The following is a 251,948-nucleotide window of genomic DNA, read 5'->3' on the forward strand; positions in this document are numbered from 1 at the left end:
TGCAGCTCTGATGTTCATCAACAGCAGGGCCGGCTCCAGGCACCAGCGCAGCAAGCAGGTGCTTGGGGCGGCACGTCCGGCTCTTCGGCAGCAATTCAGCGGTGAGTCCCTCAGTCCCTCTCGGAGGGAAGGACCTGCTGCCAAATTGCCACTGAAGAATGAAGTGGCGGCAGTGGAGCTGCCGCCAAAGTGCCACCATCACGGCTCTTTTTCCCCCCCCTGCCACTTGGGGCGGCAAAAACGCTGGAGCCGGCCCTGATCAACAGTATTTCTTCTTTCAGTGGTTGCCACAAATTTGAAATTATTTTGAAATGGTGGGGCAGATTGGTTGATACATTCTTAGCTTTGTGAAGAAAATGGCTTTTCTCTTAGCTTTTGTTTGGTGCTATTTCTTAGCTTTTCCTTTAGCTGGATCTTAAGTGTCAAAGAAATTGCTGCTAATATACCACTTAGTGCTCAAGGGAAAAAATTATAGCCAGTTTATTGTATGCCTTCTTGCAATCTTCTCCTTTTGCATTACTGACACACCAAACAATGGGTCAAAATTAACACTGAGGCCAAGTTTTAAAAACCCATCTCTAAACTGGCATGCACAAAATTTCTTATTTCATGGGCCAACTACGAAGATTTGTTTAGAAAATCTGTCCCTAAGTGTACTTTTCAGTCTTCGGCTAAAAATGCATTCCCTCTTGAAGATGCTAACTGTCTCACTTGATTGAGGCAATCAAAATCTGTGATTAGTGTTAAATTTCAGTCATTTTTGTTTTAAATTATGGTACTGCTAACTGGGCAAAATTAGTCTCAGAGTGTTTAACTTAACTGCTATATAATTACAAAATAATATTTTCATCCAACAATGTCAAAAGGCCTTTAGACATTAAATAAACCTCACAACACCCTGGTGAGGTAGGTATGTTAAGTATTATTATCCCCATTTTGCAGATGGGGAAACTGAGGCATGGAGAGGTTCAGAGAGTTGCCCAATGTCGAACAGCAGGCCACTGGCAGAACCCAGGACAGAATCCATGTGTCCTTTCTCCCAGTACACTACTCTAACTAGTAGACCCATTACTTACAACTTGAATTTTTGGGTTCCCCATAAATTGTGAAAACTGAATTTTGTGTGAAGTTTCTAAACAAATCATTTTTTCCCCATCAGTGTTTTGCCCTGTTCACAGACAAACATGGAAATGCCAAAGTTTCACTCTAGATCAACTTTGTGAAGATCTTCAAATTTCACATGCGAATGCTTACTACGAGTTTTTAATCTGCTTCACAAGACTCTGACTGGTTGTACTGGTACCACCTCATCCTCCCTTGGCAGGCGATAACTCTGGATTGTATCTATCAAATTTAACTTTGAAACAGCTTTAACTTGCTATGAGTGTTTCAAATTTAAAACATTTCCACCACATAACAATAACACACACATCCAGTTCTTAAAGAAAATTTCATGAAAATAAAAAATGATTGATTTAAAAAAAACACCCTCCTGTAGTTTTCTATAGAAGTGGATGACACATACAAGTCTTATTCATTCTGTCCTTTTGCCAATCTACTCTTAAAAATACATACAAAACCAGACTACTGTCTTGAGGTACTTTCATTTCATGACATTCCCCAATCTCTGATAATATATTTTTCTTTGTAACAGGATCCTCCTGCACAAAATTCCTTCTACTTGAAATAGGACAACCACATACAATTACTACATTTCTCCTAACCTATATAGATGTTTTAGAAAGACAGAGAAGAGGGTAGGTTATGTTCTTCATGCCCTATACAACCCCTGTGGCTACATAAGTATATACTTTTATATTAATAAATTTGCACAGTAGAAAACAGAACATAAAAATATTTCCAGAAAGTGGCTTTCGAACTAGTATAAATATTAAGTCTGGTTACTCACTCAATTAGGGCTTGGGGACAAATTGCATCATTCTCATTCCCCATTATTCACAGTAAATTTAGTGTGCTTGTGGCCTAATGAATAGCAAATACACATAAAGGGCCCATTTAAAAGAAATTATATGACAAGAGAAGGATTTCAATCAATCACAGCCTGAAGAAAGCAAACACTATTCTCTCCCAAAAGATGCTGGAATCCTTACTGACAATCTGTCCAGTTGCTATTCTCCATTTCCATACCCAAAAAAACGACTCACTCAAACAATTATACACTTTGTTTTACCTTCACCGAGTCCACCTACGCCTTACCCAAGTTACATTAAGCAGTGGAAGTCCAAGAAAGCAGCAGCATGGAACTTTCAAATCTTCCAAAGCAAGGAAAACACGATCGTTTCCCTTCTTTAATGCTGTGGCTTGTTGAATCTTCCTTTGTCTTGTCGTATAAGAGGAATAATGTTCATGGGGTTAGCGAGCACTCCCAATTAGTGGCCTTGCAGGTTACCTAAGTCCTGCAAAAGCCATTCATAATGTTTACTTCCCAGTGAACATTATATCTTGCCTAACACACAGCACTTCGCTTCATTTCATCTGGCCATGATATAGGAACCGTGTAAACAATCAACAGAAACCACAGCAGTGGTTCCACTGTGAACACTATCAGTAACACTGTTTGATAGATATATAGATAGATTGATATATAAAACACACCATAGTCCTATAAATATATCTTGCACGTATACACATACACAGGAAAAGTGTTACATTCTATTAATGGTAAGGCATATTATTAGTTTAAAGATAGGCAAAATTGGCAATCTTTTTTTAGTTTTTTTGTCTTGGATTCTGTGTTGCTGTTGACTGCGTGCTGCCAAAGGATCTTGCAGGATGATGGGGACAGAAGAGGCCACCTTTGAAGGTTTATTGCACACGACGGCAGTAGTAGCCCAAAACTTTGCACTTCTCACACAGATGCTGAGGATGCTCCTTGCTCTGATCTGAAACATCCAGGCCATCCGGCTTTTCCAGGGGTCTCTGCAGGGAAGAAAGGGAATAGAGTATGCTCCAGTAAATGTCACTGACAATCAATCTTGACTAGGCCTACAAACCCAATTTTTAAGGTTATTTTGCTAGGCTTTCTCCCAGTGCAGCTAATGGTGTTATATTTCTTTTCTGAAAAGCCAAAACGTGTTGCCAGCCACCTGGCTCTGCAATGGTGGGAACTGTCTCGACAGCATGAATGTCATTCTCTTTCACTCAAGGTCTTGTAAACCCTTATTCTATCTATATTGCTAAAAAAGACTTAATTTATAACCTCATGCTATAAAACAGCCCCATTTATTCACTTGGCTCCAGTGATTATGTCCCAAAGGCATTAGCACTTAGAATATAGGCATCCCATTGCCCCAGGCACACCAGGGGGGTTAACGCCATTAGGATTCAGTGCTAATACCAACAAGCCATCTTGCCAATGTACGGTTATGAAACAAGTGACGGAGGTTTGCCTGACACACACCTCCATATTTGGAGAGCTGGAATTTCCCAAACACAGCAGCTGCAAAGTAGGGGAAGAAAACTGCTCAACTAGTAACATGGTTAAGTATTTGTAATAACAGTTGAGTAAGATATAGTGGGGGGACAGAGGAGGGAATCAGTAAAACAGGGAGTGAAAATTCCTCAGATTTACTAGATCTTGTACTTTAAATTTCCCTAACATCTAAAAGCTGTCACATTCGTTTAAAAAATAAAACACCCACACTGTATATCAAAGCAAGGCTGCCTGTTTGAAAGATCTGATGGGTACAAAGGTGACAGAGACATAAAGATGAAACAATACAGTGTGCACTTTATAGAGGAATCATGAAAATGTATAACTTCTCTGGCTTTCCAAGAGTGCACTTAAAAGGCAGGGTGGTTGTGCGATGATTTGCAATAAAGGCAGCGGTGAGTGTTCCACGGTACTGTGGATAATGACAGCGAATGGGGTGAAATCTGAAAACAAGCCAAAGATTTTCCACTGTTTTAGGAATAGGAGCTTCTTGCTGACTGTCTCAAAATATTGTTCTTGGGGAGGGAAGTAGAGAAATATACAGTAGACATTTAACCCTGTTCACCTCCCTGCCCCTTTCCCAAACCCTCGCTCCAATCTTGCCTGAAGCGATAAAATGTTAAGAGCATTCGATGTTCTAAATTATCAAGATTTCTAAATTAACAACAATTGACGAGATGATCATGATGGTCCCTTCTGGCTTAAAGTCTGAGTTTATGAATTTAAATGTCTGCTCTTGGTTCCCTCTTAACCCTCTTAAAACACTGAGCATCAAAACGAAAAGGCCGTTTGAAACTTTTAGTGCAAGTAGTAACAACCCAGAGTTGAAGGGGTACATTTTATTGAATTCTAAAAGAATAAAATAAGCCAAAATCTACTATATTCTACTTAGCCCTCAAGTTCTTGCTGTGTTCATTCTTGTTTCTGACTGCTGAGATGAACATTTTCACTTATTGCTTTTCACAGATAGTAATAATAGCAAATGGAATTAATTCTGTGGAGATGGGCAATCGTTTGTTCATCCCTTTCTCTACAGTACATGGCCCAATGCTTTGTCCACTTGGGGCCAGATTCTGAACTGGTGTAAACGTGCATAGTTCCATTTACTTCAAGGGACTAGCACCTGATTACTGAAGTTTGTGATTAAGTTTACTTAGATGGATCAAGTACAGTGTTCTCAGCATTCAAAGCCTGTGAAAGATTCCCACTGACTTCAGTGGGCTTTGGAACAGGCTATTAATGAGTTCCTTAAAAACAGAGCATTAGAACTGGGATTCCAGCCCTGTGCTCATTCCACTAGGCCGCCCAGTGGTTCTGCCAGTCTAGTAACAGATATAAAACCAAGATGAATAAGCAATGTAAGGTGGGTTTTCAATTGAGGAAAAACTGTCACCTCCGCCTTCCCCTGCAAATATTTCCTTCATATGTCACCCAGGGAGATGTGTTGGATATGGTTTCCTTGAAGTTTGACCCCGCCCCCCCCCATCTGCAATACAGTCTAAGTTGAGGTTCAGGCACCACAAGAGTTAATTTGTACCCCAAGAGGACAGCTTCTGGAAGCTTTGAAATGCTACACTTAAAACAGAGCAGCCATTCAGCACAGCTCTGATTGCTTCTACATACTAGCTGTGCTCTGATTAAACAGAAAAATACAGCAGTTATCATGTTTATTGATATAAGCCAGCTTTTTTTTTTCTCTCTCTTTTTTTTTTTTTTTAAAACACAAGGCCTCGGGAATAGTTTTTCCTGGAAATAGTGCAAAGGACGTTGGGAATGCCTCGGCGTGCCAAGAGTTTCTTGGACTGCTGTCAGAAACAATACCTCTCCATGGTTTGTGTTCCCCCTGTGATGACTGAACTCAGCTTTTTTGGCCTGGGAGCCACTTAGATTTCAGAAATGTTATTGTTACCAGCACGTTACGACATACAGGCTGGGGAAAGAAGGGTTATGAACACAGGAAACCAGGTTGCTTGGGGCCAGCTGGAAGGCACAAAGCAGTGTTAGGGCTGCTTTTTTGATGAGGTTAGAGGGCTATATCTCCAGAAACTACACTGTGTATCGAGAGGTTGAATTAAAAAAAAAAAGTTTTGTTTCAATATTTAAATGCACTGAAGGGTTTGGCTTTGGTGTGTATCTAAGATATTTGCTGTAAAAATTAATCTGCCCCATTCCTATTATTCCTTTATCATTAGTAATGATAAAACAAATATTTCATAATAAAAAACAACGTGGAGAGTGATAGGATGAGAGCAGCATTCCTGCTCCACCCTTCTTACACCATGTGAAAGGCCCAGAGTGTTGTAAAGAGGCCCTAAAAGCCCCATGTCCAGCTGTAGCAGAATTTCCCAAGCACAGGCATGGTGCAGGACAGCTATAAGAGTGCCTCCTGAGGTTCTGGGAGATGTGGGTGGCAGGAGGGATGGATTGAGGGCAGGCTGCAGAGACTCAGAGCTAGCTGCTGTAACATAGACAGGCCCACGGGCTATCGAAGGGTATGTCTACAGTACAAGTGCTACAGCGATGCAGCTATAGTGCTGTAATATAGACACTACAGAAATGGAAGGAGTTTTTCTGTCATTGGAGTAAACCCACCCGCTTGAGAGATGGTAGATAGGTCAGTGGAAGAATTCTTCCAATCGATCTAGGCGCATCTACAGTGTGGTTAGCTCGAACTAACTATGTTGCACACGTCTCAAAGATAATTTTTACAGCCTTGAATGATGTTGCTAGGTCAACCTAGGTTTTAGGTGTAGATCAGGCCTAAGTTATGTCAAGAGCCTCTTCAGCACCCCAAGATCTGGAGGGCACAAAGGTGGCTTAAAGACATCACAGCCCCCTCCCCGGGCTGCAAGCTCTGTGATGCACCTCTCAGAGGCCCATTAGGGAATCTCACTTACATTTCTTTGGTCACAAGTTCTGGTCACTGGAAATATAAGAAACTGAGAAGTAGTGATGGTAAAACAAAACAAAAAAACAACTGTCAAAAAATGTCCATTGGGAAAATGGCTTTTCGGTTTATGAATGCTTTCATGGAAAAAATATCCACTTTTTCACTGAAATTTTTCAAGTTTTTATTGAAAAAGTGAAACTGTTTTAAACTGAAAAAAAACCCTGGGTTTTGGGTGTTTTGTTTTTTCAATGAAAACCCATTTTTGTAACTAACATTGAAAAAATCTAGTTTTTCACATGAAGTTTTCTTTGTGTGTGGGGCGAGAGGGGGAAAGAAATTCTGACCACCTCTATTGAGAAGGCGTTTCGCTGCAGCGACTATGCTGTTGCCTGCATGGAATCAAGTTGAAATGATTCTATATTTAAACAGCAAGGCCTGCTTCCCAAATTAACTTTTAATTGAAGCCTTTTGCTAAGCCACATTCAGCATTTTTCTGATTATAATCCCCGCCCCAGTAAATAAATAATTAACAAAACAAAACACCAAAAAAACAAATAAAACCTTATGAGTTGTTAGAAAAATAAGGCGAGTCTGCACGAGCAATGGAAGTAATACCAGGGATAGTGCACCACTGTCCATCATTGCCTGTCTACAAGTGGTAATTTACAGTTGCAGATGTGTGTACTGCAATGGATCTAAGCTCACTGTGCTATGTCTCAAAGATATGGTACAGAGTTCATATTCTGGCTTTGATCATCCCTTTTGAGATTCACGGTCCTCTGTTTGTGGATCTTTCCCTTCCTGTGTGGAAAGAGAGGCCCTCCTTCTCACCCCCTATCTGTGCAGGGTTCTCAATGGGTCCCTAAGTCTGTGTTTGCAGGAGAGTTGGAGACCGCACATGCAGGGGAAAGGCAAAGCTGGTCCAGAAGAATGAAATATACTTAGGAGAGATAATTCAGCTTCTCTCCAATGGAGCTGTACCCCCAAGGCGATGAGGTTGACAGGAACATTAAGGTGCAGAGCCAGTGTGGAGACAAAATGTCTCCTGCAGATCCAGAGAGATTCTTCCTGTCTGGGGGCATGCTTCAAGGTCATTCCCATAAGAACATAAGAATGGCCGTACCGGGTCAGACCAAAGGTCCATCTAGCCCAGTATCTGTCTACCGACAGTGGCCAATGCCAGGTGCCCCAGAGGGAGTGAACCTAACAGGCAATGATCAAGTGATCTCTCTCCTGCCATCCATCTCCATCCTCTGACGAACAGAGGCTAGGGACACCATTCTTACCCATCCTAGCTAATAGCCATTTATGGACTTAGCCACCATGAATTTATCCAGTCCCCTTTTAAACATTGTTATAGTTCTAGCCTTCACAACTTCCTCAGGTAAGGAGTTCCACAAGTTGACTGTGCGCTGCGTGAAGAAGAACTTCCTTTTATTTGCTTTAAACCTGCTGCCTATTAATTTCATTTGGTGACCCCTAGTTCTTGTATTATGGGAATAAGTAAATAACTTTTCCTTATCCACTTTCTCAACATCATTCATGATTTTATATACCTCTATCATATCCCCCCTTAGTCTTCTCTTTTCCAAGCTGAAGAGTCCTAGCCTCTTTAATCTTTCCTCGTATGGGACCCTCTCCAAGCCCCTAATCATTTTAGTTGCCCTTTTCTGAACCTTTTCTAGTGCTAGAATATCTTTTTTGAGGTGAGGAGACCACATCTGTACACAGTATTCGAGATGTGGGCGTACCATGGATTTATATAAGGGCAATAATATATTCTCAGTCTTATTCTCTATCCCCTTTTTAATGATTCCTAACATCCTGTTTGCTTTTTTGACTGCCTCTGCACACTGCGTGGACATCTTCAGAGAACTATCCACGATGACTCCAGGATCTTTTTCCTGACTCGTTGTAGCTAAATTAGCCCCCATCATGTTGTATGTATAGTTGGGGTTATTTTTTCCAATGTGCATTACTTTACATTTATCCATATTAAATTTCATTTGCCATTTTGTTGCCCAATCACTTCATTTTGTGAGATCTTTTTGAAGTTCTTCACAATCTGCTTTGGTCTTAACTATCTTGAGTAGTTTAGTATCATCTGCAAACTTTGCCACCTCACTGTTTACCCCTTTCTCCAGATCATTTATGAATAAATTGAATAGGATTGGTCCTAGGACTGACCCTTGGGGAACACCACTAGTTACCCCTCTCCATTCTGAGAATTTACCATTTATTCCTACCCTTTGTTCCCTGTCCTTTAACCAGTTCTCAATCCATGAAAGGACCTTCCCTTTTATCCCATGACAGCTTAATTTACATAAGAGCCTTTGGTGAGGGACCTTGTCAAAGGCTTTCTGGAAATCTAAGTACACTATGTCCACCGGATCCCCCTTGTCCACATGTTTGTTGACCCCCTTCAAAGAACTCTAATAGATTAGTAAGACACGATTTCCCTTTACAGAAACCATGTTGACTATTGCTCAACAGGTTGTTTTTCTATGTGTGTGACAATTTTATTCTTAACTATTGTTTCGACTAATTTGCCCGACGTTAGACTTACTAGTCTGTAATTGCCGGGATCACCTCTAGAGCCCTTTTTAAATATTGGTGTTACATTAGCTAACTTCCAGTCATTGGGTACCGAAGCCGATTTAAAGGACAGGTTACAAACCTTAGTTAATAGTTCTGCAACTTCACATTTGAGTTCTTTCAGAACTCTTGGGTGAATGCCATCTGGTCCCGGTGACTTGTTAATGTTGAGTTTATCAATTAATTCCAAAACCTCCTCTAGTGACACTTCAATCTGTGACAGTTCCTCAGTTTTGTCACCTACAAAAGCCAGCTCAGGTTTGGGAATCTCCCTAACATCCTCAGCCGTGAAGACTGAAGCAAAGAATCCATTTAGTTTCTCCGCAATGACTTTATCGTCTTTAAGCGCTCCTTTTGTATTTCGATCGTCAAGGGGCCCCACTGGTTGTTTAGCAGGCTTCCTGCTTCTGATGTACTTAAAAAACATTTTGTTATTACCTTTGGAGTTTTTGGCTAGCTGTTCTTCAAACTCCTCTTTGGCTTTTCTTATTACACTCTTGCACTTAAGTTGGCAGTGTTTGTGCTCCTTTCTATTTGCCTCACCTAGGATTTGACTTCCACTTTTTAAAGGAAGCCTTTTTATCTCTCACTGCTTCTTTTACATGGTTGTTAAGCCATGGTGGCTCTTTTTTAGTTCTTTTACTGTTTTTCTTAATTTGGGGTATACATTGAAGTTGGGCCTCTATTATGGTGTCTTTAAAAAGGACCCATGCAACTTGCAGGGATTTCACTTTAGTCCCTGTACCTTTTAACTTTTGTTTAACTAACCCCCTCATTTTTGTATAGTTCCCCCTTTTGAAATTAAATGCCACAGTGTTGGGCAGTTGAGGTGTTCTTCCCACCACAGGGATGTTGAATGCTATTGTATTATGGTCACTATTTCCAAGCGGTCCTGCTATAGTTACCTCTTGGACCAGCTCCTGTGCTCCACTCAGGATTAAATCTAGAGTTGCCTCTCCCCTTGTGGGTTCCCATACCAGCTGCTCCATGAAGCAGTCATTTAAAGTATCGAGAAATTTTATCTCTGCATTTCGTCCTGAAGTGAAATGTTCCCAGTCAATATGGGGATAATTGAAATCCCCCACTATTATTGGGTTCTTAATTTTGATAGCCTCTCTAATTTCCCTTAGCATTTCATCATCACTATTACTGTCCTGGTCAGGTGGTCAATAATAGATCCCTAATGTTATATTTTTACTAGAGCATGAAATTTCTATCCATAGAGATTCTATGGAACATGTGGATTCACTTAAGATTTTTACTTCATTTGAATCTACACTTTCTTTCACATATAGTGCCACTCCTCCCCCTGCACGACCTGTTCTGTCCTTCCGATATATTTTGTACCCCGAAATGATTGTGTCCCATTGATTGCTCTCAGTCCACCAGGTTTCTGTGATGCCTATTATATCAATATCCTCCTTTATCACAAGGCACTCTAGATCACCCATCTTATTATTTAGACTTCTAGCATTTGTGTACAAGCACTTTAAAAACTTGTCCCTGTTTATTAGTCTGCCTTTTTCTGATGTGCCAGATTCTTTTTTATGTGACTGTTTATCATCTGATCCGGCCCTTACATTATCCTCTTCTGTACTCTGCTCCTGACTATAACCTGGAGATTCTCTATCATCAGGTTCTCCCCTAAGAGAAGTCTGTGTCCGATCCACATGCTCCTCTGCAGCAGTCGGCTTTCCCCCATGGGATGGTGTGAGGGAATCTCCCCATGGGGGTCCTCATGGACATTCACTTCCCCCCTCACAGATTGTACCATGGACTGGAATGACCTGCCCTGTTCTTAGAGTTATATTTTTAAGCCTAAAATTACCTTGTTTGGAAGGGAGAACAAGCTGATATGCTACGAAATAATAAGAGCACAGAGAGAGAAGGCCAGCCAGGCCCTGGCTCATAATAAAAATAGAAAGGAGAACTTAATGAAATTCAAATGCAAGTGAACAAACAGCATGTAATTAACCCATGGGATTAATTGTTTCAAGGTCTTAATGAGGTAAATAGATTTGCATGGTTTAAATAAAGGATTAGATATGTATGAATTAAAATAGACTCTACAATTACACCAGATAGGATAACAGTTACAAGAGTTTGTGATCCTCAAGTGGTCAGAAATTTCCCCCATGACAGTGGTATTACATGTATATCATTATAGGTTTATTCTTGCTTTTCTCTGAAGGATCCAGCATTAGCCATTGGCCTTTTCAAAGACAGCAGTTCCTATGTGAACTTTAAATGCAATTAATAATCTTATGCAGAGTATACACAATGTGTCTGTAGTGTCAGTCTACATTTTGCCTATCTGGTACATCTCCAGCAGTCTTGTTATGAAGTAATGAATTTAGCCTGAGACTGAAAGTACGAAGTGTTGTGTTAAAGAGGGGATGGGCAAACTTTTTGGGCCAAGCGCAACATCTGGGTGGGGAAATTGTATGCAGGGCTGGGGCAGGGGGTTGGGGTGTGGGAGGCGGTGTGGTGTGCAGGAAGGGGCTCAGGGAAAGGGATTGGGGGAGAGGAAGGGTGCGGGGTGTATGAGGGGGCTGAGGGCAGGGGGTTGGGGTGCAGGAGGGGTGTGGACTGTGGGAGGCTCAGGGGCTCAGGGCAGGGGTTTGGGATACACAGGGGTGCAGGGTGCAGCAGGGGGCTCAGGGCAGGGGGTTGGGGTGCAGGAAGGGTGTGGGGTGTACAAGGGAGCTCAGGTCAGGGAGTTGGGGTGCAGGAGGGGTGCATGGTGCAGGCAGGGGGCTTAGGACAGGGAGTTGGGGGAAGGGGTGCAGGAGGGGTTTGGGCTCTGGGGTGGCAGTGGCACGCACCAGGGCCAGGGCAGGCTCCCTGCATGCCTGCCCTGTCCCCGGACCCACGCTGCTCCAGGAAGCACTGTGGCCCCTGCGAGGGGGGTGGAGGGCTCCGCATGCACTGCCCTTGCCTTGCCTCCAGGTACTTCCCCCCAAAGCTCCCATTGGCCGTGGTTCCCCGTTCCCAGCCAATGGCAGCTGTGTGTGGGGGGTGGGGGTGGGGTGGGGCTGGTGCCTGGAGGCAAGGGCCTGGGGGCTGCAGGGATGTTGGGCCAGCCGCTGCTGGGGGGCAATCCCGCGGGCCAGATTGAAAGCCCTGATGGACCGGATCCGGCCCACGGGCCATAGTTTGCCCACCCCTGTGCTAAAGCCAAAAGAAAATAAGAATGATCAATCATATCAGAAGTTTAAGTAATATTAATAAGTAGGGCAGTTTGTATGTAGCTGATATAATTCTGCATTTCTACTAACAGATAAAAAAAATGTTTCACTGTGTTTAATTATGCACTCCCATTAGGGCAGTGGTTCCCAAACTGGGGTTCGTAAAATGTTACAGGGGGTTCTTGGGAAAAAATTCCCTAATGGCAGACAGCTGTCCCTAGGGACCCTGAGCAGCACGGGGTCAGCAGCGCAGAGCTCCTGGACTTCCAAGAGCTAAACAGATCAAAGCAAGCATATCTATCATACTGAGGAGATTTAAACTTCAAGACTCCTTATAAGAAATGGAAAGGGAGGTGAATATTTTTTGCTGTTTTTAAAATTAAATAGGCAGCTAGTGTTGTTTTTAAAATTATTATGAAAAACTATTTTAAGCTTTGTTGTAATTTGCATTGTTTTCCTGGACTGCTCAAGACCTGAATGCTTGTGTAGGAGGAACTCTTTGAGTTGGCTTCTTAAATACCTTCCTGCTGTTTCACATCTGATACTCCTTGATGAAACCTAGGAGCCGTGTCTGATAACAGGCTTATTCAAAGTGACACAAGCTACGAAAGTGAGAGTTTGGAAGTGTGTTGCCGTTTTCATAATGTAATAAAAATACTATATAAATGCTAAGTAATAATAAATAGTGTGTAATTAGCATGTCATAAAAACAACGTTTGTTTCCAAGATGACTGCTTTTATAATTTATACTCAGGTCAAGGAGAATATCCCTGGAAGTATTCATTTTTAGGAGGGGGTTCCCGAGACTTGACATCTTAGTGAAAGGGGGGTCACAGGTTGTTAAAGTTTGGGAACCACGGCATTAGGGTGACGCATTTTTAATGGTACAAGTCGCTTTGGAATAAGAGTCTTGTTTTCAGTGGACTGCACCATTACACTAGTAGAAGTGAGCTCTTTGAGGCTATTGTATGTTTGTACGGTGCCTAGCAAATGGAGCCCAACTTAGTTGTGGCCTTTAGGAAGTATCACAATAAAAAAGTTAAACAATAACAAAAGACTGCTGTGTGCAAAACCAAACTGGCACTTTGTGAGGCAGAGCTGATGCAGCCTGTTAATTTGGAGTGATATATACACACACTGTGCTATCTCAGGGTTACTTTAATTGTTGTTCTTGTTCCTTGCTGAAATAAGACATTCAGATTGGAAGAATCTGGTTACTCTTTGGGCTTGGCTACACTTGCAAGTTAGAGCACATTAAAGCAGCCCCGGGCGCCTTAGCTCACTACCTGTCCACACTGGCAAGGCATGTAGAGCACTCTGAATTCAGGACTAGAGTGCTCCTGGTACTCCACCTCGGCAAGAAGATTAACTCTTGGTGTGCCTTGGCTGAAATGCCTGGGTGTCAGTGTGAACGAGGTGTTGCATTACTGCGCTCTGATCAGCCTCCGGAAACGTCCCATAGTCAAGTGGCCACTCTTGTCATTGTTTTGGAATCGCTGTAGGAATGTGGATATGCCCTTTGAAAGCTCCGTTTCTGACAGCCGGCATGCTAATCTACTCCAAGACAAAGCAACCATTACTGTGGAATGCTGTGTGTGAGAGAGAGAGGCAGAGGGGAAAGGGGGTCTGCTGCTCTCTGAACTTACAAGACAGCATGCTGACATGCTCTCAGCCCCCCCAAAACCCACCCTCTCTCCCCCCACATACACACAAAATACTCCCTGTCACACTCCACCCCACCCCCACCCATTTGAAAAGCACATTGCAGCCACTTGCATGCTGGGATAGCTACTACGGAGTGCACTGCTCTTTGGCCATTTCAAGAGCTGCTAATATGGCCACGCCAGTGAACTTGCAGCTGTTAGTGTGGACAGATTGCAGCGCTCTCCCTACTGTGCTCTATGAAGGCTGGTTTAACTCAAAGCACTCTACATCTGCAAGTGTAGCCATGCCCTTAGTGTATGGAAAACAGAACATTAGTATGCTATTAGGCCATATGTTAGCACAACTAAGGTGAGGTGTGGTTATGGCTGTGTTAATGCCCTATTGTATCAGTATGGCTATATGTTGATTAATGTTATTTCTCTACTATCTCTTGATAACTGTGGAATTAAGGTGCTGCTATGTTCAGAAAAGTAATGCCATTTGATGGCACTTTTTTCGGCTTCCATTATGGTAATGCCATTTGATGGTCCATAGAGATTTCATGGCAGCAGCACAGGAAGGAGGAGTGGAGGACCAGCAGTGAAACAACTGAGGAATGAAAATCAGAAGACATGGGGAGCTTCACACAAAGCAAAAAGAAATCATCAAATGAAGCTACATCAGCCTGTGACAAGCTTTGAGACTGCCTAGATCCAACCAAACTGTGTGTGATAATTCATTATAATTTATTATTTGGGGAGCATCGGCAACATCCCCTTCCACTATACAAATTCTTCCATCTCTTCTTTTACAGAGCTCGAATGCCTTATTTGTACATGGTGCTATAAAAACACTGAGAAGACTTATCCTGACCCAAAGAGATTTGAATCTAATTTGGATGGATAGAGTGTGTGGAATAACAGTGCAAGATTGAATGGAGACCTTCTCTGTGGGCAGCTGGCATTGGAACTCAGTGGGTTGTAAGAAGCAAAAAGCAGGTGGCCAGCCCATGGAATTGTGGCTGTTTCAAGCAGAAAGGACCAAATGCTGAAACATGTGCATGGGAGAAGACAAAAAGAGATTGCGGAGCATATGAAACAAGCAGAGGCACTGGAGGGGATGGAAGAAGAGAAATGTAGGTGGGAACAGTCGTGACAAGCTTGGAAGCTGAAAACAACTAGTTAGTATTTGACACTAGGAAAGGGATAGAAAATACGACAAATTTTCATAATGCCACTATATAAATCCAGAGTACATCCACACCTTGAATTCTGTGTGCAGTTCTGGTCTTTCCATCACAAAACAGATACATTTGTATTGAAAAAGGCAACAAAATGAACAACTTCCACATGAGGAGAGATTAAAAAGACTAGAACTGCTCATCTTAGAAAAGAGATAACTAAAAGGAGATATGATGGAGGTCTATAAAATCATGAATGGTGTGGAGAAAGTGTATAAGGAAGTGTTATTTACCTCTTCACATAACACAAGAACTAGGAGTGACTCGATGAAAAGATTAGGCATCAGGTTTAAAACAAACAAAAGAAAGTGCTTCTTCATACAATGCATAGTCAACCTTTGGAACTTGTTGCCAGGGTATGTTGCGAAGGCCAAAACTATAACTGAGTTCAAAGAAAAGCTAGATAAGTTTATGATAGGTCCATCAATGGCTGTTCACCAAGATGGTCAGGGATGTAACCCTTAAATCTCTGACTAGCAGAAGCTGGTATAATGGACAACAGGGGATGGATCACTCAAAAATGCCCTGTTCTTTTCATTCCCTCTGAAGCATCTGGCACTGGCCACTGTTAGAAGACAGGACACGGTCTGACCCAGTATGGTGTTCTTCTGTTCTAATTACTGGAAGTTAGGAGTGATTTTGTGTAACTATTTTCAGGCCAGGTCCTCGGTGGGTGTACATTGATTAATGGGACTATGTTAATATGGCTATATCACCAGTTGAGGATATGGCCCTTTGTGCTTTTAATTATGTTCATGTCAAGATGCCCTTTTCCTTTGTAGGTCACAATCAAACATTTATCAAGTGGTAGTGATAATGAGCAGGGGATTAGGATGCTAAACCCGACCATACTGCAGATAAGAAGCATTGAACAGATACTGAGATTCTTGCATCATCAACAATCTTGTCAACATCAACAATTTATTATTAAAGACGACAAATACTGACTGAAGCAGAGCACTGGCCATTCGTTTTCCTTTATGGGCCAGTACCTTTGGATGTTGTTGACTGCAAAGAGCTGGTGCTATTAAGCCTTGCTACATACCTTCTTCTTAAAAAATGGAATTCTGAGTGATAGGGATATATCCCTCTATTGACATTTTGAAGTGTGATGACTTTTCAGTGAAAGAACAGAGTATAGTAAATTTGGTTCTTCTGCTTGCATAAACTAGCATTTGCACAGCACACTTTGAATACAGTACCTACCCCAGTAATACCACAAAGTATTTGGACTAGAACTGTGTGAAATTTTTTGACTGAAACATTTTTCAGCAAAAAATGCAGATTCAGTGGCACTGAAACATTTCACAAATTTGTATTAATCTTAGTGAATTGTTTTAGTCAAAACGTGTTCCCCTCCCCCCAAAAAAATCCTCCAAAAAAACATTTGTTCTGACATTTTCCAGAAGAAACGTTTTTGATTTTAGCATTCAAATTTATTTTTGATTTTGAAATTTCCTTTCAGTTTTTTTTAAATTGAAATGTAATAACTTGCTTTAAATTAAAATGAAACATTTGATTTTGGGTGGAACAAAATGTTTAGTTTGACCTGAAATGGTATTTTTTGCCCTTTTGATTAGCTGAAACTTTAGACAAAAATCATTTTTGGTTTGACCCACATGATTTTTTTTTTGAAATTGCCAGTGAACTGAAAAATCCGTTATTCATTATCCACCCAGCTCTAATTTCACAAGAGAATTTCCCAAGTAGTGCAGCCCAGTAGTCTGTGCCTTATAGAGTACGTCTACACTGCCATGTCAGCTGACTTGGGCTAGGGCTGTGGGGCTATAAAATTGCAGTGTAGGCGCTTGGGCTCGGGGACCCTCCGCACGGTTCGGGTCTCAGAGCCCAGGCTCCAGTCAGAGCCCAAATGCCTACATTGCAATTTTATAGCCTCACAATTGCAAGCCTGAGTTAGCTGACACAGGATCAGCTGTGGGTGTTTTACTGCAGTGTAGACATACCTATAATGACCAACGTTAAATGATTCAGAGCATGGCACAAATCCCTTATATTTATTTGATCCTACACTGTTGAAGTCAATAGGTATTTTCTCACTGACTTCAATGAGCACATGTTCAGGCCCACTGAACCTAATTGCACCATGGGAGGAGGAACAGATTTCATCCTCACTCTATCTGCTTATGTCTTGAAGCATGAAGACTGAAAGCACTTGAAAATTTTATACTGCTACTGAAACTGCAGATCACTTTAATCCCGTCACAATTTTATTAAGATGATGACCCCTCTATCAGAATGGCATAGCAAAGATCAAACAATGATAGCTGTGATTACAGGTTCATATGCTTCTGCATGAGGAGAGGCTGCTTCAACTGCCATCAAATATGGTGATTTATAAATCTCATGCTATTTTAAAAACCAAGAACTGGACCAGGAAGGAAGAAAAGGACAAAAAAGCTGGCTTCAGAGTCTGGTGTTCTATGTATCCCATGTAATCCACAGATCTTAATGCACTTTGTCAATATTAATTAATTTAAGCCTAACAACGCTTGTAGAAGGTAAGCAGTATATCCCCGTTACAGATCAGGAAACTAAGGCACAAGAAAGTTTTAGTTGCTTGCCAAAGTCACGCAGTAGATTGGTGTCTGAGCCAACAATGAAATTCCAAAATGCTAGCTCCCAGTTCTGTTTTTTTGAACCAGCAGACCAAACTTAAGATGGGTTTAATAATGTGAAACTATTTATAATAGTGGTATTTTAGTGTGTGTATGCAAGCAATTAAATAATAAAAAGCAACTGAATAGTACTACATCCATAAAAACATTTTAGCATTTGTATTTTATGGCCCATTCAGTATCTACTTGTATGGAAATGTGTTAAAATTCTGAGGGCTGAGTTTTCAACAGCCCAGAGCCAGTCACAAGTGTATTCACAGTTGCCTCACAGACTGACCATTTGCAAACTGCTTGTTTGTATGTTCAAACACAGTAATTGTGTGTGCAAATAGAATGCACATTTAGATCACAGCCTTGGAATATGGGATTTTAAAAAAATCAGGTCCTAAGCATTTAAATTTTTTTTTAATTAAAAAAAATAGTAAAACTCAACTGATTGTTTATGAACCTCTTGAAAACTATTGGATTATTTGGATCAGAGGATTAGTACCTGTATATACGATGTTGTCCACAAAGTATTAAGTACCATAATTAAGGACCCACTACACAACTACAAATCCTATTACACTTCCTGAAGTGTAGTCTGCCACATATCCTGGATGCCCCTTTAGCAACTGACTACTCTAAGTCATGTATGGGGGTGATAGTATTTGGATCAGTCAAGGAAGCATGTTGAACTTATGCAGTCCATGTGAGCTGTCTTTTGCTGCTTGCTCTGTGTTTAAAACACTTACATATGAGTCATTTATAACCTCTTGTTAGGAACCAGAGCTCTCCCTATTTTTGTTTAAATGATTCTGTGGCTCAACTTGGATTTGAAAATCCAATTAGGTGCCTAGATGCATCTTTAGATGCCTAAATACCATTAAAAATCTGGCCCAAAGAGACAGTGCCTGTGTAACTGAGCCTGAGTCTCTTCCATGACATCACAGGGTGCTAACTGCAGAGCATCTTTTTTTAACCTCATTTTTATTGGATCGTATTCCTTTCTACCTGTTGCATATCTCATATGTCTGAACAATTCTTCTATGGATGGACAGCTGGTAATTTGATTTGCTCTTCAAATTTGTTCTATCTGTTTTATAGAAATGCCTTTTCTCCTCCTTACTAGGTAGTTCCACATTCTGCTTAAACTGTATACAGCTCTTCGTATCACAGAGTGCTCTATTCCTCATTTAGACTCGGCCAAGATGAATCACATCTGCAGCAAACCACTTCCCTGGGAGTGTGTTAATCCCATTTTTCCATTTACAAAAATGTTCTCCAAAATGAAATCTTTTCCTTGAGGTATCTTGCATTTACTCCAAATTGGCTATTTAAAGTAAGAAACTGTGGTGTTGCATCTCTGTATACTTGCTCTCATAAGTATTTCACTTCTAATTATATTGGAATAACTAGATCCTAGATCTTGATCAGCGTCAACTGTGCTTTTCATACTTGACTCACTTCCAAGAATGAGGCCAGGAGTAGCCTTGGATTCTGTCTGGCTGCATAAGGAAACAATTCTGCTCTAAAACTAACAATGTGTTTTTTACGTAGTCAGTATCCTATTTGATATCAAAGTAATCAAAATCTCCCAATATCAATGTTCTGGGCTCATGAGAAAATGATTTTACATGTAAGAGACCTTTGTGAACTGATTTCTCTAATGTTGGAGGTACAATATAGAATTTCCAGTCTCCCCTGACCAACTTAAATGTTCGTTTCTACTGGATCAAGCAAATTTAGTTTCCAAGTCCAGAAAGTTTCATCAGAAAATATTCACAGCATTTCTTTCTGCAGCTTTGATATAATCTCACTGCCACTTCAGCTCCATTTTCTCAACCCTTCTCTAAATTAGATCTGTGTCCAATCACATCACACTTGAAAATTGTAATTCTCTGCCAGCAGACTGACTGTGTTGCATACTCCTAGCATTCGTACAGGATGGAAGTGTAGTGTGATGAGTGGAAGTGAAGGAGAGTAACGTTTCAGGAGGTTTTCATGGGATGCTATTTGGATGGGATGCTGGGGGCTCAAGAATACAAGTTGGGACCAGGCTGCTACCGCTGTCTCTAGAATCTCAGCGTATTTACTAAAACTCTCTTTCCTACAACTCTGCTTGCTTGCTGCATCACTTCTTAATAACAAAACAAGACAACTTTTTCTTTACACCTAGGCTGTCTTGCTTTACTGTGTCATTGTGTTAACCCTGGGTTATAGTATGTTGGGCTCATCTCTGTTTGTCTCCATCACTAATCTTAAAACATTGTCCAGATGAATTGACATGGAAATGAGAATATCATGTTCCTTAACGATGGTGTAAATCAGGAATAACTTTACTGGTGTCAGTGAATTTAAACAGTAATAAAATTGGTATAAGAGAGAGGAGAATCACTAATATTAGAAGGCCTGTTATTGTTAAACCTTATGCTTTACCATAGCATCCAAAGGTCCCACTCAGGGTTGGGATGCCATTGTGCTGGTTGTTGTACAGAGACAGACTGTTTCTCATCTGGAGAAGTTTTCCAATGAAGAGAAGGGTACCCAAATTTTGAAACCCTGAGACAATGATAGGCAAGCTAGTCAAGACAGTGAGCAAATGGTGGCAGACTAGATGATCTGGTGGCCAGATGATCTCTGGCCTTAAACTCTATGACACAGTATCTTGTTTGCATATAACTTGGCATAAAACCCACAATAATATTTGCTTACACTTGTGCTGCAAATCCTTTCCTAGATGAATAGAAATTGCTTGTTTGTGTTCACTAGGAACAAAAACCTGCAGCTGATGAGGCTTGTCGGTACACTGTTACCCCAAGTTACATTTTGGGCCCATCCTGATTTAAAATCTCCTGATTCCATGCCCGTATCTCCAGTGGCCATGCTGCCCAGCAGCTACCCTACCTGTTTGTGAGGATAAACGTTGATGTGACACTTGATACATTCTTGTCCCATGTTAGCCCAGGAGTTTCCACTCATCCATTTTCTCTTGCACTTGGGGCACTTGTATTCACCAAAGCAGCGTTTCTTGCCCTGGTACGGGGTCAGACCCTCTCCTTTTGGACGAGCCTAAATTACAAAAAGGAAAAATAAGTAGTAATGATGGGAGAACAAATCAATAGAAAAGAACATTTAACCAGGAAGTTCATATAAGTTGGACCCATTCCCCCCAACCCCCACAAATAGTTAGTCATACACAAAACTTCAATTTCACCAGTTCTGAGGGAGCTAAATAGAGATGAAGGGGTCACCAGATAGCTCCAAAATGAAGTTAAAAGGACATTTAGAATTCTGTGTTCAGCATCTTCTGCAGTTACTGCTCTGATATCAATATCTATCCCATTACAGAAGGCTAGTGTCCGATGATACTCCATCAACTTTTCAATCCAATCTTCCGCTTTCTCTTAGGAAACACTGTCAATAAACCAAACCACACTTATGACTCTTCTGTACGGTGCATCCTCCATGTTACAATAATAATAATGCTTTGTATATCTTCAGCATCTTGCATCCACAGATACCAGAGCATTTCCAAAACAATTGAGAGAGAGGATTGCTCCCATTTTATAGACAGGTAAACGGAGGCACAAAACCGTGGCAAAGCTGGAGTTCCACAAATCTGAATTAATTTGTTATATCATTATTGGATGGATGGAGAGTCTAGTTTAAAAATGTACTGAAACTTGGGATTCATAACCTTCAGTATCCAAACCATGCATATATAATGTCCAGTAGCAAGAATTTATGTGACTAATATGCTGCAAATATTTACAGAAAACTTTCACTTGAAGGTTTCATGAAGTGTAGCATTATTTCTGTTTTATTATAATCTATTTATGTCCACTGTTGCAATTTACAAGTGAAAACTACACTTAATTTATATGTAATCCAATAAAGTAGTGCAGTAGGTCACAATATAAAAATATGATGGTCTCATCCTAAATGCTTGTTTGTCCTTATCATGAAACCACCATTCATTCGAGTACATTTCATAATTGCTGTTACAGCAAGGTCCAGGACTAGAACCGTAGATGGATTTCAAGATTAGGATTGACATGTATTGGTGTGTGGGGAACCCTGAACAACACTTGTCTGTACTGGGTCAAGTCAGTTCCAGCAGCTGTTGTTTTTTATTTTGAGAAGCACTACAATTCAAATCATGCCAGTTAAAACAGGAGACGGAAGCTGTGCTCAGTGCAAGTGTCCAAAAGGGAATTCTGCTGCTTCAAACCTTGCAATCTCTAGCAAACATTCATTGTATTAGGGAAAAATCAGAGGCTGTCTACACTTTACCACAACTACCCTGTTTGGTATTAAGTGTCGTATGCAGCAGGGCTCCCCACCTCCAAGCTGGTGTTGTAAATGGCTGTCTTGCTGGTCTGATCAGACATGCTCTACATCTGCTGTAAGAAAATTTGTTCAACCCCACATTTTAACAGGAGTTAATCACACATCCGAGGGGAGGTGTTGAACACAGTTTGGATCTCCCTACACCAAGTCCTGGACATACCCATTGTGACAGGTTTGGTCACAGAGACCCCCTTGGGACTGTCACCTGACATACTGGAATTACCTCTGAGCCCGTTTTTCCTGCCAGCTTGGGACTCCAGAACCCTGCCTTGTTGAGCCAGACATGCTAGTCTGCTGCAACACAGATTCAAGTCTGGTCCATGCCCCCAAAGCTTCAGACTTTACAAAAACGGCTCAGCAGGTCACCTATCTCCAGCACCCAGACACCCAAATGGGATCCAAACCCCAAATAAATCCGTTTTACTCTGTATAAAGCTTATACAGGGTAAACTCATAAACTATCCGCCCTCTATAACACTGATAGAGAGAGATGCTGAGCTGTTTTCTCCCCCAGGTATCAATCACTTACTCTGGGTTAATTTGTAAACAAAAGTGATTTTATTAAGTATAAAAAGTAGGATTTAAGTGGTTTCAAGTAATAACAGACAGAACAAAGTAAGTTACCAAGCAAAATAAAACAAAACATGCAAGTCTAAGCCTAATACATTAAGAAACTGATACAGGTAGATCTCACCCTCAAAGATGTTCCAATAAGCTTCTTTCACAGACTAGACTCCTTCCTAGTCTGGGCCCAATCCTTTCCCTGGTACAGTCCTTGTTAGTTTCAGCAGGCGTCTTAGGTGAAAAGCAGGGGCGTTCTCATGACTGAGACTTCCCTTTGTTCTCTTCCACCCCCTTTTATAGCTTTGGCACAAGCGGGAATCTTTTGTCTCTCTGGATCCCCACCCCTCCTAAATGGAAAAGCACCAGGTTTAAGATGGATTTCACCATTCTTCCTGGGCTGGTTTACACAAACACAGGAAGGCTTGCAAGTCAACAGCACCATTTACAACCAATTGTCCTAGCCAATGGGAGCCATCAAGATTCTAAACCATCATCAATGATCCACACTTTGCATAATTACAATAGTCCCTCAGCGTTAGACTTTATATTTCTAGCTTCACATACAAGAATGATACAGACACACAAATAGGATGAACACACTCAGTAGATTATAAGCTTTGTAATGACACCTTACAAGAGACCTTTTGCACAAAGCATATTCCAGTTACATCATATTTACACTCATAAGCATATTTCCATAAAACATTATGGAGTGCAACATCACATCCATATTAAGTTCAGCTCAATCCTGTTTGAGGGGATGGGAATGCGGATGCAACAGTGTTTGACAACTGATGTTGAACATGGCACAGCCCGTAGTGTGTCAGAATAAACACAGTAGCATAAGGTCATCTCCTCATTCGGAACAGAAGATGCTTGCTATAACAATTGTCCAGTATGGTCCTGCAAGCATGGTTTCTATGTACAATAATTATGAACTGTGCCAACACAGATATTTTTTTAATCAACTTTTTTTTAAGTTACCCACTGGCTTGTGCAGAATATTTCCTAATGGTTTGAATCCATGACCAGCACAGTTACAAACTGTGTGACAACAGCATTAGACTGTAACTAGGTTTGAAAATAGTATCAAAGGCCATGACTAGGTATCATTCCTAATGCCAGAAAGCCACTGTACTGAGAATCTCAGGATGGTAAAGAATTAGAGGCAAAAGCAACAATTTAGGAATGATAGCAATAGTATTTTTCTGATTTTGAAAGGCTGAAGACTAGGGAGAGAAATTTTGTCTGTCATTTTTGGACAGGCTTTGTGGGAAATTTACGACATCTGCCTCTCCCAACATAGGGTTTCATTAAATTACAAACTCAACAAACAAAAGCAATCTTTAAATAGTATGTCTGCCTGGTACTTGTGTCAAAACTTGTATTGGACTATTCTGCTAGATATATTCAGTTGTGCATTGACATCTGATATTTTTGTGTTTTCCTCAAATTTCAAGTACACGTTGTAGTAATGCCAGTAAATCCTTAGCTATATTTAAATCCAGGCTCATGATGGAAGATAACACACACAATGAATATTCTAACTAATACAGAAAGCTTAAAATGCAGCTCTGTGCTGAAAAGTGACTTTGCAAAAAATTTCATTGTGGAGTAGCATGTTTACTATGTCTCAATGATTTTCATGGCAAAATACTCATATTGCAAGTAAACAGAAGCTTCTTCTGTCTGCCATTCCTGCAAACTTTACCGTGGGCTCAGTGAAGTTTTGTTCTCTCCTTCTCAAGCATTATCAAGTGTTATAAAGGTTCTGTGGGCTAAATTAAGGCATCAGTGATCCCATTGCCTGTGTGAAAGATCTGCTCCTATAGATGTATTTATAATTTTACTTTGTTTTTGAGGTCTACTTTTGGAGCAGGCACCAGAATTAATACAACCAAACAAAATATTTTCCAGCATTCTGAGATACTAGGGGGGAATTAAGAAATATGGGGGCAAATATTTTACATACACAGAATGCAATTCTGGCATGGAAGAGGTGGGAAGCCAAGGTTTTGATTAGTGGAATAATGTAGGTTTTATGAAGGGGTTCACTTGTGAGGTTTCTGTTACTTTGAGCATACATGTATACTTTGCATCTAGAAAGAGATATGTGATAAAAAGGGATGCTGAAATATCACGGACTGTCCTGACATGAAAGTTAAACATTTCCAGAGAGAGGTTCCCTTGATCAAATAGCTCCACAGGACAATTGTGGGAGGGCAGCTATTTTAGAGTTGGGGAATGGTCTTGGTTAAATATTAGGGTTTTTTTTTCTCCCGAAGTACACTCAATGCAAAATACAAACATGTATTTAACTTAAGGACAGTAGCATATAATGTGTGCACGTTAAGGCAAAGATGAAAATATTGGATACACATGCTTTGAAAATATACGGTCAAATTCTCCAAAGATGATGGTCTTATTCCCAGAGGCAATTCAAACAGGTGTGGAAATATTTGCTTATTTCCTGTGTAGCCACTAACTTTTGTCCACTGTTGCCTAATGGGAGTGACTTTTCTGTCATATCCTGTCAGAAGGGCACGGTGACTATCAAAGGGTAATAGGGCAATCTGCCCATTTAAGGCCCTGTTTGATTACCAGTCCCATTCAGGAAGGGGTCAGGGGATGTCTTTAAAGGGCTCAGAGAGTTTGTCTGGAGGGGAGCTGGCTCCTAGGCCTGGCCCTGGAGCATCAAGGGAGATATAGAGTGAAAGGTCTCTAAGCCCCTACAGCCTGCATGGGACGGGGAATGGCTTTGTTTTGTGTTACTTGGTGAGTTTTGTGTTTGAATTAATAAAATCTGCCCCGAGGGAGGGGCCTGAGAGAGACTGAGGAGCGGCAATGAGGTTGAGGGAGCCCAGCAGCCTACAGTTCTTTGTTATCCATTCACGTGATAGACATTCTGTTACCCTCCTGAGACATTTTACAAAGTTCCCAAATTAAATTTATAGAATTAAAATGGGTCCATCATTCTGGGAAAGGGTTTGCTTCGCTTGTACAGTTTCTCAGTGTGCAGGTCCAAGTTGCACTGCATGTAGAATTGTATGTAGAAAAAGCAGGTGCTTGGCAGAAAACCTGAACTTGGCAACAACTTTGGGACTCCAGGTCCCATGGTTGACGGAGATTGTAAGTGCTGTTTTATTTCAATGGTTGCACGTGTGAGCAGTTGGGAACAGTACATGTTCCATCCCGCATTGTGCAGAAAGACGGGTAGGGGAACAGAAGGACGACATAACTAGCCTGGCCTTTTCTACCTGTAATATCTACGAAGAGAAGATCTCAGTGAACAACCTTGACTGCTTTTTACACATTTATATTCTTCATTGTTACAATAATTTTTTGCTTCTGAGATCAGACAATAATGGTAACCTGAATGAACTGAACTGACTGACAGCCACATTGCTAAAATAATCAGTTTACAGGTGTTGTATCAACAGACAAGGTAGTTACAAACTTCAACAGGACTTTATTTTTAAAGTGGAAACCTCTTTACCAAGCTGCTGCTGCACCCTCTCTAACTCTCACTCTGCCTCCTTAACTCCTCCCCCACTCCTTCCTGTTTCCTGTCCTTTCAGACTCCCAACAGCCAGTGCTCCCAGTTCTAATAATCACAAGCAACATCTAAACACCACAACAGGGCTTCCCTGAAATCTGATTGGCAACTATAACAGGAGAAAAAAATGAAATTGACACTACACCAGAATAGTAAATTTGCAACAGTATTGTAAAGAGAAACTCTGTGTGTAATGAGAAACCATTGGACATCCAAGTGTAATGAGTACTGGCATGCACCCAAAATTTAATCCTCTGATCCACAGTCTCCTCTGATAAAGGAGGAAGATGAACACTAAATGAGGGGCAAGAAAATGATTCTGACAAAACAAAAGCAGCTACCGTTTTTTGGGTCAGTTTGTTTGAACATCTTTATTTGGGACACTTAATTGATTGTGTCCAGAGGACTTTGTAGTACAGTTTAAGTCAATAGATTGTTGAGAATCTGCAGGCTCACTGCACTCAAAATTCCTTATGGAAATCAAAAGGAGTCCTTTGTGTAGAATTCTTTCGGGATGGGCCCAGGGTATCTTGTGAGATCTCTTCTGATCTAGAGGTTTCATAAATCATTTCTTTGTAGACTCAGCTAGGACTTTTTTTATTGAACATTAGAAACCCAAGTTAATTTTCTAATTTCTTAATGTACTTTAACAAATCATATGATGCTAATTTTTTTTTAACCTGGGCTAGTTTTTAAGGTTGGGATTTTCAAAGGAACTTAAGGAAGTCAGGCAGAGCTAACTCTCATTGAATTTCAGCAGCATCTCTACTTAGCCAGAGAATCTTACTACACTTAGACCTGGATGTACATCTGCACCATAGTTCCTTGAGAGCAGTAATTGTGGCAGTAAGGTGCAGGTAATGGGGTCCACTGACTCTACAATGAATACAGCACTTTAGAAACAATAATTAACTAAGCCTCACAACACTCTTCTAACATATGGTATTATCTACATTTATAGATGGGAAATATGAGATATAGACATGTTAACTTCAAAAGGAGCTTCTAATGAAGGGTTGTTCATATTTTAGGTAGCCAACTTTAGACACAGTTCAAATGGAGGTGTGAGGGCTCAGCATTCCTGAAAATCCTGAGGGGGGGTCTACAGATACTCAGTCTCTTGGAAAATTAGGACTTCTGTGTCTGTAGCTGGGCACCCAAAACACGGAGGCACTCCAATTTAGAGTCTACTTTGGAAATTTGGCCTCAGTAACTTATTCAAGGTCACCCAAATCAGAAACAGAACCAGGAAATGAACCCAAGAGTCTTGACTCCGGTGGTAATTTCCTGCTTTAATCGCTAGACATTTAGATTTGCTTTATTTTTATTTTAACCTTTAAACCATCACAACTCCTCTCTGTCAGTAATTTCACTTAGTTTGCTGGAAAAACTACAGCATTCTCTGCAGGCATTTTGATATTGTTTTTGTATGGATGTTTATAGTTTGATGCCATCACAGATATTATTTTCCTCCCCGTATCTTCAGTTTCCTAAATGCTGAATCAAAGGAAATCTGGATGTTCAAGCAAGCAAGCCAGTTTTCTCTAGTTAGAAATAGCCTTAAGAATTAGTGACAGCAGCAGCCCTCTCTGGTCTTCAGTTCTGCCCAAGCCAAGCTGAAGAGGTTGACAAAACAAATATGCAAATACTCACAAACAAGCACTTATGTGGAGGCAAAACCCAAATGTGATGGTCTTGATAGGATGTTAACCACCAAGAGAGAGGTCCTGGGACAGTCACTTCCAGGCCCTCTTTCTTATTAGTACACACATTTCTTGTCCATGGGTTGTGCTGGGAGCAGGACAATTGAGTCAAACAGGACTTTCCAAGAAACTGAATGCTCCCTCATGTCTGAGGGGCTTGGGAATTCCTTATCCTTCCAGGCCAGAAGAGTCTCTCAGCCACAGTCCAAAGGTAACATGTAAATGGCTCTCCTCCAACAGAATCCAAAGCTTGTCCTTAGCCAAGTGCTAAGAAAGAGCAAGAAACACTTATGTGCTTCTCCTCATTGGACCTTCTTGGCTTTTCTAGTCCAAAGCACCCTTCCACCATTCAAAGAGCAGGCTTTGACTTCCCTAGACAGCTGGCCTCCAATTCATTTCCCCCTCACACTAATTTCCTGTTCCATGATGGTTTGAACAGCATTTGCAGCAATCCTTCCCCCACCCCATCCTATGGCATTTATAGGGCACCAACAACTGTTGCATCTAGGCACATAATAGTGTAAAGTTAAGCACTATGATCATCTTGGACTTTGCTCTTTCCATCCTGTGGTTCGTTCAGTAAACTTTACCTTCTCCTCTTCCTGCTTCTTCTCTATTATTACAGATAGTTTTGTGCTAAAACATGGCCCCTGGCTTAACCTGGCTAAGTGTAGCTAGCACCGTGCCCCTACCCATTATGGAGATGGATTGTGTGTTAACTGTGCTAGACACACTCTCTTCTCCCCTTCCTCCCAGGTAGTCTGTAGCATGGTATCTGTGTTTGGTTGTAAATGGTATTTGTGGAATCCAATCCATGCTACAGCTGTTAGACTCTAACTGTGTTCGAAAATAATTCAAGCAATAGCAGGGACAAGGCCCGAATATTTTCAGCTGTCTCCCATATGGGTAGCTGGGAAGATGACCCAGGCTTTAAACCCTGAATTTGATTTTAAAAACCCCCCTACTCCCTCATAAATCTCCAAGTCTTTCCCCCAGCATCTGACTTTTTCCCTGTGCAGCGTCTAAATACACCATCATGCCAACATTTCAAATATTATTTAATGTTGCCCATAGGGATAGGCTGCATCTCAATACCTCCTGAGCATTGGGGACGTTTTGATCCAAACTCTGATTAACAAGTAACAACAACTTGCTTCTGTTGACGTTCATGTGTTGTCACCATTCTAGTTAGGGCTCCAGATCCTGCCACCCCACCATGGCCCCTTTGTGCTGCTCTGGCTTAAGGAGTTTTCTGGGAATTCCCCTTGTACAAAGGAGTCCCCAGGTAGCATACTTGCCATGCTGGCCCTGCATCACCACCACCTTCACAGCCCCCAGCAGAGGGAGTGATTCCTGCCTGCCAGCGGGCTCCTTTGGTTGCTGACAGAACCGGGCACAAGTTAGAGCAGCTGTCAAGCTGTTCTCATTAGTGCCAGGGCTGAACGGGACCATAGCTGCTCCTGGCATCAGGGAATAGCAAAGATGTCGCAAAACCACCTTGCCTGCTCCCAACCTGGTCCTGTGCCAAGTAGAGCTTAGCCTGGCCCAGCGATCTGACCCACTGACTCCTGACACTTCCCATCAGCTAACTTCTAACAATAATGTTTTATCTAGGACGCATACAGAAATGCGGAAATCAACTAAATTCTCTTACCTGCCTGGTTCAAATGTTGGCTTTTAAAAGCCAATGGATGTCTTTCCTTTAGCTAGATCTAGCATATGCACAGATCCATGGCCTCTTATTCTGTGCCGCATAAGCAACAAAAATGGCATCAATATTTCACAACCCCCCGGCACTCCTCCACACTTTCTTTTTTTATCCCTTTCCTTTCTTCAGCCAAAACCACAAATTGCCCATAATGAGATTTAAAAAGTGTTTAAGTTAATCTTTTCTGTTGGTAACTGGCCAGCGGAGCTCTAACAGGACCTATCAGATCATGCATCTCATGGAAGAACCTGCCAAATTGCTTGGCAATGACGGACACAATAAAGGTCTCTTTGCTTCCCCTGGACAATTCTGCCAAAGTATCAGTTTGAACAGTCAGCAAAGAACAAAACACCCAGCCCCAGTGCCCAGCTTTGAGACTGGATTCTTTATAAACAACTTGCAGAAAGTTCCCTCAAAATAAAATGTAAGAGGAGTAATCTGTTAAACTCCTTCCCACTCTGCCTCCCTCTCCCCGCAATGCCATGTGCTCCAGGGACCAGCAGTTTGTTACATATCCGAAAGGTACAGAATGCAGCAAGAGAAAGTCGGCCTGATATTGGATGTGTGACTTACCCAGAGGGCTTCTTAAGCATCTGTGTGTAGGGGACCCTTGATCAAATAAATTTTTCTCCTTGTAACATAAGAGTAATAACAAAACCCACGAACTTGATTCACTGACTAACTCCCAAGAGAACCAGTGTTTTGTGAAGTGGGGGTAAAGGCAGAGCTATATCTTGGAATTTGAGCTCTCTACAACCTATAAAGCCAACATTATTATAAGGGGGGAGGGTAAAACCACCACAGATCTCTGCTTCACACTCCTTTGAATAGTTTTGGAAAAGAGGAAGCACAGAGTGGTCTTGCTCATGTTCAGAAACTAACATGGTATAGAACATACAGAGGCTATTGGATTGAAAATGGAGGAAGGATGGTCCAATGATTAAACTGCAGCATTGGGAAGCAGGAGTCCAGGGGTCCTGTTCCCAATTTCTTGCGTGACTGTGGACGTTTCACTAAACTTCTCATTGACTTTTCTCTGCACAGTCTTTTGGGATGGGACATGACCTTTCAGTGCTAATGCTATCCATTAGGAGTCATCTCGTGATAGCGTTCCTGCGAGGAGTCTGGGTGTAGCCCCAGACCCATGGCCGTGCTCGGCAAGAGTAATGCCAAGATGGCAGATGAGCCTAGCTCATGAGTTTGTCAAATGTTTTTCCTCATCCTTATCTGATTCTCTCGCTATTTTAAATCTAGGTTATAAATACTCTGATGCACAGATTGGGCCTTTCAGAAATATCGCTGATATAATCTATCTGTTTACTGTGGCTATGTGAGGTCTGTGTTGGATTACATTGTTGCTTTTGAACTATTTAACTGAGTTATATATCTTTTTAATGATGTATATAACACAAGAGACATGCTACAGAAACCAATTTGAGGCTAATGCAGTGAGCATCCTAGTTTCTGGCATAGCTGGTATGCAGTAGCATGATGAGGATTCCTATTATTTGATATGGGAATGTTATGGGAAAGGAGGGGTAAGTGCTAGAAACCAAACCGTTAACCAAAGCCTTGCTATTCAAATGGTGAGCATCTATCATCCTATTCATTGGACAACACATAGTGTGAGCTATCCAGATATTGCCGGTCGAATGAGTTATGAGTTTGACACACTAAATCACAATATGTGGGCAACACATGGGTAACAAACAAAGGGATTGTTACAGGAGAGCCTCAGGTATTTTGTGAGGGCAAAATAGAGGAGGAGACCCATTCAGCTCTCATCCCATATATGACATCGTGGTATAGTGCCATTAGTGATTCTGCGATAACTGGTTCAGGTGTATGCTCTTGCCATCCCTGGATGTCTGAGAGATCTTATACAATCACATTAATAACACAAGCATATTGCCCCTGCTGCGTATCTTCTAGATCTAGTTTGTTAAATGCTCTGAAGTTATGGTACTTGATAGAGTTGACTTTGTTAGTTATCATTGACATGAACCTTGTTTTGGATATGTTGCTCTCAGTTTCCTGCTCTCCTCATGTCGCCCCAGTTACCATTCTTACAATCTGACCTGTGCAGACAATGATATTCTGATTTGGGGGGTCCCAAATAATGAAGCTAGGGCAGGCACCCCACAAAACAAGCAGAGCTTTTCCCTCCAGTCCTGCCGCAGTGGTGAGTGGGAGGCTGAGTGCATATTACACACAGTCCAGCAGGACCACCTCTTCCAGTCCTGATGACAAGGGGTTGGGATAGGAAAATGGGCAATGAGTGGCTGAAGGTGCTGCATGGCCCTCACATAGAATCTCATATATTAGAGGTAGAAAAGCCACATTAGCCATCATTCTAGTCCACTTCCTTATCAGTGCAGGACTGTTGCCTAAAGCAGCAATTTTCAAACTGTGGGTCATGACTCCTTACTGGTTCGCGGAATGCAAGGCAGTGGATTGCAGCGGTGGCCATTAAAAGTCCCATTGGCGGTGATGCTCGGCAAAGAAAGGCTAGTTTCTACCTTTTCCGACACCTCACTGCACCCCCGGAAGCGGCCAGCAGCAGGTCTGGCTCCTAGGTGGTGGGGGCCACAGGGCTCCGCACGCTACCCCCGCCATGAGCACTGGCTTCACGCTCCCATTGGCCGTCAGCTGGAGGGGGGGGCGGTGCCTGCGGGCGAGAGCCATGCGGAGCCGCTTGCGCGGCTCTGCCTAGGAGCTGGGCGTGCTGCTGGCAGCTTCCAGGGTGTAGTGCAGTACATGGTGTCAGGACAGGAAGGAAGCCTGCCTCTGCACCCTGGCTGTGCTGCTGACCGAGAGCCGCTGGAAGTAAGCCAGCACCCCAATCCCCTGCCCCAGCCCTGTCCCCCCAAACCTGGAGCCCCTTCCTGCATCCTAAACCCCTCATCCCTGGCCCCACCCCAGAGCCTGCACCCCCAGCCCAGCGCCCTGACCCCCCTCCTGCACCCCAACCCCCGTCTGAGCCCCCTCCAAACCTGGAGTCCCCTCCTGTACCCCAATCCCCTCATCCCCAGCCCCACCCCACAGCCTGCACCTCCTGCCCAGAGCCCTGATCCCCTCCCACACCCCAACCCTCTGCCCAAGCCCTGAACGCCTCCCAAACCCCTCATCCTCAGCTCTGTTGGGTCATGGGCATCAACAATTTTCTTCAACTGGGTCACCAGAAAAAGTTTGAAAAACACTGGCCTAAAGTACACTTACGAGCATGTTGTTCCACCTAGTTTTTCAGTTGACTCATGCAATGAGGAGTCTACTTTTTCCTTTGAGAAATGTTTCCACAGCCCAATATGCAAGGAAGTATTGACCTAAATCATCTTTCTTAATTTCATCCCAGTACTTATAGTTATACCTTCATGTGACACTGTAAGTAATTCCTTTCCCGTGCTTGCACCCTTCAAAAAGCTTTAGACTGTTATCACATCCTGCACAAAATCCCCAATCCGAGCGCTGCCCTACCTAAGGCACACATACTTAGTTCTTTTAATTTTTCCTCTTATGACCGTAATTCCCCCCAGTCCCTGTTTGTCTCTATTGTTCTTGTAGCAAATCCCTCCACCTGGTCAATGTCTTTCTAATAAGGTAGTGCTCAGAACAGAATGCAGTGTTCCAGGAGCAAAGCCTTAGAGAGAGGGATGTGATACTTATCCATCATGCAACCCAAAACTGCACTCCTTTTTTATTTTCCTTCTACAAGTTTCCTATCCATGCTCTCGTTAGGATTGGATTGAAAATTACATTTATTAAGCAGTGTCAATTGACCCATTACAGGTAGTTTTGAAATGTCAGAAGACTTACCATAGGGTCACTTCGACGTGTGAGTAAGCATGTCTCTTTGCAGTGCCGGCTGCTTAGAAAATCAATCACCAACCTACTGTAATCACAACTGAAATTTGGATCTGGTTTCCACAATGATAAACCATGGGTAAGATTTGGCAGCGTTTGTCAGTAATAGCACACACATGTTTTCTGATGCTGATTAAAATGATAGGCATGGTTGTGACGGATGAGCTGATCAAAGCCTAGAAATCCAAGAAGCTGGCTTGGCAAACGCTCTATTGTTTAAATCAAATCTGTGCAGCAGATCTTTCAAAATCCTAGCCATGCTTTTGGAATGGAGATTTTTCTTCAACTAAGCTAATCATTAGAGCCATCCCAGGGTGAAAAGTATACAAGCCACTTTCAGACAATGTTCAGTTCTAAGCACTGCAGCAGCTGGGCTGCCAAATATTTGTTACTATCTGACGTCTCAACTAACAAATGTCACTAGTGCTAGGAAAAGTCAGGAGTGTGGATACTGTTTTTTCTGTTGATGTTCAGCATTAATCCCACCCACCACAACTTGACTGAGGGGAGGGAGGCATGTAGTTTGCTAATTTACTGTAAAATCCCCAGGAAGAATGGTTAAATTTTTTCTCCATCGTACAGTGGTGTGCTATTTTCACAAGCCTCTGCCTTCATAATGAAGAAAAGCTGGAGGTACTCTTACAAAGGAAGCGCTGCACAATGAATACAGATGGACAATTATTTGAAAAGAAGGCCGGTCTGTGGGGAAGGTCTTGGACTTCTGAGACCTAAGTTCAATGCCCTGCTTTACGCCAGACTTCCTGTGTGACTTTGGGCATGTCACATAATCACTCTGTGTCTCAGTTCCCCATCTGTGAAATAAGAATGATGATACTTTCTTTCCCTCGCTTTTGTGTCTCCTCTACTTGGACTGTAAGCATTTCAGGGCAGGGTTTGTCTCTTCTTCTGTGCCTATGTCCATTACTGGAGGTGTAAAAGCATAGTAGTCCATTATGATCCGCTGCTTATCTCTTAGTAGATGAACAGTCCTTTTGATCCACGCAGGTTACCACATCATCCATCTAAGATCTTGGTTCTCTGCCTTGTATTCTTCTTCTATCATCTTTCCCTTCCAGTGCCCATAAACCTGCACGGCCAATGAACCCCTTAAAATGTGCCCTGCAAGTCAACTCTTTCTTTTTCATAAGACTTCTGAGCATTTGCTGAGTTCCAAGGGTTCACAATATGAATTAACCTCAAAGAGAGTTTATCTTACCTCAGGTTTGATTTCATTCTCGGGAACTGGTGCCTAGTGCTTCTCATTTGGAAGCTCAAATGTTATGCTTACATTTAGCACCGGGTTCCCCACGAACATGCGGTGCGCAATGGGTGAGAGGCAGCCCCCTTCTGGCCGCGCTCCGGTCCCCTAAACGTAACAATACAGCAGCGCCGCGGAGCCTCGGTTGGCTCCGGATAGCCGTCCGGAAGGGGGCCGCCTCTCACCCGTTGCGCACCGCATGTTCGTGAGGAACCCGGTGCTAAATCATTCGTAGACTACCTGATTCTGGGTCAGGGTTTTGTGCGTAGCAGAGCAGCTTCCTCGCTGTGATCTACTGAAAGTCAGCCTTTGACACAGTTGTTGCAATAGTAATCCTGCTCAGTACGAGAGGAACCGCAGGTTCAGACATTTGGTGTATGTGCTTGGCTGAGGAGCCAATGGGGCGAAGCTACCGTCTGTGGGATTATGACTGAATGCCTCTAAGTCAGAATCCCACCCCTGATACCAGTTGTGACAAAGTTCCTCCTCTACCTTGGTGGGTCCTGCGCTTATTGGCGGATTTGCTCACCTCAGTGATCTTCCCCTCTGGTGGAACCCACAGTCTGGGTCAACTCCTCCTATGTCTGATCAGGAGTTGGGAGGTTTGGGGGGAACCTGGGCCTGTCCTCTACTCCAGGTTCCAGCCCAGGGCCCTGTGGATCGCAGCTGTCTATGGTGCCTCCTGTAACAGCTGCATGACAGCTACAGCTCCCTGGACTACTTCCCCATGGCCTCCTCCAAACACCTTCTTTATCCTCACCACAGGACCTTCCTCCTGGTGTCTGATAATAATTGTACTCTTCAATTCTCCAGCAGTACACTCTCTCACTCTCAGCTCCTTGTGCCTCTTGCTCCCAGCTCCTCACACGCGAATCTCACTGACTAACTGGGAAGCTTTTAACTAGTTCCAGCCAGCCCTTGATTGGCTTCAGGTGGCCCAATCAATGTAGCTATCTCCACTGCCTTCTAGAAAGATCTTAATTGGCCCCAGGTGTCTTGATTAACCTGGAGCAACTGCCATTTGGTTACCATGGTACCAGGGATTTGGTTAGCCTGGGGCTAACATACCTGTTCCTTACTACTTTACTGTAGCCATCTGGCCTTGCCCCATCACACTTGCTAGACATTCCCTACTCCTCCCATCAAGCCTTTCTATTAAGGAATGACATTACATTGAGGAAAGCTGAGCATGGATTGTCTTGGCTAAGTGCAAGTAAAGCAACAAAGTTAGGAAACTAAAGTAAGCAAATTAAGAACGAAGAACAAAAATATAGTGTTTGGCATCAAACTGTCGTCAGAACCGAGAGAGGCAATACCCAGTATATAGTGGTGATCTGCATTAATTTTGTGGGCTTTGTGTTACTTTGCAGAATTTCTCCCATGGTCTCATGAGAGGATGAGCTAAAAGGAGTTGGGAGAGGGTGAATCACTCTGCCCAGGAGATGCTTTCGGCAATGACTTGTATTCTGAGCTGGAGGAAACACCTTCTCCAAGGAGTTTCTCTACTAGGGTTTCTCTGGACCACAACTTGCATAGTACAATAAGCTAAAGGAACCACATGTCCAGAAGGAATGGTTTCTTACTCTCTGCAGGTGTCGTTTCCTCTAGTGACATGCACTCTGCAACAAAGGAATCACTTGCCACAGGAATTGTTAGAGAACAATCTCTATAAGCAGTAGTCTGGTAGCAGGTACTATATAAATGCATTGATGTCCCAGTGTCCTTTTCCTATAACAAGACCTTTATGCTGGTTGCTATTTTAAATGTCCTAAAATCAAATGAAGCTTCTGATAGTGTGTGTCAGGTCCTGTCTCAGCAATTGCTACAACCTTCTTATTTGCATAAAAACTCAAATTGATTTTTTCCTCTAATATCATATCAATAACACTGAATGAGTGATACTGAGTGCTGCTGTATGCAAAAGCATTGCCATTTGATCTAATTAAGTGGTGATATTTAGGACCTGATATACAAAACTGTGTGTATGCAACTCCACATATAATTTGCAGGTGCAGTTACTATACATGAACCCAAATCAGCTATGTGTGCCTGCAAATAGCCAGTTTCATGCACAACTGGCTTTTGTCTAGCATGCATACCAGCAGGATCCTATGTATATCCAGGAATGCAAATGGCTGCCTAACTACCCTCCTTTTTGAAAATACATAACTGAACTTAATCCAGATCCTAAATTTTCAATAATAATATAAAATGTAGATCTCTGGCCCTTATGGATGTGAAGATAACCATCAAACTGTGAACCAAATTTTAGCTGACATAGTGAAGCAAACAGACAACCTGAAAAAACAGCTCTGAGGGAAAATAAATACTGTACTGATTGTGTTAATTATTTTCATACTTAATTCACAAGGAAAGCTTCGGGGGGTGGGGAGGCTGTGAGGAAGGGGCAGTGCTTACATGAATCTGTGTCCTGCCATATAATTTAGGTCTAATGTGCCATATAAAACATGGGGACTCATGTATCGGATTAGCACATGCAACAGCTAACACTGTATTTGCACACTAGGGTGAAGTCAGGCATATTCTTATTTTTTTTAAATGGGGCCCTCGGTGTTACAAAATCATATTGTTCCAAATAGCGTGAGATAAAAGTAAGTGGTTGAAATCCTTCTTTCCCCCTCTTTCATACAAAACGGCCCATACCAAGTTAATTATGAGGAAACTAGAAATGCATTCCCCTTAATAGCTTCCTGATGTGTGTGGGTTTTTTTCCCCTCTCTCTCTTCATATGGTGCTTGAATATTTACAGTGGCAATCCCTCACCCCACATGCACGCTATGGTAAGCATGCTGGGACTTTATGGTTGGCATCGGAGTTTGGGAGTGGTGAAGACAACATCCTTGCTGTAGTCAGACTTGACCGTCTCCAGACTGAGATCAGGGCTCACGTTTTTGGTCTTATAGGACCGGTTTAATTGGGCTATGCTTGGGGAACAGTGGCCTCAAATTGTGTTTCAGATTCCCCCAAGGTCTAATATGGTGCAGTTGGGACACTGCTCTTATGATCACTTGGTAGGTCTAATAAGGACTATCTTTTTTTCTTTTAACTAGCAATATAGGGGCTCAGTCACACCCCTGCCTTCTTACAGGTCACAGTTCCCTCACAGAGGTAAAGCAGATAGGAAGGAAGCCAGACATGAGTGCAGGTCATAATGCTCCTATACAGGGGAAAAAAAGGGGAAGTTTCTTCTCCTCTGCCATTGCTCCAGAGAATGTATATGTAAAGCACTGGCCGGGGGAAGAGAGTTTGGGTTGGAATTTATCAACAGCATATTGATGACACATCTTTATGTCTCCATTAGACTCAAACAGTTCAGTTTCTTTCCTTATTACGTGCCTAGACTAGGAGACTAGGTGATGGATGAGAATGAGGTTGCTGAAGATCCAAGCCAGGCAAGATGGATGTGCTTCTGGTTGGTTGCAGGAAACCTCCAGAAAATGTGGAGGGGTGGTATGTGGACCCTCTAATTGAGAATGAGGGTCAATAAGGTTTGCACATTACAGGATGATTGCCGAGTCTGATGGCAACACTAGCTACTGCTGCTTTTAGTCCTGTGCATTTCGCTAGAAATCTGATTTAACTATTACAAGGACAAGGATTGCTTTCCATTTAGAATTAGAAACATTTTCAAATTCTTTTAAAGGTTTTTATCTCATCAAAACAAATCTTGGAAAGCAAAGGAAAACACTGTTAACAAGATAAGGGCCAGGTGGATTTCAGAGGAAAGGATGTCGCTAAAAGAGTTCTGCCTTTTTCCTTCCTAGGCTTTTTAAATGAGCTGTGTCCTTTTTCTCTTATCTGCCAAGTCCTGGGTTTAGAATTCTGGACCAGATTCAGAAGTTACATAAATTATTACTTAAATTATGTTGGTAAATTGACAGGTGAGTGGGAGTTGGTGTAACTTGGGTACTTAGGATATGAAAGGGTAGAGTTTTAGTAAGAAAAGCAGCCAACAGGAAGGGTAGTCTTGTGGTTAAGGCCCTGGAGTGGGCCTCTGGAGATCTGGTTTTAAGTCCTAGCTTGACCACTGACTTCCTGTGTGAGCTTGTGGACAAATTGCTTAATTTCTCTGTGCCTCAGTTCCTTATCTGTAAAATAGGTAACAACAGCATATATCTCTATTTCATGTTGTGAAAATATATTAACTGATGTGTGCTAGGTGTTCTGGTATTATGGAGCTGAGCAGTAAGGAAGAGACTGTTGAGTTATGTAAAGTTCTGGCAGGTATTTTTTTTTAATGAATGCTAGTCAAGGGCTGATACCAGTGAACTTGACCTCACTTCTTGATATTGCATTATTTTAAGCATCTGGTGCACCTATATTTTCTTTTTCATACATTTTCTCTTTTCCTTATAACTAATTGATTGGAGTAGCTGGGGCTGTCATTTTCTTCAAACTGTCGTGCCATCTCCACTGATGTCTGTGTGTGTGTGTGTGTGTGTCTCTCTCTCTCTCTCTTTTTTTTTTTAAACCCTAGACCCCAAGGTCCACCATTGCAGCACTTCAACAAGCATTCCCATTTTAGGAACTGGAATATGTAGATACATGGTCATTTTGAAGGATTCCTACTCATGAGTCCTTCATGTTAAAGCCAGAGTATCGTCTCTTTCCTCTCACCTACTCCCCCCAAGATCAGTACAAAGACTCCCAGCTCCCACCTAGTCTCCACTTCCTAAGGAGATGTAACAGAGGCTCAGTGCATGCTGGGATACTTGTACTCATGCTGCAGCCTGTCCTTTTCTAGGATGAAATGAGCAAGAGACTCATTGTTTCCAGCTGGAAAGGGCCCTTTGCTCTGAACGATTAAGAAAAAGGAAAGGAAATAAAGACCAGATGAGTGAGTTCCCTCCCTCCCTTTTTTTTTCCCTCTCCCTGAGATGATACATGAAAACACCAGTTGAGTCAGTCAGGCTGCTTTAAATTACAGCATTCTTTTTGAGCCTGGAAAAATACACGCTACGCGCACCTCAAGTATTTGAACCTTGACTTTGGCTCCTGCCATCATCCTGAGATGAGTAAATGTTTATGGCATTTAACAATGCAAGTCAAGTACTTCTTCCATATCTTCCTCTACCCTTAATCTCTTTCTTCTGGAAAAACCTTGTCCTGTCATACAAAAGTGTGCTTCAGAGCAGAAGCCCTTTCCCTTCACAACTCAACCTCCCTGTGAAGCTGCCAGGCATGATTACAATCTAACTCAAGTTTCTTGAGTCCTAGCAGTTGGTCATGGCTAGCATGCATGACAACACTAATGGGCATGGTTTACTGGCTTGGCGGACCTGGGCTCCAGTGCATGTTTCCTTCTGGTGCAGATGTTAGGAGGGAGTTCCTTGTTGGAGTAGCAACAAGATGCATGTTGTCCCCAGCCCATCTGAACCATCTTTCATATAGTTGCCAGCTGGCTCGGCAACTCTCTACTCTTCATTTCCTTGTTCTGCTCTGTTGGGCAAGGGCAGGTTTTCACTGTCTTCTTAGTTGAGTGCATCAGCAAAGGCTTGGAGCAATAGACATCAGCACTAGTTAGAAGACCACCCGTCTCAAAAGCTTGCCTGTCTTCAAAACTTGCCCATATTTAGGCATGCAAGCATAGTGCTGGGAGAGTCTGTCCCATCCTTTCCTGTTCTTGCGGTTAAATATTCTACTACAGTTTACCACAGCATGGATACAAAACGAGCCTGCATCATTTGAGGAGTTGTCTGTGTCAGGCTACTAATATCCACTGACAGCTGCATAAACTAATCAAGCTTTCTGACCATCAAAATTTTTTGATATCCATAGAATTTTAGGGACTCTTAAAATTTCAATAAAAGACTTGTCAAAAGGCAATGGGTCAAATTTAATTCCCAGTGTAACTCCACACACTGTCACATTCAGAGATATGGAGTGCCTTGAAGCTGAGGATAAGGAAGCTGAAGCTGATGTGGATGGTGGCGGGAGAGGGGGAGGGAGAGAAGCTAGTAAGAGGATCTGTAGCGAGTGGGGCAACGTGATCAAAATGGCTGGCAAATGAGGTGATTTTTCACAACAGCATTCTGGATGGACTGAAAGGGAGCAAGGTGAGAAGTGAGGAGGCCAGAGTTTGCAGGAATGGGGATGAGAGACGGCCAAGGAACAGAAAAGGAATTAAACAGAAGGGATGAACCATTTTTGTATTAAGTCTTTCCACTAATGACCAGCCTTCAGTCTCCTGGACAAAGGTTTGAGTTGTAGACCCTGGCAGCAAGTGGGCTGAGATTTCCTTATTAGTACTTTTTATTCATCTGCTATTCTCCCTACTCCTCCTTTAAAAAAAAACAACCCTCCACTTCAGCACCTCTTAACTTTTCAAAATATATTTGGACAGTAGCCCAGATTGCTTTTCCTGTGTTAAATAAACATACTTTTCCCATCAAAGACACATACAGTTTCCTTACCTTTGGTACCTAGAATCTGACCGCATGAGAGTCCCCACTTTGCATCTATGCATAGGTTATGTGATTTCTTTCAAAACAGATGGGAAGCCTGTCACCCACTGGGTCACTCTTCTGAATCTGCCTCGTTGGTGGTAGTGACCCATAGTTGTTGCCAGCTGATGACTGTTTGGTGGCCTATGTGAAAATGGGCCACTGGTCTGCGGCCAGTTGGTAGTGGTAGGAATACCTTTGTCTAGTTCCAAACACATTGAAGCCAGGAGTTAAATGGGCCATAGGGAATGAACTAGCTTTGTCGTCCCAAGAGGCACCCCTCCGTGTCAGAGCTGTGGGCCAGCTTGCAGTGCGGTTGTCTGGCTTTACCTGTTCTATAGATACCCAGAGGGCTTCATTCTCCAGCGGTGGCGATCAGGAACCCTTCGCAAGCACTGGAGTCTTTTTGATAAAACAGTGAGAGGCAGGCTCTCCTCACTTCTTTCATTTTAAGGATCTACAGTCGGTGAAAACAGGAATGATGATTTTGGCACCCGCACTCATTACATTACTTAGGCAAAGATTACAAACTTGGCTGGTGACCACAGCCTTAAAAGGGAGGGGCTCCCTCAGGCTACATGGCTTCCTCTGTTGATTCAGGCCACAGGAGTGTGGGGGAAGCGGATCTGATTTATGCTGATCCTGCCTGTAGCCCTTTGTCTCCTAAGCACACTTCATGAGATTTGGAAGTGACCATCCACAGTTCTCGTGTGGTTCTGCCTTACCCCTGGTTGCAGCTATCCTATCGCACTCAGAGGTCACTTCTACAGCCCAGCACACTAGAGTCACTTCTACAGCCCAGCACAACCAAAAGCAGAGATTAATGGAGGCCAGAAAGAAAGATCTGTTTGATGCCAGGAAGCTTCTCCTGTTTTGTGCCCATCCCCTCTGAGCTTGACCCGAGGCTATGCCACATTCTGAGAACACCCCAGGAATTCAAGAGCAGTTGTGAGTTAGAGTTGCCAAATGCCCCAAAATTCAAGACAATCACAAATTTCATGGCTCTATCCTGCACCCTGCAAACCATGGAGGTAAATCTGCCATAGAGACTAGGAAAAATGCACTATTTATTAAGGAACAAAATGACATACAACTTGGTACTGGTCTTGCTAGCTGAGAACATGCTGCACTGAAAAAGCTCAAGGGACAGCTGCTCTAGTCAGCCATCATAAACTTTCCAGAGGCTTTCGTTTTGTTTCAGAGCAGCTAATTATACTTCATCCACTCTGCTGTATTTACGTACTGTGCCACAGCTCTATTACCAAAGAGCAGTCAGCAGATAACATGCACACTTCATTATTAAACAATGGAAAAGATGAATAAATGTTTTTTATAACAAAAGTTTGAAAAAGAGGACCCTAGTAGAGGACTGCAGGGTTCTGGAGGCATGACGAGGTCATTTGTTGTTATTCAGCACTTGCATGGGAACAAGTTTTTGAGCAAGAACAAGTCCAGCTTCTCTGAAGTAAAAGCCATTTATTCCTGAGAGAGACACTGAACAGACCACTGCACATTGTCCACACTAGATGTTATTTCTCTTTTAACGCCAGAACATATAACATAAATGACATTGCACAGGACTCGGCTGGAGAAATCTGAAATGTTGGTCAGAGCAATGCTACAGGAAAACAAAACAACATTGGGAAGTTGGGGTGAAGATGCGGGCAGAAGGGAGTCATGGGCCCCTGCCCCTCTGGCCTTTCCCTGCTTTTCTTCCCTTCTCTGTCTCACTCGGACAGCCTGATTTTATAACAATGCCAAACAAGGGTGAAATTCATCCCTGGAATAATTCCATTGGCCTCCGTGGTAACTCCAGGAATGAATTTGTCCTTAAATCTTTGATAAACACCTCTTCATCCAGAACCATCTTTGGTATTGGGCGAGACTTCTGCTTTAAAACAAGGAGTCCATCTTCCCTCGGGTCACACCTTTCACATTAAGGGCCCCCCTTTCCTTCTATCTGCAGCACTGGGGCACTTCATTCAGCAACATCACAGCATTGGAGCCCGATGTCTGAGATTTTACACCTCCTTCTGTTCTGTTTGCATAGGAGGTATAGTCTGAAAAAAGCACCTTCACGATTTCGCTTAAGCACTGTGCAACAGAGTTATTCTCTGACTGTTTCACTCATACCAGAAAAGAATGTTTTCAGGGCTTGATGCTGGCCTCCTAGGCTTCTGGCATCACACATGCCTCCTGAGCTAGCTATTACCGGCAGGACAGGAGACTTCCATATCCAAGGAAACGTGTTGAGAGGGTGCCGGGGGATGAACGGCAATCAGTGAAGCCCACATTTCTTTGTCCAGGGAGAGGGAAATACTCTCTGTCATAAGGGTGATCCCTCCAAAACAGGGCGGTGTAGCATTCCTGGGGGCTGAACTTGTTCCGCATCACACTGAAGTCCAGACTTATGGCTTGTCACTAGCACTCATGCTTTTTTAAAAAAATCCCTTCCATTTCTGTGTTTCCGAGGACTGGTTAGCTTGATCTGCCCTGCAGGTTTCAGTGTGGTGCACAGTTCATTTGTGTTTAGCGAGTGGCTCGTTATCCAGTAGAGACTCAACTCTAGCCCTTGACTGAAAAAAGAAAACAAAAGGAGAAGCCAGCCATGGTTTCTGGTCTTTCTAGCTGAGCCAGCATTCTGGGCTCCTTGATCACCAGTGCAGCTGTCTCTTTATAGGCTAAGATGTAATAAAAAGGGCTCAGAAGGAGACTGTCAAAATGACAGGTGTGCCATGAAGTTAGAAATTTGGCCTCAGACAATGCATTTGTGTGTGTGTCTGTGTGTGGTAGTTGTGGGCGGGGGGGGGGGGGGGAAAGCATCTCTCCACACACAGGTCTTGTGTTTGGCTTCCTCCAAGGGCCTCCTTGTCACAGCACAAATAATCTCATCCTGTAGTCTCCCTTTCTGCACTGTCTCCCAGCCAACTCTGGTCAGAATAATCCCCTCTCTCAAAACCTAATGCCACAGAAGAAATGTCATCATTATTCTGCGAGACTGGTGTTTGTCAAGTTGATGGGAACAACGAGAGTATTCATTTAGCCAGGAGACAGAGAAAGGGCCTCAGGAAATACCCTGCAAGAGGAAACAAAAAAAAGTTCTTCTATCAAACTCTGAACTCCAAAGGAGTTGCCATTTGTCTTGAAGCTTGACTGAATTGAAGATAGTGTGCTGTCTCATTCAGACCGTGTCTTCAGCAAGACTAACGGAGGTTTAACTCCTTCGGAAAGTCAGTACTAGTAACAAAGTCTCTCTTTTCACAGGGCAGGTGCACTCTGGGAAATCACATGCACAGCAGGGGTTCCATCATTGGTGCACTCCTGGAATTAGTTAACTCTGCAAAATTAAAGCAATGTAAAATGGATTTACCATCAACCCTATTCTATTCACACTGACACGGCTTGCATCTCCCCAATGAGGGGTCCAAACAGAGTAGCTAATCCAGTGCCCCAGATGGGCTAGGCCACACCTCAGTGATGGGGAGCAGGACTTGAAGGAGAATTGCCTGCACTTCTTTGAACAACCTGGCAACAACTGCCAAGATACTTTCAAGAGTGCTTAAAAGCACGTGCACAGCTGGAACTTGAGTGGAGAACTCCCACTGCATAGGCATCAACCTTAAGCTGAGAGGGGTGGGGGGGGAGAGAGAGAGAGAGAGAGAGATGTAGGCCTTCTTAAAGCTTTTCTCCATACATCACCAGACCCCCTTCTAAAAAGTACCAGATGTTTCTCACGCAATGTTGAGAGCTGCTTGTGAATAACAGTAAATGACCCAAGCTAGCATTATGTTTTAGCAGCAGTATTCTGTTGTATTACAAGCAGATGCCAGGAATTTAAAATGCTCAAACTGAGAGTGGTATGGGTACAATAATACACTGTCCTCTTTGAAATCACCACCTTTGGGAGGCCGGTCACTTGGGTGTGTTATCCTGAGGTGGGGATGGTATAATTAGAGTTGCTACAATGGAGATCATGTATAAGGTACTCAAGGTTGCAATCTGTGTTCCCTTTGCAGGTTCTGCTAGTTAAGGTATTCTTGACTTCCTGTTCTAAATGGTTGTGTAGTGGCGCTGTGTTCTGTTAAACAGGTGCCTTGGTTCACTCCAGAGGTGGGTGCATTTCAGTGAAAGATCAAATGATTTGATATTATCTCAAAGTTATTACTTTGAGATAATAACAGTAATATTTCAGCCTTACATAGCACATCACAAACTATGCAGAATACATTCATCCCTATTGAAATGCAGCCACATCTAGGGTGGAGAACAGTCAGCAACCAGTGTGTAGTATCCTGCACACTCCTAGGGGAAGGGAAAATTTTGTTCAGTAGTACTGGGAAGGTTTAGAAGGTTTACTCAGTTTAGAAGGTCTCATGTCTGGAAGACCCACATACAGTGCCTGATATTCTGTTATCTGCTTGAAAAAAGATGCATGGCCAAGTTAACCCTAATCAGATTTGAACCTACGTTTGTGGAAGTTTATGCATTCTCAGCCTGGTGCTTAAGCATTCTAAGCTCTGCACAGGGGTGGATGAAGGAAAGAGAACATTTGGAAAGGAGGCAAAAAAGACAGGAAAAGAAAAAAGAGAGGGGGGGGGAAGGAAATAGGGAACAGGGAGTGAGAGAAGGGAATATATTTATGGGGAAAACGAATAGTGATAGTATCAGAAAACAAAAAGAACAGGAGTATTTGTGGCACCTTAAAGACTAACAAATTTATTTTAGCATGAGCTTTCGTGAGCTGCAGCTCACTTCTTCGGATGCATAGAATGGAACACACAGACAGGAGATATTTATACATACTTCTCCTGTCTGTGTGTTCCATTCTATGCATCCGAAGAAGTGAGCTGCAGCTCACGAAAGCTCATGCTAAAATAAATTTGTTAGTCTTTAAGGTGCCACAAATACTCCTGTTCTTTTTGCGGATACAGACTAACACGGCTGCTACTCTGAAACCTATCAGAAAACAGTGCTTTGAAAAGAAGAGAGAGATGTAAGAAGAACAGACAGAGAAAACTAGACAGAAGGAAAAGTATTAACAACAAAGGATTAAGGGCCCAATTCTACTCCTATTGAAGCCAATGACAATGATGGTGAGGATTAAAGACTGTGAGATGCTCAGATACTAAGGTAACAAGGGCCAAATATGTTTATAAGATAGATGGTAAGGAGATGGTAAGGTTGGAGTACAGCATGAATTCACCCCTGATAAACAACACATCTGTTTATTTACATTAATTGCTGCAGAGTGGTATAAAACATTTCCTTGGCACTAAACAATAGATAAACAGCCTGTGTGTAGTCCCTTTTAAATGATTAGACTGTATGCAACAAATCACGGGTAACTGCGTGAACTGGAGTTTACCAGAATGCACTTCCCACCGTGCCCCTCTTTGTTCTCTTTGGACTGCTTCTATGCTTTACTGGAGTTATTAAACAGGCCGATCTTACTGTATTATACTTTAAAAATGTTTTCAGGCTCTGAATAAGGCTAGTGAAATAAAGTGCACATCTCCCAGACCGGTAAATTCCTGGGAGTCCCTGATTAAGTCAAGATGACTGCTTAATTGGTTTGTTTCTCTTACCTCCCCGGGGATCTGTGCCAGTCAAGAGCATTCTACTGTGACGGATTTTATCACACTGGAGAAAAGCTAATTATGATGCCAGAAAACTGTACCAACACAAGAGAACTGTCTTGTTCCAAACAAGATATTTGATCGCCCCAGATACAGAAAGCCAAACTCAGCGGATTCCCTCAAAGATTGGTGTGAACAACTGAGCATATCACTTGTACCAAATCATTAGAGTGCTATGGGAAGGGTGTTAGAAATTAGAACTTTTTTGCTGTGATGGGAGGGCAGAGATGCAATGATGTTTGGTGGAAGGTTCTGACAACAAAATGTTGTTGAAGCAACAACAAAATAAATAAAAATGCTCCATAAAGAGAAGATACGCACAGCAAATGCCAAGGAAAGAGAACAGCTGCCCTGATCCTTTCTGTGCTGTTTGATTTCCAGTTTTAAAACAAAACCCATTGTATCATGCTGCCTGCAAACAAGCAGATCACTTCTATCCCTAGAGCAAATACATTGCATGGCTCTGTCTACAGAAAGGTGGTAACCGCACCAGCCATAACTGTATTTGGATGCAGCAGGAGTTTGGCATGGCTTCCTTGACCAACATGGACCAGTGTTTAAACCCAACTGTTAAACTTCGTATTGAATCCAGTTATCTATACTACAAGACCAAACCTTATTTTAACAGTACTAGGGTACAACTGTATTATAACTCAGTTTCCACCCTGACACGGTCGATGTTACAGAATAAGTGGACAGATTCATGCTGCAGACTACCACGTAAGGTTACAGTGTAACATTGTTTGAGGAAAAAATCCTGGTTAAGGGAGATGGGGAACTGTGCTAGCCACAATCATGTTAAACATGGTTTAGGGAGGACTGGGCAACTCTGTTACACTGAAGTCACTTTATTTTTCACCTCACCGAACAAGTTCCCTCTAAGTGCAAGTTGGCTCTAACTGGAATTGTGATTGGCCTGCTGAAATGCACTGGTGCAATGTGGGATTTGCATTCTGCTTCACTATAAACAGAGTCTTGCTATATCAGAGTTCACAAAAAGCAAGTTAAGCTACAATTAACGAACAACCAACAAGAAAAATCTGGCTAACTCATCTCACGGTTAGTATAAAGAACAAAAGTGGAAACACATACGCAGCTCCTGGCTAGCCATACAGAGCTCTTTCAAAAAAAGTTTAAAGCCAATCCCAAGAAAAGCAATGACCAAGATTGCTTGGAATTCAGACTGCAATGGCTGCGTCATGCCTGGTAGAAGCAATTAGTTCCTGGGGTGGATCATGCTGGGAGCAATTTGGTGATTCTAACAGCTGGGAGTAGATCATTTTAGCCTTTGCATCAGTGAATGGGGAAAATGAAAGGGACGAATGGGACATTGCCAGTAAAAAGCATATAAATAGCAGACAGAAAGGATTTTTCTCTCTAGGAAATAGACATTCAACATTACCAAACCTTTTGTTACCATTCTTGGGGAGCACAGAGCATTTCAAGTATTTGAATGAGGTGGTAGAATTTTTAGGGTGTTCAGATCGAGTTTTAATATAATTATAAGCAAAGGGGTGACACCTACACCCAAGTGACAGACAGATTCAACACAGAACCTTATAATGAAGACAGAGGATGGGATATTCAAATGGAATTAAGCACCCAAGTCACAGGGACTTTCATTAACTCCCTTTGAAAACTCTACCCTGAGTTTGTCAGTACAAGAGCTTGGCAAATAGTGAAGGGTAATGATCCATTACCATTTCAGCCAACTTGACCCTGAATTTCACTTTGCAGTATCTGCCTCGGTTGTGTATTGGATTTTTGTGAGCAAGTTTTTGGTGAATGTGATTTTTGGGCCCTGAGCTGCAATTCATTTTGCAATTACATAAAGGTCATTTCAGGTGGAAGTAGACTGCCGTCTAAGGCAAGGCCTGTACATTACATTACACCATACTATGTGTAGGGTCCTACCAAATTCACAGTCGATTTTCATCAATTTCACTGTCATAGGATTTTAAAAATAATACATTTCATGATTTCAGCTATTTAAATCTGAAATTTCACAGTGTTGTAATTGGAGGGGTCCTAACCCAAAAAGGTGTGTTGTGTGTGTGTGTGTGGGGGTGTCACGGTACTGCTACCCTTACTTCTGTGCTGCTGCTGGTGGGGCACTGCTTTCAGAGCTGGGCGCTCAGCCAAGAGCCGTCACTCTCCAGTCTCTCAGCTCTGAAGGCAGCACAGAAGTAAGTGTGGCAATACTGAGACCCCCCTCTAAAATAACCTTGTGACCCCCCCAAAACTCCCTTTTGTGTCAGGACCCCCAATTGGAGAAACGCTGGTCTCCCCCGTGAGATCTGTATAGCACACAAAAGACCAGATTTCACAGTCCGTGATGCATTTTTCATGACTGTGAAGGGCCCTAACTATGTGACAGCAGGAGCAGCAGCACAAACATCCTATTTTTCCTCCTCATACAGGGAAGGTGTCACTCACAAAACCCTTTTTTCTTCAAGGTCTGGTTCCCTCCTAGCTCCAATGTGGCATGGCCTATTAAGCCAGGCAAATACACTGATGCAGCAGACTCTAGCTCTTCCAATAGAATACATTTCAATCTCATGCTACAGGCCATAAACTAAACTGCTTGCAGATCTTCTGTGGATTCATAGGTGAAGATGTTTGTGTGGTTAAAGGAAAAACAAACCAGCAACAAAAATTCACAAACACATTGAGAAAGGACAGAAAATTCTGACATGTTCATTGGCTCTGGTGCTAGGTTGATCTCTGTGCTATCAGTCTGCCAAGTGCTAACATCTGAGTAAGGACACCCACCAAACCAAAACTAAATCTCCAAAAAATAAAGCATATATTAGTGCTCACTGAGCCTCTCCAAGTTATTCTCCTCCTCTGGGCTTGGGTGCTGGAACAATATGTATAGTGGGGGAGCTGTGAGCCATTGAACCAAACTGTAAACCCTGCATATTATGGAAACCACTTCAAGCCATGGGTGCGGGAGCATCCCTAGTTCCAGCACCTATTCTGGGTCCTGTTCTTTCCTGCTGTGATGCTCACAGTCCTTCCTCCCCTCTTCCTTCTCCTCTTCAGCAGCAGAGCTGGTTGAAATGTTTCAAATTTAATTTTTTTTTAAAAAGGGGAAAAAATATAAGTAAAATACAATCTCTCCCCTCTTTTTTGACCAGCTCTACTCTGTGGAAAAACTATGACATACGTTTCATGCAAGTGAAACCTTCTCTCCAGTTAGACAACAGTCTGCATCACATCTTATGTACTTAGCTGGGGAACTAACCACTTGCCGATCTCAGTCCGAGTCTGACTGTGCTAGGCAGATCCCTGACAGCTCACTGCTGTGGTGTGGTACTAACAGCGGTGTAGCACTAGAAGTGCCAGCTGGGAGGGTGACATGGAGGGTGACCAGATGTCCCGATTTTATAGGGACAGTCCTGATTTTTGGGTCTTTCTTATATAGGCTCCTATCACCCCCCACCCCCTGTCCTGATTTTTCACGCTGTCTGGTCACCCTAGTGACACGAGGCTGCTAGTGCTGATGCTTAGACTGTCACTTGGTCTCTGGACAGGACCTAAATGTGTCCTTTGGGGAGATGTCTCTTTCCCTCCACAGCCAATGCTCTTGTTTACTGCTTGTGCTAATGATGAGTAAAAGCTGTTACAATGGGACAATGAGTATTAATACAACAGGAGGACAGACAGTTTAAAGTATTCCTCAAGCTCTTGGCCAGAGTCCTGATATGTAGGCTGTTGGAAGAATGTGATCCCACCAACTTGGACCATACATGTACAGACAGCCATGGTGCAATTATTCATTAGTCTGGAACAATGACTGTGGTGACTGGGTATCAGGGACAGGAAACTTCAGATGGGTAAACTCAATCAATTCCCTTCAGCAATATTTCTGCTACCTACAGGACACTGGTTAGCACCAATACAACACTCTAAGGGCTTGGCTACACTTACAAGTTGCAGCGCTGGGAGTTACAGCGCTGGTCATGCAGCTGTGTAGGGCCAGCGCTGGAGTGTGGCCACACTGACAGCTACCAGCGCTGCAGTGTGGCCACACTTGCAGCACTTTCCAGCGCTGTATTGAGAGGTGCATTGTGGGCAGCTATCCCACAGAGCACCTCGTCCCGTTTTGGCGCTGAGTATTGTGGGAAGGGGAAGGAAGTGTGTGGGTCATTCCGCTTCCTGTTTCAACGCCCCGTGGTGCATCGCTTCACATCCCAGCATTCTGTCTTTCCGGCAACGTTTGGCGCCATTGTGAGTGTCTTTCTGCTCTGTGTGTGAATCGCGATTTCTGTGGGAAATGGAGCCCGAGCTGCTGAGGACTGTGCTGATGAGTGTCGCCAGCACAACACGTTTGGCAGTCGAGCTATTCCTTCAGCTCCAAAGTGACAGTGAGGAGTCTGACGATGATATCGATATGGATTTGCCTGCCGCGTGTGACACTACAGTGCTTGTGGCATTCACGGAAATGCTCAGCACCGTTGAACGCCGCTTTTGGGCTCGGGAAACAAGCACTGACTGGTGGGATCACATCGTCATGGAAGTCTGGGATGACGAGCAGTGGCTGCAGAACTTTCGTATGAGAAAAGCCACTTTCATGGGACTGTGTGCTGAGCTCGCCCCCACCCTGCGGCGCAAGGACACAAGATTGAGAGCTGCCCTGACAGTGGAAAAGCGGGTGGCTATTGCAATCTGGAAGCTGGCAACTCCAGACAGCTACCGGTCGGTCGGGAACCAGTTTGGAGTGGGAAAGTCGACCGTTGGAATCGTTTTGATGCAAGTTTGCAAGGCAATTAATCGCATCCTGCTAAGAGAGACCGTGACTCTGGGGAGCGTGCAGGACATTGTGGATGGCTTTGCACAAATGGGTTTCCCTAACTGTGGAGGGGCGATAGATGGGACGCATATTCCTATTCTGGCCCCCCCCCACCTGGCATCAGAGTACGTTAATTGTAAGGGGTATTTCTCTATGGTTCTCCAGGCGCTTGTGGATCACCGTGGGCGTTTCATTGACATTTACACAGGCTGGCCTGGAAAGGTGCATGATGCACGCATCTTTCGGAACAGTGGCCTGTTCAGGAAGATGCAGGCAGGGACTTTTTTCCCAGACAGGAAGATCACAGTAGGGGACGTCGAAATGCCCATTGTGATACTTGGAGACCCCGCTTACCCGTTACTGCCTTGGCTCATGAAACCCTATACAGGGAAGCTTGACAGGAGCAAGGATCGGTTCAACTACAGGCTGAGCCGGTGCCGAATGACTGTGGAGTGTGCTTTTGGGCGTTTAAAAGCCCGCTGGCGTTCCTTGTATGGGAAGCTAGACTTGGGGGAAAGCAGCATCCCCGCGGTTATATCCGCTTGCTGTACCCTCCATAATATTTGTGAAGGGAAGGGTGAAACATTCAGTCAGGCATGGACCACCGAGGTTCAAGTCCTGGAGGCTGAATACGCACAGCCAGAGAGCAGGGCTAATAGAGAGGCCCAGCACAGGGCTACAAGGATTAGGGATGCCTTGAGGGAAGAATTTGAGGCTGAAAGCCAACAGTAATGTTTGCTGCCTTGCATGGGAGTGAATTGCACTGTTTACACTGTTATTCTATTATCCCTAAAATGATTTGCAGTGCCTCTTTCTTTACTGGGCTAAGGTATCTTTCACTATCTGCTATAATAAAGACTGTTTTCAAAGCCAAGAATTGTTTTATTGAAAAGAAAAAAACTTCCTTGACAGACAGAAACACAACATTTCATGAACACAAGAGGGCAGGGGTGTGGGTTGGTGAACTGCACAGTCACAAGTTTGCATACGTCCTGTCTGGAGTGCTGTGCAATGAATCCTGCACTTCAGGGTGCATAAACTGCATGGTGATGGGGGTTGAGTGCAGAGGGTAAGGGTTGTAGTTAGCAGGGCTGGTTGGTGAACGTACAGGTGTTGGAGGCAGCTGGTGGTGGTAAGAACCTGGATGCTGGGGAAGGGGGGTTTGAACTGACATTGGTGCACAAGGCAAAAAGCTTTGGGACGGGGGGGGGGGAGAGTAGCACGGTAGTGCTCTGCTTGCATGGCAACGAGTGACTCGATAGAGTCCGCTTGGCGCGACAGGATGCTTAGCAGCTTCTCTGTGCTTTTCCTCTTGGCCACTGCATTTCTCTTGCGGATCCTGCTTTCCTTGTCTCTCCACTCCTGCAAGTTTTTACTCTCTCTAGCAGAGTGAGCAATAACAGTCCTCAGCATGTCTTCCTTGCTCTTTCGGGGATTTTTTCTCAAATTCTGCAGCTTCTGTGCTGTGGTACATCTGGTCAGTCCAGCAGTCAAGGTCACTTTAGAAAAAAAGAATTGACAACATTTAACAGGGAAGCATTGTGTTCATTATCTCAAGACTGAAATTCCCACACACTGAAGGAGTTCTTAGTCCTCACTTTAGCATTCTTTTACCACACACATAACACAGCAGAAGCCACAAAATGGTGAGTGAGGGGTGCTTATAGAGGGAGAAGTGGGGCTTGAGTGATAGAGGGGTGCTGGTTGCTTTGGGTAAGCTTCAGTGATAGAGGGTTTGAGTGAAGATGCAGCTGCAGGGGTGATCTTCACTATTTCCCTATCTCTATCACTAGCTTCACTAAAGAGTCTCCCAACATTTTTCACAGGAGTTAATCCTGGAAGATATCTCCTTGCTGCGAGTCACTAGGGAACAGCGGGAGGCTCTTCTACAGCAATGTGGATTCCGCCCTGGACCCTATGCGGGTTGCCTTTGTTCAGCGATGGCCCCCCCCTCGCGGCACAGTGGCGCGGACGCGTTAGCCTGACTGGGACAAGGACAACAGTGGCTCTCCCTATAAACCTGCGCAGGCATATTGCCCACGCTCTGGCTGAAACTTTTGCTGAGATAACTGCAGACGATTACCGCGACGTGATAGACCACATCAATGGGCTATTCCACATCTAGGCTGGCATGCATACAGACCGAACCCCCCTTCCTCTCCAGAAACATTTCCACCCAGAAAATAAAAGCAGCTTACCGGTAACCCGCTGCTCTGCTTGTCCTTCTGCAACTGCTGGCTGCTGCGATTGGGTACTTTCCTCCTGGCTTGAGAAGAGCTCCTGGCTGCATGCCTCAAGGGACTCTGGGGTGTCTTCTGGGGTGTCACTCGCGTATTCCTCCCCCCTCCCGCTGCCGCCTCCGCCTCCTCCTCCTGTCCCCCACCCGGCTCAGAAGTGTCCATCGTGGTCCTGGGATTGGCAGTGGGGTCACCCCCAAGTATCGCGTCCATCTCCCTGTAAAAACGGCAGGTCGTGGGGGCAGCTCCGGATCGGCGATTACCCTCGCGGGCTTTGTAATAGGCACTCCGCAGCTCTTTAACTTTCACCCTGCATTGTAGTGCGTCCCGATCATGGCCCCTATCCAGCATGGACCTTGATACCTGCTCAAAGATATCGTAATTCCTACGGCTGGAGCGCAGCTGGGACTGCACAGCTTCCTCCCCCCAAACACTAATGAGGTCCTGCAATTCGCCAGTGCTCCATGCTGGGGCTCGTTTGCCGCGTGGAGGCATGGTCACCTGTAAAGATTAACTGATTGCACTCCACACACACCTGGCTGCAGCAAACAGGAAGGAGATTTTTAAAATTCCCGGGGCATTTAAAGGGCGGGTCACCTGAGGCAAGAGCAGTAGAGTGCAAACTGATGAGCAGAGTGGCTGAACAGGAATTCTGGGATAACTCCTTTTTCCCTGGAGGACAATTAAAGCGCTGGTGAGTGTCCACACCTGCTGAGCAGCGCTGGATCACCAGCGCTGCACTCCTTATACCCCAACCCTGACGGGTTTTCAGCCAGCGCTGCAACCAGGGAGTTGCAGCGCTGGTTGTGCCCTGCAAGTGTGGACGGGGTGTAATTGCAGCGCTGGAAAGCCTCCACCAGCGCTGCAACTTGTAAGTGTAGCCAAGCCCTAGGGACTCTGCTCCCCCAACCTCAGGTTAGAGCCCTGGGATTCAGGTAGGTAAGTGTAACTAACCAGAGTATGCAATTGCACACTTCACAGCTAGTACTAACTTCCCAAGTCAGAGGTGATTAAGTAACCCAGGGAAGGAACTGGTGACAATGGCTGGGACCAGGCAGGCACATGCAGTTAATTTGTATGAATGTGGCTCCAGACTATGCCATCAGCATTCCCTTATATTTCTGTAGCAGTGTTGTCACACACAAGGCCTGACTCAAGTGGCCCAGAAAAGAAAAAAGATTAAACATTTCCTTAAATCCCCATGTCCTGTCAACATAACTCTATGTGCTGCTCCCAGTCTGACCCTGAAAAAATCAAAACTCCAGTGACTTGATCATATCCCATTCTCTTTGTTACAATGGCATTCATCCAGTTAAGAAACAGAAGCTATAGTAACCAATCACAGATTGGTGATTACTTGCATGTACTCAAAGCTCATCCTTGGTAAAGTAGTTCATCAACAACCCATTAACTGGAATTTGTTTGCATACACGGGTAGACTAATAGTTATGAATAATGAATAAATTCACAAAAGAAATTGCACAATTTGCAAATAGGGGAAAAAATAAGCCAAAATCCACTGAGTAAGCTATTTGCTATGAATAGTTCACCCAGTTCCACTAAGTACTTATCAGGAGATTCCCGTTGAAATCGGAAACTGTAGTAGTAGGAGAAAAATTGTACAAGCACAGCGGCAGCGGCTTTGGGTTTTTTGAACTTCAGTCCTTAAACGAGTGTAGACAGAAGCCTTGTTTATAATAAAAACATCCTGCAGGGAACTTGAAAAGGGCACCTGCTTTTCTCCTTCTGTAACAACAGCCTAGTTGCAAGCTTTTCCCTAGGCCTGGCTGGAGACGAAACTGTGCTCTCAGTTTATGGAAAAGTGTCTCCTTCAGAGCAGGTTGGTGAGACAAATGCCTGTGTATTTATTCAGCTAAGACATATGTCAATCTAACACACATTTTAAAATACACAGTATAAAAAAGTATGCAAGCTGGAGGAGTTGTTCAGAAGCAGGAATAGGACAAAAATACTTACATATTCTGTTTTATTCTGTACTATATAGCTTTTTGCACCACACTCGTCACTGTCGTATCCGAGCACCTTTCAGTAGTGCATGAAGCAACATGACTAACATCTGTGATATGTGGTTTGTTCCCTCGTTCTCTCCCCAGTGAAAGAAGCATGTACAGTGGAGTATCTTATTTTGGTAGCTTTTTCTTCCTTTTATAAATATACATGTTGCTATTTATTTCTGGTAGAGAAGGCAGGTAAAAGAAATGTGCTTTGCACTCGGAGTGGAAGGGGATGGTAAGGTCTGCAATGCTCCTCACTTCCTGGGGGAGTTGATTCCATAGTCGCAGACAGACTCCTGAGAAAATTCTGTCTCCCACCCAGATGAGCTTTATCCTTATTGCAGAGAGTGCCATTGTGCCAGAGAAGCATAGTTGTTGACCAAGGTTGTTCATTTAGGAGCTTTATGGCATGGAGCACCTGAAGATCAGGAGTCAGACCTTGAATCACTTGAATATTACACGGGAAGCCAGCGTAGGGAGCAGAAGACATGTGCGTGTGGGAGCCTGTGTTTCTGACGAGATGCATGGCAATGTTTTCTACTAGCTGAAATTACCTAAGTGCTGAAGGCTCCATGCCCAGGTGGGTTTGTACCTTCAGCTTTTCAGGATGTTTTCCTCTGCCCAGGATCATCACCTTTGTCTTGCGCAGCTTCAGTCAGCTCTTCTTTATCCAAAAGCTGATCTCATCCAAGCACTGGGCCATCTTGGTGGTAATGGTAGGGTTGTATGTGGTGAAGGATATGTAGAGCAGTGTGTTTTCTGCTTATTGTTGGCACTTATGTCAACGTCATCTGACCAGTTCACCTACTGGTTTTGTTAGATGTTGAAAAGGACTGGAGAGAAAATTGATCCTTGTGGGACTCAACACATGTGGGGCCTAGCCGGAGGTGCAGTTTCCTATCACTACTCATTGTGTGCATCCCTCCAGGCATGACTCTAACCATTGCACTGCAATGCCCCTGCCACCTCTGTCAGGGTAAGAAAGCAGTGTCTTGTGGCAGATAGTATGGAATGCTTCAGAGAGATCCAGGAGAATGAGAGTGGATGGTTGCCTTTATCCACTGGATGGAGATCATCCATCAGTGCTGGTCTGAACTACAGTAAACAGTGGATTCTCTAACTTGAAATCTTTAAATCAAGATTTGAGGATTTCCGTAATTCAGCCAAAGGTTATGGGTCTATTGCAGGGGTGGATGGGAGGGGTTCTGTGGCCTGTGATGTGCAGGAGGTCATTTCTGGCCTTAAAGTCTGAGTACCATGAAGGCGGTTTCAGTTCTATGTCCTAACCTGAATCCCGATTGTGCTGGGTCTAGAATGTTAGTGTCAAATAAATGAGCAGAGCCTTAACTCTTGTGAAAATTACACATTGCCATGGACAAAACGTTCCCTCGAGTAATTACATTTTTGATCTATGTATGTTTGTGGAGCACTTGAACTCTGTCAGCCTGACCTCAATCTGTCCAATCCATGGTATACACTTGTAAACATTTGATCAGACTGAATTACACCATAGATTTAACAAATCTTCTATAATTATTAAAAGATTAAATTTGCGTTTTGTCATTTTAAGTTAGTAGTGCATTGTCTCAACCTGCCTCGGTGTCATCCTAATCAGTTCTACAGACATTTGGGATAAACAACTTCTGGAAGAAAAAGGAAGAAATATTCTTTAGTATTACTGCTGAACTGCAAACCACATCTTGAATAATTGTTATTAGATACAAACAAAATGGCTCAAAGCCTAGCTCCTGGAGTAGGAGTTCCTCCAGCAAATAAATTTAATGGTCCATCTAAATCTCTCTCTTTTAAAGGAAATATAACTATATATAAAAACAAGTCTGTAAACACCACTTTACACTTCATTTTGAGGGGGAACATGATCCAACCAAGAAAACAGATTATATAATATAGAAGGGGTGGCCAAGCTTACTGATCTGCCGAGCTGCATACAATAATCTTCAGAAGTTCGAGAGTCAGGCGCACCTGCCGGGGCTCAGGGCTTCTGCTCCGTGGCACAGTGGTGGGGTTATGGGCTTCAGCCCTGCTCTTGCTGAAGACTGAAACCCCAAGCTTGGGCAGACGCCTCCTGCAGTGCTGAAGCCCCATGACCCGCTTCCCCCCTAGGAAGAAACACCTAGCCCCACCACCCCGCTTCAGGGCAGGAGCCCCAAGCTCCCCCTCCCCAGTCTGGTAGGCAGAGAATGGGTGGGGGGTTGAGGGGCTCCATGAGCCACACTTTAACTGTAAAAAAGCCACATGTGGTTCACAAGCCGGTTTGGCCACCACTGTAATATAGCAGGCTGGCTGCCCGGGCTATATCCAGATAGCAGCCACCACCACAGTCAGTGTTGTGTCGGCTCTCACAAAATCAGAGGTAACATTTCAACTGTCCCTGTTTATTTCAGTCTCCCAAAGACAACTGTTTGTTTGTTTTCTTTGTCTCTTTAAACTTGGACTTACCCCCATTTTTGATTGTAGTGAACAGCTGCAGTTCATACAGCATGTGTGTGCGTGTATTACATTACTGCTGTGTTTAATTTGCTTGTGTTAGCTGGATTGTATTTTTAACGTACAGCCAAGGTGCCTAGAGCCCTGGAGAGGTTCTTGGTGGTTTGTACTAAGGAAAGAAAGAAAGAGGAAGAAAATCTTTACTATTTGTTGAGTGCTGCAATGATAGGCCAGATCCTCAGCTGCTGCAACTGATGTAGCACCATTAGAGTCAATGGAACTATGCTGACTAATGCCAGCCAAAAAGCTGGCCCAGTGTGTTTAGTGTTGTAGAGCAGCAAGAGAATACAAGCCTCCTGCAAAGTGAGAAATTCTCAAGCCCCTTTCCTGCATAGTATTTTGGGCTGTGAGAGGCCCCCATTAGAACTTCAGCTCACTGTTTTCTTACAATGCCTTACCTAAAGCTGGCAGGATGGGAGCATTAATTGAAACAACACAAATCACAGGATTCGCTAACGTTAACTGCATCAAAACTGCTCTTCCCAGTGTACTCAGGATGATTATTAAAAAAATCACAAATTATAGTTTTAACTGAGGGGGAAAAACGCTATTGTAAGTTGTTTAAACTCTTGGTAAAGAGCAACGAAACGCAATTCTCTTGGTGAGAACAATGATGGATTAAAGTGACACAGGAGCAGGGTTGTGATGCAATATCAACAAAACTCAAACATTGCTTCCTGGAGATCAGGTTTGCTAGTCTTCCTGAACCTACAGGGCTGTCCATAAATGACATAATACATTTTTTGGTAATTTTTTTTGAGACCCACCCACCTCGGTAACACTATGTAACACTGAAATAAACATGTAAAAATAAGGACCTCCCTACCTCCTAATGCATTATGTAATTTACGGTGAGCCCGTATCTAAGGTAAAAATTCAGCTAATAATATTGATAGAGCAGTTAATTAAATAGCTCTTCTTGTTTGGAGAGTTGGGTGTAAACTAGATTTAATACACAAACAGTATGACTATATTTGCCTCAATCAAATCCCTGGAGGACAGTCGTGCCCCTCACAGCAGCACGGACACTGGGCCCTGCCCACGCTGGCATAATTGGCAGCCTTTTCTCAGAAGACTAGCACAAGAGGGTCACTATGGGGACACTATCTGATCACACCTGATAGAGCTGTCTGACAAAACTGTGTGTCAGACCACATGCCTGGGTGGGCCAGCAGTAGCAGGGATCAAACTTGGGACCGCTGAGTCTAAAACCGTGAGCCTCTACTGCATGAGCTGAAAGATCCTACTCTGTTAGCTTAAAGCAGACATCAATCTTTGTGCTCCAGCCACTAGATGAGAACAAAAAGAACAGGAGTACTTGTGGCATCTTAGAGACTAACAAATTTATTTCAGCATAAGCTTTCGTGGGCTACAGCTCACTTCTTCGGATGCATAGAATGGAACACACAGACAGAAGATATTTATACATACAGAGAACATGAAAAGGTGAAAATATGCATACCAACTGTAAAAGTGCAATCAATTGAGATGAGCTATCATCAGCGGGGGGGTGGGGGGGAAGGAAACAAAACAAAAAAAACCTTTGAAGTGATAATTGAGATGACCCATAGAAGGTGTGAGGAGAACTTAGATGAGAACAGAGAGCCATGCTGCATAATTTTGGATTATTATACTTGTATGGCACTCACCTATTTTATGGTTGGCTCCTGCCTATAACATTAATTTCTATAATATGCCTATTTTTATTGCACAAATATATCAATATAGGTCCATATGAAAATAACGCATCATGTGTCACAATGAAATTTGTCAAGGTGACCAACTCATAAACTAGCCTAATGCTGAACTATCATCTAGTAGGTTTCGGAGCTGGATGAGTAGTAAAAAACTGACTCACTTATATTTTTCCAAATCAAATGAGCAAATTCATTTCTTTTTTATTCAAGGTGTCATGTTATTTGCTAGCTTTCAGTCAACTACCAGGTATCAATGAAAATGTTTACAAATCCCAAAAGCTCCATGTATGATCATTTGTATCAGAAATGTGGTGTTCGCTAGGCTCCTGTTTTTAAAATTCCATTCAATCTTCAGTGGGTGTTAGGGGCAATCAGCAATTTACAGGATGAGGCCCTAATTCAGACTAATCAGCCACTTCCAGTTGGTCTCCCTGTCCTCAGTGGGAATTAAGGAACGTAAGAATAACACCACCCTAAAGGCTACAACCTAATATTTAAGTAAAACTCAAAGCAATGCACACATTTTTGCTTTTTGCATAGGAAAACTGAGCAAAGAAACTGACGTCCCCTCTCAGCCCTGGAATTTGGCTCTCCTGCGTAGGGGAAAAGCTCAGGTGTAAGGAAAGCTTGCATTGACCCTGCCAATGTTAAGATGATTTTGGTCCCCTGATGCCATCAGTATGGTGCTTATGCTAAAATCCCATTAATTAAAGAAATGTATAGCTCACTGCACTACACAGTCATTGAATAAAGTAGCTAGGTTATAAAATTGCTCTACCAGTTTAAGGCTCTATTTTAATCTCACCTAGGCTGGCATGCAATGTCACACAAGATGACCACCCGCGATGCTCTAGTGTGACATAGTTTCAGTGCCCTGTTACATTAATGCTGTCAACCTTTCTACTGACTAATACAGCCAAACATTACTGCCTAGCCAGAATTTTAACAACTGGGACACTTTTACCTAGGGCACATGCTAATCCTCAGATTGCGATGGACAGAAAGCACAAGAGTCAGCAAGAGGTTAAAACAGAAAACGGCTGGCTTTTCCAACAGCTGGGTTCCATTGTGAAAGGGTCATGTGGTGCCAAGCAAAACAGAAAATAGGAAGGCGCACAGATTTGTTAGTTTGAAGTAATTGACCACATGGTGTCCAATGGTTTGTGTTCTCATGTTCTCTGGAGTGAAGTCCCATGGGAGCTGAGGCAGGGGTTCCAGTTCCTAGCACTCTATTGTTTACACTGATGGTTTCCAGATGCTGGAGACAAGGACAGTGAAATCTTTGGGACTCTGCCAAAGAACGGCAAAGACTAAAGAAAACATTGAGGGGGTTTTATTTCTATTTTTAAAGAGACAGTACTTCAATAAAAACGCCTTCATTTATAGGCCTCTCTGTGCTTAAGTAGCTGTGTAGTCAAAGTTGTATTGCAGTTAACCAAGACAATGCAAAGTGTTTGCGACGTTTCCCTAGCTCATCCTGCTGCGTGTGTGGATTGTAGCGTCATGTATGTGCAACATTGTGGAGAACTGAAAATCTCAGTAAAACACTGAGACAGGCACGTCTCTGTCAGGCTGTTAATAGTGATGGGAAAGCCTCCATAAGCTTTGAGTTTGAGTTTGGTTTGGCAAAGCTCTCAGAAGTTCAGATACTTACGAAAGCTTGTCCAAACATTTAATTGGGGGGTGCGGGGAGGGGAGGCTTGAAATCTCATAAGAACAAAGGGTTGGTTTTCCCCCCACACGATTTCAGGCACTTTCACGTCTGGTCCAGGCACAGCCAGGATGCATAGAAGTGAAACAGAAAAAAAAATGGGGCAGAGAACAACTAGGAGAACATTTCATAAGCCCCAGAACACTGAAGAGTCAGAGAAGGAAGTCTTTTGACTACAGCAGGACTCTAGCAGTTAGGAACCCTAGCTGTATTCCTAGCTCTGCCACTCACTTCCTGTGTTAATCACTTAACCTTTCTGTGCCTCAGTTTCCTCTATGTAAAACAGGAATGATATTTCTTTTTCTCATAGTGTTGGAAATTGTGAGTCTTAACTGATGTTTGGTAAAGGCTTTGACAGCCTCTGATTAAGCGGCTACCGAAGAGCAAAATTTTTGTATTTTATTTTAATTTTAACCAAAATATTTTAATTTTAATATTTATTTCACATTTCTTTGTTTATCAACTGTAACTCTGGTTTTATTTGCTTTAGTTAGTCTGCACCACAGTCATAGGAGTGACTTATACACAAGGTTTAATTAAAATTGTGATGTTAAACCGATTTATACTGGTACGACTGGTGGTGTACGGGGACATTCTTAAATGGATTTAAATCTGGTTTACAGCAGTTCATCTTGCTCCTGTAATTTATACAGTGTGAGCTACATTGATTTAAACCTGGCTTATAGCAATGTAAAAGTGTCTGCATACCAAGTTGCACCAGTTTCCCTAAATCAATTTAATACACCTTTAGTTAAACCAGTGCAACTTCTGAATGTAGACAAGCGCTTACAATCCAATCAAACTTCAATGACACTAGTCACCTGAGTAAGATCTGAATAAGGAAGCACTGATAAATCCTTTATTCTTCTTAAACATAAAACAAATGTTAATTATGGATCTCCATCTGGAAGCTGGAATTTTATGTGGCTACCAATAAAAGATCTTCCCAGTACAATCAATACTGCCCTTACTTAGGTACTCCAGTTTTATTGGAATGGCCAGCAGCATGCTATTGCTATGGATTTATGTTACAAAGCAAGATTTTTAGAGTAAACATTACAAAATCTCTCTTCAGGAGGAGGACAGAAAGGAAGGTCTCAACCTAGGGTAATGTGTATTTTTTTATTATTACTATTATTGCAAAATTAATTTAGCCATTTTTAACTTACATGAGTCCAGGAAGAAAGAAACATTTACCTATTTCAAATACTTTCCCCTGTGTATTATCATTTCTTCTTTTTACGCCATGCAGAAGTGTGCTAGGTGCTTTAAAGACAGAAAGACACCTTGAAAAGTTCATAATCTAATTTTAGACCGTAATATCTTCCACTTATATTTCTAGGGTCTCAAGGAATCTTACAGACATTAAGTTAACCTCACAATATCCCCATAAGGTAGGCAAATGTTATTACATCCATTTTACAGAGGGATACATAGACAGGCTACGGTAAGTGGCCTGCTCAGTCACATAATAGTTATTAGTGGAGCAGGAAACAGAACCAGGAACATGATCTCCTAGTCCCCTGCACTGACTACTAGACCACAATGCACCTCTTGAAGCTAAATAAGAGCACAGTATTTGCAAATGAAAATGACCGTCAGTCCACACTGTAGGTTAATGGGACCTGATGCACCATTTGCACCTTAGTGCACCCTTTCCCTCTGAAGTGAGCTCTGCTGTGTCATCGGACAGTGGTGAGGGCAACCTTAAATTGCCGTCAGGGCTCTGTGATAGCCCAATTGTTGGAGTCTGCCCAGGAGAGCCTGTGAATCAGTCATGCCCTACTCACCCTTCGGATTGCCTTGGCTGGTTATGAGCTCCTGATTATACTGCAGTTACAGACACCTTGTTCTGCTATGACCCTTCTCCTTCAAGAGGATGTCCACCTCCTAGGGCATGTTTCCATGGGGGAAGTGAGTCTCACTTTTATATAAAACTGATTTTATAAAGTGTGTTGTCAAAAGCATCGATCACAGTTTCTGCAGTGACTTTGTTGGATGCTGATTTTGTGCCTTCCGCTTTCTGTACCCATGATACACGTGAATGCGAACTATGGCCCTACAAAGACATGTGTCCTCGATCAATATGTATTCTGAGCACCACCCCCTGACAATGTACTGTATGCTGTTGAATGCATATTAAAATTAGTATACCAAGTACAGCCCATATTACGAACATGCAGAGTGCGTACTATTATTTATCTGCCTTCGTGGCTTACATTGCAATGGCTCTGAAAAGAAATACTTTCTGCTGGGGTTTGTGCATCATTCAGATACAATCAGGTTTTCATGAAGCCTTGTAACATGCAATAACAATTTCCCGACCCCCACTTTATTAAATGTGCTTAACATATTTTTTTTTTTGTTCGGAGACAAGGCAGTGTGAACTCCACATAGCCTTGCCATCCCAATTTTCTGTAAATAACTGCTTCAACTCATTACATGGTTACTGAGAGAGATCTGTAAAAGCGTATCTTCCACCTCTACTATATTGAAACAAACCTTTAAGTTTGACACCTGAATGCCCTTGCCCCACAAACAAACATGTGAGATGAAGTAAAGTTACTCCTGGGTAATTGTTTACAGGCTCGGAGCCTGAAAAATGAACAAAAAGGGGAAAAGGGAATTTTTTGGTCTGATTCCTGCAGCTGACTGGTCTTTGTGACTATAAGACTCTACATTGTGTGGTGACTTGGGGCCTGAGGCAAAGCCTATGGAACTCAATGGGAATATCAGACTTTGACCTTTCTTTTGTTATACTGAAAGGACCTCTTTGGAGAACGGCTATAGTGACATCATAGTTACAGTTCTCCCAGCCCTCAACTGAGACAGAGGGAGTGTTGTGTCTTTTGGAAGAAAATCTCTTTCTGCAAGCATTCATTGTCAGGCGTCTCCATTAAACAGGCACTAATAAACACCGCCCTCCAAAATGGAATAAAGCCTTTTAACCAGAGTGTTGTAGCCTGATTCTAGACTCACTAATGTGGGTAAAATCACCTGTGTAAAAGCAACCTCTTGACTCAATATTCATTTCCCCCCTCATCTGAAGTCTGGGAAAGCAGATTTCAGCATATTGCGATATCTCTGTCCTACTCCAGTCATTCAGTTCTCCAAATAGTCTTCTAGCAAAAACAATGAAGCCAAGAACTGAAGTACAGTAAGAGTATGAATGATTTTCTTTTTGCGTCACAGATCATGGATATATAGCATTTAAGAATGGACCCCAGGTCTGTTCCTATTGGAATTTGATAGTTTTCAGTTTAAAATGGATTTTCATTCAGTCTATCCCTCAGTAATTCACATGAGTGGTTCATTGCAGGAGACAAATTTCCAAGGGGAGAGGGGCTAATGCAGGGATCGGCAACCTTTCAGAAGTGGTGTGCCGAGTCTTCATTTATTCACTCTAATTTAAGGTTTCACGTGCCAGTAATACATTTTAACGTTTTTAGAAGGTCTCTTTCTATGTCTATAATATATAACTAAACTATTGTTGTATGTAAAGTAAATAAGGTTTTTAAAATGTTTAAGAAGTTTCATTTAAAATTAAATTAAAATGCAGAGCCCCCCAGACCAGTGGCCAGGACCCAGGCAGTGTGAGTGCCACTGAAAATCAGCTTGCGTGCCGCCTTCGGCACGTGTGCCATAGGTTGCCTACCCCTGGACTAATGTAAACACATTAACCTCTGAGGATTTTCTATTTGTTTGTCATTAAGATTTCATAGATTTTTAAGGCCAAAAGGAACCATTATCATCACTTAGGCTGACCTTCTGCTGAACAGGCACTCATTTCATCCACTCATTCCTTCAATGAAAAGGGAATTATTCTTCCTTACTTCGTGTGTGCTAACACTAGCATGCAAAGGGTGAAATCCTGGCCCCACTGAAGCTAATGAGTATTTCACACTAAGAAAATTACATGCCAGTACAAGATATGAGAGATGGAATTTCCAAAGAGAGGCAAAATAGGCATCTCAGCAAAAAATGTGGGATGCATCTTTGCGCCTTCAAAAGCCCACAGTTGGGCACATGTGCACTGACACACGTGAGCCTCATAATTGTATGTGCAAGCCAGATAAATGCATGTGCTAACAGGTATTTGCACATACACATCAGGTAAACACATTCACAAACCAGTCAGAAGGCCTACAGTTACCCAATTTGCACCTACATGTGCTTGGTTTTTGTAGAGCAGGGGTCCCCAACCCCCGGTCCGCGGCCCGGTACCGGTCCGCGGCCTCTTACAAACCGGGCCGCAAACCGACCCAGTGGACCTCCCGCAGGCGTGCCTGCGGGAGGTCTACCCGAGCCGCGGGACGAGCGCTCCCTCCGCAGTCATGCCTGCGGGAGGTCCACTGCTCCCGGGGCTCCGGTGGACCTCCCGCAGGCATGACTGCGGACGGTTCGCTGGTCGCGCGGCTCAGCTGGACCGCCCGCAGGCACGCCTGCGGGAGGTCCACTGGCTCCGGTTGAGCTGCCGCAGGCATGCCTGCGGGCGGTCCAGCTGAGCCGCGCGACCAGCGAACCGTCCGCAGTCATGCCTGCGGCAGCTCAACCGGAGCCGGTGGACCTCCCGCAGGCACGCCTGCGGGAGGTCTACCCGAGCCGCGGGACGAGCGCTCCCTCCGCAGGCATGACCGGTCCCTGGTCCTGAAAAGGTTGGGGACCCCTGTTGTAGAGGATACCCGCTTCTCCCACATGTGAAAATTGGACTTTAAAGGTCTGAGTTCATCAAAGCATTTCTGCTTGAAAGTCAGAACTGCATAACTAGCCCTATTCCAAAAGTGTGTGATCCTCTTACAAAGGCACATCACGTGTAGAAATGGCAACGCTCAACAGGGAAATTTAAAAAAGGCAAAGGGAGGCAGCCACAGCCTTGAATTTTTTTTTACTGTGTGTGTTTACGTCAACCCTTAACCATATTTGAAAGTAGGGAGTTTTCTGGGGTTTATATTTGACTCTTTCTTGGTGCTCAAACAATATTTAGTAAATGAACTGGTAACTTACTGCTCTGCATCCAAGCGGTGGAGCAAATCTATTATTATTATTTTTCTGAAGTACAGTAGTGCCTAAAGACGACCCCTGCCCCCTCCCCCCCCAATCAGAGATCAGATTCCCACTGTGCTGGGTGCTGTTCAAACATATAACAAGAAGATAGCCCATCGCAGGCAGGGACCATCTACCCCACACAGGTAATGAAAGAGTAAACGAGATGGAGAGCAATTAGTGTGCCTGGTTATACCTGGAGGGTGGGCTAGGCCTAAGTGAAGGTGAAGATGGGAGAGGAGTTGGGTGGTGAGCATAAAGGGAAGAAGGAGGCTGCAGTCTCTCTCTAGTTGCTAGAGAGGCCTAGAGAGAGGAAGTTGTATAGTAAGCCCAGGGAGGGCCTATGGGAAAGGGTCTGAAGGAAATCCAAGGCAGTGAGGAGTCTGAGGGGGCAGACAGCAGCTGCTTGCCACAGAGTCCCTGGACTGGATGATGAAGGGCTTCGGGTCCACTGGAAAAGGTGGTGCAGAAACACCCTGATGCACGTGGAGGAGGACTATTGAGTTTGGAGCCCGGCCTCTCAGGAGAAAGCCCTGGGAGGCATTGCTCCGCATGAGAGCGGGAGGACAACCCTGCAGAGCCTAGGAAGGGATGAGGAGTCTGTGGAGGAGTGAACCAGCGTAGGGAGGGAGGAGTTTGAGTTTGATTATTGGACTCTTGGCTTACCTGGAAGGGGTGGGACTGAGCCACCTGGCCAGAGAGAAGAGGCAGACCGCTGCAGGGTGGGAGTGGCTGTCGGCAGGGGGCACTTGAAAAGGAGAGGTTGCTATGTCGTGAAGCCGCGAGGGGACATACTAGCAGTGAGTCCACTCTGACACTGCCCCAAAGAGTTTAAAATCATTAATATGGTTTCCACTTTACATTATAATACAGGCCAAATTCTGTTCTCAGTTACTCGGCTATAAATCCATTCACTCCACTGGAGTTGCTCCTGATTTACTCCAGTGTAATGGACAGCAGTAATTTGGCCCTATAACTTCATTTTGTACATTTGCTCCTGTGCAGCATTCTGGAATAGCATTTTCATATCATCCAAGAGTGCTGGTGGCAGAGAGCACAAATTATAAAGAAATGAATGAGTGAGTAAATAGTGGTGTTAAAAATATACTGACTAAATGGCAGCATTTAGTCATGGTTCAGATGTATGCAAAAAAAGGCATAATCAACCAATATGTCTTTCCTGCTCCAATGCTAGGAGTTAATGAGGAAGCTAAGTACCAAACAATTAGCAAAACACCTACAATCATTATCCCTTTCCTTCACCTCACCTCCCTCTAACACAGTAGACTGCAGATGGAAACAGAATGTGTCTTATTTAGAATCAGGGCAGAAAGGTTTTTCTTCTTAGGGTATGTCTAAACTACAGGATTATTCTGATTTTACAGAAACCGGTTTTTTAAAACAGATTGTATAAAGTCGAGTGCACACGACCACACTAAGCACATTAATTCGGTGGTGTGCGTCCATGTACCAAGGCTAACGTCGATTTCTGGAGCGTTGCACTGTGGGTAGCTATCCCGTAGCTATCCCATAGTTCCCACAGTCTCCCCCGCCCATTGGAATTCTGGGTTGAGATCCCAATGCATGATGGGGCAAAAACAGTGTCGTGGGTGATTCTGGGTAAATGTCGTCACTCAATCCTTCCTCCGTGAAAGCAACGGCAGACAATCATTTCGTGCCCTTTTTCACCTGGATTGCCCTGGCAGGTGCCATAGCATGGCAACCATGGAGCCTGTTTTGCCTTTTGTCACTGTCACCGTATGTGTACTGGATGCTGCTGACAGAGGCGGTACTGCAGTGCTACACAGCAACATTCATTTGCCTTTGCAAGGTAGCAGAGACAATTACCATCCCTATTGCACCATCTGCCATTGTAAATTGGCGATGAGATGATGGTTATCAGTCATTTTGCACTGTTTGCATTTGGAAATTGGCGATGATGGTTATCAATCCTTTTGTACCGTCTGCTGCTGTCATGGGTGCTCCTGGCTGGCCTCGCTGAGGTCGGCCGGGGGCACATGGACAAAAATGGGAATGACTCCCTGGGTCATTCCCGTCTTTATGTTTTGTCTAAAAATAGAGTTAGTCCTGCGTAGAATATGGGGCAAGTGTACTAGAGAACCAGAGAGCACAGCCGCTCCATGTCAGAGCCCCAGAGATCCCGCAGAAATGACGAGCTGCATGCCATTCTAGGGGGTGCCCCTGCAACAACCCCACCCATTGCTTCCCTCCTCCCACAACCCTCCTGGGCTACCATGGCAGTGTCCCCCCATTTGTGTGATGAAGTAATAAAGAATGCAGGAATAAGAAACACTGACTTTTAGTGAGATGAAAATGAGGGGGAGGCAGCCTCCAGCTGCTATGATAGTCCAGGCAGTACAGAATCTTTTCTTTAGACATGAAAGGGGGGGGCTGATGGAGCTCAGCCTCCAGCTGCTATGATGAGGACGGTTACCAAGCCTTTTGTACCATCTGCCGGGAATGACCGGGAGTCATTCCCATTTTTACCCAGGAGCCCCCGGCCGACCTCACTGAGGCCAGCCAGGAGCACTCACGGGCTGATGATGACGATGGATACCAGTCATTTTGCACCATCTGCCACCGGGAAGGGGATGCTAGTGTTCAGCGCTGCAGCACCCCGTCTACCCAGCGGCATGCAATAGACATAAGGTGACATTGAAAAAAGGCGAGAAACGATTTTTTCCCTTTTCTTTTGGGTGGGGGGAAGGGTGTAAATTGACGACATACACCCTCAAACACCCGGGAAAATGTTTTTGACCCTTCAGGCATTTGGAGCTCAGCCAAGAATGCAAATGCTTTTCGGAGACTGTGGGGACTGTGGGCTAGCTGGAGTCCTCAGTACCCCCTCCCTCCCTCCATGAGTGTCCATTTGATTCTTTTGCTTTCCGTTACGCTTCCCACGCAGCACTGTGCTGAGTCCCTACTGTGGCCTCTGTCTATCATAGCCTGGAGATTTTTTCAAATGCTTTGTCATTTCGTCTTCTGTAACGGAGCACTGATAGAACAGATTTGTCTACCCATACAGCGATCAGATCCAGTATCTCCCGTACGGTCCATGCTGGAGCTCTTTTTGGATTTGGGACTGCATCGCCACCCGTGCTGATCAGAGCTCCACAGGAAATGAAATTCAAAAGTTTGCGGGGCTTTTCCTGTCTACCTGGCCAGTGCATCCGAGTTCAGATCGCTTTCCAGAGCGGTCACAATGGTGCACTGTGGGATACCGCATGGAGGCCAATACCGTCGATTTGCGGCCACATTAACCCTAATCCGACATGGCAATACCGATTTCAGCGCTACTCCTCTCGTCGGGGAGGAGTACAGAAATCGGTTTAAAGAGCCCTTTATATCGATATAAAGGGCCTCGTTGTGTGGACGGGTGCAGGGTTAAATCGGTTTAACGCTGCTAAATTCGGTTTAAACGCGTAGTGTAGACCAGGCCTCAGACTTGTGCGTTAGTGGGATCAAGAGGTATACTTGACCACATCTTAGCACTAATTTGTTTAGAGAGGCATCTGTTTTCTCTACAAAGGTTCAACCAGGTTGTTTCTTGGTTTAAATATACTGCTTGGTTTCGTGGCCTGTTGAATTGTGGTTTCTGTCCAATTCCCAGAGGACAAGGATTCCCAAGGCAAAAGCCACTGCCATAAATATCTCCTATGGTGGTCTTAATACAGGGGCCAAGGATAGAATGGGAATGGAGACTGAGACAGCTATGGTGGGTCTCTTCAGGTCAGGCATGAGAAGTGGAGAAACTTGAAAAGCTTCTGTCTATGTTATACTTTCTCTGTGAATAAACAGAAGACTTCATTCTCCAGGCTGTCAAGCCAACATCTTTCACCAGCACTTAAAAGAAAACTGAGAGAAAGTACTTGGACTTGGTAGCTTGACATAAAGTATGATGCAGGAAAATACTCTGGAAATGAGACCGTAATTCATGCTTTAATTAACACACCAAATCTGTTTAAGCATTTCTTTCTTTCTCCTTTCTTTCTTTCTTTTTTTTAAACTTTGTTTATTGCAGTAAACGTGATTACAGACAGACTTATAGCCCCACTGGGACACAGTGCAGATTGGAGAGTTTTTGAACTAGCCTTCTTAACATTTTCCGTTTTCTCTGGCAGTGTTGAAATGAACTAGGTATGTAACTCAAAATGGAGTTTGGTACACGTGTAAGAGAATCAGTAAAGCAGATGGGAGGATAAGGGATAAAATGGACGAGATGTCAAAGGATATTTAATATAAGGTACTGTAGTCATATGAGAAGCTCAGAAGAGGGGTAGAAATGTTTGGGGCCTGGTTCTCAGCTGAGGATCTAACCAAGGAAGTTTAAAACGGAAGACAGTGGACTAGATGCACAGACAGAGTAGTTTCTGAGCTACTGTAAGTGCAGGGACTGCAGTCATGACTGGCCTTTATGCGCACTGTGCCAGACATGGTGGAAAGTCATATGTGCCCTCTGCATCTCCATGTACCAGGATAAGGGTCATCCCCCTCTGGCTCTAATGAATGGTATGCTTGGTGCTGCTTGTCTTTGACAGCCTAGTAAGAAACATGTAAAACATAGCATGGAAAAGCTTAAAGGCAGTGTGGAAACTTCAATTCCATTGTACTTTTAACAGCTGCCAAGCTGGCACTCATGTGTGCAAGGTTTGAATTCTGAACTGTGCAGTTCTTCCATGCAGATTTTCCTTACTGTAAAAATTCACTGCTCTTCTGGTACTATTTCAAACTAACATTTCCTTTTTGCTACTTAAAAGGGTGTCTGGAAGGGTTTTTTCTCACTGTTCAGTACAGAATAACCCCTAGGAGATTTGAAAGCAAGATATGTCTCCTTACCAAAAATGTTTTTCTTCTGCTACCTATACACACTGCTTTGTTATTGTAGGGTTGCATATGAATGCTGACATTCATTTTTTTTAATACACATAGCACCAAAGCATTTGATCTGTTTAGAAAAGATACATGGAAAGAATTGTCTCCAAAGTTTTCAAACGGGACTAGCGAATCTGGGTGTCAGTTTTTGGGTGCCCAATCTGAGACACCTTAAAGGGACCTGATTTTCAGGGATTGCTAAGCACCCATTTCTCATATACATGTTGGGCACCCAAAATCACTCATTTTTTGAAAATTTGGGCCTGTATGATTTAGCTAATAATTACAAGGGCGGGGGGAGTAGGAGGCACATTTGAGACCCAATCCCTTTAATGTGAAACTAGCATTTTATCTCACATCAACTTTCCTGCAATGAACATAGTTTACAACTTAAACATCTACTGTAGTGCATTGATTAAACATTTTAAATCTGCAGGCAGCCAATTGCTGAACAGCACCACATATCCAGCCCTACAGCTTCAAAAGACAGGTCTCTGGGTCCATTCTCAATAGAAAGGTCTGATTAAGTGAAGGTGCATATGAGAGGGCACAGTTTCACTGTGACAGGCAGTGAATGGGAGAGGTTATCTTCAGCACTGGTCTATGACTTCAGTCTGCTGGAAATGTGCTTGTTCACAAGCATCTGACTCCCTTCACATACAAGTGACGTAGCGGATATCTTCACCTCATTATTAGGGGGCTATAGTTTATAGAAGGATCAGCTCCCAAAGAGACAGTTATAGCAGGAGAAGAAGAACGGAAAATGGTGTCAGTTGTTGCATATGGTTCACCGGTAACAAAACAAATACAAAAACATCCAAAATTATATCCTGCATTTTGAGAGCTTCAATGCCAAGCTTTGCTTGACCCTGCTGCTCTGGGCTGTCTTTAGAAAATGAAATGCTGTCTTTCCTCCTAGGCCTCAGAACTGTTTCCTCTCTAGGATTTATGGCTAGTGCTGGACCTCAAAGGGCTGCGTCATGTTCAGTATCATAGGAAGTGAAGTGGATTTGGCTGCAAGCATAAATTTAGAGGAGGATTTGCAGCAGATTTCTACAATGCATGTTCTTCTATAATAGTGCCATGGTTCTGAGGAGTCTTCTGTCCTTTTGGCTCTAAACATTTTTACACAATATGAGACACATCCCTGGATTGCATATTGCGGTCAAAATGTCATCAGTTAGAATGCCAGCAATTTTGACATATTAATCAGGTTAATTTCATGCTTCCATGTTCCTCTTAGGCTGATGGGCACAAAATAAGCTTTCATGCTAATCAGTCTGATCAGTTTGCACAAAATGGAGAAATCTGTGATCTCTGCTGAAAGTGTTAAAGTATTTTGTGTGTTTTGTGGTGTACAAACAAATTGTTTACTGCAAACATTAGTAGTTTCACAACACACAAACACAATAAGGGCCTGGTCTTGCACAAAAGTCCTGTTCATTTCAACTGTGGCCCTGATTTTGCATCTACAGAAGTGTGCATTTACCTATTTTAGATGTACAAACTGGTCATTGTGCATACAAATCATGTATCTGAGCATCAAACTAAGTGCATGAACAAATCAGGAAAGGAAACATCATCTAACCACCCACTTTGGGTGAAATCCTGGCTTCCCTGAAGTCAATAGGGGTTTTGCTGTTGGCTTCAATTGGCCAAGATTTCACCCCTTATGTGTGTGCAAATGCAAGCAAAATTTTCAGCTCACAATCAGGGCTAGTTTTGAGGGGAGCTGAAAATCGGTCCAAAAACACCTAGAGGCTCTACATTTTTCGTCCCAGGGTGGGTTTGGGAACTGACTTAGATATTATAAATAATAATAATGCTTTGCACTTCTTATCACAGTACTATTTGAATCATTGTACAAATATCACAATCAATTCATAAATATTTTTGAGTGGCCTAACAAAATATTTGAATAAGTTTGACTAATGGTCAAAATTTTCAAAAGTGACTAGTGATTTGAGTGCCTCAGATTTTGGATATCTTGTTTCAGAGGCCTCAAAAAGGTCTGTTTTTTTGGAAAATATGGAGCACTGTCCCTCTGAATATCAGGACCTTTAAAGTATCCAAAACTGTACACTCATAAATAGAGATGCCAGAATCACTGATCACGTCTGGAAATCTTGGTCATTTATCCTTTTACCCTTTTCCAGACTAACAATCCAGGTCTGTCCCCAGGACATATCACACATTTAATGTACAAACAGTTATAGCAACATGACATATTTCTTTTACTGTGAGAATGAAGCTCAAAGCTAATGACTTATGTCCATCTCGGTATGTGCCATAATCTTCCACTTCCCATATTAACCATTTACAATCTGTTTTGGATGCACAGTACAAAATATTTTAATGGGGGATCATGAACCAGCATAGGCGCTGACTTCCATTCTTCCCAGTGGGTGCTCGACCCCAGCCCCACACCCTTGGCACCACCTCTGCACCACCTTTGCCCTGCCCCTATCCCACCCCTTCCCCCAAGTCCCTGCCCCGCCTTCTCTCCGCCTTCTCCCCTGAGTGCACCACATCCCCATTCCTCCCCCTCCCTCCTGGAAAGTCATAAGCGCCACCAAACAGCTGGTAGGTGGCAGGAAGTGCTAGGAGAGAGGGTGAGGAGCATGGATGTGGCGCGCTGGGGGAGGGGGGGGGAAAGGGGTGCTTGGCTGCCGGTGGGTGCGGAGAACCCACAAATTTTTCCCCACGGGTACTCCAGCCCCGGAGCACCCACGGAGTCGGTGCCTATGGCAAACTGACATCGCTGACACTGGACTGGGACTTAGGAGATCTCAGTTCAATACTCAAGTCTGCCCTCTTGGGCACCATTAGGCTATGTCTATGTTACAAGCAAGTTCCAGCTCATGTAACTCAGGGCTTGGCTACACTTACAAATTTGCAGCGCTGCAGCAGGGTGTGAAAACACACCCTCTCCAGCGCTGCAAATTGCGGCGCTGCAAAGCGCCAGTGTGGTCAAAGCCCCAGCGCTGGGAGCGCGGCTCCCAGCGCTGTCCGTTATTCCCCACAGGGAGGTGGAGTACGGACAGCGCCGGGAGAGCTCTCTCCCAGCGCTGGTGCTTTGACTACACTTAGCGCTTCAAAGCGCTGCCGCGGCAGCGTTACCGCGGCAGCGCTTTGAAGTGCTAAGTGTAGCCACAGCCATACTCATACAAGCTTTCATCTGAGCTAGCACGCTAAAAACAGTAATGTTGTTGCATGGGCCACAGGAGTGGTGGCATGATGTTAGCCATCCTGATTACAAACCTGCCTAAACCCTGGGGGTACATATTCAAGGCTGCTAGCACATGCTGGTGCTGCCTCTGAGATAACAGTACAGGCTAACAGAAACATTATAAGGAGAACTATATTAATCATTGTGAGGTGCTAAATACCATGGTGATCCAGCTAGCACGCTAAAATGGAGTGTAGCCTCAGTGGTGCAAGCTGCAGGAGGGGCTAGCCACACTGAATCCATACCTACCTGAGATCACAGGCACATACTTGGGCCAAATTCTGTTATTGTCCAAGCAAAGCTCCCATGATACTGAATTAAGGATCATAGAATTTGGCTTTGTATCTTATATGTACCTACGATTTTTCTGGGAGGTGAAAATGAGTTACACACATGTAGCCCTGCTTAGACCACCTCATAGCCATGTGAACTTAAAAGTGACTTGGAGTTTGCATGCATGGGTCTAGTATAACTAGTTCAACCATCCTACCATGGATCCCTGTCCAGCAAAGCAGTTAAACATATATGCTTAACTTTAAGCACATGAGAAGTCCCACTGATGTCAAAGTTAAGCACGCGCTTATGTGCTTTGCTGGCTCATATCCTTAGTGCTGTGAAGGAAGATTTGATTTTAAGGAATTTTAACTAGAACGTTTTTTCCCTGCATAGTTAAAAAAAAGAAAACAGCCTTATCTAAGCTCTGTTTTACTCCTGCGTGTGTGTGTGTGTGTGTGTGTGTGTGTGTTACTTTTCCTAATACTCTCTCTGTTTTTGATCAGACGAGAGAAAAGAATCAGAAGTGAATGGGGCTCTGTTTCCGTTACTCAAGTCGGCTCTAGTCTTGCTATAAAAGTATGTGTGAAAGCCAAAAAAAAAAAAAAAAAAAAAAGACAGCTGCAACCAAAGAGAGCCCAGTAACCCTGAAATTTCCTGTCCCATTCTTTCCTGTGCAGCATGTGGGGAGTTGGGAACTTCCAAGACAAATGTGCAGCTATGCTCCCATTTAAGAAGACAGCACAGCTGCCAAGTTTATAAAATGCTACAGAGAGTCCATAAATGTGTCTGAGATAAACTGGGCTAGGAATGTAACTGAAGATAAGCCTGCTTTTATATTTCATGTCAGGTTATCCCCTAAATTCAAATGAATGCTATTAGTAGGCGAACATTTTGATGGTATGGTTCTGAGAACCACAGAAATGTGTCTGCTTGCCTGAAATGTATAATTTCAGGTGTCTCATGGTATTGAGTTCAGGTCATTGGGATAGGGAGCCTGCAAGAACCGAACTTGTAAGTCTTGCTTCCGGATGAGCTAGCAACACCATGAGACAAGACTTGCTGGTATCAGATAGAAGCTGTCCTTGCCCTGTTGTGATGTGATTGGCTAGACATTCAGATAAGAGACTTTTCTGCTGACTATACGTAGGGTGCTATTAAAAACAGAGTTGTAACAGCTAGTGAGATGGGTAGTCATACAGGATCCTGTAGGGTTACTGACGTGAGGCAGACATTTGTGACCATCATGGAAATTTTGGGCTGGATGGCCTGTCTGGCTGTACAGCGAGCGGTTTTGTTCTCACTTTGGCTTTGAGAATGGCCAAGCATCCCATTTTAAACTGCATTCTGCTCTGTCCAGAGTAGGTCTGATGCCTGTGGATCATCCAGCCTTGCTGCTGTCACGTCTCCTTGACAGGCAGTGGTAAAAGCAATTCACATTCAGTTCTACTGCTCTGTGGAGGGATAGCTCAGTGGTTTGAACAGTAGCCTGCTAAACCCAGGGTTGTGAGTTCAATCCTTGAGGGGGCCATTTGGGGATGAGTCCTGCTTTGAGCAGGGGGTTGGACTAGATGATCTCTTGAGATCCCTTCCAACCCTTAATTTTTTTTTTTTATCAGCAATGTGTGTAGCAATCCAATCAATTTCCCTGTTGATCCTCTCTTCTCTTTTCATACCTCTGGGACTAAGGTAACAGCGAGAGCAAGGACAGTCTCAGTGATATTCTTCCATTTAGAATGGAGCAGTGCAATGCCATTCTCTGGGTTCCAACTGGATGTGAAAAGATTTATGCTAAAGTTTGAGTGAAGGACTCAGTGAATGGTGGCCAGTGGGGCTAGGCAGGAATATCTGTGTAATGTGTCTTTTCTCCTATAACAGTTTTTTCAAACTCAGTTCTTCTACTCTCTTTAAACAGCAATATTCATGCATGTGGCAGTGGTGGAAAAAAAGGGAGGAGAGATAGACAAAGGAAATAAGCACAAAGCCAGGGGAGTTTAAATGTTCCCCCCTCATAAAAAGACTGATCATGACCAAGACTTCTCTTGGGATGAAGGGTCATTTTATTTCGTTAAATTCAAAATTCAGGAGTTTGAAAAAAAAATCTGATGGGTCAGATCCCCAGTGCAAATCAGCATAGCTTCACTGACGTCAAAGAGCTATACCAATTTATACAAGCTGACAATCTGCCCGTTGCTGATCACAGCCTTTTAGATAACAGCCTCCAGTCATCTTGTTTTGGCTATGCAGATTTCCTTCCCCTAGTAGTTGAGCTGCAGCCTCATTATCTGCTACCATCTGCAGTGGGGTGTACCTGGCCTTTCTGGCTCCCTACAGAAAGCCCCATGGTCTCACTATCCCAGGAAACACAAAGTGAAGGGAAAGAAGCAGAGAATGTGCGTCCTCCAAGCATGCCTAGAGAGGCCTCATGGAAGCAGCCAAGCAGATCCAAGCAGGCTCAGATAAAAGGAGCTGAAGGGCCTTACCAGATCAGTGCCTGTGAGGAAGGGTGTGTCTCTCTGGCCAAAGGAGCATGAGAGATAACCAGGGTTTGGTTCTGGCTGCATTTGCTTAAGCTGGAAGAGAGAAGACCTGAGAACCTTAACCCTGAACTAAAGGTGAAGCTAAAAGAAACCAGGCAGAAAGAGGCCTAGGGAAGAAGTAGCAACAAACTGAAATTGTGCAGTGTGTAGCTGCTGTTTACAGGGTCCCTGGGTTGGAAACAAGGGAACCAGGGCCCTCCCACTACTGCGATCAGCCACAGTGGCATAAACCCCAAGAAAGGGATAGGGCTTATGAGAGCCCAAACAAAGGCCTGAATTTAAAGGGCCCATTATTGGATTCTTGACTGCCCTGGAAGAGAATCACTTGGACTTTATGACTTGGCCGGATGACCAAGTCACTAAAGACTCATCAAGGTTGGCTGGCAGTCTGCAACAGGCGTCAGGGGTGAGAAAAGGACTGTGAAACCAAACCCAGCTGCTCAGAGGCACTCGTAATGGGGCACTCACCTCTTAACATCCCTCCACAACTTGGTACTATACTGGTACCTAGACTTCTGCCTCCCATTGAATTATAGAGTTTTAGGCCAGAACGGACCACCAGATCCTTTAGACCACCAGTTTATGTGCTGTGGATTGCTTTTCCCTAGACTTATTAGCTTCCCTTTTTCAAGCTGATTTTCATTTTGTTATTTTCTACCAATGTTTTAAACTCCTTGAGGTCCACTTCTGATATTTTTGTCTTTACTGGGTGCTGACAATGTGGCCCAATTTATTATCCTTTAGAGTTCATTGGCCTGCTGACTACTCACTCTTCTAGATATTAATGAAGATGCTAGGTAATATCCATTGGAAAGATTGGTTTGAGCTATTCGTACGCATTGCCTGGGTCCCAACTAACTGTAACACCTCAGGGAACAAAACATCAGTGCACCATTGTGAACAGATCAATGAAAACTTCTGCAAAAAGTAAACCAACTGATAGGATGTATAAAATGTGGGATAGAAAATAACGGAGACTAGGTTGTTGTATAAATCAATGGGATTCACTCACCTGGGATATTGTGTTCAGTTTTGGTCATCCAGAAATACATCTCCAGAGAGATGCAACAAAAAGGGTTAGAGGCTTGGAATGACTTTAAAGAGATTTAAGTAATTGGAACTTCTTAGAGACATGACAAATTAGAGGGTATTTGAGAGAAGTACATAAAATAATGCAGAGAAGGTGAATCACAAGCTCCAACTGGCCCTTTTAAGTATCAGAACATGGAGACAGTCAATTAAATTCTAAATGTGTTGGTTTTCACTTTATAAAGGGAAATACATTTTTATACAATGCATAGTTAACCAGTGGAACTCATTGCTACAAGACATCACGGAGGCCAACAGCTTAGTAGGATTTAAAATAGGATCTGACATTTATATTAGTGAGAACAGTCAGTTATATTAGACAAGATAAAAACATTTTTAGATGCGAGCTCTCATGCTTCAGGACATAAGTCAACCACTAATTGTTGGGGATTTAGAAAGAAACTTATCTTATATTCAGATTATACCATAATTAACCATTGGGTGGCTTCTTGCATTTTCCTCTGAATGATTTGGGAGTGGCAACTGTCAGGTACTAGACTAGAAGGAAAACTGGTCTGATTCTGCATGGCAATTCCCATGTTTCCATGTTAAACAAGGCTTTCTCTAAGGAAAATCCCTGAGCGAAGATGTTTGACAGGTCTGAAGTGGGAGGATGTCCAAAACACAGGGGCCAACATGGAAGATGTAAAGCTGAGCAAGGGAGAAAGGTGACTTTGGAAACAGCTGGAAGAACATTAGAAGCAAAATTTGGATGCAAGATGAGATGAGAGCAAAGCTGTTAGCAAGGATGGGGTTGTGAGCACAAGGAGCCCTAACTTTGATGCTTGAAGTAAGAGGAAGCCAGAAAAGATTCCAATGTTGTGGGGGGAGGGGAAGAGGAGAGTGATTGGCCAGAATAGTGAAAGAGAGTAATGGTTGCATGAAAGATTTGAACTCAACTGGAGGGGCATTGTACTGCATGCATGCTTCTATTTTAGTCCATATCCTGGAACCACAGGATAATTTACTGGAAATCCAGCCTGAAAATGCATTCTTTGTGAAATACTGTAAGTAGGAAGATACCCCCAAGGAACAAGAATTGCCAAATACTGTGACGCAGTGGAGTAAGAGACAAACCCAAACAAATGAAGACTCTCCAAAGCCTGTAGCTAAATATTTATATCTAAATCAATTTTAAAAACAGAACTTTCATCCAGTAAGAGCACAGAGTAATCTTACAGGTCCAACTTGGCTCCACTGTTGGGGGCAGGAATGCAATTTGGAAAAACAGATTTGAATGTTTTAAGCCTCCAGGACAATAAGCTGGACCAGAAAGTCCCTGGTGCTTCAGAAATTCCATCAGGTAACAAATATGGATGCTCTGCAACTTTTCAGAGTGCTTAATAGAATAATACACAAAACACATCTTAAATCATGAAACACTATGCAAATATAACCCAGCTATGCCAAGAAAGAACCAGAGAGAGGAATGGTGATGTGAACAGTTAGGATTTCAGCTATATATTTATCCAGATATTTGCCTAATAAAAACAATATTTAATTCTTCAACCACTTTCCAGTTGGGATTTCATGGAACTTTAATCCACGTTAATGTAGCAAAATTACCTTACATGATCTTGAAATAAACCCTTATCACACACGTATTTCATCTCATTAGCATGCAGATCCTGGGTGGTGGTGCTGGGTGGCCTGTGACACAGAGGTCGGAAGAGATGATTTGGTGGGCCTTTCTGGCCTTAAACTCTACGACGCATTTGGAGCTTGCAATCTACATTCATTTTTAAATGTTGGGATTCGTTTAGGGCCAGTTTATGAATACCTCCCTCTGAGCGAGCAATTACTCCCAGGATGTCAATAGGATTATTGGTGTGAGCGCCAGCTCTCCAGGGTAAGGGGCTCACAACCTGGCCCTTCATATAACTTATCCTTGGGAACCTATGTAGTTGTTTTCATCTCCACAGAACCTCACAACTAATTCTTTATTCCTTATTATAATACCCCTGGAGGTTAGGTAAATATTATTATCTCTCTACTGAAGCTGAGGAAATGGAGGAAGAGAAATTAAGTGACTTCCCTAGGATTGCAGGTGTCAGAATAAGGGACAGAACTCAGGAGTATTAAATATATTTGGGTAGCCTCATCTTCACACTTGTTTTCCCATGTTTAATTGCACTTTTGGTATAATGCTATCAGGATGAGTAAGTTTCAAGTAACCCTCTCTTTCTGATAGCCTCCCCCCTTTCTCTAAGCAATACTGACCCAATAGGCGCCCTAAAGCAACAGACCCAAGAATTTGTGGGCCACAAGCCCAGCATGTTTCCTTATGTCTGAAAGGCCGCATCAGCCTTGGTCCCAATTAAACTGGTTTCTGTCACCCTAACTGTAGGGAATGGTTTAAAAACAAGCAGGCTCTGTGGCACCTCACAGACTGTGCATAGGCCAATGTCTCTGGTAAATAAAGATTCTTAAATTTTTTACTAAGATTGTGGCCAATGGAAGAAAAAGCACTAGTAACATTGGTAATTATTAGGGTTGCCAACCCTCCAGGATTGACCTAGAGTCTCCAGGAATTAAAGATTAATCTTTAATTAAAGATTATATCATGTGATTAAATCTCCAGGAATACATCCAAACAAAATTGGCAATCCTAGTAATTATAGTTGACAGAATGAAAAAAATGACTAGAAAACCTTTGTGCCCAACACATATTCATTCCTCAGTGAATTCCAGAAGGTTCCTTGATGAATCTTTATCTGTGGGCCTGTTCTTCTACAAAGCCTAGGTAGATTTTTTTTTTTTTTGGTCTTAAAACCTAGCTTTTGGTGGAGTAAACCTACATGAAGAAGATCCTCAGGAATTAATTCCTTCAACAGCTGGGTGCTGCTTACGACTCCCACTGCTGTGTGTGTGTGGAGTAGGGGAGGGAAGGGAAGGGTAGAACTGGCTTCATGACTCCCTATGCAAAATAAAAGAAGCGCAATCTCTTCTAGCTCCTTACCCATATATGACAGGTTTTCCCTCATGTTCATGTGCCCACACATTCCTGGCCCCTTCCCACCTGCCTGTGACCTCCCTTAAGCTGTAGCAAACCCTCTAACCTGTGTAGCTTTTAGTGCCAGTTAAATGTGGGCCATGAGCAAGTGCCTGGTCCTAAAGTGAAACTCTGCAAGCAGCTATAGCAAGCAGCTATAGAGACAGCTATAGAATTCATGATTTGCTGCTGGCATCAGACAGACAGCCTAGTCAGAGACCCACGTCCAATTCTCTATCTTGTGGGAATGTTGTGCATAGGTTACAGAGACTGAAGACTGCCACTTTTGTGACTTTCTCACAGTGCTCACCACCCACAAGGATTTTGCTCTCCTGTCGGAACTCCTTACAGTCATGTGCAGTAAAGTGGAAATGAGACTAAAATGACCTAAAACAGCTTAATCTTCAGCTCTAGGGAGGAGGCCATCTCTACACTATCACTTACAGCAGTCTAGAGTTTAAGAAACAAGCCCAGAAGTTAACAGGACTGTAGCCTGACTTGAAAAAATGGTTTCTTTTCTATGTGTGTGATCCTATGTTATACTTAGCCAAGGCAAAAAAAAACCTAGTGAGAAAAAAGTTTCCCTTGTTCCTCTAGATGTGGCAACTGATTTATTTGTTATGAAGCAGTCACTTTTTTCTTCCTGTTAGACTGGTGCCATATGCCCCCCTGACACTGCTGAATCATCCACGCACATGCACACACACTGGCAATATTTATAAATGAAACACTTATGTCAACAATCAACACTTGGCAATCAAGGAAATATGACAGGAAATATCTTTAGTATCAAAAGGGTAGTTACACAGCAGGATGTATGCACCACTTGAAAGCAGAGTTTATAGCTGTGTAGTGTGTATCTTTACAGATAGGTACCTGTCTCTAGAAAAAAAGACATAGATAATAAACCAGACCGATGATAAGCCAAATTCTGTGCTAACATTACATGCAACCTGTGACGGTGTACTCCATAAGTCTTCATGGGAATATGCTTATGAATGTATATATAATATAACTGGAATATGTTTTATGCTACATATGCCATGTAACATATCTATGTAAAGGTTATGATCTACTGTATACATTCCTCCTATTTGTATACATGAATCATTTTTGTACTTGAAGTTAGGAATATTGGCTGTATACTTGCTTGATTTCTATTGAGAAAGGAATGTGCAAATTTAAATGCCCAATCAAGAACCACTTAAGCCAACAATGAACTTGAAGATGCCAATCCACATCGGAGCTTTCCCAGGAATGGGCTTGGCTGGTAAGAAACTCAGTCATGCATGGACATGTGACTTGCCCATCTGACTCCCAAACTCCATCTTGGAGCTGGACTTTGCATAGGAGAGAGGAGGGGGGGTCTCCCCCCACAAGGGAAAGTCTATTTAAGCTGGTGGGAGACCCCTCCATTTTGTCTTCAGCTGGCTAAAGAGAGAGCCTCTCCACCCGCAAGGATACCTGAAAGAAACTGGAATAAAAGACAGTAACTACAGGGGGCTGTGAGTGATTGCTGGACCCAGACTAGAAGGAGACTAGTCTGTAAAAGGAAGCTTACGGGAACTGGTGAGGTTGTATTTGTATTCAGTTTTCTTATACATAGACTTGCTTGTTTTATTTTATTTTACTTGGTTAATTCACTTTGTTCTGTCTGCTATTACTTGGAACCACTTAAATCCTACTTTCTGTATTTAATAAAATCACTTTTTACTTATAAATTAACCCAGAGTATGTTTTATTACCTGGCCGGGGGGGGCGGGGTAACAGCTGTGTGTATCTCTCTATCAGTGTTATAGAGGGCGAACAATTTATGAGTTTACTCTGTACAAGCTTTATACAGGGTAAAACAGATTTATTTGGGGTTTGGACCCCATTGGGAGTGGGGAATCTGAGTGTTAAAGACAGGAACAATTCTGTAAGCTGCTTTCAGTTAAGTCTGCAGCTTTGGGGTACATGGTTCAGACCCTGGGTCTGTGCTGGAGCAGACTGGCGTGTCTGGCTCAACAAGACAGGGTGCTGGATCCCCGGGCTGGCAGGGAAAGCAGAGGCAGAAGTAGTCTTGGCACATTAGTTGGCAGTTCCCAAGAGGGTTGCTGTGATCCAACCCGTCACACAACTGTCTTGAGTTGTATCACAATAGATTCATCAGATTATATTACGACTCTTCTGATTTAAAGATCCAGATATAAAATCAGTGGTGACTAGAGCAACACATGTAATGTTCTGTTTACGGATGAGTGCACTGCAGTGCAAGGAAAGGACAATGTGCTACTTGAAATGCCCAGAGCCCCAGGCAGAGCACAACACAGATATGGGGGGCATATAAATCACAAGAATGACAAACTGAAGGCAAAGGAATGTGGGAAATTCAGGGGGACTCGGGAGCCTAATTCCCTTAGGTTCCTTTGAAAAATCTCAGCTCAATCTATTGTCAGTTCCTGTGACATTCCACCTGCTTCCCAAGCCCATAATCACTATCAGAGAAACAACGTAAGGAGGAGTCCTTGCTCATGGCCTGATAATGAGAGATGGTGATCACATGCACCTCCAGTTGATTTCATTGGGGTTTGTAGGTGCTCAACCCCTTTCAGGACCTTAGTCCTTCTTTAGCTTTCATTGGAGCTCATAGGCCGAGTCCTGAGAGATTCTCAGTTCCTGCATCCTCCACAGACTGCATGAGGAATGAGCAGTGCTCATTTGCCCAAGGGCTGAGTGGGTTTCAGGATTTAGCCCAGGATTAGCTTCTCATTCTCATTCTTTTGAAAACAACCAAACCCTAAAATGGCCTTAGTGAGTTTTCTTTTGGAAACCCTGCCCCTGCCCTGTACCGTTAGTGCAGCTTCCTGCTCGGAGATGCCTGTTGCCAGGAAGCAGCAAAGCAGAGGCCAACAGGGGAGAGAGAGAGAGAGAAAAAAGAAATATAGACCATTTGAGCTGCACCAGGGCTTGTGCTTCCACTCCGGAAATGAACTTTCCTAGTCGCTTGCCAAAAGGCCATTGTCTGGACAACAATTTCACATTCAAAATGTTGCCCTCTCAAAAGTGAACCTTTAACACACCCATCACAATGGAAACATAGTGCTAGGCTTCAGCTTCTTCTCTGCAGTCCCTATGTCTCTTGATGACCAGATTGTGAGCATTTTCAGTTTCCACTGCATGAACACATGTTTTCTCACTATCTCTTGCCCTATATGTGTCCCCCTTTGTGCAACTGGCGTAAGAAATTACTATTCTGTTATGAGGGAAGAACGTCAATGGTTATGTGCAAGATGAATTCAGAACCTGCCTGCTGCAGGAGCACACCTTAAAGACAAACATCCTGCAATTGTAAATCCCAGGATTGCCTTTTCTCCCTGGCGCTGCAGTTGGGAGTTTCTGGATGGGAGCTCAGTGCTTTCCTCCAGACTCGTCATGGGAGCTATGTACAGCTGGCCAGTTAGCTTAATAAGCATTACTAATATTTAATAGCATGCTGAGATTATGACCTAGTGCACATGAGAAAAAAAACAACTAACAGATTTAGTGACATGAGTTGTATGAATAACAGTGAAATGATTAGAAGTGGGCCCAGACTACGGAATTCAAATCCTGAGATTTTGAATGCTCCAAACCCCTGGGCATTCAGATCCAGGGTTTAGATTCAGACCATTAGATAGACAGGGCCAGCTGTGAAATTCAGACCTGGGTCAGGGCTCTGATTCTGAACCCCTCACCCGGCAAAGTTCAGAGATGTTCAAATCAGGGATTTTGCTTCAAACTCATCTCAGACAATAGCTTGCATTTAGATTTCACCTTTTATCCGCTATAGGTCTGATTGTATTGCTCTGGCATATGAACCACCCATGGGCTTCAAAGGAAGTAATGTCTGGTAAGAATTGTAACATCAGAGCCTACACAATATATGTGTAGGAACAAAGCCCTGCATACATTGTGGGATGATTGCCTAAACTCTGCCCCAAATGCTCTGGTTTGTGCAGTACTCTCGTGCTACAGATTGGCTTCTGATACAATTTTAAATTGCAGATTTGTGTTGAATTAAGTATGAAAATGAATTATATAACCAGGACAGTATCGCCTGTATTATTCAACAATTTGATTTTATGCTGCCATTGAATTTTCACTGTGCTGCAGAATATTGTATTGAACCTTCCTTCTGCTGCAGAATCTAAGCTTCAGTTTAAAAGGAAAGAGCTGTACAGTCCTTATGGCTGCAAAGGTAACTTGTCAAACAGGAAACTAATGTCAAATGGTGCAGTGTCAACTGCCTGAATGTGCAGATCTCCTGAAACAATAGCACAGAGAGGTGAAAACTGCCCCATTCATTGACTTTGAAACTTAATGATAATTTAAATGTCAACACTCACTGTTTCACTGCTGATCATTTTAGCAGAAACATCATGTAAAAGTCAACCTAGCATCCCACCAGTTCCAGGTGAACAGCAAATTCTGGTTGTGATTTCAGTTTGTGAAAAAAATCCAAATGTTCATCCCAGTAAAAGCCTCTGCATATGCAGCTTCTGGAAACAAATGCAGCAGGTCACACTTATCTATAGCGGTCAGCTCCAGTGGAAAGACCTCCATTATGCTAAGCAGCAGGGTAGCAGATAACAGCAGTACAGGCATGCATAAAGAAAGTCTTAAGTACAGGAGAACAGTTCATTGGGAAATGCTTTGCATGACTATCAGAATAAGTATAATCAAAGACAAGGTACAAGCTTTGTCATGACAGTTAATGCTCACAGATGCTGGCATAAGCACTAATGGTCTTGTACAGTACACAATGATACAGATATCTCACTCAAGTACTCAGCAGACATGGGGAGGCTCCTTCTCTATAAATCAATTGCATCAATCAGTGGGTTAACTCATGTCACTTCAGAGTACAACATGCACATTAGATGTTGCTCCATTGTTTTGGGGCACTGTAGCCTGTCTCAAGTGTGGAACACGTCAGGTGACAGACGCATCTTGAGCCTGGAATGTGAAAAATCTGATCTACAGTGTGTGCTGTACAATCAAGAAAATACTGTTTCAGGCACAGGCAAGAGTGAAAGAAATACCTGACACTCATGAAACACATTACTCACTTCAGGAAGAACAATTCATTAATAAGAGCATGTCTAGCACCTCAGAATTCAGTGGGAGAGATGTGCAACCTTTCTCTAGTCTTCTTTTTAACTGTTCTTTGCTTTCAAACTTCAGCCAGGACTATAAGATGCCCACTGCAATGCAACAGCACCATAAGGAGTTATGATATCTCTTGCCTCATTTACCACAGCGTTTTCTAAAGCTAAAAGACTAACCTTGAGGGCAGGCTGGGAAGGGATATAGAAATAATATACACACACACATACAAAAAGAGGAGTCCTTGTGGAACCTTAGAGACTAATTTATTTGGGCATAAGCGGAGCAGGTATCCTGTATCTTTTTCTTCATACATCTGATGAAGTGGGTTCTATCCCACAAAAGCTTATGCCCAAATAAATTTGTTAGTCTCTAAGGTGCCACAAGGACTACTCGTTTGTTTTTTTGTTGTTTTTTTTTTTGCTGATACAGACTAACACGGCTACCACTGAAACCTGTCACCATGCAAAGAAATAACAAAGGTATGAAGGTATCAGCCACCACCTCCCCCAACACACACACTTCCTTGTTCTTTATTCTCACGATCAGCTCAGTCAGGATGAGGTGATGTTTAGTTTGACTGCAGAATTTGGATTCCAGACTGCTAAGACACCGTGGATATGTCCTAGCAGAACATATATTCTTCCAGGCCCATCTCAAGAGGCCTATTCACAGAAGTGTTTACATGGAAACCACAACTCCTTGAGGAAAACAAAGTTAGAGAGGATCATTTTGGCCTACTTGCTAGAGTACCCTGTAATCTTTGATACTAGGTTACGCTCCAAAAATAGCTGAAGTCCTTGAATGATATACTAGAAGCAAGTGAGAGGTCATGCCTTGGAGGCACACAGCCATTGTGGCCAGTCGGTCTTTATACTGGACTGAAGGAGGGGAGTGCCCTTCAATGAGATTGCTCTGATCAAAGAAAATGCAGGCGTAACACATGCCATAAAGACAATACTCTGGCTCTGTATAGTGACTTTTAGCCAAAGATCTCATAGCACCACAATGACAGAACTAATGACTGCGCAGCTGGTGAGGGATACTTGGCAAGGTGCGGCTAACATTTTAACAAGGGCTGCCTCAAAAACTATCCCTCTTGGGTGGCAGTGAAGGTGAAATTCCCTGAGAGGGGGGAAAAAGATCTCTCAGTTCTATTCTCTTCCCTCTCTGATGGGGTCAGTTAAGGAGTTGGCCTCCTGGACAGTGAGGGCAGCACTGTTCTTGTCTGGAAGAGAGGGTGGTTTTAGTGGGGTTGTTTCCCTAGATGGAGGTCGAAGGTGTCAGAGCAAGCAGAGCTTCCACTCAATGCAACAGAAGCTTGACCCTTCTCCTCTTGCACTAATGAAGTTGCCAGTGAAGGGGGAAGGCAGACTTTTGCTAGTGAAGGAACATGGTGGTGGTTGTAGGGAATTAGTGAGCAGCAGCTGGCTTAATTCCACGTTCAAAGAGGGCTGGACATTTTAACAATTTAATAAATGTTAACAGCTGGCATTTTGGAGTGGGCCTGCAAAACAATTTTTGTGAGTGCATGCAGTACACACTTAGCATTTGGGGGAGGGTTAGTGAGATGGTTCTTTCGGGGGTGAATCACAAACCCATATTTACATAAAAGCATGTTTCCATGTATATGTGTGGGGGTGGAATATTTACATTCCTCACCCCACCCCTAGCTCCTGCTGCAGAAGGGAGCCTTGCTCAATCCACTTTTGCAATCAGTTTATATCAAGAAAATGTCTAGACACTTACAATTAACAAAAATTAAACAGAGATTTTCCTTCACAGAGCCCAAAGGACACTGTCAACAGAACACCCTGCAACTACTGAGCTTTCGAAACTACCAAAGCTCAGATTCGGAGTGGAACTTACCAGTACACAGAGTTTGTGCTTCAGACACTAGTAAAATTTAAATTCCACTAGCACGGCTACACTCTCCTGAGAGCTCACACTTGCATTGTTACAGGATGTTATTCTTCTCCTGTTGCTACATTTTCTGTTCCAAGCTCTGCTTGACTTCTTTTGCTCTTCCTGCCAGGTTCTGTTCCTTGACACACATTAGTTTTAGTTGTTTAGAGCCTGGGAATGCAGAGATATTCATCTCTAGACAGATAGATTAGAAAGAGGCCCAAGTGATGAACGTCAGATCTGGATTCAGAGCCAAACTTCCCCCAATCTGGGATGTTTTGGTTCAGCCTATTACAATGATAGACCTGAGCTGAGAAGTTTAGATCTAGATTAAAACTTTGAGAGGGGAGGAATTCCAGATGGAGTGTTCCTATTGGTGCCCATCTCACTCTGGGGAGGTTCAGGCCTGCATAGAGTTTAAAAACCCAACACAGCAGGCTAATTTCTGGTCATGGACTAAGAAATTAATGTGCAACAAACTTCAATGCTGATTTAACATGCCGGTGGGGGTGGGGGGAAGCTTTGGGAGAAAGGGATGGGTTTGTAGTTAAGGCATGGGGCTTGGAGAGCTGGCTTCTAGTCCTCTCTCTGGCTGCAAAAATCATTATAATGAAAGGGGAGGGGAGGAAGCCTTCCATTATGTGAAAGAAATATTGCAGAGTGCTGTTTCCTGGAGCTGGCTGTCCCAGGACTTCTTGTGCGGGTGAGACTTGAAGAATTCCTCTAATCATGACTGGGATTGTGAAGAATCTGCAGGGTAGTAATGCACAGATCCAGCGTGGATCTCTGGACCACCAGTTCAACAGAAATCTCTCTCTCTTTCTCTTTTTTTTAATGTTGTGTCATCATTTCTTCACTAAGGGAATAGTTTCCTCAGATGAGACACAGGGTAGCCCTTGATAACCTGGGACAGCCCAGCTTTTTAAAAATACATCAAACCCGAAAACATGTTGTTTAGAAACAGGCTGCACCTGAAATTTTTTGTTCACATCACTAAACTATGGGGAAGTTAAGAGTGATCCAGATTTGAGCTTTGCAGCTTGACTGATTGGTGCTTCTTTTTGTATTTTGTTTACTGTTAAGGGCTTGCTGTGCTAAAATTAAAAAAAAAAAACCCAAATATGTTTTAAGTTGTGTTAACTAACACGTTTGAACAACTCTAGTAAATGCGCTAGTGCAGAAAAGGGCAGTCATGTTTAAAAATGTGTTAGCTCATGGTAAACGCATTTCCACACACAATTTGGCCATCTCTACAGTAAGTGCTAAGAGTGTTTAACATCATATTAGTTAACATGACGTTCTTCCTAGCCTGGACACATGACCTGTGTGAAGAATTCTGTTACTGGAGACTTGGAAGGGAAAAGAGAAAATGCTAGATACTCTCACGTGAGACCTCTGCAAGGTTTCGAGCACACAGCTGCAGTCCAGCATTGTGCAGTGTCACAATGCTAAAAGTCCACGGGGACTGCAGTTGTTTATTTTGGGGAAAGATGGGGAGTACAAGGGAGAAGGGTGTAACCTCCCCCATGTTTTGCTAACAAGCTGACACCCCAGTACAGGCCTGTTTTTAATGATTTATGCAGCTGCCGGACAGGGTCTGGTTTCAGGGGATGTGAGCTGCAGGAGCAGGTGGGGTGCCTGGGCTTGAGAACAAAACAAAAAGAGATATCTGTCCTCTTTCCAGACTGGGAAGAGGACTCACAAGGAAGTGCTTTGTAAGCTTAACTCATCTGTGAAGCCCTAAGAATTCCTACATGGCCACCTGCCAATTCCAGAGTGGGAGGATCCTTTATAGAAATGCCACAGTATAGGCCCAAATTATAGTACAAAAAGATCTTGCACACCACCGTGTCTAGGATTATGACTTTAATAAGGAATGGGATGTATTTCCTCTGTGTATTAAACATTCTTTTGGTAGGCAGGTATCCATGAGTGTGCCTGTCCCCTCCCCTCACCCTCTTTAACTCTGGCATGCAGCAGTTTCCAAGCAGATATTTTAGAGTCCTTCCTATGTTTCTGCAGTATAAAAAGGGACTGGAGGCTCTTTAGTTTACTGCAGCATTTGGGGTTCTTGCTCAAGGGTCTGCTATCAATGTTTTTGGCATTCAAGAAAGGTTTAAAGCCAGAACACTGAGTCTAACAAGAACAGTTTCTCCGTGGTCTCCTTGTCCTGCCGGCCTCATTGTTCTGTTCAGTTTGCCAGTAGGCTGGTGTTAGACAAGTGCAATAATTTACAAAGGACATATGCTTTTATGATTTTACATAAAACTTATATATTATAATGAGGGGGAAACCCCTGGGGGTGGGGGAGAATGGGCTTACCCCTGGGAGCGCTGGTTTCTGGTCCCCTCTCTGTAATACACTTCCTGTATGACCTCAGGCAGGAGACTTTACCTCTCTATGCCTTAGTTAACCCATCTGTAAAACAGGGACAATACTTCCCTGGCCTCACATAGATGTTGTGAGGATTAATTCATTCATGCCCACGTAGTGCTTTCAGGTCCTCAAACAGAAGGCCCTGATTCAGCTGAAGTCTGTGCGCCTAAAGTTTAGGCCCTGATTCCCCAAAGCACTTTACTTATTTTACAGATGTTTGACATCACCAAATTAATCCCTTTAATTAAAATGATCTCATTACCCACTTTCCCCTTGGATTATAGACCTTTGCCTACTATGTATTCTTCCAGACCTCAGGCAATGCAATAATGAAATTACTTTTGAAGAGTCTGGATGTTTGGACTGTTTCTTTTGGAAGGTGAAATGTTGTTAAAAGGAAGTCTCTGCTTGGAAAGAGAGAGAGAGTGGAGAAAAGAGATGATAGGCCATGATCTCAGAGTCACCTTATTCGCCTTTCTAGGGAGTAGCCCCTCTACTCACAACTAAGACAGATTGTTAGGACACCACCATTTCCCTAGGCCTGCCGAGCCTCCTGCGTGCTGTTTATGTTCCTCACAAACCCCTCCTTTGGACTCTGGCCAGACACAGAGATTTGTGTTTGGGGAAATGAAAGCTCCCTGGAGGGTTGGAATTATCCTCGGGGCAGCTCTGAGCCCTTTGCTTCCTCTGTGGGTTTTGCTGACATATGGATGTTTCAGTTGGATGTTAGAGAAGAAGCAAAGCATGTGTAGAGATTATAGCATCAGAGTTGGGCAAGGAGAAAGTGATAGCTAGCAATTCTCCTCCTCTGCATCTAGACAGAAGGTACAGCTCTTGGGTTTGATACCTTTTGGAATCACACCTACACACAGCGGACACAATGGGCATGGGAGGGAATTGTGTGGCAATTGGCAGCTCTGTTTCGCGTACGTGCACACATGCAGGAAATGATTTTATTTAATCACCAACCATTTCTAAGAATTGATGCTCCATTCAAAGCAGTGGTGATGCACACTGATTGATAACTGTGCCACCCATTGCAATGCTACAGGGTTTCCAAGAATGAGGATTTAACATGTGAGAATGTCCATCCTTCTCTGTGTCGCTTAGGCTGGCAAGCTGTCCTTTTAGCCACTCTCTTGCAAATGAGATGGGCCGTTTCAGTGGCAGTAAAGAACGAGAGCTGTGCAAAGTTCACTGGGTTCAGTTTGCAGGTATCTGCATGAAGAACCAGTCACTTCATATGGGGTTTGTGCCCTTTGTATTTAAACGACCCTCCCAAATGCCAATCAGCCAATGTCTTTACACCAAACCAACTTTACAAAACATAAACGCCCCCTAAGGCCTTAATTTTCAAAAGTGGCGAGTGGTTTTTTTCAGAGCCCAACTTAAAACACTGTCTGCTTTGTCTCTGTCTCCACCGAAGTGCTAAACTGCCAGAACACAGTGGAGGACTATGGGAGCTCAGCTGCAGACCAGGGCCCAGATATCGCTGAGGTGAGCACCCAAAATCAGCAACCCCTTTTGGAAATTTAGGCTTACATGTATGTACACATACATGCATCTGCAGCTTCTTCTCCCTCACCATTACCCCAAACATTAAACAAATGCTGAGCTTGAAGTTCCCTGCAAGTGTACTCAATGCGACCGGTCACTGGACTGGTGGCTCATGAATCAGCTCTGGTTACTAGTTTGTATTTCCTAACAGAAAGCAGTGATTTTCCAGCTTTCACACTCGAGATATTTTGGAAGGGCCTGGGGTTAAAGAGAACCTCAGACCTCCAAAAATCTTGACTTAACATTATAGTGTATAAGTAAAATGATTAAAGATGCACTAGAATTCTAAACAAGGTCTGTGTTACAGAAATCTATCTGCTGAAGTTATCATGACCATACTGCTTGCTAAATCGGATTGCAGTGTTCTTACTTTTTCCAAAGTTCAATTATTCACAATAAACGAGTCAGAATTTCTACAGTCAGTCTCACTAGACTGTTAAAAAGAAAAAGTGCCATGTGTATTTGAAATCAGTGCAGAGTCTTCTATACCACGCTATTTTCATGTCACATTAAATTCCACTTTCTAAATTTCCACTTGTGCCCATAAATTGAAAAATCTTCCCATTTCTTTACAACAGCTTCCAGGACACCACTCTGACAAAGAACCCTGGAAAACTTAGATCTGTTTTAGGGTTAACTTAGTTTCTAATTTTGCCAAAAAGAAACATGCAGATCTGTTTCTGCTCTTTGTCACAAATGTGGGTCTAACTCCTCAACTTTCTGCTGCTTGGAAAATTTGCATAGTGACCTACCATATTAACTATTCAGCAGTTGATTATGTAAACTATGTGCTAGATACCTCAGAACACCTAATTATTGCCTGCATTTTCCTTATAAATCCCTCAGATGTCATCATTCCTGTCAGCTCCCTTCTGTAATACAGACCTTCAAAGTTGTCAACCTAGAAATCAAAAGTGATAATGCCTCTTTTACAAATGCATCTTTATCCACAAATTGAGCTCAGTCGAAAAAGACTTGACCATTAAGTTGATAAGAAATTTTGTTCAGTTCCCCGATTCCAGGGTCCTCCTTTCAGAGTTACATACAGGAATCAGCTTTGTACATTTACTTGGATGGCAGTTTTTAGCTTATAAGTACAGGGGCGGCTCTAGTAATTTCGCCGCCCCAAGCAGGGCGGCGCGCCGCAGGGGGCGCTCTGGCGGTCGCCGGTCCCGCGGCTCCAGTGGACCTCCTGCAGACGTGCCTGCGGAGGGTCCGCTGGTCCCGCGTCTCCGGTGGACCTCCCGCAGGCATGACTGCGGAAGGTCCGCCGGAGCCGCCTGCCGCCCTGCCGGCAAAATGCCGCCCCAAGCACGCGCTTGGCACGCTGGGGTCTGGAGCCGGCCCTGCATAAGTAGGAGCTCAAAAACCTTTGCTTGCAAACTGCACTTGCACTTTTTAGCTCAGCTATTTAGTATATGGGTACATTGCACTCACTGCATGCCAAGCGAGGGTTAGAGGCTATCCCAGTTCCATTCTGTGCCAAACTAGACTGGTTGTAGGGGGAATGCACTACTGAGACAGTGCAACTTGCATTTGCTTTCTCTAACTTGTATAGCAGCCATTAGGATTAAGTGGATGTATCAAATGGTATCCAATTCCTGCAACTGCAGTGAGGAACAGATTCTGGTGGACCTGCATCCTCCTGTCATCTTCTACATTTCTGTCTTCCATGGGCTTTCTGCACGTCATGTCTTGGGATCGCGTCACTAGTTAGTTATAGGCAGGGGCAGCTCCAGGCACCAGCGCAGCAAGCGCATGCCTGGGGCGGCAAGCCGTGAGGGGCAGCCTGCCGGTCACTGTGAGGGCGGCAGGCAGGCGGCACGCCTGCGGGAGGTCTGCCGGTCCCGCTGCTTCAGCAGCAATTCAGTGGCAGGGATGCCGATGGTGCAGCACTGGCAGATCACCTGCAGAAGCGCCGCCGAATCCACGTGACAGCGGACCGCCCGCAGGCATGCCGCCGAAAGCCGCCTGTCTGCCGTGCTGGGACAGCAAAAAACATAGAGCCGCCCCTGGTTATAGGCACCTCGGGTTTTCTCAAAAGCCTCAGTATCATTCTAACCACAGTAGTCCCCAATTCTTGTGTGTATAGTCTAGATCTTCAACTTCTACTTCCTTAAATTCATTCCTGCCTTCACTATGCACCGAGATGAATACCATAAGCTACAATTTTTACTGTAACTTGAGTCCCTTTAATATACAGAATGAAGATTTCCAAACTTCTCACAATTGTGGAGAACATATTGGGACCAAATGGGTGCTTTTCCAGTTCTCTCCCCCCTCCCCGCCCCCCTCCTCCCCCGAGACGTTCCAATCACTCCCCCTCTCCCAAATTGTGGAGGTGAGAATCTCTACTAGGGAATCACAGGAGGCCAAGCTTCAAACAAAGATAGAGAAATAAAAACAAATCTCAGTGTTTTATAACCACAACTGTTGTTGTTCTGTTGTTAGCAGAAAAGTCCAGCAGTTGTGAAGGAAAGTTGTCATCATGGTGCTTATGTGGGGTGAGAAAATTTTGCTAGTTGGCAGTGTCTGAGGAGAGCACTCGTCATGATTAAGGTAATGATCAGGTCAGTTAAGAGCCAAGTATTCTATAACATTCAGTGAATTGATGTGCTGAAAGGTTGTCAATAAACAGCATGAGGCATTTTCTCTCACCTAGTTAAGTCCCACATGTTGGGGACTGAACTCAAGTCTCCCATGTAGCAGTGCCAAACACTAACCTAGACCAGGGTTCAGTTAAAGGGATATGCCATCATGCTGGATTTCAGATTGTGTTCTGAACCAAAAACATTTAGCTTGGCTATTTATTCAAAGTCAATCAAGCTGACATATGCCAGAAGAGCCGGTCAGTATATTTCTTCTCAGTTTTAATTCTATTGGCAAGAGGATTTCTCACTGTGAGTCTCAATAAGCATTTTGGAAATGCTAATTGTGGCTCTTTCAGCACACCAGAAACAAATGCAGAGCAATTTTTTGTATAATTAAAAACCAAAATAAAACCTGAAAAACCGCACTGTCGGCAACTGTTACTAACAGTGGGTCCTACTTTTATTTCCAGCATTTGTGCTTTAAGCTGACCACTTTGATTTGATTTCCAAAAAAAGGTGTGAGAATTAGTGATGAAATCAGGGTGACCTCATTCAAAGAGAAGAAAAATATTTCCATCCCACTTCAAGCTTCTTAATGCCTCTGCATTTGACAAGATTAACGTAGCCCAACATTGGTTTGGCACCATCAGCCAGTCTGATGTGCCAATTATTGTTGTTAATAATCATATTATATAATTTATGAATATTTTGATGCAAAGTGTTCCTAAACTACTCAGAGTCAACGATCATGCCATATGTCAATGAAAAGGTCATTTTCCATACAGTTTCAATAAACTCTATGACATTTGACCTTTACTCTGAGCATTCATACTTTTTATGTATGATTTTCTTTGTAGGTTAGCCAAAATGCTGCAGATGAAACTTAATTAGTAGAACTCATTTATTTATAAAATATAATTTATTGTATTTACACAGAATAGACTGTTTCTTGGATGGTAGCTGCAATAGTTAAGGTGATTCTACGATGTACAAATAGTACTTTACTCAGCAGATCTGCCCTCAGTGGGCCTGATCCAAAGCCCACTTACAAGCTCCCAATGGGAGTCTACTCACTTCCCATGTGCTTTGGATCACACTTTATGGGTGTATTAAGAGGCATGCCTGGTTAACTGAGTGACAGCAATAGGATTTTACCTCTCTTTGCTCCTGTTTGTAATGTACAACCAACACACCTACAGGGAGAGTGAACTGGATGATATTCCTTCTGGCAAAGCAGCAACAGAACTGATACTAATCTGGCTCATTAGTTCTCTGCAATGCCACTGAAAACAATGGAGTTGCTGAAGGGTAATTCATGGAAGAATCAGGCTTGAAGAATCTTTATTGTTGGTGATAATTAAAGCTACGATTTAGTCACGGATATTTTTAGTAAAAGGTCATAGGCAATAACCAAAAAGTCATGGGCAGTGACCTGTCCATGACTTTTACTAAAAATACCTCAAACTAAATCTTACCTGCAGGGGTGGGGGGTGGGGGTGCCCCAGTGGACGCTGCTGCTTCTGGGGGTGGGGGGTGGCCCGGGGCCCTGCCACTGCCGCTCTGGGCTGGGGGGTGGCCCGGGGCCCTACCACTGCTGCTGCTCCTCCGGGGGGCGGGGAAGGGGCGGCCTGTAGTGCCACTGCTCCTGGACCGCTGCTCCAGGGCAATACCCAGGACCAACTGTGTAGGCCACCGGGTCAGCCGCACCAGCCACTGCAGCTGTGGAAGTCACAGAGGTCCCGGAAAGTCACAGAATCCATGAGTTCTGCGACCTCCATGAAAGATTTGCAACCTTAGTGATAATCCTGCACTTGCAAAAGTCGCTGTGAAGGCTCTGGTGCTGTATTCAGATCGGTAGCCTGTAAGTGGCGGGGAAACCTGAAGTTTGGGCTCGACCTTTAGTTGCAAAGCTCAGCCAATCCAAACTCCAACCACGATGAGACGTGATTAAAGGTCATGAGTTAAATGTCATCATTTTGGTTCTGTGCTGACGTTGCAATGCAATTGTATTATGAAAAATAACACCAAGAGAAGCATAGATAATGCATCACAGTTCTGTGCTACACACGGGATTCATTAATGACGACTCATCTCCCAATGGCATTATCGCAAAGAAATGTGGAGGATAGTTTGTTCAGCCATAACGTACATCCAGGGCTGGTCTTAAGACACAACATGTGCAAACAATCTCTTTGGGAGCCCTGCATTTGGGAACCCTGCAGTTCTGTAACAATACTGAGAAAAAGGCTGCCCACCTCTCTGTCTCTGGCAGTAGCACCAAGAAGAGAGGAAACTAATGACCAGTCTAGATCCCCTGCAAACTCGAAGACCAGACTTAACCATGTTCTCTCCTGTAACAGAAATGGATTTCTGCCATTGAAGCCAGTGAAGGGACAAATACGCCATACAAGAACAACAGTGAAAGACCATAAAGGAGAAGAAATGAATTCCAGTGTGGGCCAAAGTGCTTACACAAGAACATTTACACAATCAAAGCACTGTACAAAGAAACAAAGATCTGGCCTTGAGGAAGTCACTGCTGTTTTGTAAGTAATAGTTAAAAAATATTTGCGCTGACTGTACTCAAAAAATATGCCTTTAGAGGCAGGGGCCCTAATAAGGAGCAGCCGCCAGCACCCCCATGAGTAAACATGGCTCCCTGACCCCAAAGACTGCCCTGAAATAAACACAAAAGTCTTTATACAGAATTGCATACTCTGGCTGGATCATGGAGCTGTGCAGCCTACCATTGGCCATCACATAAATATTTCAGTGCTGAATATACTCTTAGAAACACACGGGGACAAGAGGTTTCACAGCAAGAGCTTTCATAATTATTTTTGTATTATTGTCTACAACACTGGTGATTTCAGAACCCAGCACATGCAGCTGTGTTTTAAGAGTAAGTTCTCCCACTACTTCTTTGTTCTCACCCTTCTCCAGTCTCTTCAGTACCTAAGCTCACCCATTGGGATGGGGACAGAGTGATCAGATGTCTTGGTATTATTGGGACTGTCCTGATATTAGGGGCTTTGTCTTATATATGCAACTATTCTACCCCTCCACCAACCCTCCTGGGGGAAAAAGGTGTTCTGATTTTTTATACTTGCTATCTGGTCACTCTGGGTGGGGAAAGCTTGCAATCATCTGTAAAATGTTAGAATATAGACCGTCTGCTTGTTCCATGCCAGCGATTCAACAGACACTATAAAGACTGTTTAATAATTTAAGAAACAAAGCTTGCTGGGAAAGGATACTGTTGAAACCGGGAATATAAATAAATACTGAAGTAGGAACTTTGTAGCTTGCAGTCACAAAAGCAATGGAGTCCCAAAGCATCATCAAAACAGTGGAATGCCATGTGACTTTATTGGATCAGTTGGTTAAAAAACATCTTAGTGATCCCTATTTGGGATGATGGGAATTTGGCTATGATGAGATTTGTTGCTACAAGAGATGCCTGTTGGTTAGAACCTCTTTTGTTGACATATTAGAGGGGATCTGGATGCAAGCAACAAAAATTCCAGTCTAAATATGTAGTGATTAGCTAAACAAAGACTACGTGTATGTAGGAGGTGCTATGGTACCCTTATACATATATTTATAGGTATAAACTCCATGGAGGTGGAGGAGTTGTTTAAGACAATCCCAGGGTTACAATTGTGAGTAATAGGATTTTTTCCCCCTGGTGTTCAACCTAAATTTCCCTTTGCTCAGTTTCATCATAACTGAGCTCTCTTAGGGTAATAATCTCCCAAAGGAAGTGATAGAATCACCCCTGCTTATGATATACTGGACAAGGGACTTAAGAATAAATGTGGAATAGTTTGGCAGCAGCAAGAGGAAGTCAAAATAACTTAAAAGGCCCTTTCCATTTCTGACTGTGATTGCGCTTTCTCCTCTTCCTTCTTTGCACCCTTCCCTGCCATACTGGTCAGACATTCACCACACCATTGGCTGAAAACATAAATTGTGGCTAAACCACTACTTTGGCTAAGTGAAGTTAAATTCTTTGTAGATACTTTGTTTTCCCCTTGCTTCCCCATATCACAATGAGTGCAGAGAGATGAAGAGCTGCCAGAAATGGCACTTAATCTGACAAGAGAAGCTAGGGATCATGCTTTAACTTCCAAGACACCAGACTCGGTATTTGAGAGGGAAGAACTTACTTGGCGCTGGTGTTAATGACTACAACAAGGGTAATGGAGATTCCAGTCTTTTATGAGGAAATACACATTTCCTTACCTATACTACTAACACTTTGAGATACAAACCAGAAAGGATTTCTTCTACTGTCTCATTGTTTATGCCATTTCTTTACTTTTTGCCTTTCTCTCAGCTTTGGTCCAACTTCAGCAAGTGCCGACCTTTAAGCAAATGTGTAGTTCAGACACATGATTAAGTACTTTGCTGAAATGGAGCCTTAGACATCGAATATAGACTAGTCAGGTTCACCTTCGGTTCTAGACAATTACACTTTCAGATTCTTCTGCACTAACACCATGGCATTGTATTTCAAGTTCATAATGCAGCCAAAAACAAAACCAAGGAAACTTTTCTATTGCTCTTTTTAAAAAAAGTTTGTTGGTACAAATATCAAAATTTCCTCTGTCTTTGAGGTCACATTGATTTGCATGATCTAATTTACTGAGTTGTTCAATGGTTTGAACCCACCTCTGCTTTTATTTTTATTAACGTGCAAGTGTTATAGGATCAAAGACCTCAACAGCCAGAGAGAGGTTATGAAAGAAATGTTTCCATCTCTCCGTGCCAGAATAGTGCAGTTGCTCTGTGCTATGGTTTACAAAAGCAGTTCTCTTTCAGCAGCAGAAAGCCAAAAGCAAAAAAGATAAATTAATTAGTCTGTGGAATTGATTTAAAATGTAGTTGTGGAAACCTTGTCAATGATTCATTTTAAACTGGACATTATTAAAGAATGTAGTTCAGCGAAAAATCTACTACTGGCAGTAGTATGGACTGATGACCCAATAAGTATGTTCCATTTAGCATTTCGAGGAATCTATGATTCACTGAAATGGTGACAAACTCAGGAATCTGTTTTACTACCTGAGAGTTTAAAAAATAGCATGAACACTTCAAAGTGGATCATCCTCCCAAAATGGAGCATTTTTGAACCATTGTGTAATTCTCTAATGGGAATTTCATGTTAGTATATAAACTAATGAGAAAGACAGCCAAACAACACTGACTGGTATTTAATTTACCCTGGAGAAACAGTTTCTATAGCTTGCTGTTTACAGCCATAGTTACTGTTGTCACACCTTGCAAGAGGGATACTGTGAAACAACACAAAAGGGATTGTACTCTCATTCACACCCCAGGAAAGGACATTTGATTGGTTAGAAAGATTTCTCAGTCTCCTCAGGCGTCTTGTTATTTTTCTCTTTTCTAATGTAATCTCTTCTGGACAGGTACTGTCTTTATATTCTGGTAATATACATCACCAAGCACAAGACAGCAGCACTTAAATAATAAAAGACTACAGTATAAACTGAAGCGGCAATTCACTGCTGGGGTAACTCCAGTGAATTCAGGGGAGTTATGACAGCAGAGAATTTGAACTGCAGACTCTGGAATTCCTAAACAACAGCCAAAAACAAACAAACAAACAAAAACCAGACCATTAAAACAAAGTCTAATAGAGAATTTGAGCTGACGGAGGTAATTGGAATTGATCTGCAAGTAACTTAGAATGGAACGAAAAGGTGTAAAGTGAAAACTTCTCCTTTCCAAACCTGTAATGAGCATGCATGATCTCCGTTTTCACTGATTGGGACTATAGCCTTTTCCATGAGTACCCATAAATGCAGCCTTCTGTAAATACACACTTTATCCAGTGTTCTTGATCAGCTCACTTGTAACTCTGCAAGACAAATTAGCTTCTAAAACAGATTCCATAAACCTGCCAAAGCTGTCTGTAGACTCAAAGTGAAATAAAACATTCCAGTGTATAGTGTAGAACTTTTTCACATTACTGATGACCCAAGAGGAGATCTCAGTGATCCAACAGGATGGATACAGGCCATGTAACATGATGAAGGTATTGTTACAGCCTGGGACATGATATCACAATTGTGCACACATTCATGGCTGGTTTAACACCTTTGTTTTAGATAAAATTGTGCCAGACTAAGGGCAGGTCTATATTTAAAATGCTGCAGTGGTGCGGCTGCTCCAGAGTTTGTCCCATCAGCTAAATTAATCCACCTCCACAAGGTGCAGTAGCTACATTGATAGGAGAAGCCCCACTCGCCCTCGTTGACATAGCACTGTCTACACCAGGGGTTAGGTCAGTATAACTGCATCGCTCAGGGATGTGGATTTTTCACACCCCCTGAGTGATGCAGTTATACCCATGTAAATTTATAGTGTAGACCTGGCCTAAGGCAAAAGACACTGCAGGTGGGTGAACTACTAAGTTTCATCACACAGATCATAAGATTTAAAAATGCATTCTGTTCTTCCCAACATTACACATTTAGTACTAATCCAGATTCCAGGGTCAGGGAGTACTTCCTGATAAAAGAACTCCAGGTACATCCAATGTGTGTAGTGTCTATAGAAAACAGTTTACTTTTTTTCTAATGCATCTTGTCAAGAGGCTCTAGTATTTGAGTATAAACTCACTTCCAAGCCATCCCAGGTACTCTCTCTTCCTTAGAGTAATGACTGAAGGAATTTGGCACAGCTCAGGCAGGGATAAGTAATGAGACTGCCACTGCCTATTTTAATCTGGGCTGACCTGTTTCCCTCATCTAATCCTATTTGATGGTGCGCAAAATTCAAAAAAGGTTTAGAGGTTGGGTTCAGATTAACACCTCCTAGTCTGGATTCCCCTTAAATATGCAAAAGTAAGATGGAGATGTCTAGATGATAGACTCGCTTCAGATTTCCAGTACCTCCTGCCTTCTGGGATGATTATACCATAATAACTTTTCCTGTACTCAGCAGGTCTGCTTCTTATTCTTGCTGGAACAATACAGCAGAGGTGTATAAGATGAAATACGATGAGAAAAAGCCAAGTACTCAAACTTTTTCAACCTCAATAAAAGGTCCATTGAGATTTGGTTCAGACAGAGATTTTGAAGAAACATTCCTATTTTACCTGATTCTGTTCATCAACCATTCCCAACTCCTAATGCTACACTCATTCCTGTGGCTCATCTTGTTGCAAGAAATGCTTCCACAGCCATCTTCTAGTGATACAAGGAACCGGTATGAGCTGCACCACCCTTACAATCTGGAAAAGTGAGAGACTCGTCAGTGCTTTCTGCCCGCAAACTCTCTCCTGAGCCTTGATCCCCGGCACGGTCCTCAATGATGGCAGCAGCCAATTTAAAAGAAGAATTTCTCATGCCAGCTAGTGATATTTGAGATAGACAAAAATATTGTCATCTGAGGCCTGGTCTACACTAAGAAGGGGGGTCGAACTAGGGTACGCAAATTCAGCTACGTGAATAGCGTAGCTGAATTCGAAGTACCCTAGTTCGACCTACTCACCCGTCCAGACGGGGCGGGGTCGAACTCCGCGGCTCCCGCGTCGACTCCGCCACCGCCGTTTGCAGTGGTGGAGTACCAGAGTCGACCGCAGCGCTTCCGGAGTTCGAACTATCGCGTCTAGATCAGACGCGATAGTTCGAACTCCGAGAAGTCGAACTCACCACGTCGACCCGGAAGGTAAGTGTAAACCTACCCTGAGACTTAAAGTCACCAGAAATCTCTGTTGTTGTGGGACACACTCTCATTGCCAGTCTAAACCAGAATTTTAACCCCTTCTTTGGGGTCATGGAGATTTCTACAAAGCCCCCATAATAATGCAAAATAATCTTAAAGGATGCTCATTATGCTAAGGAAACGTGAACCCCACTGAAAGAACTAGTGACAGTAAGATGTTGAGATTCAAAAAGTTAAAGCTCTATAGCTGTTAAAACACCACTTGTCAACATCGTGTGTCAAAATATACAAAATAAATATTCTTAAATCAAGCCCAAATAAGTTCTCAAAAAGCATTTTTCTTATTTCACCTATCTGTACATTGCTACTATTATCAATGGAAATCTTTTTTTGTTGGTTTGTGCGTACAGTGAAATTAACATTTACTGCTAAAAATGTGGTCCTTCCAAGCCTTCTTAAAATAAAGGAATGAAAAAACAGAGAAAATCAGAGTGATTCCTTTTGAGACACCAGGACAGTGAGTATGTTGTGTAAACACTACTCTACAAAGCTATCACAGCATCACCACTTATTCCAGTCTTTACCTCCTGGCAATCATGTAGAATGTGCAATGGTTGCCTGGCATGAGTCATCAAGGACTGCAAAGACGCCACCATTTTGTTGTTCTTCCCATTAAGACACAGATTTCTTGAACTGAACAAATTGTTCTTTCATTTAAACATATCAAAGAAACGAGAGCCTAGTGTAAACTTCAGCATGTTGCACTATGTTCTGATCCCTGCTATCCAGCCTGGTAGCACACATCTAGATAAGGCTGTGAAAGGGTTTGCTGGTTTGAGCCCTCAGAGTTTGCTTTGTGCTTACATTTTAAAAAAAATTGTGAAGAAAAAAAGCTTTGGTTTCCCCTCCGTTGGATATCACAGCTGAGCAGAGGGCCCATTTTTTGCATCTTGTTTTAACAGAGAGATAACAGAGGCAGCATTAGCAGCAGCCTATTTTTATCGTCCGAGAAACAGCTGTAGTTAAGAAAAAGTACAGACCAAATGAAATTTCAGTAGCCTGGTATCTGACCATCACCTGCCTCCAGAGTGCACTCTGAGAGTCTCTGTGGTGGGTCCAGATATGTGCACATATGTTCCTGGGTGACGCTAACTAGGTGAGGACAACCCTCTGTGCTACACTGAAAAAAAGACAGAATGTCTGTGGAGGAAAAAAAGGGATCAGCTCACAGGCAGCTCACCATAAAACCCAATATGCTGCAACTTTTGTTTTTAGCAGATTATTGCACAGAAAGGAGAGGACGGGGTGACAGAGAGAAATAAGGTGGACACGCTGGCACAAACATCACTGCATTTGTGGCAACACTACAGATAATCATGAACAGGTTAGATAAGATGCTCATGGGAATGGTGTATTTAGTACTCCTAAGAAAAGATCAGACTAGTCTAAATTATCTTTTTTGGCCTTGCTAACCAGGGGCCAGATACTGTCCTTTGTAAAACGGATGCGCTGGGAGAGGGGAATTATTATTTCCTGCATTAGCTCACCCATGCAGAAGCAGAGCTGTATTCCTACCTACCATTTGACAGGACTAGGCAGGGTGACCAGCCACTGCGTTGCCAAGGGGACAAAGTCGTGATATTACCTTCATTGTTGACTGTTGGTAATACCGTGGTGCCAAGGGGTCTCACATGTGATCTGGGCTCCACTGTGCTAGGCACTGTACAAACACGTATTAAGGGACAGTCTCTGCTGTGCTAGATAGACAAGATGGACTAAGGGTGGGGAAAAAGGAAGTAGTAGTATCCACATTTTACAAGTCTGCTGGCTAGTACACTTGGGATCTGATCCTCTGCTCATTTAAGTCAGTGGCAATGCTCCCATTGACGGCAAAAGATGCATGAAGCCTATGTTGTGGTCTAGCAACATGCACTAGCCGGGTTGCACAATACTGGTTTTCAAAGCGGGATTTCTGCCAGCTCTTTCTTCCCCTGGCACTACACTAGCAGGACAGCTTTAGAGCTAGGTGAACAGCCAGAACTATTCAGTCCTCCAAAGGCAGCCACTTTTCTTAAGATTTACATTAATGGTGAAACTCCAACTGATGTCAGTGGGGCAGGATCAAGCCCCTAGGGAGGTACCATAATCCCAGTTGTAAGAGGGGCTACATGAATGTAAAGACTTGAGCCTGCAAATGAGAGCTGGGTATAGATAAAATATAAGAACTAGAGTGAACTTTGCTGCCTGTAGCTGAAGATCAAAAAACTTTGGCTAGTTTGCTTCCTCAGTGAGTTTTTAGTTTCTCATGGCTCCGCTCCTCTGGGTTCCAGCCGGGACCAGAAGCAGAGGTGCCAAAATACCATGAGAAAAGCAGCTCTTGCAAAATTTCTGGCTGGACCATATGTAGGAAAATCTCATGGAAGAGTCTGTTCCTGTTTGCCTTCCAGCTCTGCTTGGCAACCCAAAAAGGTTGAGAGAGGTTCTGTGTGGAAGTTTTGAACCTTAACTGAACTTTTCTTAGGTTCACCATCACTCCTGTAAACAGTCAGCTTGCTGCAAATCGGTGAGATGTGAAATGTACTAACTTCTTGCTACTGTCCTCAAAATCAGGGAGTGAGGAAGCTATTTTCTCCCTTTGTCCCAATACTGTATTATCATTATTTATATTAGAGTAGTGCACAGAATTCCAAAGATGGGGTCCCTTTGTGACAGGGGCTGTACACTCAACTCATAAGAGACACTCCCTTCTGCGAAGAACTTACAGTCTAAATAGACAAAGGGTGGGCAAAAGGCTGTATTTACCTTAATTTTATAGATGGAAAATTGAGACAAAGAGATGACGTGACTTGCCCACGGTCACACAGGAAGTCGTGGCAGAGACATGAATTGAACCGAGATTGCTTGAGTCCCAGTCTGGTGCCTTAACCCAAAATCATCCTTTTTCTCAAAACAGATGACCCAGACATTGTGAGATGTCTAACTGGAAACACCTTTAAAAACCCAGTTCTGAGGGAGTCAGGTTGGGCTCCAGCCTCTTACCTCTGAGCTCACTTTTAGCCCTGCTCTCAAGTTTGCTGCTCTCAAGTTGTGTCTCTGGTGGACAGTAAGCAGAACCCATTAGGAAATGACCATGCATAACATTAATTCTTATGAGAAGCCAAAAAATGCCACTTTCAGGTCCAAAACCTGCTAAGACTGCACCTGACCTGCCGGGGGGTGGGGGGGACGACATGTTTTTTACCTTCCAGGATTTGTAGTTCTGTAAAGTGTCAGACTGCAAATTTCTACTGGAGCTGCAAAACCGGGAAAGAAAAAGAACAGCTTCCTGACTCCGCAATTTAAGTCACTTTCTTCAGGGACTGAAGACAGGAATTTGTCCATAACTTCACAGTCAGTTTCTGAAACCCATTTTCTGCTCCTGTTAGGAGACTGCTACAACGAACTGTTGCAATCTTTAAAGGCCTCTTCCCCTTGGAGTCCTCAAAGCAGCAAACAAAGATGACCGTCTTGAGTGAACTGCAGAAACACAGTCCAGTCAATCTTTACATTAATAAAACAACACAAAAAGCCCATGCTGTTTCCAGTATATATTTTATAGCTAGGACTTGTAGCCAGTAGCAACAGGGTAGACAGAAGTTCCCTGGGCACTAGTATTTCCCGAGGAGCAGCTGGCTACAGTTTTGAAAAGCGTGTGCTCCCTAGGAAGAATGTGTGGGGCACTACAACACCTCAGGGCAAGCTGGGAGAGCCAAGGAATATATTTCTGACTGCGCTAGAAAGATGCCCATGCAAAGTCCATGAGTCAGAACAAACACGGCTCTGTTTCACGTGATGTGGCCGGATTCTAAGGGCACATTCCCGCCTTCTTGTAAAAAAAAAAAAAGGATGCTCTTTGTGACTGAAATTCCTTAGCATATTGCACACTACAGCTAAATCAGAGAGGCCCCCACACAATGTCTCTGTTGTGTTACTATGGCAAATATGTGACAATGCAAGAAACAACAGTGGAATGGGACACAACTGGAACTATCTTCAGTGAATAGTAAATGGGATTATCTTCCTTAGGTGTATATCCATCCCATAACTCACACAGTAAAACCAAACTATCTTCGCTTTGATATGCGAGTGGAATTCAAAGAGCAGTTAGAGGGCTAAAGGCAGCCAGAAGGAGTTCTATTCTGTGGCCTGCAGATCTCCTCAACAGAGGGACAGCCCACATAGATCCAAGGATGTAATGTCCCACTTTGATTCAAGTAGCCAGCTAAAGCATTGTTGACAGGGATCTATCAATGGGAAGGATGATCTTGTGGTTAAGGCTAAGACTAGGACTCCTGACAGGGGCGGCTCTAGACATTTCGCCACCCCAAGCAGGGCGGCATGCCGCAGGGGGCGCTCTGCCAGTTGCCGGTCCCATGGCTCCGGTGGACCTCCCGCAGGCGTGCCTGCGGAGGGTCCGCCGGTCCCGTGGCTCCACCGAAGCCGCGGGACCAGCGGACCCTCTGCAGGCACGCCTGCGGGAGGTCCACCGGAGCCCTGCCTGCCGCCCTCCCGGGGACCAGCAGAGCGCCCCCCGCGGCATCTGGAGCCGCCCCTGACTCCTGAGATCTGGGTTCAATCCCTTGGCTTTGTTGCAGATGTCCTGTGGTATCCTGGGCAAGTATTTAATTTCTGTGTGTCTGTTCCTGTTATGTAAAATAGGGACCTGCTCTCCCATTCTTTATTTGTCTAGTTTATTTTGTTTATAAACTCTTTGGGGCAAGGACTTTCATTAGTATGTATATTGATGGTGTTTAGTACAATGGGTCCTAGATCTTAGTTCTGGACTCTAAGTGCTACTGTAATACAAATAAATAATCATCATAATAGTCTTCCCAGGGTGCACTTCCACATAATGAGGAGTTTCCCTGCAACAGGATACAAATTATGTGTGATCCTTAGTTTCCTTCAGTTTCCAATGTGGCACTCAGTTACCTCCATGTTTTTCATTAGATCCTGCTAAAAAGCTGCAGAGTTTCTCCAAGCCAGTAACAAATAAGATTTGCCTTTGATGGACTAAACAGAACACAGTTATGTCTTTCACAATCTCTTCTCTCAGCTGCTATGGGACTCATTCTGACCATCAAGTCCTGTGGCTGGATGCCACAAGTACGGGAGGGATGTACTGGTTGAGCTAGCATTGTTTTGATGGAGAGATTGTTTCAATGGGCCTGTCGCACTGTTATCTGAACCAAGTGGATCCATGAACCAAGTGGATTTCCTTTCCAGTGATAACTGAAACTAGATGGCCAAATATCGAACGTACCCATCCTTTTGGACACCCACTGCTATCCCAAAATATCCAGTCCACCTTCCTGGTAGTGCTGCTGCTATGCTCTGACCTCATTTCTAACATACCTGAGATTTCAGATATACCTCCCAGAAATATGTGATAGCATCAATCCTTCATCCTCCAACAATGTAACATGATACCCAGCAGTGCTGCCAATTAGAGACTGGTACGTGCAGGAATGATGTAAAGCTCTCGCTTGATCCGCATAACAGGTACAGCACAGGCTGTGGTAGTGCAAACTTCCCCACACCGGCCTGTTGGCTTGGCTGGATATCCCGTATAAGTGCGGGGGTTTCTGTGCCCCAGATCCATGCTTGGCTCTCTACTGAGGCTGCCAATAAAGATATCAGTTTGTGCCAGTCATGACAATGGCATGTGTGATGTGGACACCTGACCACTAGGAACTGGACTGAGACCATAATCTTATTTCACCCAGGCCACCAGAGAGCACTATCAGATCCCAATCACCTTTTTTCAATATCAACAGAAGTTTTATAGTCAAATTTGACTTCCACTGAAATTTTGTGTTTTGCACTGAAGTACCTCACAGGGAGATAGGTCAAATTTGTATGCAGGTCAATCTCAGCTGGCGAACTAGACCAAAGGGAAGTTCTCTGACTCTTAGATCAGCAAACTGCAAGGAAGGCTACATCCCCTTTATATAACTCAGCACAGCTGGCAGGAAACCCCTCTCTTACTCTTAACTTTTGATTTCCTTTTTAAGGAAGTTTAGTCAACATGCTCTCTCCCCGCCCCCTCCCTTGCCTTTTCCGCCTCCCTCTCCCCTTCCCCCCACTTTCCTTGGGTGTCGTCTATTTTCTTAATTTAGATTTTAACCACTTGGGCCTGTCAATGGAAGTATAAACAAACCTGGGCTGTAAGATAGTGCAGTTAGAGTTGAAAGTCTGATGTCATAAGGCTGTTAAAGTTTTTGTTTAACAGTGACTGATCCTAATCCTAACAGTCAAAAATCATGCAAGATTTATGAAAATGTGTGCTATAGAAACAATTACATTTTCTTAGGACACTTATTTCTTTAGAGTGAACTAAGAAGGAACTCTGCCTACTCTGTTTCTGATATTTAATATTCCAGAGAGTAACGAAATATAGAAACATGTCATTAAAGGCAGGTAAATCATAATGAAATCATCTTTTTTGTTGTTGTAAAACCACATGAGCACTGTGTAGTTTAATCACAAGTTAATGAACCTGGTGACACAGCTTTGCCAAATAGCCTGAAATACTGTTCCCACTATACAGGGCACCAAAGACTTCAACGATTCTCTGTAGTGCAATCTTATTCTAAGACTCCTGTCTCCAGTGCAGAAGTCATCTCCCATCTTGCTTTGTTGCTGGCAGAACACCTGCAAACTAAGGGGAGGAGCGGAAGATGCCTAGGGTCCACTTCACTGAGAGCTGAGGACCCAGAATTATTTTAAAGTCCTACTGACTCACCGATGGAACGGTCTGTGTGAGGGACTGTATTTCTCCCCCCTCCCCCGAGCTCTCTAGAAGTGCTCCGGTTCCATTAACTTCTGAGGGTGGATCATCAAAACAGGAAGTGGTGCAGATCTTAACTACGGTAGGAGATTACTTTGGAGCGGGGAGAGGGGGAGAGACAGACAGAGACTGTATTTTATAAAGATGGCTAATAAATGCATTTAGCCTACAAAACAGAAGGGCTGCTGTAGCTTTCGAAAAGTTCAGCTGCACACAAGGGTCTGGTTCCACAAGCCATTAGCAAATTGTTGAGCCACAGGAGAGACAGGGTTTCAAAAGAGACTTGGAGTAGTTTTCTCCAAGGAGGGTGAGTAACTTACTGGTGAATTTTGTTGCTGTTGTTTTCTCCTCTTCTCCATCTTTCCTGTTACTTACAGAGTGCTGCTATGACTCCTCCTTCCAGGAAGCAAAAGACTTGTCAGTCACTCCGGTTTACATTAGGTTATGCTCCACCCAATGCCCTGCAACCTGAGTACACCCCCAGCAGCCTCAACTCCAGAAAAGTAATACAGAAAAATACTCCCTCAGTGAAACCCCACTATGAAGGAAGGACGGAAGAGACGCAGGGTGGGAAGAGCAGAAAACCACACAAGGAAAGGGATTTATCATACCCAGCTGCTTGTACAATGCATCTGGCAAATGCTACTGCAGCCGTGGTAGAATTCAGGAGGATCTGATTGTAAAGGGAAGATGGGAAAGAGGCCTGTCTTGTGATCGGAAACAAAGCTTTAAATAGATAAAACATGGGTGCCCTGCAGCAAGTGACCTCAGTATTCAGCCTTCTTCGACAAGAAGAGGTGGTCAGAGCACCCTGAAAAAAACAGGACAGGTATGTGGTTTGTTAAGAGCTGCCCCTTCTAGGAAAACTAGTTAGCTATTCACTTGTCCCTTTCACTCTCTAGGCAGACAGAGACAGACCATCCAGGGAAAGAAGGAAAGACAAGTGGTGTACATGATGTTCCCGTACTGATGAGAACACTGAAAAAGACGAGTGAGGATGAAATGGAGGTGATTTACAATCTCCTGTCTGACCCAATACCCCTTGCTCCCAGATCACAGGATCCTTGGGAGTTTCCCCATCAGTGTGGATCTGTTTCACCAGGGTCTGCTCCTAATCAAGAATCTGGATGACCTTGTCTCTGCCTGCCTGGAGAGTGAACAGAACAAGTGTTAGATGATGGCATATAATTGCAAATGCTTTCATCAACTATCTCTTTGCAAACCAGTTATTGTAGAGGAAAACCAAGTGAGCGCACTCCCAGGTAAGGAAATATCTAAAGCTTCAGACTCCTTTCTCCAGGCAAGAGTTTCTGAAGACCAAGCATAGCTGCCCAAGAGCTGTCCTTCCTTAAAGGTACATAGCTCACACAGAGAGCCAGTGTGATTTCGAACTCAAACAGAATGGAATAGCTTTGTCAGGGGCTAGCTACTTTGGGTCGTTCCCCCATTTCTTGACACTTGCCTTTTTGTAGGTTGATGGGGAGAGCACATTCCACCCCTGACCAGGGTCCCTGCAGGCAGGAATTCCCAAAATGTGCCTCCCACCCCTGAGACTGGCATTATCAGTGACACACCATAGGGAGTTGTAATCCCACACACAACTGCTGAAGTCATGACTCCAGAGTCCATAACTACTTTGGGCACAAAGGGGCAGTCCTCCAGGAAGGGGAGATTGTGAGAGGAATCCCTATAGAGGCTTCAGGCTTAACCACACCCAGAGAACCTACGGATATGTCTATACTAGCCGCCAGATAGGCAGGCAGCAATCGATCCAGCGGGGATCAATTTATCGTGTCTAGTCTAGACGCAGTAATCGACCCCCGAGCACTCTCCCGTCAACTCCTGTACTCCACCGCCGTGAGAGGTGCAGGCAGAGTCAACTCACCGCCGTGAAAACACCGCGGTGAGTAGATCTAAGTACGTCGACTTCAGCTACGTTATTCATGTAGCTGAAGCTGCGTAACTTAGATCGATCCCACCGTTCCCACCCCCCAGTGTAGACCAGGCCTATATAAGCCACAAAGAGGTTCTAAGATTGCATAACTTTCTTCACCTGGACTGGGCTAGCAACTAGAGGTTGAAGAGCTGATTTGAACGAGGGGTGAGAAAAAAACTCCAGGAGCAAAAGGCTTCAACAGAGCACGCATCCAGATTCATGCTGGGAGGAGATGCCTAGTTTGTAATGGTTCTTGCCAAGCACTGAATTGAGTTATACTTCTTCCTTGAAGTTGAGCTCCAGGTGGGCTCTTTCTGAGATTTCTTCTTTACTCTTTCTCTTGGCATTTTTCTGTATGGTAGAACAGTGTTAGTAAAAAAAAGAAGCTGGGAAGTGGGAGGAGCAATAAGAAGGGAGAGACGTCAAATAGCACTTTGTAACCAAAAGGGGGATGGAAAAGAGGAGGAATGCCCAAAATACAATTACTGTAACCACTCCCCAATGCCCACTCCTCAGAGCTTTTTAATCCCTTTAAACTACCATTCATTAAGATACAAAGTTGAAAGGAATGTTAGGTTTGTGTTAATAGTATTTTAGAGACCAGAGGCAAGTTAGAAAAATAACACCAGTGTGTGTTGACATTTAGTTCATTGGGGCTACTTATGTGATTGAAGTTACTCAGGTGTGTAAGTGTGCAGGATCAGGCCCCTCCGTGGAAGTTAATGGGAGCTTTGCCTTTGACTTCAGTGGGGCCAGGATTTCCCCCTAAGTCTACCCAATTTGATTGAAATTGCATTAGCAAGACGAGTGTGCGGGGGCTGAAGAGAGAATTCTGATTCCAGAGAAACTCAACCCACCAACACTCTTCTTTGGACTATCAAGTTACGAGCATTACATCATGAGAACCAAGCCATATTAGCTGATCTTTAGAGCCAGTTGAAATATTTTCATCTAAAAAGATTTTTTTAACAAACAATGACTTTTCAAAGTAAACAAAACATTTTAGCGGAAATTTTTGTTTCCCTCTAAATTTTCAAGTGTTCACTGAAACGAATAAAAACACATTTTTTTGTTCCATTTAAACAGAAGATGTTCATTTTGATTCAAATCCAGAGGAAATACAAATATCAGTTTTTATTAGTGTCATTGACACTGGAAAAATTCCATGAAATATGTTGAACAAAATAAAAAGTGTTTTGTTTCATTTAAATTCTTTTGTGGAAAATGCATTTTTTCACTGGCTCTCCTGGTCATACCTTACAGGGGTATATTGTTACTAGCGGCTTATATAAGCCCAAGTCCTATCACCAAGGGCAGGTTAGCAGCATTTTAAATAACAGAGTACAAAGAGGTTTACTGATGTTACTGTAAATCACAACTTAACAGTCACACCTTTTGAAAAGAAAAGAGCCAGAACACCTTTGAACCTTTCTCATCATAACTTTAAGATACAGGAGCTTTTAAAGATGCAATAACAGCCAATTTTAGGATTTGATGATTCGTTCAGCGCCGAATATTAACCCTTCCCTGATTCATACACAGACCAGAACTGGATGTAATGGGCGCCTTTCTTGCTCCCTAAAGAAGTTTTTGGGGGGCTAGCAAATCCTAGAGCAGAAGTTTAACACTGTTCAGAACATTTTAGTGTTGAGGCAACATTTTTTCTTTATTTCACTACTTCTTGGCATATATGCAACATGCCTCAGGTGGCAAGTGACCGGGATTCATCACCGAATCTGGTCCGCTGGTTGAATCATTAGCTTCCTATGGAAAGATGATACTGAGCAGCAGCCACAATAAGGCACAAACCAGTCCTGTTAGCAGACTATTGGCTAGAGAAAATTCTCTCAATTAATTCACACAGAGCGTGCCACCTCCACTTAAGTAAAATATAAATCACAAACAGACCGGGTGGGGAAATGTCTGAAAAGGGATAGAGCATCAATCACTGACCCGGCTCCTGTAATGCACTCAGTATGCGTTAGACATCCTTCTCTGGGTCTCATCAACAGAAAATACGAGTCAGTTACCGCTCTCAGGTTAGGAGTCTGGCTCTTTAGCTCAAGCTGTAGCAATTTATGCTTTTTTAGCTGTGGAGGTCCCCGTTTTGATCCCTGGTGTCAGCCACAACGGTGTTGCCATGGCTATGCTTCATGTAGCAATGGGTGAGAATGCACAAGATAAAGTAAGGCTTATGCCCCACCCAAAAAATAAAATATAATTGATTTTAAGTAGCCATTTTAAACTGATATAAGATTAACGTATTAGTTGCACAATTTTGAAGGAGGCTTGTTTCATAGAAGTAGTATTCATACTTTACATTTATACAGCGCTTTCCACATGCAATCTCAAAGCACTTCACAAACTATATACATACAGCACCACTAGGATGTAGCCCTCGGTGTGGGGGTGAAGCTGGGTAATGGCTAAACCACAATTAAAAAAAAAAGGCAAACCCCCCTGGCTAAGGCCTCCCATTCAGTGAAGGAGTCACCTGGAATTTTCTTTCTATTTGTAATGCAAATAGTTATTGTGGGCAAGATCCTCAAGTGGTGTAAACAGATGCACCTGTTTACACCATGCACCTTCATTGACTTAAATAAAACTGTGCCTATATACACCATCCCATGGAGCAGCTCCTGTGAGAGCTGTCAGTCTGCCATGTCAAGGCTGAACAGAGACAGCTTTGTGAAAACTCCGGCAATGGGAAAGGCTCTGAGGTAACACCAGTACAAGAAACGAAGGAGAAGCAGGTGTGATGGAGGAGTAGCTTTCAGAAATCCTAGCCCTGCGATTCCATTTAAAATGAAGAACTAGTTGAAAACTGGGTGTCTGCAGTTTGAAAACTGCAGCATAAGCACTTTTTTTCTGGCAGGAGTCGAATAGACAGGAAGGCTGTTAAAATTCAAACCCCAGTGCAGCTGTTATGACTTAAAAGTTAAAACTGAGTGGTGGTCGAGTTTTTCAATCCACACGGGAGACAGGGAAAGTGGAATTTGTGGTGGCCAAACTTCCCCTGGGGTAATCACTTTACTCAAGGTCAGTTGTGTATTTCCTCAGGTTATACCCAGCATGTCAGGAGCATCTACCAAAAGATCTAAGATTCACTAGATGCCTTGAGAAAAGTTCCCATGTCAGCAATATAAAGAAGCTGAATTCTGCCAGCTCCTTGGCTTGACCTGGAGACCGTCTCCCTCAGGCCATCCCCCCGTCCAGAAGAAAGCCATCCATCTGGTAATGCGATTCATGGTTTTTTTCCTACTTTGCAGTACATTTAGGGTATGTCTAAAGAGCATTTTGGAGCCCACGGGAGTGAGCTTCCCAGTCCCGGACAACGGACTTGGGTTTGTGTGCTCCAACTCGTGCTCTAAATGTAGCTGTGTTGGGCAGTGCTTTGCAGTTGCGGCTCAGGCTCCGAAGCCTAGGCAGGGAGGTGGACTCCCTCCACTCTAAAATTATTATTCTTCAAATAACAAATAAATGGAGGCAATCAAAATCTGATCTCGGGTATTCCATGAGAAGGAGGCTGAATTCACCAAATACATTGTTTGCAGTAAGCTGTTCTCTCAGCTCTACCTGTCTGGGACAAACCTGCGCTGACAGAAGGGTGTTGACGAAGGTGACCTAATACCAGCTCTGCATTCTATGATACTATGGGTACGTCCAGACTACCCGCCGATTCGGTGGGTAGTGATTGATCTATCGCGTCTTGTCTAGATGTGATAGATCGATCCCCAAACGCACTCCTGTCGACAGCAGAACTTCACCAGGGCAAGCGGCGGTAGCGGAGTCTACAGGGGAGCCGCGGCTGTTGATCCTGCACCGTGAGGACGGGAGGTAAGTCGAAATAAGATACGTCGACTTCAGCTACACTATTCCTGTAGCTGGAGTTGCGTATCTTACATCGACCCTCGCCCCCCGCACTGTAGACCAGGCCTATGTATCTACCTGATCGCTCATCCAATTAAATCGTCACTGTTACGAAAGCACAGCAGCAATGAAGGGGTTAAATCAAAAGTCAGCTCAATGAGGCTTTGTTTCTGGGTGCCCTACAACAGAGTACTTTTCACTACCTGCATCCAAATTCAGTTATTTAACCCAGCTAGAATTGTCTTGAAGTCAGATCCAACTCCCGGTGAAATCAATTGGTCTTTCTGCTGACTTAAATGGGAGTTTGTAGGGCCCTTATTGAGGGTAACCATTGGGGAATGAATGTTACACACAGACCTGTCTGCATATTCTAGCTTCAGGCACACACAGAATTAACACCAGTGCGGAGCCATTTGTCAGCGGCGGCTTTCTCTCAGCATCTCCTTCTCTCCTCATTCCTCACACTTCCCTCACTCTTATCTGGCCTTGACCAGGTTTCTGGTCTTGAACCTACACAACAATCAAACGTATAAGGGGTGTACATGGGAGGAGGTTTGGAAGCAGAGGGAGAAGACACCCAAGAAGTGCTTGTGAGAGAGATACTCATGAGATACTGCTGTTTCTCCTGAGAGAGGTGGTAGTGTTCCAAAGGAATGAACTAAAATAGTCTGAGTCACACACCCAACAAGTAATGATGGGAAATTGCACCTCCGCCACTAGCCCCATCACTTGCAGAGTCCCTAAAGGATTTAACATCAGTATGCAACCACTAGACAGACCGGTCAGACAACATGGACTCAAGTGCCAGCAATATGCAGACGAGACACGAATCTACCTCATCTTCACCATAAACTACCAGCTCAGATGAAGAACGGCTGGTTGAAGCTAAACCCAAGCAAGTCAGAGATGATGCTAGTGGGCAGAGAAAAGCGCTTTGAAGAGACTGCAGCCCCAGTGCAGTCTCCTTTGGTTGAAGGTACCCCACATTGGTCAATTCAAGTCCATAGTTTTAAAAGTGCTCCTGGATTTCTCCCCAACCCTAAGCTCTCATATAGCTCTCATATAAGCATTCACAGGTAACACTTTCTACCATCTCTAGTGGGGTAGGAGACTCTGTCCCATCCCGGCAGTCAGTGACCTGGCCTTATACACTGTTATGTTCTCTCTGAATTACAGCAATGTAATATACCTGGGCAGGAAGCCATCAGCCCTCAGAAACTCCAGCTACTACAGAATGCCGCAGTGCATCTCCTCAGCAACATGGTCTACCATGAACACGTCAGACCTGGCTTCTGATCTTTACACTGGCTTCCCACAGAATCAAGTTCAAAGTCTTGGTCCTTAGCTTCAAGGCCCTGGGCCTAACACAGCTAAATGGGAGAGCACAGTGGTCAACAGCTCTGCTCCTCAGGCACAATGGCACTTTCTACCAGCAGGGTAAAGCTCATTGGTATAGGAGACTAAGTTTAGCTGGGGGCTTGTCAAGACTGGGGAATGAGCTGTGGCCTGTCACAAACATTAACATCTTCCACACCATGTGCAAAGGGCATTTCTTTGACCCACCTTTTCTCACACTACAAAAAATAACCCTCACAAAAAAATATGACGCTATACATACAATTCTTTTCCTGAAGCAAAGGCACCGTAAGGCTGGCTTACCCAATTTTCTGGGAAACATCCTTGTAGAGGAGGATTTTCCAGCTATGAGAGACCTGGCATAGCAACTCTGCCAATCTCTCTTCCAATCTCACCCAGTAAGAGGCCATCAGGTTGGTCAGAGCTCTGCTGCATTCTGGCTATTCTCAGCTGTCAGAATGGTGGCTTTGGGAAGCCAGGCCGAAGTCTGAGCAGCCCTGAGACTTCTTTCAATTACATCAGGATACGAATCAGCCTCTCACTAGCTCCAGAGTACAGGGACTCTAAAAGCAGCATAAAGTAATTTTTGGCATGTTTCTGCAGCGAGTAGATCTCCACTGAAATAAAGAATCATGTGCTGGAGGTATACCTATGAAGATCTGCATCTTAAAGTTCTGTTGTAGCCTGTTTGGAAATCCATCAGCACAAAGTCAAAAGCAAAGATTTCAGTTTAATTACCCACCTACTGTATGTGTGAAGTTGCTGCCCCCTCCTAAAAGGTGTCTTCTCCCACTTCCTTTGTGTTAAGTGGTGGCCTCACACCAGACTAAAGTAAAATGGATTTTTTTTGCATTGTCTGCCCCTCCCCTGAAAAAATGGAAGAAAATTCCCCCATTATCTCCCCCTTGCCCCCATTACTAGAGTTTTGGTACAACATTTTCTGGGCTTTTCTCACAGCCGTGCTTAAGATGTGACAGTTTCAACCATCCCAGGAATGAAATATAGTAGAGTATAAAGCATGTTCGTGCATTCAGGCCCACGACCAGCAAAGTGAAGGAAGAAAAGAGCCAAGCTGCCAGTTTTATAGTTGGACTAGTTTACTTCATGTTGCTCCTTTATTTCTGACTCAAAATTGCCATCTGTGGTGCTCACTGTAATTTTCCAGGACTCTGGCAACAACCAACCTACAACACTTCCAAACTTCCCTTTCCCAAGAGAAACTGAGTAACAAAAAGGAGTGGGCACTCTGTGCCTATTAGGGTTCATAACATGAACTAAAACCATCACCCCTTCTGTTTCCTCTCCCCCTGCCTCATGGGGAAATCTTGATTTGCTGTCAGCCTACCTCCGCCCCCTCCCCCAGCTGCTCTGTCTCCTTGAAAACTATTTACATACTGGAATCTAAAGTTTCAGCTGTTCTAAGAATCTCTCCTGATTCTCCCCCCCTCCCCGACCCCCCTCAATCTCCAAGAAACCTGAGCCACCAGATGGGTGGGAGAGCTTATTGGGTTTTTTGTCTGACATCTGGATTTTGTTAGCAGTCTCATGCGTGCTGAATCAGGAATGGGAGCTCAGACCAGCGCAAATGAGAATTAAAAGTCTTTTGGCACTGAAAAAACTGCCTTATCCCCTCCCTACCCCCACCTAGTCAGCAAACACAGTTACAACTGTATGGGCCAAATTCAGCCCAGCCATCAAGTGATGCAGGTCCTGCTAATCGTCCTCATAGCTGCTCCCATTTATGCCTGTTTTGGATACAGTCCCCCAAATTGCTCCAAAGCAGATCATTGGCAGAAGCCCTGGGGGGGTTTCGCCTTCCTCTGCAGCGTGGCGCATGGGTCACTTGCTGGAAGATTTTCTGCACCTTGAAGTCTTTAAACCATGAAAATAAATGGCTCAGACGCAGGTTTGATACAGGAGTGGGTGGGTGAGATTCTGTGGCCTGCGTTGTGCAGGAGGTCAGACTAGATGATCATAATGGTCCCTTCTGACTTTAAAGTCTATGAGTCTATTACATTATTTATTTATTATTGTCACTGTTAAAAAGCCTTTGCCACAATTTCATATTAATAGCGGCACCTTTCAAATCTCAGAGTGGTAGCCATGTTGAACTGTATCAGCAAAAAGAATGAGAAGTACTTGTGGCACCTTAGAGACTAACAAATTTATTCCCTCAATTGATGAAGTGGGTTTTAGGCCACGATAGCTTATGCCCAAATAAATTTGTTAGTCTTTCAAGTCTGTAGCTACAAACTCCTGTCTCCTATAGAAATGGATTCAGTACAGTATGAAAGGAACTAATTTGCCAAACTAGGCTAGGGCTTACTGCTTAGGAGTCGGATGTTAATGATACCAACGGGTATCATTAATAGGATGGATTTGTGCAATTAAAAGTGTAATGGGCAGCAGCGTGGGCTGTTTTAGTAGCGCCCTTATAGCCACAGTACTGCTAATCACCATAACCTTAGTTACTGAATAACAGCAATGTCATATAAAGAGGAGCTTTGTGTCAGGCCTGTATGTGATGCTATGCAAACATTCTTTCTGTGCAATCCTTCTAGTCTTTTGTGATATCTTATCTTTTTTTGATTAGTCAACCACTTTGATGCTTGCAGATATACAACATTCATCTGTCCCTCCCCCCAAACCAACCCATCACCTTTGACTATGCCATTTATCAAGAGAGATCCATTTTCTAAAGACACCTATCAGCATGTGTGTTTGGGGAAGGAGAGGGGGAAGATTTCAAGGGTGTGCTTCTGACTGAGCCACAAGCTGAAGCACACCGAGAAAGAGGCAAGAACAAAAAGTTCACTCCAGATTTAAAAGGTGAAACAGGTCTAGAATAAGGAACCAAAACCCCAAACCAAAAAGCCTCACCAAAGAAACAAGGTCAAATGATAGATTTTGGAGAAAAGCTCAGTGTGGGGTTCAGGCCTAACAACCCTGTACTGCACTTTACATTATGCATTTCAGAAGGAAGCATTTCCAAAGGATCTTCTGCACCTTGGCATTGTGTGCATGCATCCATGGCAGCTGTACCGATGGGAGCAGAGGAAACCACTACAGTCCATCGTATCAAGGACATGCATATCAATAATAATGCTAACAAAAAACAGACAGAACCTTTCAATCACAGATTCCAAAGAGCTGAACAAATTAAAAAAAACTCATGACATGCTATTTTATATACATGCACACAGAGAACACTTCACTCATCACAATCATGCAACCAACTCTGGGCTGAAATGAAACAGCTATTACACAGCTATGCTATGTAACATGTAGTGAGACAAAGTGAAAAATACTGGGCCTGATTCTCCTTTGTCCTGTGCCATGTGTAGTCATTTTCAACAGTGAAAAGTGAGAGTAAAATGCTACCGAATCAAAATGGTTGCATTTTTACACGCACTTTGCATCGATGCACATGATTACCGAGAATCAGCCTGACTGTTTCACCAATCTTCCCAACCCATGTAGTGATTGCATGGGACAGAAATATGCATATTACTTTTATATGACCATTTCAACTGTCACCTACCCATGCGAAGCAGACGGAGCAGATCACAGAATCATAGAAATGTAGGGCTGGAAAGGACCTCGAGGTCATGTAGTCCATCTCCCTGTGTTGTGGCAGGATTAGAAACCCATGCTACAAATATTTGTGAGGGTGAAAGACGGAATCTCGGCTTGAGTTTGGGCCTCTTACTTTGCTGCCTGACATTGCACCATTTGAACTGTTGCATAAGTGGGTAGATACACATGCTAAAGTGGCAATATTGACTGGCTGGGCCACTGCTGAGTTTCATCAATTTCTTTGTAGGGACACCTGCAACATGGGTTAGAATTAACAGTGGGCTTCAAACTGATGCTTTGCATCTGAAGCCCCTGAACCTGGGGAAAATTCTGATTCTGATCTGAACCCAGTTGAGATCCAAAGGTCCAAGTTTAGTTAAAATATGGCTATTCCTTATAACTTGTAATGTGTTTTAAAAAAGAAAAGTCTATAGTCTACTGAATTCTGTTTAATGGAGATGAAGATCTCAGCAGAATTTGCCACACTCTTATTCAGATTTCACTACAGTCAGAAAGTGAGTTAGAAACAAAAGGTGCATAACAGTTTAATAGAAAATCAAGAACCAAAGCTTAAGAATCAATTCATAAATCAAGAATGAGTTACCCCCAGAATGTTCAGTAATAATGGTAAAACTCCCATACATATTAATCAGTATCCCATCCCAAGTTTCTGGTGTGTTAGCTATTAAATTGGCATTGATTAGTGTCTAGTATAAAATTCTTTCCTTACTTTTCTTTAATTATCAAAAGAACACTGTAGCTTCTCTCTTCTGCAGGGGGGAGAGAAGTATAGAAGGAAATACTAGATCTGGGAAGGAAAGGTAGGCCCAGTTTTGGGCCTATGAACCTTGGTAATGGCTTTTTAAACTACAATATTTCATTAACAATACATCAGTTTTGATTCCAGTACCTAGTGTTAAAGGCTAATGAAAAGATTATATAACTGCTCAGTATGATTATAATTTAAGCTTGATTAGTAGCTTTTCTTAGTGTACTTTTGCTACTTGGGATCCAGGAAAGGATGTTTATGAGAATATTAAGCATTGCTTTCTGGAATCTGAAGATACAGACAGACTTGTTGCCAAAGTTTCATTCACTAAATATGCAAACAGGAAACATAGTCCAGTAGTTAAACCACAAGATTGGAATCAGTATTCTATTCCCAGCTCTTTCATTTGGTGAGTGGACAAATCACTAAACCTTTCTGTGCCTCAGTTTGCCTATCTGTAAAATAAGGATAACCATACATATCTCATCCATGGGAGTGCTGTGATGTTACATTAATTAATTAATGCTTATGAGATCCTTGGATGGAAGACAGATAATTAATTAGCTCAAACAAATTAACAGAGTGACTTGTAAATTTGTACAGAATTCATTCTGTACTCAAAGAGTAAGTGCCGTAAGTTTAGGGAAGATGCATTGTATTTTTCATACATAACAAAGAGGATGAATCCCTGTTTTATGTACAAAATAGAACTCAGTCTTCTCTATGCACAATGACCCTCCATAATATAAGCAAAAATATGGTACGAGTGACTCTTTTAACACTATTAAGATGGCGTCAAATATTTTAGTAAGACAGATCAGAGCTCTAAGAATGGCCTCTGTTGAAAATCAGTCAGAGCAAGCTCGGGAGCTGCTCTCATGAAATTATTGCATTTGGATTTACAAGATGATTAGTATGGCTGGGCTGACAGTCTTCAAGGATCTATTTCAGCAAGTTTACAGAGACATTGTCCTTTTCAAAGGTATGCACTGAGTGGTGCTGCTGCACCAAGGAACCTTCAATCAGTTCTTTGCTATGGAACACTGTTAATTTAAAACTATAAAGTGTGATTTTCGCAGTGCAAGAAGCAAGCTGCAGCTAAATCAAACTTGTAACAAAGACCGATGACCAGGATTTTTTTTAAATGTACCATGACTTTTTAAGATTATAAACTATGATCATTAAACAAGCCCTTGAAGTGCCACAGCCAAGAGCATTTATTTTCTAATATGTACAATGATCTCTCAAAAAAACTTTTAATCCCTGAGTCTCCCTCTGTAACTACAAGAAGGCTGACTGGCACGTGAGCAAACGTGCACTGCACAGGTAATACCTCTACTCCAGACAGCATTGCCTGGAATACTTCATTAATGGCGTATATTACAGGATGCATCTCATACTTAATGTACGAGTGCTTGATGTCCATCATTAATAGGGATTTTACAGCTAAAGTGGTGGTTATCCAAGTGGTGGCTCCTTTTACCTCTAATGGCATAATCCAGACAGGGTGGTGCAGCTTCAGACAAACAAGACGGGAATGATTGTCTGTGGGTCCCAATGGCACAACTTCAGGTGGAGTGGCAGAACATCAGGAGAATGGTGGATGAGTGTCTGTCTACCTCTGATTTCAAAATCTAGTTGAATAGATTGGACATCAGGAAGGAGGTAAAAAGTTGATTGAATTACCTTTAATGTCTGAATTGCTTAGGGAGGACAGGGCAACAGGAGGGAGGGGTATGACTGACTCATTTATTTTGATGTCTACTCCCACTGGGATGGGATGATAACTGGAAAGAGAGGAATGTTTAGGTTTTGTCTCTGTTCCCGGAATCTCCCAGACTGTCCTGGGCAAATCAGAAAGGAAACAAAAGTTTTGGGCAGTAGCTGTCAGCTCTAGCCACTAGAAGCTGCTGGTCCCACCACTGACAAGGAGAGGGGTGTTGCCTCCTCTGCTGCTTCCCTGTTGTTCTCTCCCTACCGTTTCCCAGCTCCCTGCTCTGTGCATTAGGAGGAGGAAAGGAGAGCAGGCACCAGTCCATTCCGCCCCATCCACTCAGCTTTGGCAGCAGCTCCAGCCTGCAGGGGAAGAGATAAGGGAAGAAAGGAGGCACAGGGACGGGGGCTTGAAATCCTGGTGATGTCACTCATTAGGGAAAGAAGTAAAGAGGGACCATGCAGATGGGAGATATTAGGGTGGAGGGAAGAAAGGGGAGAGACACTACAGCTGGTGAAGTGAGGAAATGGTGCACAGTACAGGGAGTTACTAGGGATGGGGACGAGAGAAGGGAGATTCTGGGAAGGGTTGTGAGTCTGAAAAGGGGAGAGAGAACAAACCTGGCACCCCTAAAAAGGCAACCCCGCCTTTTAAACAGCCAGGCTGTAGGACGCTAATCTGAACCAAGCCCAAGCCTCGTTAGGGTTCTTTATTTGTGGGTAGAACTGGAGTTTTCATCCAATAAGAAATGTTGAAATTAATTTCCATCCCGAATCAGAACAGTGTCAAAATACTGATAAATTTCATGAATGAAAAGTTCCAGAAAGTTTCAAAACTGAACCATCAAAACAAAAATATTGATATTTTCAATTGAAACAAAACAATTTGTCATGTCAAAATGATACTTCGTTTCCAAATGAAAAGTGTTACTCCTCCCCACATCAATTTAAAACAAAATCTTTTCATTTTGCTATCCCAATTGGAAAATTGAAAAATGTTGTTGAAGTCACCATTTTCCCATGGAAAATTTCTGTTGGAAAATTTCATTGACATTTTAAATATCAATGTCAATGAAACTACAATTTCTAATGGAAAAACATTTTGTCTCAAAATTTTCAACCCACTTTCTTCGCAGGATTTACTGTCTATGCGTTTTTGCTATAATGCTTATGGGGTTTTGCTGCTCTTTTATGTTTTTGCAATATTGCGCTGTAATTAATTATTATATATAAAGACACTGTCATGGTGTAATCTAGGGGTCAGGCTCTGGTGGAAGTTTTATCTGATACAGGAAGAGATCTTTCAAAACAGTCAATACTATCAGTACTGAGGTATGAAAATTTAGTTATTTAAATATGAAAGTAAACCAAAATACATCACATTGTCCATACAAATACATAGAAAGCCACTGCTTATTTGGTAAAAAGCCATGGAGTTTTTTTCCTCTGGTGCTGGCAGCTATTTGTGTTATGTTTTATCCTGCCTGTGTTGCATAGAAAGTGCTTGTTTTATGTTGCTGTGATTAATTTGAAACAGATTAGTTCATACTGATAATGAATTCAATAACCCCCAATCCTTCTCCCCACAGTCTGCTTGGAGGAGTTGCTTTTCTTTCCAGCTCTATCCCACAGGCTTTTCAGCAGGAAGGCCTGATCTACTCCACCTTGCTCATATTGACCTCTCTTATAAACATTAATAAGGAACTTATAAATGCCATGGTTTTGCCCTAATATTCCTCCTGCTTTGTCTATAGGTCACCTTATGGGAGAGTGAGAAAACAGATACTTCTCAGTTCTACCAAATAAAACCCTGTGCCTCTCAGAGGGAATACTTACATTTAAGTTCCCAGCTGGGTACTTAATTCAGGTTTATTAAGACATTTATTGCACACTGAGCAAATATAATTTTGTTAGTAAACAGCGTTAGGAATTGTGCAATGGATATGCACCTGTGGCTTGCTCCATAGCTCACTGAGGTCAATGACAATCTTCCCACTGACTTCAATGGGATTTGGATCTGGCCTGTGGTGTAGGATTTTTTTTAAATCTAATTCAGCATGTTTATGGTAACCACATATTTTATTAACATACGATAACACTCTGACTCAATTGAAATACGATGCATATATTAGGGCCTACATTTAACACTGTCCTTTTCTTGACATCCCATTTGATTTCAGTCAATGGGCATAGGCTTTGAAATGAAATTGTGATTATGGAACTCACTATTCCAGTGACATGAATGGGAGTTCCATGATGGGTGATGCCACAGTACTGGCCCCAAGGAAATCCTGGACAATGACAATGGGCCTGTGAAGTAGCCTCTTGCTCTAATCTAATATAATAAAAAGAGACTAACATGTAAGGCTAAAACTCCAGTCTAAAGGCACCATAACCAACAAGGGAAGACCTAGAACAACCTGTCGTTGAATTCTAAAATAGAATTCTAAAATAGCTGCATATGTTATTTTTAGACCATTTGCCTTTGTAATATCTGTTTACATTCCATTTCCCAAAACAAAGAGAGTTCATAGCAATAGCAGAGCGAAAGTAAGGTGGGTGTATGAGAGACAGCACATCAGGAAGTGTTTGTTTTCGGCTGGTTTTGTGGACTTTTTGGAACTCATACGCATAATCAAAAAGTAGGTTAGACAGGAAAGTGGCATAATAAAATCAAAGGGGTTGATTGGAGATTTCTTTATTTTCTCTTTCGCTTTGTGTAGTCACTCTCATCTGCTTGTATTAGGATCCATTATCCTTTCTCAAAACAATATCAAACATATAATCCAAATTTCAAGGACCCTGCTACAGATACAATTTTCAAACTGGAACTCGGTGAGCTTACTATGAAAGCACAGACTGTTTGGACTAATGTGCTATCAAATGTGGCCATGATAGGCCCTTCTCTGCTTGCATACAGAAGTCTGAGTTACATGCTGCGCTGCTAAATGGTTTGAAGGCACAACACACACAAGTTATTCAGAATTTCAAAATGCAGACATCAGCGAGTGTTCTTCGATATCTCAGACCCTCAACCAGCTTAAGTTTCCAATGTTGAAAGGGATGCTACAAAATCATAGACCACTGCACTGAGTTATTGTACACAAGACATCTGCAGGTTTTCATAACAAAACTTGTAACAATCTGAAAACAGTTCTAAAACTCACAGTGCAAAGTTAAATATAGCCTATGAGAACAAATAAACAAATAAACTAAGATCTACTTTTGTCAAGTAGAGATTTTAAAGAAATACATGTGAAAAAACTTTAACCAATTTCAAATCACCTAAAACAAAAACAGTATGATTGAGATATAAAGTGGAACAGAGTTAATGTGCAATAATGAAATTTAAGGTTGAAAACTGCATGTTGTTCCAGTGCATTAAAATGTACAAACCTAGGACATGATATTGTAAACACGGTATTTAGTTAAGCATGTGCATAAGTGTTTTCAAGATCATGATCTACAAATTAATCTCCGCTTCCAGAGATGTATAAATGTGGGGGGAAATGTCTTATGTAAATGGTTGCTTACAGTATATTTTAAAGCTATAAGGCCAGATCCTCGGCGGATGTGAATTGGCTTGGTTCTGTTTAACTCAGTGAAGCTACAATGATTTAGACACGCTGGGAATCTGGTTCATAACATATACAACTAAAACAAATTAATTCACATTATTAAAAGTGTATGCTATATTTTCTTACCATATATGTTGTTTGCAGTGTTGTTGTAGCCATTTTGGTTCCCGGATATGAAAGAGACCAGGTGGGTGAGATAATATCTTTTATTGGACCAATGTCTGTTCGTCGAAGAGACAAACTTTTGAGCTTCACAGAGCTCTCTTTTACCTTTCCCAGATCTGAAGACGTGCTCTGTGAAGCGCAAAAGTTTGTTTCTATCATTAAGTTGGTCCAATGAAAGATATTACCTCATCCACCTTGTCTCTCTCATATATAATATGATGTAAAACGGGGCTACTTTTTTTATGTTACAAACCAGATATTCGTTATATACAAACACGTGTATGACATTTAAATATCCCAGCTTTCCATATGTAAGTCTCAGAAAGATAAAGAGGCTTGTTAGCAGAGACTTGTGTGGAAGAGAGAATCAGATCTGGAGAATACTTTTTAATTTCTGCCAGAATGCTAATATACTCCCATAAAGTACAGGTGAAGAGCACTTTCTTTTCTGGATAGAGATGTATTGGACCAAAATCATCCCTGATCTTAAAGAAATCAGTGGTTTTATACCAAGGTTGAATTTGGACTGTTATCTTCCTGTAGAATGGATATCACAGAATGTCCACTTACCCTATGTAAGTAAAATACTATGTGGGCTGGTGGTTCAAATGCCATTTGTTTCTAACTAGAGCTTGCATGATCCAGATCCTATGTGATTCTCAAATTCTGGGGACTGCAGCTTGTGAAATCCAGACCTATGTAACAACAAATGCCCACACACACATATGGTCTCCAACCCAAGAAGATGGGGGGAGTTATGCCAGCTAGCTTTGAAAGCCCTCGCTCTGCATTTGAGGATTAGCAGAATCGTGGGGATAATGTACTTGATCCCCAAATCCCGTGACTGAATAACAGTCCCAGGGCTGCACTCCCTGATTTGCCAGAAAGAACGTGTGCATTTGTTTGTAAGCCACACATATATTAGCAAGTCAAAAGGAGATCCTTCTATGATCATCCCTAAAAATACCCCAGTGCATTGCCAACATGTACTTCAGTAACTTGGCCAGAGGTTAGGGGTCTATTACTGGAGTGGGTGAGTCAGGTTCTGTGGCCTGCAATGTGCAGGAGGTCAGACTAGGTGATCATGATGGTCCCCTCTGGCCTTAAAAATCTGTGATTCTTTGACTCCATGTAATTGTTTAGGATTTCTTCAGGGTATGTGTGGGTGATTGTAGCCTTAAATTAGCTGATGTTTCCATGACCTAGAGCTGGTTTTAAGGTCTCACACAGTCTCTGACCTCCTGACCTGATTCTGGGGAACTATAAAGGTAAAGGAGGATCTCATCTTTCACTTAAAAACAAAAGTACGTTTCTCTTCTTTTTATGAAGAGCCTTGACACACGCCAACCACTTAGGTTGAAAGCTTGTCACTTTTTTGTAAAGATTAGATTCTTCACCATCCCCATCACAGCTAGCCAGGGCTGCCCTTCGGTGTCTGTTAAAAAACAAAAGCCACACGTGCTTTGAATCTTGGGCATGCTCCAGATCAGTTGACTGTTGTAGGGAGCAGTACCACTTAGGTTACCACTTACGGTCCTAGGGTCAATACAAGCTCCCAACCAGAGGGCTGCCTCCTGACCCAACTCTGCTGTAGAGCAGCCAGCATGATCTCTGATCACAAGGAGAGACAGCTCAATAGCATGAGGCAGCATGGGCTTGTGGACTAAGTAATGGACTGAGAACATGGGATTAAGCTCAGTTTATAACTGATGTGGTCTATATCTTGGTCAGTCCATACAGAAAATAGATTTAAACCTGAGTGCCTGAAATTAGGCATCTCAATCCAGATATACTGAGTGTCACTCTCATTGACCTGAATATATATATAGCTTGTATAGGGTCTGATTCAAAACCCATGGAAATACTCCTGTTATTAGTTGCAATGCCTTTGAATCATGCCGATATACTGATTTTCATCCATAGATCTCAAAATGCTTTGCAAAGGAAGGCAAGTGTCATTATCCACTATGCCTGTGTCTATACTGGTACATGTGTGTATATATTTACATAAATATACACATCTGCATGTATATACCTATCATCTATGTATACGTACATATATATTCACAAAAATATAGACAAAGTGGTAGAAGATATTCAAACACAAGTTTATGTACCTTCCAACTCTTCTTGAGTGGGATTAATGATTCAGTGTTTACGGTACCTGAGTACGGAATTAAGACCACCACCTATATTTTCCAGGGTGTCTTATGTAGTGTCTCCATGATACGAGTTCCTTTCCAGTTCAAATGAGTTCAAATGGTTCCCTCTTTGTTGACAAGACCATTCTAGACAGCTTGGAAATGAGTTGACTAAGGGGTCAGAAGAACTCTTTGGCCAGCATTCAGAACCACATGGCTGAGGCCATAAACGTGGGATGATGTTTGACTGACAGACCACGGATGTATTCTTACAAAAGGACTTGCAGGCATTTGGGTAGGGATGGAACACAGAGACCCAGCAGCTGGAATCAGTGCTTGGCAGAAGCAGCAGACAGAAAAGGGGTTTGGCTGGAAGTTTTGAACACAGACCTGTTTTGCTGGAGCCCTGAGATTGGACTGTATCTCTGTTAGTTTTGTTGCTGCCTTTGCTGTTAATCCACCCTTGCTCAAAGCAATAAAGGGAACTATGCATTTTATAAATATAGCCTAGGAAAGACTATCCTGAATCTGCGTCCATTCATTCCTCTCCCACCAAGGAATTAAAACAGTCCAGAAGCCCAAGCATTTTGTGACTTCCTGGAAGTTGGGATAGCATGCTTTTGTGTGTGTGTGTGTAAGTGTGTAAAAGTACACACAAAACCAGTACATTTAATACATGATAGTGTGATGTGGTAAAGAGATTTTACGGTTTCATTGGCTTGAGTTTGGGGTGGCTGCATAAATTAACAGTGGTGAAGCAGTGAGTGAGTTACCCAGGTTATCCCAAATGGATGCCAATAAGGTATTTATATCACAACATGCCATCATGTATTTTGTATAGGCCACATATATCTCTGGGGAGGAATGCCATTTTACAAATATTGTAGATTTTAAAAAAAAATTGAGACTACAACTAACACCACACAGGAAGCAATAAAACCTTCTAAAAATGACCTAAAATAGATTTTCTATACATCCCCATGCCCCCAGACTGATTTTCAGTTCCAGTATTTCTGGATCTTTCCTGTTGGATAGTGAGTATTGTCTCCCACTTCTAGCCTTGCAGGGCTGTGAGATATCTGACTAGAAAATCATGACGTTTTATCTATATGATAGCTGTTACTGGCCTAAGACTGAATATTACCTGTCTTGGGGAAGATGTAGAGGGTGAGGTCAGAGACAAGATCTGAGATGTAGGTTAGGGTGGAATTGTGTAGGACCATGATGACAAGGACAAGAAGTTTCTACACAAATTAATATATGTTTGCATATGCCCATGCGTGTACAAAGAAAAAAGTGTATTATTTCACTCCTTACATTACCTATCATTTTAAATTAAATATGTTGAATGTTTGCCATTGTTAGATAGAATTACAGAGATCCAAATTAAATTGAGGTGTGATGCTTTTGGCCTCAATCCTATAGTCATTCTTATGACTGAAAGTCCTGTTGAAATCAGTGAGAGTTTTGCATTTGAAAGAATAGTAGATGCCTGACTGGATTGGAAGTTTAACTGTTTTGGCTACTTGGATTAAAAAAATTAGTTCAGAGCAAGTGTAGGAGCATATAGAAAAAAGTGATTAGTTGAAAGTGTTGTCCTCTTGGCACAAACAGTTGGGTCCCAAATAATTGTGTTTACTAAATATACACAAACCTGCAGTGACTAGCTGCATACATACTACTGCTCTTACTGGTCTCAGGGAGCTTCTGAAACATAGAATACACTGAGCGCCACTAGATGGCTCACAGACTATTTAAAGGTATATTATCCTATTTCTACATGCTCCAAAAAAGTGACATTAACCATGGTTTTACAACAGTCTTTAGAGATCCCAAAAACCTTTGTAAAATCAGAGCTTTATGACATCATATTTCAGGTTTGATACAAATGCACTGAGATGGAATTTCAAATGAAAAAAAGCTTTAGGTATCTGAGGTGTTAGAAAATCAGGTTTTACCTGTTGTGATTTATGCTTCTGGACTGGGTCATCTCTCAAGGTGTAATCTGAAATAAGTACTTACATTTCTGTCAGAATGGTATAACGTCAACTCATATGGCAGCAGGAAAAGCAAACAGTATGTTGTTATGTTTGCAACAAGGAGAATAAGGGAGGATTAAAAAGTCCTGATGTTAGGTAATTTTTTTATTATGTAGGAAAAACTTCATAATAAACTCCATGACAAAATCTGTTTCTTATTAGGCGATTACATAAAAAAGAGAGAACGAGAATATAAATACCATGTGATTTACTGATCTGCATATTGTCCAAGTCTGATTATTTTATCTTTCCCCCGTCTGAATTAAAACATAATTTAAAATATGGAGTAATATTTTTATCATTGTACCATATTCAAAATAGCTTTTGTTTTTGATGACACTGGAAGGAATTAACCACCAAACCCTACAACTATTACACAGTATATTAATAATTTAAAAAAACCAAAATCAGTTGCAGTTAGAGGGATTGGTAAAATGAAGAGGTTTTATAACATGGGTCCTGATCCAGCAACTGGATCCATGCTGTTGGACCCGTAAGCTTGCACTGAGTCCCACTGAAGTCAGTAGGGTGCCATATGAGCCCATGTGGATCCGATTCCAGATTCAAGGCATTTGAAAATAAGATCCTGAGTCTACAAAGCACTTAAGTACACACTTAACTTTAAGCATAGGTTTAAGTACATCACTATTCAACAAAGCACTCAACTGCAGGCTTGAGTCCCAGTAAAGTGCTTGTGTTTAAGTGCTTTCCTGAATCAGGGTTTATTTTTGATATTGCACACAATACTGACCTAATTTCATACTACCTCCCCTGAAAGTATACACTGATATACAGCACACACGTATTCATAAACACACAGGCACATATATGTATTTTTGTTTATATAATATTACAATTCAGCCACAGAGCACATATTGTAGGTAGTATTCTCCATTCCTGTTTTGGTTCAACGGATAGCTTAATATATTATTGCTTAAATCATAATAGCCCAGATCCTCAATAGTATTTCAATGGGAGTGAGATGCCTAAATACCTTTGAAGATCTGGGCCAACATGCGTACAAAAATTGGATAGAGTGTACAACACAGTCACGTAAACCTTGCTGTAGGAACCTCAACTTTTGCATATGCTGTGCTTTAATTTGCATTAACTGATTTTCTTTTTTTAATTAATTTCCTTAACTAACCCTGAATCTCCACTCAAGATATTGCTGACACATTCACTGGGGACAATCTACACAAGCCACTGCCCGATATGTATTGATTGTTAGGGAACCTGTTGTATTTCTCTCATACATACCCAGAACTGCACTGTTATCTCACACAATATTGCATTGGAGTCCACTGCTGGGTATATTCAGTTGCAGTTAGTATATTTCTATCCTAGTATTGAACAATGTATGTTATCACATGATCATTTCTGTGTATTTTGCAAGTACATGCTAGACTGAGTCAATTAAAAATTAAAACACATTTCTAAATAATTTTTGTCTCATTCCTAAACACAAAGCTCCATTCAGTGTATTCTGAAACAATACAATGTACAATATTTTGAAATGCAATTGCAGAGCTGCATGGGGCGTTTTTGTCCCACAACTTCCCTTAAAATCAGAAGGAGCTATGCAGCTAAAACTTCATGGAGATAACCCCCTCTTTGGTTCACACCTCTGTGACCAACTGCAACAGGAACACACTCAGTTAAAGCTCAATTTCATGCTGACCTTGCTTAGCTGGCAAACATTCCTTCTGCCTGCAATTCTGGCTTTTATATGTCTGACACCCCTAGCTGCCATCGACTGTAGTCAATTTTACTGAGAGAACAAAGGTTACATGTTAAGAAGCCAGGAGTTGAAAACTGTGGTCTAGAGGATGCCACTAATGTGCACGTCTGTATTTTTGGAACACCATCAGCATTTTTTTGCCTCAGGACTCTAAGTAGATTGCTTGTTGGAAAAGTTTGAACCGTCTCTACTTCTATGGGAACCAGCAAACCTTAGTAATGCCAAGCTGAAACCTGAGAAGATGGGAAAACCTGGCATGCTGGGATTTGGCTCTTCAGAGGAGAGATGCAAATTAGTATACGGTTTTAGTGCACATTACTGTACCCCACATCTTTAAGGAAATAACGTTACCAGTTTTGCTATTGCAAAGGCAGTCTACTAAGCCAAGAACCATCATGAACTCTAGTCAAGTAGCATAAACCTCTCATATACCAGGCAAGGGACATTTTGCACTAGCTATGCCTCAAACTTGGGTTCCTGCAACAGTGACTTAAGGTTTTCATCTGATATAGCATTTTCTCTTTCCTTACAGTGTTTAGTGCTGGGTACTTCCATTACTTCCTATATTTTTTTATTAAATGTTATATCCAAAATAACTAAGAAATGTGCAGCTTTAAAATGAATTTAGCATAATCTTCAAAATGGAAAATTACACAGTAACAACTTTTACCATTGCCAAAATCTACCCACTCACTTGTCTGGAATGAAGTGTTTTTTGGGGGTGGGGGTCGCATTGGGGTAGGTGCAGGCGTGCTGGAACAATTTGTATAGTGGGGATGCTGAGAGTTATTGAATCAAACTGCAAACCCTGTATATGATGGAAACCACTTCGAACCAGGGGGTGAGGCGACATCCCCCGCATCCCTAGTTCCAGCATCTATGGGTAGGTGGAGCCGACACACAAGTAAAATGTCATGGTAACAGGCCCCATGATAACAGGTGGATGAAAAGAACCTTGGCCTGCCCTGGTAAACTGTCAAGACATTTCTGCAAAGCTGCTCTGAAAAAGAAAAGTGAGTCAAGTTCAGGAAATTGTCTCATTAGACGAGTGGTGCGGTGAAAACTCTTATAGACCATCACACATCACTTACCTGTGGACAGTCTTTGATGTAGTGTCCCTTGTTAAAACAGAGGTGACATAGGTAGTTAGGAGGTGGCCTCTTGCTGGGTTTTCTGGCTTCCGAGGAGAGGGATAGGTCAGAGAAATGCTCAGTGAGCGAGCTTAACCCATCCACTATGTTATTAAGGGAGCCATAGGGAGATGCGCTCTTATACAGACTGCTACTCAGCGCCTGCAAAAAAAAGAAAGAAAGAAATATAGTATTGTGCTAAAGGTTCTTCTAAGAGTGAGCTGAACAGAAGCAGGCTAAAAATAGCAGCAGGAACTTGAATAGAGTCTTTTCATTAGGAGCAGGGCTGCATACTTTGTGAAAGCAATATATGGGTCATTAATACAGAGGCCTCTTGATTGTAAGTCTAAAGATGGCACGATGGATCGGGTTATCCTATTGGTGGGGAAAGTACTGAGCTCGCCGCAATTCACTCATCCCAGCCTGGCCACTAGGCGATGATTGCTTTCTTATGTGATACCCTACCACAGTCATGGAGTGGTTAGAGCTTCCAAGCAAAGTGCTGAAGAGTGACCCACAAAAAGGAACATTTTTTGGTGTCCACAACTATTTGGAAGGACAATATTGAAAGCAGAGAAAGGAAAAGAACACCAATAAAAACTTAAACGTTCATTTGCAGGCTGTTTGATGAGACAATAAACATAGTGTCCTGAGTTTTAAAGTCAAACAATAAGAAGTGCTCAGATCCGGGGGAAACTGCTGTGATTTAACCATTTCCTGATAAATAGCAAATACCCAGTTTTGTCTTTCACCTGCATGGGATCTCCACTTTCTTCAACTGGTAAATCAAAACTAAAGGAAGCCCAATTTGCCATTCTGAAGCTTCAGAACAGCAGGAAACCCATAATCGCCTACACAGGAGTTAAGTGATAACAAGTATTCATTCTCTTTAATACCCTGGGGCACAACAGAATAGTAACTCGTTGATAGGAGCTTTACAACATAAAAAACAGCTTTTTCTCTGGGTTTTGCGACATGGCAGTTCTGCAGACAGGACCACAGCATGGACAGTTGTTCCCACCCGAAGTATGGGTAGGACACATTTGCCAGGGTAACGTAAGGAATTTGCACTTGTATTTATTAAGCCTGGTTCTCCTCTCACACTATTGTAACTTCAAAAACAACAAGGAGTCCAGTGGTACCTTAAAGGCTAACAGATGTATTTGGGCACGTTTTTTACCCACAAAAGCTTATGCCCAAATAAATCTGTTAGTCTTTAAAGTGCCACTGGACTCCTTGTTGTTTTTGTGGATACAGACGAAGGCCTGGTCTACACTAGGGTGGGGGGTCGAACTAACGTACGCGACTTCAGCTACGCGAATAGCATAGCTGAAGTCGAACTACCTAAGTTCGAACTTCTTACCTGTCCAGACGCCGCGGGATCGAAGTCCGCGGCTCCCCCGTCGACTCCGCCACCGCCGTTCGCTGTGGTGGAGTTCCGGAGTCGACGGGAGCGCGTTCGGAGTTCGAACTATCGTGTCTAGATTAGACACGATAGTTCGAACTCCGAGAAGTCGAACGCTACCCGTCGACCCGGCCGTAAGTATGGACGTACCCTAACACGGCTACCCCCTGATATTGTAACTTCACTGATTCAGTGGAGTTACTCCTAATTTACACGGATGTGCAACCAGAATCAGACCTGTTCTGTGGCTATATTTTTTCAGTGCTGTCAATCAGAAACTTTTAATGAGGGCCAAAAAAATGAATTAAAAATCCTTTACATAAATAGATGCTAGAAGCTGAGATTTAGTGAGTTTGTAAAATGAATTCACTAATCTTTGAGAACCTCAGCTATTCAGGATTTCTGTCCAGCTAATGTGTTGCTCAAATAATAAAGGCGTCACATAGGGATAGTTGAATAAGGGCGACTCAAACACGGATCTCTGCATAATTTGAATCTATCACTGCATCCTAGGACAGTGGCTTTAGATATGCAAGTGAAAATTAGGTGCAAACAAGAGGCCAGTGGTGTCACACTTTGCAATCTCCTTTAGCCACACCAGAGGCAAAAGTGACCAACTTACACAACTGATGAAGGGTCTAGTAGATAGGGCACTGGATTGGGAGGCAGAATAACTTGCATTCTGTTCCTGACTTTACCAGTGACTTGCTCTGTGACCTTGGGAAAGTCATTGCAACTCTCTCTGCCTCGGTTTCCTTCTCATCCTTTGTCTTGTCCAATTGCACTGGAAGCTTTTTGGGGTGGCACAGTCTGTAATGTGCGTTTGCACAATGCCCCGCACAATGAACCCTAATCTCAGTTGGGGATCGCTATCTATACTTAGCTGGTGGACCTGATTCTCCCCTCATTTTACACCAAGTTAACCCAGGAGGAGCTACATTAGTGTAATAGCACATGGCATAAATTTGGTGACCGAAGAATTGGGACCTCTGTCTTTGTGGTTAATTCTGTACATTTTGAAAATGAAAATTATCTCAACAAGTGACTGAAAGGTTCTAACTGCTTCAGTCATCAAGTGACTAAAGATACTTCAACAGTCATCAGCATTTATTTTCTAGAATTATAGAATTCCACAGGAATGAGAAAATCTTGGCAACAAATTGGTAAGAGGAAGGAGAAGTGCCATGGAACTCAAATTGTTGTTAATTAAGAGACTTCAAGAAGCTCTTCTCTCCTGAGTAGCCACTTTCACTTACACAGACTTGGAATAATACAAAATGTTTTTAATAGCACATTTTGACTGAGGACTCTTAAAGTGTTTCACATGAATTAAGTAATTAAGCTCCTCAGCTGCCTTGTGAAGTATCTATATTATCCCCATTTTACAGATCAGTGACCTTACATATGGAGAGTGAGAATTCCACTCCCGCCACCCACTGCAGAAAGCCACAGATCTTCCTTGGGTTGGGTCGCATGCAAGTCCTCTTCAACACATGGGCAGGACACGAGGCTGCAGTACAATCTGCACATGGGTGTTTTTTCTTCTCATAGGACCCAATCAAATGCCCATTCTTGGCAAGAGGAGTCCTTCATTTGACTCCCATGGGCATTGGGTTGGGCCTGTAGATTGCAACAGTGGCCACTTTCCATTCCCCATCCATGAGCTACTGGAGCCTCATTACTATGTTTTATGTTGGTGAAGGCAGGCGCTACCCTTCCTGACATATTCAAGGCCAATGCAGGTCTTGCAGAGGGTGCCTACTTGGCCACTCCACTAGCACCACATTGTACCCTCTGCTGCAGCAGTGAATATCACAGAGAGCACACAATTTTCCCTGGGTCCCACAGTGAGTCAGTGGTCTAATACTGACCACCATACTTTGTAATCACCCAACACTACCTATCACTGGAAAATTCCCTTTGAGCTGCACCAAGATGTATAGAATCCATCAAATGTTGGCAGGGAGAGGGTTAACTCTCACTCCCCAAGCAGAGGAAAGACCACAGCTGCATGTCCTAATTACAAGGATTGTGAGGGTAGGAGGGCTGGGCCAGCTGTGGCGAATTAAGGAGTTCCCTATCAGGCTGTATTGGGGATGTGGGTTAACTGGTGTTAGGAATTAGTGTCTTCTGGTTGGAAGAGGATGAAAATGCTAGTTGGCAAAACCTGTCTGTCTCTTTCCCTCTGACTTGTTTTAGTTGAATCATGGGGATCTAAGCCGCAGGAAGCTTTTGAAATCTTAGTTTAAGTCCCTGATTTGAGAAAAGTTTGTCTGTGTTCAGAGTGTGGATGCACCATCCAATCAGATTTCAAGTCCCTTGTGTCCCGGTTCTGTCTGGGTGTGTGGCTTTCTTCACTGGTCAGAGAACTCTCATATACTTATTTTGTAAAGTGCTTGTAAACTGAGTGCATTCCTCAGCTGTAAGAAGCAGAGTTAACTCTGTATATTGGTGACCCCATGTGTGAGAACGATGGCTGTAGTCCAGAGGTGGGCAAACTACGGGCCACGGGCCACATCCGGCCCACAGGACCGTTCTGCCCGGCCCCTGAGTTCCTGCCCGAGGAGGCTACCCCCGGCCCCTCTTCTGCTGTTCCCCCTCCCCGCAGCCTCAGCTCACTGCGCTGCTGGCGCAGCGCTCTAGGCAGCGGGGCTGCAAGCTCTTGGGGTAGCACAGCTGCAGAGCCTGGCCTGCCCCGGGGCTCATGCTGCACGTTGCATGGCTGGCTCCAGCTGGGCGGTGCGGCTGTAGCGCGGCTAGCCACTGGTGCTCCAGGCAGCATGGTAAGGGGGCAGGGAGCGAGGGGTTTGGATAGAGGGCAGGGGAGTTCGGGGAGTGGTCAGGGGCCGGGGGTGTGGATAGGGTTGGGGGCAGTCAGAGGGCAGGGAACAGGGGGGTTGAATGGGGGTGGGAGTTCCTGGGGCTGTCAGAGAGAAGAGGTGGTTGGATGTGGCAGAGGTCCCAGGGGGCAGTCAGGAAGGAGGGGGGGTTGGATGGGGCAGCAGGGGGCGGGAGGTCCGGGGGTGGTCAGGGGACAGATGGGGGGGGGGGGATGGTGGATGGGGCGGGGGTCCCTGGGGGGCCATCAGAGGCGGGGGGGGTCAGATGGGGCCAGGGGCCAGGCCATGCCTGGCTGTTTGGAGAGGCACAACCTCCCGTAACTGGCCCTCCATACAATTTCTGAAACCCGATGTGGCCCTCAGGCCAAAAAGTTTGCCCACCCCTCCTGTAGTCCTATCCAGCCTCCTTATTCAAGTCCACACAGACATGTTGGGTAACATTTTCAAGGATGCCGAAGTGATTTAGGTATTAAGAGCCAAAGTCTCTTTTGAAAATGAGATCTGGGCTACTATGTCATTTGGACACCCTTGAAAATCTTACCTGGGTTGCTCCTTGCTTGGCAGAGACCACCTCCTATGCTGCTCTTTCAGGATTCCCATGCCAAAAGGAAGACTAGGGAACCACTAAATCTGAATTTGCTTCTCCAGTTACTTAAAAATGGAGACAGGGCAGCAATAAGAACAGGATGACACAACAACACAATTTAATTTATGTTATATATAATAAAAATAAAATAGGTCCTTCGCTCGGAGTGTCTATGCTGCACTTTCCCTCTAAAGCTTCCTTTTGGTGCTAGTACCAGCTCAGATCTCAAGGCAGTGAGCGAAGATGGGAATGCTAGCATAGACATGGCACTGGTGTTTGTACCATGATGTCAGCTAGTCCTGCTCAGAACAGATCTGGACAACACAGTGGCTAAAGTGCTAGTAGTGCCCCGTCATCTGTTGGTGGAGCTGAGCCAGTTCTAGTAACAATGGGAAATGCCATGGGAGAAGAACCTACTGTTGTCAAGGCCTGGGGACTGAAACAGCCAGGCAGATGAAACAACAGGAGTCAGAGTTCCCCAGAGTAGCTCCCTGTTTAATTTTAAAAAGCCAGTTCCTAAGTGACCAGCGGCGTTAGTGAACAAGAGTGACAAGCTGGGGAATTTTGCGAGAGAGTTTGCCAGGTGAAGGAAGAATGACTTCATGACCTTTGAGGTGAGTTTGTTTGTTGTGTGCTCACTGTTTGATTTTAGCATATAGTGTGGCCTGTTTGGGGGGCAGTGCCTGCGCATAGCAGCCTTCTGAGCAAGGCTGACGGCTTCTTGATGAAGCTTTGATCCCCCGTCCCTTTAGGATCCATTAACCAGGGGCTAGGCTACTGAGGGAGAACAGGGGTTTAAAAAGCTAGCTCCTAAGCCAGTGATCTCCAAAGTGGGGTGCACAAGAGGATCCTTGGGGGTGTGCGGCAGGAGGAGCATTTTTTTTTTGCTTCGGCAGTTCGGAGAGGAGTCCAAGGTGTTTTTTTGTTTTGCTTCGGCGCGGTAGGGGGTGTGTGCTCAAAAATCTTTTACTGATAGGGATGCACGATCAAAAAAGTTTGGAGACCACTGTCCTAAGCAACCAGAGGAGCTACCAAACAGGAGAGTTTTTTGTGAGGGAGTTTAGAGAGGGAGCATGAGAACTGGATACACCTAACATTAAGGCAATAAACAACCTTTCCCTCCACCCCAAAAAAACTCTCAAACATGTCCCCCCAAAAAAGCTGAAGGAGTAAAAATAATACAGGAAGAAGTCCAGCAGCAGAGTGGGGGGATAGCCTAACCCTAACTGCAGCATGTATGATTACTTGCCTTGTGGCCAGGTGGCGTATGTGTGCATTCAGTGCAAGGAGGTCCTGGCCCTCAGAGACCAAGTGTGGGCTCTTGAGACCAGAGTAGCTGAACTGGAGGAGCTAAGTGAGACAGAGAGGTACAAGATGAGACTTTCTGGGACATAGTGTGGTCCCACCCCCAGTCTGACAGCTTTTGTGCCGCTGAGGAGGACACAAGTCTTGGGAAGGACATCATCAAACTGGAATGAAGGGAAACGATCCCATAGTTGGGACCCTCCTTCCAGATGATGCCGTGGTATCCTCTCACAATGAGGATACCTCCTTGGGGGAGGGAATCCCAGTTATTAGGAAGAAAAAGGTAATAGTAATGGGGGTTCAATCATTAGAAATATGGATAACTGGGTTTGTGATGACCGGGAGAATCACATGGTCAATTGCCCGCTGGGTGCAAAGATTGCAGATTTCTCAAGACTTGTACTCAGATTTATCTGCAGTGCTTGGGAGGAGCCAGTGGTAGGTACCAATGATATATAGGGAAAGGTAGGAGAGAGGTCCTGGAGGCCAAATTTAGGCTGCTAGGCAAGAGATTAAAGTCCAGGACCTCCATGGTAGCATTCTTGGAAATGCTTCCAGTTCCACACGCAGGACCAGTTAAATTGGCAGAACTGCAGGATCTCAATGTGTGGATGAGATGATGGTGTAGGAAGGAGGGATTTAGGTTTATTAGGAACTGGGGAACTTTTTGGAGAAGGAGGAGCCTATAGAGGAAGGATGGGCTCCACCTCAACCATACTAGAACCAGATTGCTGGTATGTAAAATTAAAGAAGTCATAGAGGAGTTTTTACACTAAGGGCAGTAAGAAAGCCAAGAGGTACAGAGGAACACATGGTTCAGACGCAGACATTTCTTAGGGGAGGATCTATTAACAGGGATTCTCTATATGCTAGTAAAGAGAAGAGAAGAGAAGTTGAGAAAAGTACAGGTAGGAACTGAAGAGAAAGTCAATGAAAGAGAGTTCCATTCAATTACATAACATGAAGACAGACAACTAAAAAGTGACAAATTTTATAAGTGCTTATTTACAAATGCTAGAAGCCTAAATACAATGAGTGAACTTGAGTGCCTTGTATTAAATGAGGATATTGATATAATAGGCATCACAGAAACTGGTGGAATGAGGACAATCAATGAGACATGGTTATACCAGGGTACAAAACATAGGAATGACGGAATAGGTGGAGCTGATGGGGGAGATGCACTATATATGAAAGAAAGCATAGAATGAAATACAGTAAAAATCTGAGTCAAACTGTAGCATAGAATCTCTATGGATAGAAATTCCATGCTTGAATAAGAACATAGCAGTATGAATATACTACCAACCACCTGATCAGGATGGTGTTAGCGACTGTGAAATGCTCAAAGAGATTAGAGAGGCTATAAAAATAGAAAACTCAATAACAAAGGGGGATTTCAACTATCCCCATATTGACTGGGAGCATGTCACCTCAGGACGGGATGCAGAGAAAAAGTTTCTAGACACCATTAATGACTCTTGGAGTACCTAGTCCTGGAATCCACAAGGGGAGAGGCAATTCTCGATTTAGTCCTAAGTGGAGCACCGGATCTGGTCCAAGAGGTGAATATAGCTGAACCACTCAGTAATAGCGACCACAATATAATTAAATTTAACATCCTTGGTTGGAGAGGGAATAACAAAGAAACCCACCACAGAACAGGGAACTACACAAAAATGAGGAAGCTAGTTAAACAGACATTAAAAAGAACAGTCACAAGAATGAAATGCCTGCAAGCTGCATGGAAATTTTTTAAAAACACCACAATAGAGGTTCAAGTTTAATATATACCTTAAATTAAAAAAAAAATAGTAAGATGACCAAAAAAGTGTCACCATGGCTAAACAACAAAGTAAAAGAGGCAAGTAGAGGTAAAAAGGCATCCTTTAAAAATTGTAAGTCAAATCTTCTTGAGGAAAATAGAAAGAAATATAAATTCTGGAAAGTCAAGTGTAAAAGTACAATAAGGCAGGCCAAAAAGAATTTGAAGAACAACTAGCAAAAGACTCAAAAACTAATAGCAACAAAATTTTAAGTACGCCAGATGCAGGAAGCCTGCCAAACAATCAGTGAGGCCACTGGATGATAGAGGTGCTAAAGGATCACGCAAGGAAGACAAGGCCATTGTGAAGAAGCTAAATGAATGCTTGGCATTGGTCTTCACTGCAGAGGCTTTGAGGCTGAGTTTCACACCTGAGCCATTCTTTTTAGGTGACAAATCTGAGGAACTGTTCCGGATTGAGGTGTCAATAGCGGCGGTTTTGGATCAAACTAATAAATTAAGCAGGACTAGATGGTATACACCCAAGAGTTCAAAATGAACTCAAATAAGAAATTGCAGAACTACTAATTGTGGTATGTAACTTATCACTTAAATCAGCTGCTGTACCAGATGACTGGAGGATAGCTAATGTGAATCCCATTTTTTAAAAGGCTCCAGAGGCGATCCAGTAAGCCTAACTCCAGTACCAGCAAATTGGTTAAAACAGTAGAGAACAGAATCATCAGTAGTAAAGAATAGAATTATCAGACGCAAAGATGAACATGATTTGTTAGGGAAGAATCAACACAGCTTTTGTGAAGGGAAATCATGCCTCACCAATCTATTAGAATTCTTTTAGGGGGTCAACAAACATGTGGATAAGGGTAATCCAGTGTATATAGCGTACTTGGACTTTCAGAAAGCCTTTGACAAGGTCCCACTCAAAGGACTCTTAAGGAAACTAAGCAGTCATGGGATCAGAGGGAAGGTCCTCTCATAGATCAGTACCTAGTTAAAAGACAGGAAACAAAGGATAGGAATCAATAGTCAGTTTTCAGAAGGGAGGAAAAGTAAATAGTGGTGTCTCCTTGGGATGTGTACTGGGACCAGTGCTGTTCAACACATTCGTAAATTATATGGAAAAAGGAATATACAGTGAGGTGGCAAAGTTTGCAGATGATACAAAATTACTCAAGATAGTTAAATCCCAAAATGACTGCAAAGAGTTACAAAGGGATCTCATAAAACTGGATGACTCAGCAACAAAATGGCAGATGAAATTCAATGTTGATAAATGCAAAGTAATCCAAGGTTAAAACATCTGTCCCCAGGCTGCACCATTAACTATATTGAAAACCACGACTGCTGATTCCTCAGCTGACATTGGAGAGAAGCACCAACATCTTCTCAGCAGCATGGAGAGAGGCAGTTCCCTCATGCTCGAACGGCTTCCGGAAAATAAAAAAGTGGGGCACTTGGGAACATAGGATTTTCCCTATTCCGTTGGGCTAGTGACCCCATCAAGTCAGCATCCTGCCTCCAGCAGTAGGCCAAACCTTGTATCAGAGAATCCTGTGACCAGGGCCGCCCAGAGGATTCAGGGGGCCTGGGGCGAGGCGGGGGAGCTGCGGTGCTTGTACTCACCCGGCGGCGGTCCGGGTCTTCTGCGGCATTTCGGCAGCGGGGGGCCCTTCAGTCGCTCCGCGTCTTCAGCAGCACTGAAGGGCCCGCCGCCGCCGAAATGCCGCCGAAGACCCGGACCGCTGCCGGGCCAGGGCTCGTGGGGCCCCTGTGGGGCCTGGGGCAAATTGCCCCACTTGCCCCCCCCGGGTGGCCCTGCCTGTGACCCCCCCTCATCCATCAGAGTGCACTAAGATATATGTGCAGTAAAATACCTCCTGACTCCTGCACTGCTCACCTTATGCTCTGAAGGGTGGGATTAGAGTACTCATATCTTGGTATATTTGACTACAGTTTGAAATCTGAGGGGTGAAAATTAAAAACCATTGATTTATGCTGTGCAGGCTGATAAGGAACTCCAGTAGCACCTAACTAAATAACCCATTTTATAATCGATACTGGCAATCTCTTTGCATGCTTGACTTAATTGCTGTAGTGAGGTGTCAAAACTAATTTTCCTACAAAATATAGTCCAATGTGCCACCTGTTCCACTATAAACAAAAATAAACTACAATTGAAAAGCAAAAAACACTTGTCATATGTTATCCTTGTCCTGATTCAGCAAGATACTAAAGCACATGCTTAATTTCAAGCAGCAAGTCATCCCACTTGGATTATTTGATGCTTGTGGTTGGCTGAATAAAGAGCTTTAATTTTTTTCCAGTCACTTGTCATGTTCTAATACACTGAAAATGATAAATACCAACAAACTGATGAATAACATGTCACAGAAGTTAGACTGATTATACGAACAGGTCTTGCAATGAAATGCCAAAAGATGCTCAAATCACAGCAAATTGGTTTGGATTTTCTTGTTGATGGGAAGGTTTGTGCATGCAAGTGGCCTCTTGGGAATGAACTAACTCACCAGTTGTAACTGTCCTCACCTTCACCTAATAACACCTGCTCACAACAAGGACTAACAGCCAAAATAACTTGTTTTTACCAACAAAAAAATAAGAGCTATTTTGGAAATACTGGCATGTGGGGAACAGCACCTCAAACCTGTGACTTTGTGCACCTGCTATTTCTTAATAGCTGAGATGATTCCATTTTCCTATGCCAATTTTCAGTGGAGAGTGAATTTTTATAGCCGAGTAATAAACCCCTGAACATAGGGGTTTTAATGGAAATTGTGACATCACCATAACTGCAGCAGTTCAAACAGGCTAGAATAATAAAATAGGATATGTTAGCTATCAAGGCCAAAAAAGTGTCAGAATAGAGATTTTTTTAAAAGATCTCTATTTCAGAAGTAGTAATAAACATTTGGCAATACGTGAGCTGAAAGCACTTATTTGGGTTTAGCCAGATTCTGCCCCCAGATAAGCGTACACAACTCCCATTGACTTCAGCAGGAATGTTTGCACCTGAATGAAGATTTAGGCCTCCATCATGCAATGAGCTCTGTGTGGCCTGATTTATTGCATGACCTGGCTCTCCAGTATGGGCTTCAAGACAGCAGCCTTTCTAATTACTCACCAAATTTTACTCCATTACTTGGTAAAACCATAGAACTCTATACATATTAACAGAGCAGGAAGATGGACTCACTAAATAGGCTTCAAGGCGTGACCAGATTCTTGAAGAATTACCCCTAAATCACTCCTAGAAGTGCTGTGATTTCAAGAGGTGATTGAGGTAATTCACTAATAATTATCCATAAAAATATTTCTCTCTTATGTGGCTCTTCACTGTAGGTCTCAAATCCCTTTACAAAGAAAAGAAGGCAAATATCATTAGCCTCTTTTACACAAGAGCAATTGAGAGAGGTAAAGTGACTTGTTTGTGGTCACAAAGCCAGACAGTGGCAGGGATAGAATCCAGCTCTCATAAATCCTAGTCTGGTGCCCTATCTGCTAGAGCCTATACTCTCATTTTAGATTAACTGACCCTTAAGGTTTTGATCCAGAAGAAATTCACCTCTATAGCTAATGCCATATAGAATTTACACAGGTACCCTAGGCTGCCTACCCAAAGAAACTACTCTTTATCCTGTAGAAGGAGAGCTACTTATCACCCCAGACCTGCTTACTAACACCTGAGTAATGACATATTAAGAGTCTGTCCAATCAGATGGTACTGGGGGAGTGATGAGAAAAAAGCCAGGGGAGACATTTTAAAGGAGTTTCACAGTTTCTCTTTGGCTGCTGGCTCTGGCTATATCAATCACTCTCAAGTGTATTTCAGGATAGCATTTTTCTGTGGCTGTAATGTAATGAACATAATTTCAGCTGGAATTCTATTTGGAATAATTTTGTGCAGGTCAATTAACCATTGAGGGATTTCCTGTCCCTGAATCAGTGGCCACAAAAAAACCCCACTCTTCATAACTTAACATGATTAAACTTACATGTGATTGTTGCTTGTGCATCTAAGCAACAGAAACAAAGCTATCAAAATAAGATGAGGACAACTTCATTCCTGGCCTGACTCTGTTGACAACTGTGAGTTTACACCAACATTCAATTTGTCCCGTTAAACTGCCTGTCCTACCTCCCACACGTTGCATGATCAGTTTGATAAGTATGAAAATGGAATGAGACAGAAATCAAGCTCTGTCAAGAATTAGGAACCTGCTTACTGGCTAGCTTAATGCCCAGGTGCTCTAATAAGAACAGCTGGACCCCAACTGAGATACCTGATTGGCCAAACTGCCTGATTAGCTGAGGGAATCAGCAGACCTGCTCTTAAGACCAGCAGCAGAAACAAGGCATTGGCTACTCAAAACATTCCCCCTAAGGGTCTGATAGTGTCTGTGCTTGTTTGTTCCCGCTCTGCTCTTGTTTTCACACACTCCAGGTAACCTGGCTCTGACTCCAGTTCTGACCCCGGGCCTCTGATTCCTGATACCAGCTCTGACCCTCACCTCTGATTCCTGACTTTGGTTTTGACTCCTGTCTCTGGCATCTGCCCCTGACTTCTGCTCTGATCACTAGGTATGACTTCCATTCCCTAATCCCTGACAAGCTCTACATGCAAAACCAAGATGTACACAGCATTAAAACAAAGTGCTGGTGTCCCTTTAAAAAAAGTATGCACTGGTGGTCTGTTACCTCCAGAAACTTTTGAAGCTAATATTTAGTTTAAATAGTCACTATGAATACAGGAGGGGGGTCGGGGAGGGGAACAATTCTAAACCCCAAATGAGCCTTCACCTTGACACAGGGAAGGATGAGTACTCTTTACATCTTGCTCCAGCTGCCTTGGTGAGGGAGAGGGAGAGTAAAGTGTAAACTGCTGTCTTTGCTGTATTGCTGGTGTGCTGGTATTAAAAATCCTTGTTAAATGATATATTAGGTCCTTTTCAGGCAAACAGTTTTGCATAAGAACTGTAGATCCCAAGGGGTGTCTATCAGAAAGCTGGCAGGTCAGGATTCAGAGAAGCACCTAAATATCTGGATCTGAACCTCTTTAGTGAGCTGTGCCTTTTGTGACAATAGCCTTTCCCATAGTTTCTCTCTTCCAGAATTCTGAAATGCAGAAGTGAATAAGGATGTGAATTTAACTGGGTGAAAGGAGGAGGCCTTGTCTACCTTCAGATTCTGGCAGATGCTTATTTTATCAAACCTGGTGCACCAGTGTCTGACCCAAAACTATGACAGCTATTCCTTCCCTTAGCTTCTCAGCTTGAGGGGAAAGGAATTCTAGACCACTGTATAATTAGATATGCCTTTCTTGAGGAGAGGAATTGTAAGAATTCTCTAGAGGGATGGTGCTTTCAGACACAGACCTGGAGCTGGAGGGGTAGTATAGCCTAATGCACTGAGCAAGGGCATGGAAGTTAGTCTCATATTTGCTGATAATGCACTGTGCAACCTTAGGGAAGCCACCCAATCCCTCTCTGCCTCAGTTTCCTCATCTGTAAATCAGAGGGGGTGATATTCTTGGTTTGGCGAAGACTAGCTAAAAATTCTACCCAAGACTGGTCACTTCTGTGCGTCCTGTGAACAGGCATGCAAAGAGTTGCATGAGATTTCATCACCCAACTCCCCTAAATCTGTGCCAATTGCTAGAGAACAGCTGGGGAGGTCAGGGGAAGAAGCCCCAGACTGCCTACTGAAATGCCCAGCCTAGCAGGCCACAAAACTACATGGGGCTCCTCTGACAAATTTTGTTGTACTCAGAATGACTCACAAGTCCAAGTAGCTTCCCCTGCCCGTTGCTACCTAAAGGCCTGCTCCTGCTCCCTTCGCTGTCAGTGGGAGCAGCACTGAGCCCCAAATACCATTACAGTGTAGCAGTGACCCCGGGAAAAGCCCTCAGGGTGGGAGTAAGGGATGAGAAGGCAACTATAAAGATTTCCACTGGTCAGACATACAGTCTTGGAGGAGCTTTCTAATTCTTGTACCAAGCTCTGCAGGGAGCCTTTTCATCTTCTGAATGCTAAACAACTGCCCACTTATACTGAAGAGACGCTCTAACACATGAGCACTATATTAGGGACAAGGGAGACCATTCACACTGCAAATTACTGCTACGCATCCCCACAGGAGCTTTCATTCCTTCTGTCTCTGGACTGCGTGCAGCTGAATCTCCCCAAGTTGCAGACTACTAATCTTCCTGACCTTTTGCGGGGAGAGGGATTGCAACATATTAGACCTCTGGCCAACAGCTTGATTCAAAAGTGCATCCTTACTCTGTTAAAAATAAGCACAGAGTTTTATGAGTGTCAAGACAGGTTATTCAAAGATGTAAGGTTAAAAAGCGATATGGGGAGCGGATGGACATATTCTGATTTTTGCACTTTAATACCCATGTTCACATTCTATTAACGTCTCTGCTTCCTGCAGGAGATTTTGTCTCAGTTTGAACTATAGTCTGAAAAAAACAAGGATCAGGTTTCATTTTGTTTGGTGGGTCTTCTGACACTCTAAATGCAAGAAAAATAATTCCTGTTTAAGACACACTAAAGAAGGCATTTACCTTCTGTGCAGTTATCTGATGGTTAAACATTTTGCTATGGTTCAATTTAACCCATAAATCTGAGACAGTTTTGTTTATATACTTTCGATTTAATAATGCCTTCTTGGCACAGCAGTCTGTACAACGGCTGCCAAAGTTTAAGAGACAAACCTCAGGTCACTGTCAGTGGTAGAAAACAATATATCGTCCGGCCAGATTGAGCTTCACAATATGTTTGGGGTTTAATGCCAGTTCTTGAGTAAGATAAATGTTGTATTAACACAAAGAGAAAGAGAACTGTTTACGAAGCTGTAGGCTGGAATTGTAATTTGGTAACTCCAGTTTTTGCACAGTTTTAGTCCAAGTTAGCTAGCCCTTTACCGTATGATTTCTCTCAAACACTTAATTTACATGTTAATAAAAAAGCAGTCTCCTTTTCAAGTTGGTTTTAAAGATTTTTTTAAAATCTAGGCTTATTTTCCATATCTGTTGGAGGGATGAAGTTGTCCTATTAAATGGAAACTAATTATCAGGGGTGCTGGGGGAGGAAGAGTGGATGAAAGTGCACATTTACATCTTAATCTTGTTCTGTTTTTTGTTTAAGCTTTCTTTTTTTTTTTGCTTGGCTTCCCACAATTTAAGATGCAGTCAATAAAATAACTAACTTTCTGATAACTACAGAGTAACTTTTGCTGCTTTGGGTCTATCCAGCCCAAGGTGTCTGTGGCTCTGAGACATGTACCCTGGTTGTCTAGCAGTTAATCTAACTTGAAGAAATGTGGACTCCCCCTGCAAACACACCCACCCACCCTCTGGAGAGTTTGAGGGGTGGGAGCTGTTAGTTTGGGGGAAAGCCTTCTCTGAACCATGTAGCCTCTCTAAAATTCTTGGCTGGCAGGCAGGTCGCTGAGATAGAACCAGCCTCCACATCCTCTTAAGATGTTGCTCCGTTATGTGGTTGTCAGATGGGGCAAAATCACAGATTCTTGCCCTTTGAAGGTAATGGGTGTAGGTGGTCATGCAATGACTAAAGCAGCATTATGCAGCTGCTACAACGCTGAAGCAGTCCTCAAAATAGGCTGCAGGAGTCAAAGAGACTGCAGCGCTTTTGTGAGCCATGCAGAATGCTTTTAGTGCAGAACATAATTCCTTAGTTGTAAAGAGCATGCAGTAAGTTTCAGCAGTTCAATGGGACCTGAAGAGCTGCAGGGATTTCAAATTTCTCTGGTTCTAAATCTGGGACTTGTTAATACATATTCAGACGTAACCAGTGACAAAAAGGCCATGATAGACCGGTGACAGTTTTAAAGTGTGATATCTCACAAGCCACCAAGGCTAGAAACAACTGTCATATTCTTGGAAAGCTGAGAATCTTGGATTGCCAAGAGTATGAAACATCTGCTTCCAGACCTGATAGGTTAGGGCATTAAAAATAAAAATGCACAAACTCTTAGTTCTGTACCTTATCTTATCTTCCCCAGGTGAATCCTTATTAGGTTCTACTGTAAGTAGATATCAATATTTTGTATCATATGAAATATTCGACTGACCTCACATGTCAAAGCATCATCTAACTCATGCCATTAATGAAATATCATCTGCTTAAATCGTATCAGATTTAGTGAAATCCTATCTTTCTAGATTTTTTGACTCTCAATAGTTTTGCAAAACTTCAAAATACTTTCAGGTTCAAGAGGAGCTACAATGGCTGAATAAAGTTTTCTTCACATAATGTCAAAGGAGCAAAGCCTAATATTCTCTGCCTAATGTAAGCATTTCATTGTGGGTCCTCTTAAAACTGCCGGAGTGTGGCAAAATGGGCATCAAATTGCTTCTCAGATTTCACATAAAGAGGGAAGTGCAAATACTAAATCTTGTGTCTTGTGGAACTACCCAGCAGTTTTAAGGAAGCATCCAATATCATTGTACTTGTGTTAAATCAAGTGTCCTCTCTGCTTCACTGCCCAGAAACTTTGAACCAGAAAACATTTTTTTTAGCAATATTCCTGGCCTAGTAAGCAGAGATAAAGTCCGTTTTTCTTCCTGAGGACCAGTACAACTACTGATAGTTGCTGCATATTACCCATGCTTACCCCTCCCTTCATTCATCTCCCCACACCCCAACATTTACAATAACAGGGGAGAAGTTTTCATATCTTGGAAGAGATAGGACCTTGGTTTTATATCTGGTTTTGAGAATTTAAGATCCATGTTACTTTCCACAAGAACAGGCATGTTAACAAGTGTCCTGGTCAAATTCCTACCTGCCTACCCAAATTACCTGTGCTATTTCATCAGCAAACTTGTTTTTTGCTTGCTGTTCTAAACAACTGAGTGGTTTTCCTGTGGACTGTTCCACCCCATAGGGATCTGCATAGGAAGAATGAATGATAAATCACTCCATGGTACTTAGCTACAATAACAGCTTGTTCAGGTACTTTGGAATGAAAGGTAAAATAAATACTGTTACATATTGTGTGTGAAAAACCTAACTAAAAAATCTTATGAGGTTTATCTTGGGGAGTCTGGGTTGGGACAGAAAATGAGTGCTAAGGCTGCATCAATGAGGGGTTTCTGGGAATGTAAAATTCCAAATTGTTTATGAGTTAGCCAATGATTTTTCCACCAGTCAAATTGAAAATACATGTAACTGCTGGGCTCTTCTCCACTGCTGACTTTTCAAAAACTAATTAATAAGAACTTAACTATAAATTATTGGTTCCATATCATTCTCCTGGGCATGGGCGGCAGGTTTGTATAATTTTTGGTGGTGCCCAAGTGGATCCGTCCCATCCATAGGATGCCTACCCCCACCTTATGCTTCAGGGGAACGTGGGGTCCAGGGTGGCCTGGGGGGTTAGCGGGGTGCCTGGCGCCGACAGCAGCGAGCAACCCTGCTCCGCCCAGCCTCTTCCCACACCGCCCCCACTCCACCTCTTCCCCGAAGGCCCTGCCCCTGAGCAATGCCGGGAGCTGGCGAGGTTGAGCAGAATGGGCTGGGGCCAGGTCACTCACTGCTGCCAGTGCCAGGCCCCCCGCTAACGCCCCAGGCTGCCCTGGACCCCATCACCCCCTGAAGCACAAGGTAGGGGTAGGCACCACCATGTTGTGCGACAAACACTTGACAAAATTACTGGACTTAGTGACGGACAATGCGGACAGGTGGGTATTATGTCATTCAATCATTCAGCCCATAAAATTGCACACATTTTGCATCAGTGACATTAAATATCCAGAGAATTACTGGGCCTGTGATGATGATGACCAGGGCTTGCTCACCTGTGGCTCCCCCTCCCTGTGCTGTGGAGGCACAGCCAGGCAGGTCTGCATCTGCAAGCAGGCACCCTGCCTCAGGTGCAGCTCCCATGGGTCCTGCTAGCCAATAGCCTGGGAGCCTCCCGGCCAATGGAATGGTCTGGGCTGGGGGGTGGAAGGCAAAGGGGGAGATTGTAGGGAGCTTTGGAGGAGGGGAGGCAGTGGGGGAGGGGAGTGGGCTGGCACAAAGGGGAGGGCTCTCTGGAGAGGAGTGACAGGGGCACAGGGGTCATTGGGAGTCTCTCGAGGGGGCAGAGGGTTGTGTGGGTCTCTGTGGGGTAGGGAGCTGTGATGGGCGGAGCCAGCTGCAACCTGGGTCTGCTCTGCGGGGGGTGTTGCTATAGTCCCCTCAGGAAGCCCCCCCCATCCTGTGTATTTTATGCCAGCCCCGGGGTGCCCATTGCTGCTCCTTTCCCCGCCCACGGCTCCATCTGTCTGTCCCCACAACCCCCCAGCTGTGTCCGTCTGTCTGTCCTCACAACCCCCCGGCTGTGTCTGTTTGTCCCCACAACCGCCCCCCCCTCCGGCTGTGTCCGTGTGTCTGGCTGCCCCCACAGCTCAGCGGCTGTGTCAGTCCGAGAGGAACGGACCCTGCTGCTGCTCTGCCCAGGGCTCAGAGCTGCTGCCTGTGGCTCCCTCCCCCGCCCTGCTGTGGAGGCGTGGCCAGGCAGATCTGGCACCGCCCCCTGCAGCTCCCATTGGCTGGGGTTCCCGGCCAATGGGCTGTGAGCCAAGTCAGCGCTGGGGCATCTCCAGGGCTGGGAGGAGCTGCTTGTGGGGAGCGTGAGAGCGCCCCACATTGCTGACCCCTGGCGCGGGGACCCCCAAAGCACAGGGCCTGGGGCCCAAACATTGGTGGAGCTGGGCCCACCTTCGGGAATATTGCTGGAGCATGGGCCCCACGGGCCCATATAACTCAGCGCCTATGCTCCTGGGAGCTGAATTAGGCTTTGAAATTAATTCTGCTCTCTCTTGCCCTTTCCAGTTTTCCAAATGTGGCTCATCCTTTGATGTGATATTAAGTGGCTATGGAACACTGTATGGATGTCTCCTTTGTTGCCATGATGTAAATGCCCAACTCTAAATAAACTTTAACTGCTTAGATAACGAAGCAAAAGCATATGCACTGTTTAACTCAGCAGCGCTAGTTTCAGAAACGGGGAGGATAAAGGAGCAACAGAGGAAAGGCTTTTGCAGCTGAAGCTACTTCAGAATCAGTGGGACCAATTTAGGGCTGCGTCCTGCTGTTCTTACTCAGATGAGGAATCCAATTGTCTTCAGTGGGATAACTCCACTGAGTAAAACAAGCAGGATTTCCTTTTAGTAGCCAAACTGCTCTGCTGGTTAATCCTGGCATTACTTTAAGAACAAGAAAGACTTGGCATGTGCCATAATGAGTAATTTGGTCACTTGTGCTTCTTGTCTCATGCAGTAGCATGATGACCTGACTCCGATGCACTGCTCCTTAGGGTGTTTGCATGCATGCTCTTTCCCAGATTCCGTAAGATGGTGTTTACCAAGACAGCAGCAGCAAAACTGAAACTGAACTGACAGCAGCAAACATATGAAGAGGGGGTGAGGTCAGATGGTTCTGAGCAGGTTTGGGGCTGTGGCTTTTGTCCCACCATCCTAAACACCCTTCTGAAAATCAACAGAGAAACAGACACCCCCTTACAAATCTCTTAAGGGATTTTTTTTTAAATCAGGACATGCTCATTCAAGCTCTCTTTTTTTTTGTAAGTGAAGTTGACTGCCTCCCTCTAACACAGCTGGATGGTACATCTCATAGGAGACAACACAACAACAATAACAAATAAGTAGCAACACAAGAATATGAGGTAAAGCAACTGTTAATGGGTATGGAGCCTTCTATCTCTAGACTGTTATTTTAAATGTGCTCTGAGTTGGTAATGACCAAAATCCTTTACCATCCAAAACCCTACGCAGTGGCATAAGTAGAATGGTTGTAGTCCTGTTCAGGTTTATATTACACCACAGGAGTTACAACTGCATTTAGCACTAATTGGCAGTTTCGTTCAAAAACTCAACAAAGATATTCAGCACTGAACAGACTATGAAATCTGACCTTCTCACCCTTGAGGTAATCTCTCCTAAAGAGTATTGGGGCATGCTGGCTGGTCAATAGGGGGAAAGCTTGCACTGTTCCTGGCTACTTCCCCATAATGCCTGTGGATAAACAGAGAATTTCATGTGGAAAATGGAATCTTTCACAAGCATTAATTGATGAAGAAAATCTAAAAATAAACTTTATACTGGGCCCCAATTGCATTATTGGGATTGGTCTCTTGGAATCTCAAAAATTTGGGGGGGGGGCGAATTCAGTATTTCTAGGGTTACTGAAAGGAAAGATTTAAAGGGACATAGTCAGCACAAAACAATGTCACTTCCTTCTGGAACTTTTTACCTATTGTTACAAGTAACAGATAAAAATGATAGAATTGAAAAGTTAGGGTCAAAAAGTTATTTTGTTCCAGTTTGATTGCTTTGTTTATTTGACAATACTTTGTGTGTCTAGTCAGGTTCACTCTTTCACCTGTGTTGTCAGATTCCCGTGTTTATGTAGGGAAATAGAAAACAGAAGGTGATGGTAACTGGAGGGGTGTACATGAAAGTATTTAACTTTTTTTTTTAATTGGCTAGAATTAAAGTTGACTGTTACTTTAAATGGCCATAAGCTACTTGTAATTTACAAAAAAATTGATGGTTAATCATCTCCTATTATTCTTAAAGGAGTCAGAGGGCAGGGGATTGTTGAGCTATTGCCAACTGCACATGTCAAGTGTGCGGTTCCCAAGTGCCAGTAATTACATGAACAATAGTGAGAAAAATGACAATGAAGAAATTAACCAAGCATAAGAAACAGACCACCACCATTACAGTATGTTTTGTTAAAGTATAATTTTGGGCACATGGGCCTGTTCCTATGTTTAACAGTGTGTCGGTCTATAGACTGTGTTTCAGTGTTAAATGCCTTTTTAATGTATTACAAATCTTACTGATATCTCTGGGGTTATAAACATAATATATCCACAATTATATATATATATATTTTTACACACACACACACACACTCACACTCACACTCTGCCCTGGAAATTACAGCAAATCTATTTGATTAAAGAGGAAATAGGTGAAAACATGTTTTGTTTTGGGTTTTTTACAGCCGTTTAAATTTCTTTTTCCACAGAGGAGAGCTAAACTACTCTGGCTCGACAGACAGGTTATGGGCATAGCTGAAATCTGAAAAGCTCTCCAGAGAAGAGCAGCCAAGGAGGCTTATTGCCATGGCCCAACACAAGGCATAGTCCTGCTGTCTTCATTTATGTAAGTAATCGTTACTCGCATGAGTAGCCCTACTGAAGTCAATTTGGTACTTTATGGTTAGGGCCTTGAAAAGACATTGCTCTAATGGTAATTCTTGCATTTGCTTCAAGGATGACAAGCATTTGGCATGAATAAAAATACTTATTTTTGTCGTCTTAAACCAAACCTCTACAGTTCTGAAAACGACCTTTTTAAATTTCATGGCCGTGGCTATCACTTCACTTTTCACACAATAGCACTTAAATAAAAGATGGCTAGTAACTGCACTTATTTACCCTGAAATGGAGACGTTAGGAAACGTCTGACTGAAATATTTAAGGGATTATACATTAGTATGGATAATGAGGATATTCAGATTTAGAATAGTAACCATTTTAAATAAAAAAGATCTGGAAGGGATATATACTCCCATGCTGCAGGGCATAAACTAACTTCTATTGGGGATAAGGAGGAAATTTGCCCTAGGGGCAGGTTACCCCAGAACTGCCTATTGAAGGGTTTCTAGCACCTTGAGCTGAGGTATCTGCTGTCAGTGACAGGATACTGAACGTACTGGACTCAGTGGTATGATCACATATGGCAGTTCCTATGTTCAGAAGATACAAAGAGTGTAGTGAAAATTCATCAGTCTCTTTTCTTACCATCTCCCTCAAAATTGGTAAGTTTAGAAGAAAAGGAAATCTCTCTTCACAAAGTATGAAGTCAGTGTGTGGTATTCCTAGAAATGAGAGATGGATAACAGGTCACCTGATCCATTTCCCTGCAAGTACAAGTTAGGTCCCTACACTGTTTTTACTAGCGCACGGTCCAGTTTAATTCTAAGAGTCCCAACCTACGAGACTCCCATCAGTTCCCTTCGAAGGCTAATCCACCAGCTTTTAGATTTTACTATGGGGAAGCTGTTCTTGATATTTTGCCTTGATTTTTGCCTTTTTTTTTAAATTTCATCCCACTTTCTTCTGTGTACCACCTAAGTAATTTCTCTCAATGCTTACTATTTACATCCTTCACATATTAAAATACAGTAATATTCCTCCAGCCTTTTAGTCATTGCTTTGCTAAAAGTATAATTAGTCATTCTGATCATCTGAACTCACTCCATTTTGGCTATCTGTCTGGTAATGAATGAGGGGCTCAGAGCCACCTAACTACAGCAAATGCAACACTTCAGCTACAGTTTATTATCTGTATTACAGTAATGCCTAGAGGCCCAAGCCCCACTGTACTAGGCACTGTACAAACATAATCAAAGGCCCCAAAGATTTTACAATCTAAGATGAGCTACAGATATACAGGACTATTTCCTACTCCCTGAGGTAATTAAAGCTTGTCTGTATGGAGTCAAAATTACAAAGGCTTTTTTGTTTTATTTTGTTGCCATGTAACATTTTCAGTTTGCATCTCATCTACTGTCTCCATCACGCCTTTATTTTTTCCTCCCACTGAATATCAGTGCATGGGAGTATCTTTTCCCGGTGTATATGTACTTACCTTTTACGATAGTTTAATTTCATTTTGTTACTTTCTGCTCATATTGTTAGCCACACTTAGGCACCTGAATCTCTGTCTAGGAACATACAGGCTGATTTGAGGCAAGTAAAGTTGATATTTAGGTAGAAAAAAAATAGAGAGATTTTAAGCAAACAGGACCTCAGATACCTTTGTATTGTCTCTGTCCTCACTGTCATTCACATTTCCCAGTTTAATATTAACTGTTAATTTCATTAACATTATCCCTTTTCTCTTGAGAACCTCACTAATGTGAGAATGGGCTGGTGGTCTTCAGACATCTAGCATTCTTTCATTATAATAGGTGTTCATAGAATCATAGAATCTCAGGGTTGGAAGGGACCTCAGGAGGTCATCTAGTCCAACGCCCTGCTCAAAGCAGGATCAAACCCAACTAAATCATCCCAGCCAGGGCTTTGTCAAGCCTGACCTTAAAAACCTCTAAGGAAGGAGATTCCACCACCTCCCTAGGTAACCCATTCCAGTGCTTCACCACCCTACTAGTGAAAAAGTTTTTCCTAATGTCCAACCTAAACCTCCCCCTCTGCAACTTGAGACCATTACTCCTTGTTCTGTCATCTTCTACCACTGAGAACAGTCTAGATCCATCCTCTTTGGAACCCCCTTTCAGGTAGTTGAAAGCAGCTATCAAATCCCCCCTCATTCTTCTCTTCTGCAGGCTAAACAATCTCAGTTCCCTCAGCCTCTCCTCGTAAGTCATGTGCTCCAGCCCCCTAATCATTTTTGTTGCCCTCCGCTGGACTCTCTCCAATTTATCCACATCCTTCTTGGAGTGTGGGGCCCAAAACTGGACACAGTACTCCAAATGAGGCCTCACCAGTGCTGAATAGAGGGGAATGAGCACATCCCTCGATCTGCTGGAAATGCCCCTAATTATACAACCCAAAATGCCATTAGCCTTCTTGGCAACAAGGGCACACTGTTGACTCATATTCAGCTTTTCGTCCACCGTAACCCCTAGGTCCCTTTCTGCAGAACTGCTGCCCAGCCATTCGGTCCCTAGTCTATAGCAGTGCATGGGATTCTTCCGTCCTAAATGCAGGATTCTGCACTTGTCCTTGTTGAACCTCATCATATTTCTTTTGGCCCAATCCTCTAATTTGTCTAGGTCCCTCTGTATCCTATCCCTACCCTCCAGCGCATCAACCACTCCTCCCAGTTTAGTGTCATCTGCAAATTTGCTAAGGGTGCAGTCCACACCATCCTCCAGATCATTAATGAAGATATTGAACAAAACCGGTCCCAGCACCGACCCTTGGGGCACTCCACTTGATACCGGCTACCAACTAGACATGGAACCATTGATCACTACCCATTGAGCCCGACCATCTAGCCAGTTTTCTATCCACCTTACCGTCCATTCATCCAGCCCAGACTTCTTTAACTTGCTGGCAAGAATACTGTGGGAGACTGTATCAAAAGCTTTGCTAAAGTCCAGAAATAGCACATCCACTGCTTTCCCCTCATCCACAGAGCTGGTTATCTCATCATAGAAGGCAATTAGGTTAGTCAGGCATGACTTGCCCTTGGTGAATCCATGCTGACTGTTCCTGATCACTTCCCCCTCCTTTAAGTGGTTCAGAATTGATTCCTTGAGGACCTGTTCCATGATTTTTCCAGGGACTGAGGTGAGACTGACTGGCCTGTAGTTCTCTGGATCTTCCTTCTTCCCTTTTTTAACGATGGGCACTTTTCCAGTCATCCGGGACCTCCCCCGATCGCCATGATTTTTCAAAGATAATGGCCAATGGCTCTGCAATCTCATCGGCCAACCCCTCAGATGCAGCGCATCCGGCCCCATGGACTTGTGCTCATCCAGCTTTTCTAAATAGTCCCGAACTACTTCTTTCTCCACAGAGAGCTGGTCACCTCCTCCCCATACCGTGCTGCAGAGTGCAGCTGTCTGGGAGCTGACCTTGTCTGTGAAGACAGAGGCAAAAAAAGCATTGAATACACTAGCTTTCTCCCCATCCTCTGTCACTAGGTTCCCTCCCTCATTCAGCAAGGGGCCCACACTTTCCTTGACTTTCTTCTTGTTGCTAACATACCTGAAGAAACCCTTCTTGTTACTCCTAACATCTCCGGCTAGCTGCAACTCCAAGTGTGATTTGGCCTTCCTAATTTCACTCCTGCATGCCTGAGCGATACTTTTATACTCCTCCCCGGTTATTTGTCCAATCTTCCACTTCTTGTAAGCTGTTTTTTTGTGTTTAAGACGAGCAAGGATTTCACTGTTAAGCCAAGCTGGTCACCTGCCATATTTACTTTTCTTCCTACACATTGGGATGGTTTGTTCCTGCAACCTCAATAAGGATTCTTTAAAATACAGCCAGCTTTCCTCGACTCCTTTCCCCGTCATGTTATTCTCCCAGGGGACCTTGCCCATCAGTTCCCTGAGGGAGTCGAAGTCTGCTTTTCTGAAGTCCAGGGTCTCTGTTCTACTGCTCTCCTTTCTTCCTTGTATTAGGATCCTGAACTCGACCATCTCATGGTCACTGCCTCCCAGGTTCCCATCCACTATTGCTTCCTCTACTATTTCTTCCCTGTTTGTGAGCAGCAGGTCAAGAAGAGCTTTTCCCCTAGTTGGTTCCTCCAGCACTTGCACCAGGAAATTGTCCCCTACACTTTCCAGAAACTTCCTGGATTGTCTGTGCACTGCTGTATTGCTCTCCCAGCAGATATCGGGGTGATTAAAGTCACCCATGAGAACCAGGGCCTGTGATCTAGCAACTTCTGTTAGTTGCTGGAAGAAAGCCTCGTCCACCTCATCCCCCTTGTCTGGTGGTCTGTAGCGGACTCCCACCACGACATCACCCTTGTTGTTCATACTTCTAAATTTAATCCAGAGACTCTCAGGTTTTTCTGCAGTTTCGTACTGGAGCTCTGAGCAGTCATACTACTCTCGTACATACAACACAACTCCCCCTCCTTTTCTGCCCTGCCTATCCTTCCTGAACAGTTTATATCCATCCATGACAGTACTCCAATCATGTGAGTTATCCCACCAAGTCTCTGTTATTCCAATTACATCATAATTCCTTGACTGTGCCAGGACTTGTAGTTCTCCCTGCTTGTTCCCCAGGCTTCTTGCATTTGTGTATAGGCATGTAAGATAACTCACTGATCATCCTGGTGTCCCAGTATGGGGCTGGAGCCCTCCCCTCTTGCACTCACCTACTTGTGCTTTCTCCCGATATCTCACTTCCCCACTTACCTCGGGGCTTTGGTCTCCTTCCCCCGGTGAACCTAGTTTAAAGCCCTCCTCACTAGGTTAGCCAGCCTGCTTGCAAAGATGCTCTTCCCTCTCTTCGTGAGGTGGAGCCCGTCTCTGCCTAGCAATCCTTCTTCTTGGAAGACCATCCCATGGTCAAAGAATCTAAACCCTTCTCTCCGACACCATCTGCGTAGCCATTCGTTGATTTCCACAATTCGACGGTCTCTACCCTGGCCTTTTCCTGCCACAGGGAGGATAGACGAGCACACCACTTGCGCCTCAAACTCCTTTATCCTTCTTCCCAGAGCCACGTAGTCTGCAGTGATACGCTCAAGGTCATTCTTGGCAGTATCATTGGTGCCCACGTGGAGAAGCAGGTAGCGATCTGAGGGCTTGATGAGTCTCGGCAGTCTCTCCATCACATCTTGAATCCTAGCCCCTTGCAAGCAGCACACCTCTCGGTTTTCCCGGTCAGGGAAAGTGTTAGTACTACTTTCCACAGGACATCCATTAGATTTCTTAATTCCCCTGCCTCCCCACAAATAAACTGCCTTTCTAAATTGGTGAATCCATTCCTTACAATGGTGAATTCATGTAGCTCATGTTTTCTCATTACCAATTGGTTCTTCCTTGTCTGTAAGAAGTTTGATCTGGGAGGTCACAGGGTATCAAATTATCCTCTAGTTACACTGTTATAATCAGTAAATACTTGCAGTTATGCATGTTAAAATAACGGTAAATAGACCAGATGTAGCAGGGCTGTTGCAGAAGTTACTGGAAGGAATTCCCCTCTCTCCAGTGCCATGTACAGCACTGCACAAATGGTTGTGTATCATAAAGACATGATGGTGTATCGTAAAGACATGGTGCTTCCTCTCAAGTATAGGTATTGGCCTCTGCTGGAGTTAGGACACTGAACTTTAAGTCAAGTTTGTCCCTACATAATGATGGCTATCACGACATGACCAAATTCTGTACCAATTTGGTAGGCAGCCTGTTGAAAGTGAGTATGGAAAACAACATATAAATCTGCCATACTGTACCTACTGGGTTCCGAGAAGTGGGCGGGTGGAAGCCTGCCCACTGCTAAAGGATCCCCCCCAAGCCTAAGGGGAGGATCTACAGGACCTCAAAACCCAACTGATTTCGGGGGACAGCTAATAAAAGAACAGGGACAGGAGTGCGGTCAAAGGGTCAAAAGGAGGGAGCCTGACGGGGACACCGAGCAGAGAACCCCGGACAGCGCCCACTGCTCCTCGAAGGCATCAAGGGAGCCAGCGGACGCCGCCCAGAGGAACTCCGCCCGGAGATGTGAACGGACTAAGGATCGGAAACAAGCCCCACAGTCGCAGGAGTCTCCAGTGGCCAATTGCCTCTCCCTGGTCGCGTAGATGGCCATTTTAGCCAGGGCGAGGAGGAGGTTGACCAGGAGGTCCCGCGACTTTGTGGGGCCACGGATAGGGAGTGCGTGGAGAAGGAGGTGAGGGGAAAAGTGCAGCCAGAAACGTAACAGAATGTCGGTGAGGAGCCGGTATAGGGGCTGCAACCTGGCGCACTCTAGGTAAACATGCGCCAGGGTCTCCCTCACGCCGCAGAAGGGGCAGGTGTCCGGGACAGGGGTGAACCGCTCTAAGTACACGTCCGTGCTCACGGCCCCGTGAAGGAGCCGCCAGCTGATATCCCCGGCGGGCCTTGGGACCAGGGTGGAGTACAGGCTGGCCCACCGGGGCTCCTCACCCTCCACAGGTGGCAAGAGGTCCCGCCACTTGGTGTCGGGGCGGGACACGAGGGTGAGGAAGTGAAGGGTCTGCCATACTGTAGTGGGGTGGTTACCCCGCTCTTGCCCTGAAGAGCTTTAAACAGCCCTGGGAGAGGGCTGTGGCAGGGAAAGCAGCTACTAGGCTGATTGAGGAAGCAGCCACAGCTGGGCCACGCCCCAATCAGGCCTCAGCTGGCCCTATATAAGAGGCTGGGAGCTAGGAGCTCAACAATCTCTCTCTGTGTTCAGAGAGAAAAGGGCCTGGCTGCAGGGAGGTTAACCAGGTATCTGGAGTGGAGCAGGGCTGGGGAAAGGCCAAGGGAGCCAGGGAGCTCTGGCCTAGGAAAGCCCCAGGCTGCAGGCCTGGTAAGGCCTGTTAGGTACTGGGTTGCAGGGACAGCCCATGAGTAGGCAGAGGCAGCAGGTCCAAAACCCCCCTTGCTGGTGATGAGTGGCATTTACACTGCAGTGTGCCCCACTGAACAGGGGCTAGATGGAGACTGGGCAGTAGCCAAGACTGAGGCAAAGTGGAGATAGTGGGTGGGGATTCCCCTGGGAGGGGGAGACCCAGAACTGTGGGGGTACTGCCAGGGGCCAGCACCCAGTTAAAGGGGCACCGCGGTCCTGGGAGGGACATGGGGGGCCAGTAGTAGTAGCGGATCACCGGCTGACAGAGGGCGCGCCTGGGTCAAAGAGCTAATTCCTGGAGATGACCAGCAGGAGGCACCACCGGGTGAGTCTGCGCCTGATTATACACACCATTATCCTAGGTTTCTCAATTATACCACTTACTGACACAGTTACCTGGCTGACTCTCAAATACATTAAATCCCTTGTAAGCAATCCTACAACAAACTTCAAATACTTGGCTCCAAAGAATGAGGTTATAATGAAAGTTAAGTTGAGTTCAATAGCATCGTTGTGTTCCAAAATGCCTTTATTTCATATCTTGGGCAATAAATGCTCCAGTAAAATTTTATTTAAACCAGGTCTGTTTTGTAAAATGAGTCTCCCAGCTGGAACAAAACATTCATTGTCAATATACTGTTTAAACCTTTTATTGTTGCCTTTTTGTTGGTACAAGGGGCTTTTATGCACCAAACAGCTATAGTCATCATGTTTATCTAGAAGGCATCCAGTGTAGTGGAAAAAAGTCTGGAGGACAAAAATCTTGGTTAAGTGCAAGAGTATTTTGTGGATGCCTGCATTTTTTTTTCTGTCCAGTTCCTTTGGTCAGCATGCAAGTCACATACACAGGCACTGCCATGCAGACTTGCAAGTCCTGTATAATAGCAACTTTTCATGAGCTGTCTACTTTTCCAAGCACTCTCCTCTGAAAATTTTTCAACTGGATGACAACATGGTGTACACATGCTTATTATATTCCCTATGATCCTGTCATTTCTCAATCTGTTGCTATTTTGGCCTCTCATTAGGTCACTTTCCAAATATTGTGTACAAGCTATGCGTCAATCATTGTCACAGCTCAGCCTGAGGCTAAGCCAAGCCAGTTCAAAACTAGGACGAAAAAACACCAACCAAAGTAAGCACTATATTAAAAACAGTTAACAGTTTAACTTTGGAAAGCTATTTGTGTTCCAAAGGCATCACACGAACCCACTTGATGTAAAAGAAATATACGGCACCATTACTCCCAAAAATAATTGTAAACAGTCTAACTACTAAGTATGTACTTAATGGCATTTGAAACTGTTGACAAAAACAGACATTAGAATTTCAAGAATTAAGAATATGACATTGGAAGAAATCCTCTTGGGGTCTCTCCTGCCAAGAAACATTCAAGCTTCCAACTTCTGGACCGTGTGGAGAAGTGTATTGACTTGCGCTTTTTTGAGCTACGGCATGTTTAAATTCTTTGGTGATTCTTAAATGAAACATGCTGTAGAAGTGCAAATTATTGATTAACAAGTACAACAGACACACTAATGTGAAATTTAAAAAGTGCCTCAGATCAACTGTGTGCTCTGCTCAATTGCAGTTAGAAGCAGGAGAATGCATTTGTGAAAATTGCAAACAAGCTTGATCCTTTGTAAATATGAAATATCCTCATGGAATCATGGCTCCATGTTACCTGGATGTTGAATCCTACAGACTTTGTACAGTGTTTGCATTCTCAGCTGATGTGACTGAAGTGCTTTAGGAAGTTGTTACAAGAGTGAAAGGAGTAAAACACAGTTGCATCTAATAATAATATATCTCATAGAGCTGGAAGGGACCCTGAAAGGTCATTGAGTCCAGCCCCCTGCCTTCACTAGCAGGACCAAGTACTGATTTTTTTTAAATTTTTTTTTTTTGCCCCAGATCACAACCCTGGGTTTAGTAGGCCAATGCTCAAACCACTGAACTATCCCTTTCCCTGCATGTGCCCTACCTGAGTGGGGGCCTTAGCAGACATGTAGCACAGGTAAATGTAGCTGTCAGACTCACCATGAGTGCTTAGTGAAGATGGGGTTGATAAAGTTGTGGTTTGCAACATACAACAGAAGCAGCCATCTGGAAGTGGCCTAGTAAACCTAGGGACTGAGCCTTGAAGTAGAGTTGGTGAGAATAGGTTTTGGATGTAGAGAAAGAACTGGAGAGAAATATTTCCCAGAAGGCAGAGGGTGATGTTTCTGATAGAAAGAAGGATGAAACCCTAGTTACAAATCATACAGTGGGAACAGAAAGAGGGAACCCTAGAAAGACCAAAAATCTCCACCAAGGGCTCTGTTCCTAGGACACTATTTCCCAGCCTCCCTAGCTGCAGCCACACATTACTGTTGGCTAGTTTTACATTAGGGGGAAAATACCTGACTCTGAACAGAATGGATTTGAACATTAGCAAATGCTGAGCTGCACAGTGTTATCAACCCCCTAATGAGAGAGTCTACGAAGACTGAAACTCTGAATTCTTAGCTCTGTCTCGAAACCAGAATGTGTGCAACTCAAATGCAAAATGACAATATCTGTCAACTTGGAACTGACAGGTGTGCAGTTCTGTATTTGACTCCCACTGCCTGCTGACTAACAGAACAATGTGCTTTTGAATTCTGCATTTTTTTACCTTTTTAAAGGAATTACACTGAATACGAATTTGGACATGGAACTTCTGAATGTTGAATAACTTCCTTTGGAAAAATAGCAGATGTGTCCATTTGGGACTACAGTGCTTCTGCAAAACATTCCATTATTAAATAAAGTCTGACTGATGTTTAAACTTGTTTCCTTGGTGGTGGTTCTTAATCGCATCAGTAGTAACCCATTAATAAAATTATGCCAAAAACTGTCTGCTGACTTTAACTGAAGATTCCTTAGCTTTGGTCCCTGTGCCAAAATAAAAAAGAGTCCTATACTTTAAAGTGGGAGCTCATTTTAACCTGTTCCTAGGCTTCAGGAATGTTCTGAAACCCCATTACCTAAGAATTGCCATACTGCATTGGACTCAATGTCCATCTACTCCAGTATCCTGTCTTCTACAGTGGCCAGCATCAGGTGAAAGTGCAAGAATGACCCCACCTTAGGGGTTCTCCTGATCGCTAGTAATTAGAGAGGGTCTTAAAACCTGAAACAGGAGGTTTTATATCTCTTTAACAATTTTTGCCATATTCTTGATACCCATATAAATTGCCAAACCCTTTTTAAATATTAAGTTCTTGGCCTCTGGGATTCCATGTGTCAGTGAGTTCCACAGTTTAAATACTTCCCCACACAACAGATTTCCCTTATCAGTTTTTAATGTCATTGACTGTTCCCTTTTTCTTGTGGTATGAGACAAGGAGAACAGAAGATTCTGCTGTAGACCATTATTTTATGTACTTTTATCACATCCCTTCATCACCTCTTTTCTAAAGTAAACAATCCCAATGTTTTCAGTCTCCCATCATTATTGATTAAAATGTTCAGCTTCAGTTCTACCATCTGCAAGGTATTTATTTAAACAAGATCTGTATCTAACAATGTTATCCTGTATTACCAGTTTATTATTTCCAGTCCTATTTTTAAGCATGAGAGGGATGTTTTGAACTTCAGTAATTTCACTGACTTAAAATGTTACAATGTATTTGTTGTCCTTTCCCTTCCCCTCCACCTCCCCCACCCTCTCCCGTTATTAGTTGTTCTACCGTATCTGGTTCAGCTCCGTGATAGCAATGCAAATAAATCAGTGTAATCGTTTACCAGATTGTCAACAGAAGTTGTGGGCCGAGCACACTCCGGGGGGAGGGGGTTTAAATAGATATATAATTTAAATATAGGCCATACCTCCCCCACAGAAGCAAACGGTAATTTCCCCCACGCACCCCCCAACCTGAAAGTGAAATAAACTTTGTTACAACGTTGGTTGCATTCCCATCTGAACACAATGCCGAGCACGGTTCATTTGCGCAGACTTGGCAACATCAGCAACAGCAGAAAGTTACAGGCTAAAGTTGCATTTTTACTGGTTGGAAAAATAAAAAGCCATTTCCAACAAAACTGAGGGCTTTAGGGCAAGATCCGAAACTGGAGCGACAAACCAGGATTACTGGTTAAAGAACCTGCACTGATTATTTTTCACGGACTTAAAAGAAGGGAACTCTTTCTCCAGCTCTTAAGTACTGCCCCGTACTTTACAAAAACTATTAAAAGCAAAGGCTCCCTTTGATCCGGACAGCTTTTGTTTAAAATAACAGGAATCCAACTCTAGAAAAATGGGAAAAACTTCTCAAACATCATGGCGGTTGGGGCTAAATTTCAGAGTGAACTTTCTGCGATTCTTTTGCAAAGTGATCACAGATTGCAGCTCGGCTCCTCTGGCCGCAGAGATACTGTCCCCCCTCCTGGCTCAGCTCAGACTCTGTGTGCAACTATTGAACCCAACCTAGCGATCCCACTCGGCAGGCACTGGGGGAAAGGCACCTACCTCGTTCCTCTGGAGCTGGAAGAAGCTGTTCAGATAGCTGGAATTGAGGGACGAGCCCAGCTCCGGGCTGTTCTTGGTGTAGCTGAGATCGGGGTGCTGGGAAGAAGAGGGCTCGGGTCTGAAGGCATCAAAGGCGCTGGCCTGGTGGGTGTCTTGCAGCGACAGATAGACCCAGTTGAGGAGCTGGGCAGGCTGGTAGACAGAAGCAGCACTGGTGTCTATGGCTGACAACAAGCTCATCTTTCCCCCAAACTCTGCCGCCTGCCTGGGTCTCTCTGTGCCCCCTCCCTCCGCTCCTCGCTCACTGCCTCCGGTCAGCTCTCCCCGGGATGTTTTCTCCACCCCACGCGCTTCTGCTGGGTTCTTCTCGCTTAGGGGGAGGGGTGCTGCTCTTTATTTTGCTTTAATCCGGCCAGCCCCACACTTTTGTCTCTCCCCCTCCCTCCCCTCCCTAAGGCGATCCGAGCCCCGCTAGCCCCGAGGCACCGCACCGCACGGGCATAGCTGCTGCCGCGGCTGCAAAGTTAGCAGGAAACTTTCTTGCGAGTATTTTTCCCCCTCGTTTTCCTTTTGCTGCCAGATCCGCTATCTGACTTTATTCCCACTCCCCCAGGCAGCCCTGGAGGGGCGGGGCTGATTGACTATGCAACAGCAGCCGATCCAGTCCGCGGGTCATCTCGCCGCATATGGAGCGCCGGGGCGGGGAGAGGGGAAGTCCGGCGCTGCCGGGAAAGCTCAATGGACTGGCTAATTTGAATATGTATGAGGCTATAGGCCAATCAGTGGACAGCGCCGCCTCCTTCCCTCCCTGCGGGGTGCGGACGCGCCACTAGTGGCGGCGGAACGGAGCGGAACTTAGCCCCGCTTGGCTCCGAAGTGCGGGAGTTCGTGCATCTTGTGTGCAAACTTTTACCGTGCGTTTGTGGGCCTGTCTCTCGCTGCCTGGAGAAGGGCTCGCCTAGCAGCCAGGACTCCAGTCCCGCGAGGGTGTTCTCACGGGGCCGCGGTAGCGTGCATTCCCCTCTTTATTTCTGTTTCTCACCAGGGCTGAGGACTCATTATTTGAGGGCCTGTCTCACTCGATCTTTGTCAAAACTCCAGGTCCGCAAAAGGTTCCTTGGCTATTGAGGCTGTGCCAAGACCTTGCAGAGTGAAGGTTTCCCAAATAAGGCAGGAGAGTCGTGCGAGCTTCCCCTAGGAAAGCCTCTAGGTAGACTGGGATTGGCTTCTTGAAGAGCCGTGATGCAGTTAGCATACAATGAAGGGATAACGACCTAGGCCTTTTAAGGAGTCAGCAGCAGAAAAGAGGAAGAGGAGTTATTCTTTTGGGATAGTGCCTGAGTGGGTAATTACTGTTTCCAAACCTTTTCCATCCTGCTTTCCCTATACTGTTTAAACATTGTGGCAGAGTAGCTATTTATCTCCTGTCTGTATGTTCCATTCTATGCATCCGAAGAAGTGAGCTGTAGCTCACAAAAGCTCATGCTAAAATAAATTTGTTAGTCTTTAAGGTGCCACAAGTACTCCTATTTCTTACTAGAAATCCCATGGCAATAAAACCAAGAATTCTTTTCAAAGCTAGAGTCTCTATGTGAAGGTGAATTTTTACATTTGAGCAAAACCCCTTAATTTGTTTCTTGAGTTATCAGAGGCTAAAAACACACACACCTACCCAGCATGTATTTGCTTTGTTTTGTTTTTAAGAATCTCATCATTTTCTTTGCTTAGATAACTGAAAAACATCAATACTTTGACCTTTCAGAGTTGGCTCATGAGTTGGCCTTAATGGGCGGTATGTGTGCTGTTCACATGGAAGAAAAATGTTGCTCTGAAAAAGCAAAGTTACAAATGTTTTGGAAATGCAGGGCTGAGTGTGCACAGTAGAAAATACCGTTAACTGTCAGCTACAAACTCAAAAGATGGATGTATTTTGCATATGGGAGTAGCTAGTTAGTCCAGACACTTGGAGCAATGGATGGTGGAGTTTGTAAAAGGAAGCAAGATGCTAAAGGCTTCATTTGCTGACAAGTTGGATCAGTTTTGCTGTGCTGGTATATTTAAAACAATACCCCCACATACTTTGGATGCAGTTGTACTGGTATAAAATGGTTTATGTCGGTATAACTTTTTCCTGTCTAAGGGTATGTCTACACTACCAGATTAGTTCGATTTAACTTAATTCGAATTTGTGGAATCGACCTTACAAAGTCAAATTTGTGTGTCCACACTAAGGACACTAATTCGACTTTGTGAGTCCACACTAACGGGGCAAGCGTCGACATTGGAAGCGGTGCACTGTGGGAAGCTATCCCACAGTTCCCGCAGTCCCCGCTGCCCATTTGAATTCTGGGATTTCCCCACAATGCATGCTGGGGGGAAAAATGTGTCGAGGGTGGTCTTGGGTAACTGTCATCATTCAACGTGCTTTCGGACGTCTCAAGGGGAGATGGAGGAGCTTACTGACTCTTTCGGATCTCAGCGAAACCAATATCCCCATTGTTAATGCAGCTTGCTGTGTGCTCCACAATCTCTGTGAGAGCAAGGGGGAGACCTTTATGGCGGGATGGGAGGTTGAGGCAAATCGCCTGGCTGCTGATTATGCTCAGCCAGACAGCCATGCAATTAGAAGAGCCCAGAGGGAAGCGCTGTGCATCCAGGAGGCTTTGAAAGCTAGGTTCCTCAGGGAGCAGGGTAACCTGTGACTGTTCAGTTTCTTTACAGAGGACCTGAACCTGCCCCTGCTTCAGTTACTGTTGATTTTCTTCTGCGGTTACATACCCCGTTCACCACGTTTCCCCCCTTCCAACACATGTTTAAAAATAAAGTTAATGGAACATTGTTAATTAACAACGTTTTCTTTATTAATGAATTTGCATTAAAGGGTTGAAACAGGGATGCAGACTGTGGTGGGTAGGGTGTGCAGTGATGTTAACACCGCTTCTACACTCGGGGAATGATAGGCTCCTGCTCCTAGAGCGGTCTGCAGTGCCGGACTGGTTGTTTCAATGGAGCCTGCCATCCCTCCTTTTCGGGACTCTGTGTGCGGGGGCTATGTGACCTTGTGGCGGGGGAGGACGGTTACAGATTCCCCTGCTGCGTGGCTCTGTGGTCCGGGACAAGGACTGCTGCATAAGTTCTGTAACCGCCCTCCCATGCCACAAAGTCACGTACCCCCCCCACCCACACACAACATGGAAAACACCTCCCAGACTGACCAGGGTGCCTACTGACTGCACTGTGTGTATGACCTGCTGTTGATCCTGCCCCCGTGTCTGTACCCTGGTAAAGGTGACTGTCCTATGCAATTAACAACCCCCTTCCCCACCCCCTTCACAGACAGTCTTCTGTAGAAAAACTTGACGGAAATAGTAATTAACAGCAAACTACTTTTAATAATCAACTACACAGTTAGGGGATGAAACTGGGATTGGGGCTTCGGTGAGCCAGGAAGGGAAGGACTTCTCAACATTTAGGGAAAGAGAGCCTTCTTGTATTTGTGCACTCTGCAGGGGTGCAGTGACAGTTTTCACGGCCCCTGTCGCCCCTCCTTCTTGTTACTTTGGGTGAGGGGGGTTTGGGACTTTGTGGCGGGGGAGGGCGGTTGCAGATACAGTGCAGGGGGGCTCTGTCCTCCTGCCTGCGGTCCTGCAGAACATCCACAAGGCGCCGGAGCGTGTCAAATTTTCCCTGGGCATTTCCTGTGTGGCTGGTCAGAACATCCAAGCTCGGACTGCTGTCCAGAGCGTCAACAGAGTGGTGCACTGTGGGATAGCTCCCGGAGCTACTAAGGTCGATTTCCATCCACACATAGCCTAATTCGACATAGCCATGTCGAATTTAGCGCTACTCCCCTCGTCGGGGAGGAGTACAGAATTCGAACTAAAGAGCCCTCTAGGTCGAACTAATTAGCTTCCTGGTGTGGACGGGTGCACGGTTAAGTCGAATTAACACTGCTAAATTCGACATAAACTCCTAGTGTAGACCAGGCCTAAGAAGATAGCAATAAACTATACTGGTATAAGGAACGTTTATACCAGTATAACTGTGTTCACACAAACGGTTGTACTGATAAACACCACACTTTAACCAATATAGTTATGCCAGTACAAAAGCAGGCTTTAGTGGTTCTGCAAGCCCATTAGCTCTGGAATAAGGAATTATTGAGATCTACTGATAAGGCTGAATGAGACACAAAATACTGTCCCTGCCTCGAGCGCTCATACTTCAACAGGCAGGCAGAGACGATGGGTTGATGAGGGCTTGAAATTGTGTCTTTGGTGTAATGGACTCCCTTTTTTGGTGCATGTTAATTGCCGTGTCACAAAGGGAGTATTTTCAATCCCTGTTTTCCTGGATAAATAAAAGATGTCAGATCTTTTCATGGGTCAGATCCAGCCCTCATTTGGCATCTAGACCTGTCACTGAAGGTAATGAGAGTCCTTAACAAAAATGGATACAACATGGTTCATGTGATGAGTATCAAAAATATCAAATGTGACTGATTTAATGTTGCACTTGTTTAATTTTTATTGTGTCCTGACCTGCTTGTCAAACTTAATATTGCACTAACTCTGCTGACTCGTTTTTTAAACCGAATAATGGAATAACATTATACACTGGGGCATACAATGAGCCAATTGGCAGCTTATTTGTTATATTTGGTACTTAGGCATCTCCTATTATTGTAATGTGTTAGCCCCAGACAATCTTTAATGTAGTTATCCTCACAACCCCCATACAGTAAGGCAGTGCTATTATTCCCGTTGTATGGAGGGTGAGCTGAGGCACTGAGAGACTAAGTGACTTGCCCAAGGTCAAACAAGAAGCCTGTGGCAGAGCTGAGAAACAAACCTGGATCTTGGAGATCACATCCTAGAATCCTAACCAGTGGTCATTATCCTTATTCTTCCAGCACGTGCAATACAAATCATTATCACTATCTTCCCTTCACATTGGCTTTCTGGATCTTTTCTCTCATCATTCCCAGGCCCTTCACCTCTGCACCTCCCTGTGCAGTCTTCACTTATTCCCTGAGTTGAACTCCCATTACTGTCAGTGCTAGTTCTGGGTACTGAATTTAGAATATACAGTGAATCTATGCATTCCAGGAAATAGATCTTGTCCCCTTGCTAGAGGATCAGAGAGGATAATGTTTTTTTCAGCCCTTATTTTGCTGTCATTTTCCTACTGTTCTCAGAACAATAGAAAATCTAGATTGCATAATGAGGTGAGGTTTTTTTCCCCCCCATTCTGCTATAACCATTGAATCTGCATTGTTCTTAATGAAACCATATTTATATATGGGCTCTTCCTTTCACTTTGACAAACTCAGTTCCTATTACTTTGGGTGAAGTAAGTATTTGACCTTGTTCCTCTGCCTATCATTCTGTACCTTGCATAGAACATGGTAGTATTTATAATGTGAATATGACTGAGTAGTACAGCGTGGTGAGTTGTCCATCTCACACAAGGCCTACAGGGGTAAATTAGGCTAATTAACCTATAGGCCATACCTGGAGGGAAGCCAGGTTGTGCTAAGGCCTAATTTGCTGATGAAGTCCAACTGGGGGAACAGCTGGGTTGGATTTATAAAGACAGGAAGTTGACAGCAGAAAAGGGTTGTTCCAAAGTAGGCTGTAGTTATTGCCTGGGAGTGGGGAGTTGTGTTTGAAGGTCAATGGAGTTCATTTGTCTGCACTTACTCCCTAGGAGTGAGGGTGTTTGAGCCGATACATTCGGGGGGAGCCAGAAGCTGCAGGAAGGAGTCCAGGGAAGCAGCAACAGGGTCTGAGGAGAAGCAGGCCAGAGTTGCCACATGTAGGGTCCCTGGACTAGAACCTGGAGTAGTGGGTGGGCAGGCCAGGGTTCCCCTACTGGCCACTAATGTAATGGCATCATCAGGGCAGTGCATGGGAAGACTGCCTGAGATGGTTAGTGCAGAAGGCTTTTGATACCCCAGAAGTGGGAAATATGGATAGTGACTTGGCCTTCCTCCATGAAGAAAGAGCAGCTGGGGTTGCAGAGACAGAGCAGAAGTAGGATGTGCAATGAGCAGCAGAAGAGGGACGCAGCCCTGGAAGGAGCTAATCCCCTCCTGGTGAGTCAACCCCATGACACACAGATTCAATTGCAGTCATCTTTTGGCTCTTTAGGGCTTCTTTTTTTTTCTGGCTTGTTCAGAATGTTGGTCTTAGCCACTCAAGTGGCTGTTCAGAGTACATGCACAAAGCTCTCCAAGGGAAATAGAAGGAGTATTTCATGAGGGAAGGAGTTGTTCCTGGCATATAGAAAGGAGACTATTCCAGGATTACACAGCAGCATGAAGAAAGATACAGCATCCTCAGGATTATCTACTGAGTCCACCTGGGTGGTCTCATACTCCTGTTTTATAGCTTCTACCTACCAGAGCGTTGATTGGCTCAGTTCTCAAATTATGAATATTTGTAACTCCACTCACTGTGGAAATTTACTCTCCAGATCATGAGGAAAACTCATCTGCCCACTAACTACCAGTTCTTCCTTGTGGATGGTTCTGGGCACTTGAAGTAAATGGCCTTGCGCTGTCTCTGCTTGTGTATGCAGAGATACAAACCACCTGGAATCCATTGATATCTCAACACTGCAGTGCCAAAAGATATGTGGGTTGCATGAGCAGAAATCTTGGATAATTAATTCTTTCTTTTTGGGGGTGGGGAGGGGAAGGAGATTGGGGTAGAGTAGGATGGTGGGGGAGTTATGTAACAAGGGAGAAGGAGCAGAATGTGCCACTAGAAAGGAGTGCCTCTGGTGGCAAAGCAGAAGACAGTGGGAAGAAGGGACCACATTCTTCAGCGTGCTGCTTCTAGTGTTCATTTCAACACCTGGGAACAGAAGAAAGAGACTGCCATGGCTGGAGATCACAAAAGACCCTATTTGGAAATATTTTCAAGAAATTCCTGTACCTCTGGGTAAAAAGGAACCCATGCCAAATGTAAATTGTATAGCAAAGAGAGGCAAGGCCTGTTTGTCAGAATGAAACAACCTTATGAAAAATGCTCCACAGAAAGCAACCTAAGTAATTTAGGAGACTCTTGTCTCATTTGCAAGAGGCTTAGGCAAATCGGCACTTAAGCTCCAGTCACTTTCACTTAGGCATATTTGAAAGTTTTCTACTCTGACCTGAAATAATCAGTTTAATTCATTGACTACAGTTAATCCCTCTGTTCCTTTAATAAATCATCTAGTTGTAAATGTGCAACATGTTTTGATAGAAGAAGTTTATGTATCCAAAACACTTAAGGTTGTTTTGTTTAAACACATGAAACAGCACATAAAATTTATCTTAATTAAATCAATTCCAGTTACCATCCCTAATGCAGCTTGATACAAATCATGAGCAAAAAATTATCTAGTAAATAAGCAATATATCATTTGCCATTTTCTAATATACTAAAAATATACAATAATAAGAATCTGAAAATATTAAACTCTATAATTGCTAAACTGTGCGTGTGTATATAGTGTACCCTCCTAGTTAACAAAAAGATGCACCACATCTAGTGTAAAGGCTGTATTTAGCTGTATATCAACATGTTTTAAAAGTTATATTAACCAATGAGACTGTACCTTTTTGTTTAGGAAATAACTGAAGTGCAAATGGAAAAGTTTATTTTAAATCAATGATTGAAATGGAGGATTCCCACTTGTTGATTTAAATTGTCTTGACTTAAATAAATCCACCCTGATCACAAGTGGGAGGAGGAGACAAAGGGAGTATCAAGGAGAGCAACATTTCATTAATAAGAGCAATGGCTTCCATGACCCTTCAAAATGGAACTCCCAATCTTTGTTAGAAAGTACTGTAGAAAGGGACGGTCTTCAACCCATGTGCACAATTCCGCATGGGAGTTTTGCATATTGATTCAATGCTTTTTTTGCCTTGGTCTTCACAGGCAAGGTCAGCTCCCAGACTGCTGCACTGGGCAGCACAGTATGGGGAGGAGATGAGCATCCCTCAGTGGTGAAAGAACAGGTTAAGAACTATTTAGAAAAGCTGGACAAGCACAAGTCCAATGCATCCAAGGGTGCTGAGGGAGTTGGCTGATGTGACTGAAGAGCCATTGACCATTATCTTCGAAAACTCGTGATGATCAGGGGAGGTACCGGACTATTGGAAAAAGGTAAATATAGTGCCCATCTTTAAAAAAGGGGATAAAGAGAATCTGGGGGACTACAGGCGTACCTCAGTCACCCGAAAAATCATGGAGCAGGTTCTCAATCCATTTTGAAGCACTTGGAGGAAAGGCAGGTGATCAGGAACAGTCAACATGGATTCACCAAGGGCAAGTCATGCCTAACCAACCTGATTGCCTTCTATGATGAGATAACTGGCTCTGTGGATATGGGGAAAGAGGTGGACATGGTATAGCTTGACATCAGCAAAGCTTTTGATACAGTCTCCCATGGTATTCTTGCCAGCAAGTTGAACTATGGATTGGATGGATGGTCTTTAAGGTGAATAGGAAGCTGGCTAGATCATCGGTCTCAACGGGTAGTGATCAATGGGTCGATGTCTAGTTGGCAGCCAGTATCAAGCAGAGTGCCCCAGGAGTCGGTCCTGGGGCCAGTTTTGTTCAAGATCTTCATTAATGATCTGGGTGATGGCTGGATTGCACCCTCATCAAGTTTGTTGATGATACTAAGCTGCAGGGAGAGGTAGATGCGCTGGAGGGTAGGGATAGGGTCCAGAGTGACCTATACAAATTGGAGGATTGGGCCAAAAGAAATCTGATGAGGTTCAACATGGACAAGTGTAGAGTCCTGCATTTAGGATAGATGAATCCCGTTCACTGTTACAGGCTGAGGACCAACTGGCTAAGCGGCAGTTCTGCAGAAAAGGACTTGGGGATTACAGTGGATGAGAAACTGGATATGAGTCAGCAGTGTGCCCTTGCTGCCAAGAAGGCTAACGGCATATTGAGCTGTATAAATAGGGGCACTGCCAGTAGATCGAGGGAAGTGATTATTCCCCTCTATTCGGCACTGGTGAGGCCACATCTGGAGTATCATGTCCAGGTTTGGGCCCCACACTACAGAAAGGATGTGGACAAATTGGAGAGAGTCCAGCGGAGAGCAACAAAAATTATTAGGGGGCTGGGGCACATGACTAATGAGGAGAGGCTGAGGGAACTGGTCTTATTTAGTCTGCAGAAGAGAAGAGTGAGGAGGGATTTGATAGCAGCCTTCAACAACCTGAAAGGGGGTTCCAAAGAGGATGGAGCTCGGCTGTTCTCGGTGGTGGCAGATGACAGAACAAGGAGCAATGGTCTCAAGTTCCAGTGTGAGGGGGAGGTCTAAATTGGATAGTCGGAAAAACTATTTCACTAGGAGGGTGGTGAAGCACTGGAATGGGTTACCTAGGGAGGTGGTGGAATCTCCATCCTTAGAGATTTTTAGGGCCTGGCTTGACAAAGCCCTGGCTGGAATGATTTAGTTGGGGTTGGTCCTGCTTTGAGCAGAAAGTTGGACTAGATGACCTCCTGAGGGCTCCTCCAACCCTAATCTTCTATGATTCTGTGGACTGAAAGCAGTGTCTGAGCCTTGGATTGCAATAATTTAACAAACATTAATGTAGCCTTACTGCACTGAGATAGTTAAGTACCCTTTAGGGACAAATCCTGCTTACCTTTCTCCTGATTAGTCCCACTGAAATCAAAGCATGAGCAGAGTGCTTAAGTGACATGACCCACATATTAAAACAAGTCAGTGGCAGACCCAGGAATACGATTTGGGGATTTCTAATCCTGGTCTCTAAACTCTAGGCAGCCTGTTATACAAAACTGTGATGTTACAAATGTTAGGCTAATCCTCTTGTATGTGCTTTGACAGATGATAGATAAAAATCTGCATCTCTAGATGGACCATTTGCAGTATTCTTATAGTCTCTTTACAAGAGCTGCTCATCCAAATGTAATATGCACAATCTATATTTCTAATCTGGCTCCAGATTACACCAGATTCACAAAATGGGGTGGGGATAAAGCACCCTGAAATGTGCAAGTTAGCATAGCAGTGCTAATACAGAAACAAGATACAAAGTAATTCTCTGATTTGTGGACTTGCATATATAAAACATATGACTTTAGGCACTTCTTCTGGGCTCTGCAGCCAAAATGTACATGGAATGTTCCAAGCGAGTGGGTTTCATGTGACGGGAGTTCTCATTTTATTATGAAATGATTTAATTATGCTATTGGAAGGGCATGTAAAATTCTTGAAATTGTAAGACTTCTCCAAAACACATCTAAGTCCTTAAAACAAATTCATATGTAGCTTTTGGAGTGCCTGACATACAAGTGGCATGAGTCCTTGATATGTAGATACAGCAGTTTTCTCCTCAAGAACTGAAGGCAAGTCAGATATACTCCTTGTCTGGAAAGAAATGCATTTGATTTAGCTCATTATAAACTGTTTGCTGCAGGTGCATAAGGACTAGATTGTGTCCAGGTGCTCAAGGAGGGAAGGGTGCAAGGATTCCTGCCTTGCACTTCTAAACAGAAGTGAGGTATAATTACAGCCCCTCTGCTCCCTGGACTACAGGGACTGCTCTCTTTGTGCCTCTGCCTCTTCTGGGGAGCAAGACAGTGAAGCAGGGGCCTTGAGGTGTGGGGATGAGGCACTGCTATGGCGTCTCTCCTCCTTGGGTGATGGGCGAGTTTGCTACACTCTCTGGAATGGTATATCAAGATGGTTCACTCACCCTGGGAACTGGAAGCGCTGCATCAATACAAGGTTTTGCCTAAATCAGGGGTAGGCAAGTGGCATGCTAGCTGATTTTCAGTGACACTCACACTGCCCGGGTCCTGGCCACTGGTCTGGGGGGCTCTGCATTTTAATTTTAAATGAAGCTTCTTAAACATTTTTAAAACTTTATTTACTTTAATATATAACTAAACTATTGTTGTATGTAGACTTATAGAAAGAGACCGTCTAAAAACATTGAAATGTATTACTGGCAGGTGAAACCTTAAATTAGAGTGAATAAATGAAGACTCAGCACACCACTTCTGAAAGGTTGCCGACCCCTGGCCTAAATGATATGACTGATGCTAACATTTCCTGTTTCCCCTTCCCCTCAGGTTCTCAAAATTAGCTTTGAATTTAATTCCTTATAGGCCCCTAGACACTTCTCCCCTTCTTCATTTGGTTGTGTAATGAAAACTTAAACATGTTGATTCTGTATTATACGTTAATGTAGCCTTACTGCACTGAGATAGTTAAGAACCCTTTAGGGACAAATCCTGCTTACCTTTCTCCTGAGTAGTCCCATGGAAATCAAAGCATGAGTAGAGTGCTTAAGTGACATGACCCACATCTTAAAACAAGTCAATGACCGACCCATGTAAATGTAACGCAGATTGTCAAGCACAAAATGCCATACAAAGGTTATCAGGAGAGTGTCAGATACACAGTGTAGGGTGTCAGATACAACCGGTGCTATTTACTGTGACTGATTTATGGTGCTTGAGTTTATATAAATTAAGCTCCTTATAATTGATTAATAAAATGAATTATAACAAACATACACTGCATGGGATAATTACAGGGCAAAGCTCACACACCAGTGACAAGCCTCCAACCAGGAGGAAGGACATTATCAGACTAAAGTGTAGCATTTAGGGTTCTGGAACTAAATCCTGCCCTGACTGGCTTCCCAGGGAGCCCTCCCAGCTTGTCCCTGGCATCTGACAGGCTGAGATGTCACCTAACTATACAGAAACTACAGTATCAAGTTGTTCACATCACTTCACAGTTGCAATGAGACACTGCCACGGATCTAAATAGAGCTTGGTTATAAACACTAGTTTGGGTTCATGGGGCAGCCCTTTGTGCTTTTTCAGCTGACCCTCCTGTTGCTGTGACTTGCCCAGTACAGCTCTGGCTCCTAAGGTGCTCTGTTGGTTGTTGGCTTCATTCAGAAATGTACTGGATTCTGACAACTGATAGTATCTTGTGATCAGCAGCAGCGGTTGCAGAACGTTAATCAGGGGAGTCTCTTGCCCCTTCTATCCTCTGCATTATCATGGTCTCATTGACCGAAGAAGCTCAGGGAGGAGAGTATGGGGAAGCTGAAAAGCCAGGAAATAGAGAACAAAGCAGCAAGGGTCGTGGTGGCAAGAGAGACAGCCCATCCTCATCCCACCTGCCACGTTGCAGGAGCTCTCTATGCCTGGAGATGATGCCACCTCAAGGGAGTATGGCCTTTAGGTTGTTCTGTGGTGGTTTAGGTAGAAAATTTGAGCTGTGGCTCTGTAACTTGAATGAGGGTATTTTTAAGTCTCCTCAGTGCTGTTAAATGAAGTTCTGCTGCTTCTCTGGAGCCCCTTGGCTGCCCTATATAACCATGCAGACTAGGGCACTGGAGCAGCTGTGCTAGGGGCTCTGTTTATTTTACTTTGAATGTCTTTGGTTGTTCTTGAAGTGGGGATAATGCCTCAGTGGTAAAGCTTTGACTGTTGTGTCAGCTCTGCCCACAGGCTTTCCTCCATTCATCCCCACTGCTGCCAGTTGCAGCAGCCCCTTCAACACCCTAGTTAATCCACCACTTCTCTGCCCTTCCTCACCAGTAGTAGATTCATTCTTTGTACATCCAAGCTCTGTGGTAAGTCTGGGTGTTGGAGTATGGGGCAGTTGCCATCGCTCCTACTACCATTGGCAATCACAAGGTAAGGAACACGGGAGAGCCCCAAATAGAAACTAACGTCTACACTGGAGCTGGAGGTATAATGTCAAGCTCAAGGAGACATGCCCACACTAGCTCTGATTGAACTAGCATGCTAAAAATAGAAGTGTAGCTGCAGTGGCATGAGTGTTAGGACAGGCAAGCCACCTCAAATACGATCCCATCCGAGATTCTAGGCATGCACTCTGGTAGCTAGCCTGTCCCACCATTCCTGATGCCAGGGCTACACTTCTGTTATCAGCATGCTAGCTCAATCAGAGCGAGCATGAATATGTATACCTGAGGCTGGAACTTAAATCTCCAACTGAAGTATACACTACTTTGCACTTATCAACATAGTGTTTCAAATGCCATTTTTGTGATCTAGTCTCCCAGGTTTGTGAGATCACTTTGTAACTCTTTGCAGTCAGCTTTGGGCTTAACTTTCTTGAGTAATTTAAGCATCATCTGCAAACTTTCCCACCTCACTGTCTACTCCTTTTTCCAGATCATTTATGAATATGTTGAACAGCACAGGTCCCAATACAGATCCTTGGGGGACCCTGTTATTTACCTCTTTTCATTGCTGAAACTCGCTATTTATTCCTATCCTTTGGTTTTTTTGTCTTTTGACCAGTTAGTGATCCGTGAGATGACCTTCCCTCTTATCCTATGATTGCTTACTTTGATTAGGTCCCTCACCAAAGGCTCTTAAAGTCCAAGTACATTATATCCACTGGATCACTGTTGTCCACATGTTTGTTGACTCCCTCAAAGAATTCTAATAGATTGGTGAGGCAGGATTTCAGTTTACAAAAGCTGTGTTAACTTTTCCAACACAGCGTGTTCTGTTATGTGTCTGCTAATTTCATTCTTTACTATAATTTTAACCCATTTGCTTGGTACTTAAGTTACTCTTACCAACCTGTAATTACCAGGATTGCCTCTGGAACGTCCAGTTATCTGGTACACAGGCTGATTTAGGTTACATGCCACGGTTGGTAGTCTTAAATATGAAATTGCAAAAACATAAGAACGACCCTACTGGGTCAGAACAAAGGTCCATCTAGCCCAGTATCCTGTCTTCTGACAGTGGCCAGTGCCAGGTCCCCCAGAGAGAATGAACAGAACAGGTAATCATCAAGTGATCCATCCCCTGTCGCTCATTCCCAGCTTCTGGCAAACAGAGGCTATATACACCATTCCTGTCTAATAGCCATTGATAGACCTATCCTCCTTGAATTTATCTAGTTCTTTTTTGAACTCTGTTATGGTCTTGGCCTTCACAACATCTCTGGCAAGGAGTTCCATAGGTTGACTATGCATTGTATGAAGAAATATTTCCTTTTTATTTGTTTTAAACCTGCTGCCTATTAATTTCATTTGGTGACCCCTAATTCTTGTGTTATGAGGAGTAAATAACACTTCCTTATCTACTTTTTCTACACCAGTCATGATTTTATAGACTTCTATCATATCCCACCTTAGTCATCTTTTATTTCCAAGCTGAAAAGTCCCAGTATTATTATACTGTCCTCATATGGCAGACGCTCCATACCCCTAATCATTTTTGTTGCCCTTTTCTGAACCTTTTCCAATTCCAAAATCTTTTTTTTTTTGAGATGGGGTGACTACATCTGCACACAGTATTCAAGATGTGGGCGTACCATGGATTTATATAGAGGCAATACGACATTTTTTGTCTTATTAGCTATTCCTTTCTTAATTATTCCCAGCATTCTGTTTGCTTTTCTGTTTGAGTGGATGTTTTCAGAAGACTACCCACAATGACTCCAAGATCTTTCTTGAGTGGTAACAGCTAATTTAGACCCCATCATTTGATATGTGTAGTTGGGATTATGCTTGCCAATGTGCATTACTTTGCATTTATCAACATTGAATTTCATCTGCCATTTTGTTGCCCAGTCACCCAGTTGTGAGAGATCCTTTTGTAGCGCTTCACAGTCTTCCTGGGTCTTAACTATCTTGAGTTGTTTTGTATCATCTACAAATTTTGCCACCTTACTGTTTACCCATTTTTTCCAGACCGTTTATGAATATGTTGAATAGGACTGGTCCCAGAACAGACCTCTGGGGGACACCACTATTTACCTCTCTCCATTCTGAAAACTGACCATTTATACCTACCTTTGTTTCCTATCTTTTAATCAGTTACCAATCCATGAAAGCACCTTCCCTTTTATCCCGTGGCAGCTTACTTTGTGTAAGAGCCTTTGGTGAGGGACCTTGTCAAAGATTTCCTGAAAATCTAAGTACACTATATCCACTGGATCCCCTTGGTCCACATGCTTGTTGATTCCCCTCAAAGAATTCTAGTAGATTGATGAGACATGATTTCCCTTTACTAAAACCATGTTGACTCTTCCTCAACAAATTATGTTCATCTATATGTCTGAAAATATTGTTGTTTATTGTAGTTTCAACCAGTTTGCCCGGTACTGAAGGCAGGCTTACAGGCCTGTAATTGCCGGGATCACCTCTGGAGCCGTTTTTAAAAATTGGCATCACATTAGCTATCCTCCAGTCATCTGGTACAGAAGCTGATTTAAATGATAGGTAACAGACTACAGTTAGTAGTTCTGCAATTTCACATTTGAGTTCCTTCAGAACTCTTGGGTGAATACCATCTGGTCCTGGTGACTTATTACTGTTTAATTTATCAATTTGTTCCAAAACCTCCTCTAATGATATCTCAATCTGGGACCGTTCCTCAGATCTGTCACCTAAAAAGAATGGCTCAGGTTTGGGAATCTCCCTCACATCCTCAGCTGTGAAGACCGATGCAAAGAATTAATTTAGTGTCTCTGCAATGGCCTTATCGTCCCTGAGTGCTCCTTTATCACCTCGATCGTCCAGTGGCCCCACTGGCTGTTTAGCAGGCTTCCTGCTTCTGATGTTCCAAAAAAAAAATTGCTATTACTTTTTGAGTCTTTGGCTAGCTGTTCCTCAAATTCTTTTATGGCCTTCCTAATTGTATTTTTACACTTTGTTAGTCAGTGTTTATGCGCCTTTCTATCTTCCTCACTAGGATTTAACTTCCACTTTTTAAAGGATGCCTTTTTGCCTCTCACTGCTTTTTACTTTGCTGTTTAGCCACAGTGGTTCTGTCTGTCTTTCAGCTCTTGAGTGAATATCATCTGATCCAGGTCATTTATTACTGTTTAATTCATCAATTCGATCCAAAACCACCTCTATTCTTGCCTCCATTTGGGACAGCTCCTCAGATCTGTCACCTAAAAAGAATGCTCAGGTGTGAGTATCTTGCTCACATCCTCTCCGATGAAGATGGATGCAGAGAATTCATTTAGCTTGTCTGCAATGGCCTGGTCTTTTTTGAGTGTTCCTTCAGCACCTTGATCATCTAGTGACCCCAATAATTGTTTGACAGGCTGCTTGCTTCTGATGCAATTTTTTTTTTAAATTGCTGTTTGAGTTCTTCTGGTAGTTTGTTCTTCAAATTCTTTTTTGATCTGCGTAATTATACTTGACTTGCCATAGTTTATGCTCCTTGCTAGTTTCCTCAGTAGGATTTGTCTTCCAATTTTTAAAGCATGCCTTTTTGTCTCAAACTGCCTTTTTTACTCTGCTGTTTATCCATGGTGGCGTTTTTTGTTTGTTTGTTTTTGTTCTTTTACTGGTGGTTGTTTTTTGTTTTTTTTTATTTGGGGTACACATTTAGTTCCAGCCTCTATTGTGTTTTTTTTTTTTAAAGTTTCTATGCAGCTTGCAGGGATTTCACTCTTGTGACTGGTTTCAATTTCCACCTAACTAGCTTCCTAATTTTTGTGTAATTCACCTTTATGAAGTTAAATACGACTATGGTGGGTTTCTTTGCTATTTTCCTCCCCACAACAATGTTAAATTTAATTACAGTGTGGTTGCTATTACTGAATGGGTCAACTATATTCACATTTTGGTACCAAATCTTGTGCTTCATTTAGGACTAAATCAAGAACTGTCTCTTCCCTTGTGGGTTCTAGGACTAGCTATTCCAAGAAGCAGTTGTTAATAGTGTCTAGAAATTTTGTCTACCTATGCATATGGGAATGAGTCATATACCTAGTCAATATGGGGATAGCTGAAATTCCTTATTATTATTATTATTTATTTATTTATTTATTGGGTCTTCTGTTTTGTAGCCTCTCTAATCTCCCTCAGCATTTGTTTCTCTGTCACCATCCTGGTCAGGTGGTCGGTATTATATACCTAGTGCTATGTTTTTATTATTAATCCTGAAATGTGTATCTCTAGAGATTTTATGGTATAGTTTGATTTGTTTTTACTGTATTTGACTCTGTGCTTTCTTTCACATATAGTGCAACTCCCCCACTAGTGCAACCTACTTTGTCATTCCTATATGTTTTGTACCCTTTATTACCATGTTCCATTGATTATTGCCATTCCACCAAGTTTCTGTGATGCCTGTTATATTAATATCCTCATTCAATACCAGGCATTCAAGTTTACTCATCTTAGTATTTAGACTTCTAGCATTGATATTCAAGCACTTATCAAATTTGTCATTATTTTGTTGTTTGCCTTCATGTGATGTAATTGAATGGGACTCTTTTGTTTGACTGTTTCTCTTCAGTTCCTACCAGTACTATATCAACTTCCATCCTTTCTTCTTTATTGAATATAGAGAAACCCCATTAATAGATCTTCCTCTAAAGGATGCCTTTGTCCAAACTGTGTGCTCCCCCAGTCCTTGCATCAATGGGGTTTTTTTTATGTCCCTAATTTTGGGTCTTTGTCTCACACAGTGTCCCACATTTGGGCCTGGGCAGCTTGAGAGAGATGCTTAGAATCATAGGACTGGAAGGGACCTCGAGAGGTCATCTAGTCCAGTCCCTTGCATTCGTGGCAGGATTAAGTATTATTCTAGACCTTTCCTGACAGGTGTTTGTCAAACCTGCTCTTAAAAATCTCCAGTGATGGAGATTCCACAACCTCGCTAGGCAATTTATTCCAGTGCTTAACCATCCTGACAGTTAGGAACTTTTTCCTAATGTCCAACATAAACCTCCCCTGCTGCAATTTAAGCCCATTGCTTCTTGTCCTATCCTCAGAGGTTAAGAAGAACTATTATTCTCTTCTCTGGACTTTCTCCAATTTGTCCACATCTTTCCTGTAATGTGGTGCTCCAAACAGGACACTATACTCCAGATGAGGCCTAATCAGCATGGAGAAGAGCAGAAGAATTACTTCTTGTGTCTTGTTTACAACACTCCTGCTAATACATCCCAGCAGAGCTGGCTCAAGGCACCAGCCGAGCAAGCTCATGCTTAGGGCAGCAGATTCCAAGGGGTGACATTCCGGCCATCCTTTTTTTTTTTTCTTTCTTTTTGGTTTGCTGCTCCAGCCGCCCTGTAGGGGGCGGCGGAGCGGAGGAGGGGAGCACCCTGCAGCATACTTGGCAGGGCAGCCCACGTCCTTCCCTCCCAGCCGACCGGAGTGGCACAGAGCCCTCCCGGCAGGCGACGTGACAGGAGGGGCCGCGTGGCGAGTGCCCCACTGAAGCCCTGGCCGCCCCCCTTCTTTCTCTCCCCCCCACTCCATGAGGGCGGCAGGCAGGTTGCCTTCGGCGGCATGCCTGCAGAGGGTCCGCTGGTCCCGCAGCTTCGGCAGACCTCCCGCAGGCGTGCCGCCGAATCCACGGGACCGGGGACCTCCCGCAGGCAAGCCGCTGAAGGCAGCCTGCCCTCCGTGCTTGGGTTGGGAAAATACCTAGAGCCGCCCCTGCTCAGAAGTAGCAAAGCTGAACCTGATAGGCAGCAGGTAGTTGAGCAGAAGCAGTGGTTCCTGTCACATTTGATGCTCTCAGATCAGCCCCCAAACTGCTCCCAAATATCAGTACAGGAGTAGAAAACTTTTCTAAAGGAATTTTAAAAAATAAAATTGAGGGGTTACTATTTAAAGGCTCTTCTGACAGAAAATGGATGTTTTTAGTGAAAGATGTTTGGCCGACAGAGAATGTTGATGTTTGTGAGGAAGTGGAGGGGAATGGAAACATGCCAGTTTTGGTGAATACTCCATTCAGACTAGTTCAGTATTGCTGAGGTGCTCTGAATTACTGTCTCACTTAGATTTTTAATTATTATTTTAAAAGGGAAACTAAAATTAAGGGGTTCTTAATGGCATTGTCTTTGTCCTCTTATTCCTGAAGTAGGCAATGGTAATCATGCCATTGAGGCCACGTATACATCAGCAAAAATATTTTTAATTGAATTAGCTTAACTCAGTTGAAAACACCCTTTGCCTTGCCTACAGTGCAACCATCTAAAATGATCTTAGGCCTGGCCTACGTACATGTGAAGTTTGGTTGGTTGTTTTTTTGTATCAATATAACTATTTTGGCTAGGGGGTTGATGGTGGTTATTTTTTTTTAAATTTATTTTGGTAGAATAGTTATCCTGGTACAACCCCTAGTATGGATGTGGTTATACAGGTATAAAAGTGCCTTACACCAGTATATCTTATTTCCCTTCTCATAGTGGAATAAGCTATTCCGGTATAAGCACTTCTATACTAGTATAACTATCTACGCTAGGGGACATCACACCACTTAACTGCACTGGTATAGTTAAAATAGTATAGCTCTTGTATGTAGACAAGGGCCTGAAGGAGTTGACATGTGTCTCCCATGTTGTTGACTTAGAGCAAGTTAAGTTAACTCAGCTGAGGTATCTTGATTGAAAAACACCATTCTTTTTTCTGTTAACGTACCCTGGCTGTGTCTATGCTACCAGTGCCATGTAGAGTGCATACACTGCACACCTGGCTAGCACACGTATAAGTACTAGGGTAGACAGTGAGACTGCTAGGATGAGTAAAGACATGCCAGAACCTTAAGGTATATACCCTATTTACATGGCTCTCTAGACTCCCAAGCAGTGCCTCCCACCTCTACCCTGCTATTCTTAGCAGCATAGTGTCCCACGGCCTTTCACTGCCGTGTGTAGCTACACACAACAGTGTTCACACAGTCAGCTTTTCACTGTGGTGTGTAAGCTACTCGTACTCTACACAGTGCCGCCCCGTAAGCATGGAGTGGGCTTTGGAAAGCAACACCATGGTATCACTGGATAAAGGCTCTGAAGATGCTATTCCAAAGCATTCTCCTGTGCCAGATTTCTTGTGTCTGATGAAATCTGTGTTTGCATCAGCATGAGTATCCTGTTTTATCCTGCCATAGGCAAAATAGTGAACTGTTATCAAGGCAGGTTTCCTGTATCTTTTTCATATGAGCCCTAAAAGGAAAGATAAAACCTACACAGGGGATTACTGTAACTCAGCGGTTCTCAAACTGTGGGTTGGGACCCCATTTTAATGGGGTCGCCAGGGTTAGCATTAGATTTGCTGGGGTCTGGAGCCAAAGCCGGAGGGCTTCAGCCCTGGGCGGCAGGGCTCAGGTTACAAGTCCCCCACCTGGGGCTGATACCCTGGGGCTTTGGCTTTGCCCCCTTCTCCCGGGCAGTGGGGCTCAGGCAGGCTCAGGTTTTGGCCCCCTCTCCTGGGGTCATGTAGTAGTTTTTGTTGTCAGAAGGGGGTCACGGTACAATGAAGTTTGAGAGCCCCCTGCTATAACTAAATGAACCAGAGCGATATTGGTAGTTCTGATGTAAGGAAAAATACACCTCAGTCTCCTGGTGTAAAACCTGAATGTTTTGCTTGACTTTGCTTCTTCTGAAAATCTTGCTCCCCTAGCAACCTTCTCCATTATTTTGACTTGTTGTTAGTCCAGACTTTTAATAGGACCATGACATGGGTTTGCCATAAGGTTTAGGCTGGTACCACTTTGCAGTAGATAACTACTCCTTCCTGGTTTGTTAGGCCAGTGGCTTCATCTGGTGTAATGTCCTGAGCAACTCTCTAGTGCCTCTAGTTTAAACATAGCCACAATTTCCATCTCCCACCTGGTCGCAGGGCTGGGCTTACCATGAGGTGAACTGAGGCGGCTGCTTCAGGTGTCAGACTGTAGTGGGGGAGGGGGCGCCACTAGGACCCAGAGTGTAGAAAATTGTGTCTGCTGCTGGTGCATATGTATTCTCTCTGCTCTAGATGCACAGAGATGGTGGAGTGCTGTGCTGGAAGAAGGAGGGCACAAGAGACATGGCAGGCAGGCAGGAGAAAAGGTGAGAGGGAATAACAGAAAGCAGTAGGAGTTGCAGGGAAAGAGAGGAGGAGGAGCCTCTTATGTACCTCTCTGGCACCCCCAGGAGCCTGGACTGATTAATATCAGCTTCTCAGGGACCTTCCTGTTTCCTGCTGCTTCCCTGAAGCCACTTGAGGAGGACAGGCAGTCAACTGAAGTAGTAGGAGCCAGTTAGGCCCTTGAGACTCTGGTATCTTCCCTCACTCAGGCCCTGCTACCAGCCTGCTTATTTGTCCTCTTCAGCTGAGTGTTGAGAGCCACTATAGCTGGCACAGAACAGCAGTCATGAGTGAAAGAAGAAAATGCCCCTCTGGGGCAGCATTCAGAGAAAGAAAGAAAGCAAAGGAAGCTTTTCTGTCTAAACAGGAAGGAGCTCTCATGAGATACATAGACACAAATGTTCACGGTGAGCCTTCCGGCCCCAGTGAGGATGTGAGTGGTGAGGAGATGCCTGATCTTCCAGTTAGTCAGAGTGCAGGTGACCTGGCAGCTACTGCAGCATCCATATCTCCATCTCAAATGGATGTAACCATGCACACCCCTGAAGAAAAGTGTAGACCAGAGAAGTGTGTGGTGGAGGTGCAGGAAACAGCTGCTGCTGAGTTTAGTTCCTTAAGTCTAGATGATCCAGGACTGTGGACCCACTTGAGCAGTAGCCTGAGGGACTTCCTTGTACTGGGTGGACCACAGTAAGTGAAAAACTTCATGTTCCCCAAAGACAATGAAAATAGAAGTTTCCATCCAACACATTACTGGAGTGAAATCCCCAATGGTGACAAAGTGCAGAGGCCATGGCTTATGTACTCAAAAACCCAGAATGCTGCATACTGTTTTTGTTGCAAACTCTTCCAGTCTAATGTTCCAGCCACATTGGATTCTACAGAAATAAAGGACTGGAAAAATCTGGCTAGAAATCTGGCATGCCATGAGAAGGCAGCAAATCACCAGAGAGCATTCCATAGGTGGAAAGAGCTTGAGATGAGACTAAGGTTAAAGGCCACCATAGATGATCAGCATCAAGAGAAGATTGCATCAGAGCCTCTTTACTGGCAAAATGTTCTGAAAAGGCTCATTGCCTTTGTGATGCTTGCTACCCAAAACCTAGCACTGCGTGGCACTTCAGATCAGCTGTATGTGCCAAACAATGGAAACTTCCTTAAAATTGTGGAGCTGATGGCTGAGTTTGATGCTGTACTCCAGGAAGATCTAAGAGTCACCACCCAAGAAATGTACACACACCACTACCTTGGAAAAACAATTCAAAATGAGATCATACAGTTACTGGCAACAGAAGTCAAACAGAAGATTGTGGCAGATCTGAAGTCAGCAAGATATTACTCTGGTATTCTGGACTGCACACCTGACATCAGCCATACGGAACAAATGACTTGAATGGTGTGTTTTGTAACAACAAGAGAACCTAGTGAAAATGTCCCTGTGATGGTGACTGTCAGAGAGCATTTTCTAGAATGTATTGACATTGATGATACTACAGGAGCTGGTATGACAAATGTGCTTCTTAAAAAGCTGGAAGAAATGGGAATTGCGATAGCTGACATGAGAGGTCAGGGCTATGATAATGGTGCCAATATGAGAGGAAAGAACAGAGGAGCGCAGACACGGATCCGAGAGTTAAACCCTCGAGCTTTTTTTGTCCCAGGCAGTTCTCATTCATTGAACTTGGTGGTCAGTGATGCAGCATCTAGTGAGGCTGCTGCATTTTTTAATGTAATTCAAAGCATCTATGTATTTTTCTCTGCATCAACTCATCAATGGCAAATTTTGAAGCAACATCTGGGAACATCTTCTCTGACACTGAAACCACTGAGTGCCACATGATGGGAAAGTCGAGTGGAGGCGATAAAGCCTATCAAACACCAAATTGGGAAGATAGATGATGCCATAGTTTCCATTATGGAGGATAATGTTATGACAGGAACTGTTTGTGGGAGAACTGTGGCAGAGGGAAATGGAATCACCAGAAACATACATAACTTAAAATTTCTGTGTGGCTTAGTGTTGTGGCATGACATACTGTTGGAAATAAATGTTGTAAGCAAGAGACTCCAAGGTGTTGACCTTGATATATCTGAAGCAATGGAACAACGGGACAAAGCAAAGTCATACCTATAGTCTTACCAGTCAGATGAGGGATTTCAAAACGTTCTGAAGAGTGCACAGAAGTTGGCGGAGGAACTTCACACTGAAGCTATTTTTCCACCCATTCAAGAATACAAGAGTCAACAAAGAAGAAGACATTTAGATTACAAGGCACGGGATAATCCCATAAGAGACCCCAAACAACAATTCAAAGTTGAATTCTTTAACCAGGTGGTAGATTGTGCAATCCAGTCAGTTGAAGAACATTTCATGCAGTTCAAGGAACACAGCAGTATATTTGGGATGTTGTATGATATTCCAAAACTCCTCACTATACCTAAAGAAGACCTACACCAGCAATGCTGGGCACTAGAGACAGTGACACATGATCGCATGCATGATATTGATGCAAGTTATTTAGGCAATGAACTGAAAGCCCTTTCAAGATGCATTTCAGCAGGATCAACTCCAAAGGCTGTTCTGGAAAATATGTGCACAAGTAAGATTACCACTCTCTTTCCAAATGCTCTTGTTGCTGTGCGCATACTTCTAACACTTCCTGTAACAGTTCCCAGTGGAGAACGCAGCTTCTCCAAGCTGAAGTTAATAAAAACACATCTACGCTCCACAATGACACAGGAGAGGCTGGTTGGCCTTGCAACCATCTCAATAGAGCATGAGCTGGCCCAGATTGTGGACCTTCAGGAAGCAGTTCAAATCTTTGCAACCAAGAAGGCATGGAAAGCACCACTTTGATTATTCAAACAGATAAAAATGCCAGTGAAAGTTAAGTGTTACTTAAAATTTTTGAACAAAGCATTTTAAGATGTTAGTTCTCCTTTATTGGGGTAGGTAGCAGAGCAGTACCATGAGAAGAGTAGAACAGGAAGAAGGCAGAAGTGAGACCTTTCAGAGTTTTTGTCCCCATGAAGCGAGGGGACATGGGGGCATCATTTGAGCTCCCCTCCTCAGGTGCCAAAACGTCGTGGGCCGGCCCTGCTGGTCCTGTAAGGAAGACTGTCCAAAAGTATCAACATTATTCATCTGTTAAACAAAAAATAAAAGTGCAGAGTGACGAAGTCTGTGGGGCTATCATTGCTTTAAAATTAACTTTCTAATGTTTCTGTGTCACAGGATATCTTCTTTGCCTGAGAAACCAGTGAATAGAATGTGGACTTTCTGACAAACTGGAAAATAACTTTTTTTTTTTTTACGTTTTTAATAACAATGTTACTGTTGCTGTGAGAGAAGTGGGATAATCATACACCAAGTTGTGCCACAGAGCATGACAGAACGTGGCTATTGAAATGTCTCAGAATGCAATGGATAAGAGCATATTGGCTATATTGGGTCAGCCCACTGGCCCATCTAGTCCAATATTCTGTCTCTGACAGTGGCCAATGCCAGATGCTTCAGAGGGAATGAACAGAACATGGCAATTATTGAGTGATCCAGCCCCTGTCATCCATTCCCAGCATCTGGTGGTCAGAGGTTTAAATCATAGTATCATAGAGTTAGATCTGCAAGGGTCATCTAGTCTAACCCCCTGCCAAGATGCAGGATTTGTTGTGTCTAAATCATTCAAGACAGATGGCTGTCCAGCTTCTTTTGGAAACTCTCCAGTGAAAGTTTCCACAACCTCCCTAGGCAGTCTGTCCCATTGTCCTACTGTTCTTACTGTTGGAAAGTTTTTTCTAAATCTTCTATCCTGTAGTTTGAACCTATTGCCTCTTGTCTTGCCCTCTGTGGCAATAGAGAACAACTTTTTCTCCATCTTTTTTTATGGCAGCCTTTCAAGTATTTGAAGACTGTGCTATCATATTCCCCTCTTAATCTCCTCTTTTCCAAACTAAACATACTTAGTTCCTTCAGTCTTTTCTCATCTGGCTTTCATTCCATCCCTTTGATCATCTTTGTCACTCATCTCCACATCCTTTCTATACATTGGTGACCAAAATTGGATGCAATACTCCAGCTGAGGCCTAACCAGTGCCAAGTAGAGTGGTACTATCACCTTCCATGACTTGCACGCTATGCCTCTGTTAATGCAACTTAAAATTGCATTTGCCTTTTTTTTTTTTTCAACAGTGTCGCATTGCTGATTCATGTTGAGGTTGTGATCCACCACACCTTCCAGATCTTTCTCAGCAGTGCTGCTGCCAAGCCAGTTATTCCCCCATTCTGTATTTGCGCATTTGCTTTTTCTTCCCTATGTGTAGCATCTTGTGTTTGTCTTTGTTGAATTTCATTTTGTTGTCTACAGACCAGTTCTCCAATTTATCAAGATCTCTCTGAATTTTAGGGACACCGGAGCATGGGGTTGCATCCCTGATCATCTTGGCTAATAGCCACTGATGGACTGATCCCCCGTGAACTTATTCATTTTTTAATCCACTTTCAGTTTGGCCTTCACAACATCTCCTGGCAACAAGTTCCACAAAGTTAACCGTCCATTACATGAAGAAGTACTTCCTTGTGTTTGTTTTTAAACCTGCTGCCTATTAATTTCATTGGGTGACCCCTGGTTCATGTGTTATGTGAGGGGGTAAATAACACTTTTTTTTTTTGTCCACACCATTCATGATTTTATGAACCTCTATCATATCCCCCACCTTAGTTGCCTCTTTTTCCAAGCTGAACTGTTCCAGTCTTTTTAATCTCTCCTCATGTGAAAGCTGTTTCATACCCTTAATAATTTTTGTTGCACTTCTCTGTACCTTTTTCCATTTCTAATATATCTTTTTTGACATGAGGTGACCAGAACTGCATGCAGTGTTCAAGGTGTGGGCATACCATGGATTTATATAGTGGCATATTTTCTGTCGTCTTATCTACCCCTTTCCTAATGGTTCCTAACATTGTTAGCTTTTTTTTGACTGCTGTTACACGCTGAGCCAATGTTTTCAGGGAACTATCCACAAAGATTCCAAGATCTCTTTCTTGGGTCATTACAGCAAATTTAGATGCCATCATTTTGTTTGCATAGTTGGGATTATGTTTTTCAACATACATTACTTTTCATTTATCAACATTGAATTTCATTTGCCATTTTCTTGCCCAATCACCCAGTTCAGTGAGATCCCTTTGTAACTATTTGCAGTCTGCTTTGGGTTTAACTATCTTGAGTAATTTTGTATCATCTAGACCAGCGTTTCCCAAACTTGGGGTGCCGTTTGTTTAGGGAAAGCCCCTGGCGGGCTGGGCCGGTTTGTTTACCTGCTGCGTCCGCAGGTCCAGCTGATTGCGGCTCCCACTCGCTGCGGTTTGCCGCTCCAGGCCAATGGGAGCTGCTGGAAGCGGCGGCCAGTACGTTCCTCGGCCCGTGCTGCTTCCAGCAGCTCCCATTGGCCTGGAGCGGCAAACTGCGGCCAATGGGAGCTAAAATCAGCTGAACCTGCAGACATGGCAGGTAAACAAACTGTCCCGGCCCGCCAGGGGCTTTCCCTAAACAAACGGCATCCCAAGTTTGGGAAACACTGATCTAGACTTTGTCACCTCACTGTTTACCCCTTTTTCCAGATCATTTATGGATGCATGCTACAGCCAGTGCATACCTACCACAGTGTTACTGCCACAGAATGTTGACTGTATGATCATCTGATGTATAAAATTCACTGTCATCCCCAATTATGGATTTGGAGAGCTGCACAAACTAGCATGATCCATAGGGCTGGGCCACTGAGGGACAACAATTTAGTCCTGATACTCTTTTTAGAGATTATGACAAGAGCCTTTTCTATGTGCATGTCCTGGAAAAAAACAGAAAAGGTAAGACTGATCCTTGAGGAACCCTGTACTTCACATCCCTCTGTGATGACTTCTGTCCCCACCAATTGACTCTGATCCTCTAAATGTGACTTCTCTCTGGAGAGCACCTCTCTGGCTCACTATCAACCTCCCTTATAATTCATTGTCATTTAAAAGCTGCTGAGAGCTACCAGCATGGCCAACTGACCCCAGTCTATAACCTGACTCTGAGCAGTATGGTCTCAAGCCCCAAAAAAGAGCCTGAATTTACTGGAGCATACTTAGAATGATGATAGTGCTAAGGTGTAACTGGCGCTGTAAAGCCATCACTTTCTCAATAACCTTCCCTAAAAAGGGGAACGGGTGTAATAGACAAGCACATCATCAGCAGGGGCCGAACTTCTTAGAGGGCGTGCGTCTGTGCAAATGCCACACTGATTATGTCCATATGGTATTGCATGCCTAAACCATTGTCACATGCCATACTCACTAATGGCACAAATTATAATTTGCACCAAAAAAAGTTTTCCTACCTTGCAGTAGAGATTTAATAGCAGGCTGCTATAGAAAAGTTTCAATTTGACTAAGATTTAATTATCTCTACCAAGTAGTATATTTACTAGCAGAGCTGTTGAAGTTTTTTTGTTTTGTGGTTTTTTGTCAAGTTCTTAGACTAGATAGAATTTTTTGCAAGAAAACTTCTCTTTGAAAATGTTCAGGTTTCCACTGTAAAAGCATTTTTAAACCAAAAACTTGGTTTTTAGTTTCTCAAAAACAGGAAGTTTCACCAAAATTTTTTTTTAAAAAGTGTCAAAAAATTTGTTTTTGGGGGGGGGGGATGGGGAAGAAATCACTTCCTGAATAGTTCTAATATTTATTGTATTATAAATAACACTGATCTGAAAGAGTTAAAATAAAAAATATATGTAGTGGGAAAAACAGATAAGACAGGTTGAAGAATCTTTACTTTTTTTATCCACTTACCTGCTAATTTGCAATGGTGCAAATGGTGATCATTAGAGCAAATTAGCAAGATTTTGATGGGTGTGCATAGTTGGGCTAAAGGGTAAATTTTTTTAGACTATTAAATAATGACCGCATCACTTTTTAATGGGAATTCTGCAGTACATGCATCCTTTAAATTTAAAAGAAGGTTCTTATTTCTTTCGGGCTAGAGAGTTAGATTAGGTAGACTTTCAGAATGAAGCTGTTATTGGACCATTTTGCTATATCAGCAGTCTACTGGTACCCAGCCAGTCAGTCACGTACCAAGAATCAAAATCATGGTGAAGGATGAGAGTCGAGCTGCATTTAAGGTGACCTCTATTCATGTTTCCTTTCCATGAGTTCAGGACAAAGAAAAATCAATAGAGAGAATGCACAATCAGTATTTTTAGTTGCAAACCCTCCATTATCCATATGTTTTGGAGCATTCAGACTCTGTCCAGGGCAAACTAAGCTGAGAAACAGATCTGAATTATGTGCTGTATGATGAGAAGGATGGGATGTGGGGCCTTGTCTTTTTTTTGGGGTCACTCAGAGGGATTATAGGTTGGAGAGTGAGGAATACTAAAATGTTTGTGGCTTCTGAGGGGGGGAAAAATCAGTGTTCAAATTCACTGACTAGTGTGTAGTATTACATATTTCATTCACTTTGCACACAGTGCGGTCTGAACATGTATATTTTCAGTATATATTGGCCAAAATTTAGGTAATAGTCTGACTTCTGAATCCATATTGAGGCACTACAATAGCCATGCTCTCATTTTTCAGTCTGATTCTCTCAGGTTCCACAATGACTTGAATGGAAATGGTACAGACCTACTGAAACTTCTTTCCTATTGCACCATATTGTTTTGAGATGAGATATGCAGACCCCCTGCAGCTTGGCAAGATCTTGCTGGTATGTGTTCTTTTTTGTACATCAGCAGAATTGTTCACTAAGCTCAAGTTACTCCTGTGCAAACCCAGATTGGGCTGCACTGTTATCATTGAGAGTATAATCTGAAGACAGTAGTGTTGCACAGGTATTACTTACTTAGTCTGCAGAGCAATTTATTTCTGAGGATGATAATGATATATGAAGAGTAAAGCGCCCAGCATGACTTTCAAGTCCCAGGTTCAGCCCCTTGGGCACCAGGTTTTTTGTTTTTTTTTTAAAAAGAGTTTTACTTGGGATATGAGGAAGCTGAATCCAGAAATCTTTGAGACACAAATGAGGCACATTATAGTGCTGTTTTAGCAGAGTCACATCTTGGAGCATAACTGCACTTTAAAGATTCATATGTTTGTTCCACCATCGTAATTCTATGATTGTAAAATGGCTCTTGAAAGCAAAAAGATAAGTAATTTCACTGAATACTGCTGTAAAGCTCTGATTTCTGGATTGTTTTCTGGGCTGCCTCTAACCATTGTTCATGGAGCCTGCCATCATCCTTTAAACTGAATAATTTACTTTTGACTAAAATGACACTAAATCTGGGACGGGTGATTAAATTCCACTGAATTAGCCACAGCTAATTTAGATACAGCTCACACTCATTATAATCTATGATGGGTGTTTAAGCAGGGTACCTGCATAGTCCTATTAAAGAAACTGTTCAATTTATGACTTCATGTAAAACTAGAAGAACGTTATATCTTGACCTGGTTCCTTTTTCCTTCTTTGTATGACGACCAATGATTCCTAGAGATGGAGGGAGGTCTCACTCTTCCTTCCCACCCACTTCTTCAAAGCAATCCCTCCTCCCTGGGTGTCATCTGTAAGCCCCATGTCCCTTCTCTTGTCCTCCACTCTTGTCCTATGCCTTGTTTGAATACTTACTTTTTTTCAGGGTTGGATTGTGCACTAACAATCCTACCAAGTATAGGGCAGTGCATAGCTGTGCTAACCCTGAAGTAGAACATGAACCATGCTGTGACTTTGCTTCCCATAGTCATATGGAAATAAACTGAACCAGTTATTTCCCCTTCTGTGCTGGCAGTGGACGGTGAATCTGAGGCTTTGCCTACTCCCTGCCTATCTGCTAGGAAGGGGACGAGCAGCCCAGTAAAATGTTCACACTTTTTTGTGTCCTCCTTGAGATACCAAATATATTTTTGTTCCCCTTTGCCATTCTTTCACCCCCAATGATTGTCCATAAATGCCCATTAATTCCTTCTCTACTGAGGCTTCCAAAAAGTGACAGCTGTAGTGGGTTGCATTACTTGTAAAGTGGACACGTTTGCTTGGAACTGTATTGCCATCACCAGTCAAATGACAGAGGCCACCAAACAGCCTTCCGGTCCTGATTTTCATTCACTGCTGATCTGGGTCAGGTAAACCAGCAATATGGAGAGATAAGTAGCAATATCCCTAAATCATCCAGTTCCCCTTCCAAAAAGTCTTTACTCTAGTATCTTCTGAGAGCTTCAGAAACAGCCTGAGGAATTTAAGGCTCCTTTTTTTTTTTTTTTCTTTTCAGACTCATCATCTTGACTGAAACTTGCAAATCTGGGTTCTGTGGTGGGCTCTACCATTGGCTCCCTTGGACCTGGGACAAATCATTTAGTAGTTGCTCTGAGCATTGCCAGTTTTATGAAAATGTGAGGTGTGCAAGGATATTCACTTTTTACGTGTGTGTGTGTGCGCGCATTCTAAGGAAAACTGAAGCTTTCTTATAAATTATTGCAACACTATTTCCCCTCTATTTCCCCCCCACCCCCCAAAAAAAACCAGGCTGTGAAGTTCAGAGAAATAAAGATTAAATATGCAAAACTGAAAAATGAATTGGTTAAAATTTTGCCATCAAATCCTCACTTTTGCTAAACTTTGCACAAGTCACCTGCCTTTTCTCAGAGACAGTACAAGATAAGGGGGGAAAATTCACTTTAACTAAAAATTTATGTATTTCCCAGCACACAGTCCTGTTCTCATAAATCCAATTCCAGTCCTACTTTAAGTCAAGGTCAGTGCAACAAGGATTTCACTCACAGTGCAATAATCTCACAGCATATATATGCAGATAGGCTGTGCTTAGTTATTTATTCATGACTTGTTTTTGGAAATGGTTTCAGCAGCCTATCCATACCTAACCCTGCCCCCATATAATAGCACTGTGAGTTGTGCTCAGCATAAATAAGGATAGTGCATTCTTGGAGGTGTATTCAACTTTATATTTCCCTTCAATTTAAGGTCAGGACAAAGAAATCTGGATAGAAGAATTCTATGTGAGAATGTTTCATGCAAACTCTGGACGTGATTCCACATCGACATTTAATGGGAGTTCCATGTGCAGGACACACAATAGAAATTGGCACTGAACAGAAAGGAGGTCAACAGGTCAAAGAAGGGAAAAATTTGTTCCTTGCTTGATTGCCTGTATTTGAATTTGATTAAGGTTCTGTTTTTTGTATGTGTGGGGAGGGAAATAACACTTTTTTTTTTCTTTTAAGATCCTCAGGAGAAAAGTGCCATAGAAATATCTGTAAAGCACTTTTTTGTTTTAATTAAGCCAAAGGGTGTGCATTTGGTAGATAGTATGAAACCATTTTTCCAGGCGCATATGCTCAGAGTAACAAAACGTTGTGCCCAGGTCTGAGGGAATCAATGGTAGAGTCTGCAGTGGAACCCAGAAATGTAGACTTCCACTCTCTCACTCCCAACCACTAAAACCACAGCAGTAATTTGATGTGTGTTCTGGTGGGATGATGGATGCTCTAGAAATACCTTCTATAGACTAACGTTGCTTTGCAGTGAGGGTGAAAAAGCCATTTGGTCAAATATAAGAACAGTTTTCAATACAGGATCCTTGGGGATTAACCCACTTATGAAAATATATTTGCCCTTTTGGCTTTTTGTCTGCTTTAGGGAGCAGTCTAAAATGCAAACATTTATTTTAAAAAATCCACTCTGCATTCCATGATAATATTTTAGTTTGGAGCCAGTTTCCACCCCCCTCTCTCCCCCCCCCTTTTTTTTTTCCTAGTTAGCTGACTTGGCCTGATTAGAGATCCTAGCACACATCGTAGTCTGTGTAGTTTTCTTTCACCATCCTCCTTGCCCTGCCTCTCATCATGGACTCCAGAGGAATGGTTTTCACTGTTTATCAGAGCTGGGATTAAGCCTGGCTGCATTTGAGTGACGGACACTACTAGGGAACTGTAAAGGCCTCAACACAAATTCTTCCTTTATTTTCACACTGCTTAGACTTCATTGAAAAGTGGCACTCAGAGTGAGAATTAGCAAGTTTGCAAAGTAGGGACTTTAAAGCTAGAACCTTGCTGTCATTTGGCACCCAATCAGTGGGGGTGGGGTGGAGGGAAGATGTGTTAGAAAGTTCAGACTGTTTATATCTGGGATATTTGTGGTAAACACCAATAATGCATTTCCTGCCATTTCTGAGGATGCAAAATTCTCTTATAATGGTTTAATTAAAAACCTATTCTAAAGCTGAAGGGTTTTCAAAATCAACAAGTGAAAGTAATTAAATCCATATCTTGAAACAGTGGTTCTGGATGTTTAGGATAAATTGGGTTTGCTTCGCCGTGTGTGTGCGCTCATGATATTTAAGTGTCTGTCCAGGCCTTGGTGTTCTAAGCATAAGCTAATAATTTACTATGAGCTTTCAACTTCAAACACTTTTTTTCAGTGAAAACCTCTACTGTCCTCTTTGACCACCTTCTGCATTGTAGGTATAGGCTAGACTTCAAGTAGGTATTGTTATGTTTGTGGGATATTGTTTAGGTTTGAAAATTTCTTTGCATAAGGTGAGAGTTTTGTTTGCAAACTGTTTTGCTGCATCTCCACCTGGAATACCTCCAAACCCCATTTCCTCCATAATTGGCTGTGATGCATTCCCAGAACTAATAAACCTTCCTTTCTCCTAAAAAGAGGATGGCTTTTAGGTTTGCCACTAATCATTCCTAGCCTCCTGTATCTACCTGGAGAACTTCCATCTCCAGGAATGAGAACACTGTCTGCTATGCAAACCACAGCTCAGACCTTCGGCTGCTGAAAACACTGCACTTGCTCTCCCAGATATGCTAGTGGAAGCATGAGAGTCCTTGGCCTACTGGAAAATACTTCCCTGCAGTCACAGGTTCCAACCGCCATGTACTATTGATTAGTTTGTGGAGCAAGGATTTTTTCATTGTCCCTGCTCTTGATGCCCCTAGCATACTGGCTAGTTCAGTCAGTTCACAAACTTGATACTAGCAGCCCTAAACGTTGTCTCTTTGTGCGATGTTATTCATTTAGAACAGTCCAATAATAATGGTACAACTTTTTTTTCTTTAGTTCTCCCTTCCCCAATACTGTACGGTACAAGGGCTATTTTATTTTTCTTTACAAATCTTTATGCTCATGTGTTGAAAAGATTTGGTACAAGTATTTCCACATTTTTATGTCTAAGAGCTCTTTTGATGATAATGCTGACTTTTTGAAATCCTCAGTTGAAAAGTGTTATATGAGTTGCTAAGTTTTATTAGTTTATATCAGAGCAAAATTACCAGCTTCAACTCCTATTTGTAACAGGAACTTAAATATGTGAATTTGAGTCACAAGAGATACCAGATTTATGGTCCCAGAGCCAGACTTCCTCTGTTTGTCCACGAATATGTAGCAGTTGCCGGAAAACGTCTCACCTCTGTTCTGAGGGGGCCAGCGGTAGGTAGGCACTTTAGTTTTCATGTGTCTCCAGTCCTTGTCTGCATTACACATGGTGCTCTTATTGGAAGTCTTAGGAGATGGGGCATTGGAAAATGGCTTGAGACCACCACTTATCTCTCAAGGGGGTACCAAATAGCCAACAGAACGTGACTTAGGGTTGCACCTTGCCACTGAATACAGGCTGAATTTGAACTAGTAATCCAGTCCTGCAAACTCAGAGGAGTTTGTCCCAATACGCAATTGCCAAATACATCAGAACCAGCTGATCAGTGTTCATTGATCTGGTGTATGCTGCTAAAGTGTTGGGTTTGTTTCATTTTCATATCTGCTTGTCTTTATGGAAACACGATCTACATTCTTGATCAATATCTTTACTGAATATATAATGGGTCCTTTGTCCTACTTAGTATCCTGCTTTGAGAAAGTCATAGCTGATGTAGATTCTGACACAGCAAGTGATCTTGCAGTGTGCAGCAGGATATGTCTGTTTTGATTGGCAGTATGAGTCACATGGTACCTTTCTGTTCATCAGCTGGGTAAGTGTTACTATTTTAATTAGGATTTTGCTGAGACTTTTTGGAGGGGAAAAACAAGATTGAATTTTGCATTATTAATATTCTGCAACATTCACATGAACCCCCCTGTTCCTTCATGTATCTAGAAAAACACCAAATGGTTTGCATTGCCAATGAAACAGCTGTAACTATGAGTAACCAGTAACTTCAACAAACTGCTCCCACGTGACTTACATACTTACATTTGTGGAGATTACTTGGCAAATAATTTGAACAATGAACATATTTGAGAAAATCCTATTCTGTTTAGACAACTAGCAGCAAACTGAAATAGGCAAAATTATTTGGTAGCATTAGAATAACTTGCTCAGCTTTACTCTGAAGTCTTTCCTCCAAGAACCCTGCATTTCATGAGCGCACTGTCCTCTTCCCCTTCGAAATCATTAATAAATAGATGAAATAAATGTAGTGTCTGGACTATCCCACTGTTTATTTCTCTTCACTCTGTGGAGCAGCCGTTCACCATACCTCTTGGTTTCTTATTGCTTTAATCAGGTTTTAAACCATGACAGGATTATGCACCTAACCCCAGAGTTATTTATTTTCCTTAATAATCTTTTAAGAGCGAACTCCTCAAAGGCCTTTTGAAAATCCACATAAATTATGTCCAGTGGCTTGCTGTTGTCAACTCTTCTATTAGTTTTTTTCAATGTGTTCTAGCAGTATAGAGGGGCAAAGCTTTCCCTCAAAGAAGCCACGCTGCTTTGACCCAATAGTTTTATCCAAGTGTTCTACTACTTTCTCCTTAATTACAGTCTCCATCAGTTTCCTGTAAAATGACTATCATTATTACACAGGAGCAATTTATTATACACTCTATGTAACTGCAAGGCGGGGAGGGAGGAGGATTAATGGGGAATATTTTAATGGAATATATACTTGAACTAACTATGGCCAAACTCTGGCGAACGTTTGCAAAATATGTATTTTACTTAAATCCCATTAAAGTGCCATGTACTCTTATGACATCCACTTGCTGAAGTAAAATGTTAAGTTGAGTAACAGTGGTACATAGGCATGGGGCTTACTGCTAGAGCTGGTCAGGGAAATATTATTTTCCCAATGAAAAGTTTCCACAAACTACATTTTCATTTTATATTATATATATATAAAATCTTCCAAACTTTTTTTTTGAGGGGGGGTTTTCAAAATTTGTGTGTGTTTAAATAAAAAAAAAGTTATGAAATCCCCATTTTTAGTGAAACTGATAGTTTTGTCAAAAAGCCATTGTTTCAATGGAAAAAATTGTTTTAGATGGAAAATTATTTACCAGCTTTTGTTACCCCCCTTTGAAGCAAAGAAAATATAGTGTTACCATAGCTGGGTCAAGCAAATCTCATCCTCTTGTGAAGCCATGATTCTGCACGTTGGCTGCAAGGGTTGTGATTCAGTGAGCAACCGTCTACATCCCATGGTATCCCAACTCCTCTAGCCTGCTGGCTGAGGAGAAGGGGGGTAATATGAGATGAAAATGGATTATGTCCAGAACTGTGGTGGGGAAAGAGAATAGTGCTGGAGCTTTGGCATTAAAAGGGGAGAAGAAATCTACTATGGACCCCAGTGAGGGCCAAGAGAGAGGTTCTGATTTCCCAAGGGCTTTGAGTTCTTGCTTCCAGGTCTGTCAACATAAAGCAACTCGTCCTACCCACCTCCCCTCTGTAGAGCCAGAGCAGTAAGCACTGTCACTGATGTGATTGGTGAACACCTCCATCTGCGTGTTTGGCAGCCGCGCCAGTTCTGGACTGGAAGAATTCTGACCGCTTTGGATGGGCGGTGCCCTCAAAGGGCAAAGTATTGTAAAGTTGGGGCACTAGTTTCCTCTCAAATGCCTTGCTTTTACCATGTTACGTTATTTTTTCTTCTAAGTTTGATGTCTGGCAGGGAGACGGGGAACTGGTTTCTCTCACATTATGGAAGGCGTGATCATTGCTGTTATCTTTCAAAAGGGTTGAGCAAATGGCTTTATTTATTGAGCACCAGCCAAGGTGACGTTCTCATCCCTCCCTTGTCATTTACCTTCCACCGTCTGTTCCATCCTCTGGTCAGCTGTGCTTTGTTTTTTCCCTAAACAGAGTTTGAGCTAAAGGCACTCTGCTGTGTAAACTCTTTGTGCGAGGAGATAAACGCATCCATTATCTAGGCAGTAGCCCTCTCACTGCAGATCATTTCCTGGAGTTGAATGACAGATGAACTGGATGGCCCCCTGAGTGTGTTAAAACTTATCGGTTCTCACTTCTTTCTGGGGATGCCTGCTGCCAGTGTCACTCCTGCTGCTGTTTTGAACTGGAAAACGGAGATGTGTGAGGGGGAAGCTTTCATATGATTTTGGATTTTAATAGATTATGCATTCTCAGTACATAGGTGTACATAGAATGGACTCAGTTCTCTCTCCTCTCTGGCCCTGGTATACCACTGTGGTAGCGTAAAAGGGGGATGAATGGTCACCCGGGGAATAGCACTTCAGGTCAAAGGGTTCCCCCACTGTAAGTCTGGCAGAGCAGGTATGTGGTGGGATAGAGCAGAAAAAGGGGTGACTGGATTTGAAGGCTGACATAATTCCAAGCAGCCACTAAGGATGAGTTACTCTGCAGCCTGGCTAAGCCCCGAATTCAGAGGGAGCAATGTAACCTACGTACAAGGTTGGTATCAAATAGCCTTTTATTTGCTTCTTTAAGCTAGAGACTGGAGTTTTTCAATGTATATACCGTTATTCGTATTCAAAATGCTGTACAAAGATCTAATTAATCTTCATGTCGGCCCTATGAGGGTATAGAAAGGAGGAATATTATTGCCATTTTGCCAATAGGGGAGCTGTGGCAGAGAGAGAGGGACTTTCCCATGCCCGCAGGGAGAGTGATTGTCAAAGTGGGGATTGGAACTCATTCACCCCTGGCTCCCAGCCCATGGCCAGAAACCACTGGGTCACCCTCACCGTCATTAGCCAGTCAGGCTGCTGGAATCCTCCTAGCATTCTGGTCAGTCTGCAATTCTCACTAGAATAGGAGTCTCCTGACTGTTTTGCTCAACAAGAGGTCCGTCCCACTACTAGGAGGGAAAGCAGTGGCCCACATGCGCTTTGTGTGGGCTGACTGTGCTGTTCTAGCACCACCTCACCAGATGTGAATTGCTTTTCTCAGGAGGTGGATTTGCTAGTCTTCACAGTTGGAATTAGTTTCAATTACTAGCAACTGCCAATGTTTTGCATTGGGATTCCCACTCACAGTGGCATCTGCACTGGATCATAGTTCCTGTGGAGCTCCACTGGACAGCAGCTATGCCACAGCTTTCCACTTTGACCACTCCCCATACATGCTACAAAACAGAATTGTAACTAGCAGTGAAGGAATTAGAAAAGGGTCTACAAATGTTCACTGATGCACTGTAAAGCTCTTCACCCAGAGATCTCAAAGCATCCCTCTGAGGTAAGTAGGTATCCCCATTTTACTGATCTGATCACAGGGATGTGGAGCAATGGAGTGACATTTTTCCTTCAACCTGTATTGCTAAGTAGATGAGCTGCTGTCTGTGGAACCAGCTGATCTCTCTTCATGGCTTTCTCTTTCACCTCAGCTATCATTTGTGCACAGGTCAAGCCTGTAGATGATAAATATATGCACCACTGCATGTAGGTGGGTGTATGAGAAGGAGAAGCAGAGGCCCATGACCAGCTCCAAGGTGTGTAAGGGCATTTCTGGAGAGTTACTGTTTGAGTTTCCAGAGAATGGTTTGAGTGCAAGAGGATTCAGACTCCACAGCATGTTGATGATGGGAGGTCAGATGCCCTCAGTGGTGATGAAGGTTTTAATGGGAAAATGCCTAGGTTTAGTTCAAAGCAGCGGTTCTTCATCCAAATGCTGTTCTTCCTGAGGGGTTGGGCCTGTTTGCATTTGATCTGGAGAAGCAGTGTGTCACCTGCATGATGCTGGCAATAAAGTTGAGACTGGACAAGCCTGAGCCTTGCAGACCCCACAGAAGAGTTCTCAGGCATAATTACAGATGACAACACTCCAGGATCTAAGAGGATTGAATAGATCAGCTTACTATGGTTTTGTTCATTCTGCATGGCCAATCAGGTAAGTCACAAGTGCTTTCACTGGCTCAATGGTGTTGAAAGACCTAACAGCACTAACATGGATATTTACTTCATTTTGAGGGATAAACAGAGGTCCCAAGTGTGACCAGTGCAGCCTTCAAACTAGGATATGATTGTTCACTTTGCACAATACTTTGAGCCCCAGTTGTTCTGTTGCATGTTTCTGGGTGGCTAATAGACTGGCTTCCTGAAGGAGGGGTTGGTGAGATGTATGAATATACAAAAGGATTCACTATCCAGGAACAAGTCTTTTTTTTTTTTTTTGCCCAGTTTCTTGGTCTCCTCTATTCTCCATTACTTCAAAAATACCCAGTAGTTGGATTTCTTAGTAATTTCATTTAACTCTACAGAAGCTGGAAAATTTTAATTCAGATATGAAACCTCACCGGTGTTCAAATGGGAGGTTTTGATATGGCTCCTTTATCAATTTTAAGACACTTAGAACCAGGCTCCTATTTTAAAGAACCCAATTTTTAGAGGTGTTTTGGATTCAGCCTTTATATGAATCATAAGGTTTTCAGTAATGACTGAGACTATTGCAAAAGGGATATCCTAATGTCCATCGCTTTACAGTCTTCTTTGAAAAGGGACTCTAGCCTTTCATCCAGACTCATTTTTCTTGCAAAAACAGAAGATTAATTGATGAGAAAGGTGAAATATGGTGTAAATTTGAAAAAAAAAATCTCTAAGTATATATGTTTATGGACATTAAGAGACTGAGACACTAGACCAGAGTTTTAAGTTTATTCACTGACCTGCTCACAATACAGCTCGTGCAGCTAGCAACATAGTGAGTCCCCAGTGCTGCCATATACCACTGACCTCAGCCCTAACCTTAAGAGGACCAACTCTCCAGACATGAAAATAAAGCAGTCTTCATCCAAACTGTGTCTAGTGCATATAATGCATACAGCATTATAATTTTACTGAATGTATGTAGGTGGTTTTGTGCTCTGGAGTTCTGGCTACTCGTTTCTTTTAAAATATCAGGTTGGAGTCAATCTTCAGTACCAAAGAAATTACAAATACCTATAGTTACAACATTTTTGGCCAAAACAGTTTATCTATTTCTATAAATCCTTAAAACACACACTGCAAAATATTTGCTAATGCAGTAAAATCCTCATGTGATTACCTGTTGGCACATGCTGCTACTTCCTTTCTACCGGTGTAGGAATCTGTTGCTGATCACTGAGCACTACCTTATTTTTACAGATCTGCTCACTTTTCAGTTCTCCCTTTTTAATTGCTTTATTTTTAATGGAATGTGTTGAATTATTTTTATTGAATAGTTCTGATTTAAAGCTTTTGCACATGGATTTACAGCCAGATTGACTGCCCTAAAAATGGGATCCCTCTTTCTATCTGCACAATGTGTATGGTATGGGCAGTACAATTTTTCCCCTGTTGCCCCACCAGTATTGTTCTGGATGGACCACAGTAATTATGTTTAGTACCTTTTAGATCATTTGGCTTTCCCCAGGCCCACAATTGCCCACACCAGTTGTTCTTTTGCACAAAGTAGACTGTACAATCAAAGTGTCTTTTGTCTTTGGAGCCTCGTAATCAATTCATTACTTATACTTGCTCAGTCTCCCTCAGCGTCAATGTTTGTTTTCTCTCTCCAAAGTGCCTTTCAGAAGCAAACAATTCTGAGATCCAGCTAGCTGGTCTTTAAATAGAAGTCTGTGTTTGGCTATCTTACAAAAATAGAAAAAATAGAGAATAGAGAACAATATATAACAGAAGACAGTTATGAACAACCTTGTCTAGTCAAATACTACAGATGCCAAGGCCAGGCTCAGTGACCCTTCCTTTGCCTTCAAGACCAGTCCAAGGTCCTAATACTGCAAAGTGTTCCCTACAGATGGGAGCCTTGCACCTGTTTGGAGAAGTTTGTGGATCAGGGTCCACACCAGTAATTTCCCTCATATTATTAGCAAGGAAGAAAAGGGCCTTGCTTTTTCAGTAACAGTTCCAGCTTTCAGTTTATCTTATGGCTAACATACATTTCTTCTTTCCTCAAATATGTATGAATATTAATAGGGCCCTACCATTTTGATCAATTTCATGGTCATAGGATTTTAAAAATAGTCAATTTCATGGTTTCAGATCTGTTTATATCTGAAATTTCATGGTTGTGTAACCATGGGGGTTCTGACTCAAAAAGGAGCCGAGGTTATTGTAGGTGGGTCGTGGGATTGCCACCCTTACTTCTGCACTGCTGCTGGCAGGGGCGCTGCCTTCAGAGCTGGTGTTATATCCTTGGGGCAGCCGGTGTAGGAAGCAATCACTTGAGGCCAGAGAGCAGACAGCTAACCAAAACCTCCATTTTATTTACAGACACAGAGAGCTCACTCAGCCGGTTGAAACCGGCTGAGCTATCCCTTAATAGTCTAACTCAGTTGCCATAGTAACAAAACCCATGACAACCAAATACACAACATATTCCTCCCCCCCTAATAAGAACATCCCCAAAATAAAACACACACTAAACTAGAGAAGGAGGGTAGACTGCCTCCATTCCCGGCTAAACCCTGGGGATTATTTTGCCCCATAACCGTGGGTTCGCCCTAACTAAAGATCCAGCCGATGAGGAGGCCTTCTGTCTCTACGGCGAACTTCTGGTGTTGTTGCACCTGAAAGTACTAGGGGCTCAGGGTCCGCAGCACCAATAGGTGAGGAGGTGGTATCAGCTCGTGCTGGGCAAAGGGGTATCTCAGCTGCCAGCGGTAATGGAGGAGAACAGTCAGGAACAAGTGACTCATGATTCGGTGTCTCACCAGGAGGGGTGAAGTCAGACCCCTCAACTGCAGATGCGTCCTGAAGACTGGCATGACCTGGCAACAGCTGATCTACATGTCGCCGCCAGGTAAGATTCTCTGCAGTCCAGACTGTATAGGAAACAGGTCCTGTTTGAGTGATGACTGTGGCCGGGACCCATTTAGCTCTGGAAGTATAATTCCGAGCCAAAACTGCCTGTCCTGGGCTAAAGGTTCGGTCTTTTGCTCTGGGTGCCCGTCTGATGACTTGATATTGCTGCTGATGTTGCACAGTTTGTCTGGGTTCAGAAGGTTTCAGCAGATCAAAGCAAGTGCGCAGCTGTCGTCCCATCATTAGAAAGGCTGGGGAAGCCTGGGTCGTAGCATGAGGTGTGTTTCTATAGGAAAGTAAGAAGGTATCCAGACGCTTTTGAATGGAGTGTTGTCCCTTTGCTGATTTCAAAGCGTTTTTCATTGTCTGCACAAATCTTTCAGCTAATCCGTTGGTGGACGGATGATATGGTGCTGACGTGATGTGGTGTATCCCATTTGCCTTCATAAAATTTTGAAACTCCTGAGAGACGAACTGCGGTCTGTTGTCGCTCACAAGTTGTTCTGGCAGACCAAAACGACTAAAGAGTCCTCGTAGTTTTTGAATAGTACTCTCTGCAGTAGTGGACTGCATTATAGAGACTTCTGGCCATTTAGAATGGGCATCTACTGCCACCAAGAACATGCTTCCTTCAAGGGGGCCAGCAAAGTCAACGTGAATACGTTGCCACGGGTTTTCAGATATTTTGGTGGACTGCCAGGTTTAATGTTCAATGTCACAGTGATTCCCTTCATACTTCCCAAATCATCTCCAAAAACAGCAGCATGTTTCCTTAGTAAAGGGGTTAGACTGGTTTCTTCTTTAGTCATCCGGTGCACTTCTGCCCAGTTCAGCTGAATCTTCCCAAGCCAAGACCTACCCATTAAGGCTGGGTAGTTACCTCTCACCACAAACAGTGGCAATTTAGCCGCCCGTCCATTGAGCTCCACCTTAATATCAATAGTGCCCAACATGGGCACAGCTTCACCTGTATACGTCTTCAGAACAGTTTTTGTTGCCTTAAGCGGAAGATGCTGTAGCTTTTCCTTATACACAGTCTCAGGAACCAGCGAGACAGCTGCACCGGTGTCTAGTTCCATGCGTATAGGTTTGCCCTCCAATAAGGGGGTTACCCAGTATTCATGTGAGCCCGCTGCCAAAGACAAAACATGTAGTGGCACTTCCTCTTGTGAGGCGGTGTCACCTTGATCATCCTGGGTCTGCTCTAGGGTATGCAAGGTTCCTCTTTTTGTCGGCCAGACCACAGGCCTCTTTTTCTTTTGTTTACAGGCACACTCAATGTGTCCCTTTTTGCCACAGTGTCGACACACCAGGTCCTTACACCAGCATTCTGATGCCTGGTGTCCTGGCTTACCACAGCGGTAACATTCTTGACTCTGCACAGTTTTGTGGGTCGGTTCTTGTGACACTTTTTGCACCCTAGGGGGTGCACCGATGTATTGTGCCTCCCTTGTAGCCAGTTCCATGGAGACAGCAATATCAACAGCCTTCTGTAATGTAAGCTGAGCCTCTGTCAGTAGGCGCTTCTGTATAGCTTCACTGCAGAGGCCACACACTAACCTGTCACGCAGGGCATCATTTAACATCTCTTTAAATTCACAGTGTTCTGCTAGCTTTTTTAAAATGGCTACAAATTGTACAACTGTTTCATCTTCCTTTTGGTCTCTTTTGTGGAACCTATATCTTTCAGCAATTACCAGTGGTTTTGGGGAGAAATGAGACCCCAGGATTTCCACAATGTCACTGTAAGATTTAGTCTCAGGCTTAACAGGGTGTAGTAAGCTGCGTAGCAGAGAGTAGGTTTTAGCCCCTACAACAGTTAAGAATTTTGGCACCTTCTTCGCTTCTGTAATGTCATTTGCAATACCAAAAAGCTCAAAACGCTCAGTATACACATGCCACTGCTCTGTATTCTCATCAAAAGGCTCCAGGGGCCTGGTCAGAGTAGCCATGATTTTTAGTTTCACTTTCACAGTCAGTGCAAACAAGCAGCTTTTTTTCTTTGTTTGGTCTTTACCTTGACTTCTACTTCCTTCTGTTACTGGAGCAGCACCAGAATCCCATCCTCGTCGCCAGTGTTATATCCTTGGGGCAGCCGGTGTAGGAAGCAATCACTTGAGGCCAGAGAGCAGACAGCTAACCAAAACCTCCATTTTATTTACAGACACAGAGAGCTCACTCAGCCGGTTGAAACCGGCTGAGCTATCCCTTAATAGTCTAACTCAGTTGCCATAGTAACAAAACCCATGACAACCAAATACACAACAGCTGGGTAGCGAGAGAAGCAGCTGCTGGCCAGGCACCACTGCCAGCACCAGCGCAGAAGTGAGGGTCGCAGGGTGTGGGGGGATGGGAAGGTTACCATACATTCGGGTTTTCCCAGCAGTCTCTCTCCTCGGGTTGGAGGCTGACAGCTGGAACTGCAGCCTCTCCACCTGGGTTGGGGGCTGACAGTCACCCTCACTTCTGTGCTGCCTTCAGAGCTGGGTTCTCAGCCAGCAGCCATGAGCTTCCTGCAGCCAAGGGAAGTTCCTGGAGGTGGGTCTGACCTGGCTCCAAGAGTGGCCCCCGCAGGGGAAGAGGAAATCCTGGCCCGGCGCAGCTAGGGCGCCCCCAGTCCTCTCCTACAATAGCCAGATTTCACAGGAGAGATCAGATTTCACAGTCCATGATGCATTTTTCGCAGCTGTGAATTTGGTAGGGCCCGGAACATCAATAAGTCAATGCTCTCCTCAAGTCTTGCATCCAGATGCATCCCTTCAAACATGCATCTGAAGTGGGGTTTTTACCCATGAAAGCTTATGCCCAAATAAATCTGTTAATCTTTAAGGTGCCACTGGACTCCTCGTTGTTTTTTGTGGATACAGACTGACACGGTCACCCTTCAGTAACCCAGACATAGACATCCTTCATCTTTTGTTATTCTTCAGTTCATGTCTTTGAGCCCAGTGTTCAAGGAGCTATTATTTGGCCCATTCCTTCTAGGAGGGTTTCCTAACTAACCATAAACAGTTATTAGAGAGACACGGTGAGATAATATCTCTTACTGGGCCAATGTCTGTTGGTGAAAGAAACAAGCTTTAGAGCCACATGGAGTGTTTCAGGTTTCAGAAGAAAGTTGCTTCAGTAAAAAATATTACCTCATCTACTTTGTCTCTAATATCCTGGGACCGATCTGGCTACCACTACACTGCATACATAAACAGTTATGTGTGCTTCCCCTCATGCCAACAATGAAGTTACTTAGGCCAAAGACAGATGGCTGAAACAGTTTAAATTTTTCTCTTTCTGGGTGCCTTGTTATATTTTCTCATATATAGGGAATAAAGCTTGGGGTTGTTTTTTTTTTTTTGGGTTTTTTTTTTCCCTCTTCAGCCAGTGCAGTGACAGCAAGTTACAGAGAGAATACTAGCAGGATCTGAGCAAGGTATTTAACCTCTGTATACTTCAGTTTCCCAATCTTTGTTTAGAAAAAGGATACCTCCCTCCCTCACAGGGCTATTCGGAATCTAAATTTCTTCGAGTTCATAGAGAGCTTTGAGATCCTTGATGGAAAGACACTTTAGAAGTGCAAGTGATCGTCACTCACATTTAGTCTTCCTTTTTGTTCACTGTTCCCTACACAAATAGCTTCCAAAGCTCTGAGAATTTCTTTCATGCACCCCTGTGACTGCCAATCTGTTTCTTTCTCAAAAGCACTTAGCAAATGAAACAATTTTAAATATTTCAGTTGCTACAGTATCTTAATTGAAATTAAATGTTGAAAAGCATGTTACTGCTCTGATAAAGAAGGGCTGCATTGTTGATTATAGCTCTCCCGTAAATCTTGTACCACAGCATCTCATAAAGCACAATGGATACTGGGAAAGAAATATACAATGGTCCATTGATATCTTACTACACTTCTGAACTGTTTTTGTGTTTGTCAGCCCCTAGATACAGAATAAAGCCATAATCTTTTCTTGAAGAATAGCTGCTAGTGTAGAGCAATGGCTGAGAGTTAGGAGGAGCTGTGTTCTCGTCCAATTTCAGCCATGGTGCTTCTGTTCCTTTTGCCATCCTTTGTCTGTCTCCCCCCATCTTTTGCAAGCTCTTTGAATCAAGGACTGGCCTACTATGCCCCACATGACTGATAATACATTGGATAGTGTATACAGCTATGTAGATTCTTATACTTTGCCTATCACTGTGATATCGGAATGCCTAGCAGATGAGTTTACAAGCCTAGAAACTAATGTAATGTGTAGATTAAGATGTGTGGCAAACATGTGCTTGTATTTGTCTCATCAGTGTCCTTTCCAGAACTGAGTCTTACATTGCATGTATTTCATTCTTCCTGCAGAACCTTGTACATCCTCTTGACACAGAATGCAGTTAGCAGATATCCCATTTTGTTTGGGTATTTCTCGGTGTGTCTGTCTGTTTTTTCCATCTGTATGTGGCTTGTTTTACCTTCCAGGGCACTTGAGATTTTTCCTGGTGAGTCTAAAAGCCCAGTTTTCATGTGTGACTGACCCAGTCAGACAAACTGAAAAGGTTAGCTAATGATCTGACCTGTCAGCCCTGTAGATGTGAATGACAATTGTTTCAGTTCACCAGCTGGGTAATGCTTGCATGTTTTAGCCCTGTGTGTTAGCCATTTTCATGATACTTAGTCCAGGGCCGCCCAGAGGGGGGGCAAGAGGGGCAATTTGCCCCAGGCCCCGAGCCCCACAGGGGCCCCCACCAGAGTTTTGCGGGCCCCTGGAGCGGGGTCCTTCACTCCCTCCGGGGGCCCCGAAAACTCTTGCAGGGCTGGGCACAGGAGCTTCTTCTGCTCCCAGTCTTCGTCGGCGGGGGGTCCTTCCACTCCGGGGCGGAAGGACCCCCCGCTGGCAAATTACCGCCGAAGACGGAGCGGGACCCGCCGCCGAAGTTCAGCTCGGTCTTTGGCGGTAATTCGGCAGCGGGGGGCCCTTCCCTTCAGGGACCCGCTGCCGAAGTGCCCCGAAGACCCGCGGCCCCCAGAATCCTCTGGGCGGCCCTGACTTAGTCAGATTTCTTCTTCTTTGCCTGGGATAAGTATAAACCTTGTCATGATCTCTGAAGTGGCTCACAAGTGAGAATACCAAACTCAGGGTAGACTGTTAAGAAGCAGGGCACAAACCCCAAATTGGCTGTGAACATACTGGGTCAGAACAAAGGTCCATCTAACTCAGTATCCTGCCTTCCAACAGTGGCTAATGCCAGATGCCCCAGAGGGAATGAACAGAACAGGTAATTATCAAGTGATCTATCCCATGTCAGCCATTTCCAGCTTCTGGCAAACAGAGGCTAGGAACACCATCCCTGCCCATGCTGGCTAGTAGCTATTGATGGACCTATCCTCCATGAATTTGTCTAGTTCCTTTTTTAACCTTGTTATAGTCTTGGCCTTCACAACATCCTCTGGCATTGTGTGAAAAGTTCTATACTTACTTTTCACCAACCAAGTAACAAGCATAAACTCCTCAGGCACTATACAGCTTTAACATGGACAGTACCCTTGGGTATTCTGACCTATCTTGCTGCCCAGGCAATCTTAACTCTGTGATAGATGGTCACTTTACACCAAAGATCACAAAATATTTGGGTTACTCCCAAAGGTTCAGTCCCTTACCCAAGGTCAATTCGCATCTCAGAGCTTACACCAAACACAATGCTGGTAGACAGTCCTATAGGAAAGTATAGGAAAAAGAAATTGGTTATTTATAAGGTTAAAGCAGGTAATATACACAAACAAATGAGTGTTAGGATCCTAAAGATAACAGAAACTTCTATAATAAGCAAACTTTGTGTCCTTTAGGGCTAACCCAAGCCAAACAGCTAGGGACCACTTGCTTATGCTTAAAAATCATTGCCCCTCAGAGTTCAAGCAGCATAGGGATAATCAGTTCTCCTCCCTTCCCTCAATGTTCAAGCTGTGATGGAAGGAGGGCTTGGGTAGTACCCTCTTCAGGCTGTGGGGGAAGCAATCAACAAAGTCTTTATTCCACAATGGCCCATTTGGATTCAATAGTTCTTTTTGATGGGCAGGAGATCACACCTTCTGTAGGAATCCAGCAATTTTTATTAGGTGACTTTTTTTCCTGTGTTACATAGCTTCAGAAGAAGCATTTACAGTTATAGAACAAACACTAAAGTATCGCCTTATAGTATGGAATATAGAGGTTAAAGTGAGAATAATGTATGCAGCAACTTACAGGCATTGCATAAAATCTAAACACTATACATAGGTATTGCACTTATATCAATATCTTAACTATACTAACACACTGGTGAGACAGACTGGTTTCCAGCTATGCATTAGTCAGTGTTCAGTGATGTGCAGGCACCTGGTCTGCCAGCATCACAAACTTCATTTAGGGTGGTCTTAAATACCAAAGTAAAACCAGTTGGACACCTTATTGGGTGACTTGTGGTAGAAGCTTCAATCAGAACCTCACTCCAGAATACCGTGCTGAGAATCTAATTCTTCATACAGTTTAAGGCCAGAAGGGACAATTGCATCATGTAATCTGACCTCTTGTACAACACAGGCCATTCAGTTTCACTCAAGGTACCCCCATGTTGAGCCCAACTTGTGTTTGTCTAAAGCATATCTTTCAAAGGGGCATCCAGTCTTGATGTGAAGACCATCACTTCCCTCAGGAGTTTGTTCCAGCGGTTAATCACCCTCAATGTTGTTAATGTCTCCCTTATTTCTCTTTTGTATTTGTCTATCTGCAGCTTCTAACCATTGGTTCTTGTTATGCCTTTCTCCACTAGCTTAAGGAGTCCTTTACTATCCAGTATTTCCTCTTCATGAAGGTATTTAGACACTGTAATCAAGTCACCTCTCAATCTTCTTTTTGATCCAACAGATTGAGCTGTTTACATCTCTCATGTAAGACATTGTCTGCAGCCTTTGAATCATTTTTGTGGCTCTTTTCTGCAACCACTCCTATTTCTCAACTTTTAAAAAAAAATGTTCAATTTTTCCCTTTTAAAATGTCAACAGAAGAGAGGAATGCAGTATTTTGGTACTGGTCTCACTGGTGCTGTATGCAGAGGTAAAATAATCACCCTGCTCCTATTCTCTACTCTCTTTGTACATCCAAGTATCACATTAGCCACTTTTTGGACACAGCGTTGCACTGGAAGCTCATGCTGAGTCTCTTGTCTACTGTGACCGCAAATTCCTTTTCAGAGCTACTGCTGTCCGGGATACTGTCCCCCATTCGGCAGGTGTAGCCTACACTCCTTGTTCCTACATGTGTAACTTTGCATAATCTTTGATCTCAGTGTTCCCTTTTTATAAGAGCTTGTAGTGGGTGGAGAGAGATTGGAAATTGCTGTAGTATGGGAGCTATATCAAGAACCCTCCCTCCTAACTTCCCTCCTTCCCCCCCCAAAAAAAAAACCCCAACCACCCCAAAAACCTTTCTTTATTTCAGTGTAACGCATAAGAGCCTTAATTAACCCTTTGTCCTCCTCCGTGTACCTTCATTCCCTAGCTCTCTACCCCTTCCCCCTCAATCCCAACTCCCAAGACAGAACTATTACATGGTGTCAACTTAAAGTCAAACATTATCTAATAACACAGGACATTTGCCAGAGTCCTATGGAAAAATAGAAAGATTAATGGTATTTAAATGCATGTAACTGTTAACTTTGTGCTGGTCATGTTTATATAGAATCAAGGCAACTCTTAAAAGAAAATCAATCAACCTAACATATGTGTGGGTGAACTTCCCCCAACTCGGGTTTGAAGAGAGTTGTTGTGAGGTTCAGGGGGTATAGAAGTGACATTCTACACCTTAAAGGAAGATGCTGACAGATACAATTCTGTTTATTAATGACCCACTCTCACTTTCCAGCATGCCCCTGCCATGCACTGCCCACACCATTCCTTTCTCCATACTTGGTTGCATATTACATTTCATAATCTAGCTTATGACCTGTAAACTGATTGGCTTATTTCTCCCTTGTGTTCTCGTGTAAACTTATTTTCAGGTCTCCCCACTCCCCAATCCCTACACAAAGCTGCCTACAGTTGCTCTGTGTCTGAGAAAAGATGATAGGCCACGGGGGTCCTAGCCTTTGAGGAGTCACAGTCCTGTGAGTCACAATGAACTGTTTTCTGCAGGCCCCATGCAAGAAATTCTCTTCTGCAATGACTGCACTCTCTCTGGGAGTTTCACCAAGTATGTGATTGGAATGAAAGATGCTCAGCTTAGACTGTACTGTTCCTGTGGAGCCTTAGGTTTCTGGTGCCAGGTTACCACAGAGTTATCAGTTCTGATAGTCAGACAAGTAGAAGACTAGATTTAGCACTGACTTACACCCTACTCTGCCACAGAGAGAACAGTACAATGTAACCCCCATGACTCTTGATGGTTGAAATGCGTGGAAAACTGTGGTGTGGGCAGGCTGCTTGGCAGGGAATTTCTGTTTGCCTTTTCTTCCTTCCAGAAATCACAGCAATGTTGGGAAGTTATATGCCATGGGTAGACTGCTAGTAGGAAGGGAGCCAAATATATTCCTGTACTGCCAAGGGGAGAGAAGTGGGCATTTCAGCCCAGGGTTATGTCCCATTATCCCACCACCGTAAAGCTGTATTGAAACTGTCCCTCATCACAGTCCACTACAGGATAACTCTCATTCAGCCTCTCCTACAACAGGCAAAGGATTATGGACTGGAGAATAGGTGCTCCTTCCAGCAGGAACACTGTCTTCTGCTTTCAAACAGAGAACAGCTGTAAATCAGCTCTGAATTTGGTTCAGTGCATCTGTTAGACAAGACATGAGCATGTGTAATTATATTTTTTTATTTGCCTTTTACTAATCCTCCATATTTCATGATAACCCTTTCCAGAGTTACTGCTTGGTTCAAATAAAGGACCATCTAATGGCAGCCCACTGGATAGGTGAAAGCCTTTTAATCTGGTGGTCTTTCCTCAGTCATCCTTTCACAAAAACCCAGTCCATCCCATCCCTGTAATTTCATGTGTCCAATCTCATCACTCCAGTATTACCTGAATGAGGGTCTAGAGTGGAGGTACCAGGCAACTAATTTGAACCTAGCCTCCAGCCATTTGCATTAATACCGTATACCTATATGGGGGGTCATAAAGTAATGAAGAAACATTAAAAAAAAACTAGGATAAGTTTGCTCCAGATATTTCATCGTATAAACTGGAAGGGAGACAAAATGTTTGTTACCATGGTGGAGCACAATCAGATAAGGCAGAAAATGTTGGATGAACAATACCTAAGTTTTTTGTGCCGAGTAAGTTCCTTTCTTCAGTTTCTTAGAGGGAGGGAGACCTTTATATCAGAATGGCATAGGGTAGGTAAGCTGGTGATCTGAATGAACTCCCTCCTGCCATCTGCTGATGAACTGAGGGAAAATCCCCCGGGAGCAGACCATATTTGCATAGACGCACCTACTTTGCTTACTTGGTTGCTTACCTGTTTTGTCAAAGTGATCAGTTTTGGTTGTTTGGAGTAAAGTGAATTTTAAGTCTTGAGGGGATGTTGGCATGCTTTTGAATCTTTGTTGTGGTGTTTTTCTAAATGAATGCTGTGTTTCCTCAGCAGACTCAGTGCTTGTGAGAGGGGAAGTGTTGCCTCTTGGAGGCACTCGGGGTGGTGCTTAGTTCCCCCAGATTCCTGGGGAGGGGGTGGGTTCTAATTGGGTCTGTTTTGTAATGCTAGTAGGAACTCCTAAATATTGAACCCAACCCTTCATGCTGCTGACACCACCTGGCAGAAGGGTGACAAGTATATGGTGAAGCCTCCATTGGGGTGAGATCACGATCAGCAGTTTTACTTCTTGTATGTGTTTTCATTTTCTTTATCTCTCTCTCTCATTCCACTGACACTCAGAATTCAAGTACTTGGTACAGATGAAATGAAAATGTAAAATGAGACTTGTCTAGAAACGTTCCTATGTCAGAAGCAGGAATTTCTGCTTCTAACACCCACGGAGTGAATACAAAGGGGTCTTTTCTCCCATTGATGTACTCATGAGGGAATCGCAATCTGTGCCTCCCAATAGCCTGAATGGGGGTTATCTGTGTAAGCCCCCACCATGCATCAAAGGAAGACTAGCCCTCAAAAGCTCCATAAATTGTCTGCAAGGATGTTTATAGAACAGCTTTTTGTCTGACTGTTCTAACCGCCAGCACGTAACAAATCACAGGAGGACATTTCTAAATCTCCTTGTGTATTTCACTGGTTGGAACACGAATGCTGGAAGCTGTAATGTGAACGGGGGAGGAGGAAGAATGACACTACAGCTGTGCAAATGATGCTAAGATGTTCTTCGCACTCCCTCTCTCCCTGCTTGCATTGCATCCCCCTCCATTTGGTCAGAGACTGTTGTAAATCACATACATTTGAGGCAGAGGAACAGACACATCTCTTGGTTAGGAGCGCTGCCTTGGTCACCCTGCTTTAAAGTGCACACTGAGAAGGACACTGTTGTAGTTTGAGGGTGTGAGTGGTCATTTACAGTCCAGGGTGCCCTGCTTGATGGCCCAAGTGGATCCTAAACTGTGATCAACATGATGCCTACTAGGAGGCAGGTCGTAACACAGGAACTGGTCCATGGCTATTTTTAGTGTAGCTATCAGGTGTCTTAGGATGGAAAATTGTAAAGCTCCGTTCCAACAGCTCCTACAAAGCCAGGCAGGATGACCTCAAAATATAAGTAGATTTTAAGACTGTACTATTGTTTCCCGGCATGAATACAGAGTCAGAAAAAGTGAAGGGCAGTTACTGCCAGACTGAATGCAGAAGAGAGTGGTTACAATTTCTCCGAAAGGATGGCAAACTGTAGTTTATTGGGTTCTTGCTTTCATATAGCTGCTGGGGCTCTGTCCTAATACTGATAGCTGGACCTGTACCATGTAATTACCTTGCATTTTGATGGTGTGTATTCCCTGCCTACAGTTCTGGGCCTGAGCTGTGCAAACTGAACTGGTACATTACTGCCACATAGAGTTCAGTGCCAACTACTCTACATTTTTATATTCTTCCATACAGCATGCGGCAAGTGGGTGCTGGGCTAAGTCAACAGAATGTGCAAATACACTAATGTAATTTCCACTTCCCGTCTTCATTTACACACCATATACTCTGTCTGATAAAACAGGATCATGCTGTTAAGAGAATGTGTTCCTCACTCTGAAATAGAAAACTTGAGGTTCAGTAGTAGGTTGCATATGAGAGCTATCATGTTTACATTAAATACCATGTAGACATATGTGCACATACTTTATTGCAAATACACTACATTACACATCACAAAAAGCTCTTATTACAATCATATGAGCAGTTTCTATCTATGGGGCTAGGAAAGGTGTTTGGATCTATGTTCTCAATTATCGTAGTGTTTAGAGACCCCTGTTGTGGCTTTGTTTACATTAAAAATGTGCACGGTTTAACTTAAATCAGTTTTTAAACTGAGTTATACCAGTGCAAACACCTTGTGAAAACACCAGTGTAAACCCCACCCTGCTTACCACTTACCAGGTCCAGTTAGGTCACCTGTTAGGCATAACTGGTGATCAAACCCATCAGGGGAGGAGCTGGGCCTTCATAAAGGAAGGTGCACAGGACAGTAGGAAAAGCCAGAGAGGAGACCCAGGTAAAGGTAAATGTGAGTTTCCTTTTCTGGGCTAATGGCTGACAGAAGCCTGGGAGGCTTGGAGCCAGAACTAGAGTAGGGAGCCAGGAGGAAGTCTGGGCAGCTAGGGAAAGGCAAAAGGTGTGTTGTCCTCAGCCAGGAGTAGGCGGTAAACCCCAAAAGGCAGCGAGGGTAAAGTCTAAGTGTTTGGACTGAAGTCTTCAGGACCGGGAAAGGCGCTTCAGGAAGGATTTGGCTCCTGTGGCAGCCCTTGAGGAAATGAGATCCCAGGGAGAAAGCCCTAGGAGGCAGTGCTCTGAAATAAGATCAGGAAAGAACTTTGCAGGTATTAGGCTGAGCTCCAGCAAGAAGCCCTGAGGAAGGAGGGTGGAGGGGCCTGGAAAGGAAACCTGGGAAGCAAAGGATGTCAGGGGAGGCCACAAGAGGCAGGGAAAACCTTTGGAAGGGAGAGCTAAAAAGGCCCAGGCTACAGGGCGTGGTGATTCTCACTGCCTTGGCCCTGAAAGAGGGCTCAGGATGGAGCTGAAACCGAGGAAGTATCAAGGTGGTGAGAGGTGAGCAGTTCTTGCCATGGCAACCCTGAAACAGGGTTCAGCAAAGTATTGGGAGCTGAGTGAGACTAGAAGTACTCGAACTGAGATTTCGTTGAGTGGTCTACATTGAAGGTGTCATGGGTCTTCTTCCTGGGGGTTACTGAACAGACTAGAACTTTATTTTATGTAGACTTGTGACTGGAGTTTCCCAGAGGGATGGGACTCAAGTGAGACCTGGTCAGGAGAAAAGGCACACCAGGTGTTGACTAGGGTGCTAGCCAAGGAGAACCACAAGGGGGCGCAGCTTCGGTAACACCACTCTTCTACATCCCTGTTCTTATTTTGGATTGAGTGACTTATTTCTAAAGCACCTCATATGCTTCTAACCCATATCTTAAAAGCGTGAGAGCTGTTGCCTTTGCACATGTGAGGCTCTCTGCTGTGTGGACACAATCTTCAGGTGTTTTGCAAATCCAAGGAAGAGCGTAACTTTACAAAAAAATGGATCTGTATATGAATAAAAAAATAAATCCTTATAAGTGGGTAAGGAACTTCTTTAAAATTCAGCAATACTTAATATCCCCAGTTCCCAACATTTAGCTATGTCCCACTAAATCTCCTAACAGAAATAAAACCAAGGTAAGGTTGATCCCTTAACACTAAACATCTATGTTCACCTCTGATCATTCTGAAAATCAGTATCCCTTTAAGGCAGGTGGGGTGATTGCATTCATATCATAGAATTCAATAACATCATCCTACTAGTCAATGCAGATTCCAGGGGGCTTGCTCTGTACAGCTTCTGGGTCCCAAAGCAGACAATGTAATTTTATTTATATAGTGTAGAGAGGTTGGTGGGGCAGGGAGGTGGGTTGCTTCAGGACTCAGTCCTTGACCTGAAGAACTTTGGGAAGGAAAGCCAGCAGTGCAAACCAAGAACAGAACAGGGAGTACCATGTGGCCATTATAGCTGAAATGTGTCATAGAACAGGTGGGCTTCCAGGGTATTTTAAGGAAGGGTGTGGGGAGATTACTTGAACATGTTATTTGGGAATTATGGGTGTAGCTTCTTGGTGAAGTCAGTCCTGCTTACACAAGCAGAGAGTAGAAACAATCTAAAGAAATGTCCACAACATTATTCTTCCCCCCCCACCCCCCATGCTCTATTTAAAAACACACATGCACAAACCCTGACAATATTAAAGAAAAAGGGGAGATGGGGGGCATGGGGCAAAGAGATTAATACTTGCCCTCATAGACTTTAAGGCCAGAAGGGACCACGATGATCATTTAGTCTGATCCCCTGCAGGCCGCAGAACCTCACCCACCCACTCCTGTAACAGACCTCTAACCTCTGGCCAAGTTACTGAAATTCTCAAATCGTGGTTTAAGGATTTGAAGTTACAGAGAATTGACCATTTACTCTAATTTAAATGAGCAAGTGACTTGTACTCCCTGCTGCAGAAGAAGGCAAAAATACCCCAGGGTCTCTGCCAATCTGATCTGGAGGGAAATTTCTCCCAACCCTACACTTTCTAAAGTCAGATTGGTTTCTGCAGAGGTGTCTGGAAATGGTGAGTCTGTGATGCCTTTTGACTTTTCCCACCCATCTGGGATTTAGAAACCGTGGGAAAAAATTCTAAGCGATATTGTTAAAACTGAGAAGCACCACAATAGTGTGTGTTAGTTTCATATGCAAGCTTCAGCAATCTGATATTTCTATACCCATATTATCAAAAAACCATAACCTAGTATTTGTCTGACTGATTCTGTTTAATGTTTGTATGTTGGGTCATAGGGGTTCATGGCACTTTACCAGTGAGTAAAGTACTCGATCTCCTGCACAGGTTACTTCCACAATGAGACAGGACAGGACCCTAGGTGAGAGAACAGCAAGGAGGAGGGCAGCTAGAATACACAAGAGAGAGGTTTGTTTGGATGGCACAATATGAATCATATTAGTTGGTCCTATTTATATATTACAGTTTTAATCCTGTTTGATAGTTTAAAGAAAATTAGGAGATTGTTTTACTGTCCAGCTGGGCCCTAAATGAAAACCATGCATTTCTAAAGGCTGGTAATGTGATCTCTTCCCTTCACTTCCTGTTCTAAACCTTACCCTGTGCCGTTGCTGAAATCCCTGACCCTCCCCTATCTCTGAACTGTTCTGTGTACTGAGATTGGACGCACACATAGGTTTTCCTTTCCCTACCCTAAGGACTTTGTTGATAAAATGATTACACTTTGCTTAATTCTTCCCTTTCCTTGGAAACTTTCCCTGTTCCTGGCAGCTGTGGTTCTTTGTCCCAGCTGCTTTAGGAGGCAGTGTTCTCCTCACTTGTCTGGGTGCATCTCATGGGAGAAGGAGAATAACTTTTGTCTCATCCAACACAAGCCTTATAGAAATCCACATGGTATGATCTCTTCATGCTCCAATTCCTTTAAATCTGTGAGATCCAAGGGTTCAGAACCCTCTCTTACCCGTCTGTTCAGGAGTCTTCCGGCAGCTATCCTAGAACAGAGAGGCAGGTCTTCCTCCTATTTCCACCCTGCTTTGGGCTTTCATTATCTACAATACCCTAATAATTGACTGCAAGACCCTAAAATTACTCTGGTGTGAAAGGACTGAGATTTTTCTGCCAGACATTACGAAGTCCCAGTTCTAAAAGCAAAAACATGCGTGATTAGTCCTGTTGAATGGAATGTTCAGTGCTCATGGAACTACTCATGTGTGCAAAATTACTCTTGACTCGGGCATAACTGTTTGCAGGATCGGGGCCTTAGTGGGAATTTAAATGCTCACTTATTAAGGGTTAGGTCCTCCATTGACTTCAGTGGGAGCAGAGTTGGGCCAATGCTCAAAATCCCACCCCAAATCCCTATGGCTTTCCTGTGACTTGTTGCCCTCACTTTCTCTCTCAGTCAGTAATACTTAAAATTATAAATAGATAGGTAGATGCTTTGTTTTCACAAAGAAAGTTACAAAAGATAAAGGGCTTAATGTTCACTCTGCTTTTTGTGATTCCAGGACAGACTCCCATGAATCAAAATAAATTATATTGTAGTATTGGCTAGTATTTTCTCTCGTTTTATTCCACAATAGACTTAACATGCATTCCCTGGTGCTTAATTCCCCCCAGCCCCACCCCCTGCATATCCTATTTCCACATGAGGACTGTAAAAGGGCTGTCTCCAGGGGAGATCTACAATTTCACTAGGCCTCTCCTGGCTGGAGCTATAAGCAGATTTCACAAGATAAAACTGTATTTGAAACAATCTGGAATTGCATTCCTAAATACTGTGAGCCCAGTCCTGCAGCCCTTACCTGGTCTTTTGACTCAGTGAAATCAGTGGAAGTCTTGCTTAATTTGCATGCATGATTTGGCCTTATAAATGCTAATGTTTTTTAATACAGTATTCTTTATCGAGCTTTTATATATAGCTAACTCCCATTGGTATCGCATATCAAAAGACTGGTTTGCAATGCTGTTGCCCGTGTATGTTTTTCCCACATTTCCTGATTAAAAAGACTTAAACAGAGTTGCTTAACTCTTCCATTTCTAAGAGTTTAATTAGAAGTGAGAATCTAATGTGACACAGATAGTAAGTGAGTGCTTTTTAACGCTACTATTACTACTCTAATTGCAGAAGTTCAGTGATAAGCTTCAAACAGCTATAAAATAAAACAGAATACAATAATGGGGAAGTTAAGCTCAGGATTTAAAATAATTTCACATGCAAGGAACAGTGAGAGCTAACACTTAGCAACCATTTTTCTGTTTTTTTTTAAATCCTTAGAATATAGATAAACTTCTACTTGGCAAATGTAGAATGGAAATAAATAACATTATTGAGGCACTATAGAAGAAGCAAGTTAACAAAATTTACAGTTCATACTAAATTTGGAGTTAGTTGCAAATACCATGGAGGGCTGAGAAATAAGAGCTCTGCTGCAATTAGTAGTATGAGCAGGGAATAATAAAATGATATTTAATATGGATAATAGCAACTACAACAGCTGCAGGTGCGGAGGGGGAATCTGAAAGGCAAGTATTCTATGGGAAGAAGAAGCTTAAAAATCTGAAAAGACACTGTGGGTAATATCAGACTGCAGACTAGATTTTAATTTGCTAAGCATTATGATATCAAAAAAGGCCAGTACAATTTTGGGCTGTGTGTGTAGACGTGTTATACTAATGGAGGAAGGAGTTAACATGACTCTGGTGTGACCACGAGTGGCATACTACAATAGTTCTCAATCCAGGGTACACGTATCCCTGAGGGTACACAGAGGTCTTCCAAGGAGTACATCAACTCATCTAGCTATTAGCCTAGTTTTGCAACAGGCTTCGTAAAAAGCACTAGCGAAGTCAGTACAAACTAAAATTTCATACAGACAGTGTTTTGTTTATACTGTTCTATATACTGTATACTGAAATGTAAGTACAATATTTATATTCTAATTGATTTATTTTATAATTGTATGGTAAAAAGAGAAAATACAATTTTTCAGTAATAGTGTGCTGGGACACTTTTGTATCTTTATGGCTGGTTTGTAAGTAGTTTTTTAGTGAGGTGAAACTTGAGGTGCATAAGACAAATCAGACTCCTGAAAGGGGTACAGTAGTCTGGAAAGGTTGATCCATTGACATACTATATTCAATTTGGGGCACCTAATTGCCAGAAGAAAAGAGATAAGCTAGAGGGTGTCCAGAGAAGAGCATCAAGGTGAGTAGAACACTAGAGGAATTGTCTTCTGAGGAAAGATTAAAGGCCCATTACTGCAGATGTTGTTGGGTGCACAATTCCCCCTGAAGTCACTGGGAGAGTCTCATATAGAATACCGGCAGGTTCAAGCCCTGAAATGGCTAAATAAATATGTATGTCTTGATTAAGCAATAACTAAAGTGCAGAAGGTTCATGGTAACAGCCTGCAAATATTTGAAGAGTGTAAACATCAATGAGAAAGGGCATTGTTTAGGGCAGCATAATGAAGAATAATGGGATGCAATTAAGAAACGGAAAGATTTTACACTAAATATCAAGCTACACTGACAGTGAACTTGATATTAGGTTGTGGAAGTTGTGGGACTTCCTTCCTGGACACATCATTTGACTGGCTGTAGCACATGAAAATGTACAACAGGAAACAATCTTGCACTGGCAAGGAGTAGGACTAGATGATTTAGAATGTTTTCCCCCATCTCTAACTTCTGTAATTGTGTTGTCTTTCCTTGTGAGAGCACTTTGATAGAAAGAGAATTCCACTGCTGTGGTATATTTCCTTATTCCATAGCAAGGACAGAAAGTTAACCATACAGTACTGCACAAACGTTGGCAAATGAAGCCCTCTGCCTTGAACAAATAGTACACAAGCAATGGCAGTACTTGGTGTAAGATGGTACTGAAGTCCCCATGGCACATAGTCATCTCAGCAGAGAAGCTGCAGAACAAACTTTTGCCAGAGATACTCAGACCAGTCCCCAGCAAACATCTATCAGCTCATCACTTTCACATCACCGAACTGCTGTCAGGCAAAAAACAGATGTAGGATTCTACGCTGAGCACCGCATAGGCAAACTCTGCACCCTCACAGAGTCCCATTCACGAATTCATCTGCCCGGAGCCATTGCAGGATCAGAGCTGAGATCAATGTGTGCCTGACAGCTGTTTGGGGTGTGAGATGGGTTCGTAGTCCATGCCAAAGCTGGATTTACACTCGGGGCCTAGAGATGAAAAGGTTCCATATCCAATGACGAGTCCAATCTCCAGACAAGCAAGAATTGTTGGAATTCCTATTTTTCCCTCTTTTTGAATTAAGCTCCTACATGATGAGCTCGGAGCACACTGTAATTCAGAACCATGTCTTGCTTCCCATGCAGCTTTGCCTAAACTCACCCTCCCTGGCTGTAGAACGCCCATAAATGTGTGCCTTGCAGTTTCTCATTCCCTTGCAGAATAGATCTTGCTCCTAGTTTATCGTGCGGTAAAGAACACACTATGAGAGAATACCCTTTGACCTAATTTACTGAGGAGCAGATATTCACTGTTTGCCAAACATCCAGGTCCTCAGCTGCCTATAAATGAAGGGTTTTTTTTATCTCCTCCTGGTGTTCTTTCATAGGTACTGCATGTATTTTCCTTCACAAAGGGCCTAAAATTTAGCTTCAGTTAATAAGGTTTTTCATTTTGGGCATGCTTTCTGGTGCTCTCATATGCCACTGATTTTATTGAGAATTTTGGCTCTTCTGATCCTGGTGCTGCATGGTGATCCAGTGTCCCATCCCAGAGCCTTTAGATATGTGTGAAACTCTGCTTATCGCACAAAAGGACAGATGGAGAATTTCAGATTGTTCTTTGTCAACTCTTGGATGCTCCCCAACGTGATCAGAGGGAGCAGTGTTAATGTGCTCCCAGAGCCCAAACGTTTACCCTTCAAACAGTGATTCTAGCTAGTGGCAATGCTAAATAAGTTATCACTTGGAATCATTTCAAATGAGAAAACGGCAACCCAGATAGTTTTCCTGTGGGCTAAAATAGTGGTGTATTTTTTTCCTCTCCTTATAAATGTGGTAGAAACTCTGGCCAATCTTTTTTCTAATTTAAACTGCTATAGCTCTGAAACCCCTTATTAGGAATTAACTACCTAAAGCAGGGCTTTGGAGTAGAGCATGGAGCAGCTCCGGAGCAGTGGAGCTGCAGATTTTTGCCTGGAGCCAGAGCACAGCTCCAAAGCTCTGACCTAAAGAATACTATAGTTAGCATGAAATCCTGCAGATTTGTACAGTGTTGCATATGTTTTTATTGTATACAGTGTTGGGATTTTGTATTTCCAGCTAGGTAGCAGTCAGCAAATGTTTCAGAGGTTTCACCTCAGGATCCCAAATTCAGACCTAGTGCAAGTGAATGGAATGTTATTAATTGTATAGGAGTTGTGCCATAGAAGCACCAACTGAGATTAGGGTCCCATTGTGCTAGACGCTATACAGACCTGTAGGCTCCCCTGCCCCAAACAGTTTCCCATCTAAGTAGACAAGGATGGGACGAAGAGCAGAGGATGAATTAACTAGCTAGACTAAGGTCACACAGCAGGGAAGTGGCAGGATCTGGGACTAGAACCTATATCCCCTGAATGCCAGTCTAGTGCCATCCACTAGACCATGAAACACAGGTGCTTGCACTAGGTCTGAATATAGCCCCCATGTCACCAACTTTGAGGGATGCCATGAATTTACTGTGGTGTAACTGAGATCAGATTTCGGCTGCTTGCCTGTAAAATGATTGAGTCCAAAACCCCAGACGCAGACACTCCGAACCTAGAGATCTGCAATCCAAATCTGAAGCTCAAAGTGACCAATGTTTTCAAATTTAGTGTTTTGAATTCAGCCCCTTTCAGCTGTGAACTCAGATCCGGTTCTTAGTTTCATTAGAGGTCAGCACATTTGATTCACTAGGCTCCCGGTTTACACTGAGTAACTCTGCAGGAGTAGCAGAGTGGTGAATCAGGCCAGAGCAGAGGAGTGTTTTCTTCTCATCTATGCATCTCAGGTGCCAGCATGAATTCCTAACTCCATTCATACAACTGTGTCTTTTGAAAAAGCTCATTGTGTTGTGTACAAAACAGGAAACGTGTGATGGCGTGAGCCCCAAAGGAAGCTCTAGAGCTAAATATCCTGCACACTCAGATGGATGTGTGCGTCCCTAAACTCGGCAATGGAATCAAAACATACAAGTTGCCTGTGGAAGTTTAGACCTTTCCTTGCTTGCATCATCCTGGTTTAAAAAGAAAAGCTTCTATATAAAAGCAGAGCAGCAAATAACAGCATGCAGGCAACTAGTACCTGAGGGCGTTTAAAAAGGAAATAAACAGATGAAAACAAAAAAGACAGACAGCATCATAGGCCAGTAAACTTTCTTTCTGCAAATGCAGGGCCGGCTCCAGACCCCAGCGCGCCAAGCAGGCGCGTGGGGTGGCATTGTCGGGGCAGGGCGGCATTTGGCTCCGGCGGACCTTCCACAGTCATGCCTGCGGGAGGTCCACCGGAGCCCGGGATGAGCAGACCTGCCGCAGGCATGATTGCGGAGGGTCCCCTCTTCCCGTGGCTCCGCTTGAGCTCCCGCAGGCATGACTGCGGCGGGCGCGCTAGTCCCGCGGCTCGGACGGAGCTCCCGCAGGCATGCCTGCGGATGCTCCACCAGAGCCGCGAACCAGCGCACCCGCCGCAGACACTTCTGCCCCGGCCGCGGGACCAGGGAAGGGCGGCGCAGCGCGCCGCCCTGCTTGGGGCGCCGTAATTTATAGAGCCGCCCCTGTGCAAATGAACTGGCTTTTTCAGTGAATTGTGAATTAGATTAGGTCCGTCTGTGTCTTTTGCCTTTTAATTTTCATCTGTCTATATACTGGCAAATAGGACAACTGTCCCAAAAGGATTTGAGTGACATAAACACCAGGGAGAGAGAGGACTAGTTCAGAGCAATTCAAACTGGTCTGAACAAGGAGCAAAGAGAAGAAACCGAACAATGCTAGACTCAATGCTCAAAATTTCCCAGCACTGCGTGCTTCTAGATGGTGCAGAAATAGAATGAGAGAAACGTAGTGCTGGAAAGGACCTTTAGAGGTCATTTAGTCCATCTCCCTATGCTGAGACAGGACCAAGTAAAACTAGACCATCTCTGACAGGTGTTTGAACAATCTGTTCTTAAAAACAATGACAGGGATTCTGCAACCTCAACTGGAAGCCTGTTCTAGTACTTAACTGTTAGAATGGTGAGAAAATTGTTCCTCGTATCCAACCACTGGGCCTGATTCACTACTGTCTTATGCCTGTGTGACTTATACCAGCACACAGTGAGTGTAGAAATGCTACCACATCAAAATATATGTTACGCTCTATCTGCGCAGGTGTGAAGGGAAGAGCCAAAGCCCGTTTAAGTCAATGAAAGTCTTTCCACTGAATTCACTGACTTCTGGATCAGGCCCTAGATGTCGTCACAAGGTACAAGGCGGAGGAAAATCAGACTTTGTGTTGTAAAGTGATGGTAGCCCATCATCTGTGTTGTTTCAATCCAGACTGGACAAGACACTGAACAATAGAGGGCATGGAGTGAGGGATGGACTAGAAACCATAAGCAGGTAGAAATCTTGTAAGAAATTCTGTCAAATTCTTGATTTTTACTGTGTTGGAATTTGGTGGGAAATCTGTAGTTTGGAACTCCAAAGCCAAGCTCCAGTCATCATTTGAGTTCTATCAATAGTCGTCATTCTTAAATGGACTGGAAATAGAGAGAGAAACCTCTTAAAACTTGGAAATCCCACATAACCCAACTATAAATCCCACTAGATAGACAGCAGTGTGCTAAATATTCAAAGAGAGACTGATAATCATATATTCCTTTGATAGACTTGGATTTGTGCTTGGGTTTCTTTCTGCATCTATCTGTGGGAAGAATATTTCTGGCAGCCTTTCAATTAAACATGGGAATGATGGTGCTAAGTGAAACACCAAAAGCTTCAGTGTTGCAGTTTATCTTTAAGCATCTAAAAGTTTGAACGCTGATCCAAAATAGCCAGATTTGCAAAAACTGGGCTGGAAACATGTTTGTGTGTGCACTTGTGTGTTTGTGTTGTGTACTTGTTTCCACTGAAGCTCATGCTATGTTTTGTAACTTCAGTTTGTGGTCCTGACACAGACCAGGAAGTGAAGAGCTGCTCTTGTTGAAGAGGGAAAAGGTGAACAGATATTTTTAGATTCTCAAAGGTTTGGTTCCAGCTTGGTTTCAGTTTAGAGTTGGCTCTTACTTGATCATAATTGGTCTGTCCATTGCTTCGGTGGTTTTAATACAGAAACACAATGAATCATTTAGAGTATGATCCCAGAATCTCTGCATCCCAGTGAAGTCAACGTGAGTTTAGCCTGTATAATGACATGAGAACTGTAGAACAATATGTCTTTAGGTGCAGAGAACACCTTCCATATTAGGATCACAATGTGCTTTGTAAACATCAGTGAACTAAGCTTCACAACAGCCTGTGAGGTGGTTTAACTGAATTGTAGCTGTTGGACAAGATCAAATTACATCCGGAAAGAACCCAAATGACTCTTGGGTATGTGTTGGCCAACTGAGAGAAGAGCCCTTTGGCTATATGGCATAATTATCTAAAATGGGTATAAAAGTGTTTATTCTCTCAGCTATTTTAAAGTTGTGCCCCTAGATATAATTTACCAACTGAATTATGCAGTCCCCTTGAAGTGATTGGATGGCTGCTATTACCCCATGGTTTGTTACTCTACTAAATACTATGATGTGACGTTATTCACAAACCTTTTTTGCTATTACTGCCATGGTAGTGGCACAGTAGGGACAAAACTGGTGTTGTTTTAAACCTTTGCTCATAATCATTTGTCTAGAACTACACTAGATAAAGGACTCCCTCTGTTGGCAGATCCATGCATAACTGCAAAATGAATAAATTCCATTTGTGTGTCTTCTTCATGCTTCTATTTTGTCTTTGTCAAATAACAGTAATTTAGTTAACACTGTTAAGATCTAAAACAACCGACTGCAGTCTGCAATTAACTAATTCTAAAGATGCAGACTCCTCAATCCAATAAGCTGATATATTTACCTTAGTCACAAATGTTTTATCTTTTACTTTTTACCCAAGTACTTTTTGTTGTTTTGTTCTATGCTCTATGCATAGGGATGAAGACAGTTGTCAACCCTGGGTCATCTCCTGACAGGGCTGAGGGGTCATATGCTTGGGTGTTGAACTATCCTGTTTTTAAAAAGCAGTAAAGAAATCTAAGAGAAAATGAATTTCACCAACTGGTGGGTTTTTCAGAAGTTATTTGTTTCTCCTTAGTTCCGAATGGCCACATGACCCCACCCCTGCATGCATGCATCTGTGTATACACACACACACACACACACACACACACACACACACACACTCCTCTCTAGACTCTGACGGTTGTGATCCTGAACATACTGCTGAACTTTCAAACCAGATTCAACCTCAGACAAGATGTCCTAAGGGGACAGATTTTCCTTTACTTGTTCCCTATCCCCTTCTGCTCCTGCTATTGGAGCAGACAGATTTTATTCAAAGCAAAGAGTAAACTATCAATATGCAAGCAGGGTCATAGAATCATAGAATATCAGGGTTAGAAGGGACCTCAGGAGGTCATCTAGTTCAACTCCCTGCTCAAAGGCGGGTTGAACTAGGTGACCCTTGCTGCTCCTTATTTAAACAGAAACTTCTAAATATTTTTCTAGCAGAATCCATGTAACAGTTTTAGCTAGAGCTGTGCTCAAAAATTGTCACCCTTACATATATTTAGATCTAGGGTACCTAAAGTGTGTATGTGTATAATTACATCCTCCTAAGCATTCATTTAATTTGAAAATGTTAGGAGTCTCGTGCTTAGTAAAACTGCTAGACAAAAAGGATTGCAAAGCTGGTGGAAGTGTTTGTTTATAACAGGTACAGATCTAGCCCAGGCAGCAGCAGCGTAAGCTTCCCCCTCACTACCATACCAATACATACTAACCTTGAGCCGGAGCCATTCTGTTGTGTCTGCCAAGGAGGCCGTCTGAGACGAGGTAGCCGTGTTAGTCTGTATCAGCAAAAACAATGAGGAGTACTCGTGGCACCTTAGAGACTAACAAATTTATTTGGGCATAAGCTTTCGTGGGCTAAAACCCACTTCATCAGATGCGTGGAGTGGAAAATACAGTAGGAAGATATTGTGTGTGTGTGTGTGTGTGTGTGTGTGTGTGTGTGGCACACACACACACACACACACACACACACACACACACACACACACACACACACACTACATGAAAAGATGGGAGTTGCCTTACCAAGTTGGGGGGTCAGTTCTAACGAGACAATTCAATTAAAGTGGGATATTATCAACAGGAGGAAAAATCACTTTTGTAGTGGTGATCAGGGTGGCCCATTTCAAACAGTTGACAAGAAGGTGTGAGTAACAGTAGGGTGAAATTAGTATGGGGAAATGAGTTTTTTAGTTTTTGTAGTGACCCATCCATTCCCAGTCTTTATTCAGGCCTAATTTGACTGTGTCCAGTTTGCAAATTAATTCCAGTTCTGCAGTTTCTCATTGGAATCTGTTTTTGAAGTTTTGTTGTTGAAGAATTGCTACTTTTAAGTCTGTTATTGAGTGTTCAGGGAGGTTGAAGTGTTCTCCAACTGGTTTTTGAAAGTTATAATTCTTAACATCTGATTTGTGTTCATTTATTCTTTTGTGTAGAGACTGTCTGGTTTGGCCAATGTACATAGCAGGAGGGCATTTCTGGCACATGATGGCATATATCACATTGGTAGATGTGCAGGTGAACGAGCCCCTGATGGTTTGACTGATGTGGTTGGGTCCTATGATGGTGTCCCTTCAATAGATATGTGGACAGAGTTGGCAATGAGGTTTGTTGCAGGGATAGGTTCCTGGGTTAGTGTTTTTATTGTGTGGTGTGTAGTTGCTGGTGAGTATTTGCTTCAGTAGGGGGCTGTCTGTAAGCAAGGACTGGCCTGTCTCCCAAGGTCTGTGAGAGTGAGGGATCATCCTTCATGATAGGTTGCAGATTCTTGATGTGCTGGAAAGGTTTTAGTTGGGGGCTGAAGGCGACGGCTAGTGGCGTTCTGTTACTTTCTTTGTTGGGCCTCTCCTGTAGTAGGTGACTTCTGGGTACCCTTCTGGCTCTGTCAATCTGTTTCTTCACTTCAGCAGGTGGGTATTTTAGTTTTAAGAACACTTGATAGAGATCCTGTAGGTGTTTGTCTCTGTCTGAGGGATTGGAGCAAATGCAGTTGTATCGGCTGTAGAAATGGATTGTGTGATGCGGTCTGGATGAAAGCTGGAGGCATGTAGGTAGGTATAGTGGTCATTAGGTTTCTGGTAAAGGGTAGTGTTTATGTGCCCATCGCTTATTTGCACTGTAGTGTCCAGGAAGTGGATCTCTTGTGTGGACTGGTCCATGCAGAGGTTGATGGTGGGGTGGAAATTGTTAAAATCCTGGTGGAATTCCTCAAGGGCCTTTTTCCCATGGTCCAGATGATGAAGATGTCATCAATGTAGTGCAAATAGAGTAGCTGAGGAAGCGTTGTTCTAAGTCCACCATAAAAATGTTGGCATACTGTGGGACCATGCGGGTACCGATAGCAGTGCTGCTGACTTGAAGGTATACATTGTCCCCAAATGTGAAATAGTTGTGGGTGAGGACAAAGTCACAAAGTTCGGCCACCAGGTTTGCTGTGACATTATCAGGGATACTGTTCCTGATGGCTTGTAGTCCATCTTTGTGTGTGTGTGTGTGTGTGTGTGTGTGTGTGTGTGTGTAATATATATATGCACACACATTATATATCTTTCTACTGTATTTTCCACTCCATGCATCTGATGAAGTGGGTTTTAGCCCACAAAAGCTTATGCCCAAATAAATTTGTTAGTGTCTAAGGTTGTTCTTGTTTTATGTTCTGAGACTAGCTTTTGTGGACACAGGGAACTATTCTGAGAACCACCAAACTCATTTCACAGAGGGCCTAATAGAGATATATAATGTTATATGTAGCACTTATCTATAGGATTTTCATCAGTGGATCTCAAAGCCCTTGACAAAGGAGGTCAGTATCATTATCCCCATTTTACAGATGGGGACACTGAGATACAGAGAGGTTAAGTGATTTACCCAAAGGACACCCAGCAGGCCAGTGAAAGAGCTTGGAATGGAACCCAAATTTCCTATCCAGGATACACAGCACTGTACAATCTATGCCTCTGTCAGGAATCCCAATATCCAATGCAGAGAGAGTAAGAGGATTTCTATACTCAGAAAGTGACCTGAGAGCTAAAGAGCCCTTCTCCAGTACGTTTGCAGGCTTTAGAGTTGAGCTGAAGGCTGAAATATTGTTGTATCAAGCAGGCAAGGTAATAACAAGCTTCAACAGGACTTTATTTACAGTGGAAACCCCTTTACCAAGCTGCTGCTGCACACTCTGTAACTCTCACTCAGCCTCCTCAACTCCTCCTCCCTCCTTCCTGTTTCCTGTCCTTTCAGACTCCCAACAGCCAGTGCTCCCAGTTCTAATAATTACAAGCACATCTAAACACCATAAATATAGAAAAGTTTGTTGTGTTTGAGGCCATTTGTAACTTTCCAGAATTGGCTGAGGATGATGGGGAATAAGGGAGAGGTGAATGTTTAGGCTAGGTCTACACTACATCTTATGCTGGCTTAATTTATGTCGCTCATCCATCTGAGTGACATTAGTTACATCACTATAAGCACTTGTGTGTACAGCGCTATGTTGGCAGGAGAGCTTCTCCTGCTGACGTAGTTTCTGCCACTTGCAGGGGATGGGTTTTTTTATGCTGATGTCTCTGATCTCTCTCCCATTGGCATAGAACATCTTCAGCACACGCTCTGCAGGTGTGCAGCTGTATCGGTACACTGAGCTGCTATAACGCTGTATGTATAGACGTGACCTTAGGTAAGTGTAAATTCTCATTGCATCTGATTTGACTGTCTCTTTGTATTGCACATTCTGCCCTGGCTCTTTGCACAAAACTCCTTAATGTCAAAGGAAACTCTGCATGGGTCGTGAGTGTAGGATGCACAAGAGAAATCCATGCTGCAATCTGCAGCTCACAGAGGATGGCAAAATTTTGCCTTACATTTGGAGATTATGCACTTGAATAAATCAATACCTCTGACCACCAGGGGGCTCCCTGCTTCTTCAATTCAGTTATTGCAGTAAATTTATTATTGTAACAAACTAGACAGCTCAACTGTTTTTAGGGAAATTCCTTAATTTTAGATCCAGATTTACCTCCTTTCCATAGATAACTGCTGCTGTCTCTTCCTCTCATTACTGTCAACAGTGACAGCAGAAATGCTGACTTATTAAATTGAGGCTGAAGAAATTTATTCCAATACCACAGAAATTGATTCTGGATAATTTCAAGCTTTCTGCCCTGTTTCTTAGGAGTTCTGTTTTGGGGACTTTGTCCCACACTTGAGCTCTGGCAGAACATAAAGACATAGGTAAAAAGGGGGTTTCAGATACGTGTGTTATCAGTTATTTTTAGCAATGCCAAAGAAAGGGACTTTTTGGTCCATAAGATGAACTATATTTGCATTGCAGTAGAAACCAGGCACCCCACTATTCCAGGTTCTGCATGTGCTGTGATGTACACAGGGGGTGCATTTAACACTGCAGCTGGAAGCAGGCTTCCTAATGTGAGTAGACAGACAGTTGCTAGCTCTGTGCTAAATTAGCTGCTAAAATTAACTGTGGGGCCAGGACTAGCATGGGCAGTGGCTTGGGCTAGCTGCCTGCATATGTACCCGGATGGGTTTGTACTCAGACAGCTAATCCAAGTTGCTGCCTGTGCTATCCCAAGCTACATCACTACTTCTAGTGTGGTAGCTTGGGCAGAGCAAGCGTGTGTCTGTCTACCCGAGCTAGGAAGCCTACTTACAACTGCAGTATAGAGAGACAGCTGCTGTCCTAAAGAGTTTATAATCTTAATAGACAAGTGGAAGAAGGATGGAGGAAAGGAAGCATTATCCCTATTCTGAGGCAGAGATTAAGTGACGTGCCCAAGGTCAAACAGGAGGCTCATGGCAGAGGTGGGAATAGAACACAGATTTTCTGTGTCAAGATGTCCACGCAGTGCGCAGAGGCAGTCAAAAAAGCAAACAGGATGTTAGGAATCATTAAAAAGGGAATAGAGAATAAGACTGAGAATATATTATTGCTCTTATATAAATCCATGGTACGCCCACATCTCGAATACTGTGTACAGATGTGGTCTCCTCACCTCAAAAAAGATATACTGGCACTAGAAAAGGTTCAGAGAAGGGCAACTAAAATGATTAGGGGTTTGGAGAGGGTCCCATACGAGGAAAGATTAAAGAGGCTAGGACTCTTCAGCTTGGAAAAGAGGAGACTAAGTGGGGATATGATAGAGGTATATAAAATCATGAGTGATGTTGAGAAAGTGGATAAGGAAAAGTTATTTACTTATTCCCATAATACAAGAACTAGGGGTCACCAAATGAAATTAATAGGCAGCAGGTTTAAAACAAATAAAAGGAAGTTCTTCTTCACGCAGCACACAGTCAACTTGTGGAACTCCTTACCTGAGGAGGTTGTGAAGGCTAGGACTATAACAATGTTTAAAAGGGAACTGGATAAATTCATGGTGGCTAAGTCCATAAATGGCTATTAGCCAGGATGGGTAAAGAATGGTGTCCCTAGCCTCTGTTCGTCAGAGGATGGAGATGGATGGCAGGAGAGAGATCACTTGATCATTGCCTGTTAGATTCACTCCCTCTGGGGCACCTGGCATTGGCCACTGTTGGTAGACATACTGGGCTAGATGGACCTTTTGGTCTGACCCGGTACGGCCATTCTTATGTTCTTATGTTCTTAAGTTTCTTAACCACAGTATATTAAAATATTTAGATCAACAGATTCAGGAAGAGGATAATACATCATCTACTTTGTCCTCTTTTACCTAATTTAGCAGCAAACATTTCTTGGACAAGAAACAAAAGGATGAAAGTGACTCCTTTTTGTACTAGAACAAGATTGAAAGAAATTCCTTTTAGGATGCACTAAAGTATATTTCTGCACCTCTAAAATCTGCTGCATCAGTGGGTACAGAGGACACAGTGTTAAAGAACAGTCATTCACTGGTCATTAAAACTCGGATAGGTAGAATGATAGGTTGTGGCTCAGCACTTCACTTTGCACCATGTTGCATGCTACCGTCTTGGTTTCCAGCTTCCAGCAAACTCACTTTTATCACTAATACCAAAGACACCTTGTTAAGGTGTGACTGGCTTTCCATCTATGCAGTGGTGTAGCCAGGTTTTCAGTGTAGGGGGAACAAAAAACATAAAAAAGTGCTCCCCCTCTGGCCACGCCCCCAGACCAGACCCCTCCCCCTGCTCACCTTCCCTCCTGCCCTGCCGCCTGTCCCCGGCTCCTGTCCCAGCGCTTGGCTGTGCTGCACCGGCCGGCAGGCGCAGCTTCCACGCCGGCCTCCTGCCCCACGGCTCCTCCGGCTGTGTGGTGGGTAGTGCTGGCCAGCAGGCGCCACTTCCGCGCCGGCCTGCCGCCCCGCGGCTCCTCCAGCTGTGTGGTGGGGAGTGCCGGCCAGCAGGCGCTGCTTCTGCGCCTGCTGGCCTGAGGGGAAGTGTCTGCTTCCGCTGAATCCCGCCAGCTATGCTACTGCATCTATGCCCCAAGAGAGTTTTCAGCATTCCAGGGGGCAACTGTTGTAACTGGATCACCCAACAGAATTCCTCTAAGGTTTTTAAAATTATTCTGTTTTAAAGAAAAAAAGACACTATGGGGTGCCATGTTTGTTGTGTCTCACTAATTCCATAATGAGTTCACTCAGCTTACAAGTGATAGTGACTTTTTTGGCCAGCTCTACAACCCCCGCCCTGGTACCTTGGTGCTACAACCACAATGGAATCCAGCTCCCTCTTCCACAGCTGTCTGGGGTCTGATGTGCTAACCGCAGTTAAAAAGTACTGAAACTTATTTTTGTCAGGACAATAAGCGTGAATGATTCAGAATCCACAAGGAGAAAATCTGTTCAGTAAGAAGATGCTATTTTTACAGTCACCTTTCTGATTTTAACTGTACCTTTTAAAAACATGTTGATTTACTCCTCTGCTACTAAAAAGCAGCAACCAAGACCAGTAGCAAAAGGATGAAGGATTTATTCCCCTCTTTCACCAGTCTTGGTTTTCTGACACCTATTTACATCTTCTGTTATCTGAGCACAAACTAATGGGAACTGCTTTCTCTACTGACTGACCCCAATGCTTTTATCAGCTTTACTATTGCTAGCACAAAGATCTTCCAAGATACAATCCAGCTTCTGACCTGTAGATGGAGTATACAAGTTCCCAACAACATAATATGCTTGGAATGCTCAACCAGAGTTTCCTCACTAGGAAAATCAGCTCCTGTCCAAACACAATTTAGAGTCCCCTTAGGAGCTGATGTGACATTAATGTGTAAACCTTGTTGGAATCCTAAATTTAAACACAACCAGCTGCCAGGTTTATTCTGATTGTGAAGTTATGCTCACCAGCTTGTGAGTTAACTTGACTGATCAAGGTTGTGTTGTAATATGACCTAATTTTCTACCAACCTGCCCCAGAGGCACGGGAGCTATTTATGCTGTGCATTACCAGGTCTAGAACAGAGCCTGGTAGATATGTGTAACAGCTGTCACTAGACCATCACTCAGCCTGTTAACACTTGTCTAAGGGCATGTCTACACCACGCAGCTTTTAGCGACAAGGCCGTGTCGACACAGCCTTGTCGCTAAAAGTCAGCATGTGTAAACACTCCTTTTTTTTTGGTACTTTGTTGGCACTTTTGCTGAATCAAAATCAGAATAAAAAAAGAGCTCCAGCATGGACTGTACGGGAGATACTGAATCTGATTTCTGTATGGGGAGCAGTAGCGGAAGTGGCGCCTGCCGGCCGGAGGAGCCACAGGGCAGTAGCGGCAGCCCAGCGCGGAAACCGTGCCTGCTGGCTGGCGCTGCCCGCCACATGGCCGGAGGAGCCGCGGGGTGGCAGGTGGGCGTGGAAGCCATGCCTGCTGGCTGGCGCTGCCTGCCACACGGCCGGAGAAACCGCGGGGTGGCAGGCCGGCGTGGAAGCCATGCCTGCTGGCTGGCGCTGCCTGCCACACGGCCGGAGGAACCGCGGGGTGGCAGGCCGGCGTGGAAGCTGCGCCTGCTGGCCGGTGCAGACACAGCCAAGCGCTGGGACAGGAGCCGGGGACAGGTGGCAGTGCAGGAGGGAAGGTGAGCAGGGGGGGGGGGTTTCTGGTCTGGGGGCGTGGCCAGAGGGGGAGATAAGAGGGGGCACCTTTTTTATGTTTTTTGCTCCCCCCTACACTGAAAACCTGGCTACGCCACTGATGGGGAGATGAATCTGTTCTATCAGAACTCCGTCCAAAAGATGAAATGCCAAAATATTTGAAAAAATCTCCAAGGCCATGATGGACAGAGGCCATAACAGGGACTCAACACAGTGTTGCGTGAAACTTAAGGAGCTGAGACAAGTGTCCCAGAAAGCCAAAGAATCAAATGGACGCTCATGGAGGGCGAGGCGACTGATGACTGTAGCTATCCTACAGTTCCCGCACTCTCCAAAAACCATTTGAATTCTGGGCTGAGCTCCTAGTGCCTGAAGGGTCAAAAACATTGTCGTGGGTGGTTCAGGGTATATGTCGTCCCCACACCCCTCCCGGGTGAAAGCAAAGGGAAAAAAATCATTTATCGCCTGCAGAGCTACACAGCAGCATCCCCTTGCCTTGCCTTGCGGATGGCAGACGGTACAGCATGACTGGTATCCATCATCATTGTCGCGTGGGTGCTCCTGGCTGGCCGGGGGTGCATGGACAAAAATGGGAATGACTGCCTAGGTCATTCTCTTCTTTAAGTTTTGTCTAATGGAGATTCAGTCTTGCCTGGAATATCATGGCAGCTGGAGGCTTCTGCCTCAGGCTGCTCTCCCAGGCAGCAGCATGGTGCGGTCGCGCCTACCCCAGCCTACCCCTTGTTACCAGGGCTCACAATCAGATACTTAGACCTCTACATTTCGCTGCAAATAAAAAAATTAAGCTGCTATTTAGAACTGTCCCCCAACATACATATCCTGGGACATTTTGTATTTTACCAGCATCAACCAAAGGCCCACACACAAATGGAGATTCAGTCCTGCCTGTGCTTCTATCCTAGTGCTTATCACAGATTCCCATTTTCAGCTATAGGCTGAGCAAATGCAGAATGGTGGTTCGCTCTACTTTGCTGTAAAAAAACCGCCGTCCCCTCCCCCCTTTGATCTCTGCTTGCAGAGGTAATAAAGTCAGTGTTGTTTCTTATTCATGCATTCTTTATTACTTCATCACACAAATAGGGGGATAACTGCCACGGTAGCCCAGGAGGGGTGGGGAGGGGAGGGAAGCAACGGGTGGGGTTGTTGCAGGGGCACCCCCTAGAATGGCATGCAGCTCATCATTTCTGCGGGATGTCTGGGGCTCTGACCCAGAGCGGCCGTTTGCCTCTCTGGTTCTTTAGTAGGCTTGCCTGATATTCTAGGCAGGACTGACTCTCCATTAGACAAAACTTAAAGAAGGGAATGACCTGGGCAGTCATTCCCATTTTTGTCCATGCGCCCCCGGCCAACCTCACCAAGGCCAGCCAGGAGCGCCCATGACAGCAGCAGACGGTACAGTATGGCTGGTAACCGTCTTTGCTAACTTGCAAAGGCAAGGGGAGGCTGCTGTGTAGCACTGCAGTGCTGCGTCTGTCAGCAGCATCCAGTAGACATACGGTGACAGTGGGAAAAAAAGGCTGAACGGGCTCCATGGTTGTCATGCTATGGCGTCTGCCCGGGAAATCCAGGGAAAAGGGCGCAAAATGATTGTCTGCCATTGCTTTCACGGAGGGAGGATTGACTGACGACATTTACCCATAACCACCCGTGACAAATGTTTGGCCCCATCAGGCATTGGGATCTTAACCCAGAATTCCAATCGGCGGGGGAGACTGCGGGAACTATGGGATAGCTATGGGATAGCTACCCACAGTGCAATGCTCCGGAATTCGACGCTAGCCTCGGTGCATGGACGCACACCACCGAATTAATGTGCTTAGTGTGGCCGCGTGCACTCAACTTTATACAATCTGTTTTCAAAAATCGATTTCTGTAAAATCGGAATAATCCCATAGTGTGGACATACCCTCAGACATGAAGTAATGGCTCTAAAGCACCTTGTGATTCTCAAGTAAGATTTGCTCTAGAGCAGTGTTTCCCAAACTTGGGACGCCGCTTGTGTAGGGAAAGCCCCTGGCGGGCCGGGCTGGTTTGTTTACCTGCCGCGTCCGCAGGTCCGGCCGATCGCGGCTCCCACTGGTCTCAGTTCGCTGCTCCAGGCCAATGGGAGCTGCTGGAAGTGGCGCGGGCTGAGGGATGTACTGGCTGCTGCTTCCAGCAGCCCCCATTGGCCTGGACTGGCAAACTGCAGCCAGTGGGAGCTGCGATCGGCTGGACCTGCGGACATGGCAGGTAAACAAACCGGCCCGGCCCGCCCGCCAGGGGCTATCCCTACACAAGCGACATCCCAAGTTTGGGAAACACTGCTCTAGAAAGACAACTCACTGTTAAGCAGCAGCATCTTGGCTACAGATGCATAACTGCTTCATTAGATTAATGCTAGCGCAGCTAGCTGGGCACAACGTGACAATGTGAAAGGCAATGGTTTCCTTGCTTAGCATGAGTCTTGGAGTAGAGTAGGTGGGTGAAGAGGCTTTTGGGGAGCTGAATGGAAAATGCCACCGTTTTCCTTTGAATGAGGCAAGGACTCTTGTGGGAAGTCAGAGCCAAGTTATGGGAACTGTGTGCTACTTTTGTGGAAATAAAACGTACTCTAAATTGTTTCTGATATTGTGCCCCTAGAAATATGCCTACTACAGCTACATCTGGTTGTAATTTAAGGGCATGGTTTTGCAAGGGGCCGAGCACCCTCATCTCCTATTGAGGTCGGTGAGGCCCTCAAAACCTTCCGGGATCAGACTGAGTGTAACATAGGGTAAACTGAGGGCATCACAAGTTGCACAACAGCTGGTTTGAATTATATTTTACCCTTTAGTCCAGTTTTTTTTAATAGGCATGGCTTTTCCCATGCCAGTAGTAAACAGCATGCACCTTTACTATAGGTTGTGGAGAAATTTTTGTGTGACAGGAGGAAATCTAATACAGTTGCCAGAGCTACCTGCTATCAGCCTAGAGCAGCATGCCCTACTTCCGCTTCAGCAGAGATTCATGCTGAGATAGGGAAGGTGCTGGGGAAAAGTGTCTTCCTTTTTGCTCAGCACATTCCTTTCCAGCAACCTGCTGCCGGTGAAATATCCTGTTCCTGAACTTGCAAGGCTGTTGAAACCTAACACTGCAGTTCCACAAAGCACAAGCAGACTCCCACATTCCATGCACCACCCTGAGAGTGGAACACTGAAGAACAGGAAATCCTGTGCTCAACTCTTGACCCGATTCTTAAAATCCTTATTGTACGATAAGATGGCAAGAGGTGCTTGGAGGTCAGTTCAATATCCATAGCTAAGAGTCAGATGGGGATAAGGGTTTAATCTTCTAGTTAAACTCCAACCATTAAACCCAAGCCCCACCCACAAACCTGGGGTACCATTTTGGTTAAAATGATGGCAATAGAATAGTTAATATTGAAAGATAGACTAACATTAGCCTTCAGGGTTAACACCCCATTCAGATAAATATGATCAGCTGAAGGACCTCTAATGACTACTTCTGCATCCAGTACTGTCAACCCCAAGCACTCAAGTCAGGCCCCCCAAGTGCATGAGATTTTTAAAAATAATAAGTTTGGGGTTCTTTATACTTTAAGGCAAGGTTGCCTCTGGAATTAGAAACTTCTGTTTTAAAATGAAAGCTGAAATTTTTGGCTTCCATCAGGAGACTCCAGGAGCTGGGGCTTTAAGAAAAACACAAACTATCATGAGACTTCTGATAAAACTGCATGAATTGCCAATATAAAATCTCTAGAAATGGCTGGGCATTCGGGCCAGTACCAGCCTGGTCCTTCTGCTGTACTCACCTGCCCATTTCCTCCCCAAAAATTGCACAGTGCAATTTGAAAATTAAAGGCACAGTATACTCTCAATTATCCAACTAGGTTGTGGGACATGTATTTTAATGAATAATTGGGACTCCAGATAATCAAGATGGCAGGAGCCATTGAGCAGTGGGGTGACCTACCAGCAGGGGCGCTCTATAAATTACGGCGCCCCAAGCAGGGTGGCGCGCTGCGCCGCCCTTCCCCGGTCCCGCGGCCGGGGCAGAAGTGTCTGCGGCGGGTGCGCTGGTTTGCGGCTCCGGTGGAGCATCCGCAGTCATGCCTGCGGGACCTCCATCCGAGCCGCGGGACTAGCGCGCCCGCCGCAGTCATGCCTGCAGGAGCTCAAGCGGAGCCGCGGGAAGAGGGGACCCTCCGCAGTCATGCCTGCGGCAGGTCCGCTCGTCCCGGACTCCGGTGGACCTCCCGCAGGCATGACTGCGGAAGGTCCGCCGGAGCCAAATGCCGCCCTGCCCCGACAATGCCACCCCACGCGCCTGCTTGGCGCGCTGGGGTCTGGAGCCGGCCCTGCCTAGAAGGCCCTCGTCCCCCTCACAGTTTGGTGAGAGGTCTCTGCTCAGCCCCCTTCACTCAGTTATGCCCAATCTCTTCAGGCGCAAGGTGCGGGGCAGAGCAGGAAAGAGACCCCCGGCCAGGACTCTGCCCCCCCAGGACCACAGCCTTCCCTGCACGTTGCGCCAGACGGGGAGGTGGGGCTGCAGAGGGTTCCCTGCACTGCCTCAGGAACTATTCAGCAGTAGGCGGCCACTCCTATGGCTGGGGGCTCAGCCTCTCCACAGTCCTGGCTGGACATTTCTCTGTTCTAATATCCTAACCACTGCATTATCCAAATCCCTTCCTAGTCCCCCAGCATGAGATATGTGGGGTGCAAGAAAGGGATTGGGATAAGGCGGAGGTTCAGATAATAAGGTTACAAATGTAACTAGATTAGATTTCAGGACTGAATGTGATTATGCAGAACCTATGGCCTTAGGCAGAAGAGCCAAGCGAGTTGCATAAAGAGCAATAACAGGAAAAGTTCAGCTGGCAGCAGTTGCTAAGGGAAATTATAGAGCAATCAAAACTGCAGAGGGCTGAGCCAGTCCCTTCTAGGGAAAGTGCATGATGCTGAGTGTGAAGTCTGCAGCAAAAGCTGGATTATGTCCGGTAAGGTAGTAAAACACTGCACAACCCCATTGTAACACTTGGATTTGAATGAAATATGATTTTGAAATGAGATGTTCATATTAATTAAATAGAAGCAGGCAGCACTTCCATCTGTTAAATCTTAATGAATTAGCTTCAAGTACCTTAATCTGCTTCTCACAGGAAAGATAGATTTTTTTTTTAACATATATATGCTGCATAAATTGAAGTGTCTAATTAGCTCCTTTCCTAATATTTGAGTGAATTTAGGAATGGTGAAAGATGCCAGAATGACAGCCCTGGAGGCCAAAGCCTCACATGTGATTGATTGCCTGGGCGGAGAGAAAGCTAATGTATGTGCAGAATAAGGCTTTGCAGCAAGAATTCTATAACAGGGTGCCGGAATGGAGGGACCCAGGGGGCCATGGCTCCATCACTTTTTTTACTGGCCTTAAGGGCGAGCAGTGGGGGAGAGGGGGGGCAGAGTGGGGGTGGGGCCTTGGGGGAAGGGGCAGCATGGGGGCAGGGCCACAGTTCGGGCACTGGTGGCCCCCCACTTTTAGGAAGCTTTCATGGCTCCTATTCTATAAGAATGGTTGGTATACAACTCTCTAAAACTATTAGGTATGGACCTTGCCCCTGTTACCATAGTATCTGAGCACTGCACAGGCTTCCAGGTATTTATTCTTGCAACAGCCCTGTTGGGTAGGGGAAGTACTGTTATCTGTATTGATAAAACAGTGGCACTGAAAGGCAAAATGACCTGCACAAGGTCTCACAGAAAGTCTCTGGCAGAGTAGGGACTTGAATCTAGATCTCCCATGTCCTAGGTTGGTGTTCTAACCCCTAGATACAGCCTTCCTGTCAGACATAGATTTTGTGTAGCTCCTGGATTTATTGACAATGGCCCAGGGGGAAAAAAATTAAAATTCTACAAATTTTATTTTTCAAAATAACACTACATAATCACGCCAGTTTCAATTATTTTGGTAATTTATTTCAAAATACCTGTCAGCAAGTATGTCTGTAACAATACAGACACACAGAAAAATTCCCCACAGGAGTAGAGAGTTGAAGAAACCCCAATGACAATCCAATTACGGTTTCTCTGCGCCTTCCCCCAGCCGAGTCCAGCTGGGGGGGCCAGACACCCACAACTCTCCCTCCCAAAGCCCAGCCACAGCCCCCACCCCCCAGCCAGTACACCCAGAGCCCAGCGGGGCTGCTCCAACCCAGATACCGGCACTCCCCCCCTCCCCCTGAGCCCAGCCACAGGGCTCCCCTTTGCCCAGATACCCATGTCCATCTCTTCCCTCCGGAGCCCAGCCATGCCCCCCCCAGCCCAGACACCCACACCCCTTCCCCCTCATACCCCAGGGATCCAGAGGGAGAAACAGCCTGAGGCTTGGTACCAGGCTTGCATGCAGTTTCCTGCACACCACCCTCTCCTTCCCTCAGGGCATGTTGGGAACTGCAGCTGCCAGGAACCCTCTAGCTCCTCTCTCTCCCCCAAACAGTGTCTTCTGTGTGTGAGCTGGACTCTGCTGGGTCCAGTGGTCTCTAGTGGCAGCTAGCAGCACTGTAGCCCATTTCTGTGAGGGAAAGGAAATTCTGCATGCACGTTACTTTCTGCAAAATTCTGTATTGCGCAGTGGTGCAGAATTCCCCCAGGAGTATACATTCTGTTCTGCCTGAGGGAACAGAGCCTGCCCTACTCCTACCTCCTCAGAAACACCCTGAAACCCTGCCTCACCAAGCTGAGTGTGCTACAGTAGCGAGCAAGAGGGGCCAAATGTCGTGCTCTCACATGCTTGACTGCCCACCCCCCCATCCCAGCGGTGATTTATGTTTCTATCAGCTGCTCCGGGCGCCCAAATCGAACTGCCTGCATTGCCAGGGAGCGGCATGTGACCACTCTTGCAGCTTCCCTTTGCTTCCCCATCAGAAGTCATTTTTCTGTGGAGAAGCAAAGAAATCTGTGGGCAACATGAATTCTGCACAGGTGCAGTGATGCAGAAATCCCCCATGAGTAATTCTTCTTTAGTATTTTGGATTTTTTCTCTAGATCAGGAGAAAATCAAGGGCTGTTCATTGATAGGTAGCTACCGTTCATGGGCTGTTTATTGATGTGACATTGGATCTAAGAGCTAGGGAAGAAGAAGGAGGAGCAAGGGGGTAAAAACATGTACAGACAGCTCATTGGATTTGCTGTGAACTATCAAACTCTATCCTGGTAGTCTGCTGAGTGAAGTATTTTAAGGACCATACAACAAGGTGTTTGAGTAGTATCAGTTGAAGTTGAGATGGAGGAGCCAACCCTTACTAAGTGACCCACAGAATGAAAAGCCAGAGCTTCACAACCCTGAACTTTATACAACACAACAGGAAGGTAACATACTGCTTTTTGAGCATTAACAAACTTAGCTGCATTATACTCAGACTGACTCCAGGATCTGGGGCCCTAGCCACAAGCCAATATGGCCTTTGCCTTAATCTAACCATGCTTTCAACTGAGCTCTTTCTGTTTTGGGGCTAAGTTCAGACCTTAGACCTACAGATTGCAAACCAAACTTAGGGGTAAAATCACAAACATCCTTACAGATTCAATGGTGAGATTCCTATTGACTTCACTGGACTCTGGATCTGGCCGTAACTGAGCTGCATCTCACAAGGCTCTAGTAACACTCTTTCCCATATCTCCAGCACAATGAGAAAATCTCATTGTAACAGTTTACCAATTGGTTCAAACTCACCATGCAACTCTTACAGGCTCTTTAGGTAGTTTAATGGCCTCTCCTCCCCCAAATGTTGCTATAGGCAGCAAATAAACTAGCTAGAAAAAGAAAATGAACACTGTAGTGCAGCAGCTCCAAATGGCAGACCCAATGAGTTACAGTTATACAAGGGACAATTTTATATCAAAGCTACCTAAGGAGCCTGTACTCAGAGGGTAGCATTCCTGTGGGGAGACGTCCAGAAATGAAATGCATTAACCAAATGCCTCCCTCCCTGCCTGTGTGAAAAGGGCAGTCAGTGAGCTCATCCTACAATGGTTTCCTTGTCCAGAATTATTCCATAGACTGCCATAGCTGCCCCAGTTCCTGTTTGTGAATATTGTGTTAGTGAGAGTTGACTGATGGACAACTGTAGAGACTGAATCCCTCTCTCTATCCATGAGGACTGCCAAATCATACTCCTAATTAAGTCAATGGAAATTTGCCATTGATTTCAAGGCAAAAGAGACTGGGCTTGGAACAGATACAAGCTCCCTCCTATTGCCTGGCCAACATACCTGAAGTTTGACAGTCCGTGTCTGGAGGTAGCTAGATCTTGTCTACACAAGGGAAGTTGCACCAGTTTAACTTAGTATGATTTTAAACCAGTGCAAAGGTATGTGTGGAAACTCTTACTGTGGTTTAAGATTGGTTTATAGTGGTTTAGCTTTAGTCAGTTGGGAACAGGGTTAAACTAAACCAAAATAAGTCACTCTTTAAACTGTTCACAAGGGGTTGCACTGGTTTAAAGACTAGTTTAAATCAAACTTTCTCATGTGGACGAGGCCTGGGTCTGCATGCTTTCAATCCTTGTCAGGAGGATGCCAGTTAGCCCTGGTCTACATTATGAGTTTAGGTTGAATTTAGCAGCGTTACCTCAATTTAACCCTGCACCCGTCCACATGACGAAGCCATTTTTGTTAACTTAAATCGATTTTAAGACCCCTTTCTGTACTCCTCCCTGACAAGGGGATTAGTGCTGAAATTGACATTGCCAGGTCGAATTTGGGGGTACTGTGGACGCAATTAGACCGTATTGGCCTCCGGGAGCTATCCCAGAGTGCTCATTGTGACCACTCTGGACAGCACTCTCAACTCAGATGCACTGGCCAGATAGACAGGAAAAGCCCCGCAAACTTTTGAATTTCATTTCCTGTTTGGCCAGCATGGTGAACTGATCAGCACAGGTGGCCGTGCAGAGTTCATCAGCAGAGGTGACCATGGAGTCCCAGAATCGCAAAAGAGCTCCAGCATGGACCAAATGGGAGGTACTGGATCTGATTGCTGTATGGGGAGATGAATCCGTGCTATCAGAACTGCATTCCAAAAGACGAAATGACAAAATATTTGAAAAAATCTCCAAGGGCATGAAGGACAGAGGCTGTAACAGGGACCCACAGCAGTGCCGCGTGAAACTTAAGGTGCTCAGGCAAGCCTACCAAAGAGGCAAACAGCCGCTCCGGGTCAGACCCCCAGACATGCCGCTTCTATCATGAGCTGCATGCCATTCTAGGGGGTGCCCCTACAATTACCCCACCCCAGTATGTGGACTTCTGCAAGGGAGTCTCATGCAACAGAGGAAGATGATAGCACACAACAGGCAAGCGGAGAGACCATTCTCCTCGACAGCCAAGAACTGTTTATCACCCTGGACACATTACCCTCCCAATCCGGGCTCCCGGATCTTGAAGGCGGAGAAGGCCCCTCTGGTGAGTGTACCTTTGTAAATATAATACATGGTTTAAAAGCAAGCGTGTTTAATGACTAATTTGCCCTGAAGACTTGGGATGTATCCGCGGCCAGTAAAGCGACTGGAATGCAGACAAGCAACATCCGTTCTTTATCTCTGTGTTATCCTCAGGAGAGTGATATCATTCATGGTCACCTGGTTGAAATAGGAGAATTTTATTAAGGGGACATTCAGAGGTGGCTGTTACTGCTGGGCTGTGTGCCTCTGGCTGAAAAGAAATCATCCCTGCTGTTAGCCACACGGTGGGGGGAAGGGTGAAGCTATCATCCCAGATAATTGGGTGTGAGAGGGGGTTTAGTTGGGCTTGTACTGCATGTTAACCCAAAAACCTTAGCCCATCCTTTTAAGTGGTCAATCCAACTCTCCTTTTTTTCCTCCCACAGCTGCAAATGTTTCAATGCTACCACTGTCATCTCCATTCCAGAGGCTAGCGCAAATAAGAAGGCGAAAAAACCGCACTCTCGATGAAATGTTCTCTGAGCTCATGCAGTCCTCCCGCACTGAAAAAAGCCCAGCGGAATGCCTGGAGGCAGACAATGTCAGAGTGCAGGAAAGCACAAAATGAACGCGAGGACAGGAGGGACATGTGAGATGAGACATGGCGGGATCAAGAGGAGAGGTGGCAGGAGCAAGAGGATCGGTGGTAGCAGCGTGATGAGAGGAGGCAGGAGGCAATGCTGAGGCTACTGGAGGATCAAACTGATATGCTCTGGCATATGGTTGAGGTGCAGGAAAAGCAGCAGGAGCACAGACCGCCACTGCAGCCCTTGTGTAACCAACCACCCTCATCCCCAAGTTCCATAGCCTCCTCACCCAGATCAGATGCCCAAGAACGCGGTGGGGGGACCCTCCAGGCACCCAACCACTCCACCTCAGAGGACTGCCCAAGCAACAGAAGGCTGGCCTTCAATAAGTTTTGAAGTGTAGTGTGGCCTTGTCCTTCCATTCATTTGGGCCAGCAGAAGAAACTTCTCCACAGGCAAAGGCTCTGCTGTGCACAAACTCCTCCCACAGCTCCGACCAGTACAGCCCAACTATGTAGCATAAGTGGCATGGATGAGCCCACTGCACAAAGATGAATTTCACTCTCAGTGAAAATACACACACACACACACACGCGCGCGCACGCAGAGTTAAGATTGAAACTCTAACTCTGGATGGTTTGACTTTAAAGTCTCAGTTGTAAAGTTGAGTTGGTGTCTTTTGGTGTTTTTAATTTATTTTATTTTTTGCTAGTAATACGCAGAAAGGTTGAATTTCACCCAAAGTGCAGGGACTCTCTCCTACATCTAGTCAGCAATGTTACTTAAACTGGGACTTTGACAACAGAAATTTTAACTGGAGAATTCTCTGTTTATTTTTTTGGGTTGACTTTCTAAATACACCTCTACCCCAATATAACGCGGTCCTCGGGAGCGAAAAAATCTCACCTCCTTATAGGTGAGACCGCGTTATATCGGGTTCGGTCAGTATGGTGTACTGGCAAGAGCCGGTATGCCGTGCCGGACTGGACTGGCTTCTCCTGTGGTGATTTAAAGGGCCCGGTGCTCCAGCCGCTGTGGGGAGCACAGGGCCCTTTGCCAGAGCTCCGGTGGTGATTTAAAGGGCCTGGGGCTCCCCGCAGCGGCTAGAGCACCGGGCCCTTTAAATCACCGCCCGAGCCCAGCTGCCAGAGCCCCAGCGGGGATTTAAAGGGCCCAGGGCTCCAGCCACTGCGGGAGTCCCAGTCCCTTTAAATCATTGCCGGAGCTCTGGCAGCGGGGCTGGGGAAGGGATTTAAAGGGCCCGGGGCTCCCCGCAGCAGCTGGAGCCTCTGGCCCTTTAAATCACTGCCCGAGCCCAGCTGCCAGAGCCCCGGTGGGGATTTAAAGGGCCCGGGGCTCCACATTAATTCAGATGTAACGCAGTGAAGCAGCGGGGCTCGGGTGGCGCTTTAAAGGGCCCGGGGCTCCCCCCTGCTTTACCGCGTTATATCCAAATTCATGTTATATCGGGTCGTGTTCTATCGGGGTAGACGTGTATTTGGATTTCCATGAGATCAGTCAAGCTCATCTTTGTTAAAGTGCTGTGAGATCTACTGATGAAAAGTAATATATAAGAGCTAAGTATTATTATTATATCTAGAGCCAAATGCTGCACTAAACATTTAAACCAACCCTAGAATGGCCTGTTGGCTTAGCTACCTTGCTGTCCATGTTCATAACACCCAGTCTGTCCTCTAACTTACTTACTCTCCCTAGACTCTGTACCCTCTGTGTTTTAACGGAAGCAACAAAGAATCCTGTGGCACCTTATAGACTAACAGACATTTTGCAGCATGAGCTTTCGTGGGTGAATACCCACTTCTTCGGATGCAAGCAGTGGAAATTTCCAGGGGCAGGTGTATATATAAGCAAGCAAGAAGCAAGCTAGAGATAACGAGGTTAGATCAATCAGGGAGGATGAGGCCCTGTTCCAGCAGCTGAGGTGTGAAAACCAAGGGAGGAGAAACTGGTTCTGTAATTGGCAAGCCATTCACAGTCTTTGTTTAGTCCTGAGCTGATGGTGTTAAATTTGCAGATGAACTGGAGCTCAGCAGTTTCTCTTTGAAGTCTGGTCCTAACGTTTTTTTGCTGTAGGATGGCCACCTTAAAATCTGCTATTGTGTGGCCAGGGAGGTTGAAGTGTTCTCCTACAGGTTTTTGTATATTGCCATTCCTAATGTCTGATTTGTGTCCATTTATCCTTTTCCTTAGAGACTGTCCAGTTTGGCCGATGTACATAGCAGAGGGGCATTGCTGGCATATGATGGCATATATTACATTGGTGGACGTGCAGGTGAATGAACCGGTGATGGTGTGGCTGATCTGGTTAGGTCCTGTGATGGTGTCGCTGGTGTAGATATGTGGGCAGAGTTGGCATCGAGGTTTGTTGCATGGATTGGTTCCTGAGCTAGAGTTACTATGGTGCAGGGTGCAGTTACTGGTGAGAATATGCTTCAGGTTGGCAGGTTGTCTCTGGGCGAGGACTGGCCTGCCACCCAAGGCCTGTGAAAGTATGGGATCATTGTCCAGGATGGGTTGTAGATCCATGATGATGCGTTGGAGGGGTTTGAGCTGGGGACTGTATGTGATGGCCAGTGGAGTCCTGTTGGTTTCTTTCTTGGGTTTGTCTTGCAGTAGGAGGCTTCTGGGTACACATCTGGCTCTGTTGATCTGTTTCCTTATTTCCTCGTGTGGGTACTGTAGTCTTGAGAATGCTTGGTGGAGATTTTCTAGGTGTTGGTCTCTGTCTGCGGGGTTAGAGCAGATACGGTTGTACCTCAGTGCTTGGCTGTAGACAATAGATCTTGTGGTGTGCCCGGGATGGAAGCTGGAGGCATGAAGGTAGGCATAGCGGTCGGTAGGTTTTCCGTATAGGGTGGTGTTAATGTGACCACCACTTATTTGCACCGTGGTGTCTAGGAAGTGGACCTCCCGTGTAGATAGGTCCAGGCTGAGGTTGATGGAGGGGTGGAAGCTGTTGAAATCATGGTGGAATTTTTCCAGAGTCTCCTTCCCATGGGTCCAGATGATGAAGACGTCATCAATGTAGCGTAGGTAGAGAAGGGGCGTGAGTGGACGGGAGCTGAGGAAGCGTTGTTCCAGGTCGGCCATAAAAATATTGGCATATTGTGGGGCCATGCGGGTGCCCATAGCGGTGCCACTGATCTGGAGATATATATTGTCATTAAATTTGAAATAGTTGTGTGTGAGGATAAAGGCACAGAGCTCAGCAACCAGTTGTGCTGTGGCATCATCAGGGATACTGTTCCTGACAGCTTGTATTCCATCAGTATGTGGGATGTTTGTGTAGAGAGCCTCTACATCCATGGTGGCTAGGATGGTGTTTTCTGGAAGGTCACCAATGCATTGTAGTTTCCTCAGGAAATCAGTGGTGTCACGGAGATAGCTGGGAGTGCTGGTAACATAGGGTCTGAGTAGAGAGTCCACATATCCAGACAGTCCTTCAGTGAGAGTTCCAATGCCAGAGATGATGGGGCGTCCAGGATTTCCGGGTTTGTGGATCTTGGGTAGTAGATAGAATAACC

At 43.7% G+C, this 251,948-nt stretch overlaps 1 protein-coding gene across 2 annotated transcripts; it reads right to left on the reverse strand.

Annotated features, from left to right (window-relative positions):
• Positions 1-464: 464 nt before the first annotated feature.
• Positions 465-166,953, reverse strand: ZCCHC24 (zinc finger CCHC-type containing 24). 2 transcript variants are annotated; one of them, XM_045024083.1, is made up of 4 exons: positions 166,396-166,953; positions 133,807-134,007; positions 20,534-20,698; positions 465-2,940 (listed from the first exon to the last, which is right to left on the reverse strand). In XM_045024083.1, exons 1-4 carry the CDS (start codon positions 166,633-166,635, stop codon positions 2,827-2,829), a joined length of 720 nt encoding a protein of 239 aa, XP_044880018.1. In that variant the 5' UTR covers positions 166,636-166,953; the 3' UTR covers positions 465-2,826. The 2 variants fall into 2 exon arrangements, with proteins under 2 accessions (XP_044880018.1, XP_044880019.1); XM_045024084.1 differs by lacking the exon at positions 166,396-166,953 and adding an exon at positions 155,634-155,648.
• Positions 166,954-251,948: the final 84,995 nt, after the last annotated feature.

Source organism: Mauremys mutica, chromosome 7 (assembly GCF_020497125.1).
Source record: "Mauremys mutica isolate MM-2020 ecotype Southern chromosome 7, ASM2049712v1, whole genome shotgun sequence".
NCBI lineage: Eukaryota > Metazoa > Chordata > Testudines > Geoemydidae > Mauremys > Mauremys mutica.

Coding starts and splice junctions, on each gene's coding strand:
- ZCCHC24 (XM_045024083.1), bottom strand. CDS start 166,635: ATGAGCTTGTTGTCAGCCATAGACACCAGTGCTGCTTCTGTCTACCAG. Junction 20,699..133,806: donor ACATCAAAGACTGTCCACAG/GTAAGTGATGTG, acceptor TTTGTAATTTAG/GCTCGTCCAAAAGGAGAGGG. Junction 2,941..20,533: donor ACGTTTATCCTCACAAACAG/GTAGGGTAGCTG, acceptor TCTTCCCTGCAG/AGACCCCTGGAAAAGCCGGA.